General features: G+C 34.6%; 18 protein-coding genes, 1 long non-coding RNA gene and 13 pseudogenes across 28 annotated transcripts; 18 read left to right on the forward strand and 14 right to left on the reverse strand.

The window, feature by feature from the left end:
• Positions 1-6,006: 6,006 nt before the first annotated feature.
• LOC120195834 lies at positions 6,007-22,054 on the forward strand. The gene is made up of 3 exons (XM_039197773.1): positions 6,007-6,010; positions 16,738-16,777; positions 19,708-22,054. The coding sequence occupies exons 2-3, from the start codon at positions 16,771-16,773 to the stop codon at positions 21,792-21,794; spliced, it is 2,094 nt and encodes a 697-aa protein (XP_039053704.1). The 5' UTR covers positions 6,007-6,010; positions 16,738-16,770; the 3' UTR covers positions 21,795-22,054.
• Positions 8,461-15,360, forward strand: LOC120195844 (CDPK-related kinase 1-like). Its single transcript, XM_039197783.1, is given in 13 exon segments — positions 8,461-9,137; positions 9,323-9,476; positions 9,479-9,648; positions 10,066-10,196; positions 10,700-10,741; positions 10,836-10,944; positions 11,992-12,070; positions 12,147-12,443; positions 12,801-12,913; positions 14,178-14,285; positions 14,359-14,421; positions 14,530-14,697; positions 15,012-15,360. Coding segments are annotated over 13 exon segments (1,749 nt in total). The 5' UTR covers positions 8,461-8,960; the 3' UTR covers positions 15,150-15,360.
• Positions 22,055-23,401: 1,347 nt separating the features above from the next.
• On the forward strand, positions 23,402-25,455 carry LOC120195260 (annotated as a pseudogene).
• A 12,286-nt stretch (positions 25,456-37,741) lies between these two features.
• On the forward strand, positions 37,742-40,725 carry LOC120195851 (tubby-like F-box protein 8). Its single transcript, XM_039197794.1, has 4 exons — positions 37,742-38,118; positions 38,442-38,529; positions 39,591-39,725; positions 40,027-40,725. Exons 1-4 carry the CDS (start codon positions 37,804-37,806, stop codon positions 40,719-40,721), a joined length of 1,233 nt encoding a protein of 410 aa, XP_039053725.1. The 5' UTR covers positions 37,742-37,803; the 3' UTR covers positions 40,722-40,725.
• Positions 40,726-45,762: 5,037 nt separating this feature from the next.
• On the reverse strand, positions 45,763-46,419 carry LOC120195270 (annotated as a pseudogene).
• Positions 46,420-47,334: 915 nt separating this feature from the next.
• Positions 47,335-48,739, forward strand: LOC120195872 (annotated as a pseudogene).
• A 1,481-nt stretch (positions 48,740-50,220) lies between these two features.
• Positions 50,221-50,618, forward strand: LOC120195889. Its single transcript, XR_005523123.1, has 2 exons — positions 50,221-50,405; positions 50,481-50,618. It is a non-coding gene; the product is annotated as an uncharacterized LOC120195889 (long non-coding RNA).
• A 2,651-nt stretch (positions 50,619-53,269) lies between these two features.
• LOC120195881 lies at positions 53,270-56,932 on the reverse strand (annotated as a pseudogene).
• Positions 56,933-59,155: 2,223 nt separating this feature from the next.
• LOC120195862 (auxilin-related protein 2-like) lies at positions 59,156-64,287 on the forward strand. Its single transcript, XM_039197801.1, has 9 exons — positions 59,156-60,098; positions 60,685-60,914; positions 61,011-61,207; positions 61,294-61,423; positions 61,555-61,652; positions 62,932-62,997; positions 63,151-63,240; positions 63,382-63,558; positions 64,016-64,287. The coding sequence occupies exons 1-9, from the start codon at positions 59,464-59,466 to the stop codon at positions 64,052-64,054; spliced, it is 1,662 nt and encodes a 553-aa protein (XP_039053732.1). The 5' UTR covers positions 59,156-59,463; the 3' UTR covers positions 64,055-64,287.
• A 412-nt stretch (positions 64,288-64,699) lies between these two features.
• On the reverse strand, positions 64,700-66,165 carry LOC120195280 (annotated as a pseudogene).
• A 10,159-nt stretch (positions 66,166-76,324) lies between these two features.
• On the forward strand, positions 76,325-100,138 carry LOC120195920 (uncharacterized protein At1g51745-like). 2 transcript variants are annotated; one of them, XM_039197854.1, is made up of 4 exons: positions 76,325-76,329; positions 84,802-84,811; positions 97,899-98,112; positions 99,074-100,138. In XM_039197854.1, the coding sequence occupies exons 3-4, from the start codon at positions 97,922-97,924 to the stop codon at positions 99,918-99,920; spliced, it is 1,038 nt and encodes a 345-aa protein (XP_039053785.1). In that variant the 5' UTR covers positions 76,325-76,329; positions 84,802-84,811; positions 97,899-97,921; the 3' UTR covers positions 99,921-100,138. The 2 variants fall into 2 exon arrangements, with proteins under 2 accessions (XP_039053785.1, XP_039053789.1); XM_039197858.1 differs by lacking the exons at positions 76,325-76,329; positions 84,802-84,811 and adding an exon at positions 97,291-97,534 and having other exon boundaries at positions 97,764-98,112.
• Positions 80,607-82,915, forward strand: LOC120195911 (pentatricopeptide repeat-containing protein At1g77360, mitochondrial-like). The gene is made up of 2 exons (XM_039197847.1): positions 80,607-80,634; positions 80,994-82,915. The coding sequence occupies exon 2, from the start codon at positions 81,025-81,027 to the stop codon at positions 82,465-82,467; it is 1,443 nt and encodes a 480-aa protein (XP_039053778.1). The 5' UTR covers positions 80,607-80,634; positions 80,994-81,024; the 3' UTR covers positions 82,468-82,915.
• Positions 85,967-92,157, forward strand: LOC120195896 (NAD kinase 2, chloroplastic-like). 2 transcript variants are annotated; one of them, XM_039197841.1, is made up of 8 exons: positions 85,967-86,219; positions 86,937-88,883; positions 89,761-89,882; positions 89,973-90,114; positions 90,212-90,436; positions 90,670-90,744; positions 90,850-90,951; positions 91,706-92,157. In XM_039197841.1, exons 1-8 carry the CDS (start codon positions 86,010-86,012, stop codon positions 91,916-91,918), a joined length of 3,036 nt encoding a protein of 1,011 aa, XP_039053772.1. In that variant the 5' UTR covers positions 85,967-86,009; the 3' UTR covers positions 91,919-92,157. The 2 variants fall into 2 exon arrangements, with proteins under 2 accessions (XP_039053772.1, XP_039053768.1); XM_039197837.1 differs by lacking the exon at positions 91,706-92,157 and having other exon boundaries at positions 85,969-86,219; positions 86,940-88,883; positions 90,850-91,118.
• LOC120195938 (1-aminocyclopropane-1-carboxylate oxidase-like) lies at positions 92,736-93,841 on the reverse strand. Its single transcript, XM_039197866.1, has 3 exons — positions 93,714-93,841; positions 93,404-93,615; positions 92,736-93,330 (listed from the first exon to the last, which is right to left on the reverse strand). The coding sequence occupies exons 1-3, from the start codon at positions 93,813-93,815 to the stop codon at positions 92,736-92,738; spliced, it is 909 nt and encodes a 302-aa protein (XP_039053797.1). The 5' UTR covers positions 93,816-93,841.
• Positions 100,138-102,592, forward strand: LOC120195946 (NAD kinase 2, chloroplastic-like; the record flags this gene model as incomplete). The annotated part of the gene is given in 7 exon segments (XM_039197876.1): positions 100,138-100,301; positions 100,392-100,533; positions 100,631-100,724; positions 100,727-100,854; positions 101,088-101,162; positions 101,266-101,367; positions 102,122-102,592. Coding segments are annotated over 7 exon segments (918 nt in total), but the record flags the coding sequence as incomplete, so codon positions are not given.
• Positions 102,593-103,151: 559 nt separating this feature from the next.
• LOC120195475 (1-aminocyclopropane-1-carboxylate oxidase-like) lies at positions 103,152-104,347 on the reverse strand. The gene is made up of 3 exons (XM_039197492.1): positions 104,130-104,347; positions 103,820-104,031; positions 103,152-103,746 (listed from the first exon to the last, which is right to left on the reverse strand). The coding sequence occupies exons 1-3, from the start codon at positions 104,229-104,231 to the stop codon at positions 103,152-103,154; spliced, it is 909 nt and encodes a 302-aa protein (XP_039053423.1). The 5' UTR covers positions 104,232-104,347.
• Positions 104,348-107,694: 3,347 nt separating this feature from the next.
• LOC120195290 (uncharacterized protein At1g51745-like) lies at positions 107,695-110,398 on the forward strand. Its single transcript, XM_039197361.1, has 5 exons — positions 107,695-107,940; positions 108,168-108,516; positions 109,472-109,755; positions 109,871-109,954; positions 110,013-110,398. Exons 2-5 carry the CDS (start codon positions 108,326-108,328, stop codon positions 110,396-110,398), a joined length of 945 nt encoding a protein of 314 aa, XP_039053292.1. The 5' UTR covers positions 107,695-107,940; positions 108,168-108,325.
• Positions 110,399-110,526: 128 nt separating this feature from the next.
• On the forward strand, positions 110,527-112,977 carry LOC120195956 (annotated as a pseudogene).
• Positions 112,978-113,524: 547 nt separating this feature from the next.
• On the reverse strand, positions 113,525-114,732 carry LOC120195387 (1-aminocyclopropane-1-carboxylate oxidase-like). Of its 2 annotated transcripts, XM_039197435.1 has the most exons (3): positions 114,515-114,732; positions 114,205-114,416; positions 113,525-114,131 (listed from the first exon to the last, which is right to left on the reverse strand). In XM_039197435.1, exons 1-3 carry the CDS (start codon positions 114,614-114,616, stop codon positions 113,537-113,539), a joined length of 909 nt encoding a protein of 302 aa, XP_039053366.1. In that variant the 5' UTR covers positions 114,617-114,732; the 3' UTR covers positions 113,525-113,536. The 2 variants fall into 2 exon arrangements, with proteins under 2 accessions (XP_039053366.1, XP_039053360.1); XM_039197429.1 differs by having other exon boundaries at positions 114,205-114,643.
• A 7,548-nt stretch (positions 114,733-122,280) lies between these two features.
• LOC120195963 (protein translocase subunit SECA2, chloroplastic-like) lies at positions 122,281-150,458 on the reverse strand. 4 transcript variants are annotated; one of them, XR_005523127.1, is made up of 33 exons: positions 150,212-150,458; positions 149,956-150,090; positions 149,803-149,872; positions 149,646-149,710; positions 149,381-149,501; positions 148,991-149,082; positions 148,757-148,822; positions 148,576-148,640; positions 148,411-148,498; positions 148,136-148,201; positions 147,254-147,369; positions 146,787-146,877; positions 146,306-146,389; positions 146,111-146,203; positions 145,926-146,021; positions 145,732-145,817; positions 145,492-145,570; positions 145,246-145,359; positions 145,037-145,132; positions 144,905-144,968; positions 144,507-144,796; positions 142,336-142,391; positions 139,780-139,897; positions 139,586-139,666; positions 139,115-139,194; positions 124,557-124,611; positions 124,410-124,479; positions 124,103-124,292; positions 123,891-124,014; positions 123,484-123,558; positions 123,219-123,406; positions 122,645-122,740; positions 122,281-122,550 (listed from the first exon to the last, which is right to left on the reverse strand). XR_005523127.1 is itself a non-coding variant. In XM_039197904.1 (31 exons), the coding sequence occupies exons 1-31, from the start codon at positions 150,377-150,379 to the stop codon at positions 123,242-123,244; spliced, it is 3,156 nt and encodes a 1,051-aa protein (XP_039053835.1). In that variant the 5' UTR covers positions 150,380-150,458; the 3' UTR covers positions 123,114-123,241. The 4 variants fall into 4 exon arrangements, 2 of the variants coding, with proteins under 2 accessions (XP_039053835.1, XP_039053828.1); XR_005523125.1 differs by having other exon boundaries at positions 122,281-122,554; XM_039197904.1 differs by lacking the exons at positions 122,281-122,550; positions 122,645-122,740 and having other exon boundaries at positions 123,114-123,406; positions 148,757-148,819.
• A 5,248-nt stretch (positions 150,459-155,706) lies between these two features.
• Positions 155,707-162,855, reverse strand: LOC120195404 (ubinuclein-1-like). Of its 3 annotated transcripts, none has more exons than XM_039197455.1 (14): positions 162,384-162,855; positions 162,079-162,168; positions 161,902-161,994; positions 161,685-161,761; positions 160,626-161,232; positions 159,985-160,084; positions 159,773-159,882; positions 159,565-159,651; positions 158,129-158,251; positions 157,602-157,712; positions 157,461-157,508; positions 156,839-156,940; positions 156,033-156,487; positions 155,707-155,991 (listed from the first exon to the last, which is right to left on the reverse strand). In XM_039197455.1, exons 1-13 carry the CDS (start codon positions 162,660-162,662, stop codon positions 156,089-156,091), a joined length of 2,226 nt encoding a protein of 741 aa, XP_039053386.1. In that variant the 5' UTR covers positions 162,663-162,855; the 3' UTR covers positions 155,707-155,991; positions 156,033-156,088. The 3 variants fall into 3 exon arrangements, with proteins under 3 accessions (XP_039053386.1, XP_039053375.1, XP_039053381.1); XM_039197444.1 differs by having other exon boundaries at positions 157,461-157,511; XM_039197450.1 differs by having other exon boundaries at positions 155,707-156,487; positions 157,461-157,511.
• Positions 162,856-172,633: 9,778 nt separating this feature from the next.
• Positions 172,634-173,882, reverse strand: LOC120195429 (annotated as a pseudogene).
• A 10,058-nt stretch (positions 173,883-183,940) lies between these two features.
• Positions 183,941-187,750, forward strand: LOC120195988 (probable receptor-like serine/threonine-protein kinase At5g57670). The gene is made up of 10 exons (XM_039197910.1): positions 183,941-184,199; positions 184,301-184,398; positions 184,659-184,908; positions 185,002-185,760; positions 185,850-186,098; positions 186,194-186,357; positions 186,455-186,534; positions 186,729-186,876; positions 186,958-187,107; positions 187,208-187,750. Exons 1-10 carry the CDS (start codon positions 184,004-184,006, stop codon positions 187,448-187,450), a joined length of 2,337 nt encoding a protein of 778 aa, XP_039053841.1. The 5' UTR covers positions 183,941-184,003; the 3' UTR covers positions 187,451-187,750.
• Positions 187,751-190,754: 3,004 nt separating this feature from the next.
• LOC120195999 (WAT1-related protein At4g08300-like) lies at positions 190,755-192,644 on the reverse strand. Of its 2 annotated transcripts, XM_039197919.1 has the most exons (8): positions 192,379-192,643; positions 192,228-192,290; positions 192,005-192,121; positions 191,692-191,929; positions 191,456-191,614; positions 191,206-191,357; positions 190,949-191,119; positions 190,755-190,918 (listed from the first exon to the last, which is right to left on the reverse strand). In XM_039197919.1, exons 1-8 carry the CDS (start codon positions 192,588-192,590, stop codon positions 190,906-190,908), a joined length of 1,125 nt encoding a protein of 374 aa, XP_039053850.1. In that variant the 5' UTR covers positions 192,591-192,643; the 3' UTR covers positions 190,755-190,905. The 2 variants fall into 2 exon arrangements, with proteins under 2 accessions (XP_039053850.1, XP_039053846.1); XM_039197915.1 differs by having other exon boundaries at positions 190,755-191,119; positions 192,379-192,644.
• Positions 192,645-217,697: 25,053 nt separating this feature from the next.
• Positions 217,698-220,339, reverse strand: LOC120196027 (transmembrane emp24 domain-containing protein p24delta5-like). Its single transcript, XM_039197933.1, has 4 exons — positions 219,996-220,339; positions 218,714-218,926; positions 218,543-218,619; positions 217,698-217,984 (listed from the first exon to the last, which is right to left on the reverse strand). Exons 1-4 carry the CDS (start codon positions 220,218-220,220, stop codon positions 217,840-217,842), a joined length of 660 nt encoding a protein of 219 aa, XP_039053864.1. The 5' UTR covers positions 220,221-220,339; the 3' UTR covers positions 217,698-217,839.
• Positions 220,340-224,520: 4,181 nt separating this feature from the next.
• LOC120196016 (protein DETOXIFICATION 54-like) lies at positions 224,521-227,470 on the reverse strand. The gene is made up of 4 exons (XM_039197927.1): positions 227,335-227,470; positions 226,291-226,369; positions 225,329-226,201; positions 224,521-225,254 (listed from the first exon to the last, which is right to left on the reverse strand). The coding sequence occupies exons 1-4, from the start codon at positions 227,382-227,384 to the stop codon at positions 224,703-224,705; spliced, it is 1,554 nt and encodes a 517-aa protein (XP_039053858.1). The 5' UTR covers positions 227,385-227,470; the 3' UTR covers positions 224,521-224,702.
• Positions 227,471-233,753: 6,283 nt separating this feature from the next.
• On the forward strand, positions 233,754-237,501 carry LOC120195300 (annotated as a pseudogene).
• A 15,634-nt stretch (positions 237,502-253,135) lies between these two features.
• Positions 253,136-254,428, forward strand: LOC120195464 (annotated as a pseudogene).
• A 1,899-nt stretch (positions 254,429-256,327) lies between these two features.
• LOC120195436 lies at positions 256,328-258,306 on the forward strand (annotated as a pseudogene).
• Positions 258,307-258,443: 137 nt separating this feature from the next.
• Positions 258,444-260,875, reverse strand: LOC120195310 (annotated as a pseudogene).
• On the forward strand, positions 260,740-261,982 carry LOC120195446 (annotated as a pseudogene).
• Positions 261,983-264,317: 2,335 nt separating this feature from the next.
• LOC120195456 lies at positions 264,318-264,924 on the reverse strand (annotated as a pseudogene).
• Positions 264,925-279,554: the final 14,630 nt, after the last annotated feature.

The raw sequence follows: 279,554 nt of genomic DNA on the forward strand, positions 1-279,554 counted from the left end.
TAATTCAACATGCTGTTATATACTATCGTCTTCATGGATGGGAGCTGAAGTTTGACGAGAAGTCAATGACGACGTTCCATAACAGGGATAAACACCTGCAATCATAAATAATAATTCAATTGCGCACATCAAATAAAATTTATGAACACCTTTAAAATATTCAAAAATAAATACTAACCTTATCGACCTCCCACCACGCATGATAAATGATAGTTTTTCCATTACCCAACGCATATGAAGTGTCTCTCTGATCCTTCAAATGAGCTACGTGAAAAGAAAAAGACATAATATCCATCGCGTCTTTTTTATTTTCTTCAATTTCCTTATAATTAGAAGACGTGACACTCATGCATCAATATGTTGTTTTGTAAAAAAATACATATATTAGTGAATTTAATAAAAAAATTTTAAAAAAATAATCAAAATGCAATATAAGAAGAATATAAGACTTACCCCCATTCAAAATAGACATTCTCTTCAACCTCTAATAAAACACCCCACCAAGACCGATCAAGAAACAAATGCATATCATCGTCGATTTTGCATATATCAGCGTAACACCCCTGGCTCCGCTCATGTATATAAAAATCAAATGCGATCTTAGCCCAAAGGGTATTATCCATAATTGTGTCCGGTAGTGTTCTTCTCTCCTGTTGAGGAATGGTACTGGTCGGTAACTGATACGAAAGCTAACTCTGGTCCATCATACTGGGCACGTGAGGGGGTTTATCAATAAGTCGACATAGTATGCAATGTGAATTGGCCTCTTGAACGGTGAGAGGGGCCTCTTGAACGATGAGAGGGTCCTCTTGAATGATGAGAGGGTCCTCTTGAATGATAGGAGGGGCCTCTTGAACGATGACAGGTGAATCGGGCTTCTTCTTACGGAGTCTTGAAACTATTGGGGTGAAAGGAGATGTAATGGTACGTGCACGACATCTGATGCGTGAACCCCGTTGTACAATAAAATTTTTACGTAAAGCATCTACCTTATCGGGCCGCTAAAAATAAATTAATACATAAATCAGTAAATAAATAAATAATACCGAAAAAAGGTTATTTGCATTTTTAGTATAGTATTAAACAAACTTACCTCATTGCGTAGAGTATGAACCTCATTCTGCAACGATGAAATAATCCCACGTAGAGCGGTTACCTCATCATGTAAAGTAGATACCTCACCACATAAAGCACCATTGTCATCGAGTAAAACATATACCTCACCACGTAAAGATCGTACCTCATCACGTCATGCACCATTGTCGTCACGTAAAGTACCGACCTCATCACGTAAAGTACCGACCTCATCACGTAAAGCACTGACCTCATCACGTAACTCCCCTAACTCATCCCATAGAGGTGGAGAACAGGGAGATAAATGCCGTGGCATCTTTTCCGGTAGCCTATCATGAGATGATGGTGGAGAAGAGGCTCGATGATGTGATGAAATAGGTGATGGCTCTCGTTGTGGAGATGTATAATCGGCTCGATAAGGTGATGGCTCTGGGTGTCAAGCTGTAGAATTGGCTCGATCAGGCGATGACTCTCGAAGTGGGGGGTGCTATCATCCGTCCCATCAAAAAATACTTACTAGTTTGCCACCAATCAGTGGCAAGCTCAGCCTCTATAATGGATAGTTTATCTCCTAACAATATAAAAGCTCAAACAAAGTCAAATGTCTACTAGTAATAACTTGTTTATACATGGTAGTATTTGTGTTAACTTACATCATTCATCGTCGTATATGGTATTAAATCTTCCCAATCCAACAGCCGGATCCTCCACAGGTAATAGCCCTAGGAATATCATTTGACTTTTTGATGGCATATGTCTGCATGCTGGGAAAAGCCTAAAATATCCAAATCTACAAACAATATAATACACAAATATTAATTTTAGTAATTCTTAAATAATTAATTATAATTTTGGAAACATTATATAGAAATTCTTACCTTAAAAGCCCAAATAAAGCCTACCAAAGTGTATTTAGAACCATGGCCACGCCTAAAAAGTCGGCATTCAAAAGTAATAAAATAACATTTCATACTCGGTCCTCCACTAATATATTAAACTCAAAATAGTCATCCATCTAAAATCCATCTTTAAAAGTAATCTTTTACAATCGTCGACGTGTAAACTGGGCTTCGCCTTTGCCAGCTCAGGAAAAACCGAAATAACCATGATGGGCGGCGATATGACTAGTGTACCGACCTACTTCATCGTGTCGTCCGAAACGTAGACCAGTGATTAAGCAAAACTTCTCCCACCCAAAACAAGTATACGCCGATGGAAAATGAAACTATATCTCTTCATCACCATGTTGTATTCTCTCGGGTAGATCGTTAGTCATGGTCTGATTAAACAAATGGATCAACATAGCATCTCCACCTGGATGTTGTTCTTTCAGACATGGCCCGAAACAAGTTTTCTCAAACAAATTTCTTTGTGCAGGTGTAAGTGACGACGTAATTGTAGTGGCTAGGCTTAATTTATTCCTTAAAGTCAATGAAGCCGAAAAAAATTCCTAACAAAAACAATAAACATACCAAGTTAGATATACCAAAAACTGCAAATTATACACTATAAATAGACATGATATTAAACAGGGAAAATATAGCCAAATATGTTTCAAACTAGCACGGTATTCACCCAAGTCATTATTCTATCATAGTTCACAAAATGCATCAAATAACATTCCAGAAGTAAGCACTTATATCACATTTAAAATGACAGCACATAGGTTTAGTGCATACAGTTTCAAGGACAACATAAAGAGTAGTAGTTTATTCTTGAAACTTAAATTCGCAACACTGTGAAGTTAGTATTTGTCTTTTGGTTGAAGTAATGCAATTCATTCAAGTTTCAATTTGTAGAAGAATAGTAGTTTTTGAAACTTAAATTCGCAACACGAAAATGAAAATCGTAACGCGAAATCGCGTTGCGATTTTCGTGTTGCGAATTTAAGTTTCAAAAACTATTCTTTTGCAAATTGAAACTGAATGAATTGCATTACTTCAACCAAAAGACAAATACTAACTTTACAGTGTTAAAGACTAAACAATTAAGCAGTATTGGCAGCAACCGAATGAATTTACTAAGCAATCTAAGTGAAATGGTTAATCTATATATTGAAATTACCAGTAAATTTATCATCAATTTAAATATGAAAAATCTAATAATAATACAAAATTTCAAAATAAAAATAATTAAAAAACTAACCCTCAGTGGTTGATTTTCTATTTTGTGGCCTGTGAATGGTTGTGAGGGTGACTCTGAGAGATGGAGATAGAGAGGGTCGTCGGATATGGGGACGGATGTCGCCGGAGATAGGGGACGGATGTCGCCGTAAAGAGTGAGAGATGGGGATGAGATTTAGTTATAATTTAGGGTTTTAGGTTATAAGTTACGATTATATTGTTTACATTTGTGTTGCAAAATTAATATTGTGTTTTGAACTCGAAAATAAAATTCGCGTTGCGAAAATAAACGCTCTTTGCGAATTTGACTTCTGTGTTGCGAATTTGACTTATGTGTTACGAATTACAAATTCGCATTGCGATTTACAAATTCATGTTGCGATTTACATATTTGCGTTGCGAATTTCAAAATTGAGTTGCGAAATTAAGTTCGCGTTGCGAATTCGAGATCGCATTGTGAATTTGTTGGTCATTTTCGCAAATCCAAAAAAAATGGTTAAAATCGTATATTATAAGGTATTTTCGACCACTAAATTATTTTCTCAAAAAATAAATTTAGATGATATTTTAAACCCGTTTCTATATTTAGGTTGGGCTTTAGACGAGAACTTTTCTATTCAAGCTTGACCTAATTTCATATTTATTAATATAGAAATGAATATATGATTTTATATTAGGTGGTGAATTCATAAAACTTTAGAAAATGAAAATACATTAATAAAAAATATATAAAAATTTAATTTTTATTAAATAATTATACATATATAAGTTATAAAACAAATCCTTGAGCTGAAACTCATATCTAACGATTTTAACCCACTAAAATTCTAAATCTAATAACTTAGGTCCAACCCCATTTAAAAGCCTATCAATCGTTAGAAACCCTAAATGATATATAAAAATATATTAAATTACTGTCATTCATTTTTTTTCTTTTCTTACGTGTTTTAAATTGTAACACCTCAAATTCAATTAAGATAATTCAATATATTTAAGATATCACATTAAATCGTTAAAGTATTCAATAAATTAAAACTATTTAAATTATTTCATTCATATCAAATTAAGGTCAGGATCATAAACGTTTAACTTTGAAACATTTAAATCAAAACTAAAGCCTTGTTACTTGTCAATAAAATACAAGAAAATCAGAGTTCAAGTGAGTTATAAAGGTTCCATATTGAACATGCCCACTAAATAAGATTATTGTACTCTGCAAGATCCACATGAGATTCTTTTCAACGATGTTGTTGACCGGTCACGAATTATAGATAACTATTAACTATAAATAAAGTTAGGATATTTTTAGTATTTATCTATGAATACTTTTAAATTATAAAAAATATAATTTGGTATTTATCTATGAATATTTTTAAATTATAAAAAATAAGGGGTCAGTCTTGAATATTATAATAATATTTTCATAAATAGAAATTTAAATTTTTTCCTAACACGTTGTCTTTCTCAATTGATTTCTGACATTAGAAAATTAAGGGTGTTACAATGCCACTCCTGCTTTACCAATGCCCACATTTCTCTCTGAATAAATCGGAGTTAGGTCTGGGATAGGGGTTTGGGCTAACTCGATCTGATAAAAAAAAATTACATCCTTCAATTGATTTGATTTGACCCGAAAATTCATGTCATTCACATGACTCGAATCCGACCCGGCTTTTTGAAATAAAATGGAACCGATCCGAAATAATAAAAATATTATTTTTATTTAATAAAAATGGTAATTTAATTGAAAAAATAATATATAGAGAGGTATTATTATAATTATTCCTAAATATATAAGGTAAAATTATATTTTTTTCACTCTAAACCCGAATCCGACCCAACCCAAACGTCACATTTAAAAAAATCCGACCCGACTGACCCCAACCTGATTTTTTTAAAAACCCGATCATTTTCGGGTTGAAACCCGTCGAGTTTGGGTCTCATGTCCATCTCTAATTAGGTCAATCAACGTACAATCTCACACTCGTGCATGATTTATATTTTTATGATTTAGTACATGATTTATTGATTATTCAACTCCTTTGTTTTAAGTTGATTTATGATCAAATTTAAACTCCATACTTTTCAAACTATATTAAATGCACTTTCTACTTCAATTACTCTTTTGACGCCGAGTTCACTTTTATTTTAATTTAATCCTTTGATTTTGTATTTTATTTAAGTTAATCCTCCAACCGCATCCCTGTGTGAATTCTTCCTTGTAATTTATTCTTGGACTACATTACCCTCCAAATTGCCTCTTTTTCCTACAAAATTCATGCCTTAAGATTTTCATTAGTCAATTTCCTTTTTGAACCTTTCGAATTCCCACCTGAAATTTGGGCATTACACCATATGATTGTAATATGGCATGAGGAATGATGACACGTGTTAATTTTACGATAGACCAATTAATCGTCTATGAGGTAAAATGGACTTAATAACCAAATGAATGAAACTATGTCGTGTGAATAACGTACTTCTGAATTATTTGTTTTATTTTGTTTTAGTACCTAAACTTTTATTTATTTCAAAATCATACCCAACGTTCATTTTTATTTTATTTTAGTACCAAGTTAAAAATTTGTTAGAACCGTTGTATGTGGCACATTTTGGGTAACTTCTATTTTTGTCACTAAAGTTTAAAAACTTTCAATTTAAATACTCAACTTTCAAATTGTTCATGTTTTAATCACTCTGATTTATTTTATTAATAGTTTTTACGGCATGACATTTTATTATTATTATTTTATTAATATATAATTAAATTAAAAAAACTTAAACTTCAATACCAAAATATGAGTGAGAAGATAGTTGAGTGATGAATGATGTAATTTACTCATAAAGTGTCATGTTGTAACTGAGTTTTTAATTGAGAGGCACTAAAACGAAATAAAAAATAAATGTTAGGTATGATTTTGAAATAAATGAAAGTTTAGGTATTAAAACGAAATAAAACTGATAGTTTATATACTAAATATGCATTTTACTCTTTTTTAATATTTAGGGTAATTATAAATTAGTATCTCTTTTGAATCTTTCTTAATCATTAACAATGTACATATAGAGATGGGCACGAGACTCGAACCCGACTCTATTGGCGGATTTTATATAAAAAAACTTCGAGTTCGGGTTTGATTATTTAGAGATTACGTTCAAGTGTCAAGTTCGAGTTTAGGGTGAAAAATATCTCAACCAATCCGATCCAAAAAAATATATAATTTTACCTTATATATTTAAGAAAAAATACAATAATACCCCTATATATATATTATTTTTTCAATTAAATCTCTATTTTTTATTGAATAAAAGTGATATTTTTATAAATATATTATTTCATGTCGGATCAAATCAAGTCATGTTCGAGTTTTATCTAAAAAAATAAGTTAAATTTGGATTAAGTGGAGAGTGTATAATTTTTAGATCGAGTCGAGTCGAGTCAAGTCAAATTGACTGACGCAACCCGACCTATATCTATCCCTCTATATATACCCGGTAAATGTATCGTCTATCGGAATTCAAAAACTTCTAAAAAAGATTAAAAAAAATCTACCTATTAAAGTGACCCCACGAATTCGAATGTAGAATGCATATCTAAATGTGATATAGTTGTGCTAGCGATATTGAGAATGTTAAAGTGTCTCTTGAATACCCTGTCTAGGTTGAATGCATTGCTATATTAGTATTACCCTGTTTGGGTTTATTAACTTCATGCGCTATAATTTAAGATGATTATTCGATTAAGTCTAGTTCTATTAAAAGATTTTGAGTTTATTTATTTTAACTAGTCTTATTTTATAATTTATATTTTATAATTTTTTTGAGTCGAGTCTAATTGTTAGAGTTTCTGTTTAAATTTAGTTATAAACATTTATAATGTTATGATACTAAAAAAAAATAAATTAGCTGACCCTTTTTTCCTATATGTAATGGGGGTAAAGGGGAGATTATGAAATATCCTCCGTGAGACTCGATCCCACGACATATGTTATGATACTAATTGATTCTAATTTAAACAATTTTCTATAATCATATACAATACACATATATATTTATTCATATTTTTCGTATGTGATATACATATATCATGCAGAGTTGAGTAATTATACTCGAGCATAAAAACTAATCTACTAATTATTAAAAAATTTGAGTTAATCGAATTCTATTTTATAACTTAACTCGAATTAAAAAAATTTGAACCGAATTTTGTTGACCCTATACTTAGTGATTTAAGGTCCTTACTCTTCATGTTATTTTTCCTTGTTTCACAAAACTAGCAGCACTTTTCAAATATTAAACTACAATGCAGTGCAGGATTACAATACTTCCAATCTGTATTTGATCCAATTTAATATTAAAAAAATTAGAGAAGAGAATACTCATCATCATAACTCATCGTTACAAGTTAGTTATGATTATGTCAATAATATGTGATTTATTTTGGCGTTTTTGGGAAGCAAAAATACAGGCTGGAAGTATCCCAAGCTCCAACCCTACCATTCATTTAATTATTTGATGCAAAGACTTTTCTTAAAAAAAAAAAATTAGGCAAATGATCTATTGATTATAAGGTATTATTTTGTTGATTTTTTTACTATTAAAAGTTATAAAATAGTTTTTTGACGATAGGATGTAGTTTTATTGAATCTCCGATTATTAAAAATTACAAAATAGTTATCTAACTATTTATATGTCTCAAACTCATATATTTTCGTTAAAAAATTGAAGGTTGTCTGAGCTGGACGTTAACTTGCGACTGAGATAATATCATATTTTAATAATGTCTACTAGCAACGTTATTGCTCTCAAGCATTGAATTTACGCCTTAAAATTTCAAGCATTGACTTACGAAGACCCAATCCGTAAAATACAACTCAAACGATTTTATGATCAGATTTTATCATATCCTAATTAATAAATTAATGTCTAGCTCAAATAACTATTAATATTTTAACTAAAAATGATGAGTTTGGAACATATGAATAGCCGAATAATCATCTTGTAACTTTTAATAATCGAATGACTCAATAAAATAATACCCTATATTCGAAAAATTATGTTGTAACTCTTAAAAATCCAAATTTAATAAAATAACATCATATACTCGAAGAATCATTTGTGTACTTTACAAAAAAAAAAAAAAAAAACCATTAACAAAAAAGCTTACAAGAAACACAACGCAAAGAACCCTTCCTTCCTTCCTTCCTTTATTTTATTTTTATTCTTAGTTTTTCTCTGCTTTTCCTCCTGCCTCCGCTAAGCATCTTTACCTTACTTTTTTTGTTATCCTTTTTAGTTTCTGTTGGTCTCTCTCTCTCTCTTTTTATTTTTGGCTCTTATTCTTTCCTTGTTCATGGGGTAATTGTTTTTCTTTTGTCTTGTGGTGGTGTTCCTTCTTTACTCTTTCGTTCTTTTCTTCAACAAACTGAAATTCTGCTTCTTTCTTTCGTTCTATCTGGCATTGTTTTTGTGTGATCAGTAAAGTTGAATTGCTTTTCTCCTTGTAGTTCCTTCCTGGGCAATCTTTACTTTTTTTGCCTTGGAATTTTCTTGGAGCTTGTTTCTTCTGAAACATTTTTACTATGCTTGATCTTTCCTTTGATCAAACTGTGAAGTTATAGTGTTTTTCACCTCAAGAACATACCCATATCAACCCATTTTCTCTTCACTTTTTCACTTTTTCACTTTTTCCTAGTTTCCCCCCCTTGATCAGAGAACCTTTTTATTATTGATATTGTGTTTTGGGGGGGACTGTTTCCAATAATGGGACTTTGCCATGGAAAACCCATTGAAAACCAACAAAAGCAATCAAGGGACATCTCAATCCCAGGTGAAACCGATGCACCACAAAACTCCCACTCCACCAAGTCATCAAATTTACCATTTTACAGTCCTAGTCCATTGCCAAGCCTCTTCAAGACATCTCCAGCTATACCCAGCGTGAATTCCACTCCTCTCCGCTTCTTCAATAATGGGACTTTGCCATGGAAAACCCATTGAAAACCAACAAAAGCAATCAAGGGACATCTCAATCCCAGGTGAAACCGATGCACCAAAACTCCCACTCCACCAAGTCATCAAATTTACCATTTTACAGTCCTAGTCCATTGCCAAGCCTCTTCAAGACATCTCCAGCTATACCCAGCGTGAATTCCACTCCTCTCCGCTTCTTCAAACGTCCATTCCCTCCCCCTTCTCCTGCAAAGCATATCAGGTCATTGCTGGCAAGAAGGCATGGCTCAATTAAGCCTAACGAGGCCTCAATCCCTGAAGGAAATGAGTTGAGGTTGGTTTGGATAAGAGTTTTGGGTTCTCAAAGCATTTTACGTCTCATTATGAGCTTGGTGAGGAAGTGGGGCGTGGACATTTTGGATATACTTGCTCCGCTAAGGTCAAGAAAGGAAGCCTCAAAGGCCATGACGTGGCTGTTAAAGTTATTCCAAAGTCCAAGGTCTAGTTTTCCTTCTTCTTAAGTTAACTTTTTAGACAAATTTTCATTTGCACTTGTCATTAATAAGCAATTGCTGGATTTTGTTTCGTATTCACTCTGATTGAGGATCTTATGATCCCAATATAATCTTAACACTTGTTAACTGTGTAGCTGTATCTCAGGTATCCATTTTGTTGCTATGGTAGCAGCGTTTTAAATTAGGTTATTATTAAATTAGCAGCTTTGGTTTGGAAATATTGTATTTGTATGTTAAATTGAGGGCTCAGCTTTCTCTTTTCGTTGCTATAATTAAATTAAGTCATAGTGAAATATGATGTTAGTCTTGTTATGTTTTTGAAAGACCGCAGTTTGTAATAGCTACTGTTGTCTTGGCTACTTATTCTAAAAACTAATAAGCTCTATTCTGTCACAATGCAGATGACCACTGCAATTGCCATAGAGGATGTAAGACGAGAGGTGAAGATACTACGAGCTTTAGCTGGCCATAAGAACTTGGTTCAGTTCTATGATGCTTATGAAGAAGATGACAATGTTTACATTGTGATGGAGTAAGTTTGAGGAGATTGGATTTTCTTAATATGGCTTTCATTGTCTTACATTTGTGTTTTTTTTTGTTTTTCAAATTATTTCATGCTTACGTGATGGACTATTCTAACTTTTGACTCCATGGGAAGTAGGCCTGAAATTCATATGGATAGATGCAAGCAATTTTCTCAAAACTGATTTTCACTTTGCACTTCAGTGATCAGCAACAGCATCAGAGTTTAACTGCAATACAGTCAATTTGTCTGTGACTGTAAATCTTAACGAGACCACAAAGCTTTAATGTAACTGCTTTAGATATTATTCATGAAAATAGTTGGCCAAAATGGTTTACATCCGGTCAAAGTATATCCATCTAGCTGGAAATATTAATTCTCAAATTTTGCTTTACATGATGTCTTGTTCTTATTGTTTTACTTTTTCTTGCTTCTGTTCCTTCTTCTTTGGGGTGAAAAATCTACTGTTAGATTTCTGGAGCTTATTCCCTATTACTTTTAATGGTTTTCAGATTGTGCAAGGGTGGAGAACTGCTAGATAGAATACTTTCAAGGTACATGTGCACCTCTTACCTTTTCACTTTATGGTAAAATGTTTGACGTGTTTTACAACTTTCTAAGAGTATGGATTTTGCTTGTGCTCTCTAGGGGCGGAAAATACCCGGAAGAAGATGCCAAGGCTGTGATGCTTCAGATTTTAAGTGTTGTGGCCTTTTGTCATCTCCAAGGTGTAGTTCACCGTGACCTCAAGCCTGAGGTAATTGACTCATATGTGTCAGGCATCATGGCCATGCTCTTTGTTTCCTACAGCATCAAGTCTCATGATCTCCGTCCTAGAAACTTAGTCGAACTATTAAAGAAAGTATATAGGGTGAAAGCCTTATTCACCTTATTTATATGACTAACTGAGCACTGGAACAATGTGACTGTTCTTTGTGAGAGTGGTTATGATTTATGCTTAGCTGCTATTCTCTTCTATATCCTCTATTTAAGAATAACAGGATTTAACATTTGAATGCTTTAGCCCGTTTCGGGATGAGTTGCTACTTTGTTTTTCTGAAGGGTTACTCTAGTGAACTCTTGCAATAGATGTATTTGCGTTGGTTGACTTTCATTTTACTCTCTTTCCACTATGTCAGTCTTGGAAGTACACTTTCTTTAAAATCCTGTTTGGTTTTTCCCGTATTTCCCTTGTTACTCTTTTCCATGTATTATGTATTGAGCTACCGCAGTCTTTTTATATTTTTGTGGGGTTAAACTCCCATCCATTACTTTTTCACCCGTTTCTGTGCAATACAAGTTTAATCATAAAAATGATTTGCACATTTCATAAGTTGGGTCGTATACATGAAAGATGCTGATTAGCATATATTTGAATGCCGTAGACAAAAAAAATATTGGACGGGCTCTCAACCCTTTCTTTGTCGATGTTTATTTGGTGCACAAAAGTTAAAAGCTGCATGTTTTCTTTTGCATCATCACCAATAGTGTGTTCAATCATCGACCAAAATTTTCATCTAAAGGAGCATAAATTGTTTTCTGTACATGGTTTGATTTAAAAATTCTGCATTTGAATGTTGGTCTGTTCTCTATTCCTCTCTCTCTCTCTCTCTCTATATATATATATATATATATATATAATATTATCCGATACTTATATCAAACCATGATCCTATGAAATTGTAGAACTTGATTGTAAAGTTTTGCCTAATGATAAAATTTTCACTTTGGGATAATAATTCCCACATTATGATCGCCATGTAGGGCACTCCATTAATGGTAATATGCTTTTTTTTGGTTTCAGAATTTTCTTTTCACTACTAAAGATGAGAGTTCTCCTCTGAAGGCAATTGATTTTGGACTTTCAGACTATGTGAAGCCAGGTTAGAACTACTCATTGATTTTCATTCTCTGTTTCTGTTCAAAGGAATGTGTTTTGATTGTTGTAGGATTTCCCAGATGAAAGATTGAACGACATCGTAGGAAGTGCATATTATGTCGCACCCGAAGTACTACATAGATCATATGGGACTGAGGCAGACATGTGGAGTATCGGAGTAATTGCCTATATACTTCTTTGTGGAAGTCGACCATTTTGGGCTCGAACAGAATCTGGCATCTTTCGAGCTGTCCTTAAAGCTGATCCAAGCTTTGATGAAGCTCCTTGGCCTTCTGTATCCCCTGAAGCAATAGATTTTGTAAAGAGATTGTTGAACAAAGACTACCGTAAGAGACTAACTGCTGTGCAGGCTCTGAGTAAGTATCCGAAACTATTTATGTTGCGAATCCTAACTTGCTCACCTGGTATAGAACATCAATTATTTTTCATATGAATAAAGAAAGTGTGCTTACTATTTTCTCTCTTCCTCAAGTAGACTTTCATATGAATAAAGAAAGTATCCTTACAATTTTTGCAAGGTTGAACTTGTTTTACTAGTTTCCCTTCTTTCATGGAGATAATATGAATAAAGAAAGTATCCTTCAAATTTTCGTCCATAAGTAGACTTCACCTCTAAGGATGATTATTTATAATGACTTTCCACTTGAGGCTTTTTTTGGTTCCTTCTTTTACCCAGAAATTTAATAATGGCATTGTTCATGTTTTATGCTTAGGTCATCCGTGGCTGGCAAATTGCCATGATGTAAAGATACCATCAGATATGATAGTGTGCAGGCTTGTTAAAGCTTATATAGGCTCATCTCCACTGCGAAAAGCAGCATTGGGGGTAAGTATAAGTATATAATGCCTTCTTGTTAAAGTTTGTTACTTGGAGCGTCTAGGTTTCTTACATGTAGCTATAGTTCATTTTTCCGTAAAATGCCATCATTTATTGTCTGCGTCATAAATGAAAGCAAGGTCCAAAATTCAGACTTCATTTTCAGCTGTAGAATTAACCCTAAAACGCTCATCGTTTGTGACAACTTTCTAGATCATCTAAAATGTGGATATTCTGGAAATGCCCTTCATCAATATTAAACAGATATTGTGTCGTTGCATCGAATTATATGAACCCGGCAATATCCATATTAACAGTCTCTTTCTCTCTCTCTCTCTATATATATATATCAAGGGTGGGTTCTAGCACCACTTTTGGGAGTAAGAAAGTTACCTTGGACATTACACATTAAGATGATATGGTCGCACTCTTCAATACTTTTGGTACATCATTGTTGCAAATGTTTAAATCATTTATCATTTTAGCATTATTGACGTTTTGATCTTGTTCTAACACTTAGTTGTGATAAGTCAGCAGCTATGCATGATAGCATACTGTGCTTCTCTACTTGTAAACACCATGGTAACATAATTTGAAACCATTGATTTTTCTACATCCAACCCTATTTCTACCACTTTGAGCCACTGATTTGCTCGGCTTTATTTTTAGTGGTTCCATGCAACTCAATGATTAAACATTGTGACTTCATTTTGTCACATGTGACATTGTACAGAGGTCTGGTGTAATTAAGAAAGATCCTGTTTGCTGATATGTGTACTTTTGAAAGTAAATTATAAAATGGAAGTGAAGACAAAAAGGAACAATGACTTATTCTACTATTACCTTGGGCATTAGATTGGGTTGTGTAAAGATAATATAAGTGTAATGGTGAACTTGTCATGGTATGAGATGTTATTGTTCCAATTAAAATTTTTTTGCCAGTAAAACCTATTGCACGCCCATCTGGTTTGCAGTTGGGTTTCCTAAGATCCTACAGAACCACTCCAAGCACTTCAATGCTTCTATGCTCCTTCCAAACACTCGATACTTACTAACACAGCCGCAAAACAAAGTAAAACCAAATAGAACTTGGCAGAACTTATAACATAAGGTAGACTAGTTGAGAGATGCTGAATTATTGACACATTGTACCATAAATGATGCTATTTGGTTTCAGTAAATTATGTTTCTTATGATTAGCCTATATTATTGATATAAAGAAACATGCCTCACAAATTTGGATACGTTGGCTGAAGCTTCCTTATTATGGCAGGCACTTGCCAAGACGTTAACTGTTCCACAGCTTGCTTATCTCCGGGAACAATTCACTTTATTAGGACCTAACAAAAATGGATTTATTTCCATGCAGAATTTTAAGACGGTATGATACTCTGTAATTGTTTGCTTTAACTTTTATCCATTTTAAGTCATTCTAAATAGCATGGAATTTGCAGATGATGTTGAAGAATTCTACTGATGCTATGAAAGATTCACGGGTCCTTGATTATGTCAACATGGTAAAGCTTCCAAGTTACTGTCTTTTTCCTTGAGGAGAGCCTTTGAAAGAATACTTTGAACGTGTTTAAAATGATGATACTATCAGCATGTTTTTCTGTGTTGTGCAGATTAGTTCTATTCAGTATAGAAAATTGAACTTTGATGAATTTTGTGCCTCTGCGATAAGTGTGCATCAGCTAGAAGGAATGGAAACATGGGAGCAACATGCAAGGTGTGCATATGATTTGTTCGATAAGGATGGAAACAGGCCCATTATGATAGAGGAACTTGCCTCGGTAAGTCTTCCCAGCTTGTCTCTCTGTTTCTGTCTTTGTCGTAGTATGCCTAGCCTAGGTATCTATAACATGGCATAGGACGTGGGAAACAAAGGGGTACATATGTTCAATGATTTAGGGAAGCATATGAAAAAGAAACAGTTGAACCCCAACTAGACTCCGGTGTTCGAGAACGTCTTATTGAAGCATGAGTTGAGTATTGAGATTCTTCCATTTATCCTATACTTTGATTACCAAGCGAGGGACTGAATCAAGGCCTGTGAAATCTCATATAATGTAGTGCTAAAGGGTAAATCATTTGTGTAATGTTCCAGGAACTTGGACTTAGCTCATCAGTACCTGTTCACGTTGTTCTTCAAGACTGGATTAGGCACTCAGATGGGAAGCTTAGTTTCTTGGGCTTTGTTAGACTTCTACATGGATTATCTTCTCGCACATTTCAGAAATCTTGAGGTTGAATTGAACTACATTTTTTGTCTCCCTTACCACTCTTGCGTAGACAAATGTGTGCTTAAATCCGAATCTGATCGTGCAAATGGACTGTAAAGTCGAATCAGATACTTTGCTTATGAAGCAAGCACTTCATATCTTCTCATCATGTCTAGGATTTCTTTCCTTCCTTCTCATGTCCTGAAAGCATTTTCATTTTCCTCAGTTGTCGTAGTAGTAAAACAATTATATATATATATATATATATATATATATAATGTATACGATCATTGTTGTTTTGTCTTTCTTCCAATTCTTATATCATTCATCCTATCCCGTCCTTCAATTTATTTCCTTCGAGTTTGAAACTGAAACTTGAATTTGATTTAAATTGGTTCGATTTCTTGGGCCAGTTTAGTATTGTTTTTTAAATGCATCTTTTAAAAGCAAAGTGTGATTTAAAATTTAATTGTTTGAGATTTCTATCCAATAATATTTTTAAAAGATAAAATATTTGTTTGACATTACGTTGTAAAATTTATTATAAATTATATGTAAATTCATTAATGTTATGATATGCAAAATATATCAACTTTAACTATAATAAAAATATAAAATCAGTTTTTAGTAACTCATTATTATTATTTTAACGGGTAAACTACTGGAATAATCATTTATCTTTTATATGTGTTTTATTCATCAAATTCGAAAAAGTTAAATTTTGGTCACTTATGTTATTATTTTATTAAGTTTTGACCACATAGACATTGAATATCGTTAATTTGATAATATGATATGTTATAAAAGTGTCTAATTTTTATTTTAACCTCTGAATTTTAGATAAAATATTGATTGTAGGGTTTGTTTTCTTTTTACCCAAAGTGGTTTAAAGACAAAATTTTTGTTTGAATATGCTTTTCTTCCACTGGTACCTTTGCGAAACCCTAACTTTTTATGATCCTACATGGGTCATTAAAAATGTATATAAAATGTTGTTTATTTTTTTAATTCAATTCAAATTTTACTCCGACTTTATAACATTTTTTCCAAGCAAACCTCTTCTCCAAAAAAAAAAAAGATTTCAGGACTAGTGAAACATATATATTTAACTTTTAAAATTCAAAATTAAATCAATATTTAAAATATGATAAACTATGTATTTAATTACTAACTATTGAAGTGATTTTGTTTTGGTCACCCAACTATTTTTTCTTAAAATAATACCTAATATTGCATTTTGAGTTTATTTTAGTTTTATGTTTTTAAAAAATTAATAGAACTGTTAACATGATATGTATTTTTAATTATTTAACGTTAATGTGCACTGTTAATTTTTAAAAATAAATGATCAAAATTAAAATAAAATATAATATTAAATATGATTTAAAAGAATAATTGAATAACCAAAATCCAACCGCATAAATAGTTTATTCTTTTGAATACTGACCGTACATGAAAAAAAGGATAAATAAAATTTTATAATCGGATAACAAAAAGTGAAATTTAGAGTGATTATTTTGTAGTCTACACAATAAGAAAAAGAAAAGAAAGGAAACAGAAATAGAAACACACGGCAGGGTAGTCCCATTGGAATCAGAACGACATTGAGAGGGAGAGAGAGAGAGAGAGCTGAATTCTGAAGGCATGGAAGGTAGATTCATTCTTCTTTTCTCTTTCTTCCTCCAAATTTAAACCCTAAATCATCTATTCTCTGTCTCCGCTCTTCGCTTTTGACTATGCTTACTTCACCAAGTCTGATTTTTCTCTCTTTTAATTGCTTATATATTTATGGTTATATGCTTTTAATTGTCTGCTCCTTTCCCTTAACATATACTCCTTTCTTGTTATTTGAACTTTGCATTTTTTTAAATAATTTTGTCAATACCTTTTTAATCGTGGAAAGGAAAATTGGGGAAAATGTAAGATATGTTCAATCCATAACCTAGGTACTAAATATAACAAAAATTGAGTTGTATCCTTGACCTCCACTTCTTAGTTATTTGTATCTAAATCGCTTATTGACCCATACGGTGTAGTTTGGCCTTTTTAAGATAAGTTCACTATGTCCTTGGTCTATCTGGAACTGCACTGTGGCATTAGCCCCAAAAAGCCGAGAAGGTGATATCAATAGCCATAGCATCTGTTTTACCGCATTTCTTGTTTGTGCCTTGCTGTGGTCCTTTTAAGACAATGGCTTCTCGTACTGTATATAGTTTGTTTAATCCAATGACAACAGCCTTTTTTGTGAAAAGTTGTTTCTGTGTGCAATTACATGCAAGATAGGGGTTTGTCCTGGGTTAGCCTTAAGATAACATGGTAATGCCATTATAACTCATTATGTCGGTATATTAACATTGCTACGTATTATTGACCTAAAAATCTCAGTGTCACATTTTGTTTCTGTTTTATGGAAGTTTTACCGTTCATGTTCCTTTTTCTCTTTCTCTTGAAAACTGATGTTTTGGTTTCTATGAATTGTTTGAAGCCATTACATTGGTTAAACTTAGAAAGATATATAAAGAGATCTGAACGAAACTTTATAAAACAAAGTGAAGTAACAATACCCGGTGATGGTGGATACAATTGGCAGTGTGATCCATTCTTCATACCTGTCACTTTATAAGCTAGAATTGCGAGTCATAGATCAATGAGATAAAATCCTTATGATAGACAATAATTTTGTTTCTTTTTCCCCCCCAAATTACCATAACAATAAATATAGGGGCTATGGGCTAGAGTGAAATATGGAGAAATTGTCCAACTGTAGGAGTTTTTGTTTACTTGAGTATACTTGTACCTGGTTCATTTGGGCATTACATTACTTCCATAAGAACAGATTCTGCTTTGTGTATTACTGTATTTCAATGTGCTTTTACTTAAAATGGTCAGCTTGAAAGGACATGATCTAGAGCAAATATTGTAAATTCAAATCACTCGAAAGTTATATGAATTCTCAATCAAAAAGTTTAAATCAATAACCAAAAGATAAAAAATCTAATAAAATATTAATATCTCAGTTACATCATATTGCAAGCCTATGCAGGCCTAAAATAACATTTGGTAAATATAACACTTAAGCCTTAATATTCGGTGATTAAAAAAATAAGAATTAATATAAACCAACTTAATAATCTACACTTGCCTAGATAACTTAATTCTCAACTAGCATATTTTCATCATCAGGAAATCTTGTGGTATTTTCTATAGTTGAGTTGTATAATCACCGTTTGGCAGCCATTCTTTCTCAAGTAGTGCTTATGCTTTGCAATGTTCTTTTCACAAGATGATATTTTTTTTCAGGATTCTGTTAATCAATGTACTCAATATGGATTTTATTTATTTATTTATTTTTGTGCGATGTTGCAAGTTTATCATAAACCCATGGCTTAGGTTTTTATATGAACCGTGTGCAACATCTTTCTCTTCTTCCCTGGTAATCATCTTTCATAAATTTGAAAATGAGAGATTAAATTAATAGGTATATTCTGATAATGACATTCACAAGCTCCCATAATGCACATTTATTATATTAATACTGTGTTATGATAATTCTACAACATCTTGACTGTGTATCTTGGATGAAACTCTATGTCCAATAAATTTATGTTACATGTTTTAAGTGAAACAAAAATGATTTCCAGAACAGTAAGAAACAGCTTTATAAAGTATTGACAGGCAGAAACTGAAACTTCGATTGCATTTGAGTTAAGTTACACTTTACTTTTTCATTCTTTCCTTATTTATTTATTCTACTTCTCATGTATATCCAGTAACCTGTTGGAGCAGTTGGACCATTGTCTTAGAGGTGTAACTAACTTAGATGGTTGTTTAGAGGAAATGATCTTTGTTTTCTGGGCTTATATCATTTATTTATGTGGACTGATATACGCGGGCTTAATTTTTATGCGATGTACATTTAATTGGATATCATTTTAGACATTTTAGGTAGCTTTCAATTATTAAGATAATGGGATTTAAGAAATGGATTTTGTGTTTTGACAATTTAAGTTTCAGATAATATCTGAAGTCTTCCTTTCGAGATTGTTAGGGTAGTGGAGCTACTTGCTCCAAAACTTTTGTTACAACATTTTTATTCCACCTGATGTGGCAAAAGTTTGTTGGACAGCATCAAAGGTGACAGCACATCTGCCAGATTAATTGTTCGTAAATGCATGTTAAAACTTCAAAGTTGAAGCAATAGATTGTTTCCACACCAAGTGGTGGGATAAAATGTTGGGAAGCGTAAATCTTATTTCCTTATTAGGGATACATCAAATAGATTGTTTCAATTAAGGACCTTATTGTCAGATTTTTGTTGATTTCTAGAGTTTGTATCATACCATCTTCTTGAACTCAGCATGAAATGCTTTAGTTTGTGTATATTCTGTTTCTTATAGGGTCATAACCTTTTAATTAAAGATTAAATTCAAAAGATTCTGAACCTTCAACTGCACCCTATTTTATTTGTAAATTTGTAGTTTGTCTTGTACTCTTGTTCTCTTTGTTTTGAATACTATTTTGGTGTATTTTAGTGTCATTTCTCTTTATTGTCAGCTTATGTATACATGTGACGTTCAACAGGTGGGTCCCCAGACCAAGAATCAGTTGGGTCTGGTACAAAAAGGTCCACTGTGTCTTCTGGCAGTAAATCTCGTAGTCACAAGGAATTTTTGTACAGATTTATTGATTGTGAAACATTTACTTCAAATCTTGAAGATTGGTTTCACTCATTATATGAGAAGTCAGCACCGATGAAGCCTGCCTTTGATGTACCGTTCGAGTTGATAGAGCTTCAAAAATTTGATTATGCTTTGGAAGGGGTTTCATTTCAACAGCTTATTCGAATGCCAAATGCTGTTTATGCTTCGACATCTGATTCTGCTGAAGCAACTGCTTATCTTGCCGTTGAAGATTTTTTACATGCCACTGTAAAGGGCCTGTGGGAGACATTTTGGAGTCAAGATGAACCAATGCCTTTCTCTATTACCCGTCTTTACAAAGAAAATTTAAAATTTTACCAGGCCGAGAATGCAATAGCTAGTGGGAGGCTTGGAAGTCTCTGTGCTTCTGGTGTATTGCTTAAGAACCCTAGACATCCTCATGGAAAGTGGGACGATATTCTTGAACTGGCTCTTTTGAGGCCTGATATCCAAAGCCTTTCTGTGGAAAGTGAACAACAGCCTTCTCTACTTGTCCTAGGTGAGGCTCTTTTCTATGCCTTGCGCATGCTCATATCAAGAAGCTTAAGCAAACAGAATTTTTCTCTGGGTTCAAATTTTGTATATGTTCTTCTTGTTGATTCTCAATATGGCGGTGTTGTGAAAGTTGAAGGAGATGTAAAGAAAATTGATTTTGATGTGAATAATGTCTATAAGTGTGCTGCTGAGTGGATTCAAAGGCATGCCAGAATTGCTGTAACTCCAGTTGATAGGATCTGGAACAAGCTTGGAAATGCCAATTGGGGAGATATTGGTGCTTTGCAGTTAACTTTTGCAACATTTCACTGTATTATGCAGTTTGCTGGCCTGCCTAAGCACTCTATTGAAGATTTAGCTGCTGATCATGGTTGTCGCCTCCAAACAAGGAGACTGGAGAGGCAACTGGGAGATACTAGAGCGAATGGAAGTAGTTTATTCAAGTTCCAACAGCATGGTGTCTCTCCCGAAATTGTTGAAATTCAGGATGAATCTGTTAAACTTGAGTCTGAGTCGCTGAAGCTTGAAGTAGAATCTGTATTATGGTTGGATGATTCAAACTGGGAAAGAGGTTATCAGATTAACCAAATCAGGAGTAACGGTGAGCTTCCTTATTACATTGCATCACCAGTTGAAGACCAAGGAAAGTCTCTCTTTCTCTATGTGGGTTCCCATCCTTCTCAGCTGGAACATGCATGGGAAGATATGAATTTATGGTATCTAGTTCAGAGACAAACCAAAGTATTGACTATTATGAAACAGAAAGGCCTATCTAGCAAATATCTGCCTCAAGCGAGTGCATCTGGAAGGATTATTCATCCTGGTCAGTGTCGGAGGCCTAGTTCAGGTGGAAACTGTGATCACCCTTGGTGTGGCACCCCAATTCTTGTGACCAGCCCAGTTGGTGAAACTGTTGCTGATATGGTAAGTGAAGGTCATTTTGGTGTGGATGATGCTATCAAGTGTTGTCATGACTGTTTATCTGCACTTTCTACTGCCTCTTCAGGAGGTATTAGGCATGGAGACATTCGGCCTGAAAATGTGATCTGTGTAAGATCTGGTGAAAGCCATCCTTATTTTGTTCTTATTGGTTGGGGACATGCTATTTTAGAAGATAGGGACCGCCCCGCCATGAACCTTCATTTTTCATCTACTTTTGCTTTACAAGAAGGAAAATTGTGCTCAGCATCGGATGCTGAGAGCCTGGTTTACATGCTCTATTTTGCCTGTGGAGGTGTTCTCCCCGATCTTGATTCTGTTGAAGGGGAACTACAGTGGAGGGAGACATCATGGTCTAGGAGATTGATTCAGCAGAAATTGGGCGATGTGTCACCTGTATTGAAAGCATTTGCTGATTATGTTGACAGTTTGTGTGGAACACCTTATCCTATGGATTATGACATATGGTTACGAAGGTTTAAGAGGAGCATTCGTGAGGAGGATCATGGAAAGGAAATTGATGCATCTATCTAGAATCATGTTTTAAGAGCCATTATGGCCTGGATTTAGCCTACTCTTGATCCATGGGATGCTTGTACTTTTATCTTCAGGGACTTGACTGTTCAAAATTTTTGCATGGGTTACAGTTCTCCCTCGACCAGCTCAATTACAGTAGTTATGTATTCGGTTGTCTATGGAATATCTTGGTTTATTGGAAAACGAGGCATTCTGATGAACCATTATGGAGACATCTTGTAGTGTGCCCATGTACTAGGGTTTGGAGGATTTATCTGGATTACGTTTGGGTGGAATCCGAAATGATGTAGAGGAGATGGGGTATCATTTCTTGGTTTTTATTTCTTCTTTTTCTCTTTCCTGATACAAGCAATGTGGAGCCATTTGTTTTGGCCTTGTCATAGGTCTGATGTTGAAGATGATGATCTGAAATTATTGTGGCGTCTTCCTTTCCTGTAAATGAACTGTGAGGTAGTTGCTTTGGCGGTTTCCGATTTCGATTGCTGTAAGTATCTCTTTGCAAATTTGTGATTAACTCTTGAATTTTCAACTTTAATCCTTCGCATATTTATTACAAAATCTATGACTAGTGGATTCTTGGTTTGCTGAGAACAGGATCATGAAGGTTTCGCACTCTTTTCCTTTCATAGTCAAGACCTTCCTGTTTGTAGGTTGGCTTTGAATTTTAATGCCCTTCTTACTTGGGGATTTGGATTCATTTGTGGTTTCCTTTCATACTTGTAAAATCGTTGAAGTCGAACAAATTTCAATTAATTTTAAAAACAAAATTTTGATCACTCAATTTTAGAAGGATAATCCCTCCATATCAATTGTGAATAGAACCCCATTGGTTTTCTGATAGCCCCTCCTTTCACCTATAATTTGGGTTACACCTTAACTTTTGCAAATCATTAAAAAAAATGGAATTGATAAATGAAAGGGCATAACAGCGATGATTATTTTTTTTGATAAAAAAATAGAACCAATAAATGACAAACTTGTGTGACAAATATATAAGCAGGAGGTATATATTATCAGCACATCCAACTTATGAGAGCAAACCAATTTTTTTTCCTAATAATAATGTTGAAACCAACATCAATTTATAAGGCCTCTAAAACCAGAAAAGTTTCAGCTCCTTAACGTTGCTAAAGTGGTATAAATTTTTTTGTTATCCTTCGAGTAAACCCAAATCAGTAATATTATTTTTATTTATCAATTACATTTTTTTTGTTTTTGAAATTATTTAATTTCATCAATTTTATAGATCGACTAATGTTATTTATTATGATGTTGATGTAACGTGCCATAATATTAATACGACACTTTACGTATGAACGAGTATTAATTTATACAAGGGGAATGATTCCTCTCGACGTTCAACAGACAGTAGAATATTGGAATGGAAATACAAATGTTTTTCATCTTTCTGCTGCCTCTTCCCTTCTTCCTCTCCATTGTCCTAAAACATGGGAAAAATGGCAATCTTCCCCCTACCCCACGTGGTCTTCCTTTGATCGGTCACTTATAAATGAAGTTGTTTGATTCATATTTTCCTATGGAAACTCTCTCAAAAATATGGTTCTCTCGTGTGCAAGCCGACCATTGTTGTTTCTTCTGCAAAAATGGCTAAAGAGGTTATGAAAATCCATGACCTCGACTTCTACAGCAGGCCTGATCAACGTGGAAGCCGTAGATTCTCTGACAATCCCCTAACCGTGGACTTTTCACCGTATGATGACTACTGGAGGGAGATCAGGAAACTTTGTGTTGTACATCTCTTTAGCAGAGTGCAACAATGTCTTCCCATCCGAAAAGACGAAGTTGCTCGCCTGATGAAAAAACACAATGTCAATTATGTTTTGTAGAATGTGTGTGTTTCATTTCTGGTGTAGAATGTGTTTATCGCTAGAACATATACATCATCAGCCACTGTGATCTGGGTTATGAGCTTCCGGATGAAAAATCCAAACTGTTCGAAGAGAACACAAGTGGAAGTAAGCAATTTGATTGGAAGAAAAGGCTTTCTTAAAGAAGATGACATTCAAAGTTTAACTTACCTAAAAGCTTTGATAAAAGAAACGTTCAGATTACAACCGACGGCTCCATTGTTGGTGCCACAAGAAACACTTGGATAGTGCAACATAGGCGGGTATGAAGTAGATGCAAAAAGCTTAGTCTACGTGAATGCACTGGCAATAGGAAAGAGACCCTGAAGTTTGGGAAAACCCAGAAGGGTTTTGTCCTGAAAGAATCATCGGAAGCTCTATCGACTACAAAAGACAACACTTTGAGCCCATTGCTCATACCTATGTTGCACTTATACGGATACGGGGACGAGAAACGACAATTTTTAAAATTACAGAGTACGTGGACGTCAATGGTACGTCATATAAAATAATTTTAAAATTATAAATATATATTAAAAATTATAAATAAAGTCAAATATCAAGACTCAAACTGAAATATTAAGTTTAGAACAATAAAATCCCTAAATTATTTCTGACCAAATTATAATTATTGTAAATTATATAACCTTTTCAGAAAATATATAATATTTGAGAACTATCTATGAGATTATTCCATTTTTATTATAATCACAAATCCCTACCTTTATTCTAACCTTCAGACGCGCCTCCCCTATTTCTTTTCCTTCTTCTTCCTTCGTTTCCCCTTCTTCCTCCATGAACGTAAAAGGGTGACCTCAGTGAGATACGCCATAGACTCAGACTTATACAAGTCTGGCCGAGAGATGAAATAGATAGGGCCCCCAAGTTTTTAATTCACTTTGCTTGCATTTTTTTCTATAAGCGGAGCGATTTGTCGAGTCTACGAAGCTTCGTAGTTTCCCCCCCCCCCTTTGCCTCGCCATGCCACTAGATTCATAATGACCGGCGGGCTTGGGTATCCATGGCACCCTATTTGAACTTCTTGAAAAAGGGGCATAGCTAAAGCAACAAATCCTTTAACAGAGGAATAATTCGTGGGATCCATAATTGCTATATCATCTATTTTCTTTCCTAACACTCGTTCACAATCGTCGCTCCGCCGCCGTGCTTACTGATCTAAGGTAAGTAGATCACCAGTCACCTTCCAAAAGCTTCCATCCGTCGACTGGCTCTCATCCGTCATGTTGCAGTCAAAATTACCCTTGGAAACGTCCTTTGACCGTCCCCCAATTCGGTGTACACTGTCACCGTGGCACATCCCAATACGTATCCCAGCCGTCCCGAAACGGCCCTCCTTTGCCTTCCAAAAGCTTCCATCCGTCGATTGGCTCTCATCCGTCGCCGTCATGGGTCATGTTGCAGTCAAAATTACCCTTGAAAACGTCCCTTGACCGTCCCCCAATTCGGTATACCCTATCACCGTGACACATCCCAATACGTACCCGAACCGTCCCCAAACCGTCCCCGTACCAGAAACGTATTAGATACTTGAAACGGCCCTCTTTTGCCGTCCCCGTGCTTCTTAGGCTCATACCATTCGATGCAGTAGAAGGATTTGTCCTATGGGAAATGCAACTGTGGAGATTACCCTTGCTAATCTTCTTTATAAGTTTGATTGGGAAATGTCATCAGGAATGAATGAAGACGACTTAGACTTTAATGTCTTACCTGGAATCACTACACAGAAAATAAAACATCTTATCCTAGTGATTAGTAATATTGATGATTGATCAATCCATCATTATAGTAATTTGTAGCATTTCATCCATGTTATATGAAGGGTTTGATATTACTTATAAGGTAAACTACATAAATACCACTGAATTTTAGGTTATGTATTATTTATACCATTAAACTTTTATATTTTTCTATTTATAACACTAAACCTCAGTTTTAACTTTAATTATGCCATTGAGTTGTTAAATTTTAACGGCATGATGACGTAGATATATATTTATGTCACTGTGATGATGTGGACAAAACATTATCGTTTTGATATGGTTATTGATGTCTAAAACGTCGTTGTTTTAGGCAATAAATTTTAGGTGCGTCGACATTGCTACTAAGTTTTTAAATAGTTTCATTTTTAACACTGTATTTTTCTGGTCGTCGTTAATAGCAAATATTGTGATCTCTTTATATTTCAATATCAAAACATTTGCATTTCACTTGTCTTTCTTCTTTTAGGATTGGTTTTCCAATAAGCCCTCTCAAAATCGACGAAGGTTCATTTAAAAGTTCAACAAACTAATGTTTTGAACTCTTCTGATGATGTTAGTTTGAGATATGTTGTTCGCCTTCTTAAAATAATACTTCTCACCATGGGATTTTCAAACAAATAACCAAAATCTTTAAAATTTAAGAGTCCACAAAACTCTAAAATTGGTAATTTTTTGTTTAGTTTATCAAAAAAAACATTCATGTAAGAAGAAAGAGGAATTAAAAACGAACATTTTAGTATATATCTTGTCACGAAAAACTACTAAAGATAGATGATGATTGGCTAATGACGATGATAAAAAAAATCTAATATCAAAAATAGATTAATTTAAAAGTTCAACGACATAATTGATACATTTTTAAAGTTTATACCACACCAAAAAAATATTTTATCCATATATATCGTTCGAATTTTAATAGTCCAATAACATATTTGAAGTTAAAAGGCAAAACCAATTGTATAATTAAAATATTTAAAAACTTAATAATATAGACGAAACACCACTTAAAATTCAATTGTATAAACCACGTCTCCTAAATATCTCATTATTTTCCACAGAATCTACAATCAATAAATCCAATATATAAAACATAATATTTTGAACCCCTAATCAGTGTTTATTTTTTGTTTCCTTTTAAAAAAAATAAATATGAACGATTGCAGAGGAGAAATTATGATGCACGCCACGTGTTCACTTACAAACGAAAGTGGCCAAGTTGAGGGAAGGGTTGGGCCTACTCTGTTGCCCAAAAGATCAAATCTGCAATTAAACGATGTCGTTTTGTCAGGTAACTTGCTTGAGAAAAGTCAACAGTGTTAATAGTACTGCTAAGCAAACTCAACCGGCCTAGTGTTCGTGTCAGGGGTATTTAATAAAGAAAAAATAACCTCAGTGATCGAAAATTTCTTATAATATATGATTTTAATCAACTTTTTTATGATTTGCCAAAATGACTAACAAAATTGCAATACGATCTCTAAATCGCAACGCGATCTCCATTATCGCAATTCAGTTTTTAGATTCGCAACGCGATTTTGACCATCGCAATGCGAATATGTAAATCACAATGCGAATATGTAAATCGCAACGCGATAACACGTGATCGCAACGCGATTCTGACTATCACAACGAGATTTTGACTATCGCAACGCGATAATATGTAATCGCAACGCGATTCTGACTATCGCAACGCGATTCTGACTAACGCATCACTGAATTTCAAATTCGCAACAGGTTTTAATTTCGCAACACAAATGGGTATATAACTACTACGCAGCAGCATCAACTCATAACCTAAATCCCTAAATCGTAACTCATTCCATCTTCATCTATCACAATCTCCGGCGATATCCGTTCCTATATCCAACGACATCCTTCCCCATCCGACAACAGGTTTTAGTTTCGCAGCTCGTTTGTTTAGTAAATTAATTTACAATAATGAAATCATCTAATGTTGATCATGTTTGGATAGATTTGTGTTTTGGAGGGTCATGGGAGAATGTTCATGGTGTTTTACAATATATGTCTTTACCCATGAATCTTCAACTAAAACTGTCATTAAAAAGTTAACTTATGAAACTCTAATGTTACGTGTTGCAAATAAATTGAATTTAGAGTCCTTAAGTGGATTTAGGCTATCTTATCAGAGAAAATGTAAAGTTTATTTGTTAACCGAAAATGAAGATGTTGAACGATTCATTGCTTACATTAGTGTTTCGCAAGATGATGTTACATTGTATGTTGTTGAACCTAGAAGTAGTGAAGTTGGGTCAGTAGCGGGTAGTAATCAACTAAGTTTTTCAACCCTAGTTTATGGTGCTCAAAATTTAATGGTTCCACCACAATTTCATCACCAAGCAAATTTTGTTTCACCACATTTCCAATATCAAACACAATCTCAAAACCCACAACCTTTCCCTAATCCAAATCCCAATCAACTTTCAGCACCAAATTCCGGTTTTCGTATTAACCAGTTAGACGATGATGAGCCAACAGAAAAAATTGTGAGTACTAGTCGGTATTCGAAATTTGATCTTGGTCAATACCCGGACTTTGATCTTGGTCAATACTCGGATTTTGATGATGTTTCAGAAGAAGAAACAGACCCTACGTGTAATGATTTTGATATTGGTTAATACCCGAATTTTGATGATGAAACAGCCGCTGTCGAGGAAGATGTTGTTGATGATAATGAGGAGGAAGTTACGACTGTGAATGAACATGTTGAACATCCATTCTGTAATTCATATAACCCTGAAGAAGAAAAAGAAGAAGAAGAAATCCCCGAAGAAAAGTCCCCGAAGAAAATGCCACGGGAGTATAACTGGAATATGCTAGAATTACTTCAGATACCAGAAGAAGAGTTGGTAAAAATATCAGTTGATTGTTACACAAAAATTATTCGTATTAAGAAAGATGATTGTTTTGATACAAAGGAAGACTTGAAGATAACTTTGTATACGAAATGTGTGGAAGATGGCTATCAACTAAAAGTAAACAAATCAAGCAAAGATCATTTCGAAACAAGGTGTATGATTGACAAAAACTGTACGTGGCGTATGATTGCAAAGAGGATAAAAGATTGCGAAATGTTTCAAGTTAGGACTTTTATTAATAAACATACATGTTCAAGAACCCAAGTTTTTTCTCACCATAGACAGGCAAACAAAAAGGTGTTGGGTGGTTTTCTGACTGAGTTAATGTTTTTGAATGGCAGGGTATATCGGGGACATGAAATTACGACTGACATGAATGCTCGGTTCAAGATTAGTATCTCATATTTTCAAGCTTGGAGAGCCAATTGTTATGCCTTGGAATTGTTGAGGGGGTCGCCAGAAGCATCGTTTGCCCAACTGCCGGCTTATTGTCACAATTTAAAGCTGAAAAATCATGGGTCGGTAACTCATATCAAAATAGATAGAGATGGACGCTTTGAGTTGCTATTTATCGCCATTGGTGCTGCGGTTAGTAAATCAATATAATTTTGTTGACTCATTTTTGTTAGTTACAGGCATTTCACATTTAAATGATTATATTTCTTGTGTATATGATTTTGTAGATTCGTTCGTTTATTACTTGCATGCGCCCAGTTATAATAGTTGACGGAGCACATTTAAAAGGTCGATACCTTAGAGTAAACTTATTAGCAGTAGCCATGGATGCTAACAATGGGATACTACCAATAGCTTACGGGGTTGACAAATCTGAAACCTCTGATTCATGGACATGGTTTATGGGGCATCTTAGGGATTGCATAGGTCCTATTAGCAATCTGACAATCATATCCGGTAGGGCAAACTCAATTGACAACGCTGTTAGAAGGTGTTTCCCAGATGCTTTTCATGGACTTTGTGGTGTTCATTTATATAGAAATCTAAAATCAAGGTCTGCTGGTATAAAAAATCACAAATGGACGTACTGGAAGGCTGTAAAAGCTTATCGGGAAGTGGATTTTAATAAGCATATAAATTGTTTAAGACGTGTTTTGCCTCAGTGTGCTCAAACACTAGAAGATTTCAGGTTTGAAAGATGATCAAGAGTACATCAACTTGGAGCAAGATATGGTTTCATGACGTCTAATAGTGCAGAATCAATCAACGCTCTAAGTCGTCATTCCCGGAAATTACCCATTACTATGTTAATGGAGTTTTTTCGAGCCTTTATTCAACAGTGGTACTACAAGAAAAGAAACCATGCAGGTATTATTTCTTTAAATTCGTAACTTATTATATAATTTACTAAGTATTATTTATTTAAATTTACAGGAACATTGGAACATCGTGTTACACCATGGACTGAAAAAAAGATAACGAAACGGGTTGTGAAGTCAACGTCATGGAGAGTTGAACCATGTTCAAACACTTTGTTTGATTACTGGATAATAACTTAAATGAGCTTGTCGATCTAAATGCAAAGACGTGTAGTTGTATGAAATGGCAAACATCTGGTTATCCGTGTGGCCATGTTATAAAAGTTGCTCTTCAACTGAACCAAGATGATTCAATCGCATATTCTATGGATTGCTACACTACAGAAGTATATCTACAGATTTATGCCGATATTATCTACCCTATTCCACATCCTTCTGAGTGGGACATACCACATGACTTACAAACAGTTTTTCCACCAGTCATGGATAGAAGGCTACCTGGCCGACCAAAAAGTCACGATCGTATACCGTCTAAGGGTGAAGAGAAGAAGAGATCGACATGTAGTCGGTGCAAGGAAAGTGGTCATACAAGGTTGACATGTGGATCACCAGTGCCATCACAATCATCTTTTCCTATACCAAAATATGGATCATCATCAAAATCCAAAGCTCATATGGTGTCAAGCAAAAGGCAATCAAAATCGCAATCAAAATCCCAATCACAACCGGCTTCACCTTTTGGGACTATTAACTTAGGTGATTTTTAAATGCAAACGTTGTATTATGTGTATTTTATGTGTAAACTTTTAACATTTTCAGTTAGGCCCATGTATATTAGTAACTTGAGTTTGAACATTGCTATGATTTGTTCAGTTGTTATCACTTATTACACATTCATTTGACTATCGCAACGCGAATATGACTATCGCAACACGAATATGACTATCGCAACGCGAATATGACTATCGCAACATAAATTTGAATATCGCAACGGGATAATCGCAATGCAAAAATGACTATCGCAACGCGAATTTGACTATCACAACGGGATAATCGCAACGCGAAAATGACAATCGCAATGCGAAAATGACTATCGCAACGCGAATTTGACTATCGCAACGAGAAAATCGCAAAGTGTATTAGACTATCGCAACGCGAATATGATGCAGATTGAAATCAACAAATCAACTTTTACATTTCAATCAATTAAACAAGTTCAAATAAGAATTATTTACACATCAATAATAAACTTTTAATCAATTAAACAAGCACAAATAATAATTATTTACACATCAATTAAACAAATAAGAATTATTTATACATCAATTAAACAAATCAACTCTTATTATATTATTTTTCTCATCAATTAAACAAGTAAGACTTTTAAGAATCAATTACAATAAAAAAAATGTACCCCAGACAGTTGTTTATGCACATCAATTTCACGCAGCTCACTTCAGGATTAACCTGCAGAAACCAAACATTTGCTCAAACAACACTTTCTACACATCTAAAACCAACAAACAACAAATTATATTGAATTCTAGGTACTTAACAACACTTGCATTTGACTTACCAATTGTTTATGGATACTTTCATAACGCGGATGCAAGTAGGCAGCGTCTCGCATATATCGTTCTAGCCATAAAATGCCGAAACCACAAGCCTACTGCACCTCTATCTCTATCGGTAGGAGGTAGAAACTATGTACTTCCTGTCTTCAAACGCTCCAAGCACATGCATACGAGAGGACCACAATCCCCTCTGGCTTCTTGCGTTTGTTATGGTGCGGTCTCGTCTCTGATAACTGTAATATTGAACTTCTTTGGCTTCTTGTTTCCAGAATAAGTCCAATAATTAATCGCATCCAAGAATTTAGCCAAATGAGAGCTCCATCCCTTAATAATATCTCTCAAATCAGACAATGATATGTAATTTATCATGCTGTCATATACTATTGTCTTCAGGGATGGAAGCTGAAGCTCGACGAGAAGCTAATGAGTACGTTCCAAAACAGGGATAAACACCTATAATCATAAGTAATAATTCAATTGCGCACTTATTTATAAACACCTTTAAAATATTTAAAAAATAAATACTAACCTTATCGACCTCCCACCATGCAGGATAAAATTTAGCTTGTTCATTAGCCAACACATATGATTCCTGTCGTTGATTCTTCATGTGAACTACGTGAAAAGACGTCGGCATAATTGTATATCGCGTATTTTTTTATTTTTCTTGATTTTCCTTATTATTAGAAGATGTATCACATATGCATCAATATGATGTTTACAAAAAAAGACATATATTAGTGAATTACATAAATTTTAAAAAAAAATTAATCAAAATGAAATATAAGAAGAAAAATATAAGACTTACCCCCCATCGAAATAGCCATTGTCTTCAACCCCTAATAACACACCCCACCAAGACTGATCAATCAATAAATGCATATCATCGTTGAGTTTGTATATGTCAACGTAACACCCCTGGCTCCGCTCATGTAGATAAAAATCAACTGATAAAAATCAACTGCGGTGTTAACCCAAAGGGTATTATCCAGAATTATTTCCGGTAGTTTTTTCCTCTCCACTTCATCTGCCGGAATGGTACTGGCCAGTAACTTATACGAAAGCCAACAGTCATCCATCATGTCTGGCACGGGAGGGGGTTTCTCAATAATTCGAGATAATATGCCTTGTGAATCGGGCTCTAGAATGTTGGGAGGGACCTCTTCAACGATGACAGGGGCCTCTTGAACGGTGGGAGGGGACTCTTGAGGGATGATAGGGGCCTCTTGAACGATAGGAGAGGCCTCTTGAACGATGACAGGTGATTCGAGCTTCTTCCTACAGAGTCTTTGCACTATTGGGGTGAACGGAGACTTAATGGCACGTGCACGTCGTCTGATGCGTGAACCCCGTCGTGCAAGAAAAACCCGACGTAAAGCATCCACCTTATCGGGCCGCTAAAAATAAATTAATACATAAAATCAGTAAATAAACAGGCATGATATTAAACAGTGAAAACAAAGACAAATATGTTTCAAACTTGCACGGTATTCACCCAAGTCATTATTCTATCATAGTTCACAAAATGCATCAGATAACATTCTGGAAGTAAGCACTTATATAAACATTTAAAAGGACAACATATAGGTTTAGTGCATGTTCAAAGACAACATAAAGGGTAGTAGTTTATTCTTCAAACTTAAATTTGCAACACTGTGAAGTTAGTATTTGTCTTTGTCTTTTGGTTGAAGTAATGCAATCCATTCAAGTTTCAATTTGCAGAAGAAGAATAGCTTCTGAAACTTAAAATCGCAACACAAAACTTAAAATCGCAACATGAAAATGATTATCGCAACGAGATAATCACAATGAGAAAATCGCAATGCGAAACTAAATTCGTGTTGCGATAGTCATTTTCGCATTGTGATTATCCCGTTGCGATAGTCATTTCCGCGTTGCGATAGTCGTTTTCGCATTGCGATAGTCAAATTCGCGTTGCGATAGTCAAATTCGCGTTGCGATAATCATTTTCGTGTTGCGACTATTCTTCTTCTGCAAATTGAAACTTGAATGGATTGCATTACTTCAACCAAAAGACAAAGACAAATACTAACTTCACAGTGTTGCAAATTTAAGTTTGAAGAATAAACTACTACCGAATGAATTTACTAAGCAATCCAAAAGACAAATATGAATTTACTGACAACCAAAAGACAAATACTAAGTTATTTTAGAACTATTTAGCAGTATTGGCAGCAACCGAATGAATTTACTAAGCAATCCAAGTGAAATGGTTAATCTAAGTGAAATTACGAGTAAATCAAGTTAAATGAAAAATCTTAAACTTACCTCGTTGCGTAGAGTATGAACCTCATTCTACAACGATGCTATCATCTCACGTAGAGCCGCTACCTCACCACGTAAAGTAGATACCTCCTCGCGCCATTCACCATTGTCATCGCGTAAAGTACTGACCTCCTCATGCAAGGCATTGACCTCATCACATAACTCCCCTAACTCATCCCGTGGAGGTGGAGAACAGGGAGATAAATGTCGTGGCATCTTTACCGATCGCCTATCATGAGGTGATGGTGGAGAAGAGGCTCGATGATGTGACAGAATAGGTGATGGCTCTCGTTGTAGAGGTGTATAGTGTGGTCGATCAGGTGATGGCTCTCGAAGTGGAGGCTGCTCATCATCCGTGCCATCAAAAAAATGTTTACTAGCTTGCCACCAATCAGTGGCAAGCTCAGCCTCCGTGGGTGTCAGCCTCTGTAATGGAGTATTGGCCTCCTAATAATATAAAAGCTCAAATAAAGTTAAACGTGTACTAGTAATAACTTGTTTATATATGGTAGTATTTGTGTTAACTTACATCATTTATTATCGTATACCGTAGTAACTCTTCCCAAATCAACAGCCGTCGTTTCCTCTTCCAGGAAATATCCCTAGGAATATCATTTGAAGTTTTGAATGCATATGTCTGCATGTCGGGAAAAGCCTCAAATATCCAAATCTACAAACAATATAATACATAAACATTAGTAATTGTTAAAATAATTAATTATAATTTTGGAAACATTATATAGAAATTCTTACCTTAAAGGCCCAAATAAAACCTGACAAGTGTATTTGGAACCATCGCCACGTAAACTTTTGCGGTCATCAAAGGCAGACGACAACTTATTCCAGGTAGCTTTCCATAGATACGAACCCCACGGAAATATGTTCTATGCATTTAGGTCCTCTACCAATAATATTAGGTCCTTAGGAATAGGTTGTTTGCCCTCTCTGCCTAAAAAGTCGGCATGCAAAAGTACTAAAAGACATACTCGGACAACATTGACGTCATCCATCTGAGTAAAACCATCTTTCTTATTAAATAATCTCGTCAAGTCGTCGACGTGTAAATTCGGCTTCTCCATTGACAGCTCAGGAACAACCTGGGATAACCATGATGGGCGGGTAATATGACTAGTGTATCGACCTACATCATTGTGTCCGAAGCATAGACCAGTGATTAAGCAAAACTCCTCCCGCCCAAAACACGTATACGCCGATGGAAAATGAAACCATATCTCTTCATTACCACGTTCTATACTCTCGGGTAGATCGCGTGTCATGGTCTGAAGCCACAAATGGGTCAACATAGCATCTCCACCCGGATGTTGTACTTTCAGCCATGGCCCGAAGTAAGTATCCTTAAACAATTGTCTTTGTACAGGTGAAAGCTTCGACGCAATTGTAGTGACTAGGCTTATTTTATTCCTTAAGGTCAATTGAGCCGAAAAAAAGTTCTACAAAAACAGTAAACATACCAAGTTAGATATACCAAAAACTACACTGTGAAGATATACCAAAAACAATAATAAACATAAAGTGTAGTAGTTTATTCTTCAAACTTAATTTTGCAACACTGTAAATTTCGTATTTGTCTTTGTTTTTTGGTTGAAGTAATGCAATTCATTCAAGTTTCAATTTGCAGAAGAAGAATAGTTTCTGAAACTTAAAATCGCAACACGAAAATGAAAATCGCAACACGAAAATGATTATCGCAACGCGAATTTAACTATCGCAATGAGATAATCGCAACGCGAAATGGCTATCGCAACGCGAATTTTGTCGTTGCGATTTTCATTTCGCGTTGCGATTCTCGTTTTCAAATGGTCATTGTCTAAAATTGAAACTTGAATGAATTGCATTACTTCAACCAAAAGACAAAACAAAGACAAATACTAACTTCACAGGGTTAAAGACTAAACAGTAACAGTATTGGCAGCAATCTATTATTGAAATTACCAGTAAACTTATCATTAATTTCAATATGAAAAACCTAATAATAATGCAAAAATTTCAAAATAAAAATAATTAAAAAAACTAACCCTCGGTGGTTGATTTGGTTGATTTTCCATTTCTGATCGTGAATGATTGTGAGGGTGGCTCTGAGAGATGGAGATAGACGGATTTCGCCGGAGATGGGGACGAATTTCGCCGTAGAGAGTGAGAGATGGAGATGAGACCGAGTTGTGATTTAGGGTTTTAGGTTAAGAGTTGCGATTATGATGTAAATATTCGTATTTGGAATTTGAAAATAAAATACGCGTTGCGATACTAATGGCGTTTTGAAAATCGCATTGCGATTTTATATTATCGCAACGAGCTCGTTGCGATAGTCAAAATCACGTTGCGATCACGTATTATCGCGTTGCGATAGTCAGAATCTCATTGCGATCATGTGTTATCGCGTTGCGATTTACATATTCGCATTGCGATTATCTAAAATCGCAACGCGGATTTCGAAAATTACAATGCAATGGTCAAAATCGCGTTGCGAATCTAGAAACTGAATTGCGATAATGGAGATCGCGTTGCGATTTAAAGATCGCATTGCGATTTAAAGATCGCATTGCGATTTTGTTGGTCATTTTGGCAAATCGTAAAAAAGTTAGTTAAAATCGTATATTATAAGGAATTTTCGGTCACTGAGGTTATTTTCTATTTAATAAATAAATAGTTTCATCAAAATTGGAAGCTCCCTTTTATTATTAATGCTAAAATAAATTAGGTATTTAATTAATCACTTATTTTTTATGTTTCATTTTAATTATTTAATTATTTTTAAAATACGAGTGATTAAAACATAGTTTGCACTATTGTTAAAATGTATAGAGTTTTGATGTACTAGATTTAACAAGACTTTGGAGTCCGAGGCTTTGCTCCTTTACCCAGACATAGAAAGCGCGTGTAGTAAAAGCGTTTGAGCTGAGGATCTGACACCCGAAAGAGAAACAATGCAAACAGCATCCATTGTGAGAGCCGAGTTCTGCTTATCATTCTCTTCTCCTACTTAGATCCTCTAATTCCCATAACTGATTCCCAATCTTTGATATATAATTCTTCTAGGCTCTAGAATATCTCTAGTTTTATTCTACTCTTCTTTCCCTTTATAATTCGGAGGGTAGCTTGCTTATTCAGTGTTCAGAGATTAAACAGATGCTGTTAACTATAGCAAGAAGCTTAAGATAGTGAAAAATGGAGAGATGCAGAAAAACGTGATATCAATCTTGCATTTACAGTAATGAGCAGCAGCTATTTAAAGCTGTTATTGAACTGTTACATGATTAGTTGTAGCAATCCTACAACCGTCTATAAGCCTAACTGAATGCAGTTTAACAGGCTTAACCAATATGGTTTAACATTCACTTTGCTTCTTACAGACTTCCTTCAACTCAAACACACATAGTTTACATCTAAACAGATCAAATTTAACTAAGGGAAGAGGCTTAGTTAAAATGTCTGCTACTTGGCTATTAGTGGGCACATAGTTGATTTGAACTTCACGAGCTGCCACCTTTTCACGCACAAAGTGTAAGTCTAGCTCGATGTGCTTGCTCTTTGCGTGCAGTATGGGGTTTGCTGCCAGCAAGACGCTTAAGATAGTGAAAAATGGAGAGATGCAGAAAAACGTGATATCAATCTTGCATTTACAGTAATGAGCAGCAGCTATTTAAAACTGTGATTGAACTGTTACATGATTAATTGTAACAATCCTACAACCGTCTATCAACCTAACTGAATGCAGTTTAACAGGCTTAACCAATATGGTTTAACAGATGCATAGTTGTCCATTGCGTAGGCCGAATTCTTTTGAGCTTCAGTTACTTTTTAGCAAGGTTAGATTTTAAAGCTTAACATGTTATAACTTTAAATATACTAATACCCATTTATTTTAAAAAGAACACTGTTCTTCAGTGCTTTCACGAATTCTTGTGTTTTTCTTTTATGGATTAAGAAAATGGGTAAATTTTGGTATTTCTTTTACTTCAGTGTTTTTAGATTCTTAGTTTGAGTATCTTTCTGGAATAAGAGGAAAATACATTTCTTTTAAATAATAGTAACACTGGGATTTTACTAAATTTTCGAGAGAGTAGGTTTTAAAACCCCGCCGAAAAGAGATTTCTGATTAAAAAAAAGTATCGTATTTTAGTTGCTTTTTTGGTTCATTTTGACAGCATTTTCTTTTCTGAGTCTGCTTTTCCCTTATCTCATCTTTTTTCCTCGCTTTCCGATTAATTATTGTCAGTTTGGAGTATTTTATTTAAGCTGTTTTTGCAGTTGGCTCATGCGTGTGGCTGAACCATTTTGGATGATGAGTTAATTATTTTGGAAGTTCTTTCATAGTAGTGAGAGTAAATGTCTTTCCGAAGTATAGTTAATGACGTGAGGGATGCTATCGGGAGCTTTTCTAGGCGGCGGAGTTTTGAGGTGAGGTTGCCTGGTCATCATGATAAGCCCGTGGTTATCCAGAATAGCTGCTGGGCGAGCCTTCCGCCTGAGCTGTTGCGCGATATGATCAAGAGATTAGAAGCCACTGAGAGTACTTGGCCTGCTCGCAAGCATGTTGTAGCTTGTGCTTCAGTATGCAGGTCATGGAGGGAGATGTGCAAAGAAATTGTTAGATGTCCGGAGTTCTCTGGGAAAATCACCTTCCCAGTTTCTATGAAGCAGTTTAAATATCTAATTGTTTATGATATTCTCTTTTGCTAACTAGATATCTGTGTAATCGGACTAGGGATTTTATGTTAAGGGTTGAAGTTATAAAATTTTAGGATAGATTATTAATAAAAAAATACAAAGAAAATACTTAGATTATATGAGAATTTGAAATCCCTGTGTAATATCATGTTATAGGCTTGTTGATTGGCTATATCTTTATCTGTGTTATAGATATCTGCACGGATGTGTATTTTTTCTCTACCTTCTAGAGTTGAAATTTTCAATATTATATAATGTAGCGACTGACAAGGTTTTCATTTGTTAATCAATCACATCCAGGGCCAAGGAATGGAATCGTTCAATACTTCATTAAGAGAGACCATTCTAATTTAACTTATCATCTTTTCCTTTGCCTTAGTCCAGGTAATTAACTTTTTCTACCGTCCTTTAAAATTCCTTGGCTTAGTCATGACCTTCATTGCTCCTGTGTTTTATTTGTTTCCTAGTGGCCTCGAGTAACAGAGCTAATCAACTTTTACCACTAATGTTTCTGTGGTTGCAAGTATAAGTAAAATTTAGCTAATAATGTTTGTTATTTAAATTTTAAGTTCTCTTGTTTCTGAAGATGTTAATGACTGTTGAATACCTTGATTTGTGATTACTTTCCCTTTTGTTCCCTTGAGAATGCATTTTCTAATGAAGAAGAATGCGCAATAAAAAAATATGTTTTACTCCTAGCTGTAGGCATGCTTGTCGCTTGGCTATTAGTAATCTTGTAAATCTGCTTTGATTTGATTGAGTAGTTGATCTCCAGCCCAGTAAAATTTCAAAATTTTCGACAATTCTATATGGTAAATGACTACTTATGGTTCTGATAGTCATGATATTTTTATCGGATTTAGTCATTTTATTCAAAAGATAAGACACTGTTGAAAAAACTGATTATTGGCTCAGTTCATACACTGAGTATTTTTGTGTTGGAATTACCCTATATTACTGCACCTCTTGTTTCAAGTATAATTGGCACTGAGTAGACCTTTTGTTGGTATCCTTTGAGACCTGTGGCCTAGCTTTCTTCCACAAATAGAATGTGTGTTGTCATGTTCGAGTTTGAAGTTTATAGCAAGCTCTTGGGGTTATACTTCAACAAACCATGTATACATTGGCTTGGGCTCTAATGTCCTTTTCTGCTGGAATGATTTGAACTGAAACAGCTGTGCCTGTGTGATTTAGATAAGGTGTTGTTGGTCATCTCTGCACCATGGTTGCCTAGATCATAATTACTGATAGTTGTTTTGACTTCTCTTTCTTGGAGGTAAATTATTGCCAGTATTTTATCTTTTCCTATCTAGCTATCGACGTCACAGTCATGCTGTTAATGTGCTTACTGTCAGTGACCCTCATGTCTACGTGGATATATTTATTGTTTTCTGTTTGCTAGTGTATTTGGGCATCTAACCTTAAGCTTTTACCTTATTTTGCAGCTTTGCTTGTTGAAAATGGGAAGTTTCTTCTTTCTGCAAAACGGACTCGTAGAACAACTTGCACAGAGTATGTAATCTCTATGGATGCAGATAACATATCGAGATCTAGTAGCACATACATTGGAAAAGTGAGGTAGATTTCTTGTCCTTCATGTTTCTATTTGTTTATTTAATCAGGCTCTACATGCAAGGTTGCTAAACCGTGAAATATTTTGTATTATACAAGGTTGCTAAACCGTGAAAATTTTAGGAAGGAAATGGTGTAACTTTCTCCTGGAAAGGCTGTATAGTTTGTTGGATGTTGTTGATATTACTTGTTAGGTTAATGCATGCGCAAAGCATGCAACAGCAAACAGAATTTTGATCCATAATTGATGTATTTGTTACTTTTTTGTGAATAAAAGCACCCTTATGTGCATTTTTCTTTTCTTCAGTGCAAATTTTCTAGGTACCAAATTTATAATATATGACAAGCAACCTCCATACAATGCTCAACTTTTGCCACCTGGCCGAAGTCGCAGGTTCTATTTGAAAAAGGTCTCTCCAAAGGTTCCAACCGGTAGCTACAACATTGCTCAGGTCTCATACGAGTTAAATGTGCTAGGTACTAGGGGGACACGCAGGATGCACTGCACTATGCTCTCTATTCCTGCCTCTGCACTTAAGCCAGGCGACATTGTTCCCGGCCAGCCAGAGCTTCTGCTTCGATCCCTTGAAGACTCGTTTCGGAGCATCTCTTTCTCAAAGTCAATGCTCGATAATTCATCTGAATTTAGTAGTGCTAGATTCTCAGATATCATTGGAACCCATGATGAAGAGGTAAAGGAGCGACCATTGGTTCTCTGGAACAAGCCGCCACGATGGCATGAGCAATTACAATGTTGGTGCCTGAACTTCCAAGGACGGGTGACGGTTGCATCAGTCAAGAATTTTCAGTTGATTGCCGCAAATGAAGCAGCAGGCAGTGCCCCAGCACCATCAGAAGCAGCACAGGAGCAGGATAAGATTATTCTCCAATTCGGTAAAGTTGGGAAGGACATGTTTACCATGGATTACAGATATCCCCTCTCTGCATTTCAGGCTTTTGCCATCTGCCTCAGCAGCTTTGACACCAAATTGGCATGTGAATAGATGAACCCCCAACTTTTCATTTCTATTTTTTATTTTCTTCCTTAGTTTCAATCTTTAATGTTTAATTGTATTTTGGGGCTCGGAAATTAACAATTTTTGAGCATCATTCTAATGTATTTTGGTGTCCACTTCTTTGTTAACCTTTTTAACTAAACTATTAATCGACTATTTCATATCAAGTGATTTTACTGAGATCTTTTATGATAATTCTTTCAATTCAGTTTGTTTCATTCATAAAAGCAGATTAGATATTCCTTGTGACATAAATAACATACGCCCACATGCTGTCTCCGTTTGAGCTGTCGCTTCTTAAAGACAACTGCATCAACTAAAGTATGATTAGCATTGTTTTTGAAAAAAAAGACTCTTGATAAGTGTGTTACAAATATTAAGCGTTATATTTAAAGTTTGATTTAAGATTCAAGTGTTTAGTGATGTTGTCCAAAATATTTTTGAAAAGATAAAATATTGATCGTATAGTTAATGTTATAAAATAAATACATATATTTAAATTTAAAATATGTTAACTTGTTTTATAATAAGAATGTAAAAAATAATTTATTTCTACTCATTAATATTTTATTATATATTATTCAATATACGAAATTCTATAAATATGTAACAATTTTATATCGTTAAAGATTTTGTCATAACTCATAATATTTTTAATCAATTCAAATGAATGTTCACTCCTACTACCTGATACTTTTTGTTACAAATAATGGAGACCGAAAAACATATGACAAAGATAAGAAAACACAAGATCAAAAGAGATCTAGTCAGATAATTACCCAACCTAACTAAGATATACATCTACTATTAGGGGAAGCCTATAAGATATACACCAACTTAAGTTAGCGGGAGATTGATGATGATGACGATCGAAAATCTAATTTACTCATATAAGATATACAACAATTAGGAGTTCTCTAAATGTTCATAAACGACGCATCAACTCGGGATGCCTACACTCTGATGATCATCTTAATTGTAAACATATACCCTGTAACATCCCAAATCAGGGTCAGTGACTAAATTGTAAATTTTGAAAGTTTTGTGTTCAATTTAGAAATGAAATTTAAAAGTCTTGGGATTTAAGTAAAGAATTTTAATATTGGATTAAATAGCAAAGATGGATGAACTAAAGGGGCAAAATGGTCTTTTCATGGGAAAGATTTTTATCTTTCTTTTTGAGTATTATAAACGTGGGAAATATGAGAGAGTTCCAGACTTCTCTTCTTCATTCTCTTCTTTTCCACCGTGAAGCCATAAGCAAAGATTCTGAGCATAAGGCAATTCTGGAACATTTGGCAAGTAAGATCGATCAGGGGAAAGATTAGAGATCGAGATTGACTAATGAGACCAGGTGAGTGCATACTCAATAGTATATGGTGTGTGATGGGAATAAGACTTGCGATGAGTCTATTTCCTGAAGTGTTACATATGAATTCATGATTAAAGGCATGAGTTGAATATGAGTGTATGTATGTTTGATTATCTGAATTGATATGTTTTGTATGTGCCATGTGGTTTATGTGAAAACACGATTAAGTGTTAATGAGAGAATATAAAATAAGTTATGAAATTATAGGAATATAGAAGATAAGTCAAGAGATGTAGGGAAATGGAAAATAGATGTTTATAAAGAGTCATAGGAGAACAAATATAAGTAATATGATAATGAAATATAAGACTATGTGAATACATGGTTATGAGATAAAATATGCAATAATAGGAAAATATGATGAAAGTGAGTTCACGAGAAGTGATATGAACTAGGTAAACATAGGTAACAGTATATGCATAATGGAAACATGAGTTGGACAAGTACATAGTGGTATGATTTATTATGAGAATTAGTATAATAGAGCTTTTTGATTTAATGAGAGTAAGGGAACTAAATAAGATTGAATTATAGAATGAAATGGAAATAGTATATCAATTAGGAAACTTGAATATAAAGGGACGATACGAATATGCAAGATAAGTTATATGCTCAATATCTATGGAGCGATATGAAAAGATTATAATGAATATATGAAATTGAATTAAGTAAAGAGATTAAATTAGTACCTAAATAAAAATACTATTAAATGATATATGTTTAGAAATACGATATAATTTATATAATCTAAAGGAATACAAAGAAATGGAGCATAAGGTAGATGATATGATATCAGTTATTATATACCTATATGATATATGTCATCAGGTAATATGAAAGGACTCTGAAAATTGGTATAAGCTATGACAAAGTGTTCTAGGTGTTTCTATGTGTTATATGAAGCATATATGATCATATGTGAACAAGATATGATATGTATGTTTATATGAATATCTGAGAAATGATCTAAGCTATATGATATGATATATGTGATTATATGCACTTTGGGATATATGTTATATGATATGGATCTATATAACTACGTGAGAAAGTATATAAGCTATGTGACATGTAAATGTGACTCATATGAAAATGTTCTATGAGTAATTGAACTATGTGTTATGTGAAATGATAAGTATAAAAGAAAATACCCATGTTATGTGTCTTGAGAGCTAAGAGTATAGTTGGCATGCCAAGAGTCGAGGGTCTACGCGGTCCTTCGGGATATATATGTATTCTTTGGAACATGTGTGAAGTCTGGTGAGACACATACTTGATCTTTGGCATATGTATATGATTCTTAAGGAATGATATGTGGTCCTTCGGGACATATATGTATTCTTTGGAACATGTGTGAAGTCTGGTGAGACACATACTTGATCCCTAGTATATGTATATGATTCTTAAGGAATGATATGTGGTCCTTATGGACATTATTATATGCCACTACGGTGCAATTCTACACGGCACTCCGGTGCAATTCTACGTGGCACTTCGGTGCAATTATACGAGCTGTGGTGACAGCATAGTGCACAACCTCTATAGACTCACATATTTATAGTTCTCACATGTGTACATGGGCTTTGAAAAGAGAACATAATTTGATATAATGATATGTGTATTTCTCGTGACATGGTAGAAGTGCATATATGTCTTGGTGATATGAGAACAATGTATGTGATATATGTATATGATGTGTGATATGATGTGTGCATGATATGATATATGTGTGATAGGGGTTATGGTATCTGTTACATAATATACATGAATATATGTTGATGTATATGTAAATGAGTTGTATAATTTGATAGCATAAAACAGTCATGCATGATTAGTGGGTATGAATTCCATTAGATGTGTTTTCTTTATGCCTCACTAAGTCATCGACTTAGCATGTGAGTGTTTCACACGCAGGTTACAGAAAGTGAATATGGAAGCTGTGAGGAGCAATACAGGTCAGCATCTCCCTTACAAGATTTCAGATCAGAAAATAGATGAGTTAAATGATTTTTGTTATTTTGAATATAGTTGGCATGTACTAATTGATTGAGTTAAATATGCTCTGATCAATTTTGGTTATTGTGGTCAAATTATGTAACTAAATTGCTTTTACTTTAAGGAAAGTTTTAAATTTTCTTTGAATTTTGTCAAGAGTCAAAGTTTGAAAAGTCAATGTGACACCTCGGACTCGTATCCGGGTCGGGTACGGGTTGGGGGTGTTACATACCCATCACTAAATCTAATATAGATTACTAAAATCCATTAATTAAAGATGAATCAACCACCACTAATTTTCAAACTCTTCTTGCACTAGTACTTTAGTTTGGATTAAGTAGTTTAGTTATAGATGAATCAACCAGCCTCTATTACTTCTTTAGTTCGATTACTAGTAATTAGATTAGAGTAGTAAAACTGCTACGCTTTTCTTTTCTTCATAAGCTCTAACTTCCTTTTCTCCTCTTTTGTGCATGTGTTTAATCTTATAAATTCCTTCCTTAGCCAAGGAATTAGTAACTGCCAAGTGAATTTGGCCTTCAAAGTTGGCCATGGAAACTGGCGTAGGGCACCAGCTGAAGCTCTACTTTGACAAATAAACAATGATTGCCTGTCACTCCTTTGAACTCTTTGTGTTATTGTTGTCGCTTGTTTCGCTGAATTTGTGTTTGTGTCTTTGACGTATATCGTTCGTGTATTATCCTCCATCTATAAATACCGAATTATTTATGTTGTTTTAGATCATCCTTTAACAAGCTTTTCAAAAAATAAATAAAAATTCCTTTCACTTTTTCGAAGATTTTTCCTTACCACTTGGTTATTTCGAGGGAGAGCAATACCATCCTTTATCTACTCTAGACTTTGATGTATGCCTATACGGGTTTTAAAGAGATTGTGTTAATCTTGAAGGACATCATCTAGTGCAACGATTACACTAATCGAGATGAAATTTATTTCTGACATTAGTTCACCCCAACATAATTTACAAAAGAAATTTCTTTATAATTTTTATTTAATTGTCCTGTCGATGCTAAAGTTTTCATTTTGTAGTAATACTGCCAACACCTATCTTTCACTTATGGGAAGATTGGTCTTTCCATTAGGGCTTCCTTAATCGGACGTTATGGTAGAGTCATGGATGGTTTAGTTGTAAGTGTTAGGCATTTAGAAGCAAAAAAAATAATTGAAGCAATATCAATATAGAAAAGATCACATACAAGAGATGAGATTTAACGCGGTTCAATCTTACATACCTCCATGGATGATAAAAATAATAATTCATTTTAAATGTAGAGATTTACATAATAAAACATGTATCTTTCAATCTGACATCTATATCAAAATCTGGAATATATCAAATAAGTATTTACTTATTAAATAAACTTAAATACCAAATAACTTTTTACCACTAGAATTGTTCTAAACTCTAAACTTTTAATTCAATTATCAATTATAATATGGGTGAAATATAACAATAAGTTACCTCATCATCAGCCAAATCTTGTTTGTGAGCCAGTTTCAAGTTGAAACTGTGTTCTAATTTCTACCATTGATATTGGTAATTTATAATTGGAATTTTCCATTTTTATTGTCAATTAAATATCGTTGTGCAGTTGAGTTGTCAAATCATAAGAATTTACAAGCCAAACTGATGAATTGAATTTAAAGGAGATCGGAGCATTGATTGTTGCAGGGTGAAATTTCAGTGCTACATATGGGGCAAATCTTCTTAACTCGAAGCCATTTTGATATACAATCTGAATGGTATGGCTGTTCACAATTTCCAAGAGTCACGACACCTTCGTCTTCTTCGTATTCAACTTGACAAATTACACACATATCGATTCCGGTTTTGCACTCAACAGATCGAAACTTACATTGAATCAAGCACGACGAAATTTCCTTCGGAGATAACCCTCTCTTCTCCACTCCTATAATCTCTCCCAAAGCAATCAACTCTTCGTACGATAAATCATCCACATCTATCTCATCTTCTTCGAAATCATTGTCATCCTCCATATCTTCGGTGTCGTTGCTATCTTGTCCTTCAAGAAACTCTAAACCACCTCCGACTTCGAGGCCTTCAAAATATTCATAATCGTTAACGTCGCCTTCTTCATAAGACGCCTCACTATCATCACTTTCGATCATTGAAAAAAACTCTTTCTTGCTCTTGCAATGACATCGCCATGGTGGAATCGGAGTTGACTTGTTCGAGTTGGGTGAAGGACACTCTCTTTGATGATTGTTTTGTATCTTCGTTTTCCATCGAAAGACGAATACAAATCTTAATTTCAAACGAAGTTGAAATGGAGATCCCATCCACATGAATATATATAATTTGAGCTAATTCTTAGGTTTTCTTTAGGTAAAGGCAACCTCCATACGAAGCGATGGAAGTCCAAATATGTAATGTTCTTTGATTCTTCATGTACCTTGAATGTAGCCTAAAATTTAGCTTTCTTTGAAGGGGGCAGCTTTATTTTATGCAATGTAATAGCATAGCATATCTAATAAGCCACCCAAATTTATTATTATCATTATTATTTATTATTTTTTTCATGATTTTTGGTTCATTATGGGATCTTAACCATCCGGGACGGACACATAATTTTATGTTGGAGACGAACCTTTAACATTTTAGGAAGGTGAGATTTATAAAATTCTAGGGGACTAAATCAAATTTTTAATAGAAAATACATAAAAAAATATAAAATATATGATACTTTTAAACTTTCAGTGGGCAACTGTCTCATCTGTCCCTTGATTATCCATGTATACTATATCACCAAAATTTTATGTAATGGATTAAAAATGATTTTATTAGTTATATATAAGTTATTGATTTTAAGATTATAATTTTTTTTTGTGAAATAAAGACATAAACATTCTAGCTATTAACTCCTAAACATTCTTTATAAGTATCGACTTTATAGTCACCGGGAGTATTGAGAAATTTTGATCCAAAAATCATCGATGTGGACTATATTCGTCATAAAATCGACTACTCTATTAAAATTTTAAAATTTTATGCAATTAACTCTGAATAATTTAAGATTATAAAATTTTAAAATTAAATTATTAATTAAAATATATAAAAAATAAACTATAAAATATTAAAAAAATTAAAGACAGGACCGCAACTCAAACACCTCTGCCCATCCTTTGATCTATCTCCTAGTCAGCGTAAGAAATACAAAGAAAAACTAAATTTGAGCAAAATTTAATCTAAAGATGTTTCCAACAAAGCCATCGCAAAGCAGCTACGATGGCATAGTACACCAAGTGATATCAATGATGCTCCAAAACCGACCCTTTGATGCTCATCTCGCTTCTTCAACAATCTCAAATCCATGGACAACTGATTCAGTTTCAGACATTTTAAGATCCATTCCCAACTTCTTTTTTAAATTGCCTCGTTCAATTGGCCGCCAAAAGGGTTTTCGCCACCGTGCTCCTTCAAAAAGAAACCTTAAACAAGAGAAATCCAAGATTTCCCACAATGTTATTGTCGTCGGCCCTGCTGCTTATAGAAATCCCCAAAAGGTTGCTTTAGGATAAGATAAAGCAATTGAATTCTATTTCTGGGTAGAAAAGTTTTTGGAGTTTGCCCATAATGAGAAAACTTGTAAAGAAATGGCCTTTGTTTTAGCTAAAGGTAAAAACTTGAACGGTCTTTGGCGTTTTCTGAAGGAAATGTCTAGAAGTGGAAATGGGAGGCTTGTTACTACTTCTTCCGTCACCTGTTTGATTAAATTCCTAGGAGATGAAGGGTTAGTTAATGAAGCATTAGCTTGCTTTTATAGAATGAAGCTGTTTCATTGCAAACCTGATGTTGCATATAATATGATTATTCATGCTCTTTGTAGAGTGGGGAATTTTAATAAAGCAAGGTTTTTGTTGGAACAAATGGAGTTACCAGGTTTTAGATGTCTACCAGATGTCTATAGTTACTTACACAATTTTGAAAAGTTATTGTAAATTCAGTATACAAACTGGATGTCGGAAAGGAGGTTTTATGAGGCGAATCACTTGTTTCGTGAAATGTTGTTTAAGGGTTTCGTTCCAGATGTTGTGACTTACAATTGTTTAATTGATGGTTGTTTTAAGACGAATTGAATTGAAAGGGCGTTGAAACTTTTTGAAGATGTGAATAAAAGAAACTGTGTTCCAAACAGGATCACCTAGAATTCTTTTATTAGGTACTACTGTGTTGTTAATCAGATTGATAAAGGTATTGAGATGATGCAGAGGATGCGACGGATGAATCATGGGATAGCAACAAATAGTTTGTATACTCCGATTATACATGCTCTGTGTGAAGGGTGTTGGAGGCCAAGGATTTTCTTTTCGAGTTGGTTGCAGGGGGATCTATCCCAAGAGAGTATACATATAAGTTAGTTTGTGATGCACTCAATTCAGCAGGAGCAACCAATTTGATTGATGATGAGCTGCATAAAAGAATAAGAGATGGTATCGAAAGTCGATGTAGACAGGTGATGAAGTGAAACATGTAAAGAGTTGCATACGGACAACAAGGACTGTGGAGGAAGTTTAGTTTTCAAGAAAAAGCTGATTATGCTCAACCGTGTAAAGTACAGCAGACAAGGAGAAGTCAGAAGAGTATAGTCGACTGACGGGGCACGCTTGTGGTAAGTATTACTTAGTAAATTGAACTTTACTTCTGAATGCTTTTATTCCAAATTATAATCACTTGCTGACTTATAGTTCTAAACTCTCCTGCGTTTCGATTTTTCATACCAATTTCTATTGAATTCTCCTACTTCCAACTTATCCATCTAGTTTATGGTCTTGTATACAACAAAAATATTTGTTTACATGAATTTCAACGATTCAGTTTTTCTAGTAACTTTATAGATAAAGCATTTCTTTCTATGAAAAGAAACTGATACGGAAGTTCTCCTTGAGAGATTAACACATTTGGCATATTTGTTGGGCCCTTTTTTTCCTTGAGGGTTGTGACTTGTGACATTATATTTCATAGTCATTCTCTGCTTCATCTGCATATCTAATAAAAACTGAAGGGACTAATCCAGAAGTGACCCTGGAGGCCACTGCGGTGGCGGAATGGCTGAAGTGGTGCTAATCCAGAAGTGACCATTACTGCAGGTGTTAATGGTGGCATGATTACTGGTTGAGCTTGTAGGGCAGAGGTGACAGCCGCGAAGGCGGCTGTAGTGGTGCCAGAGGAGGTGATTGTTTCGGACGCCATGGTGTTTACCTTCGGTGTCTCAGAAAAATGGAGGAAAAAGAATAAAAGTTATGCTGATAGAAAGGTGAAAATGTTTCCTTTTCTTCCTTTTCACCCCTAGCATTTTGATTATGAATTTTATGTAAGTTGAAATCTTTTTTTTGTAGAATAGGTGAAACTAGCAAAGATTCTGATAACTATGGGGCAGTAAAATTAAGAATTGATGTAGAATTGAATTGGGTCACTAGTGATTATCTATCTGTATGTAAACTCTACTTTCTTGATGTTCACTTTCACATCCTACTTCCTCCAGAAAATCAATCAAATTTTCAGACACAGCTTGATCCATATCTTTATTTATCTCTGGGTTTACCTTTGGTGACATTATTTATGGAATGTTTTCTTTATGTGTTAGTTCTTGGTGTGATTGCAGAAATTAATTCTTGTTTATGTTTTTACTTTGTAATTGTAATATTATTGTAAGTGAATACAACAAAGTTTAAAGTTAGATTTCATAATTGTTAAAAGTTATATGTAAAAACTCACAAAAAAGAACATATGTTCTTAGAGAGATTAATATGCTTGAATTCAAAATCGAGGGATTTAAAAAGTGTTTAAACCAGAATGTATAAGTCAACTAATAACAACTTTATAGTTTTAGATCAAAATGTTAACTTTTTTAGACATACAAAAACTAAAGTAATTTTTCATAATAGAAGAAATAAAATCAACTTCTAGATATGATACCGAAATATATAATAGACTTTAACCATTAAATATGATATATAGAGCATTTGTTAGATATGATATGAAATATGAATTCCTAAAGGTTTACTCTTTTATTTATTACCTCAAATCCATGGTTGACACCTTTAGTAAAATGAATAAAAATTTCGTTTAAAGTTTTAGCCATGGATTTGAGGTTATAAGTTAAAGAGTACGCCTTTATAATCCTTCTTAAATGGCACAACATTAGCTAAATCTGCTGTCATAATTCTTTGCAATCTTCAGCTACTTTGGGTGGTTCTAATTGGATTAGTCTTTGATCTGATCATAATCCAGTCTCTTGCTGCAAGTCTTGGAGTCAGCACTGGTGACTATGCATCTTTCATACTAACAACAATCAAATTTCCATTTCGGACATTTTTTATTGAGCAATTTCTTTCAGGCAAACACTTCTCAGAATTGTGCAAGGCCGAGTACCACCACTGGTGAAATATTGCTTATGGTTACTCGCAGAGGTTGCTGTCATAGCTGCTGATATACCTGAAGGTTTCTTTTTATTTAAGTCATCATTTGCAACATACAAAAATCAACCACAATTGTTTTATTCATTAAAGATAACCGAAAACAAGAAATGATTCACAGGGTTTATGTGGCTCTGGTGTTGTTAAAGGCATGATAGTTCTTAAGTTTGCCGGCGAAGGAGCCGCCGCCGACACCGTTGCTCTCTTGGGTGCCCTTGTTATGTCGTAAGAATAACGTATCTCTTTATGTTCAACAACTTCTTCATTTAATAAAGGCTTAAATACAGTTGTCGTTACTTCTAACTCTAACAAATGCTGTGAAACACGGGCACAATTTCTTCCTTCACTCAGCTCTGGTGCTCTCAAGAAAAATACCCAACTCTGTTGGAGGCATTAATGTGAGCAAAAATAACCAATTTATTTATCATATGGCATATATTAAAATTCAGTATGATGTATGTGTAATGCAATAGGTCTAGTATGTCCACATATGCTAAGCCAAGGTGGTTGTCATTCCTCTGTTAGGATGCTTGTATATTTTTCCTGATAGAGAGCGGCTTCGCCTTGTATGTAGCTTTTTTTTATCAACATCATGGTAGGTTCTGCGTCCGGGACCGTCTGTACGGCTAATAACCTTTCCGGGAATAATCGAAATCGTCGCAATAATCTTTATCTCAACTCTGCTTCTTTTCTTCTCCAGATCCAAAAATAACAATTAACACACCCAAATTTTTCCTTGGTACAAAAAAATGAAATTAAGAATCTTTGTTTTTGTTTCTTTTCATTATAGAATGTGTTGAGAAAATTTACCAAAACTCTATATGGCGTTGCACTTTTAGCATCAGGGCAAAGGTCAACCATTACAGGCATTTATGTAGGACAATCTACACTTTTAGCATCAGGGCAAAGGTCAACCATTACAGGCATTTATGTAGGACAATCTATCATACAGGTTTGGCTGATTAAGTCCTTTAAAATACGGTATTAATTAGTCATGAATCTAATATTGACTATTAATTTTATTACATGCTGTTCCTTTCAGGGTTTCTTGAATCTTACGATAAAAAATGGTTGAGGAATTTAATGACTAGGTGTATTGCCATTACACCTAGTTTTATTGTGTCCATCATTGGTGGATTTTTAGGTGCCGGACATTTGATCATCATTGTATGTAGGATTGTAAATGACACGAAACATATCGCAAGTTGCTCCAATTTAACTCGACCAATACTAGATTCAAATGGACTTAATCCGAATTTAAATTTGATTCAAGTTTTTAACAAATCAAAACAAACTACTTCAAACCTAATTCTCTTGAATTGTTTTTACGCCAATATCCTTGGTATTAAGCTAAGTGACAGCTATGTGACGAAATCTCTCCAGTCATGTGATCGATTGAGTTGTTACAAAACAGAGTTATTAAAGGGGTCAAAGGCGGAATATTGAATGGATTGTTGTGGCCATGACTCAAAATATATAATTCTTTATTAATCTCTCATAAATTTAGATATTTTAAAGAGCCTTCCAACAAATAACGATAATTCTTTTCTTTAACCACTAATATATAATCTATTAGTCGATTATTTCGAATCGGATATAGAGATCTTTTATGGGGATGACCCTCTCAACTCAGTTTATACTATTCGTAAATACAAGAATTCAAACACCTAACCTTGTTTAAGGAATCCAATGTTTCATTCTATTAAACCAACTTATTGTTAGTAAATAATTTTGATTTCTACCGCTGCATAGAGTGATTCTCCAGGACCGACACTCACAATATGACAACCACACCAGACGATGGTTGGGGCCAAGTTAAATCCAATGGTCAACCGAATACCAATCCGTCACCCTTCATATATCTAGCATAGCACACAATCATATAAGGTGTAAAAAAGGAAGTGCACAAGAGTGCAAATGTTTGATCCTTACATATAGCTTGGGTGATGAAGGGAAAGTATTGAAGTATCGGCGGGACTAAAGGTATGACTGTGGAACTGATGGGTTCAGGCGTCTATTTGATTTTTCTTTCTTTAAAGTTCATTTGTTGTTGAATCACACACTGTTTTATTTGACTTATTTCATTAATCTATTGTGTAGAATGATGAAAAGAATCTAAAAACTCTATTGAAATGGGGGCAATCTTAGCATCCAATACCAAACCTGACTACCTGAGGACTGCAATCCTTAGGGGTTGAATTGATTGAATCAAAACTCATGATCAACCAATTAAAAATTGATAAAAACCGAATGAATCAATAGTCTAAAGCCTCACTTATTTGGGTCCAGGACAATGCTACTGAGCTAAGAAGATTCGATAATTTGGGGCTCCACCAACTTGTCATGAATTGGTAAGATATGTGAGAAACCTGTTACAAACAGTAGGATCAGATAATCCTTACCTGTTTCATGCCCTTCATTAGAATGTAAAAATAACTTCAATAGCTCAAATGGAGAACAATCTTATTAGTGTCTCACCATTATGATACTGACAAATTGATAACAAAGGAATTCCCTTAAAATGTTGAAAATTAAACGCAAAACCCACCTTAAAAGTGGGAATATGATAGGATAGAGCAACCGTCCCGGTCACCTTCATGATTTTTTTTCCCACTAAATCCAATAAGCTTTGTTGTTTTGATATGATGCAGCATGCAAACAGGAGTGCCTCCTTCGGCATTAGATTAGAGATCAGATAAAAAGAGATTCAACATAAATATTTCCCACGTTAAATGACAGAGATTCAAAAAGATGGTCCATCAATGACTATCAGGCATAATACAAAGTTTGAAAAGCATGTTTGTTGCAATATGTGCCATTTTACAGTCCAAAAGTGTTGAATCTCTCATCTTCAAAAACATCTGGCGTCCTACGCCGGGCTTTCTGGCTAAGTTTCAAAAGAGAATTCTTGTGGCATGTTATGCAAAGCTCGCATTGTGTTGCTGGCCACATCCAGCAGCTGCAAGTACTCATCCGCACAATCAACCAGACACTGCACACCAATGAACTGATTCATACAAATTCAGTCTCCTCTATAAACCCCCGGTAGGGGGAAAAATTCCCACTCTTGGCTGATGTAAAGAAACAATGGAGCAGGTCGGAAGAAAATAATTGAAAGGCCCAACTTCGGATGTACCAGTAAATATGCTGTTGGTCATGTTTAATAGGCCAATTTCCAATAACTTCAAAATAAAGAAAGATATAGGTCGATAGGATTTCCTTCAAGACAGCACAGTTACACCAATGCAGACAAATTTTAACAGTCTAGGCCCCTGTTATATCTCAGCTTTCGTTACCAGCTTATGTTAATCAACCAAAGAATAGGTATGATTTTTATGGGGGAAAAAAAGAATCAATTTAGTCAATATCATTTCTATTCTAAAAGTACCAAAACTAAGAAATTAGCAGTAGATAACCAACAGAACTAAGTTTATGTGGCCAAAGTAACCTTATCTGCTTCAGCCAAACTCTTGCAAATTCTAGCTTTCTGTTCATCTGGTACATCATCTGCCTCAACAACCACATTAAATAACTGGAAGAAGCATTATGTTAGTATCAAATACATCTAGAAATTGAAAATGACAACTAATCATGGATGAAAAATAAAGAAATTAGACCTGAGATATCATCTGAGAAACTGGATAACCTTCTGCAATTACATTAAGGACTTCCTTGTTTGCCGAATCAAAGTTACCGCTTTTGCATGCAGCATAAAGTGCCTCCACAACTTCTCGAGGTATAACCTGATACAGTGCAATTTTAGTGTCAAGGCATACCAAAGTCAATTAAATAGTACAATTAAAAAAAAGGTATGTAGTTTGAGATTCTCATTTTGATTTTCTTCATAAAAGAACATTTCACAAATTCAAGAGAAAATGCCATATTAAATGACAGCTTTCTTAGTTTTCTCATCCATAAAGGCAGCAAACAGAAAATCAAAAGGTATATAAATTAAATTTTGAATTCAGAGTTCAGACTGAAGTCTGAACATCTTCTAGTAACTATAAAAAAAGCCTATTCGAGAGTAAATTTCCCTTGCTCATCTTTTGCAGCAGCTTATACACCCAATTCAAGCATCAAGACTCCTTTGTTCTACATAGCAGTTATCCAAAAACTATCTTGGGTAAAAGAAGATGGGTTGAAAATAAATCAAAGAGAATCCTAATATCAATCAAAGCAAATTTTTAGAGCAAACTAACTAGCATTGGGAAACTTTAGTGTCAAATGAATCATACAAATACAACTTACCCCAGACACACTAATTAGGTCGTTGGAAGAAATCTATGATCCAAATAATCGTGCAGCTCCCTGAAGTAATCCATAACACAAAATTAAGCATATTGAAAAGCATGAAAAAAGCCAGTTGGCCAGCAAGACAGATAATAGACACAGGGAGCATGTCCTAGTAGGAATGGAGCACAGTAAAACCATTATTTTAATAGTGCTGGAATGCAGTTACAAATCATTATTTCGACCAACAATTACAATTTCATAACAGGGATTATAGTTAAAGCCCTTCATGTGGAAAGTGCTATTTACAAAGCGAAACAAACTAGGCAGTAAGCAGAAAACACAATTGGGTCAAGTTGCAACAAGTATGCAATCAAATTGTCAAAAACAAAAACTATAGTAGAAGAGCATGGATAATCCACAGCATCATAATTTCATAAATTTTGGGAATGCATTGCATTCCATTACTTACCTGCAAGTATGTAATAGCCCGACGAAGATCACCTTGTGAAATGGAACTTAATGTTGAAAGTGCTTACAGTGAAACATCAAATGTTTACGAAAGAAGCCATTTAATCAAAAATCACTCGTACAACAGGATTAAGACACCAGGTTCACACCTCTGAATCTAAATTGAGGCCATCTTGATCACAAATGTGCAATATACGACTGCTCAAGATTTCTTCTGAAAGTGGCTTGAATCTGAACTTCGCACATCTTGAAGCAAGTGGCTCTATGATCCTATGAAATTCGATAACATAATGCCTAATAGTTACCCTCCGATTCTCAAATTTCCATAGTGATTTACAAGTCAATCGCAACATTATAGTGCTAAAAGTTTACCACACTGAACTTGTGGTCAAAAGGGTAAAAGAAAATTGTGGAAAAAGAAATAGAAGAAATATACCTGCTTATGTAGTTGCATATAAAAAAGAATCGTGTAACTTTTGAGTAAGTTTCCATGGTACGTCTCAAAGCATTCTGCAGTCAAGTTTATGTGTCTACATGAATTGTAAAGTGCGACAATGGCTACCCAAAAAGAAAAAGAAACATGCCTGAGCATCTTCAGTCATTGAATCTGCTTCATCAAGAATAATTATTTTGAACGGTGGGCAAGGATAACCCCTAGGGAAATACAAAGGAAGAATGAGAAAATTGGTACACTTAAACAAGACCAACGAACAACTGTAAACCGAATTTGAAATCTTATTTATCGGAAAGTACGAGAGCATACCCCGCACACTGGCCAGACCCTATAGCAACAGCAGCAAAATCTTTGATCTTTGTGCGAACAACATTAATCCCACGGTCGTCACTTGCATTTAGCTCCAACACCCTAGATTTGTAGAGTTCAGGTCTGCAAAATTTGGGTTTCAGTTGAATTCAGATAAACTGAAGTAGAAAACCCCATATACGTGTAAAGTTGTAAAATGAAAGGAACATTATAAACTCTACAATCAGAACTCTGAACTCTAGTGAAGCATTACAGTGATTGCAGAAGCCTAAAAGTTCACCAAAGAGTTAACCTTCAATTTGAGACACTTCAAATCTAATTGCAAACGTGGCCATCTCAAAATTTCCACACACAAAAAGTTAATAAATGACCAATCGAAAATGAAGGATTTAGGTCAAAGTTTCACTTCCATAAAACAACAATATGTCAAAAATTCAAAAATAAAGAGTACCCAAATAGCTGGTGGGCGATGGCGAGAGCGGTAGTGGTTTTTCCAGTTCCAGGAGGACCGTAAAAGAGCATATGCGGGCACTACATAAAAAATAGTGTTGAATTAGGGTTTCTGCATAATTTAAAACAAAAAGAGAGAAAATTAAAAAAAAAAAAAGAAGATAAAATTACATTGGCGGTCTCGAGGGTGTTGGTGAGAACTCGAACAACCTCGTCTTGATGCGCCACGTCTTTCACTTGCTTTGGCCGACTGAGACGAAACAAAAATGTCTACCAAATTATACTACAATAAAAAAAACAAAGAGAAAAGAAAGAGTGATTAAGATATAGTACTATTTTTCAACCCAAGGTTGGAAGCTCTGCAACACTGGCGCCATTTCCCTCTTGCTTGCTCCTCCTCACCTTAATTGTGACTTAATTTTTTCTTCTGTTTTTGTTTTATTTTTCAGATTCTTTTATTTTCCTGGTTTTCTTTTCCCGCTTCTTTGGTTTTTGTTTGCGTGTAGGGCTAGCTGTCGTTTGGAAATCACACAAATATAACATGTTTTCGATTAGGGTAAAGTTAAATATACTTATTAAACTATTTTGAACTAATATTTTTAAGTACTAAATAAAAATTATAAAATAATAAGAGTATTGATTTAATTTGTTTTAGTAGGTCATGAAGGCAAAGCCTTTACAATTTATGAGGTACCTTTATTGGAGTCCATTAGTATTCTGTTAGAAAATATCCTGGAGAGAGGCTGGAGCAGAGTTCAACAAGGAACTTGGTGTTTGTTGTAGAGAAAACTTGGCGAGTACATCAACGGCTGAACTAACCACACGGCGGATGAGCATATAGTCCACAACCTATGCATGATCTTGGAGAGAAGCGATAGCTCTAATAAGAGTTAAGGGACATGAACGTGTGCTTGTAGAAAAAATCATGTGATAGACGTCGCAGTTATTCATTTGACATTGAACTTTTTTTAAATCCTGAGATCATGCAAATTTTAAACTTTCAAACAATCCCCAAAGCTCCGACAGTCATGTTCCCGAGTGGCTTCGAAAAATCCTCTCAGTCAATTTTCTAAGAAATCTCGTACGATGCTGTCTGCTGAGTTAAGAGAGGATGAGGTGAAGACTATCTTGTTCGAGTTAAGAGCAACCCAACTAGATAGTGGAGCGTGCCAATAAGTTTCAATGGTATCGGAAAATGGTGCATTGACATGGGTAATGTGAGGGTGTTCGAACATACTCGCCCAATGAATACTCAAGTGTAAGAGATTACTTCTAGTCATGTTAATGAGGAAAACAATTTGATCCAAGGAACATTCGTACCTTGGAAGAGGCAAGGGGTACACATGTTAGCGAGCAACCATTCTGTGAGTGAGAGTCCAAAGAAGTCCCTAATCTAACTTCTTTGAATAATCAACTCTCATAAGAGCAAAGTGTATGGATAATCACGAAAAATATAGAGATAGATTCCTCCATTGATCTACGTGCAAGACATGATGCATCATCCGTCAGGTGTCGAAGGTAGCAGGCGGAGTTGGAGAGGATCTCTCAAGGACAGTCATATGAAGCATCTTATACAATCTGATTCTGTAGGAGGACATGATAAGCACTTTTTGTGGTAAAAGAGCTATTTGTCAGGGCTGACTGACCACATCTACCTTCACCAATTCAAAAGAATGAGGAAGGATTGAGTGGAGACTCATAAGGACGACGGGCGGGTGCAGTGTTGCAAGAAATCTTAGTTTCAATCTCCGGACGAAACCACCACATCGCTAACCAGAAGGTCTGCATCAATGAGGGCATTATTAGATTTCAAGACAACAAGGGGCCATAGGCGAAGGATCTAACAATCGATCTAAAAATGAATACTTGTTCCATTGCCAATAGACTAAAAGACGCTTGATCTGAATATTCTCCAAATTTTGGATAAAAATAACCAGAGAGTATAACAGTTTGTTTGCTTTATAGAGATACAAAATTGTTCGACCAACTTGTATTTTTATCGTAAGAGAGTAATCCATAATGCCTCCTGATTGTTGATTAAAGGGAAGCAGATTTTCTAGAGGAGAGCGATGTTATGAGAATGCATCGACCTTAAGTCTAGGCCTCCACAAGAACGAGGTTGTAAAATAGTTTTCTAACCGATACCGACACACTGAAAGGACCCATAAGATTTGTTGTATTAATCTCTCAATATGGTCGTAAATCCTGACATGAAGTAGACTTGATTGCATAAAATACGTTGGAACGACAACAAGAACAAATTTTGCTAGAATTAGCCTCCTGCAAAGGAAAGAGTTGAATATAATTGTAAGAATCGTAAGTAACCCTCCTATGAATGACGGGACCCAATGTAATTTTCTATGTAATTATCTTTTTATACTTCGATCTTACTTTGAACTATATTTTTCATCTTATAAAAATTAAATTCGTAAACTAAAGATTTTTTAATATATAAATCGATAAATGATGAAAATTTATTAATTTAATCAAAATGCATAGCTATTTTTCGCTGTTGTAACCTAGTCGTTAGAGCAACAAAATTTGTTATTTTTAAATAATTTTGGATCATTGTTGCCAACCAAAGTCTACCTGTTATTTATATATTAAAATTTCTAGCATTTTAAAAATAATAAAAAAAAGTGGCAGATATTGGAGGGGTTGGGCCATCACTCAGCTAAGAAAGAGAGGGAAGAATCGGAGAAAAAAGACCTGTTCTTTGTCTTCCTCTGAAAACTTTTATTTTCCCCTGCTAATTCTTGCCATTTTTTGTTTTTTTATTTGAATTCTAACCCTCTTCTCATTTCTCTACATCCCAGATCAAAATTTCAGCTCTGAAAATAATAAAGCTTCTCTAATCACACGATTTCGATAAGTTTTCCGTTTTAGATTACGTTTTCTTCATAGATCTTAATTCATATCTGCGAAATACCCACATATTTCTTTCTCGTAAAACTCCGATCCGTTTTGTTTTTTGTAAAGAGAGTGAAGTTATGGACGAATTTGGCGTTTTAACAGAGCATTACGGTTTAAAGCCGCAAGGAAAATCGGTTCCGATGTCGCAAGCCAAACGATCCACCCCCGCCGCCATCACAACCGCGACCGCGGGCCGAAGTTTTGGGTTCGGGAACGGAAACCCCACGTCGTTTTCTTCAAAAACTTCGCGGTATTCGGGTCCCGGTGACGGCTCTATGCTTGACGATCACGACTTTCTCCCCAATCAAAACTCCCGTAATTATTTTGGTATTGGCGACGATTTTGGTGGTTTTCAAAACCCCACAACGAAGCAATCTAATACGAGTAATAAAAGTAGTAGTAATGGATCTTCATTCGATTTGTCTTCAATGTTATTGAATTCTGGTCCAAAACCTTCGCCTACGAATTCCTACGTCGTTGATGATTTATTTGGAGGAATGCCCGTCTCTCAAAATGCAAATAACGGTACTGATTTTGGGTCTTTTGTCTCTTCAACGAAGCAAAAGGGTTCGACCGGTGACTTCCTGGGTGATTTTAGTGGTGTGGCGGCGAAATTGAAGTGTTCTAACGGTTCTTATGATTCGGGAAAACATGAGGCTGGTGTTGATGATTTGATACCTGGGTTTGGTGGAAGCAGTCCTCCTGTTAATAGGTACTTACAATTACTTTAAATTGATATAATTTTTTCATTTAAACCTTAGCATTATACCACAAAAGCGCCTCAGACCCTTTCAGGCCAGGAATTTTTTTATCCCAATTCTAGTGCACCTAGACATTTTTTTTGTAAGGCAATAGGCATAAAAAAACCAGCCTGAATAAATTTCTCTTTAATTTCTTTTTTTTTCTCTGTTTTTTTATATACCTTTACTAGTAAGAAAGTGATAACATTGAACTCTATACTTTTTAATATTTGAGCATTCCACAACAAACATTGATCATAAGGAAATCATGTATATTAACCAATAACAAATTTCATTTTTTGCAGATAAATTATATATATATACAAACTCACACATATACATATTGTGACTTTACTTCACTCTAGCTACCACATTTTTTGCACCTTGCGCCTGAGGCAATATAAGGGTTTAAGCGTCTAGTGCACCTCGTGTTCTTGACAACATTGCATATTTGCAGTCAGATGTTATGAAGTAGTCACTTGAATATGATTATGTTTTTAGTATGCAAGTATTGGAATTGATGTTTTTGTTGTTGTTATTAATATTATTATTATGCAGGACCAATGTTAAGGCAACCAAATCAACCTTCAGATCAGCAGAGGAACCTTTTGTCAATTTAGACTCAGATTTGAACTCAAAATATGTTTTCTCAAAATCCCCCACAGATCTGCTGGGAGAATTCAGCATGCTTAATCAATCTGGAGGAACAAAGCCTCGTGGTTCATCAAATGCTTCACAATCATTGAAGCCGCCTCCAAAACCAGCACAAGATTTGAAGGCTGATAAAGGTTCTTCTGCATCCTTTAGAAAAAATATGTCCAATGTGTATTTATCTTTTGCCATTCCATCATTAGCTTTGTAACATTGAGAGAACCTTGATGCAGTAAAGAGTTCTGGTGCATCTCTGATAGATGAACTTGAAGACTTTGCCATGGGGAGAGTGCACAATAACACTACTAGATCTAAAGAAGCTGATGATGCTACAAAAGGGACTCAACAGAATAGAGAAGATGACCTGGAATCCTTTTTTGGTGCGAGTTCCAGATCAAATAGTGCACCAAAGTCAAGGGCAACAACTTTGGTGAGCACTATAGATGTGATAAGCACCACCGCTTTCTAAAAGCTGCAGAATTTTGTATTGATACTCTTTCTTTATCTTCTTATCAGGATCCCATGTTTGAACAAAATACGCATGACAGACAGCAAAAGACATCTGCAGGTGCATCACCAACTGCAAAGAAGGCTTCTCCTGTCACCATGACAAGTGGAATAGATGACCTTTCTTTTATTTTTGGAGGTATTTTGTTGCTGAGATATAAAAATGGACTTTATCTTTTATAAAAAAAAGGACTATGTCTGGCTATGGAAGTTATATTTGTACATTAGCTCTTTGATGTTAATCTTTTTTATATCTTTTGTTCTCAAAAGCTGCCTCAATATCTGGGAAATTCGAGGAAGTTGCAGGGGAAAGTGAAGAAAGACGAAGAGCCAGATTGGGGCGTCACCAAAGGACCCAGGATCGAATGGTGTGTATACCTTAAAGTTGGCTTTTTTTTTTATAGGAATAGAAGGCCTCATTAAAAACCTCCCTCATAGTTGCCTCTTGTGTGGAGACAAATAGCGGAAGGAGGAAAAGAGTGCCTTGATATATTAATAACCCATAATTACATAAGAATACCAAGCATAGAAACATAACCAAAATAATACACCAGAACCACAACTCATAACAACAACCTCCTCACTCACTAACCAATTCCTGACTTAGCTAGACAATCAGCTTCCTCATTAATACATCTGCTGATATGATTAATAATAACATTAGAATGCACAACTGTCTTCTGAATTTCTGTAATCAAATCAACAAGGTGAACCGGGCAAAGTTCCGGGCTATTGATCCACTTCACAGCAAGAAACGAGTCACTTTCTAAAATCAGAATTCCCTTGTCCCTCCAAACTGAATAAAAAAACACTGCTAACCCCGCTTTGATCGCAAAAATCTCAGCAAGAATAGGAGAACAAGGTCCTAATGCTCTAGAGAAGGAAACCAGCTTGTTATTATTAGCATCTTTAAGAACTCCACCAACACCACTTCTTCTCCAGTCATAGTTAACAGCCCCATCAACATTCATCTTAAAATAACCGGTAGGAGGAGGGCACCATTTTAATCTTGACAGTCTTAAGTTAGAGGGGGACTTATGCATATCCGCCATCTTAAAGTTGGCTTATTTTTTATTCCTTAATTATTTGAATTACATTAAATTAGTAGAAGTATAAGAAGTAATTTACTGGTGAGTGCAGAAATACAGTCAAGTGAACAATGATATATGTTTCTGATTTTCTCACTCATGCTTCCTCACATATATAAACACGCAAATAAAGAATGAACAGCCTGAGGCCTCCAAGGGGTGCCAACCCAGGCACAAGGCTAATTTTCCAGGACAAAATTTAAAAGAAATGCTAAGCATCTAGCTCAAATGTGGGCTGATAATTAAAGCGGTTTTGGCGATCACCACACTCCATCTTATGCTGTTTTAGCCATCTTTGAGCTTCATACTTATATAGTGAACCTCATTGCCACTCTCCTGAATAACTGACCCTTTAGTGCTTGTTGTGATTTGTATATCGGTATGCATTATGTGCTGGCAAAAAGGCCTGGCAAACACCTTGGTTCGCACCTTTATTGATAGACCACTCTCTCTCTCTATCTATCTATCTATCTATCTATCTATATATTATAATAAAGATTATATTTTCTTTATAAAACATAGTTCAACTTTTAACAGTTCTGGATTGTTTTTGTGCTAGGCTAGAGCAGTTGCTGATATGAACCAGCGTGATCTTCAATCACTGAATGAGCAAGAAGAGAGGCGTGTGAGTAGTTCAGTCGATGCCTTTATTGTAGATTAGATATGGGTTTCTCATTCTTCATGGTTTATGCTCTTTACATGCTTTTGCACCATTTCTTTGTTTATGTCATGAATTCTTGACATCTAGTGAGTTTGTTGTTCACCTTAATTTCCATAGAGGATTGCTGAAGCCATGGATTTTGAGATAAAACGCTGGGTTGCTGGGAAGGAAGGCAATATGCGTGCACTGTTATCATCATTGCAACAGGTGTGCTCCTGATCATTTTCCTATTCTCTGCATTTACCTTGTAATAAGAAATTATCAGTTTGATGTTTTGAAATCATTATTGAATGTTTAGAACTTTTGGCTTCTTGGTTTGCACAACTAACCTTTTACCTTAACAAATAGGTACTTTGGCCTGAATATGGTTGGGAGCCAGTTTCACTTACTGATTTGATAACCTCTGGCTCTGTCAAAAAAGTTTATAGGAAGGCCACATTATGTGTCCATCCTGACAAGGTTCAGCAGAAAGGTGCCACTCTTGAACAAAAATATATTGCTGAAAAGGTTTTCGATATTCTCAAGGTACGCCATGAATCTGATTATGATTTACAAGGAATCATTTATTTAAAAATTGGCTGTATCCTCAAGGACCACTTTACATCCTTTATGAAAGAATGGATAAAATGAAGTTCAAAACTCTGATTTTTGGTGTGGTTGGTCCAGTCTATCAAGTACTTATCTGTAGTGATGCATCTTTAAGTAAAACATGTTTCATTTGGATGGTTTTTTCGTTAGAAAATCCGGGATCAGGTAAGAGACGGTACTTTAGAAATGCTAGATATCCTATCTTAATTGTTTTTCATCTTTTAGGACACCTAGCAAACATCAAGCTTAAAGCATCCAATGAATAAGTACGTTTGAGAGTTTTGTATGTAAACAAATGGAAAAATAAGTTTTAAGCCAAGGCTAAGGAAAAGAAAAGAAAACAACCTTTTTAACATGGCTGGTTATATAATCATTTTATTATGCATTGAAACAGGAAGCTTGGAACAAGTTCAGCAAGGAAGAACTTTCTTAGAACCCAGAAGGTATAGTTCATTTGAAGAGTTCGAGCTATTTTTATTAGGCAATGGTTCATTTTTGGAACTGAAGATACACAACCAGCCTTAGTCGTGTTATGAGTTTGCAAGGGCACCATCCGAACATTGCCATTGCTATTTGGGGACTTTTATCAAGAGATGAGATGCTTGTTAAGGAACCAAACTTTTTCATGTTTGACTGTAAATTAATATGGATTTGGGGGAAGCAAGTAGATTCCACAATATTTACTAAACCTGTTTCATTTGTTTATGCCATATGTAGAATTTTCTTCTCTTATATTGTTTCAGCTACTATGATTCTAGTTCCACTTTGTTTTTAAGACCTTGCATGTGTTGTAATTTCGGGTTAATTGTATTAACTACCATTCCATTTTTGTGTGATTTCAGACATTGGATTTATGTAAATTGGTCCTTGTTAGTCCCTTGTTAATGGCGTTAAGAAAAAAAATACAGTTTCAGTCAAAACTCAAAAGAAACTGGACACGTAAAAACAAGTATACTAGTTTGATGTATGTTTGCAATAAGAACTCCAAAGAGGCAGCCAGATAGCGAAAGTGATCTATTTGGAAAAAGATTGATGTAACTAGAACAAGATCATACAAAATATTATATCAGAAACAAACTTAATGAGGATTCATTTCATTTTTAATAGCAGCAGCCAGCTGATCGTAGGCTTCTCCCCAAGCATTCTTCATTTCTGGAGACCACATTTCTGGTACTGCTTCCTTTATCGTCTCCAACAATGCGTATTTTGTATCCTACATAATGCATTGTCAGTGGTAAACGGACCCCGCTTGTGACTATATTCTATGGTGAGTAGGATCATTACCTCAAAATGTTCATCCACAACACCATATTTGAAATGAGTGGCACCTAAATCTTTCAGATTGGATTCTCCCACTGTAACTTTTCCCGTCTTTCGAAGTTGGATAGCTGATTCACAGGTCTGCAAACTAGTCCTTTAAATTCACTATATAGATTGGGGATGAGTCTAAAATACAACAGGTTAATATAAAATGAGAGAGGGATAGCATCAACATACCATAACAAACACAGTCATGGCATGGGGTCTGAGTTTTGGGTTTTCCTCTAGAGGTATATCTGAATCCCTCAACAAGGTGAACAGCCTCTTAGCAGAAGGCCAATCTCAAAAATCCTGGAAATTTTTAATTTTCGATCCACTTATGATATCGTAATGAAATATAACAATTATCAAATAGGATGGATGGTTATCAGTAAATTGAAAAAGTAGAACTCTTAGATAATTAACCTCAAGAAGAATTTGAGACCAAGTTCACCATAATTTTTCTTCATGGAATTCCATGATTTGACAACCAAAGCTTCTTGTTCTGGACTAAATGCCCTCACTTTGAATTCCACATCTCTATTCACACCTTTTTCTATAGGAAGATAGAAAAAAAAAAGGTAAACCTCTTATTTAGTCACTCAATTATATAAGTTGTTTTATTTTTTTGTTAATTAACTATTTTTTTCAAAAGCATACATAACATTATGTTTTGATTTCATTTTGGTCATCTGTCGTTAAAATATAATAGAATTGTTGTCATGATACTTTTTATTTTTTAATTATGACGTAACATTATCTTATGATGACATGTCAACATCACCGTTGATTTCCTAACTACGAGTGACCAAAATGAAACCAAAATGTAATGTTAGGTATGATTTTAAAAAATAATAACTGGATCACTAAAATTGAACCACACACATAGTTGGGTGACTAAAGACAGAATTGACCCAGAAAATTAGGAAGGGATACAAATTTCTTACCATAAGTTGATGGAAAAGAGTGGAAAAAAATACTTGAGATGGACTTTGGAGCTGCAAAAACAAGATTCCTCTTGACCCATGAAAACTCCCGGGATGGATGATGTATGAGTATCGATCCATAGTTTTTATTTAAACAAAATTTTGGCATAAATGTTGCACCAGCTGCAGTGCAGGGTAAAAAGGATGACGATATGAACAAAGTTGGTAATGAAACGACAGATGAGGAAAGTCACTAACCATTGGAGAAAAGCAGGGGATTAGGTCTTGAAGCAGATGAGGTGATTGCCGTGAGATTCATATCTAAGAATGAGAGTTTGGAGTCTAACCAGCAGCAAGAGTTGTAGCTTATATTTCCAGATGGTTTATTTCCTTTTCGTTTTGTGCACAAAGAAAATGGGAACTTGGCTTACAAGTGGACAAAACAAGACTAACCTTCCGAGTGTGAGAAAGCCAACGTTGTTTTCTTTTATGTTATTTTATTCTGGTGCATGTACCAGGCGAAAAGGCTTTGAAAGTGGAGTGGTTAAAACTTAAAACACCTACTTTTGTTTTTGTTCCAAGGATAAAACACTCAACTTTAAAACCTTATAACTTGACACTTATTTCTTGTTGTTCGGGAGTCTACTGTGGCGGATCCACTGAAGCGTATGACTTGACACTCAAATTTTATTCTAGGCACCCGCAGAGTTTACATAAATTTTATTTTGTGGTGTATGGAAAATGAGTTACAATGAGTTCTACGTATAAGATCATACTTTAGTTCTGAATTAGCAGGTATGCAATTCTGATTTTTAAATTAAAGAAGTTCATCGGAATGAACAGAGAATTCAGATTCTGATTGCTCATCCCATCAAAACTGACTTTCAATTTAGTATAAAAAAGCTGCTGTTTTTTAATTATCAAAGTAAAGATAAACCGAGCTCGAATTTCAATCAAAAAGCTCCCATTCTTCTTCACACTAACACGAGTATTCATAGCTCTTAGGGGGTGTATGGGTGGGGGAAAGGATTATTTACTCGAGGGGAAATTTTTTCTAGAATTTAATATTCATGGTTGGATTGGAAATATTCTCCATAGGAAGTAATAACTCATTCCTAACAATTGCATTTTGAGGGTGTTTTACTGAGAATATCAATCCCACCTATTGCTTAGGTATTTGTCTATTCATATCAGTTTAGATTAAAATACCCTTAAAACAATATAATTATTTCAAAAATACCTTCCCTTAAAATTTTAATATATTTTTAGATAGATAATATAAAAATTAATATTAATTAAAGTTAAAAGAATATATGATATATTTACTCTTTTATTCTACCATTTATCTTTTAAATTTTGAAAAAAAATATATATATAAATTTTATGAATTAAATTTTATAAAAAAATATATAAATTATAAATTATAAAATAATTTATTTTATATGAATTTTCTATAAATATTTTTATTTGAATATTTAGAATTCAACTTGTTAAACAATATAACACAAGGACGATTTGATAAAATATATATTCCAACAACCTTTTATTATTTTAACCAAACACTGTAATCTTACATTCCTCTGCCAAACAAACCAAACAAAGTAATGTAGCATTCGTATCAGATAATGTTACATTTCGATAGTCATATTCCCAAAGGTAATACTACATTCCATGAACCAAACGTATCTTTAAAGCAACAAACAAAAGATTTTCAATTTTTATGTAAAAAAAACATGATGGGATTTACATAGGTAAAGTTTACATATTTACTATTTAGAGATTTATGATTGAGTGCATTAATCACAATATTAATTTTATTCGAATAATATTCATTTACTAAATCATAATCTTTCAAAAGTTCTATCCAATGCTTTTACAAGAGGTTCAACTATTTCTAAGTCATAAGATATTTAAGATTCTGATATGTAAACATGTGATATCTCTTTTTATAGAGATAAATGTCTCCAAATCTTTAGAGCGAACACAAATGTATCTAATTTGAGGTTATAAATTGATTAATTTAGTTTATATGAATTCAAATAGATAAATTACAACTTTCCCTTCATGCATCAAGATACAATTATATAACTTTAGCTGTTGTGTAATGTGTCACTGAACATTGTATAATTATTTATCGATTCAAGTGGGGTTAAGAGTGGAACATTAGTAAGAATATAACAGACTCATCTGATTTGACAATATTATAAAAAAAATAATAACTTGATGAAATTTTAAATATAATTGATTATATTTATTAAATTTGTTTTAAATTAGTATCAAATTAACAGAATGTGTGAATTTTAAAGAGATAAATGTCTCCAAATCTTTAGAGCGAACACAAATGTATCTAATTTGAGGTTATAAATTGAGTAATTTAGTTTATATGAATTCAAATAGATAAATTACAACTTTCCCTTCATGCATCAAGATACAATTATATAACTTTAGCTGTTGTGTAATGTGTCACTGAACATTGTATAATTATTTATCGATTCAAGTGGGGTTAAGAGTGGAACATTAGTAAGAATATAACAGACTCATCTGATTTGACAATATTATAAAAAAATAATAACTTGATGAAATTTTAAATATAATTGATTATATTTATTAAATTTGTTTTAAATTAGTATCAAATTAACAGAATGTGTGAATTTTAAAGTAAAATACACTTATAGTACCTAAACTATTACTTTTGTTTCGTTTTAGTACTTAAAATTTATTTTTTTTCCAAAATATATCTAATTTTTAGTTTAGGTTTCATTTTTATGGGTAAATTACATCATTCAACACTCAAATATATTCTCTTTCCTATTTTGGTCGCTAAAGTTTAAAAAGTTTCAATTTAACTACTCAACTTTTAAATTACTCATGTTTTAATCGCTCTACTTTATTTTATTAATAATTTGTTACATAATATTTTTATTATTATTTTATTAATATATAAGTAAAATAAAAAATTAAATTTGAAAGATAGAGTGATTAAATTAGGAGTAATTTGAAAGTTAAGTAATTACATTAAAAAATTAAACTACAGTGACCAATATGAGTGAGAAGATAGTTGAGTGATGAATAATGTAATTTACCCATAAAAAATGTCAATGTACAATAGTACCATTAAGTTTTTAATGGTGAAGTATCAAAACGGAACAAAAAGTAAACATTAGACAAGATTATTTAAAAAATTAAAGTTTAGGTACCAAAATGAGATAAAAATAATAATCTATATACTAAACGTTTAGTTTACCTTAAATTTTAAGAACTAAAATTATTAATACTGTCAGAACCGTCTTTCGGTTGGGCCTCAGAATTGGGCTTCGACTTGAATTGATTGGGTTAGAGTCGCCACCGATCACTTTAAAATGACATTTAGGTAGGTTGAACACCATCTTACCTGATCTGCGTTTTACCAGAAATGTGTCGAGTTCAAGAATCAGTTACGATCAAGGAAGGATTAGCACCCTTGAACCGCCCTTTCGGTACCAATTAATTTGTCGATTGTCTTGGTTGCGAAAATTCAGAATTTAAATTAAAATTTAACAAACCCGATTCAAATTACTTACCTTTGATTTGTTGAAATTCTTCTAAAAAAAGAAAACGGTAGATAAAAATAATAATAAAAAATAATAAATATTAAATAAATCATGGAAAAAAATGAAAAAAATGAATCAAAAGAAAAAAATTAAATAAAGAAAAAAAGAGTTAAAAAATTAAATAAAATTAAAGAGAGAGAAAAAAGAAAAGAAGATAAAAAAAACATAAAATACAATTTAATAAAAAGAATAATAAAAAAATAAATTAAATATTAGAAAAAATGAAAATGAAAAAAGGTTAAAAAATATTAACAAAGAAATCGAAAAATAAGTAAAAATGATCAAAATGTAAAGTTTTAACATACAGTGGCATAATCAGAAAAAAGGAAAAAAAGAATAGTGGCTAAATTGAAACCTGCAAAAAAACCTGGGCCATTTCGAATAAAACATGAATTGGAGACTAAACTGCAAACATATTAAACTCGGAGTCCCAATTGGAACGCTAAAAATTAGATTCAATGACGAAAATATAAATTGTACAAAACCTGAGGATCGAAGATGAGGTTTATCCACTCTTTTGGGAGGGACTTAAATAGGGATTAAAGGGATCAATTTGAGCCTCAACCTTAATTTCCTCTCTTTTCCCTCTCACTCTACAAAATGAGAGAGAAAAACACTCTCTCTTCTCTCTCTAATCCGGTGGAAACTCGTCCACCGTCGATGACTCCACCACCAGCCGGACCGCCGCTCCGGCCTCTGGAAAATCGAAACTCACCCCAAACACTCGTCTCAACGCCCTTAAACTAAAATCGTACCCCAAATCCCCCACAAACGCCTCCTCCGACGTAGATCTAAGAAATCAACTTCGGGTTCTTTACCTTTTTTCGCGAGACCGTCCATTTCCCGACGCCCGGTGATGCCTTATTTGTGTGTTTGTTCTTGATTTCTTGCTGTGGGGCTTCAACCTTTGGGTTCCTGCTTATTGTGTTGTTCGAAGTTAGCTGGTTTTTTTATGTACTGTTGATGTTTGGCTTGTTGATACTCTGTTGTATTTTGTGGCTCGCTGGTTCCGTGTATGGGTTCTCGATGATGCCCTCGGTTCTGTGATTCCCCTCCCGTGTACTCGGTTCTGTTTCAGGTCCTCCTCCCAGTTCACCGTGGTGGGGTATTTATACCCACCCCAACGGTGGCCTGCTCCGGTGATAACAGGGTTGTTCCCGTGTTCTTCGATCCTAACGTCTTTCACGTTGCTGGGAATCCCGGGATGGTGCAGTCCCGGTTTTCCCGGTCGGTTCACTATTTGACCATTGGGTTCCCCTGTGCGGCGCCTGTTGACTGAGACAATGAAATGTTAGGGTTTTGCAAACCCTGGGCTGGTTTAGGCCCGTTCTGGTTGGACTGTTACTGTCATTGGACCCAAAACAGACCTTGTTATTTGACCCTAAAAAATGAAAATAAAAAATGAAATTAATAATAATAATAATAACAAATAAAAAAGGTAAATAAATAAATAATATATATAAAAAATTATTTTCCAAAAATATATATAATATATATTTTCAAAAGTATTTTAAAATTATATATATTATAATTTTTTTAAAATATTTTCAAAATTATATAGTTTTAAAAAATGTTTTTAAAACTATATATTATATAAGTTTTCAAAATGATTTCAAAACTATATAATATATATGTTTTCAAAATGTTTTTAAAAACTACATATTTTTCAAAATGTTTTAAAAATATACAATATATATTTTTTCAAAAATGTTTTAAAAAAACTATATATTATATTTATTTTCAAAATGTTTTTTAAAAAAAACTATATAATATATAAATGTTTTCAAACATGTTTCAAAACTATATATTATATATATATTTTCAAAAACCATTTGCAAACTATATAATATATAGACGTATATGTAAAAAAATAGACAAAAATGAGTGTCTATAGCTGCCCCTCTTTGTTCTTTTTTGTGAAACGAAAAATAGTACAAAGACAAAAAGACACAAATTTTAGTTCGGTGGAGTTGAAAAATTGACGCTGAAAGAAAAACTCCCTGTCGAATTGAGTTGCAGATGGCTCCTTCGTCGCGAAGTCGAGTCCATCTCGAAATGATATAGAATTGAAGCCGAAGTTTGAGATTTGAATCGGGATGCGACTTCTCGTTGCCCTTCAGTCTTCTTCTCGATTTAAAGACCTTGGTTGGAAAACTCGACTGGAAAATAGTTCTTTGATTCCACCATGTGGTTGATAGGCCCTCGAGCTGAATGAAATCGAACTCAAAATGTCTTCTTTGACAGATAGCTTTTATCGACTTAAGCTATGCTGCCGGAAAAAAAGGCTTATTATCACTAAGGCACGGTTAACCCAAGTCTTCTTTTCGACTTGAAAACCTCGATTGCAGCCGGGCAGTAGTGTGATTGAGGTGTCATTGAGCTAAATGGAATCAAACTCGAAAATTTTATTGATAGATAGCCCTTTTTTCCTTGAGTTATGCTATAAATGATGTGCCTTGGAGTTGAGCGTAGTTAAACTCGAAGGTTTTTAGTAGACAACCCTTCTAGCCTTGAGCTATATTGCAAATGATATGCCGTTGAGCTGAGTGTAATCGAACTCAAAGGTCTTTGTTGGCAGATAACCCTTCTCGACTTAAGTTATACTGCAAATGATATGCCTGGGAGTTGAGCGTAGTCGAACTCGAAGGTCTTTTGGTGACAGATAACCCTTCTAGCCTTGAGTTATGCTGTAAATGATATGCCCTCGATGCTGAGTGTAATCGAACTCGAGTGTCTTTGGCAGATAACCCTTCTCAACTTAAGTTATGCTGTAAATGACGTGCATCGTAGCTGAGCGTAGTCGAACTCGAAGGTCTTTTGTTGGCAGATAACCATTCTTGACTTAAGTTACGCTGCAAATGATGTGCCCTCGAAGTTGAGTGTAATCGAACTCAAAGGTCTTTGGCAGATAGCCCTCTCGACTTAAGTTATGTTGCAAATGATGTACCTTAGAGCTGAGCGTAATCGAACTCGAAGGTCTTTGGAAGATAGCCCTTCTCGACTTAAGCTATGGTGCAAATGATGTGCCTTGGAGCTGAGCGTAGTAGAACTCGAAGGTCTTTGGTGACAGATAACCCTTCTAGCATTGAGTTATGATGTAAATGATGTGCCTTGGAGCTGAGCGTAGTCGAATTCGAAGGTCTTTGGTGACAGAAAACCCTTCTAGCCTTGAGTTATGCTGTAAATGGTATGCCCTCGAAGCTGAGTGTAATCGAACACGAGAGTCTTTCGCATATAGCACTTCTCGACTTTAGCTATGCTGCAAATGATGTACCTAGGAGCTGAATATAGTCGAACTCGAAGGTCTTTGTTGGCAGATAACCCTTCTAGCCTTGAGTTATACTGAAAATGTTATGCCCTCGGAGCTGAGTGTAATCGAACTCGGGGGTCTTTGGCAAATAGCCCTTCTCGACTTAAGCTATGCTGCAAATGATGTTCATTGGAGCTGAGCGTAGTTGAACTCGAAGGTCTTTGGTTGACAGATAACCATTCTCGACTTAAGTTATGCTGCAAATGATGTGCCCTCGAAGTTGAGTGTAATCGAACTCGGGGGACTTTGGCAGATAACCCTTCTCGCCTTGAGCTATGCTGCAAATGATGTGCCTTGGAGCTGAACGTAGTCGAACTCGAAGGTCTTTGTTGGCAGATAACCCTTCTAGCCTTGAGTTATACTGCAAATGTTATCTTAAAAAATGGCTTCCCTTCACAAGTCTAAGCCGGTCATAGTTCTTCAGGTGGTTCCTCTGAGCGGGTCTGAACCAAGTCATGTGATTTTTGGATGACTCCCCTTTTACGGAAAGCCCACTGATAAATTCTGACTGCCAGATATTTTCCGTTGTGGAATTGAAATCTGGCTTGAAGACATTAGCTGGAAACATATTGCTTATTGTTGAGTTGAGCTGAACTGATTTGTTCTGAATTGGTTCTTGAACTTATCTAAAATTGACTCTGAGATCTGTAGATATGTCAAGTCAGTTGAGGTGTAGCTTCTCACTGCCGAGTTAAGCAACAACCATCGTTCTTTAAAGGCACTTGGGAATCGAGTATCCTTCACCTTGAAGTCGAAACTTGACTATAAAAGCTGTAAAAAATCATGTATGCTAAAAATGATGAATGTGATGCACCTAAGTATGTCTAAGATGCATGCAACATGAATGAATTATGTGTTATCACCTATATGGAGTCTCGTGCTTTGTCTGCCAATCTGGTCATTCGAATCGATCGTGCCCCATTCTCTTTTTCGAGCTTTGGCTTTATAGACCTTTCCAATCTGAGACTGTTCTGTTTGAAAATGTTTTTCTCCTTTTTCTTGTTTAGGAGGGGAAAATATTGTAAAATATTGCTCCTTAATCCAGGCTCGCAAATGAATCAAATTATAAACATGAGTTCAAAGTATATCAAAGGAATCAATAGCTCGTTTAATGCTTCCACAGTTATAGCTCTTTGACAAATATTCAAATGGATGAGTTGGTTTTAGGTTGACCTAAGGTTTCAGCCATAAAAAGGTCATTTTTTGGACTGTTATTGCAACAGGCTTTTCTTTGGCTTGACAGTTTAATTGGATGCAAACAAAATGAAGTAACTAGCCTGATCAATTACTAGACCTTCTATTTCGGTCCTCTAAAATTTTCCATTTGTTCAAGTTTTGTAAGATCTTCTAATAAAGGTAGTGTAGAAATATCGGTCTAAAAATGAAATTCTTGAGCGCTCGTGTGTATTTGACTATAACAGGTGTTCCTTAACTCCCTTAGACCATCATTACCGAAAATTTATTGTTTAGATAAATTTGATTTAGTTTGCCATTATCTCGCTAGCCAAATCCATAAAGTCAGGGAGTTTAACCAATTGCTTTAGAGGGAAAGCTTAATATTATAATTACTTTTATCAGGCTAACTGAAGGGTTCATCTCATCACAAAGTCTTCAGCCTGACAATAGCAGTGGAGCAAACACCGAGTTGCCAAGTGTCCGAGCAATGTCATGGTTTGAACGTAATCTATTCATAAAGCCAGGGCTTTCGAGTTTCCTCTATAACTAATTGCCTTAGCGGACTCAATTTTTACGAATTTAATTTCTTAAGATTATCAAGAAGAACCTTTTATAGCCTAAGTTCTTTTAAAAGTCAAGGAATCTCATCTTTAGAGTTCAATTTTTAAGCAACTGACCTAAACTAGTTTCACTTACTCAACTATTCCATCTGTAAGGATAATGATCATCATTGAACGTTTTAAACAAAAAACATAGTAATGTCATATGCAAAAGAATGCCCCATGTTGTCCGCACCATATAAAAGGAAACGATCATATTGGTTAATTGTAAGAGCAGGGTACGGTGTTTGAGGGTATATTCTGGGTAAGGTCAAAGTCCTTGCTTTAAATCATATTACTTTGTCAAAAATCTGTAACTTTGAATCATTTACAGAGTTTCTGAATTCAAATGATATTCAAAGAATTGCAAGTTTGCAAATGTGATTCATTGTTCGTCATCATTAAAGTAACATAAATTTATTCAAATGTCTTTACAAAAACTTGAGAAAGAAAAAAAACAAATTCAAACAGAATGCCTCAAATGATGAAATGATCTTCCTCACTTGGATGCCCCCAAGTTGTTGAAGTCGATCTAGTTCTGGTTACGCATCTTCTGTACGACTCTCTTGAATGCGTAACAGTTCTCAATAGTGTGCCATGGGACACCGCCGTGATATTCATAATGAGCACTCTCATCATACCACTTGGGGTATGGGGGCTTCATGGGTTCCACCGGATATGGTGACACTACGTGGGTGTCAAGAAGTTGTTGATAAAGCTCCTTATAAGTCATGAGAATAGGGTCAAAATGCTCTATTTCTTTTCGGGGTTTTTTGAAATCTTGTTTAGAAGTACATGACGGTAAAATTGCATTTGATTTTGGGTCGGATATTGTAACACCTTTATTGACGTGTTTGATGTTGTTAATATCTCCATCCCGCTCTCCCATAGGAGGTTTTCTACTGGCCTCCCCATCATTAATTTTTCCTTGCTTTACAACCAACTCGATCATTTCTCCAGCCATAACCAAGTCTGAAAAGTTTCCTGATGTGATCGCAACCAGGTGTTTGAAGTATGGAGCCTTCAGGGTCTATACGTAAAGTTTTCGGGTTTTCTTTTCATCCAACGGTGGATGAACTTGCACAACCAAATCCCTCCATTTTTATGCGTATTGCCTGAAACTCTCGTTATGCTTTTTTTCCAAGCTTTGTAGCATAACTCGATCTGGCCTTTTGTCATTGACATGCTTGTATTGTTCCAGAAATGACTTGGCCAGATCCTTCCAGGTCTTGATATGGGATCGACTTAGTTGGTTGTACCACCGGATTGTTGAGCCCGATAGACTCTCCTGGAAGCTGTGGATCAGGAGTTGGTTATTTTCCACATATCTTGTCATTTTTCGACAGAACATGATTATGTGAGTGGATGGGCAACTGTTCCCGTCAAACTTCTTGAATTATGGGGACTTGAACTTTGGAGGAAGAACTAAGTCTGGGTCTAGACTGAGTTCCGCAGCATCAATTCCATGGTAGTCATGGTCTCCTTTAACTACCTTCATCTGGTCCTCTAATTGCTTGGTTTTCTCCTCCATCTTCTTTGATTTGTCCACTTTGTCTGAATCTAGGATATGTTAATAACCCAGATTGATCTCAGTGTTAAATACAGAGGCTGAGGGCTTCGCTTTTGTAGCATATGAGTCCCCTCGAAGTTCCGGTAAGATTTCAGGTGAGATAACTACTTGTGGGGTAGGTGGTATATTTACCCCTTCCGGTGAACATGCCCCAGGCGCACTAGTCTGTTGTAAGCCAACTAACTTGGCAACGATCTGATCAACTAAAGACTATTGGTTCTTCATAATTGTATTCAGAGTACTCAAACTACTCTGGTTTATCTTGTCTTCAAGTTCTTTCTGCATTTTTGCCATGTTCTCCTCGATTTTCTCTATTCTTGCTTCCATCTTCTTCTTTTTCAGACGGGTATTCTACGGATGGGGCGTGTCCTGAGCTTGAGGTTGTATCTCTAGTATTTGTTCCTTTCCGATGAGACATGTTTCCGTTAGTTAATGTGAATGCAAAGAAAATAACAAAATGCAAAGAAAATAACAAAATGCAAAATGTCTAATGCATGATGCATGAAATGTCTGAGGCATTGATCCAAAAAATGTGTCTGTTATTCTGAATAATCCTTATTGGGGACAAAAGTGTTACGTTTGAAGAGACAAAAAACTTTTTAATGGTATAGATCCCACACAGCTTCTGACAAGTTGATTCGTCTTCTACCTTTTTCACTGGTTGAATATCCTGTCGAACCATTCCGGCTCCTTTGGCTAAACTTGTGCAGATGATGGGCTGCTTACCCCAAAATGGGTCTCGAAGGACTGCATCTCTGACTTTCACTCTATATCGAGCTTGATCCAAACGAAAGCGCCATTGGAGCACTTCATCCGAAGCATATCGACTTATTTCTGGAATTCGTCAATAATGGTCTCCAGCTTAACTAGGGTTTCACCATCTTGTTGTCGTAGTTTTCAAAAGGAGCGTCTGGGTCATCAACATTTTCCTCGTCTTGCCCCTGCAACCTTTGCCTCTGAGTATTCTTTGACCACGACTGGACTTTTGAGCTTTTTATCTCTTTGTATTATAACCCCTTTGTCCATTAATGCAAACTATTCATGTTTAACAAACACGTTTTTGGTGGATCAACACTTCATTTTAAATGATGCAAATGATGAAAACAAAATAAAGAGAACAAAAAAAATAAAAAGAGTTAGTGAGGTAAATCAAAATAATAATAAAAATGAAAAATCATACCCCAGATGATATCTACCCCACATGCTTATTGTTCCTACCCAGGCATGATCTCTATCCCGCATACTAATTTCAAACAAATCCTAAACCGTATATTTATCTAGTTCGCATGCTTTGAACAGAAAGTAAATCAGGAAATGAAATCAAAGCAGCCTAGGGTTTGCAATGAGGTTTTGGGGTGGGCTCTAATTCCCTGTACTCTCCCGGTTTAGGTTCTAAAAGGGTACTCGAGTTCTCCTTGCTGGTACCCCCTTGGGATTGCTAGACCCTTAATTCTAAGCCCATTACAAGCTTGTGTGGACTAAGTTAAACTCGAGATGATACATTCCCTTATGCCCGCACGGTGAATAAATTCACACGAAGGCGTCGCTTTCACCCCCACTTAAATAGGGTTCGGAGCTCAGGTATAAAGCCTGAGATGACAATTTTGAAAACAAATATGAAATCATTAAAAACGTCAGTACAACTATTTATTTGAAAAATAATCAAAGATAAATAATTGGAATCGAATAAATAAATTTAAATTTAAATTTACCATTTTCGCATAAAAGACAACCGAAAATTAATTTCGGCCTGACTCACTTACTTGTCCCCAAAAGACTCGCCAAGCTGTCGAAACCGTCTTTCGGTTGGGCCCCAAAATTGGGCTTCGACTTGAATTGATTGGGTTAGAGTCGCCACTGATCACTTTAAAATGACATTTAGGTAGGTCGGACATCATCTTACCTGATATGCGCTTTACTAGAAATGTGTCGAGTTCGGGAGTCGGCTACAATCAAGGAAGGATTAGCACCCTTGAACCGCCCTTTCGATACCAATTAATTTGTTGGTTGTCTTGGTTGCGAAAATTCAAATTTTAAATTAAAATTTAACAGACCCGATTCAAATTAACCTTTGATTTGTTAGAATTTTTCTAAAAAATGAAAACGTTAGATAAAAATAATAATAATAAAATATTAAATATTAAATAAATCATAGAAAGAAATGAAAATAATGAATCAAAAGAAGAAAAAAGTAAACAAAGAAAAAAGAGTTAAAAAATTTAAATAAAATTAAAAAGAGAGAAAAAAAAAGAAGATAAAAACATAGAAAATACAATTTAATAAAAAGAATAACAAAAAAATAAAAATATTAAATATTGGAAAAAATGAAAATGAAAAAACGTTAAAAAATATTAACAAAGAAATTAAAAATAAGTAAAAAGGATAAATATGTAAAGTTTTAACAGACAATGGCATAATCAGAAAAAAGGAAAAAAAAATAGTGGCAAATTGAAATCTGTAAAAAAAACTGGCCATTTCGAATAAAACATGAATTGGAGACTAAACTGCAAACATATTAAACTCGGAGTCCCAATTGGAACGCTGAAAATTAGATTCAATGATGAAAATATAAATTGTACAAAACCTAAGGATCGAAGAGGAGGTTTATCTGCTCCCAAAAATTGCACAATGGTCTCTCCCCAAAACGACGTCATTTTAGGAAGGACTTAAATAGAGATTAAAGGGCTCAATTTGAGCCTCAACCTTCATTTCCTCTCTTTTCAATCTCACTCTACAAAATGAGAGAAAAAACACTCTCTCTTCTCTCTCTAATTCGGTGGAAACTCGTCCACCGCCGATGACTCCTCCACCAGCCAGACCGTCGGTCCGGCCGCCGAATAATCAAAACTCACCCCAAACACTCGTCTCAATGCCCTTAAACCAAAATTGTACCCCAAATCCCCCACAAACGCCTTCTCCGACGTAGATCTAGGAAATCAACTTCGGGTTCTTTACCTTTTTTCGCGAGACCGTCCGTTTCCCGACGCCCGGTGATGCCTTAATTGTGTGTTTGTTCTTGATTTCTCGCTGTGGGGCTTCAGCCTTTAGGTTCCTGCTTACTGTGTTGTTCGAAGTTGGCTGGTTTTTTATGTACTGTTGATGTTTGGCTTGTTGATACTCTGTTGTATTTTGTGGCTCGCTGGTTCCGTGTGTGGGTTCTCGATGATGCCCTCGGTTCTGTGATTCCCCTTCCGTGTACTCAGTTCTGTTTCGAGTCCTCCCCCCGATTCACCGTGGTGGGGTATTTATAGCCACCCTAATGATGGTCTGCTCCGGTGATAACAGGGTTGTTCCCGTATTCTTTGATCCTAACATCTTTCACATTGCCGGGAATCCCGGGATGGTGCAGTCCCGGTTTTCCTGGCCGACCGGTTCGCTATTTGACCATTGGGTTCCCTTGTGCGGCGCCTGTTGACTGAGATAATGAAATGTTAGGGTTTTGCAAACCCTGGGCTGGTTCAGGCCCGTTCTGGTTGGACTGTTACTGTCATTGGACCCAAAACAGATCTTGGACTTTGACCCTAAAAAACAAAAATAAAAAATGAAATTAATAATAATAATAATAACAAATAAAAAAAGGTAAATAAACAAATAATATATATATAAAAAATTATTTTCCAAAAATCTATATAATATATATTTTCAAAAGTATTTTAAAAATTATATATATTATATATTTTTTAAAAATATTTTCAAAATTATATAGTTTTAAAAAATGTTTTTAAAACTATATATTATATAAGTTTTCAAAATGATTCAAAACTATATAATATATGTTTTCAAAATGTTTTTAAAAACTACATATTTTTCAAAATGTTTTAAAAATATATAATATATATATTTTTAAAAAGGTTTAAAAAACTATATATTATATTTATTTTCAAAATATTTTTAAAAAAAATTATATAATATATAAATGTTTTCAAACTATATATTATATATATTTTTTCAAAAATCATTTGCAAACTATATAATATATGGACGTGTATGTAAAAAATGGACGAAAATGAGTGTCTACAAATATCAAGCTCACATTGATGAATATTTCAATTTTAATAGTCGATGACTTGTTTATAACAATATTTTAATTCAGTGAGTAAATTATAATGTTTTTTTAAAAGAGTTACAATATTTGTTACGAAACCCATAATTAGTGACACTGATTGTATTTTACCCTTAAACTTAATTTCACCCGTTTCTAACCCCAAAACCATCGACTGTGCAAAACCAACAACCCTTCATCTTTTTCTCCTTTCTCTGGCCTTCAACGGTAACATTTTAATTGGCAAACGCCGCTAGCCGCATCTCGCAAGGTTCCCTTTTGGCTTTTTTTTCTTTCAGTATTCCCAATTTCCAGCCAGCTATTTGGTTTTATGTTTGTGTTGCTGCTATCTCTTTCGATTCCTTCATTCATTTTTTTTTGTTTCAGGAGAACGTGAGTCTTTTAAGAAGACAACTACTATGTTGTTCGAGATTATTATCATCTTTTTGACTCTCATATTGCGGATCAGGCAGAGAGAACCAGAGGCTATCTGATGAGCAGGTTGGTCACCCTTTTATTTTTTTAAAAATAATACGAGATAATTACAATACACACATCTTACAGAGAAACATCTGCTCGAACTAGGACTTTTAGTGATAACAACACTCCCTTTATCGCTTAATACAATCAACGATTCTCGGCTTTTTATCTTAAATTCATCTTTTGTTAAGGAAAAAAAAAGAAATGGAAAAAAATACTTGCGTTAACTTATATTAAAAATTAATATAAGTCACTGTCTTTATTTTCTACACTCCAATTATCACTAACCCTTGAAAGAAGAATCAAAAGTCATCTCTGTGCACATGCAGTGTGGCTTTGGCTTGTTCTGTAATGTCTGCGTTTTGTTTCTTGTTTTTAAGGTGAATTCTGATTCGTGTTTGAAGTTCAAAAATGAAAATGGTCAGAGTTTGTAACTCTCATGAAATGTTGGGATGGATTACATTGGTGAGAAGATATTGTTCCAGCGAATCAACTAGGGATGTTTTAGTTACAAGCAAAAAAATTTGTAAAATCGTGTCTTCTTCTTCACCAGTGGTGCTTGATACTGCTCTTGATCAAAGTGGGCTAAGGGTTTCGCCTGAAATAGTGGAGGATGTTCTTAAGCGGTTTGAGAATGCTGGCATATTGGCTTATAGATTCTTTGAATGGGCAGAGAAGCAGCGAAATTATATGCATAGTGTTAGGGGTTATCATACCATGATTGGATCTTTGGCTAAGATTAGGCAGTATCAAATCATGTGGAATCTTGTGAATGCGATGAAGAGCAAGAGCATGTTGAACGTCGAGACGTTTTGTATTATTATAAGAAAGTATGCAAGGGTTCAGAAAGTGGAGGAAGCAATTTATACTTTTAATGTCATGGAGAAGTATGGCGTGCTGCCGAACTTAGCAGCTTTCAATGCCTTACTAAGTACTTTATGTAAGACTAAGAATGTGAGGAAAGCACAGGAGATTTTCGATGAAAAGAAAGAGCGATTTGTTCCGGACACAAAAACTTATAGTATTTTGCTCGAAGGATGGGGCAGGGCTCCAAATTTGCCCAAGGCTAGGGAGATCTACAGAGAGATGATTGATATGGGTTGTGTCCCAGATATTGTGACCTATGGTATAATGGTTGATGTTCTCTGCAAAGCAGGCAGCGTGGATGAAGCAATTGCAATTGTTAGGGAAATGGATTCCAATGGTTGCAGACCGACCTTATTTATATATAGTGTTTTGGTCCATACTTATGGGATAGAAAACAGAATTGAAGATGCCATTGATGTATTCTTAGGGATGGAAAGAAATGGAATCAAGGCTGATGTGGTTGTGTATAATGCTCTGATTGGTGCTTTTTGTAAAGTAAACAAACTAAAGAATGTGTATAGGGTCTTAAATGAGATGGATTCTAAGGGCGTGGAACCAAATGCTAGGACTTGCAATATCATTCTTAACAGCTTGATAGGCTGCGGAGAGACCGATGAAGCTTTTAAGGTGTTCCGCAGGATGATTAAAGAATGTGAACCAGATGCAGACACATATACAATAATGATAAAGATGTTCTGTGAGAGAGATGAGTTAGAAATGGCATTTAAAGTGTGGAAGTTCATGAAATTGAAGCGGTTTATCCCAAGCATGCATACATATTCAGTTCTCATAAATGGATTATGTGACAAGGGAAATGCTGCTAAGGCTTGTGTCCTACTAGAAGAGATGTTGGAAAAAGGCATTCAGCCCTCGGGCTCAACATTTTGGAGGCTAAGGCAATTGCTTGTAAAAGAAGGGAGAGAGGATGTACTTAAATTTCTTCAGGAGAAAATGAACCTCCTTATTAAGGAGCCTTTATATGATTGAAGAATTATGCTTTTTACTTGTTGATGGTGCTGGACATATGGAATTCAAATACCTGATTATCACATGGAAATAAGAGTACAGAGCAATTTGTGTTGGTAAATTCTCTTATTTTCATCATAAATGTTGTGACAATTGGTTGTGTCACACGTAAAAGAAAGAAAACTTTTGCACTTCTGTTTTGTTTTCATTCTCCTCCAAAAGGTTTCGGTCATGCCTTCACCATTCGATGTGTAACTGAATCAAACACCCTTTAGTTATAAGAAATAGCTACAAGAAATTGTCCAACTCGAGTTGTCACTTAAAAGAATGGGTTAGAAACTCGATTAATGCTTTCGTAAGAATGGTTATTCTCTTGTAATGCTGCACAATGGGGTAAACTTCATTGTATGCATCCGCTGGTACTATAATTTAGTCAATGCGTTTCAAGTTTTCATAACTTTAGTGCCTGTTTGCATTTGTTTGCAGGTCTAGAATTGATATCTCCGTGGAAATGAAACGAATTATTTGGGATATTCCGATATTGTTTGAAGCAATTTAAACTGTCATTTATTGGGTAAACTACACGGGTAACTACTCGACTGTTCACAATTTATGAGCAAAGTCATTTCTTAGGCAGTCCTCAACCATTGGGACTCTCTCTCTCTCTCCCCCCTCTCCCTCTCCCTCTCCCTCCCTCTCCTCTCTCTCTCTCTCTCTCTCTCTCTCTCTCTCTCTCTCTCACACACACACACACACACACACACAAACACACACATATTGAGACAAATCTAATAAAAAATTATATTTTATACACATTAAAGTATAGTTAAGGCAATATTTAAAAATAAAAAAGAATTTAATATATATATTTTAAATTAAATTAATTTTTTCTTTTTCACAATTGTTTTATATGATTATTTATGAATTATTTAAAAAAATAAAATTATATAAAAAAATCGTTTAGAGAATCTAAAGTAACAAAAACAACTTAAATCATAAAACAAATATATAATTTGAATCTTAACTTTTTGTCTTCAAAAATCCTTTAGAATTATTTCTCATTTACTTTTAAATTTATAATCATTTAAAAAATGAAAAAGAGAAAAAAATAATTTAATTTAAAAATATAAAAAATATTAAACTCATTTTTAATTTTTAAATCTTGCATTAATTATAATTATATTATATATAAAATATAATTTATTTATTAGATTTGTTTTAATAATTTAATATATATATATATATATATATATATATATATATATATATATATATATATATATATATATATATATATATATATATATGCAAAATAATCTAAAACAAAATATTAGCAATTGTAGCAAAAAGAAAAGTTGGCTTTAACGATATCCCTTGAAATATGAGGTTTACTTGTTCTTCCTCAAGCTCAATATGTTCGCGTGGGGCTTCAAGTTGTCCGATGTACACTTTGAAAATTAGATTTGAATACACTGATCTCAGTGACCTTCAACCAACGTTTGTCATTAATCTAGCATTCCTTGGCACTATATTTTTAATTAAAAATTCTTATAGCTGAGCAAAAATGAAAATGTGTTAAGCTATTTCCATGCCTCAATCATCTTAATTTCGTTAGGGAAACTTGTTAAGCATAACCTTCTAGAACTACAATGACAAGAAAAGATTGAAGAATGAGAAAGTTGAAGCAAATAGAGGAAGTGGAAAAAAGAGAAAACTGTTGAAAAACTAACTAGTGACAGACTTTTAACTGCCCAACAACCTCTAACTACCCAGTTAAGTGAACATACCGATAAGTGAGATTGATTTTCTATTGTATTTTCTTACTGAGATTAAGCATTTTCTATAAATGGCACAAGGAGCGAAATGAAGGTTAACTTATAACTTATGGAGATAGCTGCAATTATAGCTTATAATCTCTTAAATCATGGTCCAAATTTTTAATTAGGTAGGACTGAAATGGACCATTTTATTTTTATGAACCATTAACGCAAATATTTCTCAATCTAGCTAACTAGTTGTAATATATTTATTCATGCCAGTAAATCTTTTCATCTTTCTTTTAAAATATTTTAAAATTTTATAATTTTGTAATTAAATTTAAAAAGGGTCAGGTTAACTCAAATTAATAAAATTATTGACCAAATTCTAATGGATACATGAGAAATTATTTTATTTTTGTTGTTGAGGCCTTATTTAGTTCACTTTCACCTAGCTTATGGGTTCCAATAGTATTCATCTATTACTAAAAGTAGATCTATTGGGTCAGTTGGTATTGGTCCACACGGTAAGCTATGAATTTTTGACACCTGTCAAAACGTTTTTCTACCATTGTAAAAGGAGAACAATCTCATCCAGACACTGCTAGGTAATGTCTCTTGCAAGCTTGTTAGCATTCCCTCACTCGATTCCTACGACTCATCCGACTATGTGAAATAACCTAGTCCTATCTATAAATCTCCCGAGAACAACCCACAATATCATCTACCATCAAAACAGGATCAACCCGTATACAGACCACCTGAAAATTAAATATATATTAAAATTTAAATTAATCGGAAATTAAAATTAATATAAATGTATAATTCGTTATACGATTTGAAAAAAAAGGAGAAAAATATTTTCAATAGCTGGGGACCTCAAATCAGAAATTTAAAAATAATATATATAAGGTTAGAATATAATTATATATTGTAAAATATTTTTGGTTTTATATAAATTTATAATTATCGGACGAGTAAAACTAAACATTTGAGATTAACAGCATAAAATGAAAACATATTAATCGAAAAAGCCAAAGAATTATATTAAGTCGTTTATTTTCACTTATTCCATAATTATAAATCTGTATAAAACTAAAAATTATTTTATATTGTATTAGGGGTAAGCAAAACTCTTCTCAATTCAGAAAAAAACTTGACTCGGATTGACTTTGAATTATAATTCATAAACTCGACTTGACTAAAAAAAAATTCAAATTCAAATTGAGCTATAAAATAGAACTTGAATAATACAATTTTTAGTATTTAGTAGATTATTTTTCAAATTTGAATCAATTCCCTTGACTCTATAGTATATTATATCACACATGAAAAAAGTATAAAATAATATATATGTATTGTATATAGTTATAGATAAATTAGAATCAAATATTTTAATATTATAAATATTTACAATTAGGTTTAAACAAAAACTCGAATAACTCGCCTAAAATTTTATAAATTTTACTTAACTCAAAAGAATTTAAAATCAAATTTTAATTATAAATAAGACTGATCAACTTAAATAATTCTAGATATTTTTAGTTCAATCAAATGCACAACTTTAATTATATATGTATATCCTAATCCACAAACATACAGACACACACATATATATATCTTTAATTGAAACAAGAAAGCAGCAGAACCACAACAAGAGGCAATCCAAAATCCCCAACATTTTCCTTCTTCGTTACTGTCCACAACAAATAATTCTCCCATTATCCATATAAAAAAATACTAATAAATAGTTTCCGACATTAAAACAAAAAGAAAGAAAAAACAGAAACTTTTCCCTATGGTGGGATGTCTCTCAGTGTGTGCCACGTGACCATCGTCGTCATGAGTAGGTTGTCTCCGGTGGCCGGATTTTTATCTCCTCTCATAATCGATGGGGAGGAGAAGGGTTTTCGGTTTGGGTTGAAGCGGAAAGTGGTGGTAAGGAAAAGGCTGAAGCTTGTGGTGAAGGCGGAGCTATCCAAGTCTTTCTCTGTAAATCTGGGTTTGGATTCTCAGGTTTATTCTCTTTCACTTCCCCCTGTCTTGGGTTCTTTGTCATTTCATTTCAGTTTCAAGTTTACTGTATTTTTTAAACAAATATTGTTCGTCGAAATGACCGGCTGAGAGTCTTGGTTTGATGTTATTCAATTGTTTTTACTACTATTGTTTTTCTTTATATGATTTTGGGTTTCGCTTGCACAGAATTTAGACATTACAATTGGATCTTGATAACGTTTTAATCATCCTTTGGGACGTTTTAAACAAGACCGATGGCTGGCTGGGTTTTGTCGATTTGATCCTTGCTTGTGCAATTCCTCAAAATACTAGTAAAAAATCCGTGTGATTCTTTGGTTTCTCTGAGTTAGCTGATTTTGTTCTCTTTTTTCCATTGTGTTTGTTTTTAATACACACTATCAATATGTTTTTAACTCGCACTGAATTTTGGAGGCAGTGATTTTTTTTAGCTTCCATTGTGACATCAAACTATGTCTTCCAGCAAATCGCTGCAGTCTCGTGAATAATATTAAGTGCTCAAAATTATTCTTCTCAAAGACTTTTTTTATCTTTTTAATGATGGTAATTGGTAGCAAGTTCATATGAGGTAAATTACTGCATTTTTCTTCCTTCTTGAAGCAGCATACATTAGTTTTTGGCCTTGATCCTTTGATGTGTACTTTTTAAAGAGGAGTATTGAATTTCTTGCCTTATCTGACACTGCTTTGTTTGGATTAGAAGACAGTTCAGTCGCACGATGTTTCACAGTTACGCTGGATTGGTCCAGTTCCTGGGGATATTGCAGAAGTTGAGGCTTATTGTAGAATTTTTAGAGCAGCTGAAAGGCTACATGCTGCTTTGATGGACACTTTATGCAATCCAGTGACTGGAGAATGTAGTGTTTCATATGATTTCACGCCTGAGGAAAAACCACTGGTAGAGGATAAAATTGTGTCTGTGCTCGGTTGCTTACTATCTCTTTTGAATAAAGGGAGAGAAGATGTTCTTTCTGGAAGAGTCTCAATTATGAATACTTTTCGTGCAGCGGATGTAAGTGTGATGGAGGATAAGCTTCCGCCACTTGCTCTTTTCAGGAGTGAGATGAAGAGGTGCTGTGAGAGCTTACATGTTGCTCTTGAGAACTATTTGACACCTGACGATTATCGAAGCCTGCATGTCTGGAGGAAGCTGCAAAGGTTGAAAAATGCTTGTTATGATTTGGGTTTCCCTCGCAAGGACGACCATCCGTGCCATACGTTGTTTGCAAATTGGCAACCTGTTTGTTTGTCCACCTCTAAAGAAGAGATAGAGTCTAAAGATTGTGAAATAGCTTTTTGGATGGGTGGTCAAGTGACAGAGGAAGGTTTGAAGTGGTTGATTGATAGAGGATTTAAAACCATTGTTGATCTAAGGGCAGAGACTATTAAGGATAACTTTTATCAAGCAGCTATGGATGATGCTATTTCTTGTGGGAAAGTGGAGTTTATAAATTTTCCAGTGGAGGTTGGAACTGCACCTTCAATGGAGCAGGTTGAGAGGTTTGCGTCTTTGGTTTCAGATGGCAACAAAAATCCTATCTATCTCCATAGTAAGGAAGGAGTATGGAGGACTTCTGCAATGCTCTCTAGATGGCGGCAATACATGACTCGATTTGCATCTCAGTTTGTCTCAAATCGGTTAGTGAGTGATACATTATCGCAAGATGCAAATGGATCAGGAGAACTTCAGACTTCTTCTAGTATTGAAGAAAAGCCCAAGTTACAAGAGACAAATGAGTTATTGCAAGAGACTTCGCATGTGATACATGGTTCAAATGGAGCACATCACAAAGAAGCCTCAGACAATGATAAGGAAGATAGCAAAATTTGTGGGACCAACAATGACCTTGTTTCCATCCAAGTTATGACATCTAGGGAAGCAGTCGTTGATGCAGAAGGAACAATGATTAACATCTATGAGACTGTCGATCCTCTAAAGGCTCAGATTCCTCCTTGCAATGTTTTCTCGAGAAAAGAAATGTCAAGGTTTCTGAGTAAAAAGATCTCTCCTGAAGCATATTCAAATCGTCAGTTAAAAAGAGTGAAACCTGTTTCAAGAGAGACTTCTATCACAGCAACATGGAGAAGTGAGGTGGTTCATGCTAATACTGAATCATTGCTTTCAGAGACAAGAAATTCTAATGGAGTATCTAGTGCTAAAAGTCCATCTCAAGGACATAAGAGCACTAATGCTGGCAGTGGAGTCCACATGAATGGTTCTAGTTATGCTTCCAGTATCCCAAAAGTGAACAGATCTCTTCAAGGGGAACAACATTCCATGACTGAAACCAAAGTTGCAACTTTAGATGGGAATTTAAGTGAGCACATGACATCTACCTCTTCTAGCAAGAGTGAGATGAGCAATGGTAAGGCCTCTACATATTCAAGTGATGACGAATTGGGATCAATTGAGGGAAATATGTGCGCTTCTGCAACTGGTGTTGTAAGAGTGCAGTCAAGGAAGAAAGCAGAGATGTTTTTAGTGCGGACGGATGGATTCTCTTGTACCAGGGAGAAGGTGACTGAATCCTCCTTGGCCTTCACTCATCCTAGCACTCAACAACAGATGCTTATGTGGAAGTCTACACCAAAGACTGTATTACTATTAAAGAAGCTGGGGCCTGAACTAATGGAAGAAGCTAAAGAGGTAGAATTTGAAGATATTATTCGCTAAATAGTTTGTTAATGGCAATAATTGCCTCCTTGCACATTGATAATTTACCAGAATGTTTCTATTTCAGGAAAATTTCATTTCTGTCTGCGTATACGGTAGTATTATCTGAAACTGAATCACACTGAGATCAACACTTATAGTTTATGATGCAAAACATAAGCATTTATAGCCCTCAAATTTACATGCTTGAATTGTTTCACTTATTATGGCCTTATTTGCATTGATTCAATTTAAGTCCTGTTTTTGTGGTTACTCCAATTATCAGGAACTTCTTGAACAATTTCAGTATTTAGTGCTGGAATTAGTCAGAACAGGGGGTATTTTAATGATGTAGAATATAGACATTTATAACCCTCAATTTTACATCCTTTAATTATTTCAATTATTGGGATCTTATTGAGTTGATTCAATTTAAGTCTTGTTTTGTTGCTGCTGCATTGATTACTCCAATTATCATGAACTTCTTGAGCGATTTCAGTATTTAGTGCTGGAACTAGTCAGAAGAGGGGATGTTTGTGATGCAGAATATAAACATTTATAGACCTGAAGGTTACATGCTTGAATTGTTTCATTTATTAGGGTGTTATTTGAGTTGGTTCAATTAAGTCATGTTTGTTTTTGGTGGTGCATTGATTACTGCAATTAGCAGTAACTTCTTGAATGATTTCAGTATTTAGTGCTGGAATTAGTTAGAAGAGGTGTGTATGTTTGAACTTGAGGCTTGTTGTTGATGGTAAGGTGTGGAAACATCTGCTAGGAAGTTATTATAAAGCAAAATGAAGAAACACTCTCAACGTCGCTTGTTTGATACATAGCAGTTGTAACTGCATTTTTTGTGTTTGATGCGCAGGTTGCTTCTTTCTTGCATTATCAAGAGAACATGAATGTTCTTGTTGAACCTGATGTCCATGACATTTTTGCTAGAATCCCTGGATTTGGATTTGTTCAAACCTTCTACAGTCAAGATACTAGGTACTTTATGATTAATTTTTCCATAAAGTTGATGATATTGTGTTCCTCAAACCTGATTGGAATCCTACTTGATCTTATGCTCTTTCGAAGTGATCTTCACGAGAGGGTTGATTTTGTGGCATGCTTGGGTGGAGATGGGGTTATATTGCATGCGTCAAATTTATTTAGAGGTGCTGTACCACCTGTTGTATCATTTAATCTTGGATCTCTTGGATTTCTCACTTCCCACACTGTAAGTTACTCACTTTTTGTGATCTTTGTTATGGATATAGAGTGTCCTCATAATTCCCATTGGTTTAACCTTTTTCTACCATTTATGATTGATATAGTTTGAAGACTACATGGAAGACTTGAAGCAGGTCATTCATGGTAATAACACAGCAGATGGTGTTTATATAACTCTTAGAATGCGCTTACGATGTGAAATTTTTCGAAATGGTAAAGCAGTTCCGGGGAAAATATTTGATGTCCTAAATGAGGTTGTTGTGGACCGGGGTTCTAATCCATACCTTTCTAAGGTTGAATGTTATGAGCATGACCGACTCATAACAAAGGTTAGTTATTTATTTTCTAGGAAAAGAAAAGGAAAGAAAATTTGTGCCTCAATTGTCATGTAAAATTGAGTTCTAACTGTCATTTTGGATTATAAATAATTTGGACTCCTGTTGTCACCGACAAATGTGGCAGTTTATTCTAGGCTGTAAATGATATATCTTATGTAGCTTTAGAGGTGGTCAATCTTTTGTGACTTTCCTATGCTTTTGTTTAATTAAAAATATGCCTTTAGGTGCAAGGTGATGGAGTCATAGTAGCCACACCAACCGGGAGTACTGCTTATTCTACAGCTGCAGGAGGTTCCATGGTAGGTTGTCCTTTCAAGTTTTCAAAAACACGAAGTTTATTCTATATAGATCATTTTGAGTATCATGGTTATTCTGTAACTAACAACATACTATTGCTAATGCAGGTTCATCCAAATGTTCCTTGCATGCTTTTTACACCTATCTGCCCACATTCCCTCTCATTTAGACCAGTTATACTTCCAGATTCTGCAAAGCTTGAATTGAAGGTAAAATTATTCTCATGAAAATACCATTCATAGTTCATTTTAGAACTTTCCCCCATCTAACAAGAATCTGGTGGAATTCTTATGCTTTGGTTTAAACTAGTTTCGTTATTTCTTTAATTGGTCAAACTAGCTTTCTACTTTTTCAATGGATATGTCATTTCTCATGTTCTATATTTGAAATAGTTCATTACTGTTTTGTTGTGAATTATGGTTCGTTGCTTGTCCAAAGACGCTGACAAGGGAAGAATACATTTAGTTCTTTTATGTCTTAGTTTGCCAGCATATTATCTACATTACGAAGGTGGGCGGGCATCTGAGTGGCTATTCTAATCTTCATGTCAAATATTTATTGTATTTTTGAAGGATTACCATCTATTGGCTATTTGGACCCTTTTTGCACCTTTTTTTCTTTCTTTTCATGTAATGTGCTTAATAAGAGCTATGTTAGATGCTAAAATCTCAATTAGCTTGAAAGGAGTAAATGTTGAGACGTACACAAACGAAGCTGTATTTCTGAAATTTTTCATCTTTTTCATAAAGGTTTTGGCCTCGTGGATAGTTGTGGGTTTCTATTTTACAAACTGAGGCCATTTGTTGCTAAGCCATGCATTATCGAATTGTATGAATATGGCACAATTTGTCAGAGTTCTTTAAAGCTAACATCACAGTATTTGTATCTGAAAGAAATTTCAGTCAAGGTACCAAATATATGTATGATATGTAAAGCACTGAAACATTGTTGTTGGTTTCACAGATCCCTGATGATGCTCGAAGCAATGCTTGGGTTTCTTTCGATGGGAAGAGAAGGCAACAACTCTCTCGAGGACATTCAATCAGAATATCTATGAGCCAGCACCCTCTACCAACTGTCAATAAATCTGACCAAACAGGTGATTGGTTCCACAGCTTGATTCGCTGCCTGAACTGGAATGAGAGATTGGATCAAAAAGCCCTCGAAGGCATCTGACACTGGGTAGCTAGTATCTTCATCCTCAAGGTAGGTTGAACGTCCATGTAAATTGATGTACAGATATAAATTGGAAAGAGTAAAAACAGAGTTTAATACACACATTCTGAATGCTACTCATTACCAACATATACTTCCCCATAAAAGTAGAGTTGGTCAATTTTCACCCTTGCATTGTACAAATACTGTCAGACACGATACTGGCAATTCCTTTGAAATAAAAAGAAAAGTTTCTAATATATTATTTTATTTTGTGAATTATATAACAGCTAGTTTTATGCATCAAAGTTGTAATTTATCCTCAAACTCTTGCATGTATACTTCTTCCTGGTACTTTCTGCCTGTATATTTATGCAGTACCATGGGGGGAATGGTATGTGAAGAGTTACAGAGGAAGTTTCCGTGATGTTGAAAATATTCCCATAGGTCCATGCAGAGAAAGTTTCTGTATAATAAATTAGAAAGAAAACAAAATTACTTTTGATCTTTTGCCCTTTATGTGCTGTACTGAGATGCATGTGGTACATGTTCTAGTGGCATCTACTTTAATGGAAATAATGTGAAAAGTTAAGTAAAAGGAAACAGGAGAACCTATATGAAATTAAGAAGTCAAAAGCTCACAGCCGTTTCTTAAAATAAAGAGGAGAAATTCTTAATAAAATATTGTATACTTCCTTGAGCTCTCTCTCTATCCTTTCCTGCATTTTTATTTTCCAGGAAAGAAAGGGCTCTCCTTTTTCATCCAATCCAAAAAGAAAAAAAGAAAGAAAAGAAGCTCGTTATTTCAGGTTCGAGATTCTTATGTATCTGCTTCCTATTACATGGCCCTGACAGCTTGGAACCTTGGTTCCTTTGGGAGGAACTTCTGCTGAACGTAAACAGACATATAATCACCAAAAACAAACTTGGGATAAGTTTCTCCCACTTGTTTTGTCTTCTCCACTAGCTGTGGTGCAGGAGCAATGGTGGCTTTCAAAGATGGATTGTAAAACGAAGCAATCGATCTCCTATTTCCATCAACGGAGCTCAAAACTCGGTGCCAAGCACTCTTGTACCGGCCATTGCTTAGGACCTCTATCTGATCACCGGTGTTGATAACTATGGCGTTTGGCAAAGGATGAACATCAATCCATTGCCCATCTTTCAGGACTTGAAGTCCCCCCACCTTGTCGTCTTGGAAGAGTAAGATCACGCCGCCTGCATCGGTGTGAGCTCGAAGCCCCTTCACTTTCTCAGGGTGAGGACATGGTGGGTAATGACTAACCTTGGTTCCAAAGAAGGCATTATCACCGTCTCCATCATTGAATGCCGTCTTGATGTATCCATTTGGTAATCCCAAGTTTTCATCCATAACTTGCATCACCTTTTCAGCTAATTTCTTCAACTCAAATCTGTAGTCCTTCATAATTTCCCTGCCATAAACATCAACAATTAACATTATACATTAACATACACATGCAAGCAGATCAAACATGAAATGCTTACTGGAATCCAGGTGTTTTGGATGGCCACTCATTATCATCTAACAGAGTGACAACATCTTCCCAATCTGCATCCTCCAATGTTACACCGCGCTCGTCCAACAACTCCACCACCTTTGACTTGTTGAAATTCTCTTCACGTTCCATCTTATAAAACTCAGATGAAACCTTCTTCACCCTCTCCAGCAACTCCACGGGGATTCCATGGTTCACCAGCTGCAACACAAAGTACAAAATTTTACACTTTGAATACACAAATAAACCAAAACCAATGCCGAATTCCCTTCCCACAGACAATGATAAGAAAAGGGTACCTGAAAGAAACCCCATTCTTGGCATGCATTTTCGATCTGAGCCAACGTTTTGGCCCTGTCATCACCATTGAGCTTAGAGAAATCAATCACAGGAACTGCCATTGAAATGATAGGAAAAGAAAAGTAATGAAAAGTGGTGTTAAAAAGATGAGTAGAAATGTTTAGCTAAGTCTGCAGTTTTTGTGGTTGAAAGGAGAAGAGGATTAGCCCTATTTATAGCAAAGCTAAAGCAAGTTTTCCCGCCATAATGGATCCGTCAACCATTTTTTTCTCTCTCTCGAAGTAGCCGTTGGGATGATGTATGGGACGGTGAAACAATACTGATTAATTAAATCAATAAAAACCAGGTCAATGCTTTGAGATGTACTCACCGGCAATCAAAAGAAAAAAAAATAGAATGATAACATTTTTTATGTAAGTTTAGAGGTTCAAATTTTGATATTGTGAATGTTCTAACTATATTTTTTTTATAAAAAGTAATTTAATACTATACTATTTAATCAAATTTTATAACTTTTAATCCATTTTTTTCTTAATTGTCAATTATTATCTCCCTTTTAAAAAATCTCTTTAATGATCAATAAGTAGCAAATTAGATACTTGTTGGTAACTGTTGGCACGTACCAAACCATCCTTCAAGTTTATGGAATGAATATGATAATGCTCTCTCAAATGTGTGGAACTGGAGTCACCTATCCAATTATTGGTCCCTATTTTATTAAACCCCAATGTCTTATTTTCACCATAATATAATCGACATGCCAAGTGTCATTATTCTTCATTCATGTGCACTTCTTTATTCAATTTCTAAATTAATTTACTTGAGGTGGGCTATCTATTATCATTATTTTTGAAGTTGTACCAGAGATGAAAGTTCAATTTTATGTTAAGAATGTAAATTCCTAAAAAAATTATATAAAAAAAATTAGTGGTGCGAAGTTAAATTATTAATAAGAAATTAAGAAATATATCTAAATTATATATGAATTAGAAATTTCTAGGAATACAACCAGGACGAACGCAAGGTTTTATGTTAGGAGTACAAACTTAGAAAGTTATAATATAAATGTAAAAATATAAAAGATGCAAAATTAGACCATCAATAAAAAATATAAAAAAAACACCTAAATTATATAATTGAAATTTCTAAAAGATACAACTGCACCCTCAACATCCCCTCAACCTATTTTGTCGCCCTTATATATATTCGAATCCAATACCTCTAAAGAAAGTATTTACTACTAAGACCAACTTAATAAGTTGCAGTATTCTTTGTTACTTGTACTTGAAACCTTTGCGGAGTCCAACATTTGCCTTGGTATGCCGTAGATCTTGTAGGGTGTAGCCGGCATTACCGTCTCCATGAATTGATGCACTGTTATACATGTTCATGTAGTAGGCGTAGTTCAAGGGTTAAGCAAAACAAGGTCAAACACTTCTTATTATAATTATAATCCTAATAAACAAAGCTTATCCCATATTATTGCATTGTCAACTCCATTATATTACTCTATTCCAGCTTCTTTTCTCTCCTTTTTATTGTTATCGTTAATTTGGGAAGGAGGAGGCTATTAAGGTTTAAATTACATAAAGGAATCTCGTATAAATTAATTCTATTATAAAAGTGGATCATTTAATTAGTCTTTACATAAATTTATTGAGTGACTTTAGTAGTAAATATGAATATTATTTTCTTTAGAGAATTCAAGTTCAAACAATTATGTCTGTAAGATGCACGTACATTGATAATAATTAAGAAATGTTATAAACAAATATTACTTTATAATTTTCACGTAAATTCAAAACAGCACAAATGATTCATGTGCAAACTTGCATCATACATGTATTTGAATTTTTCATAACATCTTACGATATATATAAAACCTTAATAATTTGTACTCTAATATAAAATCATGCACTCGTCCTAAATTATATGTAACCCTATTATAATTTTCTAATAGAACATACTTATTCCATGAACTTTATTGAACACATAACATCACATATTTAATTATAACAATGTTTAATGTGAGATTACTTCATAACTAATCCGATTATTTTTAAGATATACGCCAGCAAACTAAGATCACAAATTAAATTAAATTTATTGATGTACTTTGTTTGTACCTAGAAATTAAGCACTGTATAAAGAATACATGATGGATCAAACTGACAAGATTGCATGCATAATTGGCATGTTTTGGATCTTATGATACACATTGATCATGCATGCATGCATACATGGTTCTAATCATTAACTATCCAGCTCTATGCTTTGATTAAATTATTCTCTCATTAATTTATGCCACTTTGTTTCAGGGGCGAATCTAAAAGGTTGGCAAGGCCCGGGCACCTAATATTTGTCAAATTTCCTTTTATCCCTGTCATGTTTTCGCAAATTTCATTTTAGTTCTCTTAATTAATATTTGTCAAAACATTAAACGAGATTGTTTATGAACATAAATGAACTAGTCGATAAACGAACAAGTCGATAAATAATCTTGTTCGTGAACATAAATGAATTGAATATATCTTTATTCGTGTTCGTTCATTTATTAAATTGATAAAAAAAATATTCATATTCATTTATTTAACTTAACAAATGAATATAAATAAACAGTTCAACAAACATTATATTCATTTACACTCCTATACTTGTTTTAATAAATAAACGGTAAATAAGACATATTATTAAAGTTGAAATATGTCAATTTGTATTTTCTAATAATTCAAAATTTAAAGCTTAATTCTTATATCGTGTTAAAAGTAGAGTTTTATATTATTTAAAAATTCTGTATTTTCTAATTTTATTTATTTATTTATTTAACAATTATAATAAAATAAAATAAATTTTATTATCCAAAAAAATTGGATTTTATCAATTTTAATATTCAAATTTCTATACTTCAAAAGTTAGAAGTACAATCCTAATTATACGAAAATATGCGCTAATAATTGAGAGATAAAATCAGAAGAATGGAAGCTCTCTAACACTCTCATTGATTAAAAATCATGTTGAATAATATTGATATTGAATTAAGGAACGGATGTGAGATTTTATATTAGGGGACGGACTTGAATTTATAAAATTTTAGAGTGACGAAAAATATTTTCAATAGAAAATATAAAGAAAAAAATTTAAAATATACAATTTTAAATTTTTAGGGGACGATCGTCACCATTCATCCCTTCGATCTATTCTTAATTGGACCACGGCCGAGGTATTAAGACAAATAAATTAGAAGAAATTTTAAGTTTTTTTAAGAATATTAAAAATGAATGAAACAAAATTTCAAAAATTAAATTAATATTTATTAAAAATCTAGAGATTAAATTTAAAATCAATTATTTTATTAACATATTACATCATTAATAGATGAAATAATTAAAATATAACAAATTAATAATAAATAGTGTAAATATTATTTTTTAAAGTTTAATGACTAAAATAAAAATAAAGGCAAACATAAATTACTTCCTGCTATGGTATGCCATTATTTTTTACTTGTAAGTAAATAGTAAGTATATAAATTTCCTTTCTTTCTTCAAGCTTCTATCACAAAAGCCAAGAAAAGAAATAGGGTATGTTTTTATGTTTATTTGATGATCCAAACGGAAGCCTTTCATTCTTCCTTTTTTCACTCTTCTCTCCTCTAATCTCACTATCCCTACCTCTCTTTACTCTCCGCTCGTACATTTAGCCAAAAAAAAACCCCATAAAATCTTTGACCAGAAAAAATGGATTAAAAGTGAAGATGCACTTAGAAATCTTTCAAGAAAAACTGAATTTGAATTAAGAAAAGTGGCAAAAGAGCCAAAAGGTAATCTTCGTATCAGGAAAAAAGAGGAAACTTATTTTCCCAGATCCTTATTTTTGGTTGTTTACACTGGCTTTCTCTTTCACTACCCCAGATCCTTTTTCTTTCATAAACCCCTTCAAGCTGTTTCAATATTTTCTTTTATGGGTATCTTTGTTTCTTTTCTGGATTTTTAGTCGCATGCAGGATTAAGGTTTCTCTTCTTATTTCTTTTTGTTTGTTTTAAATTCAGGGTTTAGAGGGCGTATGCATTTGTCCAAGCAATCAATTATTTTGGTGATTTTAGAGTATTGGGTCTGCTTCAAAACGGAGGTTAAGGACTGACTTTGAAATATTAGATTTATTTAACCATTTATTTTCTTTGGAGGATTTTGTTGGAGGGGGTTTCTGATGGGGAGCACCGATGAGCCCAACATAAGGGACATTGATGCGTCGGTGGGTGGCTTGGTTTGGGTCCGACGCAGAAACGGTTCTTGGTGGCCGGGTCGGATTATGGGCCTTGATGAGCTCTCCGAGGGTTGTTTGGTTTCTCCAAGATCCGGCACCCCTGTTAAGCTTCTTGGTCGCAAAGATGCAAGCGTGTGAGCCCATTTTTAATCTCTTAATCACTTTTTAGATTTCATTTGGATAGGGTTTAATGGCTTACATTCCTATTGACGATTCATTGTAATTGTTTTCTTGTATTTACATGTATTTGTTTAGTAGTTTGATAGTTATTTCAATTTTGGATTCTTTTTATTCCTTGATCAATAATATAAGATGAGAGGGGAAGAATTTGCTTGTATTACATATATAAAATTATCTATGGTTCCGTTTTGGGGAGAAGATTGCTAGCTTGTGGTTTTGGGCTAGAACTCGCACTTGTCTTGGTATCTATGGTAACATATGGTGGAAAATGGAGTATTTGGATCAAATTGAAATGCCTGCTTGTTTGCTTTGGTGCATTATGCTTGTTGTTTGTGCTTGTAGACGACCATTTAATTCATGAGGTATACTATCTTGGGAATAAAATCTTGTGTGGCTCTTTTGGAACTAACCGAAACTTTGACTTCTGGTAAATTGAGAATATTTTTTCATTTAGCATTGTTGATTTTATGCTAGACTGATCTGCATTTTACTCTCTAAGAGCCCTTTATAAATGTTGTAGTGAATAGTCATTAACAAATTTCTAAATCAGTTAGGTCGTTGAGTGTTTGTTCTGTCACACAGTTGTAGAGGTTGTAACCGTCATTTGTCACCTTTTAGCTTTCGAATTATATATCGATTCATTAGAAAAATAACATAACTAACCGATGTTTGAATAAATGACTGCTTTTTTCTTTTTTAGATAATGACAAATTAGGTTCAAGGTTTTACCTTTATATACCATCATTATCTTGACTGAACTTCCATCAAATAAATTTTTTCTCTAGAATGTTTATCTCTGAAGACTGAAATATGTTGCTCCAATGATCGTCATCAAGTGGAAAGAGTTTACTGTTCTTGGAATATGTTCTCATTACTTAACTTTCTTGATTAAATCTTCATCGTTTTTGGCTTTAGGGACTGGTATAATCTTGAAAAGTCTAAGAGGGTGAAGGCCTTCCGTTGTGGAGAATATAATGAATGTATTGAGAAAGCAAAGGCTTCTGCAGCAAATTCTAACAAGAGAGCAGTTAAATATGCTCGAAGAGAAGATGCTATTCTTCATGCTCTTGAAATTGAGAGTGCACGTTTAGGCAAGGATCATCCAGATTATTTCTCTAGAAAAGATAATTCTGGTGGTGACAAGGGGAGTTTGGCCAGAGAATCACCCACCGTGTCACATTCTGGGAAAGAAAATGACATGTCTGATGAAATGAGTGGATCTGAGGATGCTTCAGATTCAGCTCCAGAATTATCTCAGTCTGGGATATCCTTTGAAGAGCCAAATAATATTAATGGTACTAAGGGGCACTCTAAGATGACAAAGAGAAGAAAAACCCCAAATGATTCCGAGGATGATGGATCGGAAAGAATCAAGCGCATGAGAGGACTTGAGGATCTAGGTATGGGTGTAGGATCAAAAAGAAAAGCCCAGGCTGCAGATGCACTTGAGATAGTTCAGCAATATAGTTCTTTATTTTATGAATCAAATGCTGGAAGTTTCCTTTTTAATGGAGATTCCATAAATGGTAGCAGAAATCATTCATCATCAGTGAAAAGAAAGAGATCTCAGGTGGCAAATGTTCATGAATTCCTCAAAAGAAAAAACCGTCGTAGACCATTAACCAAGGTTTTGGAGAGTACAGCTATTGTGTCAGTTCCAGTTGTTTGTGATGAACTTACAAGCTCAAGTGGTTCACCCCGTTGGGGACTTTCTGACAGCAAGATTTCAGGAATTGATTCTAATGAATCACGCAAGATTTGAGTTGGTTCAATTAAGTCATGTTTTTTTTTGGTGGTGCATTGATTACTGCAATTAGCAGTAACTTCTTGAATGATTTCAGTATTTAGTGCTGGAATTAGTTAGAAGAGGTGTGTATGTTTGAACTTGAGGCTTGTTGTTGATGGTAAGGTGTGGAAACATCTGCTAGGAAGTTATTATAAAGCAAAATGAAGAAACACTCTCAATGTCGCTTGTTTGATACATAGCAGTTGTAACTGCATTTTTTGTGTTTGATGCGCAGGTTGCTTCTTTCTTGCATTATCAAGAGAACATGAATGTTCTTGTTGAACCTGATGTCCATGACATTTTTGCTAGAATCCCTGGATTTGGATTTGTTCAAACCTTCTACAGTCAAGATACTAGGTACTTTATGATTAATTTTTCCATAAAGTTGATGATATTGTGTTCCTCAAACCTGATTGGAATCCTACTTGATCTTATGCTCTTTCGAAGTGATCTTCACGAGAGGGTTGATTTTGTGGCATGCTTGGGTGGAGATGGGGTTATATTGCATGCGTCAAATTTATTTAGAGGTGCTGTACCACCTGTTGTATCATTTAATCTTGGATCTCTTGGATTTCTCACTTCCCACACTGTAAGTTACTCACTTTTTGTGATCTTTGTTATGGATATAGAGTGTCCTCATAATTCCCATTGGTTTAACCTTTTTCTACCATTTATGATTGATATAGTTTGAAGACTACATGGAAGACTTGAAGCAGGTCATTCATGGTAATAACACAGCAGATGGTGTTTATATAACTCTTAGAATGCGCTTACGATGTGAAATTTTCGAAATGGTAAAGCAGTTCCGGGGAAAATATTTGATGTCCTAAATGAGGTTGTTGTGGACCGGGGTTCTAATCCATACCTTTCTAAGGTTGAATGTTATGAGCATGACCGACTCATAACAAAGGTTAGTTAATTATTTTCTAGGAAAAGAAAAGGAAAGAAAATTTGTGCCTCAATTGTCATGTAAAATTGAGTTCTAACTGTCATTTTGGATTATAAATAATTTGGACTCCTGTTGTCACCGACAAATGTGGCAGTTTATTCTAGGCTGTAAATGATATATCTTATGTAGCTTTAGAGGTGGTCAATCTTTTGTGACTTTCCTATGCTTTTGTTTAATTAAAAATATGCCTTTAGGTGCAAGGTGATGGAGTCATAGTAGCCACACCAACCGGGAGTACTGCTTATTCTACAGCTGCAGGAGGTTCCATGGTAGGTTGTCCTTTCAAGTTTTCAAAACACGAAGTTTATTCTATATAGATCATTTGAGTATCATGGTTATTCTGTAACTAACAACATACTATTGCTAATGCAGGTTCATCCAAATGTTCCTTGCATGCTTTTTACACCTATCTGCCCACATTCCCTCTCATTTAGACCAGTTATACTTCCAGATTCTGCAAAGCTTGAATTGAAGGTAAAATTATTCTCATGAAAATACCATTCATAGTTCATTTTAGAACTTTCCCCCATCTAACAAGAATCTGGTGGAATTCTTATGCTTTGGTTTAAACTAGTTTCGTTATTTCTTTAATTGGTCAAACTAGCTTTCTACTTTTTCAATGGATATGTCATTTCTCATGTTCTATATTTGAAATAGTTCATTACTGTTTTGTTGTGAATTATGGTTCGTTGCTTGTCCAAAGACGCTGACATGGGAAGAATACATTTAGTTCTTTTATGTCTTAGTTTGCCAGCATATTATCTACATTACGAAGGTGGGCGGGCATCTGAGTGGCTATTCTAATCTTCATGTCAAATATTTATTGTATTTTTGAAGGATTACCATCTATTGGCTATTTGGACCCTTTTTGCACCTTTTTTTCTTTCTTTTCATGTAATGTGCTTAATAATAGCTATGTTAGATGCTAAAATCTCAATTAGCTTGAAAGGAGTAAATGTTGAGACGTACACAAACGAAGCTGTATTTCTGAAATTTTTCATCTTTTTCATAAAGGTTTTGGCCTCGTGGATAGTTGTGGGTTTCTATTTTACAAACTGAGGCCATTTGTTGCTAAGCCATGCATTATCGAATTGTATGAATATGGCACAATTTGTCAGAGTTCTTTAAAGCTAACATCACAGTATTTGTATCTGAAAGAAATTTCAGTCAAGGTACCAAATATATGTATGATATGTAAAGCACTGAAACATTGTTGTTGGTTTCACAGATCCCTGACGATGCTCGAAGCAATGCTTGGGTTTCTTTCGATGGGAAGAGAAGGCAACAACTCTCTCGAGGACATTCAATCAGAATATCTATGAGCCAGCACCCTCTACCAACTGTCAATAAATCTGACCAAACAGGTGATTGGTTCCACAGCTTGATTCGCTGCCTGAACTGGAATGAGAGATTGGATCAAAAAGCCCTCGAAGGCATCTGACACTGGGTAGCTAGTATCTTCATCCTCAAGGTAGGTTGAACGTCCATGTAAATTGATGTACAGATATAAATTGGAAAGAGTAAAAACAGAGTTTAATACACACATTCTGAATGCTACTCATTACCAACATATACTTCCCCATAAAAGTAGAGTTGGTCAATTTTCACCCTTGCATTGTACAAATACTGTCAGACACGATACTGGCAATTCCTTTGAAATAAAAAGAAAAGTTTCTAATATATTATTTTATTTTGTGAATTATATAACAGCTAGTTTTATGCATCAAAGTTGTAATTTATCCTCAAACTCTTGCATGTATACTTCTTCCTGGTACTTTCTGCCTGTATATTTATGCAGTACCATGGGGGGAATGGTATGTGAAGAGTTACAGAGGAAGTTTCCGTGATATTGAAAATATTCCCATAGGTCCATGCAGAGAAAGTTTCTGTATAATAAATTAGAAAGAAAACAAAATTACTTTTGATCTTTTGCCCTTTATGTGCTGTACTGAGATGCATGTGGTACATGTTCTAGTGGCATCTACTTTAATGGAAATAATGTGAAAAGTTAAGTAAAAGGAAACAGGAGAACCTATATGAAATTAAGAAGTCAAAAGCTCACAGCCGTTTCTTAAAATAAAGAGGAGAAATTCTTAATAAAATATTGTATACTTCCTTGAGCTCTCTCTCTATCCTTTCCTGCATTTTTATTTTCCAGGAAAGAAAGGGCTCTCCTTTTTCATCCAATCCAAAAAGAAAAAAAGAAAGAAAAGAAGCTCGTTATTTCAGGTTCGAGATTCTTATGTATCTGCTTCCTATTACATGGCCCTGACAGCTTGGAACCTTGGTTCCTTTGGGAGGAACTGCTGCTGAACGTAAACAGACATATAATCACCAAAAACAAACTTGGGATAAGTTTCTCCCACTTGTTTTGTCTTCTCCACTAGCTGTGGTGCAGGAGCAATGGTGGCTTTCAAAGATGGATTGTAAAACGAAGCAATCGGTCTCCTATTTCCATCAACGGAGCGCAAAACTCGGTGCCAAGCACTCTTGTACCGGCCATTGCTTAGGACCTCTATCTGATCACCGGTGTTGATAACTATGGCGTTTGGCAAAGGATGAACATCAATCCATTGCCCATCTTTCAGGACTTGAAGTCCCCCCACCTTGTCGTCTTGGAAGAGTAAGATCACGCCGCCTGCATCGGTGTGAGCTCGAAGCCCCTTCACTTTCTCAGGGTGAGGACATGGTGGGTAATGACTAACCTTGGTTCCAAAGAAGGCATTATCACCGTCTCCATCATTGAATGCCGTCTTGATGTATCCATTTGGTAATCCCAAGTTTTCATCCATAACTTGCATCACCTTTTCAGCTAATTTCTTCAACTCAAATCTGTAGTCCTTCATAATTTCCCTGCCATAAACATCAACAATTAACATTATACATTAACATACACATGCAAGCAGATCAAACATGAAATGCTTACTGGAATCCAGGTGTTTTGGATGGCCACTCATTATCATCTAACAGAGTGACAACATCTTCCCAATCTGCATCCTCCAATGTTACACCGCGCTCGTCCAACAACTCCACCACCTTTGACTTGTTGAAATTCTCTTCACGTTCCATCTTATAAAACTCAGATGAAACCTTCTTCACCCTCTCCAGCAACTCCACGGGGATTCCATGGTTCACCAGCTGCAACACAAAGTACAAAATTTTACACTTTGAATACACAAATAAACCAAAACCAATGCCGAATTCCCTTCCCACAGACAATGATAAGAAAAGGGTACCTGAAAGAAACCCCATTCTTGGCATGCATTTTCGATCTGAGCCAACGTTTTGGCCCTGTCATCACCATTGAGCTTAGAGAAATCAATCACAGGAACTGCCATTGAAATGATAGGAAAAGAAAAGTAATGAAAAGTGGTGTTAAAAAGATGAGTAGAAATGTTTAGCTAAGTCTGCAGTTTTTGTGGTTGAAAGGAGAAGAGGATTAGCCCTATTTATAGCAAAGCTAAAGCAAGTTTTCCCGCCATAATGGATCCGTCAACCATTTTTTTTCTCTCTCTCGAAGTAGCCGTTGGGATGATGTATGGGACGGTGAAACAATACTGATTAATTAAATCAATAAAAACCAGGTCAATGCTTTGAGATGTACTCACCGGCAATCAAAGAAAAAAAAAATAGAATGATAACATTTTTTATGTAAGTTTAGAGGTTCAAATTTTGATATTGTGAATGTTCTAACTATATTTTTTTATAAAAAGTAATTTAATACTATACTATTTAATCAAATTTTATAACTTTTAATCCATTTTTTTCTTAATTGTCAATTATTATCTCCCTTTTAAAAAATCTCTTTAATGATCAATAAGTAGCAAATTAGATACTTGTTGGTAACTGTTGGCACGTACCAAACCATCCTTCAAGTTTATGGAATGAATATGATAATGCTCTCTCAAATGTGTGGAACTGGAGTCACCTATCCAATTATTGGTCCCTATTTTATTAAACCCAATGTCTTATTTTCACCATAATATAATCGACATGCCAAGTGTCATTATTCTTCATTCATGTGCACTTCTTTATTCAATTTCTAAATTAATTTACTTGAGGTGGGCTATCTATTATCATTATTTTTGAAGTTGTACCAGAGATGAAAGTTCAATTTTATGTTAAGAATGTAAATTCCTAAAAAAATTATATAAAAAAAATTAGTGGTGCGAAGTTAAATTATTAATAAGAAATTAAGAAATATATCTAAATTATATATGAATTAGAAATTTCTAGGAATACAACCAGGACGAACGCAAGGTTTTATGTTAGGAGTACAAACTTAGAAAGTTATAATATAAATGTAAAAATATAAAAGATGCAAAATTAGACCATCAATAAAAAATATAAAAAAAACACCTAAATTATATAATTGAAATTTCTAAAAGATACAACTGCACCCTCAACATCCCCTCAACCTATTTTGTCGCCCTTATATATATATTCGAATCCAATACCTCTAAAGAAAGTATTTACTACTAAGACCAACTTAATAAGTTGCAGTATTCTTTGTTACTTGTACTTGAAACCTTTGCGGAGTCCAACATTTGCCTTGGTATGCCGTAGATCTTGTAGGTGTAGCCGGCATTACCGTCTCCATGAATTGATGCACTGTTATACATGTTCATGTAGTAGGCGTAGTTCAAGGGTTAAGCAAAACAAGGTCAAACACTTCTTATTATAATTATAATCCTAATAAACAAAGCTTATCCATATTATTGCATTGTCAACTCCATTATATTACTCTATTCCAGCTTCTTTTCTCTCCTTTTTATTGTTATCGTTAATTTGGGAAGGAGGAGGCTATTAAGGTTTAAATTACATAAAGGAATCTCGTATAAATTAATTCTATTATAAAAGTGGATCATTTAATTAGTCTTTACATAAATTTATTGAGTGACTTTAGTAGTAAATATGAATATTATTTTCTTTAGAGAATTCAAGTTCAAACAATTATGTCTGTAAGATGCACGTACATTGATAATAATTAAGAAATGTTATAAACAAATATTACTTTATAATTTTCACGTAAATTCAAAACAGCACAAATGATTCATGTGCAAACTTGCATCATACATGTATTTGAATTTTTCATAACATCTTACGATATATAAAACCTTAATAATTTGTACTCTAATATAAAATCATGCACTCGTCCTAAATTATATGTAACCCTATTATAATTTTCTAATAGAACATACTTATTCCATGAACTTTATTGAACACATAACATCACATATTTAATTATAACAATGTTTAATGTGAGATTACTTCATAACTAATCCGATTATTTTTAAGATATACGCCAGCAAACTAAGATCACAAATTAAATTAAATTTATTGATGTACTTTGTTTGTACCTAGAAATTAAGCACTGTATAAAGAATACATGATGGATCAAACTGACAAGATTGCATGCATAATTGGCATGTTTTGGATCTTATGATACACATTGATCATGCATGCATGCATACATGGTTCTAATCATTAACTATCCAGCTCTATGCTTTGATTAAATTATTCTCTCATTAATTTATGCCACTTTGTTTCAGGGGCGAATCTAAAAGGTTGGCAAGGCCCGGGCACCTAATATTTGTCAAATTTCCTTTTATCCCTGTCATGTTTTCGCAAATTTCATTTTAGTTCTCTTAATTAATATTTGTCAAAACATTAAACGAGATTGTTTATGAACATAAATGAACTAGTCGATAAACGAACAAGTCGATAAATAATCTTGTTCGTGAACATAAATGAATTGAATATATCTTTATTCGTGTTCGTTCATTTATTAAATTGATAAAAAAATATTCATATTCATTTATTTAACTTAACAAATGAATATAAATAACAGTTCAACAAACATTATTCATTTACACTCCTATACTTGTTTTAATAAATAAACGGTAAATAAGACATATTATTAAAGTTGAAATATGTCAATTTGTATTTTCTAATAATTCAAAATTTAAAGCTTAATTCTTATATCGTGTTAAAAGTAGAGTTTTATATTATTTAAAAATTCTGTATTTTCTAATTTTATTTATTTATTTATTTAACAATTATAATAAAATAAAATAAATTTTATTATCCAAAAAATTGGATTTTATCAATTTTAATATTCAAATTTCTATACTTCAAAAGTTAGAAGTACAATCCTAATTATACGAAAATATGCGCTAATAATTGAGAGATAAAATCAGAAGAATGGAAGCTCTCTAACACTCTCATTGATTAAAATCATGTTGAATAATATTGATATTGAATTAAGGAACGGATGTGAGATTTTATATTAGGGGACGGACTTGAATTTATAAAATTTTAGAGTGACGAAAAATATTTTCAATAGAAAATATAAAGAAAAAAATTTAAAATATACAATTTTAAATTTTTAGGGGACGATCGTCACCATTCATCCCTTCGATCTATTCTTAATTGGACCACGGCCGAGGTATTAAGACAAATAAATTAGAAGAAATTTTAAGTTTTTTTAAGAATATTAAAAATGAATGAAACAAAATTTCAAAAATTAAATTAATATTTATTAAAAATCTAGAGATTAAATTTAAAATCAATTATTTTATTAACATATTACATCATTAATAGATGAAATAATTAAAATATAACAAATTAATAATAAATAGTGTAAATATTATTTTTTAAAGTTTAATGACTAAAATAAAAATAAAGGCAAACATAAATTACTTCCTGCTATGGTATGCCATTATTTTTACTTGTAAGTAAATAGTAAGTATATAAATTTCCTTTCTTTCTTCAAGCTTCTATCACAAAAGCCAAGAAAAGAAATAGGGTGTGTTTTTATGTTTATTTGATGATCCAAACGGAAGCCTTTCATTCTTCCTTTTTTCACTCTTCTCTCCTCTAATCTCACTATCCCTACCTCTCTTTACTCTCCGCTCGTACATTTAGCCAAAAAAAAACCCCATAAAATCTTTGACCAGAAAAAATGGATTAAAAGTGAAGATGCACTTAGAAATCTTTCAAGAAAAACTGAATTTGAATTAAGAAAAGTGGCAAAAGAGCCAAAAGGTAATCTTCGTATCAGGAAAAAGAGGAAACTTATTTTCCCAGATCCTTATTTTTGGTTGTTTACACTGGCTTTCTCTTTCACTACCCCAGATCCTTTTTCTTTCATAAACCCCTTCAAGCTGTTTCAATATTTTCTTTTATGGGTATCTTTGTTTTTTTCTGGATTTTTAGTCGCATGCAGGATTAAGGTTTCTCTTCTTATTTCTTTTTGTTTGTTTTAAATTCAGGGTTTAGAGGGCGTATGCATTTGTCCAAGCAATCAATTATTTTGGTGATTTTAGAGTATTGGGTCTGCTTCAAAACGGAGGTTAAGGACTGACTTTGAAATATTAGATTTATTTAACCATTTATTTTCTTTGGAGGATTTTGTTGGAGGGGGTTTCTGATGGGGAGCACCGATGAGCCCAACATAAGGGACATTGATGCGTCGGTGGGTGGCTTGGTTTGGGTCCGACGCAGAAACGGTTCTTGGTGGCCGGGTCGGATTATGGGCCTTGATGAGCTCTCCGAGGGTTGTTTGGTTTCTCCAAGATCCGGCACCCCTGTTAAGCTTCTTGGTCGCAAAGATGCAAGCGTGTGAGCCCATTTTTAATCTCTTAATCACTTTTTAGATTCATTTGGATAGGGTTTAATGGCTTACATTCCTATTGACGATTCATTGTAATTGTTTTCTTGTATTTACATGTATTTGTTTAGTAGTTTGATAGTTATTTCAATTTGGATTCTTTTTATTCCTTGATCAATAATATAAGATGAGAGGGGAAGAATTTGCTTGTATTACATATATAAAATTATCTATGGTTCCGTTTGGGGAGAAGATTGCTAGCTTGTGGTTTGGGCTAGAACTCGCACTTGTCTTGGTATCTATGGTAACATATGGTGGAAAATGGAGTATTTGGATCAAATTGAAATGCCTGCTTGTTTGCTTTGGTGCATTATGCTTGTTGTTTGTGCTTGTAGACGACCATTTAATTCATGAGGTATACTATCTTGGGAATAAAATCTTGTGTGGCTCTTTTGGAACTAACCGAAACTTTGACTTCTGGTAATTGAGAATATTTTTTCATTTAGCATTGTTGATTTTATGCTAGACTGATCTGCATTTTACTCTCTAAGAGCCCTTTATAAATGTTGTAGTGAATAGTCATTAACAAATTTCTAAATCAGTTAGGTCGTTGAGTGTTTGTTCTGTCACACAGTTGTAGAGGTTGTAACCGTCATTTGTCACCTTTTAGCTTTCGAATTATATATCGATTCATTAGAAAAATAACATAACTAACCGATGTTTGAATAAATGACTGCTTTTTTCTTTTTAGATAATGACAAATTAGGTTCAAGGTTTTACCTTTATATACCATCATTATCTTGACTGAACTTCCATCAAATAAATTTTTTCTCTAGAATGTTTATCTCTGAAGACTGAAATATGTTGCTCCAATGATCGTCATCAAGTGGAAAGAGTTTACTGTTCTTGGAATATGTTCTCATTACTTAACTTTCTTGATTAAATCTTCATCGTTTTTGGCTTTAGGGACTGGTATAATCTTGAAAAGTCTAAGAGGGTGAAGGCCTTCCGTTGTGGAGAATATAATGAATGTATTGAGAAAGCAAAGGCTTCTGCAGCAAATTCTAACAAGAGAGCAGTTAAATATGCTCGAAGAGAAGATGCTATTCTTCATGCTCTTGAAATTGAGAGTGCACGTTTAGGCAAGGATCATCCAGATTATTTCTCTAGAAAAGATAATTCTGGTGGTGACAAGGGGAGTTTGGCCAGAGAATCACCCACCGTGTCACATTCTGGGAAAGAAATGACATGTCTGATGAAATGAGTGGATCTGAGGATGCTTCAGATTCAGCTCCAGAATTATCTCAGTCTGGGATATCCTTTGAAGAGCCAAATAATATTAATGGTACTAAGGGGCACTCTAAGATGACAAAGAGAAGAAAAACCCCAATGATTCCGAGGATGATGGATCGGAAAGAATCAAGCGCATGAGAGGACTTGAGGATCTAGGTATGGGTGTAGGATCAAAAAAAAAGCCCAGGCTGCAGATGCACTTGAGATAGTTCAGCATATAGTTCTTTATTTTATGAATCAAATGCTGGAAGTTTCCTTTTTAATGGAGATTCCATAAATGGTAGCAGAAATCATTCATCATCAGTGAAAAGAAAGAGATCTCAGGTGGCAAATGTTCATGAATTCCTCAAAAGAAAAAACCGTCGTAGACCATTAACCAAGGTTTTGGAGAGTACAGCTATTGTGTCAGTTCCAGTTGTTTGTGATGAACTTACAAGCTCAAGTGGTTCACCCCGTTGGGGACTTTCTGACAGCAAGATTTCAGGAATTGATTCTAATGAATCACGCAAGATTGAGTTGGTTCAATTAAGTCATGTTTTTTTTGGTGGTGCATTGATTACTGCAATTAGCAGTAACTTCTTGAATGATTTCAGTATTTAGTGCTGGAATTAGTTAGAAGAGGTGTGTATGTTTGAACTTGAGGCTTGTTGTTGATGGTAAGGTGTGGAAACATCTGCTAGGAATTATTAAAGCAAAATGAAGAAACACTCTCAATGTCGCTTGTTTGATACATAGCAGTTGTAACTGCATTTTTTGTGTTTGATGCGCAGGTTGCTTCTTTCTTGCATTATCAAGAGAACATGAATGTTCTTGTTGAACCTGATGTCCATGACATTTTTGCTAGAATCCCTGGATTTGGATTTGTTCAAACCTTCTACAGTCAAGATACTAGGTACTTTATGATTAATTTTTCCATAAAGTTGATGATATTGTGTTCCTCAAACCTGATTGGAATCCTACTTGATCTTATGCTCTTTCGAAGTGATCTTCACGAGAGGGTTGATTTTGTGGCATGCTTGGGTGGAGATGGGGTTATATTGCATGCGTCAAATTTATTTAGAGGTGCTGTACCACCTGTTGTATCATTTAATCTTGGATCTCTTGGATTTCTCACTTCCCACACTGTAAGTTACTCACTTTTGTGATCTTTGTTATGGATATAGAGTGTCCTCATAATTCCCATTGGTTTAACCTTTTTCTACCATTTATGATTGATATAGTTTGAAGACTACATGGAAGACTTGAAGCAGGTCATTCATGGTAATAACACAGCAGATGGTGTTTATATAACTCTTAGAATGCGCTTACGATGTGAAATTTTCGAAATGGTAAAGCAGTTCCGGGGAAAATATTTGATGTCCTAAATGAGGTTGTTGTGGACCGGGTTCTAATCCATACCTTTCTAAGGTTGAATGTTATGAGCATGACCGACTCATAACAAAGGTTAGTTAATTATTTTCTAGGAAAAGAAAAGGAAAGAAAATTTGTGCCTCAATTGTCATGTAAAATTGAGTTCTAACTGTCATTTTGGATTATAAATAATTTGGACTCCTGTTGTCACCGACAAATGTGGCAGTTTATTCTAGGCTGTAAATGATATATCTTATGTAGCTTTAGAGGTGGTCAATCTTTTGTGACTTTCCTATGCTTTTGTTTAATTAAAAATATGCCTTTAGGTGCAAGGTGATGGAGTCATAGTAGCCACACCAACCGGGAGTACTGCTTATTCTACAGCTGCAGGAGGTTCCATGGTAGGTTGTCCTTTCAAGTTTTCAAAAACACGAAGTTTATTCTATATAGATCATTTTGAGTATCATGGTTATTCTGTAACTAACAACATACTATTGCTAATGCAGGTTCATCCAAATGTTCCTTGCATGCTTTTTACACCTATCTGCCCACATTCCCTCTCATTTAGACCAGTTATACTTCCAGATTCTGCAAAGCTTGAATTGAAGGTAAAATTATTCTCATGAAAATACCATTCATAGTTCATTTTAGAACTTTCCCCCATCTAACAAGAATCTGGTGGAATTCTTATGCTTTGGTTTAAACTAGTTTCGTTATTTCTTTAATTGGTCAAACTAGCTTTCTACTTTTTCAATGGATATGTCATTTCTCATGTTCTATATTTGAAATAGTTCATTACTGTTTTGTTGTGAATTATGGTTCGTTGCTTGTCCAAAGACGCTGACATGGAAGAATACATTTAGTTCTTTTATGTCTTAGTTTGCCAGCATATTATCTACATTACGAAGGTGGGCGGGCATCTGAGTGGCTATTCTAATCTTCATGTCAAATATTTATTGTATTTTTGAAGGATTACCATCTATTGGCTATTTGGACCCTTTTTGCACCTTTTTTTCTTTCTTTTCATGTAATGTGCTTAATAATAGCTATGTTAGATGCTAAATCTCAATTAGCTTGAAAGGAGTAAATGTTGAGACGTACACAAACGAAGCTGTATTTCTGAAATTTTTCATCTTTTTCATAAAGGTTTTGGCCTCGTGGATAGTTGTGGGTTTCTATTTTACAAACTGAGGCCATTTGTTGCTAAGCCATGCATTATCGAATTGTATGAATATGGCACAATTTGTCAGAGTTCTTTAAAGCTAACATCACAGTATTTGTATCTGAAAGAAATTCAGTCAAGGTACCAAATATATGTATGATATGTAAAGCACTGAAACATTGTTGTTGGTTTCACAGATCCCTGACGATGCTCGAAGCAATGCTTGGGTTCTTTCGATGGGAAGAGAAGGCAACAACTCTCTCGAGGACATTCAATCAGAATATCTATGAGCCAGCACCCTCTACCAACTGTCAATAAATCTGACCAAACAGGTGATTGGTTCCACAGCTTGATTCGCTGCCTGAACTGGAATGAGAGATTGGATCAAAAAGCCCTCGAAGGCATCTGACACTGGGTAGCTAGTATCTTCATCCTCAAGGTAGGTTGAACGTCCATGTAAATTGATGTACAGATATAAATTGGAAAGAGTAAAAACAGAGTTTAATACACACATTCTGAATGCTACTCATTACCAACATATACTTCCCCATAAAAGTAGAGTTGGTCAATTTTCACCCTTGCATTGTACAAATACTGTCAGACACGATACTGGCAATTCCTTTGAAATAAAAAGAAAAGTTTCTAATATATTATTTTATTTTGTGAATTATATAACAGCTAGTTTTATGCATCAAAGTTGTAATTTATCCTCAAACTCTTGCATGTATACTTCTTCCTGGTACTTTCTGCCTGTATATTTATGCAGTACCATGGGGGGAATGGTATGTGAAGAGTTACAGAGGAAGTTTCCGTGATATTGAAAATATTCCCATAGGTCCATGCAGAGAAAGTTTCTGTATAATAAATTAGAAAGAAAACAAAATTACTTTTGATCTTTTGCCCTTTATGTGCTGTACTGAGATGCATGTGGTACATGTTCTAGTGGCATCTACTTTAATGGAAATAATGTGAAAAGTTAAGTAAAAGGAAACAGGAGAACCTATATGAAATTAAGAAGTCAAAAGCTCACAGCCGTTTCTTAAAATAAAGAGGAGAAATTCTTAATAAAATATTGTATACTTCCTTGAGCTCTCTCTCTATCCTTTCCTGCATTTTTATTTTCCAGGAAAGAAAGGGCTCTCCTTTTTCATCCAATCCAAAAAGAAAAAAAGAAAGAAAAGAAGCTCGTTATTTCAGGTTCGAGATTCTTATGTATCTGCTTCCTATTACATGGCCCTGACAGCTTGGAACCTTGGTTCCTTTGGGAGGAACTGCTGCTGAACGTAAACAGACATATAATCACCAAAAACAAACTTGGGATAAGTTTCTCCCACTTGTTTTGTTTTCTCCACTAGCTGTGGTGCAGGAGCAATGGTGGCTTTCAAAGATGGATTGTAAAACGAAGCAATCGGTCTCCTATTTCCATCAACGGAGCGCAAAACTCGGTGCCAAGCACTCTTGTACCGGCCATTGCTTAGGACCTCTATCTGATCACCGGTGTTGATAACTATGGCGTTTGGCAAAGGCTGAACATCAATCCATTTCCCATCTTTCAGGACTTGAAGTCCCCCCACCTTGTCGTCTTGGAAGAGTAAGATCACGCCGCCTGCATCGGTGTGAGCTCGAAGCCCCTTCACTTTCTCAGGGTGAGGACATGGTGGGTAATGACTAACCTTGGTTCCAAAGAAGGCATTATCACCGTCTCCATCATTGAATGCCGTCTTGATGTATCCATTTGGTAATCCCAAGTTTTCATCCATAACTTGCATCACCTTTTCAGCTAATTTCTTCAACTCAAATCTGTAGTCCTTCATAATTTCCCTGCCATAAACATCAACAATTAACATTATACATTAACATACACATGCAAGCAGATCAAACATGAAATGCTTACTGGAATCCAGGTGTTTTGGATGGCCACTCATTATCATCTAACAGAGTGACAACATCTTCCCAATCTGCATCCTCCAATGTTACACCGCGCTCGTCCAACAACTCCACCACCTTTGACTTGTTGAAATTCTCTTCACGTTCCATCTTATAAAACTCAGATGAAACCTTCTTCACCCTCTCCAGCAACTCCACGGGGATTCCATGGTTCACCAGCTGCAACACAAAGTACAAAATTTTACACTTTGAATACACAAATAAACCAAAACCAATGCCGAATTCCCTTCCCACAGACAATGATAAGAAAAGGGTACCTGAAAGAAACCCCATTCTTGGCATGCATTTTCGATCTGAGCCAACGTTTTGGCCCTGTCATCACCATTGAGCTTAGAGAAATCAATCACAGGAACTGCCATTGAAATGATAGGAAAAGAAAAGTAATGAAAAGTGGTGTTAAAAAGATGAGTAGAAATGTTTAGCTAAGTCTGCAGTTTTTGTGGTTGAAAGGAGAAGAGGATTAGCCCTATTTATAGCAAAGCTAAAGCAAGTTTTCCCGCCATAATGGATCCGTCAACCATTTTTTTTCTCTCTCTCGAAGTAGCCGTTGGGATGATGTATGGGACGGTGAAACAATACTGATTAATTAAATCAATAAAAACCAGGTCAATGCTTTGAGATGTACTCACCGGCAATCAAAAGAAAAAAAAAATAGAATGATAACATTTTTTATGTAAGTTTAGAGGTTCAAATTTTGATATTGTGAATGTTCTAACTATATTTTTTTTATAAAAAGTAATTTAATACTATACTATTTAATCAAATTTTATAACTTTTAATCCATTTTTTTCTTAATTGTCAATTATTATCTCCCTTTTAAAAAATCTCTTTAATGATCAATAAGTAGCAAATTAGATACTTGTTGGTAACTGTTGGCACGTACCAAACCATCCTTCAAGTTTATGGAATGAATATGATAATGCTCTCTCAAATGTGTGGAACTGGAGTCACCTATCCAATTATTGGTCCCTATTTTATTAAACCCCAATGTCTTATTTTCACCATAATAAATCGACATGCCAAGTGTCATTATTCTTCATTCATGTGCACTTCTTTATTCATTTCTAAATTAATTTACTTGAGGTGGGCTATCTATTATCATTATTTTTGAAGTTGTACCAGAGATGAAAGTTCAATTTTATGTTAAGAATGTAAATTCCTAAAAAATTATATAAAAAAATTAGTGGTGCGAAGTTAAATTATTAATAAGAAATTAAGAAATATATCTAAATTATATATGAATTAGAAATTTCTAGGAATACAACCAGGACGAACGCAAGGTTTTATGTTAGGAGTACAAACTTAGAAAGTTATAATATAAATGTAAAAATATAAAAGATGCAAAATTAGACCATCAATAAAAAATATAAAAAAAACACCTAAATTATATAATTGAAATTTCTAAAAGATACAACTGCACCCTCAACATCCCCTCAACCTATTTTGTCGCCCTTATATATATATTCGAATCCAATACCTCTAAAGAAAGTATTTACTACTAAGACCAACTTAATAAGTTGCAGTATTCTTTGTTACTTGTACTTGAAACCTTTGCGGAGTCCAACATTTGCCTTGGTATGCCGTAGATCTTGTAGGGTGTAGCCGGCATTACCGTCTCCATGAATTGATGCACTGTTATACATGTTCATGTAGTAGGCGTAGTTCAAGGGTTAAGCAAAACAAGGTCAAACTTCTTATTATAATTATAATCCTAATAAACAAAGCTTATCCCATATTATTGCATTGTCAACTCCATTATATACTCTATTCCAGCTTCTTTTCTCTCCTTTTTATTGTTATCGTTAATTTGGGAAGGAGGAGGCTATTAAGGTTTAAATTACATAAAGGAATCTCGTATAAATTAATTCTATTATAAAAGTGGATCATTTAATTAGTCTTTACATAAATTTATTGAGTGACTTTAGTAGTAAATATGAATATTATTTTCTTTAGAGAATTCAAGTTCAAACAATTATGTCTGTAAGATGCACGTACATTGATAATAATTAAGAAATGTTATAAACAAATATTACTTTATAATTTTCACGTAAATTCAAAACAGCACAAATGATTCATGTGCAAACTTGCATCATACATGTATTTGAATTTTTCATAACATCTTACGATATATATAAAACCTTAATAATTTGTACTCTAATATAAAATCATGCACTCGTCCTAAATTATATGTAACCCTATTATAATTTTCTAATAGAACATACTTATTCCATGAACTTTATTGAACACATAACATCACATATTTAATTATAACAATGTTTAATGTGAGATTACTTCATAACTAATCCGATTATTTTTAAGATATACGCCAGCAAACTAAGATCACAAATTAAATTAAATTTATTGATGTACTTTGTTTGTACCTAGAAATTAAGCACTGTATAAAGAATACATGATGGATCAAACTGACAAGATTGCATGCATAATTGGCATGTTTTGGATCTTATGATACACATTGATCATGCATGCATGCATACATGGTTCTAATCATTAACTATCCAGCTCTATGCTTTGATTAAATTATTCTCTCATTAATTTATGCCACTTTGTTTCAGGGGCGAATCTAAAAGGTTGGCAAGGCCCGGGCACCTAATATTTGTCAAATTTCCTTTTATCCCTGTCATGTTTTCGCAAATTTCATTTTAGTTCTCTTAATTAATAACTAAAAAAAGATAATTTTTGTCCCCCCCAATTTTCTAAAGTTTTTAATATGATTTCCTTTTATAAAATTTGTAAAGTTTTTGTTAATTTTGGTAAGATTTTTTTTTGTTTATTTTGGTGAACTAATACAAAGTAGTATCTAAATGTAAATTTGTTAAAAAAAGTTAAGTGATTGTATATAAATATAAAATTTATGACAAATTTTTTAATAAATATAAATTTGTTTAAAAAGGAAAAGACTATAAACATGGATGGTTAAAATTGTATTGTTCAGTTTATGGTAATATTTTATTTATTTATAATGATTAAGGGTTAAATTGATTAAAAATATCGATTCCATAAACAACCTTAAAAATTATATTTAACTAAAAAAACCCTTAAACTTGACCTTGAATTACTTGTAAATTATTGAATCAAATGCTCATTTTTTTTGTTCGTATTTGAGCCCTTTATCTTACTTAGTAACGGTTGAAGTTGGTGATCTATCATCATATCTTATTAAAACAAACATATTTTAATAGAAAACATTATTTAAAAAAACTAAAATTTAAGTTTTTAATTGTTTTTTGAAAAAAACGAACTCATTAAATGCATAAAAAGTGCACATTGCATTATTTTATTAACTGCCAGCTGAAAAGGTTTTTGAATTATATAATAATATTTTCATTATAATAATAAAAATCGTTGAAAAGAACAAAGCCGTCTTTCATTAATTACTTGTCCGTGGAGCTATATTAATTAATAAAAAATACTTAGGAACATGGATTTGTATGCTTTTTTCGGGCTTTACATTATTTAATTATTTACTTTTATAATATGGTTAGAGATATGCACAAGAAGCAACTTCCCTTAACTAACAACAGAAACAACCCTTCCCGTAATATTTAATTAACTCATATTTAAACCCATTAAACAATATTAATAATAAAAAGAGATATTATTTTATTTTGATATCTCGAGTTTAAATAATTATATTTGTAAAATATATATCCATTTATTATCAATTAATTAATTTTTTTAAATAAATATTATCTTATAATCATCATTTACTTATAAAAAAATAATAATTAATATTTAATTTCATAATTGGTATTTAGATTCATTCCCCCCAAGACATTGTGCGTTGAGAGAAGTGTTATTGCATGAACCAATGATTGTGATTTAAATTAAATTATAATTTATTTATTTTTTTCAATGCTTAAAATTAAAGAAATAATTAAAGCCTCTCTTGTTCTTTCACATGGTGCTGACTAATGGGTGTTTCTGATTAGAAAACAGTTGTTTTCATGACAAAGAAATGGTCTAGGGAGTATGTACTTTGATTATGTCTTTCCCGTACATTTTTATTTAAAAAATATACCTACTTATTTAAATATATATATTTTTTTATTAAAATTTATTAATATGCATGAACAAGTTATCTCGGTAGTAAAAAAATTATCATTGTTTTTGGATATATGAACTGCAAAACTACACCGTTAGCACTGACTGGAAATATAAACAGTAATTAAAAGGAACAAATTCGTAAACCGTGTCGTGGCAAAAACCATTGCCTTAGAAACGAATTCGCCCCGATGTGTGTAATCGCTGCAGTAGGTGGACCGTCCCCCAAGGTTAACACGGTCGCTCCGAATTCAGTACACCCGAAACCGGAGTGGACTGCTGGTGGTATTGCTCTTCTGATTGGAAAGCACTCAGAGAGAACTCACAGAGAGAACTGTAGAAAACACTTTTGTAAGTGAATTGTGAATGTTTGAGAGTAAGTTGAGAAGCTGAATATAGCTCTCTATTTATATGCTATTTAAATATATATTTCTTTCAAAGAGAAATTCTTCAAGAATTTTCTCTAAAAAGATAGTATCTGCGCGGACGTGTCGAAGACACAAATTACCACGAGCCGAGCTGAGCCGATAATATCTTTGTAATTGCCTCAAATTAAAAAAAATTATCAATGTCAACCGAATGGGTTAGTAAATTTACCTATTTAAAATAGGGGTTTCTGTCCATTGTATGATTTTTTTAATTTTATAAATATGATAAAAAATTTATTATTACTATTACATTATCTACCATTAAATTAATATCATTTATGATATATTTTTTCTTATATAAATTTTTTCACTGTTCGAATTATGAAGAAAAATTCAAGCTTCACTAATTCAACACGAGTCAAGATGTTTTCTTTTCTATCTTTGGGTCCCCGGACATTTTTTTTTAATTTATCTTCTAATATTTTGGTTCTCTTTGGAATTTTAGTCAAGATGTTCCTTTTAAGATTTTGGTTGAATTGGATTTGTGATATTTAACAGTTGACTATATAGTATTAAATTGTAACTATGAATGTTGCGAACGTTACAAGGTGAGTTATTTTATAAAAATAACTATGTTTTTGTATTATGAATGTAGTTGTAATGTTGCTGTGATCTTAAAAAATAATACGTCATTACACTGTGTTTTAGTACTATTTGAGACAATTAAGGAGGAGATAAGAGAACAAAGATGGGAGTGATGGTTCCGTTGACAGGTACAAAGCACTTTTTATTACTAAAGGGTTTTCAGCAACACCCGAGGTTGATTTCAATGAAACATTTAGTTGAATCATTTGGTTCTCAACTTTGCGCCAACTCGATGTCAACGATGCTTTTTTTTTTCAATGCACTCTCTCACAAGATGTGTTTATAGCCTAACCTCTAGGATTCAATGATCGAGATCATGTTTTTAAGCTTCGCAAAGTCATCTATGGACTCAAACAGGTTTCACTGCATGTTATCATGAATTACGCCAATTTTTATTTATATATGGTCTTTGTAATTCCATTGTCGACATCTGTTTGAAGGATCTTGGAAACTTGCATTACTTTCTCGGTGTTAATGGTTTATTTTTTAGTCAACAAAAGTATATGATTGATCTCCTTTAGAATACTCATATGACTGAAGTGAAATTGATCTCTACACCTCTAGTTGCATGTTCGACTCTTACACTACATATTGGAACTCCTTTATCTAATCCCACAGAATATTGAACCATTGTTGGAAGTCTTCAACATCTCTCGTTAATCCGTCCAGATATCACTTACACAAATAAGCTCTCTCAATTCATGCATCAACCTACAACCGAGCACTGGACTGCTGTCAAATGTCTATTTCGCTATATTCGTGGTACCTTAAATCATGGTATCACATTCACTCTCATTTCTCTCTTACTCTTCATGCGATCTCAGATGTTTACTAGGCTTGAAACAATGATGATTATATTTTTACAGGTGCTTACATTATTTATCTTGATCGTAATATTCCAATATCGTGGAGCTCCACTGAAGCCGAGTATCAATCTATTGTTGCCACGACCGTGAACTACGTTGGCTTTGCTCCTTCCTTATTGAACTGGGCATCATCATACCACATCAACCAATAAAATATTGTGACAATGTTGGGGCCACAAATCTGTGTGTCAATGCGGTGTTTCATTCACGCATGAAACACGTTGCTTTAGACTGTCATTTCATACATGAACAAGTGCAAAATGGTTTTTTCCGAGTCTCTCATGTCTCCACCCCTGATCAACTTGCTGATGTCCTTATCAAGACAACAACTCGTCACTGTTATGAACAAGATCGGTCTCACTCCAACGCTGTCCATCTTGTAGGAGCTTGATAAGATAGGTTAACCAAATGAATTTTTAAATTTCAAATAAAAAATTGTTGTGATTTTCCTTAATTTAAATTATTTAGTTCAGTTTGAATTCTTTATCTTTAGGCTTTAGCCGCTTTCTTCTGCCCTCATAAATGTGTCAAATGTTAGTAAAATACAACACATATTTTCACAACCTTCTCCACTTCCTTCCTTTACAGAAAGTATATAAAGAGTGAGAGAGCTCTTTCCTCTCTTAAAATTTATGGTCTAATAATATTTTAGGTTTTTATTAATTTATAACTTAACTCAAATTAGATTTTTGTCCTATTTCTTAGATTAAATACTTGATTAATTCTTATTGTTTTGATATTAATAATTCATTAACCCAATATTTGATCTTCAACTCTATTGATCTTAAATAATTTACTTCTCTTAATATTTGATTTTAGCTCCGTTATCGCAAGAGACGGCGAGGAAATAGTGAAATTAAGTTGTTGAGGGTGTAATTATAAAAAGAGATCTTCGATTTGGGTTCAAGAAACAAAACTTTATTAGCCATGAGAGGTGACGAGAATTGCAGCATTTTAACATGGAAATTTGCATATTAGAATCACCTGAAGCAAAAAAAGGTTGAGAATTGCAACCATTGGCGTTAATTTGGTTGTGCTTAGAGGCTGATAAAGTAAGTTCATTTAGGTTGAAGATGAAGTGTCGTGTGAATTATGGTTGTTCGAAGGGGTCTTAAAGTGCATTTTAATGCTAAACTTTTAGGGTTTATACCATATCACAACCAGCAATTAAGAAGGGTTTTTGTTGGCTGTTAATACGGAACATTTTGTGTGTCGGTAAGTTTCTCGGCTGACTACCATATAAGATTTTTTTAAGGTTGAGCTTAGAAACTTGATTGTGTGCATGATCATGAAAGAAGAAAACTGAATAAATCGTAGTCTTGTGGTGGGGAAATTGAATAATTTGATAGACGAAATAAAATTGATAAGATGAAAGTTTAATTTCTTAAGTCGTTTTAGATTAGAACTAAACTGATAGAACAAGTTTTAAGGGCTAAAAGTGTTACTAAACCAACTAAAGAGGTTTTCTTGAAACCTTTATTTGAACCAATATTTGAGTTCAAGAATGGAATCTTAAAATCACGAATCATCAAATTTTCATTTGAATATTCTGGAGGTTTGTTGTCACGGTAGCAACAATCGAAGATAAAAACCTTCTACAAAAGAAATAATTCATATAATTTTTAAGTCGGAGATCAAATTAACTGAAAACTTTACGTACATAATAATTTCAATAACAATGATAAATTCAACTGTTTGATTATTATTATAATATCAATGCTAAAAATAACAATAGAGGTGTAAAACCCATTTAATTTTAAACATGCCCATAGATTCCAAACCATGTTTTTTTACATCTGATTTACTTGTAAATTAAAACACTTTTAATCATTAAATAGAAACTTGAGCCAAGTGAAATCAGCCAGATTAAGAAAAAAAAGGAAAATAGTTCCAGATGCGAAGGACTGGATTATTGAAGCAAAATGCACTGATTTAGAAGTGTTTGAAGAAGATAGCATATGGCACAGAGCAAAAGTTAAGCCGTCTATCTAAAAATATCAAATGCTACAAGTATAAACTCAAAATAAGTCATTCACTTAAAACTTTTAACATAAATCAAGTTTTCCTTCACCGCAGCTCACAAAAAAAATCCCATGATTTTTAATCTATATATATAAACAAGCTGGGGGGAACTTTAAGAAATCAATGGCGTTGTACAACAGAGATACTGTTCAATGTAGGTAAAATCTATGGTACAACCAAAGGTTTTGTCGAGCATTGCATTAGGTATGCAGGAAAAAGTGCAGGATTACCTCGAATTAATGTGAAGCTTATTGGCCAAAACCACAGAGCTGATCAATGGAAACCTTTTCCCTTTACAATCTGAGTTGCTAATAAACTTTGTTGGTCACTCTACCTTGCACATCAAATAAGAGTATTTCTTCATGAAACAGACATTGAGCACTTGCATTAAACATGAGAGTGAAAATGGAATAACATACGATACCCTTTTCAGAAAGGTACTATTTGAGCTTTCTTCCATGTACCACTGAAGAGACCGGGCACAACAACTTTTTTCCAATAAAATGCAATAGGTACATTCCTGTAGGGTGAACATAATCAAATATCAAAAAGGAAAAATGGTCTTAGGTAATGTTGCAGAGACTATAGCTGACTCTATGCTCGCAGCAAATACCGAGTTCACATCCTCCGAATTTTTGGGTATTTCGTACAATGAAGTCTGGTGATAGTTGAGATATTTTCAGATTAAGTGATAGTTTGGCTTTAAGCAACTTGTTGACAGACAAGATACCAAGTGTAGTTAATGTTCTGGTAGGGACATGTATTTTTTATAGTATATATATGAATGAAGAGCTAAGTTAAAACACTATCCCAGCATATGGGGGTGATGTCGAAACCATTAGTACATCCAAAGGAGAATCAAAATAACTGGGCTTAAGTCTCTAGTTTAGATGCTCAGGCAACTAGTAAGGGAGCAAACCTCCAAATAATCATAAAACCAAAAGAGTTGTGAAGCAAGCCCATCTAGAATTAATAGGCAAATATAAGAAGAAACAAACCTTAGCTTGACCAGCATCAGCTTTCATGACAAAAATAGCTCTTGGGATTCCATAGGTGATGACCAATAATGTAAGAGTGATTCTACAGTTAACCTTCGTGCTGCACTGAGCATTGAGATAAAAAATCGACACCCATCAATTTTATATTCTTCAAGAGGATTTCTGTGCCCAAAGCTTCTAACATTTACCTGTCAAAGACTGCCGTAAGAATGAATCTATATTTGAAAGTTGAAGCTAACAAAAACAACATATTCGGATTAAATACCGCAGAACTAAGCCTATTCATGTTCGCGAGATGATCCCTCCAGAAACAATCTAGTGTCTTGACAAGAACTGCTCTCTGAATTTCAATAATAAGAAAATTAGCAGCAAAAAAGGCAGGACATAAACAAGATCTTGGATGACATGTGAGGCAGTATAAGGATAGACTAAAAAGGAAGCAGATAACTAAGAAAGCAGTTGAAATGGGCTCGCCAAACAACTTATACTTCACTTTACTGAAGCAAAACAAGTCAAGCACAGATATTTACAGCAATCAACTAGGATTTGGAAGTGAAAAAAAAGTTAGGTCAAAAGAATACCAAGCCATGTTGCCACAAGAACTGTCACAGGTTCAAACCATAGATTGGAAAATTACTCAAATTATTATAAAATGTAAGAGAAACACCTGACCTCAATATCTTTTATGTATGCATCATCATAACCAGATTCTTGTACAGTGTTCAAGTATGTAGAAATCAAAACATCCCCAAGGTATTTACGAAGAAGGTTAACTTCTGGCCGATACCTCCCATTCCTAGAGTAAATGTTAAATGGCTATTATTCAGAATCAAAATACTGTCGAACTAAACTGAACTACAGATGCACTGCCATTATCTACTTACTTTGTTGAATCATCAGAGCAAATAGCCAGCCAGCGTTGAAGAGAAGAATTTTTTCTGCGGATTCCTCTGAAGCCATCTGGAGGTTTTGGCAAGTTTGGAAGGTGAAAACTGTCGATATCTACAGAATTTGATTCATGTAGCTGTTTAAGAGATTGGAGTAAATCCTCCTCTGAGATCGCTGCAAATGAGTCTGCAGATACTCCAGGCTATAAGAAATCATGTGATAGGTGGAAATCCTAATCCAATTAGTAACAAATATTCCTAAAGGATATGAAGGAACTCAGATGATGCTTATGGATGAGCTTACCATCTAAAAGCTTCCCTGCAATACTGATGAACTCTTTCAAAAGCTTAGCCAAACTCCACTTTCTTGGATGCTACATAATGAATTAGTTTGATTAGTCTAAAAAGATAAAGAGTACACAGCATCTGAAGAGAAAAAAAAACTCACTACCTTCAGTGGATCAGCATTCCCAAAAACAGTTTCATCTACCACTGCTTGCATGTACCTGTTAAGCAACTTTTCTATTTTAATGTTCAAAAGACGGATAAAAAAATAATCTTCAAAAAAAGTTGATAGAAAGCACATTGACAAGGTGGATTATGCCAGAACAAATTAATAATTGCCAACATGAGTTAGATTTACACGTATAACATTTTCCTGAACGCCGCGTTATCAAAGACATCTGTGTATAAAAAGGAAATCTAGCATGATATAACAAAAATCAATTGATGAAATTGACAAAAGCCATGAATTTTACTGTAATTCACTCTTCTTAAACGTGTAGGGAAACTTACAATTATATATACAAGACTAGGCCTTATCTTAGGTAACTTCTAAACTAGTTAAGAGACTAATTGTAGTAATAAAAAGAATCCATTAGATTTAGCGATACTAACTAAATAGAATATTTACAAATCCAACTCAATCTTCTTAACTTAGGTAACTGATCTCTGACACTCCCCCTCAAGCTGGGAGCATGGATATCTTCCATCCTATGCCTGTTAACTTCTGAAAATACTTGACAAGTTTGTCTGCAACTTGATTTCTAGTGGTCACATAGGGAGTACAGATTAGGCCACTGTCAAGTTTCTCTTTTATGAAATGTCTATCCACTTCAACATGTTTTGTTTTGTCATGTTGAACTGGATTATGAGCAATGTTGATTGCTGATTTGTTATCACATTAGAGTTTCATTGGTTCATTCCACTTTACCTTCAACTCTTCTAAAATAATCTTCAGCCATAATAACACACAAATTCCCAATGCCATAGCTCTAAATTTAGCTTATGCACTTGATCTAGCCACCGCATTCTGTTTTTTGCTTCTCCAAGTAACTAAGTTACCTCCAAAGAAAGTGCAATAGCTTGAAGTTGACCTTCTATCAATTATGGATCCTGCATAATCTGCATCTGTGTATGCTTCCAGAGTCAAGTTTCTTCCTCTTCTAAATAGAATTCCTTTGCCTAGTGTACCCTTCAAGTATTGCAAAATTTGGACTACAACCCTTAGGTGTGATTCCTGGGATTGTGCATGAATTGGCTCACAACCCCAACAACATATGATATGTCTGGTCTGGTGTGTGACAAATAGATAAGTTTTCTCACGAGTCTCTGAAAAAACTTCTGTCAACTGCCATATCATACTCCTTTGAGTCTCCAAGCTTGTGATCGACTTCTATAGGAGTTTATGCTGGTTTACATCCTAGTTTTCCAGTTTCCTTCAACAAGTCCAAAGTATACTTTTGCTGAGATATAAAAATCCCTTGCTGTGAGTGAGCCACCTCAATACCAAGGAAGTATTTTAATCTTCCAAGGTCCTTCACTTCAAGCTCTTTTATAAGACACTTCTTTAAATTACCAATTCCTTCAGAATCATTAACTGTAACAATTATATCATCTACATACACCAACAATGCAATTACTCCCCCTGAAGAAGAGTTTTTCACAAACATAATATGATCACCTTGACTCTGTTTGAAGACTTGTTTTAGCATTACTTTAGTAAATCTCCCAAACCAAGCTCTTGGTCATGGTATAAAAGGTTTTAAAAGTAGAGGTAACATCAAACTTCTGTTTTAGTAGATAAATCCAAGTAACCCGAGTATAATTGTCTATAAAAGACACAAACCTTCTAGCCCCAGTTGTGTAAGGAATAGTGGAAGGCCCCCAAACTCACTGTGAATAAAGGTAAAAGGACTGTTGGTCCGCTTATAACTTGCTGGAAAAGAGGAACGTTTATGCTTTGCAAATTCACAAGCTTCACAATGAAATCCTTCAACATTTAAGGAATTACACAAGGAGGGAAGCATAGTTTTTAAGAGTCTAAAAGGTGGGTGACCAAGGCGAAAGTGATGTAGCCAAATTTGGTCTTTATTGGTTGTAGATTTGGATAAAAAAGACAATGGTTGAGTATTCAAAACTCTAGTTGGTCCACTAAGGCCTTCAAGGTAGTATAAGCCATTTATTTCCCTAGCATGCCTAATCATCATATTCGTTTCTTGCTCCTGAAAAATACATTGTGTAGGATGAAATAAAACGCTGCAGTTAGTGTCTTTGATAAGCTTTGGAATAAAGACAAGGCTAGTGAGTAGTTTTGGCACATGTAGGTCATTTTTAAGCAATAGGGTTTTACTGATGGCAATATCTCCTTGGCCAACAACGGTTACCATAGGTACATCTGCAACTGTGATTTTCTTGTTACTAGAGCATGGTATGTAGGTGAGGAATTTTAGTGATGAATTAGTCATGTGATCAGTGGCTCATGAGTCAATTACCTAGGAGTTTTGGGTAGGTATGTGGGTGGATGATTCCAAGGCATTAAAACTCTGAGAAGAGGAAGAAGATATACAGGAGAAAACAAGATTGCATGTACCTATAGAGGATGATTTTTCTAAGGATTCCAATAAGTTCTTCAATTTTTCTACTTCTTCCCTGTTGAATTCAATAGATTGTTCATTAGACTCCTTAGCCACATGTTTAGTTGCATAGGCTCTGCTTTGTCCTCTTACTGAGCCCCCTTTCTCTGTGAAATTCTTATTTGCAATCTGAGGCTTTCCATGTAAACTCCATCATTTCTCTTTGATGTGACGAGGTTTTTTGCAGTAAGTGCACCATAAGGAGTCCTTGTTCCTTCTGATTTGTCTTCAATATTCTGCTACTCCAGACGATTTGGTCCATTAAGAACAACCCTAGTAGCCAAGGCTGAACTTTTTACTTGATTGTTTTCAACCACCATCACTCCTCGTCTTTCTTTTTCAGTACGAATGATAGCAATAGTTTCATTCAGTGAGGGAAGGTCTTTTTTTCCTAGAATCTGGACCCTTACTGCATCAAATTCTATATTTAGTCCAGCAAGAAAATCATAAATCCCATCTTTTTCTACAAACCTCTTTAGAATTGTTGCATCCTCACTGCATTTCATCTTAATGCATTGATAGTAGTCCATTTCGTGCCATAGATTCTGCAACATATTAGAATACTCTGTAATAGATTCGTTTCCTTGTTTAGTAGCTAAAATCTTGCTCTTGATTTCATAAATCTAAGTAGCATCTCGAACCCTCGAATAGGTTTGTTTTACAGCCTCCCATATCTCCTGGGCGGTTTCCAAGAAACATGGAAGTGTCACTAATTTCAGGCACCATTGAATTCCACAACCAAGACATAACCAATGAGTATTATTCATCCCAAGCCTCAAATTTGGAATTTCCCTTCTTAGGACTCGTACCAAGGAGATGACGGAGTTTACCTCTCCCTTTTAGGGAAGTCCGAAACAATTGTGACTACTTAAGGTAGTTTTTTCCATTAAATCTATAAGCGGCTTGTATGTTTTGTAAGTCACTTATCGAATTAGAGTGACTTCCCTCACCCATTGTGCATCCTTGAGCAATTTCTATACTACTGCAATCACCTGTATTGCCTATATCTCATTGATCAAGTGCCATATTCTCTTAAGAAACAAACACTCAACAAGAAGATTAAGACCTAAAAAAGAGTAGCTCTGATACCATGACAAAAGTCATGAATTTTACTGTAATTCACTCTTATTAAATGTGTAGGAAACTTATAATTATATATACAAGCCTAGGCCTTATCTTAGGTAGCTTCGAAACTAGGTAAGAGACTAATTCTAGTAATAAAAAGAATCTCTTATATTTAGGGATACTAACTAAATAGAATATTTACAAATCCAACTCAATCTTCTTAACTTAGGTAACTAATCTCTGACAGAAATCTTACTAGCAAGAAAAGGTAAAAAGCGATGTTAAAAAGCTATCACAATTGTTCTCTACATGATAACTGTTGTTCGTAGTCAAAATATCATAATCTTCCTAGTTGGTACGCCTTAACTTGCATTATAGCTCCTATGTGCCAAAATAACCGAAATGCACTCTTACCAAAGAAACTTGAATGATGGGAAATAAGGGGACCAACCATGCAATTGAACCAGGAATGTCACTCTGCCCTGTTCTTTTTCATCTTTAAGATTTTTACATGTAGAACATAATCATACTGATTAGCTTAAACTTCCAAATTACCCGGAATATCAATGTCATTATCCTAGTCAAAATTGACTAAAAGACACACAAAAGCAGTGAAGGTCAATGAAAGCTATAATTTGTAAAATATATTGCTTGGTCTCAAATGACAATTTATAAAGGCTTTTTTCATCTCAAATAACCTAATTTCCAAATTTAGTATCTTAGATCTAGTTCAGATTCCAAGACAAACAACAGTGAGATCGACTCGCTTTCATATTGTTCCAATCCACACTGACTTGATATGAGATACATGCTAGAAAGAGGAATAGCCTGGAGGTTAAGTTTTCAGAGGAGGAAGTAAGGGAGGCTATTTTCTCTTCGGACAACTCTAAAGCTCCAGGTCCCGACGGTTTTACGATGGGTTTTTTCAAGAATTTCTGGCCAACTCTGAAGGTGCAAATAATGAGGTTTATGGATGATTTTTATTGTGGGAGAAAATGGGATCATGGGGTTAATCATGCGTTTATTTCCCTGATCCCAAAGAAAATCCGGAATTTATTGAAGATTATAGACCTATAAGTCTCGTTGGCAGTCTCTATAAAATCATCTCCAAAGTTTTAGCGAGAAGACTAGTTTCAGTAATTAAAGATATTGTAAGCCCTTCACAGTTTGCTTTTATTCCAGGGAGACAACTTTTAGATTGTGCTTTTCTAGCAAACGAAGGCATAGACTGTTGAAGGAAGCAAGGGCTGCAAGGGGTAGTTTTCAAAGCTAATTTTCAGAGGGCGTATGACTCGGTTGAATGGCCAATTATCTTTAGATTAATGAGACTCATGGGCTTTGGGGAGAGATGGGTTTCCTGGATAAAATGTTGCCTCTACGGCGTCTATCTCGGTGTTAGTGAATGGCTCTCTTACTGAGGAGTTCTCGATGGGTAAAGGGTTGAGACAAGGTTGTAGTTTGTCTCTTCTCTTGTTTAATATAGTGGGGGAACTTTTAAATCGTATGCTAATGAAAGCGGCTGATTTGGGACTCTTTCAGGGTTTTGCTTTTGGAAGATCGGATTCCTTTAATTTAACTCACTTACAGTATGCTGATGATCTGATTTTGTTTTGCCGAGATTCACCTACCTATATTCTCAATATTAAGAGAGTCTTGAGGATCTTTAGCCTAATGACTGGACTTCATTTGAATTTGTCGAAGAGCAATTTGTATGGAATTAATGTGGAAGACGAAGTATTAAATGAATGGGCTTCGATGGCAGGTTGTGTCGTGGGTGTTCTGCCCACAGTGTATCTAGGTTTACCCTTGGGTGCAAAGAGAAGCTTAGAGGTTCTTTGGGAGCCGGTCATCCAAGGTTTTAATAAAAAATTGTCCGGTTGGAAAGCTTCCACACTGTCTATGGCGGGCAGATTGGTGTTGATAAAATCAGTATTGTACTCTACGCCGATATTCTTCCTCTCTGTTTTTAGAATTCTGAGTAAGGTTTATAGGAAGTTTAATTCTCTAATGGCCAACTTTCTGTGGGGGGAAGGATCATTAAAAAGTCGAATTCACTGGGTGAATTGGAAAAGGGTTTGTCAATCCTTCGAGGGAGGTTTGGGAATCTTGGATCTAAATTTTGCAAACAGAGTGCTGCTAGGTAAATGGGTATGGAAGTTCGCAAATGAAAAAGACACCATTTGGAAGACTCTGATTTGCAGTAAACATAATGTGAGTAATCTGTCCCTGGATATCAACAAGGTAGTCTCTCCTTCGGACTCTTGGATCTGGAAGGGTATTACAAAAAATTACTTGGAAGTTGACGAAATTGGACAAGGTTTGCGATCTCACTCGAAGATTCAAGTAGGCAATGGCAAGTCTATTGTATTCTGGCACGATGTTTGGATAAACGAGGATTCTTTAAAGAATCAATTTCCAAGGATTTATGTTCTTTCTAATAACAAGTGGGGAAAAGTTTCAGAGTTTGGCTGTCTCCTGAGTAATAGATGGGTCTGGAACATTCAAACGAGAAGGAATCTATGTGATTGGGAGTTGGATTACTGGATTCAATTGATGTCATTATTGGAGAATGTTGGTCTGTCTGATTCGGTGGATAATTTTTTGTCGTGGTCGGGGAAGCGAGATGGACTGTTCACCGCTAAAGCATGTAGGTTGACTCTTTCTACCAATTCAGGGGGTATGATTAATTGGAAAAGGTTCGTTTGGTCAGGTTTGGCTCCTCCAAGAGTCGAAACTTTTCTATGGCAGGTTTCACATCAAAGATTGGCGGTCAGAACGGAGTTAATTAGAAGAGGTGTTACATTGGAGGAGGTCTCTTGTCCGTTTTGTGCTAAGCAGGAAGAAACAGTTCAGCATCTGTTCATCTCGTGCTCGGTTGCATGGGACCTATAGAGTAGTTTTTTGAGGTTATGGGAAATCTCGTTAGTCTTGCCTAAAGATCCATTCTCTTTGCTGTGTTCTTGGTCTAATATGAGGCCAAAATCTCAAATATGGAGTTTTATACCGGGTGTTGTTCTATGGTCATTATGGAAGGCTAGAAACTCGGTGGTTTTTTATGAGTGGAAATTGGACAGTTCTACTATTTTCTTCATTTGCAAATTTAGATTAGCTAAATGGTTTCTGGCTAAGCACCCGAACGTCATTATTCAGGTAGACTCCCTTGTGGGGGACCCTACTCTTGCAGACAAGCATCATACTATGGTCCCTAAAAGGATGAAGATTTAGGGTTGGCTTCCTCCACTATATTTTTTTAAAGTTAACGTTGATGGGGCAGTCAGTGGGGACGAGCTGTTGGGGGGAATTGGGGGCATTTTAAGAGTTTCGGAAAGTAAAATTCTAGGGTCTTTCTCGAATGCTGTTGGTCCAGGTCCTCCTCCACTCGTTGAGCTGAAAGCCATTGAGAAAGGCATTGATTTCTTTTTCTCGTCGGAGTGGGCGATGAAGGGAAGGTTAATAATAGAGAGTGATTGTAAATCAGTAGTGGATTGGATTTTGCTGCAGACTACATCTCCTCATTTTTTTTAGTTCGATGATTCAGAAAATTGTTTCCCTAATCTCGGAGAGGGAGATTATTGTTAGACACATACCGAGGAGCTGCAATTGTGAGGCTGATACTCTGGCTTAACAGGGGATTGGATGATTAATTTTGTTGCTTTAGAGGTTTTTCAGTAGGGTTATGGTGGCCTATTGAGGTTGTTGGGGTTGAGATAGTTTTGTTGTTTAAGGGTGGTCTGGTCGTATTGGTGGTTTTTTTTTTATAAGAATATTAGACCTCATTAAAAACCCTCTTCATGATAAGAAACTTGAAAAATAGTTCCTTAATAAGCGAAAGGAGGAAAAGAGTGCCCTAGGATTTCATTAACAACAATATCAACATAGGAATACAACACCTAACTCCCTTAAGGAGATAAAAAACCAAAAGGAACATCCTTTGAAAATAACATGAGGATTAACCAATGCCAGCCTTAGCTAGGACATCTGCCTCTAGGTTGGCAGTCCTATTAACCCATCTAATAATGCCTTCACAATCTCTGAGTTTTTGAATAATATCTTAAACAATATGAACATAAACAGCAGGACATAGAACAGTGTCCTTAACCCAGTCAACAGCCACCCTACTATCACTCTCGATAATCAAACGTTCCTTATATCTCTGTCGAATAGATTCAAAGAAAACCAGACCCTTTAGGATAGCTTTCAATTCCATCAATGTAGGAGGCCCTGGACCAGCAGGCTCTTTGAAAGATGCTAGGATCAAACCAGATACGTCTTTAAGAACACCACCTAAACCACTCCTCTTCCAATCACTAGTAGTAGCAACATCCACATTAAGTTTAATAAAGCCATTGGGAGGAGGGGACCACGAACACTTTGATAAAATCCGAATAGAATATGGTAAGCAAGAATCCCCTAAGGAAGGATCAGCAATAAGACAAGCAATAAGACAATCCTTAGAGATAGAAACCTGAGAATTTTTTGCTAAAAACCATGAAGCAAGCCTGAATCTTGCTAAAAAGAAAATTTCAGCTTGATCTAGCTTCCCTCCTTCAAACACAATAGAATTCCTAGTTTTCCATATTGTCCATAGAACCACTCCAGGAATAAATGACCATATGAGAGAGTTAGACCTCAATTCTGCCCAGGCTAGAAGAAAACTTTTAGCATCCACTTGAAAAACAGACTGAACATTCCAGTAGCACATGAACTTGTTCCAAATTGACCAAACAACTGAACAAGAAAAGAATAAATGGGAGGGGGTCTCTTCCATTAACTTACATAAAGGACAAAACAGATCAACTATGCCCTTTACTCCTCATTTAACCAAAGCTGTCTTCACTGGCAGTTTCTGCAAAATCACTTGCCATAGAAAAGTCTCCACTCTTGGAGGCAGCAGGCTCCTCCAAACAACAATCTTCCAAAAATGCGCTTCTTCCGAATCTGAACTCCCCGAATAACATAAATTAGCACAAGATTTAACTGAGAAAATCCCATCTCCAGAGCCCTTCCAAACTAGCCCATCAGCAGAATCATCAGAAATAGAGAAGACTGAAATGACAGCCATTAAATTTGTCCATTGCTCATATTCCCAGTCATTCAAATTCCTTCCCAATTGCACATTCCAAAACCAGCCCCACGAGCTAAATTCCCCAAATTGGAATAATTTACCAGTTTTATTAACTGCAATAACGAACAGTCTAGGGAAAATGACCATTAAAGGATTATCCATAGCCCAAACGTCTTGCCAAAATCGAATAATTCTCCCATTTCCAATTTTATATATGTATTTGCTCTTGATATTACAGCCAACAGAATCTGCTTTATAATGATTCCTCACCATAGCTCTCCAAATCCAAGAGAACTTGGGGGAAACATTACTGTCAAACTACATTAAAGATGAGTCCATTTTGTATTTAGAACAAATCATTTCCCTCCAAACCGCCTTCCTCTCAGTAGCAAACCTCCAAGCCCATTTCTCCAATAAGGCTCTATTTACCACACTTAAGTTAGGAATCCCCAAACCTCCTTTAATCTTTGGTTTACAAACCTCTGACCAGCTCACCCAATGAATCTTATTTTTCCCATTTCCTCCTCCCCATAAGAAATTGGACATAATTGAATTAAGGGACTTGTAGACCGACACTGGGATCTTGAACAATGACAAATTATATGTAGGAAGAGAACATAAGACTGATTTAATTAAAACCAGCCTCTCTGCCAGTGAAAGAGTGGATGATTTCCAGCCTGCTAACCTTTTATTAAAACTCTGTACCACTGGATCCCACAGTTTGTTAGAATTTTTGTGTGCTCCAAGGGGAAGTCCCAAATACTCTGAAGGAAAATTACCCACCGAACATCCAATCGCAGCTGCCCAATCCTTAATTTCCTCTTCATTCGAGTTAATCCCAAACAATTTACACTTCTTCAAATTTAACTGAAGACCAGACATAATTTCAAACACTCGGAGCACCCTCTTCACATTCAAAATCTGCTTTTTCGATGCACCACAGAATATAATGAGATCGTCAGCAAATTGAAGATGAGTTAAATTAAAATTTCCCTCCTCCCTGCTAATGACCAGACCTGAAAATAGCACCTTTGAAACTGCCTTAAGAATCAATAAATTCAAAAGTTCTCCCACTATATTAAACAGTAAAGGAGACAATGAACAACCTTGGCGAAGACCCTTAGCCATTGGAAATTCCTCAGTCGGAACCCCATTTACCAATACTGAAACAGTAGCTGTTGTGATTCATTTCGAAATCCAACCTCCCCATGTATTACCAAAGCCCATTTTCCTCATTACTTTGAACAAAATAGGTCAATCGATTGTATCATAAGCCTTCTTGAAGTCAACTTTGAAAACATAGCCCTTTAATCCATTCTTCCTCCAAAAATCGATCCCTTCATTAGCTATTAAGGAGCAATCCAAAATTTGTCGACCGGGGATAAAAGCGAATTGAGAAGGGCTGATTAAATCTGATATACAACTCCTAAGTCTCCTCGATAGACATTTAGACAAGATCTTGTAAAGCCCACCAACTAAGCTAATAGTTCTAAAATCATCTAGGCCACCAGTGTTAGAGTTCTTTGGAATGAGAGTGATAAAAGTATGGTTTATTCCATATTCCCATTCCTTCCCCAAGTAGAAATTATGAAAGAATCTCATAATATCTTTCTTAAGGACCTGCCAAAACCTTTTGAAATATCCCAGATTTAAACCATCAGGCCCCGGAGCCTTGTTGCTGTCACATGACTTCAAAGTTCCCCAAACTTCCTCCTCAGAAATTCCTTTTCTAATAACCGACTCTACTCCACAGTAATCCTGGAAAAATCCAACCTTATATCATCAGTTTCTAATGTAGAACGCTTATTGTAAATCTTAAAGAAATAATCTTTTACTAAGGCCTTAATAGCTGTCGGGTCCTCAACTGAATCACCAAGAGAAACCAGAGCATTCCTCTTATTCCTGACTGTAGCACACGTCTGAAAATATTTAGTATTGCGATCCCCCTCCTTTATCCACTTCGATCTAGAGTACTGAAACTAAATCTGCTCCTGAATTTTATAAAGATTCCACAATTCTGCTCTGTGAGATTTCAATTCTGCTAAAACTCCACTGTCAATAACACCTTGTTGTTGCTGAATATCAACTTCTAACTGCTGAATTTTCTTCTCTAATTTAGAAATCATGGCTGCTGGATACTGACCTCTCCTCCCAGCCCACTTTTTAATTGCATATTTTGTACTTCTTAGTAAACTGAACACCCCAACCTTTTTATGAGTTTCCTTGCAGTTTTGAATTGATGATTTAACCAGATCCTCAAAACCCTCCTCCTCCATCAAATAGTTGAATAGTCTGAACGGTTTTTGACCCCACTCAACACCTTTATTCACAAGAACTATTACATTATGATCCGACAGAGACCTAGGTAGTAGTGACTGAACAATATTTGGAAACGAAACCAAGAACTGACTATCGACCAAAAATCGATCCAATCTTACAAAAGTGGGATTATCTTGGTTATTGCACCAAGTGAACCTACCCCCATTCATAGGAAGATCAATTAGACCAGTTTGAAGGATAAACTGACTAAATATCTCCATAGAACTTCTATTTTGACCTCTGCCCACCTTCTCTTCTTCTTGTAAATAAACGTTAAAATCCCCTCCCACACACAGAGGATAATTCTGGCCCCTAAGGAACATGCTCAATTCTTCAAAGAAACTAGGTTTATCTTCTGAAAAAAGACCAATGGATTTTCTCTGATTTGGTTTCTTGCAGCCAAAGAAAAGTGGGATATATACTAGAAACTAAATTCTGAACAACCCTCTTTTTTTCTTTTTTCCCTAAACCCTAACATTCCATGAACAAAATACTAACTTTGACTTCATCATAAAAGAGAAAAATGCAAACTGAAAACCTCTACCAGCATCACCTTAATTAACCCCATTCAAACTTTTCTCTAAAGCCATGATTTTCTCCAGAAATGCTTCTTTCCCTTCCTTAAAAGACACCCCCAGAAGCTCACTCACCTGTCAAGTAGCCAGAGCTTCTTCCATTAAAATCGAGAAGTCTGAAGAGGAGGTTGTATCAATGCTAACTTGTTCAAGGGCATCCCGTAACAAATTCCTTTTTGTCCTTCTAATTAACAAGCCAGATTTGAATCTTAAACAGTCTCCTTCTGAAAAATAGCCATCAAACTCCCTCTCCTCACTCCCATCCACTGTGCGCTGTCAAAATTAGAAACTTTGCTCCCATTTGCAATCAAAACTGGTGGTAAACAAAGATGTTTATTAGCACTAAAAATCGCATCAATCTTTCCCTGACTAACTCTGACCCCATCAGCTACAGGCGTTAACTTCAGCAAAATGCAAACTGAAAACCTCTACCAGCATCACCTTAATTAACCCCATTCAAACTTTTCTCTAAAGCCATGATTTTCTCCAGAAATGCTTCTTTCCCTTCCTTAAAAGACACCCCCAGAAGCTCACTCACCTGTCAAGTAGCCAGAGCTTCTTCCATTAAAATCGAGAAGTCTGAAGAGGAGGTTGTATCAATGCTAACTTGTTCAAGGGCATCCCGTAACAAATTCCTTTTTGTCCTTCTAATTAACAAGCCAGATTTGAATCTTAAACAGTCTCCTTCTGAAAAATAGCCATCAAACTCCCTCTCCTCACTCCCATCCACTGTGCGCTGTCAAAATTAGAAACTTTGCTCCCATTTGCAATCAAAACTGGTGGTAAACAAAGATGTTTATTAGCACTAAAAATCGCATCAATCTTTCCCTGACTAACTCTGACCCCATCAGCTACAGGCGTTAACTTCAGCAAATCCCCATGCCAATATCTCCTTTCCTTCGACCTTCTGTAGACCCTTTTACACCTGCCCATGCTTCTAGTTTCTAACACATCACTCTTCGATTTAATCTGACTGCTGGATCGGTGTAGCTGTCTCCCCCTTGAATTATTCCCTGAATCAGAGTTAACTAATTCAACCGGCAATAATTTTTCTTTTTCTACTTCTATCTCAGAATTAACCAACTGCACTTCCATTGGGCTCTTTTCCAAAACATCATTCTTTTTTCTGCCTTTCTCTTTTAAATCTGGATTATGAACCATTTCCCCAAACTTATTTATTTTAAATGCTGGCCCAGAAGGAAAAACCATAATTCCTTTGGACCCAGACTGGCCAGAATCCTCAGATTGGGCTTGAGATCCACCAGCCGAAAAATTTGAATTTCTAATCCCCAAACCTGCAAACTCTCCTACTTTTATACTCCCCACATGTTGACTTTCTGGCATCCCACAATTAATGTCTTTCTTCTCTAAGGAAAGTCTAGATAGCTGTATATCATCACCAACTCCTCCAGAACCAGAAAAAACTCCCTGATCAATCCAATTGTCCACTGTCAGACGATATTTCCCTGCTGCACCTACCCCACTATCTGACCACATTCTGTCATCCTCTTCCTCAGACATCGTTTCAAAAAAACCCCCACCAAAACCTTTCACCGGAAAATTGTTGAAGAAAGAACTTGAGTATTCGTTTGTCGATCCGACCTTGATACTAACTTTGAAAGATCTTCCATAAGATCCAAGAGTGATCACATCTGGAACATCAAAGGGGCTAGCCCTCAATAAAATTCTTGCCAATGTGAGGTCTTCTCTTTTCCTTGTAGCATCATGTATATCAACCACATTACCCCATCTACCAGCTGTCTTCTCGAAGAAAGATTCATTCCAGCATAACAGAGGAACCCCTAATAATTCCACCAGACAGAAAGCCATTGGAACTCCCTTATCATTCATTAATGGTTCCACTCGATCAAACCATTGTAGAAAAGCCTCTTCCCTGTTCTCCCAAATGTCCAGCATCTCCTCGTGAGTTTTAAAAATTATAGCGCAAGAGTTCCAAACATAACCCCATCTAACAATTTGGACATCATATCCATCCTTAACTAATGCATTCTGAATATACTCAACCTGAAAAGAGTGTCTGATAATCCCCGTTAAGGACCTCTTTGCCCAACTTGAACTTTCTGATGGAATGTGCATTTCCAAAATATTTTTCTTGACACTCCTCCTATGGTGATCATCGGAAGGCATGTCTTTTTTTCCCATTGCATCTCTATGTGACATCAAAGCATCTCTATAAGTTCTATCGTCCCTTATGCTTCTGTTGGAGTTTCCTGCTTTTTTTAACGTTGAGGACTCTGCATTATTCTGACTATAAAACTTGTTTGAATAAATATGATTCTCCCCTAACCTTGGACGCCCATCCTTGAATCTAGCCGGACTAACAGTGATCTTCCTTCCGTCTGTCACAACACCATTCAAATCATCCACAGCCCTCTTCAGACCAACCTCACTCTTAAAATGAACAAAAGCAAAGGTGGAAAATTTGTATTTTGGATTTTTAGTTTCTTTGGGAATAAAGACTCTCATAATAGGACCATGAACTAAGAATAAATCCCTTAAAGTACGTCGAGAAACCCTCCTACTGAGATTGTCGACAAAAGCCGACCAACTCTCATCGGAAACTGGCTTTCCTTTCAAATTCTCTCTCTGCGTTTTTCTCTCTCACTTGATTTTATGTTCTGTAATATTTAAGGTTCTGTTTAGTATGTCTTCTGGTTGTATCTTATGTACTTTGTCTATGAATAATAAAATCCTAAGGCACTCTTTTCCTCCTTCCGCTGATTAAGGAGCTTTTCTAAAAGCTCCATTAATCAAGAAGGGGGGTTTTAATGAGGCCTGAAATTCTTATAAAAAAAAGATACATGCTAGAAAGATAAACAAAGGAGGCACTGCAACATGCTTGTCCATTTGGTCCAAAAAAACACAACAACAAGATTGACTTGTTTTCATATTGTTCCAATATAGTCTGACTTGGTATCACATATATGCTAAATGACCAACAAGGTAGACTCGTAACTCTAGAAGCATGCATTTCCGTTGGCTGCAATTGAACTTGGGAAATCTACTAGGCCAAATCACACAAATACGTATAATAAATTAGAATACTCACTGGAATACATGTTGGGAACAGCTTTCATCATCACCCGTCAAAATCAATTGCCTGAGATCATAAACATGCTTTCTTTGAACCTGATAAAAGCAGATTAAATAACTTAAATGAGATAATTTGATGGTTAATCTTCCGAGTAAATTGAACATTCAAGGATTCATTTTCAGATAAAAAGATAATCTTTCTTAGTTAAAAAAAAAGAATTCAAATGAAAAATCAGCCACCAATAAGCCTAGTAAACAAAAAGGCACAAGGTAATGAAAAGTAATGAACTATATATTGCAGTAACTTCAAGCTGAAGTATTTTATAAATAAGCCTTCTCCAATAACAATCAGACCATAACCTACAAGATAGTCTTTTAAGAACTTCAAAAATAAATAAATGTGTAGTCAAACGCCTATCAAGTGCAAGATCATGTCGATTAGTTCATCAAGATGTCCAAATATGGTCTGTAGTTTCCAAGCACATACCTCCAAAACTTCATCAAACTCAACCAGGCTCTTTCTTATGTTAAAGAAATACTTCTCTGCATTGACTTGAAGCCCCAAAAGCTACAAATATAAAGTCATTGGAATCACTAATATGAAGATGATGCTACCAAGTTCTAAGCCTCTGAAAAATAGAGGAGGTTTCTAGCTTACACATAGATGAGGCCAATGCATACCTGCTTTACAATTGCATCACCTTCAATAGGTATATCTTCATCATTTGTAATTTTTGAAATGAGCTTTACAGCCCACTCAGTATCAAAATTGAACTTTTGAAACATCTCATCTTGCAAGCTGTAACATCAATAAATAGAGAGGAGGCATTCTAAAAAATATCAATTATACCCATTAAAGACAAGGATTCACTTTATGGAAAGATAAGAAGGGTGCATAATCATCAAATTCTCATCCCATGCGCACTTTACTTTGTTTTGATATGACATATTTTCATAAATAGGTGAAATTATTGGTCAAAGGTCACCAAAAGAGCTAATTACATTGATGTCAAACTGTTTCGGACCTTCGGTCTTCTCTTGGCCACTTTTGCTAGTGATAATTTAAAGAAAAAAAGATAGGTGAATTTAATAAAATTGCTTCAGAAAGTTGCAATGTCTATACCAAGGGTATATGCATCAGAACATCCAATCAAATGAAAGCATCTAGTCTAACTCTGAATAACCCAAAATGTTGGTTTGCCCGAACCTATTAGCCCTCACCAATTTTACTAAACTACGGTTGATGGATCTCTACTATTTCTGTTTAATTGAAGCTAACCAAATCTCCCAAGGGGTTGTTGCTTGCTGGAGGACCAAACCAAAGGGAGCAATAATTACGAAACTCTAATTAGATCATACATGCCTTCAAATTTCAACTGATAATACCGAAGTTGCGCCTCTCCTAGCATGTGAATGGCTACCAAGCATACCTTGTCTGCCATAAAGGTATCTTGGTTTTCGAAGAACCATTCATGTTGATGCATCCAATCAAGGGATCTTTCTATCCATCATAAGTAGGAAAATCCAGCTTTGTAACCCAGGACATTTCCTCTAACTAGCGAAATCACTCTACCCAATGATGGTGACACTGTGCCTCCCCCAATGGTTGGTGGTGTGAGTGCTCAGTCTACTTGTGTTACCGAATTGTTTGCGTCTCCATCCCAATCATGAATTTGTTCAAATCAAAATATAGAGTTCCAACTTGTTCTTGAATTTTTTACTCATTTGTTAAAAGTCTATACAGTTCAGCAGACAAGCAAATTTTGCCTCCATTAAGGATTCTATTAAACCTCGGACTTCATCAACCACTGTAATTGGCTTTGGTGCAAAGTTGTTATGAAGAAGTAAACAGGATCGAATCACTAGGCAATTGACAGGAATGTCGAAAGTGATTGTTTTCTCTTTATCATGATTCCTAGAGCGACCTATGGCAATTGATAGTTTAGCTTATCAAAGGGAGACAAACCTTTCAACTAGTCAAAGGAAGACCGAAACCTCAAGACTCGTGAGAGATACCTAATTCTTTTTAGGGTTTTATTATCTCATACATCCATATAAATAAGGACCAGTCTAAACACATAAAAAAGACAACCTAATCTTGAAGGGAAAGTAAATAAACTGAAATAAAATCACAATCAAACTAAGGAAAGAAATAAAACTGCAACCTAAGCTTTAATAAGAGAATCAAAATTAATTAATGGCTTTTCATAAATAGGTTTGACGCATAACATACTATTTATGTATCTCATATAACGTGATTACCTCATTTTCAAATACATGTTACATAGTGTTCCCCTTCATTGATTATTACATACCTCGATATCAATCCTTCAGCCTCTATTTCCATTAGGCACAAGAACATTTCCCATAAAAGTTTTCTTGATATGTGAATTTGACTGCATGAACTAGATTGCACCACTCACATTTTGCGACCATATTGTGAATAAGATCAGTGAAAATAAGGTCCTTTACAATAGCCTCCATTATCCAATGATGTCTTTTTTTTTTTGCATCCACACTCCATTTGGCACAAACATCTTTCACTATGTTGCAACTGATACAGAAGCATTTGTGGCTCTTTAATAGACTAGCACAAATCACCTTTAGTGCATTTCTCACGTTTTACTCTCAATTAAAGTGATGCAAATTCAACGTTATTTGAGCGCACTACATTATAATCTTATCTTTCACCTATCTCACTTTACCATGGGCACCAACAAAAATTAAAATAAATAAATCTCTTCAACTCTTAACAATTGGTAATCCACAATGCTATGTCATCAAAAGAAGATTTTTATATTAAACAACATTTATTACCTGAAAGAGTTAGCTAATATGTGCGTGATAGATCCCTTGAGAGCAGGGATTTCACCTTTAAGCACAGTTACCCAAGCCCCAAGGAAAGCCATAAAATATTGGGTCAAGGCTATGTGGAGAACTACAGTATCCCATAACATGATAAAAGAGATTGAACTGGTATTAACCCTTAGTTAAAGATCTAGACCAATACCTATTGAAAAAATCTCAACACTGAGATCATTTTCTCCAAATTTATTACCAGTTTGTCTTGTATCTAAAGGGAAGTGGATTGGATGGTCTGATAATGACATGGTGTACAAGAAAATTCATTTAACCCATCCCTAGGAACCGAGCAACACTAGCGAAGTTAACTGTCAAAAAAAATGCTACAAGTCATTTTAGTCTTAAAATGCAAATAAATAATTAATAGAACACTACCTCACCATAAACCGTGTGGATCCAGGATCCCCTTGCCTTCCTGCTCTACCACGAAGCTGTGAAAGACCATTGTCATTGTTATGTAAAAATTAGAACCATGTTTAAACTGCAATAAATAGAAAAGAAATAAAAAAGATGCATTATCAATTCACTCTCTAATCACCCCCAAAACAAAAAGAACATAAGCTCTACATGAACAAGGTTAACATTATTGCTTTTCAAGTAATACTCTATCACAAAGTACTAGCCGTTAGCAATGCAAGCCTTCAAGAGTAACATGACGTGATCCTCAAAGGAGGGAAAACAGTATACTCATCAACTAATCAGACCATGATCATCACTTGGAAAAATTTAGTTAACAGCATAATGCACCACAAAGCTATCCAAATTCAGACAATTTGTCAATTGAGAATGATTATTTAGGGAATTTGGGCCTAATGGAATTTCATAAAATAAAATTTTAGACTCTAACACTTAGGTGCACATTTATGCATGCATAAGGGCGGTGTATATCTTATAATTATATGTTACATTTGTGGACGGGAAAAAAATCATTCAACTGAAACTTACAGCTTTTCCACGCATTTTCTTATGCAGTTACATCTAGATTTCTATCTTCCTAGAGAAATGTAATTGTTTGGCACAGAACGTGTAAAATCAAACTATCACCAACTTGATGAATGGAAGGTAGAATCTCATCGAAAGTGTGTTTTGAAATTAGATGATGTACTGGCTCTGCATAGAGAAGGTTTTACTCCCACCATAAATGCTTGCATAATATTGACCAATAGAACAATGAGTTGAGTGATTCAGAAAAAAGGAAACAAATAAAATCATAATGGATTGGCTGTGACACAAGCGTTGTATTCAATCTAGCAAAGCATCTAACTATAAATACTTTTATCTAGATTAACCATACAAAATGTTGTAAAGGGTGCTAGGTGCACTCAAAGAACGAAGTCCTCACTATAGCTTGAGGCGCAAGGTGAAAAAAAGACGATCGTCCGAGTAAAATAAGGCGCACACATATAAATATGTTTATAAGAATATAAAGTATATATGAAAAATTGTATAATACATGATAATTAAGATAAATTTTAATATACTTCATTTTATAAATTTAAATCAAGTCATTATTCAAGTTTAATAATTAACGAAAATTATGATAGAGAAAATAAAAAATAGAGAAGGGAAAAAGGAAATAAAAGAAGAATTTATTCTAGAATAGATAGAGAATAATAACGAAAAAGAAATATGTTTACCTTAAAGCTTGAGGGGACATTGAAATGTTGAGTTTTGATGATTTTAAAAAGTTTCAATGAAATAATAAACAACTAGTAGATTTATAATTAATAAAATAAAAATATGGTATTTTTTAGTTTTAAAATTTATAAAAGAAAGGGAAATGAAAAGTTAAAAGTTCCTTCAAAAAGTTATGGTATTTATAAGTGTGTTTTAAGTTAAAAAATAGGCTTTAGTGGGGGCATTCAAGTATTAAAAGAAATGGTAAAAAAAAAGCCCAAAAGTTGGCAAGACACCACTGATTCAATTAGTGCGAGTATTCAAGTAAGAAAGAAAACAAGCATAAAAGTTGACAAGAAAGACACCACTGATTCAATTTTATTTTAAGAAAAACAAATAAAACAGATATAGGAGACTTAAAAGTTAAAAGTCGGTGTTTAAACCCCCCCTCCTCCCCCCCCAAAAAAAAAATAGAAACCTTTTAACGGTTGACTTCAATTCACTGCTTCAGTCAACCTAATCAAATTAGCCCCACCTGAGAATGTTAGAGGCGCAAACTTCATTTTTCGCTGTGCCTTAACAACATTAATCATACACAGTTGCATACAAAAAGCCTTAACATACATGATGCAAATTTATGGAACACCGATTTGGTGGTCCGTTAATCATAAGGGGGGGTTTTAACGAGGCCTCACATTCCTATAAAAAAAATACATGATGCAAATGACCAAAGGAAACAACAATATTGATCCTTAGGAAATCAAACTTTTAAATTAGATACTTTTCACTTTATGTGGAAGTTTACGTCCTCAGCTTCCAATAGCAATAATTGTTGCAATTACTAAATCCAAGACAGATAATTCAGAAATGCTAAGGTATGGTTTAGATGTGCATAAATGCACAAGTCATTACTGCATTTAATTACTAACCTGGTTATCTATTCTACGGGATTCATGCAAAGATGTACCAATCACATGAAGCCCCCCGAGCCTTTTCACTTCAGACCCTTCTTTGGTGCAGTGTACTTCACAATCTTTAAGAACAGACAAATAAGTAATGGCTATAGAAGGGCCAAGAGGGTACATCTCAGACTGCTCATCAATAAGCTTCTGCAGCTCTTTCAAAGACATTGACTGGCTCATTTCAACTGATTCTGAAATGATAGATTTTGCCTCCTCGTATGTCCAGCTCTTTCCTTCGCTTTTCCCAACAAATTTTGCTGTTTGATTCACATGGAAAGGAAGAGCGGTATGATAATAATTAAATATATATGCTAATATCACTAAAAAGAAGATATATAACACGGAAAAACAAGCTAGACACAAACCCATTAAAGCAGCCTTAGCCAGCAAAGCCATTGACGATGGGCCAACCTTTACCTTCGAAAACACCTACACCAGAAATTGCTGAGAACCAAAATTTTATTTCTTACCAACTACTAGTGACGAGAAAGAATTACCTTTCTTGAAACTGCCATGTCACTGACTTCAACAGTAGGAGCTTCTCCTGAAAGAAACACAAGCAAGCTGTCCTCTATAATCTCTCTTGCTAGCATCTTGATATGGCACAAGTAGTGTAATGTCAATTGTATATATTTTTGGGATAAAAGAAAAGAACTTAAAAGGTTGTATGTTAAAAAGTTAAAGAGAATGCAACAAGAACGCTTACTTTGGGATTTCCCCCAAGAATAATGTCAGTTCCTCTGCCAGCCATATTGGTAGAAATGGTTATAGCATATTTTCTCCCTGCTTGAGCAATAATTTCAGCTTCCCTTGCTGCATACTGATGGAACAGAAGGAAAAAAGAAAAATGCTGATTGAAGAAGCTTGCATAAAAATAACAGGTAAAATGATTGATGGCAAGGAATATTTCTATCCAGCTGCAATGTATTATCAAACTAAAATATTAACAAACCTTGGGTCGAGCATTTAGGACACTGTGAGGTATATTTCTATCCTTTAGCAAATCTGACAGATATTCAGAATTCTCAACACTGCAACAAGAAGGTGATAGATCATATCTTGGATGTTCTTGTTTTGGAACACTCTCAACAGATGAAATTTGACCAATTGTATTAACTTTCTATACAATAGCAAGAATAAAGAGTAAATGAAGAGAAGGATATATCATACTGACAGCTGCTAGAGAATTTACCTAGTGGTCCCAACTAAAACTGGTCGCCCTTGTCTAAACATGTACTCCACTTCTTGACTAACATATTCCCATTTCCCATGAGCAGTCTTAGAAGAACGGACAAACCAAAACAACAATATTAAAAATAAAAGCACTTAACTAATATTAAAAATATACACATTATTAAGGAAACATTCAAGTATTAAATGTCCTACAGCAAATGCCTGTGTGGGTAAATCTTTACGAATGTTTGGAAGATTAGTGGGCACTTCAATAACAGGCATCTGAAACATTTTCAAGAATTCCCTCTCCTACAAACAAGATTGCAATTTTTATTTTAGTTGCAATTAAAATTAGAAAGGACCAAATATAGTGAATAGAATCCACTTATCACCCATACTTCGGTTTTTGCAGTCCCAGTCATTCCAGACAGCTTCGGATAGAGCTTAAATAGAGACTGGTAGGTGATTTGAGCCACCACAACTGAATCAGCCTAACAAATATAGAAAATTTACAATTTTGAATGAGAAAATATAGGATTTATATTTGATATAGGTCAAGATGAAGTTACGAACTTTTCAGGCATCATATCTACCTGAATCTTCAAACCTTCTTTTGCTTCAACAGCCTGGTGAATCCCTTCAGACCATCTCCTTTTCTCTTCCACTCTGCCTGTCAGCTGCAGATTTTCATAAATGTTCCATTACCATCTCAAAGAAAAAGACATACATTTAAACTAAAAACACCAAAAGCAACAAACTTTTTTTTTCCAAGCTTGACTTAACATTAAAAATATGACCAGGTTCTACCTCTAGCAAGGGTTGAAATCAAATTTTTTTTTTTTGGGCAATAAAATCAAATGTATTTTCAATGTAAGAAATACAGTTTGCTCATAGTAATGTTTGTGATGGTAACATAGACACAATCGTCATGCTGGGGCTGAAATACATGAAATGATTTGTCTTTAGTGGCTAGCTAGACAGTTTGCAGGAACCAGTAACTACATCAAAACATGATCTAAGGTAAGTGGTACTGCAACAAAGACGTTGAAACATAAAAAATTACTATATAAAGACCTCGTTGATAATGAGAGCTTTCCCATTTCTGACAATGTATTGGACATCCCGCCGATAAAATTCTTTAGCTTTCACAGCATTCATCACAAATCTGCAACAACGTTAATTTTAACCATCAAAAGAAAAGGAATATGGCATGTGAAATATGTGTGCAATGGATCACATTCAACCGCTAGAGAACAAATTAGCCGGGTAATTGGTTACAATTTAAGTCCAGAAAAGTTCTAATATACAATGAAAGAAAGAAAGAAATCAGTTTGAAATTGGTCAAACATTTTCTTCTGGCCTTTTAAGTTTTAAAAGAATCACATGTTACTGAAGATTTGAAACAAAAGTTCTAGAATTTAATGAGACCTCCTATTCCTATCAAAAAAACAAAAGTTCTAGAAGTTGATGTAAAAGAAACAGATCTTCACTACAAAATGTGTTGATAAAATGCTTATTGCGAGAATGAGTACAAATTTTACCTTGCCCAGGGATCATTTTCATCCCATAGATCATTTGTTTCCAAAGCCAACTCAGCTAGTGCAATTCCTTCCTCGGTCAACTCTACTGAATTATCTTTAAGCTCAATGTTATAATGCTGTTATCAGATTTACATGGAGACTACTTTAGTTGTAAACACTATGCAAAATAACTATACAAGATTACCACGGCAACTGGATAGCAACAAAATATTAATCATAGATTTTATTTAGTATAACCACCAGTTTCCGGTCCATTGACCGACTAATTCAAATCAAGTACTACATAGGTCCATTATGTGGGCAAATCCTCCCAACCCAGTTTACTCTCACAACTTTAGGATTTTTTTTTTTGATAAGAAAAAGAGCCTCATTAAAAAACCCCTTCATAACCGTCACGCTACGAAAGTAACTTAATAGACATTGGAAGAAGGAAAAGAGTGCCCCATATTTTATTACTATTGAAAAATACACCAAGGTTAAAACCCCAAATGGGACCATGGGTACAGCCAATACCCACTAAACTAAGCTTATCCCTTAATTTAAACACACCAACTACCCACCATACAAAATACAACCCAAATTACCAGCCTTTGCTAAACTATCAGCTTCCCAATTAAAACATCTCTGTATATGCTTAATAATCACATTATGATCCAACACACAATCAGCAATTTCCTTGACCATAAGACCAAAAGAAGCTGGAGTTGATATAGTTTAATCAACGATGAAGCCAACCAAACACCAGACCCCTCATTAGCAGCTCAGACACTTTAGCAACAGGATTCGAACCCTGGATATTGAGGAACCTAACATCTCATCTCGCTAGACCAACTGGTAGTCGGTATGGTTTAATCAAAGATGAAGTCAACCAACTGAACTCACCAGACCCCTCATTAGCAACTCAGCCACTTTAGCAGCGACAGGATATCTTGCATCATCTTTACTAGCCTGAAACAGAACAGACAAGAGGCAACAAGCTATTACAAACTATTTCTATAGCTTTGACATGTCCTCTGAACAGTTCAAAAAAATTTCAAAGGCAATCAGTTAAACAGTTTTAAGATAGGTAGCAATAAAAATTTGTGATTCAAAATATCTGGTATTATTCATGGAACCAAAAAATAGTTAATAACAGAACAAAGACTAATTTATATTACCTCACCACTTATTAATAAAGGATTTCTCCCTTCATCAATGAGAACAGAATCAACTTCATCAACAATTGCAAAATGAAATGGTTTTGGCCTGTTTTTGCAAGTCTATCACTAGTAGTCCAAAAATATATCTCAAAATTCAAATTGAAATAGCAGTCTGGGACATACCATCTCATCACAAGTTGATCACTGTTTCCAGCAAGATTATCTCGGAGATAATCAAAACCTAGTTCCTAAAAAAATGTTCAGAAACAATGTTATGAGAAACTCGGTATGGCTGGATTGAGGGCAAGAAAAGGCGTTAGCAGTAGTCAACATTCAATTGCACCAATCAAATTAGGAAATTTACCGAATTGTTGGTGTATGTTATATCACATCGGTAGTTGCTTCTCCTCTCTTCAGCTGTCATTCCCTTCTATATACAACCAAAAATGGCAAAAAATACTACAATTAAGAATATATAAGCATGTAAATGGCTATTGAGATCTGCTTCTGATGCATGAATAAAATAAATGTCTGGTGGTTGACTCTCTGAAAGACTGACACAAGTTTTACATTATTCTGCCACTTATTATACAAATACCTGAATAAGCCCGACTGAAAGACCTAAGAATCTATGAACACGACCCATCCACTCGGCATCACGTTGAGCAAGATAATCATTCACAGTTACCACTGTTAACAGAAAAATCAGCATTGTCAAATTCACACATCACCATTTGGTCAATGTGAGCCTGTATAAGATTAACAAGTTGTGACCAGATTGGCCTGCAATAAAAGGGAATTAAAAGACTGCTTAAATCTAGTTAAAGGTAACCTAGATGAACAAGTTGTCCCTTTTGCTGAATATTTTATTAGATCCTTATATAACCCAGGAACCTCATATTCGACCTTTTATAGTATCAACAAAAACAATAAAGAACATCTTTAGATTAATTTCTTTCCCAAAAAATTGGAAGAAATAAAAGCTTACCATGGACACCATCACCAGATAGTGCATTAAGATATGCGGCTAATGTGGAAACCAATGTTTTTCCCTCCCCTGTTCTCATCTCAGCAATGGACCCATCATGAAGCACAGCTCCACCTATAATCTACCATTGAAAGACCTTTAGAATAATACTGGACTTCAAAATGAATAAAAACATACTTATATACTGTGATGTCATCAAAGATACATGATCAAACCGTCAAACATGCATTTTATCTTTAATCCATATAAATAAAAAGGTCAATACCTGAACATCAAAATGGCGCATGCCAAGTTTCCTTTTTGCAGCTTCACGAACCACAGCAAATGCCTCTGGAAAAAAAAAGGAAACAACCAAAAGAAGATAATTTTCATATAAAATTCATAAATCAACCCTCTTGGACATAAGATTGATAAACACTAACCAGCTTGAATATCGGAAACAGACTCTCCTTGGTTCAACCGTTTCTTAAATTCGGAAGTTTTAGCAGTCAACTACAACAAACAAGTTCAGTCCATCATTCCGATGACACGAACAAAGCAAAGGCAAATAATCGATTCTAAACAACCAAACCAACCTGCTCATCAGATAGCCTCTGAATTTCTAGCTCAAGCCCATTAACAGAGTCCACTAGACGATAATAATCCCGAACAACCCACCAGTTTAAGCTAGTACAATCAGTCCAAGTCTTCTTGAAGCGACCCACGTTCTCCTGAAACAGAAACGAAAACAAAAAAGGGGGCACCAAAAGTGAACAGAAGCAACTCAAAAGAAACATATGATCAAACAGTCGGTCATCATTTGGGAATAGTGAAAATGGAGCAAAACAAGACCTTGAGAGATGCAGCTATAGGCGTTTGCCCATTAGAACGATGTCGTCGGAGGATGAGAAAAGAAGGGAAAGATGAAGGGAAGAAGAAAGGAGAAGTGGGTTTCGCAGAGGGGAAGGTTTTATGTGGGGTGAGGAAAGGAGCGTTGAGAAGAGATGGAGCGGTGGCCATTTCGGTTTAGCTTTGCCGTTGGCTTTTCCTATGAATTATGATAACAATTGTCTTTCCTTAGAGTCTCGATGAGGGCCGACTGCGTTCGTATTTATTTGCTGGGGATTTAGGAAATAGCTCACAGCAGCAATTGAACCCTTAAAATTTCAATTTCACCTCATCGAAGCCCTGACGTGGTACATGAAATGGTCGCATGTAAAGAAAATTAAGGATAAATTATACGATTGATCGCATATCACTAAATTATTCTTTTATTTAACCATTAATATCATAAAAAGTGTCATTTTAATCATCAATATTAACGAAATTGATTTAAACTGTTTCATTTCTAAGTTATATGATGATGAAGCTAATTTACTCATATATCTCATTTTTTAATATTATTTATAAAAATAAAACTATTCTAATATTATTTATGAAAATGTTACAATTTAATTTTTTTATAGATAAGTCAAATTAATTGTGTCTTTAAAAAATACGTCTAACAAAGTGTGTCCTTGTCCCATATGATACTTAAAAAGGTTAGAAGAAAGCCTAGAAGGATCGGATTAAAAAAATTAATATATATATATATATATATACACGAATAAAACGGCAAAACTGCCGAGATAATGCATGTGGGAATGTTTAATTCCCAAAACAATGAACTCAGGCTATTATTTCCCCAAATGGGGTGTTTGCTACAGATAACATACAAAGGTTGGGATCTCTCGGCGTCATCAGGGAAAGGATTTAGGGTTTCTCGACGTCTTCAGCTTACATTGGTTCAAAGGATCTCTCGGCATATCTCGACGTCTTCTATGTTCGTTCAAAGGATGTCTCGACGTCTTCAACAAAAAAAATTCCATGCATTAAAAGATCTCTCGACGTCTTCATTGAAAAAATTTCCAATCAAACTTGAAATGCTCGGCGTCTTCTATGCAAATATATGGAGTTCATACGTGGAAAGCAACGTTGCACGCATGCATGCGTTGGGTAGGGACTCACTCCTCTTCTTATTCTTTTATGCATGCGTTGGGTAGGTACTCACTCCTCTTCTTATTCTTTTAATTATCAGAGTTTCTTTACTGGGTGCTTTTCCTTAATTGTATCTTTTCACAAAACAGAACTCACGTGAAAAATAAGTAATCGAAGTGATCATTCGGTTGTTGGAATGGATTTCTCAATCTCATTAATTAAGTTTTGACTTTCTTGAGCGTCTATGGACCACACTACCTGATTAAATGAAACAACTATTAGAAAATATCAACAGTGTGGCCTCACTGCCCAATCCTTGTACAAAAGACGTTATAGTACTTTAAATAAGATTAAAAATTTAAATTTGTACAGTGAATCAAGTAAAGTACATTATGAAAATCATCTATATGATAAAACTTTATAATACAAGCAAATAGACATATTTTTAACAATAATATATTAATAATTTTATATATACTTAATTAGACTCATACCTGATTTAACCCAAATTGGCCCGATCCCTAAACCCTAAACCATATATAAACAAAATTAAATCGAATGTAATCTAGACACAAACTAAATTGATATGAAATGTTCCAACTTAAATCTAATACGAATCATCCGTTTGTTGCCCCTACTTCTACTTAAACCTAAAAGCATTTTATAACATATACTCTTAATAAATAAAGAAAATAATTATACGTAGAAGTAGGGGTGACAAACGGATCATTCGAATTAGATTTAAGTTGGATCATTTCAGATCAATTTAGTTTGTGTCTAGATTACATTCGATTTAATTTTGTTCATATAAGGTTTATGATTTAGGATTTAAGGTTTAACCATAGGCTTTTAAAGTATAACTATTAACACATTATATTTTATATAGATATAAAAAATAAACACGAAGAAACACAGAATTACTGAAATGTCGATATCACCAAATCTGCTAATACGTTATACTTTACCCATAGGCTACCGAGTAGTGACCCACTTAATTGCTGAAAGTTTTCAACCCTTAAAAAATTAACCTATTCGTATTGACCCGAACAAAAAATTAACCGATCTAATATTGACTTAACCCTAAATCCTAAACCCTATATGAACAAAACTAAATCGAATGTAATCTAGACACAAACTAAATTGATCTGAAATGATCCAACTTAAATCTAATTCGAATGATCCGTTTGTTACCCCTACTTCTACTTATAATTATTTTCTTTATTTATTAAGAGTATATGTTATAAAATGATTTTAGGTTTAAGTAGAAGTAGGGGTGACAAACGGATGATTCGTATTAGATTTAAGTTGGAACATTTCAGATCAATTTAGTTTGTGTCTAGATTACATTCGATTTAATTTTATTCATATAATGTTTAAGATTTAGGGTTTAGGGTTTAGGATTTAACCATAGGCTTTTAAAGTATAACTATTAGCACGTTATATTTTATATAGATATAAAAAATAAACATGAAGAAACACAGAATTACTGAAATGTCGATATCACCAAATCTGCTAATACGTTATAATTTACCCATAGGCTACCGAGTAGTGACCCACTTAATTGTTGAAAGTTTTCAACCCTTAAAAAATTAACCGATTCATATTGACCCGAACAAAAAATTAATCGATTTAATATTGACTTAACCTTAAATCCTAAACCCTATATAAACAAAATTAAATCGAATGTAATCTAGACACAAACTAAATTGATCTGAAATGATTCGAATGATCCGTTTGTCACCCTTACTTCTACGTATAATTATTTTCTTTATTTATTAAGAGTATATGTTATAAAATGATTTTAGGTTTAAGTAGAAGTAGGAGTGACAAACAGATCATTCGTATTAGATTTAAGTTGGATCATTTCAGATCAATTTAGTTTGTGTCTAGATTACATTCGATTTAATTTTATTCATTCAGGGTTTAGGGCTTAGGGTTTAGCCATATTAGGGCTTAGGGTTTAGCCATAGGATTTAAGGATCAGGTCAAATTGGGTTAAATCGAGTATGAGTCTAATTAAGTATATATAAAATTATTAATATATTATTGTTAAAAATATGTCTATTTGTTTGTCAATCTTATCATTCGTGCTCATTTTAACTTTTAATCATTTAATATTTTGAATTAAACTATAATTTAGAGATTTTAATTTAATTCAAACTCGATCTTATAATACGTGTTTGAATATGTAATTTAAATTTTATATTGATAAGTTTTATAAAAGTTTATAGCTGGTCCAACTATAATTTGGATCGATTTTTATTCGAGTTGAGTATAGTTCGGGTTTTGGATCAAATATAATCATCATTTTTTAGACTATTTCGAATATCAAACTGGATAAAACCGATTTGGACAATCGAATTAGGATCAAGTTTATCATATCCATGTGGAAGCCTGTAATTTGGACACGTGACTTCATTGCTTGTATTATAAAGTTTTATCATATAGATGATTTTCATAATGTACTTTACTTGATTCACTGTACAAATATAAATTTGGACACGTGGATTCTGTTTTGTGAAAAGATTCAATTAAGGAAAAGCACTCAATAAAGAAACTCTGAAAATTAAAAGAATAAGAAGATGAGTGAGTCCCTACCCAACGCATGCATGCGTGCAGCGTTGCTTTCCACGTATGAACTCCATATATTTGCATAGAAGACGTCGAGCATTGTTTGATTGGAAATTTTTTCAATGAAGACGCCGAGAGATCTTTTAATGCATGAAAATTTTTGTGTTGAAGACGTCGAGACATCTTTTGAATGAACATAGAAGACGTCGAGCAATCCATTTCATGCATGGACATTCTGTGTTGAATACGTCGAGAGATACCGAGAGATCCTTTGAATCAATGTAACCTGAAGACACCGAGAAACCATAAACCCTTTCCCTGATGACGTCGAGAGATCCCAACCTTTGCATGTTATCTGTAGCAAACACCCCATTTGGGGAAATAATAGCATGAGTTCATTATTTTGGGAATTAAACATTCCCACATACATTATCTCAGTAATTTTACCCGAATAAAACACATATTAGCACTTAAATAATTTGTATCGGTAAAGAAAATAACAGACATGTAAACTTATAAACAAGACAGTTTAATCCTTTCCTCTAAATATTTTTCTAATTTTTTTTAATAGTATGAGAATATTTTCTGAATCAATTGATAACTTACATACATCATACAAACATAATTATTTTAATCGATCATTTCTAAGGACCCAACTCAAAATAAAAAATCAATATACTTATTACTAAAAATTTTGAATTATTCAACTTACTAGAACTCAATCTTTTTATAAAAATTTTCAAGTTAAATTTATAAAATTATAAGTTGAACAAAATTTTCTAGCGTTGAATCAAATAAAAAATTTATTTTCTTTATGAGTCAAGTTGTATTCACCCAACTAGTAATTGCTTTCAATTTCATTGAAAAGTTAAATATTAAAGAAAGGAAATTTACCTCTTTTATTTGAAATAAAATTATCCTTAAACTTTAGCAGAGAAAAAAAATATGGTCTCCGCATAAATGAAAGGGATATAGAGGAATTAATTTGTTATTATTACTATTATTGCAGGTAGTTTTACATTGGCACCATAATCTTTACATCCTCTTTTTGCTGTCTCCTACTTGACATAGAGCTCTAAACTGTAAATATGGAACTTCAAATAATGAACATTTGGTCGGTTTATTTCACTGAAACGTTTTTCGAAAAATATTTTTCATAAAATAAATTATATTTTCTTAAAAATATTTTATAGAAAACGTTTTACGATGTTTGAAAGATGTTTAAATTTTTTTTCACTAGTTGATGAATTTTTTTAAAAATTATTTATTATAAATATTAAATATAATAAATAATATTATTTATCATAAAACTTAATATTATTATTTTTAAACTATTAAATAATTTATTTATTATTAAAAAATTATTTTTATAATTTTATTAATATTTTTTTTTATAATTTTATTAATAAAAATATTAATATTGGTATATTTATTGAAATAAAAATATTATAAATTATATTAAGTATTTATTAAAGTAATAATGTTATATTTTAAAAATACTAATTACTATATTTTAAATATCTTTATTAAAATATTATTAGCTTATTATATTAATATTAAATATATAAATAATATTATTCATTATTAATAATTTAATATTATTATTTCTATAAAATTAATAAATAATATAAATTTTATTAATATTAAATTTATAAAATAAAATTATTTTGAGTATTTATTCTTTAAAGTGAAAAATTCAAAAAATGACTTACAGAAAATCAAACCATAAGTTATTTTTCAAAACACAAAGTAAATTCTTGACCAGAAAAATGTTTTATATCAACCAGTTTTCTTCCAATCAAACACTGAAAAATGAGAATATTTTTCGAAAAACGTTTTACGTGAAACAAATAGACCCACTACAAAAACGGTATTAGCAGGCATGAAAGGCGACAAAATAATCAGCAGGTCACGCGGACAAAAGATGAAAATATCACAGGCATTCTTCAACGGTGTCTACTCCTAATGGACGGCATGATGCTAGCTTGATTGCTTGGAAATTCAGACCCCGAAATGGACAAGGTGATGTCATAGCTTGACTGTCTGAAACTTCAGATCCCGAAATGGACGAGGTGATTTTATAGTTTTGGCTATTCCCAAAGTAGAGGACATGATGTTAGCTTGACTGTTCGAAAGTAGTTGGAGAAAGGCTCGATTTCAGGGGAAGATTCACCGGCTGCTTCATGGACTTGCGCCTGTCGTCACCCTGCTGCAGAGTAACTTCTCTGGACGGAAATGAGATCCATCCAACTCCAATTCAGGCTTCCTTTTTACCTTTTTCTTTGGTAGCGAGCTATGTGCCACTTTTATTTCATCCATGGCATTGTTTGAAATGCCCCTTAATTTCTCCTGTTTTAGTCTATCAAAACTGGAACCACTTGTTGAGGGACCAGGATTCTGGACAGCTGCTGCTGTTGTGCTTGAAGTTGACTTGTTAGTTGAAGGTAAAGCATGAGTAGCAGAATCAGAAGAAGACCTCTCTCGCATGTGCTGTGGCTGAGCACCTGATGCAGACTCCACTCGAACACTCTCCTCCAATCCCGGTGCCAACACATTTTTCCTCTTCACTTTCTCTTGTTCCTTAAAAGAGGTAAAAATGAACATAATAAGCAAATAGCAACCAACCTGAGAGAAATCAAAGAAAAGAAAACACATATTTGTCTACAACAAATAGCAAGTCCTTCATATTGTCTCACTAGCAACAACCAATAAATTTGGATACACTGTAAAGGAACACACAGCATCCACCCAATACTGGTTCACCTGAGATCCTAACAATAATAAAAGAAACATGGGCTAGTTTGCTTTACATGTTTGAAAAATAACGGTTTATGGTAACCAAGCCTAAGGAAACTTCAAATCTCACTATATAAACTTTGTCAAGATGGATTACACCTCAAAGGAAAAGATCAGGAAAGCAGTTTCACATACCTTGTGTCTAGTATACTTTGCTCTCCGTCTTTCCTTTTCCCTACAAATTGCACGTTTGATCTCATGGTTGTCCATCATACCATGTGGCCACAGCTGAGCAAGCTGCTCGTGGATAAATTCCATATGTAAGATAATAATGTAACATAGAAAATTGAAATAATAGTCCAGCATTATGACCAATGATCAATAGTTTTATCACCAATAAGTTTGTACAGAAGGAACATAATCAAAACAAAGAACAAGAGATCTGATAAAGGTAACAGCGTTAAATGAGTTAAAGAAGCATGAAAATACGGATTCAAATTATTTGAAAATCAATAACAATGAAAATGTAGGACAAACTCTATGGAGTTCTGCTAATAAAAAGGATGTGTTTAAAGCATTTTTTCAGTTATAAAAAGAGAAGATGCAGTTAAAGGGGAAGAGAATGGACAGAGAGTGCACAGAAGAGGAAAAGACAAAACAATCTTATGCACCCTTCTCATCCAAAAGGCAAGAGAGTTATATGATCAAAAGCTATGAGAAAACAATAACTGCAGCAACATATTTGGCCACCTTATAAAGAATCTCATTATCACTACAGTAACCGCAGGAGAATAGAGACAAATGATAGGTGCACAACCTCTACATATAGCTTTCGGATTTGTGGACCAGCATCTTCATCCAATCCCTGCTACAAATAAACAATAAAATATAACATTCATTAAGTATTCTCCAACACATGATTTTTTTTTTCAAAGGTCGCACTAGGACATATGATTACATCAACAAAGAGGTCATAAAGCTCACAAATCTTGCTCTCCAACGATGCATCCATGCTAAATTTCCTTTTATAACCTCTTTCTTGAAAATCATCAGAAGCTCCAGGCAATATCTGAAAGAATTGTTCATTTCATCAAGAGCAGCAAAATTCTAACTTTTGATAATATAGAGTAACTATGAACAAGATGAAAGACCACGATCAAATAGCAAGAGGGGAACAAAAAGGGGGGAAAAAGGAGAAATAATCATGGAATTTGCAATGGCGAAGTATTTAAACTAAACAAACCACATGAAAATAAGGAAGGATACGAAATTAAGTAAAATAGCATAGGACAAGAAGATGTGTGTAACAGCTTAGGAAAGAAATCTTTTTCCCTTGATCATAAGAAATGAAGAATAAAAGCTATATTCATTAGAGAGGATAATGAAAAAAGTAGAGACTGTTAAATCAGGAGAAACTATGAGAGGCAAAATAAAATGAAAAGAAAATATAACATTGGTGGAGGGAGATGGAAGAGTAAAAAAAACCTTCATCTCAGAAGGAATTCTTGTCTTTATGATCTCAATGACTTCCTTCTTTATCTGTTGAAATCTAGTGTCTTTTTCTTGCTTTGCCGAGACACCCATACTAATCATGACTTTGAGGTTCCTCTGCAATCAAAATATTGTTTCAATGAATATACATACATAATCTACAGAGATGATACATATTGGTAGAATGACTGTTGGAAGAGATCATTAAACGCAAACAAGAGTTTCCTATTCAGGAGGATGTGCTGATTGGTGATCCATCTCTTGCAGATGGCATTAAAGCTCTCAACCTTAACAATTTTCAGGTTTCTCACTGGATTCCACCCCCTATGGATTTTTTGAAGATGAATGTCGACGGAGCTGTTAGACTTGATGGCTCAAATGGAGGTATAGGAGGTATTTTGAGAGACTGGAATAGCAACTCCCTTCTAACTTTTTCAGAAAATGTAGGCCAGGGTCCCCCGCCGGTTGCTGAGTTAAAGGCTATTAAGAGAGGCATTGAAATCTATATGTCTTCTTGTTGGGTTAATGTTGGAAGGTTGATTGTGGAAAGTGACTGTAAGTCGGCTGTGGAATGGGTCCATACCCCAGCTTTGGCCCCTGTTTTTATCCTCCCATTAGTTAAAGAGATTTCATCTTTTATCTCGGACAGGGTGCACTCAATTAGACTGATTCCAAGGGTGTGTAATGGGGAGGCTGATAGTTTAGCAAAGATGGGAATTGGTTGATGTTTAGTCGTTTCCAGTGCGTTGTATCGTTTGAGTTTAGGTTTTTGGTTGTCTGTTGAGTAGCTTAGTCTGTTGTGTTTTTTCAGTATGGTGTTTATGTTAAATCTTATGTAATTTCGGAGGAGTAATAAAGTTTCTAAGGCACTCTTTTCCTCCTTCTTTAATCAAGAAGGAGGTTTTTAAGGAGGCCTATCATTCTTATCAAAAAAAAAAAGGAAAAAATAGTAATGCACAAAGTTTACATAGTTTTGTCAAGTTTCATTAATTCTTTTTCCATATCTGTAGTTGAATAAAGGTGATAATTGATAAACTAGAGGAATTTCTTCTAAATGTCAGAAACTTGATCACATATTTGACAGTCAGCAAACAGTCCTCAAGATCTTACAAGTTTGATTGCATGATTGAAAACCCAAAAGGTATGAACTAATTTACATTAAAGTAATCATAGTTGCAATTAAACAGTCGCAAGTAATCAAACTTCATTGAAACAAAACTACATAACACGAATTGAAGGCAAAAGGTACATAAGTAGAAAAAGGAGGTTAGGCAGAAACTATTTTTAGGCTTGGGTGTTATTAGCAATGTCAGCAAGCAATCATAACATTATATTCCAAGCCTTTTTCAAGCAAGATTTAGTAAGGGTAAAAAGTTGGAATAGCAATTGAAAGGTTAGTGGGTATCATATTCATATACAAGGAAAAGTACCTTAAGTGTTCTTAGTTGTATTAAATGACCAAGGATGCTCATGAGTCGACTTAGTAACTCCTTAGAAACTTTCCCCTGGCTTGCCTGCTGCAAATTTGATATAACAGAAAACTTTAACTTTTTATTTTCTGAAGCAATCATGCTATTAAAAAACAGTTGAAATATGAGTCATTTTACAGAATATAAACTGTTGAAAACAGTCCCATACTGCTAGTCTAGCAACTTTAGCAAGCTTGAGTTTTATTTCTCTAGGTAATCTCCTCTTAATCCCCTGAGATAAAGCATCAGCCTCTTGATTTTCTACAGCAGGAGGCCTTGCTATAATATTTAGACAGGAAGAAAAAGAATATTAGTTTTAAAGGAATTATCTACAATTAAAAAGTGTCGCATAATCACATTGCACAAGTCATATAAAATTACACTCTGCAACCAACTTCTCTAGCTCCCGAATGGCCTTTTCAAGCATGGAACTTTTGGCTCTAAGAGAAGAACCATCTTTCTTCGGCATGTGAGAAGATTTCTGCATGATACATTACACAAAATCAAAACCAATATAATAGCATAAATATCTAATGTAAAAACAGTTTCTCACATCTCTGGTGAACAATAATTTGGAAAATTGCAGAGTCCTCTACTCTAATATCTTAGACGACATGCGGAAGCACACACACTCGCACTCACAAAGAGGGGTCGATGAGATCCTTGAATTTTGCAGAGTGTTTTCAAAAATCCACATTCTGATCAAATGAAATTCGAGGGACTATAAAGAATTATGCAGAACTGTTTTAATGGTCTCTATCTTTAATGCCAAGCACTTTCAGTTAAAAGATGTCCTGTAAATCTATATCTAAACTGTTTTTACTGTAACAAACACACAAAGCTATCAAACTACTAGTGTTTCCAGACGCTGTAGGTTGTCACTAACAGAAGCAGTGTTAGTGTCAAAACTCAAACTATGTCCTGTAGCTACTAATTATTACTAACAATAAAGCCAAAGGAAAAATGAGAAATGGAGCAGAATGTCAAAAAGGAAACAAGGTTGAGACTAAATAGTAACTTACAGCTATCTTCATAGCATGTTTAGCATCAGAAACATTAGCATCTGGCAGTTCACAGACACCGTTCTTTTCTCTTGGTCGAAATGATTGTTTAAGCTCATCAGCATTGCCAATTCGTTTTCCATGTTGGGATTTGGATTGTGTAGTATTTTTATCATGGTATTTCTGATGCAAATCATCAGAGGAACCAGTTGCATTTTTCAATTTGTTACTGACAACATTTTTTGACTGCAGAAATCCCATCTTTGACTTTTCAATATCCTTCACATCTGCCAAGGGTACAGAAGTATCACCATTTGGAACTTTCAAATATGCAGAAGAATCCAATGCTACACTCGCCTCGGAAGATTTCTTCTTGGAAGGAATACCAGAAACTGAAATTTGATTCTGAGATTTTACATCCCCATACTGTTCACTTAATGCAGTCAAATTCTGAGAAGAATTAGAATTATTCTTCCCAAGAGAAGGTTCAGACCTCCCTGCAGTCACCCTTGCTGCCTTTGCATGTTTATTTGACACATGACCATCGTCATTCTCACAAGGAGGTTTTGAAGCATCATTCCTTCGCCTTTTCTTTGGCTGTTGATTAGGTATAGGAGGAGGCTCATGTCTTGAAAGTGAACGAAAAAGAAAGAAAGAAAGAAATGAAATCAGAGAAACAAACTTGATCAAATAAGCAAGTAGTGCTGCAGCATGAAAAATAAACAAATGGTAAATCAAGAATACTAGTTTTACCCTCATTGCAACACTTCCTACAAGACAAGGGGTCCTTGACAACCATTACACTACAAAGGATAAGTGTAGCAATGTTCATGATTCTATCAGGAGTTAAAGTTGATATGACTGTGGATCCCATTTTATTTTGATCTTTAAGCAAAAGCTGTCCTCATTTAAGATAAAATCACTCATAAATTAACCTAGCTTTAACTGATAAGAAGTGTATGGCTGCTTCAGGTAGGTTAGGATACATATGAACTACCATCTTAAAAGAATTATCACTAAAGGTTTGTTATCAACCAATGAGAAGAAGAATGAATGAAACAAAAGTCCAAAGAAACTCACACTCTTTCCAACTTTCCCCTATTAACAAAGAACCCATCATGTTTTATGGCTGAATTATCGACTTCAAAATACTCATCCTGCATAACAAGCAATGAAGCAACATAATAAGCAATAAAAATACATTACACATTCCTTGTTACAACAAGAATAGAAGCTACTGCTGCTGAGTGAAAACCAACACAGACAGCCTAAAAATAGAACATATGTAATTACTAACCAGCTCGGCATCATCAATAAAAGAATCTTCTGTATCATACTGATCATCATCCGGAGTTTCATCCAGTTCTTCCTCATCACTGCTATCTCTACCCTGCAAAAGAATTCCACTTCTCATTCATTAATGATGCAAAGTGCATCTTGAAATGCCCGAAAACATAACAAAACATACAAATACCATGTAAAGACGTTCAATCTTCTCAATAACAGCACTGAAACGATTTGGAACTGGTGCTTCATCTTTGGCGTCTTTTTCAGCTGCTTGTCCCTAAACATTGTTAAGCATGATTATGGAGGGAAAGCAACAAAAAAACAATTAACAGTTTTCTTTCACTTTCCCAAAATTCTTGGCAGCCAAACAATATTAACACATTCAAATATAACGAAAAGTTCCAAGCACGCTTTCTAAAATTCATAATGAATCCAAAAGTTGAAAAGAAAATACAGTTACGTATAAACAGGGATTGAAGAAGCGGCTCTTACTGGAACGATGCGAGACTGGAGATTAGGGTGAGCATTAGGAGGAGGCTCAGGAGCAGGCGCAGTCAAAACAGATGCAGCGGCATTGGCAGCCGCGGAAGATCCATTAGCCCGGTTGGCGTCTTTAACAAGCTTTCTCCAAGAAACAAACGTGGTCTCTCCAGGCCGGAGCTCAACCTCGAAAGCTTTCCGGTCAGCAGACATCAAAACCTTCGGCGCAGCCACTCTCGAGAGGTCACCACCACAATCGGCTCCTCCGCCGTCGCCACTCTTATCTCCCATGAAAGAATCCCGGTCGGGTCACCCAATTGTTATTCCTAGGGTTAACTAAAAGAAAGGAATATTCAATAATCAGTCAAAACAAACTCTAATTTGAAACCTAGATTGGGGAATTTGATCGGGAAAGAGAGTGACAAAGAAGTTGCGCGGGATAACAAAAAAGGAAAAGTTTTATGGAGGGTATTTTATTGTTTAATTTCCCTTCCTCCCATAATTTTCTAATGGAGGAAACCGTGATAGTTATAACTTGAAAAGGGTCGGGTTACATTTGAGACATTATCATGCGAGTCTGGATCACAATGGTTTGCATGACTTATTGGATCGGATTTAAGTAAGAATGATTATGAGTACGATTAGATTTGATTTTTAATCTATTTAAATTTGACTTGAAAATAAAAGTTATCAATCAACATCTCATCTGACTCGAAATTCAATTTGATTTATAGATTAAAATTCGTACTTTACCTAACTTATATATATATTTCATTTTCATTAGATAAAATAAAGATCTAATTTAAAAAATAAGATAGAAATAAATATTATTAGAATTATCTCTGAATATTTAAAAGATAATTTATAAAATTATAAAATTTTATGGTAAGGAAGTGAATTTATAAAATTTTAAAAGATAATAAATTTATAAAGTTTTAAGAGATGATAAATTTATAAAATGTTCGCCGACATGAAAACAGATTTTCAATCAAATACATATATAAGTTTTAAGAAGAGAAAATAATCTCAGTGACCAAAAATCTCATATAATATATGATTTTAACCAACTTTTTCCGGATTTGCCAAAATGACCAACAAAATCGCAATGCGATCGCTAATTCGCAACGCGATCTCCATTATCACAAATCAGTTTCCAGATTCGTAACGCGATTATTACTATCGCAATGCGATTTTCCAATTTCGCGTTGCGATTTTCCCAATTCGCAATGCGAATAAGTAAATCGTAATACGAATTTGGAAAATCGCAATGCGATACTGACTATCGCAACGCGATAATACAAAATCGCAATGCGATACTGACTTTCGCAACGCGATACTTACTTTCGCAACGATATACTGACTTTCGCAACGAGATAATACATAATCGCAATGTGATTTTCAAAGTGACATTAGTATCGCAAAACGTATTTTATTTTCAAATTCCAAACACGAATATTAATATATTGGAACACTGAACCGTCCACAGTATATCCCGTAATCGCAACTCATAACCTAAAACCTAAAATCACAACTCAGTCTCATCTACATCTCTCACTCTCTCACCCATCTCCGACGAAATCCGTCCCCATCTCCGGCGAAATCCGTCTATCTCCATCTCTCAGAGCCACCCTCACAATCAGAAATGGAAAATCAACCAAATCAACCACCGAGGGTTAGTTTTTTTAATTATTTTCATTTTGAAATTTTTGCATTATTATTAGGTTTTTCATATTGAAATTGATGATAAGTTTACTGGTAATTTCAATAATAGATTAACCATTTCACTTAGATTGCTTATTAAATCAATCGATAATCGCAACGCGAAATGAAAATCGCAACGACAAAATCGCAACGCGATTTTATTCTCTCGTTGCGATAGTCAAATTCGCGTTGCGGTTGTCATTTTCGTGTTGCGATTTTCATTTTCAGAAACTGTTCTTCTTATGCAAATTGAAACTTGAATGAATTGCATTACTTCAACCAAAAAACAAAGACAAATAAGAAATTCACAGTGTTGCAAATTTAAGTTTGAAGAATAAACTACTACTCTTTATGTTTATTATTGTTTTTTGTATATCTTCACAGTGTAGTTTTTGGTATATCTAACTTAGTATGTTTATTGTTTTTGTAGAACTTTTATTCGGCTCAATTGACCTTAAGAAATAAAGTCAGCCTGGCCAAAACAATTGCGTCGAAGCTTTCACCTGCACAAAGAAAAATGTTTGAGGATACTTGCTTCGGGCCATGGCTGAAAGTACAACATCCCGGTGGAGATGCGATGTTGACATACATGTTTCTTCAAACCATGACTAGGGATCTATCATATACTATACAACGTCGTGATGAAGAGATATGGTTTGATTTTCCACCGGCGTATACGTGTTTTGGGCGGGAGGAGTTTTGCTTAATCACCGGTCTACGCTTCGGACACGATGATGTAGGTCGGTACACTAGACACATTACCCACCCATCATAGTTATCCCGGGTTTTTCCTGAGCTAGAGAGGTCGAATCTACACGTGGAAGACCTGCCGAGATTATTGAATAAGAAAGATGGTTTTACTCGGATGGATGACGTCGATGTTGTCCGAGTATGCCTCCTAATACTTTTGCATGCCGGCTTTTTAGGCAGAGATGCCAGACAACCTATTCTGAATGATCTAATCAAATTGGTAGAAGACCTAAATGAGTGTAACCTATTTCCGTGGGGCTCGTATTTATGGAAAGCTACATGGAATAAGTTATCGTCTACCTTGGATGATCGAAAAAGTTTGCATGGCGATGGTTCCAAATACACTTTGACAGGCTTTATTTGGGCCTTTAAGGTAAGAATTTTTATATAATGTTTCCAAAATTATAAGTAATTATTTAACAATTACTAATGTTTGTTATTATATTGTTTGTAGATTTGGATATTTGAGGCCTTTCCCGCCATGAAGACATATGCAATAAAAACTTCAAATGATATTCCCAGTGCTGTTTCCTGGAAGAGGAAACGGACCTTGCAATGGGAAGATTTACTACGGTATACGACAATAAATAATGTAAGTTAACATAAATACTACCATATGTTTATAAACAAGTTATTACTAGTACACGTTTAACTTTGTTTGAGCTTTTATATTGTTAGGAGGCCAACACTCCATTACAGAGGCTGACACCCACGGAAGCTGAGCTTGCCACTGATTGGTGGCAAGGTAGTAATCGTTTTTTTAATGGCACGGATGATGAGCAGCCTCCACTTCGGGAGCCATCACCTCACCCAGAGCTATCACCTCACCCAGAGCCATCACCTGATCGACCCGACTATACACCTCCACAACGACAGCCATCACCTATTCTGTCATATCATCGAGCCTCTTCTCCACCATCATCGTAAAATAGGCGACCGGCAAAGATGCCACGACGTTTATCTCCCTGTTCTCCACCTCCATCTCCACGGGATGAGTTAGGGGAGTTACGTGATGAGGTCAATGCCTTGCGTGAGGAGGTCGGTACTTTACGCAAAGACGATGGTGCATGGCGTGTTGAGGTGTCTACTTTACGCGGTAAGGTAGCTGCTCTACGTGAGATGGTAGCATCGTTGTAGAATGAGGTTCATACTCTACGCAACGAGGTAAGTTTAAGATTTTTCATATTTAACTTGATGATAAATTTACTCGTAATTTCACTTAGATTAACCATTTCACTTAGATTGCTTAATAAATTCATTCGGTTGCTGCCAATACTGCTAAACTATTTTTGTTAGTATTTGTTTTTTGTTTTGTTTTTGTCTTTTAGTTGAAGTAATGCAATCCATTCAAGTTTCAATTTGTAGAAGAAGAATAGTTTACTTTCGCAACACGAAAATGACTATCGCAACGCGGAAATGGCTATCGCAATGCGAAATGAAAATCGCAACGACAAAATCGCAACGCGAAATGAAAATCGCAATGCGATTTGTGTTTCACGTTGCGATTTTCATTTCGCATTGCGATAGCCATTTCCGCGTTGCGATAGTCATTTCCGCGTTGCGATAGTCATTTTCGCGTTGCGAAAGTAAGTTTTGTGTTGCGAAAGTAAACTATTCGTCTTCTTGAATGTTTATATATGTTGTCCTTTTAAATGTTTATATAAGTGCTTACTTCTGGAATGTTATCTGATGCATTTTGTGAACTATGATAAAATAATGACTTGGGTGAATACAATGCAAGTTTGAAACATATTTGTCTTTGTTTAATGTCATGTCTGTTTATTTACTGATTTATGTATTAATTTTTTTTAGCGGTCCGATAAGGTGGATGCTTTACGTCGGGTTTTTCTTGCACGATGGAGTTCACGCATCAAACGGCGTGCACGTGCTATTACGTCTCCGTTCACCCCAATGGTGCGAAGACTCCGCAAGAAGAAGCCCGACTCACCTGTCAGCCCTCAAGAGTCCCCTCCAATCGTTCAAGAGGCCCCTATCATCCCTCAATAGTCCCTCCCACCGTTCAAGAGGCCACTGTCATCGTTGAAGAGGTCCCTCCCACTATTCCAGAGCCCGATTCACATGGGGTAATATATCGAATTATTGAGAAACCCCCACCGTTGCCGGACATGATGGATGAGAGTTGGCTCTCGTATGAGTTACCGGCTAGTACCCTTCCGGTATCTGAAGTAGAGAGGAGACAACTACCGGAAACAATTCTGGATAATACCCTTTGGGCTAAGACTGCAGTTGATTTTTATCTACATGAGCGGAGCCAAGGGTGTTACACTGACATAAGCAAACTCAACGATGAGATGTATTTGTTGCTTAATCGGTCTTGGTGGGGTGTGTTATTAGGGGTTGAAGACAGTGGCTATTTCGACGGGGAGGTAAGTCTTATATTTGTCTTATAAATGATTTTGATTAATTTTTTTTAAAATTAATGTAATTCACTAATATATGTATTTTTTTGTAAAACAGCATATCGATGCGTGGGTGTCACGTCTTATAATAATAAGGAAGCTTAGGAAAAATAAAAAAAAAATCGCGATATACAATAATGCCGGCGGCTTTTCACGCAGTTCACTTGAAGAATCAATGAGATGAATCATTTTCGTTGGGCAATGGACAAGCTAAACTTTATCCTGCATGGTGGGAGGTCGATAAGGTTAGTGTTTATTTTTTAAATTTTTTAAAAGTGTTCATAAATAAGTGAGCAAATAAATGAATTATTACTTATGATTGCAGGTGTTTATCCCTGTTTTGGAACGTCTTCATTGGCTTCTCGTCCAACTTCAGCTCCCATCCCTGAAGATAATAGTATATGATAGCATGATAAATTACATATCACTGTCTGATTTGAGAGATATTATCAAGGGATGGAGCTCTCATTTGGCTAAATTCTTGGATGGGATTAATTATTGGACTCATTCTGGACACAAGAAGCCAAAGAAGTTCAATGTCACAGTTGTCAGAGACGAGACCGTGTCACAACAATCACCGGGAGCCAGAGGGGATTGTGGTCCTCTCATATGCATGTGCTTGGCGCGTTTGACGACGGGAAGCACAGAGTTTCTACCTCCCACCGATAGAGATAGAGCTGCAGTAGGCTTGTGGTTTCGGCATTATATGGCTAGAGCGATATATTCGAGACGCTGCCTACCTGCATCCGCGTTATGAAAGTATCCATTGTTAATTGGTAAGTCAAATGCAAGTTTTGTTAACATATATACTCCTTTTGGTTTGAAAATGTTTGGTTAAGTACCTACAATTCAATAATTTGTTGTTTGTAGGTTTTAGATGTGTAGGAAGTCTTGTTTGAGCAAATGTTTGGTTTCTGCAGGTTAATCCTTAAGTGAGCTGCGTGAAATGGATGTACGGGTGCAAAAAGTTGATTCATTGATTCAATAATTGATGAGGAAATAAGAATTATTATTATTTTTTAATTGTTTAATTGATTTGTAAAAAATGATTTGTAAATGTTGATTTGTTTAATTGATGTGTACATAATTCTTATTTGTGCTTGTTTAATTGATTGAAATGTAATAGTTGATTTGTTGATTTTCAATCTGCATTATGTTGAAGGCAAAACAGACTGTCGCAACACGAAACTGACTATCGCAACGAGAGAATCGCAATGCGAAATGAAAATCGCAATGCGAAATGAAAATCGCAACGAGAAAATCGCAATGCGATTTTCATTTCGCGTTGCGATAGCCATTTTCGCGTTGCGATAGTCATTTTCGCGTTGCGATTTCCCCGTTGCGATAGTCAAAATGAATGTCTAATAAGTGATAACAACTGAACAGATCATAGCAATGTTCAAACTCAAGTTACTAATACATGCCTAACTGAAAATGTTAAAAGTGCACACATAAAATACACATTGTAACATCCTCCATACCGGGTTAGTGATTAAAGTGTAAGATTTTAAAATGTCAGTGATCAAATTAAATTAATCGAAAAGTGAAGGAAGTAATTAAAGATGTTGGGTAGGATGAATTATTAAGTGAATGAGAACTAAAAGGGTAAAAGGGTCATTGAGCAAAGATAATAATTAAATAATAGATATTGGGTATTATATCCAAGTGAAAGAAACAAGAGTTTCCAGATAACTCTTGACTCTTCTTTCTTCTTCAACGTGAAGAGCCCAAGCTAAGGTGAGTTTAATTTCTCTTGATTAATCCTTCAAATTCAAGCATGGTTTTAATTATGGAAGCCTTAAGAAAGATTATAGAAGGAAAAAGAGTTGTAGAAACTCAGAGAATTGTAAGTTAAGGGAGATTAAAGGTTAGAAGTCATTGAATGAAATATTGGATTAGAGGTCATAATAAGAATTAGAAGTTGGATTTGACTTGTTATCAAGCTAATTAAGAAGTATAAGGTGATAGAATTAAAGTTAGAACATGTTGGTATTTGAGTATGATTCTTGAATATCATGTAAAAGATAGGATTTTGAGTTTAAGGAAGTGATTATGGAGTAGAAACGAGTTTAATTATGTGGATGAAAGTTAGGAATATTAATGGAAGTGAAGTATGAGGTATGGAGCTGAAATGAAGTGAATTTCGAGCTCAAAAATGTGATTTCTGGGCAAGGGGAATCGGTACCCATTCAAGGGGAACCGATACCCCCTCAAACGAACATAGAATTCCAGAATGCCAGAGGGGAACCGATACCCCCACAGGAGGGAACCGATTCCCCCATAAAGGAAAATGTTAATATTGGTTTAATAAGTTCGTTTATGTTGCTAGTATCCAATTAAAAGGTGTAGGTATCTAATAATTGTCTTAAAATGTATAATTATGTAGATTCAGAGCCTAAACGAGTTCCGGAATCATTGACAAGTAAGATCGATAAAAAGGGAAGATAAGAGATTGAAATGGACTAGTGAGGCCAGGTGAGTGCATATTAATTCATTTATGGTGCTAAATGGAAACAAGACTTGTGACAAGTCTATTTCCTATGTTTAATGCATGAATATATGATTATATGTATATGCATGACATAAATTGTATGTATGCATGATTATATGTGTTAACATGCTTTTGAATGAATGATATGAAAAGTGAGATAAACAAAGTATGGTTGATATAGGGTAATATAAGAATAGCTCATAAGGTTATATGCATAGGTAATATAAGTTATAAGATGAGAATATAGGAATCAAATAAGTTATGAGATAAGTTATGTGACATGATCTATATATATGAGTTTATGTGATATAAAAGTGTATAAGTGAAATAACATGATAGGTGATAAAACCGTAAGCCTATATGATTATGTGTTATATGTTACATGATATGACATGCAAGTTACATGAACAAATGAGAAATGGTATAAGTCATATGAAACGATCTACGTGAATACATGCACTTGTGATACATGTGATATGATATGAGATATATGGTTACGCATACATGTGGTATGTGACAGAAGAGAAAGAACAAGTGATACGAAATGTATAAATAAATGCCCATAGTATATGATACGAGAGCTATAGGTATAGTTGGCATGCCAAGAGTCGAGGGTTTACCTATGTTCTACGGAACATATGGACAGTTTTACCTATGTCTTTCGAGACATATGGACAGTATACCTATGTCTTTCGAGACATATGGACAGTATACCTATGTTCTAAGGAACATATGGACAATTACCGAGGATCTTTATGACCTCTGGACAGTTACCGAGGATCTTTATGACCTCTGGACAGTTACCGAGGATCTTTATGACCTCTGGACAGTTACCGAGGATCTTTATGACCTCTGGACAGTTACCGAGGATCTTTATGACCTCTGGATAGTTACCGGGGTCTTTGTGACCTCTGGATAGGTCCTTCGGGACATTTATATGAGCTGTGGTGACAGCATAGTGGTGCACAACCTCAATAGACTCACATATCTACAGTTCTCACAGGTGCACATGGGCTAATAAGAGTTAACATGGAATGTACTGTATATGATATATGTGTGTTAGTGATTATTGTATATGCTATAAGATATATGATATGAGCTTAATTGATTATATGAACAAGAGAATAGAAATATGAAAGGTGATAATATGATAATGATAGGAAAGAAGATAATTATATGTATGTGTGGATATGTATATATATATATATATATGAAAGGTGCATAGTAGGAATCATTACATGTATATGTGGGTATGGTGCTTGTATGTGATATGTTAGTAGAAATTGTTCAAGCATGATTACGAGTTAGAGTTTTATTATATGTTTTATGCCTCACTAAGTCAACGACTTAGCGTGTGATTGTTTCACACGTAGGTTACAGAAGTGAGAAGAGTAAAGAGCTAAGAGGAGCAAGACAGGTCAGTTCTCCTTACCTAATTGTCAGATCAGAAAATATATGTACGGTATATAGAGTGTAGTTGGCATGTAGTCTAAAGATATAAATTGTATGAACTCTGATATATTTTGTAAACGTTTTGAATGAGTTAAATGTTATCCAAGTTTTTAAATTACTCACTATTTTATACGAATAAATGTTTGAAAGTCAATGTGACACTTCGGACTCGTATCCGGGTCGGATACGGGTTGGGGGTGTTACACACATAATACAACGTTTGCATTTAAAAATCACCTAAGTTAACAGTCCCAAAAGGTGAAGCCGGTTGTGATTGGGATTTTGAAGATGATTGCGATTTTGATTGCCTTTTGCTTGACACCATATGAGCTTTGGATTTTGATGAGGATCCATATTTTGGTAGAGGAAATGATGATTGTGATGGCACTGGTGAACCACATGTCAACCTTGTATGATCATTTTCCTTGCACTGACTACATGTCGATCTCTTCTTCTCTTCACCCTTAGACGGTATACGATCGTGACTTTTTGGTCGCCCAGGTAGCCTTCTGTCCATGGCTAGTGGCAAAACTGTTTGTAAGTCATCTGGTATGTCCCACTCATAAGGATGTTGCGAAACTAAAACCTGTTGCGAACTTTGGAAATCACATTGCGATTCTGTAATATCTCGTTGCGATAGTCAGAATCTCGTTGCGAAAGTCAGAATCGCGTTGCGATAGTCAGTATCGCATTGCGATTTTCCAAATTCGCATTGCGATTTACTTATTCGCATTGTGAATTGGGAAAATCGCAACGCGAAATTGGAAAATCGCATTGCTATAGTCATAATCGCGTTGCGAATCTGGAAACTGGTTTGCGATAATGGAGATCGCGTTGCGAATTAGCGATCGCATTGTGATTTTGTTGGTCATTTTGGCAAATCCGAAAAAAAGTTGGTTAAAATCGTATATTATATGTGATTTTTGGTCACTGAGGTTATTTTCTCTTTTAAGAAACCATAGGCTCACCTGCTCCTACTCGTCCATCCCTGCATATAAAAAAATGGTTGTCCCTTTTTCCCACATGTATGGGGTAAGGGGGAGATAAGATAGTAGGCTACCCCCAACACCAGGTTAAGAGCAGCTTCCGTAAGATACCTCCGAATTATGAAATGCCCTCCGTGGGACTCGATCCCACGACCTCAAGGTTAAGAACCTTGTGCTCTACGAGCTGCATATAATATCTGTAAAAGGCATTATAAAACAGAAAACTTTTCAATTATATCAACCTTAGAGTCAATCAAGCATAAAGCATTACATCCCTAAACTCATTCACATTAACAAATCTCTTATATTTCATGTTTTCATTTACCTCGCACCAATTGAAAAAATAATAATGTTGCGGTTTTTCCTTTCAATTCATTTTATGTTTATATCAATTTACACGACACCTGTAACATACAAATTCTTAAATCAATATCTCCTCAGAAAAATTTCTGACAAGGAGTGAGCACCAAGTTTTCATTAGTGTTTTCTTCTTCGCCTTTGTTGCACCAAACTCCAGTAGTCGGCAATGTTTGGCCTGCAACTAATGTATTCATCTTCCAAACCCAGAAGCACCAACCAAGCTAGCACCGGTATGAATGTTGCATCCGCCATGGTGAACTCGTCCCCTCCGATGTATGTTGTGTCATTCAGATTCGTTTCAACTTCATCAAGCAGTTGGACCAGACTTTCTTTGCTCCTTTTAACAACATCAGGGTCCTCCAGCTTCTCCTCAGTCTCATAGGCTTCTCTGAGCTTGCAGTTGTATGCGCTAGCGAAGTCCGGTGATTCGGCCATCCGGGAGATCACCACTTTTCATATGAATATAGAAACGAAGAGGCGGTGCTTGTTAGGAATGTGTGATAGAGTGAAATACTTGGGGTTCCATTGTTCTATCTTTCGCATCCATTCTATTACTTCTTGGCTGCTAAAGGCAATGTTACCAACTGAAACCACAGCAATTATTTCAATGTACCTGCAAACATCCAGCCCACTTTAGAAAATCTTCCCTTTGTAACAATGGTGGATTGACCGATTTACAAATCTCAATACTTCCTTTACATTTGCAAAATGAGAAACCTTCTCCATCATAGAAACCTTAAAGTAGCAGATATGCTACACTTTCCAAATACTTTCAAAGTTTAAAAGCAATTACTTGGATACACGCTCTATATTACCTTCATTCCGGATGAGTGTTAGGTACGAATATAGGTATGATACGGACACAAGACACGGATATGAATATTTGAGGGGGAAAATGGAGAATCGGAATAATATAGGACATTTTTTATCCTCTTCAAGAAACCATTACCAAGCAATAGAAGATAATTCTAGTTGTTGCAATGCAAGTCTGAAACTACATACAAGTGCAGATATGATTTTAAGCGGATAAAACTGCAGATGAAAGGATAGAAACATACAGGATTGTTTCAATTGTGTCAAAAATGATATGAGAAGCATTCTTGAAAACCGGGAGTTTCGCACTCGTATTCATTCTGAAGAAAGAAGAGTCCATGTTCTTGCCAAGAATAGGATTGACATGAAATGAGGTGTAATCAATGCCCTTCTCTTCCAAAGCAAGCCTGACCTTTTGGCTGTTCAATGAGAAAGGATGATGATATAATTGCATGATTCAATTAACAATGGCTTGAAACGTTAAAGACGGTTTTCACCAACAATGAAACTCTTATCACAATCAAGAACATGAGTCCATGAAGTCTGCAAATCGAACAGAAAAAAAAATGTCTGATCAGCAACTTTCATCAAATCTAGAGAAAAAAACTTGAGAAAATCATAATGATTTAAAGCATTAATGATTGAATAAGACAAACAGGGGAATTCAAGAACAGATAGGACATGCAATAATGGAAGGGTCAATGTCATGTTGGTTAAACTTAAAGAACCCTAAGTTTATTCCTGGACTTCTTTAAGAGTACAGCAAGCCACTGACATAGGGCTATAATATATGTCGGATCTAAAATCATGTCCATAGATAAAATGTTTGCTTTGGAACAAAAGCAAGCTTAATCAGCAACTACCATTTTGTACAGAGATAAGCTTAAGACAATGGTAGAAAACTATGATTAGTCTAACTTCATTACATCCATAAAGTTGCAGAATCCTCAATTCAAGAAAGATAAATCATATGCTTTGGATTGAAAACTTTTAACAAAAACCCATTAAAGAAAATGACAAAGCAGCAAAAAGCTCACAAGCAGGGTTTTAAAAAACGGTCTGCGACCAGCATAAATATATATGTATTGATTATTTTATAGTTTTGTTGAGTGAGCCATCATCATTTTCTCGTACCTTTGTTTTTGAATGTTTATTTTTTCAATAATATATATATATATATATATATATATATATATATGTGTGTTAATTTTTTTTATAAAATTATATGTATTTTTTATTTTAAAATTAAGACTAAATGAAAGAATGTCTACACATGGAGAATTAAATCTATAATTATATCAATAAAATTAAAATAAATTAATATAAAAGTGGAGACCTTATTCATTGTCATCTTGTTCACTCTCGAAATTCAACTAATTATCAGAATTATGAAGGAGCCAAAGATATTTAACCTTCAATAATTTAGATGGGCTGTTAGCATGTAGTTAGACTCTGCGTTATAAATTTTTATATTTTGGGCTTACACCCAACTAAGATTATACCCATAAATTGAATCCATTTCTAATAATAACATTTTTTCTTTCTTTCTCTGAATTTTGAACATTTTTCCCTCTCCTCCTTCGTTTTGTCGTCCATCATTCTTTTTGGCACCAATTTAATTTCAGTTGCAGAGGTTAGAGGGAGTGATTTTCAATCGGCCCAGCAATGCTTCAATGAATATTTTGTAAGAATTGATGTTGTTGAATACTTGAAGACGATATTTTAATATATATTTGACTTATGTAAGAATTGAAGTCGTTGAACACTTTAAGTCCAATGGTAGATGAAATTTGTATCAAGGGAAAGAATTATGTGGTGATCCAATTTATTTAGGTCAAAATTCTTATGAAGTAAGGATTATTGGTGATTAAGTTTGTTTTTTCTATACAAAGAAATTATGTCTTAACCTTTATAATTATAAGGAGAATTAACTTTGATTTTTTTTTCTATAACTATTGGAGTCTATGTTCTAGAGATGAGTTTTATAAGGATGTTATATTTACTTTTTGTACTCTTTGTGGGATATTTGTATACCTATATATGATTTTTTAGATAAAATAAATTAGATGTATTTGTATTCTCTGAGATCTTTATGTTTATTTTATTATTTCTTTCATCTATAGAAATATACAAAATCGAATCACATAAAATCTTGCCTCTCGTGTGCGACATGTTTTATGTTAATCTCTGTTGACGAAAACGGGTAAAGAAAACGAAAGAACACGAGAATTTTACGAGGTTCGGCAATGTGCTTACGTCCTCGGTGCCTAGGCGGCGCTAGAATTTTATTCAATGATCTTTTAGGTCTAGGTTACATCTCTATTTATAATAGAAAACCCTGGTACATAATTACAAAATTAACCCTGTACCGTACCGCAGGGGCTACGCCCCCGCACCCCCAACCCACATAATTTGTAACCCCACAACGAGACTTTCTTTGTAAGGAAAATTGATGTTCGCTCACTCCGCTCCATCTCCTGTCCTCTTTACTGGTATATTTATGAGCCATACCTAACAAATCTCCACCTTGGCGAATATCCTGCCCCTTGGAAACTTCAATGTGGGTTGGGTTACCTTGCTTCTTTAACAACTCGAAACATTCAATAAGTCCAAGCAATGCTTGAACTTGTCTGTCGTAACTGGCTTGGTGAACATATCAGCGGCATTCTCATCAGTATGTACCTTCTAAAACAAAACCTCTCCAGATGCAACAAACTCTCTGATCTTGTGGAACCTTACATCAATATGTTTAGTTCTAGCACGATACACCTGATTCTTAGCCAAGTGAATAGCACTTTGATTATCACAAAAGCAACTGAACTCCACCTTGTTGAACACCCAACTCTTTCACTAAACCAGTAAGCCATAAAGCTTCTTTTGCAGCTTCAGCCGCTGCCATGTATTCAGCTTCAGTTGTAGATAGTGCCACGACAGATTGAACAGTATACTTCCAGCAAATAGGCCCTCCACCAAGAGTAAACACATACCCTGTCGTAGATCTTCTATTATCCAAGTCACCTGCATAATCTGAATCCACATATCCTACAACCAAAGGATTATCCCGCTGACTCCCAAAAACAATTCCATGTCCCACAGTACCCTTTAAGTACCGAAAGATCCACTTGACTGCATCCCAATGTTGCTTACCAGGTTTAGACATGTACTTACAAACTTGACTAACAGCATGAGCTAAATCAGGACGAGTACATACCATCGCATACATCAAGCAGCCAACAGCATTAGAATACTGAACCTTTGCCATATTTTCAGCTTCCTTATCTGTCTTAGGGCACTGTTCTGATGAGAGCTTAAAGTGATTCGCCAATGGAGTGCTAACTGGTTTCGCGCTGCTCATCGCAAACCTTTCTAGCATTTTCTCAACATAACCCCGTTGAGATAGCCGCAGTTTCCTTGAGTCTCTGTCCCTGCAAATTTCCATTCCAAGAATTTTCTTTGCAGCACCTAAATCTTTCATATCAAATTCCTGACTCAATAAAGTTTTCAAACCGATAACATCATCCATGTTCTTCGCAGCAATCAACATATCATCAACATACAGTAATAGAAAAATAAAGAACCATCATCAAGGCTCTTAACATAGACACAACAATCATACTCACATCGGTTGTAGCCAATCTTGATCATATAGGAGTCAAACCGTTTATACCACTGTCTCGGAGACTGTTTTAACCCGTACAAAGATTTCTTCAATCTGCAAACTAAATGCTCGTTTCCAGGTTGAGTGAAACATTCAGGTTGCCGCATGTAGATCTGCTCCTCTAAATCACCATGCAAAAAAGCAGTTTTAACATCCATCTGCTCTAAATACAAATCCCAACTAGCCACCAATGCAAGTACTGCTCGGATTGAAGTGTGTCTGACCACAGGAGAAAAGATTTCATCATAATCAACTCCTTTCTGCTGTGAAAAACCCTTCGCTACCAAACAAGCCTTGAACTTCTCCCCCTCTTTTTCTGTTACTGCTGGTTTCTTCTTATACACCCATTTGCAACCAATCGGCTTCTTACCCTCAGGAAGGGGAACTAACTCCCATGTGCGATTGTGATTCAAAGACTCCATCTCCTCAACCATGGCTGCCATCCACTTGTCGTTTTCCTGACTAGTAACGGCATCATGAAAAGTAACTGGATCATCACTGCTAACAGTAAGTGCAAAAGATACCAAGTCTTCAAAACCCAATCTGTTCGGAGGCTTTATATTCGTCCGTCTCACCCTGTCTCTGGCGAGACTATAATCCTGCAAATCATCCGTAGTGGAACCACCAGAAGTCGGTTGAGAAGTTTCTGGTTTCTCAACTGGAAACTGCTCGAAATTTACCACTGTCGTGTCTTGCTTCTGCTGCAACATAGACTGTTCATAAAAAACGACATCTCTACTAATCACAACTTTCTTCGCAACTGGATCCCAGAACTTGAATCCTTTGACACCTTTCTTGTAACCCAGAAAAATGCACTCCTTCGATTTTGCATCAAGTTTGGATCTCTCATCAGCAGGTACATGCACATAAGCAGGACAACCAAAAATCTGTAAGTTATCAAAACTAACATCATGACCAGTCCATACCTCTTCTGCAACTTTCCCAGCCAGCGATGCCCTTGGCGATCTGTTGATAAGGTAACACGCCATGTTAACAACCTCAGCCCAGAAGTGTTTGGGAAGCCCCACATTCAACCGCAAACATCTGGCTCTTTCATTCAACGACCTGTTCATTCGTTCCGCAACACCATTCTGTTGTGGTGTCTTGCGCACTGTAAAATGCCTCTGAATCCCATGCTCCTTACAGAATTGTAGGAACTGTGAATCTGTGTACTCCGTACCATTGTCAGACCGCAAACACTTGATTTTTCGTCCTGTTTGGTTTTCTACCTCAGCTTTCCACAGCTTGAACTTCTCAAAACTTCAGATTTCTGTTTCAAAAATACACCCAAACTTTCCGTGAAAAATCATCAATAAAAGTAACATAGTACCTAGATCCACCCAAAGACGATGTCGTGGAAGGCCCCCATACATCAGAATGCACATAATCAAGAATCCCTTGAGTTGTGTGCTTCGCAGTCTTGAAACGGACTTTAGTCTGTTTACCAAGAACACAATACTTGCAAAAATCGAGCTTACAGCTTTTGACACCATGCAACAAGTTTCTCTTGTGTAATTCTGTCATACCACGTTCACTAAGATGAGCAAGGCGCATATGCCACAATTTTGTCGTATCATCACAGGACTCAACAGAGTGAACTCCACCTGCAACGGTACTCCCTAACAATCTGTAGATATTCCCTGCAGTCATCTTTCCTTTCATCACAGTCAATGCTCCTTTAACAATCCGAATGGTTTCCCTATCCTCGTCAGCCTTAGGGATAAAACCATTCTTGTGCAAAGTGCCCAAGGAAATCAAATTCTTCTTCAAGTCTGGGATATGTCGAACACCACTCAACGTCCGAACGGAGCCATCGTGCATCTTAATTCTGACATCACCAATACCAACATATTGCAACATCGATCATCACCCAAATAAACCGAACCAGAATTAACCGGCCTGTATGTCGAAAACCATTCCCTATTTGGCGTGATGTGATAAGAACCCAGAATCAAGAATCCAAGCATCCGTCAATTGTGTCGTTGAAATAGAAAGCATATCACCCTCACTGCAATCAGAAGTATCATCCTCGACCATGTTCACAGACTTGGATGAGCCATCACGCTTCTCATCAGTCTGCTTTTTCAACTTCGGACAGTCTCGCTTCATATGTCCCGCCTCCTTGCACTTGTAACAGTGAATCGTCTTCTTATCCCTGGATTTGGATCTGGAATTCCGCTTCCCGGACCCTGCCTTCTCTGGCTTCCGTCCACGATCTCGATTACCCTTGACATATAAGCTATCGGCTTGAGAGCTTTCCCCTGCATTCTGCTTCCGCTGGTTGTGAGCCAACAAGGCTGCAGTAATCTCCTCAACGTTGATAGTCTCTTTCCCATATGTAAGAGTAGTCACCATGTGTTCGTAAGAGGAAGGCAACGAACTCAACAGAATCATCGCTCTGTCTTCATCCTCAATTTTCACATCAAGCCGAGCCAGATCAGAAACGATTGATTGAAGACATTCACGTGTTGCGCCAAATCGTGATCGTCCTGCATCTTCAGCCCATACAGCCGCTGCTTCAGATACAGTTTTGTCGTTAAGGATTTGGACATAAACTGACTTTCCAACTTCCTCCAAATTTCGTCTGGAGACGATAGATGCATGACGTGATACATGACCTCGTCCGCCAAGCATAATCGTATGGTTCCTACCGCTCGCTGCTGCAATTCTTCCCAATCTTCCTCATCCATCGACGCCGGCTTTGTAGGTCGCAAAGCCTTCAAGATCCCTTGCTGCGCCAATAGATCCTTCACCCTCGTTTGCCATAATCCGAAGTTACCCTGACCATCGAATTTTGCGACTTCGAATTTTGCTCCTGACATCTGATACCAATTGTTGACGAAAACGGGTAAAGAAAACGAAAGAACACGAGAATTTTTATGAGGTTCGGCAATGTGCTTACGTCCTCGGTGCCTAGGCGGCGCTAGAATTTTATTCAATGATCTTTTAGGTCTAGGTTACATCTCTATTTATAATAGAAAACCCTGGTACATAATTACAAAATCAACCCTGTACCGTACCGCGGGGGCTACGCCCCCGCACCCCAACCCACATAATTTGTAACCCCACAACGAGACTTTCTTTGTAAGGACAATTGATGTTCGCTTCGCTCACTCCGCTCCATCTCCTGTCCTCTTTACTGGTATATTTATGAGCCATACCTAACAATCTCGTTACTATTTTATATTACATTTTCACTTACGAATTTTCAATAATATTTTATTAAATATAATTAAAATCAAGCCAAAGATATGCAATTTGCTGCTTTTGATGGAAAATGAATTAAATTTTTCGTATGGTCATCGTATTCAATCCAAATTAATATATATATATATATATATATATATATATATATGTATGTATGTAGCAAAGTTTTCACATGCATGGAAAAGGAAATATACCTACTCATAGTGACCAAACATTAGGCATGAATAAATGCGACACATAACCAACCAAATCTTATGGACGTCCTCTGCATATCTATCATCTAAACTAAATGCTTGGACAACAACAACGCGTCTCTTTCCAATCTCATAAATGAATGAAATTCATAATAGTTGTAGTAATAACAATAAAGCATATCATATCTAAACTAAATGCTTAAATCAAGTTTTGGTTGCATTACATCTACGTTAAGTGACATATCTAAAAATATTTTTGAAGTTACAAATATCTCTAATAATAACAAAACTTTTTGTATAAAATAAGTATAAATAATATTTTAAAATGGATATCGTCAATAAAATAAACAATTAATATAGAGAATTTAAAATTTCATAGTAGACACATATCCGCCTTAAACGACACTTGCCTCCGTCATTGTCTTTGTTTTGCACCCACAGAAACTAAAATCTGTTTGGCGAAAAATTGAGCTGAATTCAAAGAGAAAATGAAAGAATCTAACCCTCCGTGGTGGCTATAATGTCACGCCGTCTAGCTTCATTGTGCATGCATTCATGTGTAAGCTAACAGTAAAAACCAAAAGTTGTAAACCTCTTAGATTCAATGTCTCTGTCATAGAAAACCAGCTCGCCAACTGACAATTCAAGTTTCCTTTTCTGTCTGTTAAAATAATCATCACTAGTTACTTGAAACACCAGCCATTTGAGAATGTCAAGAACCCTAAATACGTTATGGACTGTTTTAAGAATAGTATTAAAAAAACATTACGTAGAACACTCTTTAACACAATTAAAAGTGATAAAATATTAAAAAAGACTTTATTTTCTTAGAATCTTAAATAAACATTTATATTTTTCCTAAAAATACAATTATAATTACAAATTATATATATGTATAATTACAATAAAACATAGGGTAAACTAATATTTAGTCAACCACCTATTATTGTGGTTTCACTTTGGTCACCTAACTATTTTTTCTTCAAAATTATATCCAACGTTACATTTTGGTCATCTGCTGTTAAAGAATTGACAGGGATTCTTACGTATCACCATAAGATAATGTCACATCATTATTGAAAAAATTTGTCAGGTCAACATGTCTATTTATTTTTTAATGACAATGAATCAAAAAGAAATAAAAACATAATGTTATGTATGATTTAAAAGTAACGATCGAATGACCAAAACGGAATCACAAAATTAAATGTGATTAAATTAGTAGTTTATCATAAAAAATATTAAAATACAATATATAAATAACGAATATATAACTTAATTTAGACTAAAAAGTCAAAGTAATAGAACTAAGAAATGGACACTAAAGATCTCAATCTCATCATTGTCAAAACAATCAAATCTCATTAATAGCCTTTGTATTTTTATTGTTCTTTTTTTTTGGTATCTTTGTTGTTCTTAAATGGACGATTATTGTTTTCTAAAAGAACTTACAATTTTAATCGATCACAATCAATAATGGTAGATGGATTATTGGACTATATTAATAAATATAGAGACAGCTTAAATATACATTTACCTCATTTCAACAGAATGATGAATGAAGGCGGTTAATGCATTGCTTTCTTGGCTTTTTGGTTAATGTGTCGTTTTGGACTCCCAAACCCCATTTTAACGACCAATTGTTAAGGAAACACCACTGATAAGTGACAGCTGAATACCATTGTTTTGTTTGCTTATCTCCATGTCCTAATGCAGGGATTTGGGTGTCTCGACAATGAGTAAATAGGAAGAAGAAAAAAAGGACATTAATAATTCAAGACTTCGTTGTTATGGACCCTGTTTCTGTTCAAAACATCATGGAAAAGTTTGTCTTCTTTTTTAATCAACTTAACTTTGACAGTTACAGTTAAACGAATCGGGCTTAAAAGTTGTTACAATTAAGCTTGATGCTTTAACTGTCACGACGGTCACTTAAAATAACACTTTCATTTAGATAAAAAAACATATAAAAGTTTAAGAAATTAAATTCACCAAGGATATATCTCAACCATTAAAACTTATATATATATTGAATATCAAACAATTTATATTTAAATATTAAAAAAATATTATTATATAATATTTATTCATGGTGATCTTATCCTGATCTTAAATCGTGCCATTTAAAAGGGGGAGTATTAACATTAAAATGCATTTTTCAGAGAAAAAGATTGTAAGGAACATTCATCACCGTCCCATATGTTATCTAAGACGCAAAATCTACAAAAATGGTTGAGGCTGTAAAGGATACCTAAATCCAATTACGAGTCAAAAATAATATCTGATATTTATTTGGTGGACTGAGATGTTCATTACGACTACTTTCAATGGGTCCATCCAATAATAAATTAACAACATTAATATGTTGAATTTGGAATTTTTATATCCACAAATTATTCTGTTTTATTACTATTGGTATTTTTTAACCGATTTAATCAAATTATTCGAATTAATTAAATTTTTAGGGATTAATATGAGTTTAATAGAGTGCTTTTTTATTTGGTTAAATTTTAATTAGTTATTGATAATTTAATGGTTCTAGTGTAGTTAAAAAAATAATGGAATTTTAATTTTTAATGGGTCTGAGTTTAAAATATGTATTTAATATATATAATATATAATATATTTAATATTTTTGATTTCGAACCGAATTAATTGTTAACCGAATATTGAAAAAAATTAATTGTTTCTCGATCAACCTAATTAAGTGGTTGATCGTTTTAAATGAATTAACTCGGTTTGGTAGGTTAGTTCGACTAAAACCGAAAAATAAGCACCCTTACTTTAGACACATAATATGTACCAGATCAATACCTTAGACATGTGAAATATGCCACGTTAATACTTTGGATACAATATAATACTACGTTAATATTTTTGTACGTGACATGTGTTACATCATTTTTTAAATACAAAATATGTGTCATGTCATTGATTATGTATGCATAACAATGTCACGTTAATATTTTGAAGAAAAAAACTTAACATATCAGCTACGAATATTCACAATTAATTAACTAATAATTTCATCTAACTAAAAATCATTTTAATTTAAAATAAAATATTAATAGTATAAAATAGTTAAAATAATAAAAATCAAAACATTAAATATTTTTATTAAACCGATGTAAATATAAGATAATATATATTTAAAATATTTAGAATTAATTTCCAGATTGTGAAAACAAGAAGAAAAAAAACTTCCCGACAATATTTCCTAATTATATAGTTTTTTGCGCACTACGATGCAAAGCTTTGGGGTTTAGCATTTGAGTGGCCATGCTCATTTAATGAATTCATTATTATTAAAATGTAAGAATATATATTTTAGAAGGTAGGACCATTTATTAGTAAATAAAGAAGCAAATCAATTGTTAAATAATTTCAAGTTTTCAACTTGTAAAAACTGAGATTGTTTCTATAAAAAGTCATCTCACCCTCCCTCTTCCTTCTGTCTCATTGTAGTCTGGTTGGACAGTTAAGCCTCTCTCTCTATCTTCCTTGAGAATCAACCTAACACTTCCGTCTGTATATATGCATATATAAGCAGTAATATGAGCCTGAACTTTGGTCTATACAAAGGACAGCAAAAACGCTGAAATGAAAATGCTACAATATGGTTTTGTTGGAGACAAAGAGACGGCTTCTTGTGGTGTTGGTGGTGGTGGTGGAGGAGGGACGGTGGTTGTTGGGGTAAAGTTTGATTCGCCAAGTAGAGAGCTTTTGACTTGGGCTTTGGTTAAGGTGGCTCAGCCTGGTGACTGTGTGATTGCTCTTCATGTTCTTGGTAACAATGGTCAGTGAAATGTTTTGGTGTTTCATTTTTTTTCCGAAAATATTTTTGGGCTTTGAATTTTCTACTCGTTTATTAAAAGTTGGAATTTTGTGTGTATGTAGAAATTGTGGATCGAGATGGAAAATCTTCACTTTTATCGCTTGTCAAAGCGTTCGACTCTATTCTTGCCGTTTATGAAGGCTTCTGCAATTTGAAACAGGTTTAATTTCATGATCTCCTTTTACTCTTTCTGTACTCCCCCCTCCTTTGTTTATAGCTAATTACTCCTTTTTTTCAATGATAAATTTGTTAATCTCATTCTCTGTCTGGTCAATCGGAAAATCAGAAATGGGAAAGCTGATCTTTCCCTGCATGCTCAGTTTAGCTGCATCTACATTGCAAAGAACAATTGATTGAACATTTCCCATATCAAATTTAAGTCATAAGAAAGATTTTGGTTTTGGGTAAATCATCTTGCAGGTGGATCTCAAACTTAAGATATGCAGAGGTACTTCAATTTCAAAAAATTTAGTGAGGGAAGCACAATCTTATTCTGCAACAAAGCTTATAGTTGGTACTGCAGCCAAAATCCATAAAATCCGTTCATCGACATCGGTAGCTAAGTACTGTGCTAAGAAAATAACCAAGAACTGTTCTGTTCTTGCTGTTAATAATGGCAAAGTTGTATTCCACAAAGAGGGCTCTCCAGGGACCACCTTTGGTTCTCAAGGTAAAGGTTTTGTTTTGCCTGTCAAATTCTTGGATTTCATATTAAGATTTTGGCGGACTTTAAGGAAAATCTTTGTCTTATTCTCTTTTATAGGAAATGAAGATCAGAAACGAAGTAGCTTGCTTAATGTGCTTCACCGAACAATAACATTGAAAAAGAATTCGAAAGTACTAAGTGAAGGGATTGCCAATGCCGTGACCAAAATGAATTCAGATGAATCCAAGGACAAGAGGTTCCACCAGGCCTTATTGAAAGCCGGTTCAGGTAATGTCGAGAGTGACAGAAAGCAAAATTGCCTCGTTTGTGAATCTGGAAATAAGTTTTTGCTGCGTAATTCTTGCTGCCTATCTGCAAATGAGTCAAGTTGTGGTGATGATGCTAATGATGGAGAGAAATCCTTGGCTATAGTGCCAGTGCAAAAGACTGAAGCTGCATCATGTTCGATTTCCATGTTGATCAATCAATTGCCTGAAATTAGACCCGGTTGGCCTTTGCTTCGCCGTGCGGTTTTATCAGATGGACAACAACAAGTTCCTGACCGGTCTTCCTTGAGGCAGATATCTGTGGTTCAGTGGTTGATGCGGTTGCCCTCTAGGCGTACTCTTTCAATAACCAATTCATATCAGAAACAAGAAGGGCGTGATCAAATTGAATTTAAGTCCTCTAATTTTGATGGCGAAAGCGGTGCAATTGTTCCAGTTGGTATAGAGAATGCCGTTGCTCCACTTTCTCCTGACGACAACTCAATAAAGCTGCCAAAAGAATTGGAGGGTCTTCATGAGAAATACTCTGCCACTTGCAGATTATTCAAGTACAAAGAACTTGTTTCAGCAACATCAAATTTCTTGGATGGTATGTTTTAAATTCATAATTCCTCTGCAACAATTTACTTTTACTCCTTCCTCTTGTAAAACTTCTTTATTTCCGGGTTTCTTTTGCAGATAATTTGATTGGGAAAGGAGGCAGTAGTCAGGTTTTTAAGGGTTGCCTTCGAGACGACAAGGAACTCGCGGTGAAAATCCTAAAGCCTTCTGAAGAAGTATTGAAGGAGTTTGTTCTAGAAATTGAGATTATTACTACATTGCATCATAAGAACATTATTTCCCTCTTGGGATTCTGCTACGAGGATAACAATCTTCTCTTGGTTTATGATTTCTTATCAAGAGGAAGCCTTGAAGAAAACCTTCATGGTACGTATTCAATATTGGAAAAAGAGAATTGGATATTATTATTATGTTATTTGATATCAGAAACTAATTTTTGAAGTTGCTTGTTTATAATTCAGGTAATAAGAAGGATCCTAATGCATTTGGTTGGAATGAAAGATACAAAGTTGCAACTGGGGTGGCAGAAGCCTTAGATTATCTACATACTAACAGTGACCACCCTGTGATCCACAGGGATATTAAATCTTCAAACATATTGCTTTCTGATGATTTTGAGCCTCAGGTATCTTTCAGTTATTGGTTTCCTAATATATATATTATTTTGGTTTTGAATTCGATAATAAAATGTCATTGTTCTTCTTCTTGCCTGGTTTATGCAGCTCTCAGATTTTGGACTTGCTAAATGGGCATCAACGACTTCTTCGTATATAACCTGCACTGATGTTGCAGGGACCTTTGGGTATGTAATTTTCACTTCAGGATGATACACCTGACAAGTTTCTAATTGAATTCATTTGTTTCAAAGGGTAATGTAATGTACAAACGTGAAAAGTTCCCCTAAGATTACTTACTGCAGCAGAGACTGTCTCACAATCCTTGCTTCATCCATTACCTAAACCAATTGTAAATAAATGTTTTTACCATTTGTTCCAGCTATTTGGCTCCTGAGTACTTCATGTATGGTAAAGTAAACGACAAAATCGATGTTTATGCATTTGGGATTGTGCTGCTTGAGCTGCTTTCTGGAAGAAAACCAATAAGCAGTGACTGTCCAAAAGGCCAAGAGAGTTTGGTCATGTGGGTAAGTCTTTTTTGCTCATGCCATTTGACTCGTATCATTTCTTTAATTTTGTATTGAAAATAAAAATTCAACCATGTTCAGGCGAAGCCAATACTAAGGGGTGGGAAGTTTTCCCAAATTTTAGACCCAAGCTTGGCTGGTGGGTATGACAGTGACCAGATGGAGAGGATGGTTCTTGCTGCCACACTTTGTATTAGGTGTACCCCTCGGGCTAGACCTCAAATGAGCATTGTAAGCCATCTTTGGTCTTTGAAGGGTGTGGTTGAATGATTCTAGCTGAACTTGTGCTGTGAAAATGGATGATTAATTTTGTTTTATGTGATTACAAAAGGTTGTGAAGCTGCTACAAGGTGATGCTGATGTGACCAAGTGGGCAAGACTACAAGTGAATGCCTCCGAAGGATATGATACATTGGATGATGAAGGTTGTCCTCAGTCAAACCTTCAATCTCATCTTAATCTAGCATTGCTCGATGTTGAGGAAGACTCCGTCTCCATGAGCAGCTTCGAGCAATCCATGTCTTTAGAGGAGTACCTCAAGGGTCGATGGAGCCTTTCATCAAGCTTCGATTAACTTCATTACTACTGCCACAGCTAAGTTGCACAATAAACTTTCTTCACAACTCCTTGTATATTCTTTTGGTCACTGCTTACAGACACAGTAGGTGTTGGATGAGAGGTTGTTTGTATGGTGTGCCCTCCTCCTTCCCTCTCACTATTAGTTGTCGGTGGGTAATTGAAGATTGGCTCATCATTTTCCTCACCTTGTGGTGGAAACTTTTATTTCTTTCACAAAAATATCCTCTATGCAATCAAAAGTTGTCAAGTTTGTTGTACAATAATAAATAATAATACTTGAGAAAAAAGAAAGTGATGATGTCCCACAGTGGCAACTACCCCTTTGGAAGGGCACTTCATTTCACACACTATCACCACCGACACTCCATTAACGTCAGCTCTCTTGTCCTTTCTTCACCCCCGTGATTTTCTTAAGTTATTATTTTCATAAAAAAAAGGAAATAATTTCATATAAACAAGCAAATTTCAGAGATCTAAATTGTTTCCAGTTTACAGATAAGAGCAATGAATATCAATGATTCTGATGCTTGATCATGTTATAAATATGTGATAACTCGATAAGTTATAAAAACGAACATACTTCATAGAATATTGGCTAATAAGGATGTCGGACCTCGAAAACTATTCATCATAAGGTCATTTTATGCCTCGAACGTTATATAAGAACATAGACCCTACCTATCAGGACTATACCATTGTCATAGTTGTATCTGCTATATTTTTCTTACACCCTTGGGTGTTATATTATTCGCTGGCATACTTATCTAGTGCTCACATCGTTTACAGAATTCTAGAAGGTCACCTAAAAGGATTTATCGTGGGCTTAATAAGAAATGGGCTAATGGATCCTCCAAAAGTTGTGTAAATATATTGATTGTTCTTATTAGGCTCTTATATGGTGATATAATATGCTTATATAAGGATTTTTGACTTTTAAGCTTTGATTCGTGATATTTATGTTTATGATTATAATATTATACTTGCTTTATTAGCCTCACTGAGCTCGAAGAACATCATGTCTCGTGTCTATTGGGGGAAGATTTCTATTTTGCTTTTGTACTTTATAATTGGACATTGGACTGTTTTTTAGGATGGATATTTATGTTTGATTATTAGAGTATTACCAAATGATTCACCAATTACTAAATAACAATTTAAGAGAACCTAATTGATAAAATTGAAAGCTAATGAGACTAAATAACAATTACTGATAAGTTTTAAATAAAAAAAATCGATTAGAATGATTTTTGAATTCTAGATCATTACATATTGAGAAAGTGTGAATATGATTCTTTGCTTTTAACATTTTTAAAGGAAAAAATGGGATTATTTGCTTGTGTGTGGGGGATTTGATTCATCGACCACCAAATGATGATTAGGAGGCCTGCACTAATCATGTTAATTGTGTTCAGAGTTGTTGGGACTCTATTTTCCTTCTAAATTCATCTAAAGCACCAAACGATTTTAAGAGTTAAGAGGTAATTATTATTTTTAGAGGTTACAAATTCAAATAAAACGTCATTAATTTTTCAAGACTTTTAGGAGAATATATTATCTATAATTGTTGAAATCATTTAATGAATTTATTTTTTTAAATTTAAAGTTAATAATTAAATTAAATAACCTCAAACAATACGTCATCGATTATACATCAAATTGTGTATAATTATTGAGGGCAGTAGTTATAAAAAATAATTTCCCAAAGAAAAGGCTTTACAAAATGGAGGCGGCAATGCAAAGTTGGTGCTTTCGTGTTTGGATTCCAACATGAAAAATCAGCCTGGTCAATGGAATCCTACGACACTTTCGAAAAGATATGTCAAACGGGGCAGCATGTCTTATTACCACATAATTAGTTACTTCAAATTTTAAATTACGTGAATTTTGGGATAAAATAAAAATTACAAATAGATCTTGATATTATTTTTTTTTGGTAAATATAATTTTAATTTGATTTAATTATACATGAGATATCTTGATTTTGATTTAATTATATATATATATATATAAACAAAGAAAGAAATTCAATATTTTTAATTATGATCTAACAAATATTATTATATTTAATTATGATAAATATCAACCACAAATAAAATTAAAAACCAAATTGTTAATGTTTTTTTCTGTGTTTCTTTTAAAACAAAACTTTGTTGCTAATATAACTAATAATAAGAATTATTTTCCCCTCTTGTCCTCTTCAGTTCTTTTTTTTATTCACGATTGTGGATAGAAATAAATCCTAACGCAACTTTAAATACACGGTCAAGAACCGACTTCAATTTTATTTTTAATAAATTATATATTTAGTCATTCAACTTTTATTATATTCTGTTTAATTCATCTAATTTCAAATTTTTTATTTGACCATCTAACTTTTAAATTTTGTTTTCTTTTCGTCACCTCACCGTTAGGTGTTTACAGTTTCTGAGTAAATTTATGTAAAAATATCTCTGGATTTTAACTCATTAAGTGACCTCAATGATTAAATGGGGTGTTGTTTTCTCTAGAGATCATGAGTTCAAGCAGTTACATTTATATGCTATGTATTGTGCGTTTTGTCTATAGTTAAGAAAGATTCTGAACAAATACTATCTTATTATTAGATAATGAAATTGATAGATTGGATCAAGGTAACATTGAAGCTTCTATTTGACTTTATCGAGTTTGAGGAAAATCAAATCGAGAATTAAAAAAATGAGATAAGGAAAATATTATAATACTAATTATATCACAAAAGATAATTGACAGAAGTCGAATGACAATAGAGGAGAATGTTTGTTATAGGGAAGAAGAAGAAGATGAAATATTCAGTTAATTTCATAAATAAATATTATAGACATATAGTATTTTACTAAGGTCGTTACACGACTAATGAATGAGTGATAAAAAATTCCAAAAGTTAAATGGTAAAACAAAAATAAATAAAATTGGATAACCGAAATAAAAAATAAGTTACTAAATATGTAGTTTATACTTTATATATTATTAAAAAAAAATGAATTTCCACAATGCTTATCCTCGATGAGCATGAATGCATGATCATTTTTAATATTTGTAAATTCTTTCTTTCTGTAATTAAGATTCTTTTATAATAGCAAAATAAAAATACAAGTAATGGTATTGAAAAATAGAATCCGTATCCCATGCTTCAACACACCTACGTCAAAACATGGTTAACACAATTTATCACCAAATTAATAATATTGATATATTTATGATTAAGTTAATTATTTAAATTAAACCCTTTATAGCATAAGCCAAAAAAGGGACTATAAATGAAATAGAAGGGCAATAAGATACCAAAGCAATAGGATTAAACGTTTTCATTTCATAAAATTAAAGCCTCACAATACAATCAAAAGATATATAAGCCACAAATTATTTAGACGCAGAGTAGAAGAACAACTCTGCTTGAAAATGATCAACGATGGAGATCAAGGAACATTTTTTTTATGTTCCTCGAATGGAAAAGGAGCTTTTTGAAGCTGGAATAGTAACAATTTTGGCATCTCCATCACTGCTGTCATCAACATTGATTGATGTACTATTGTTTGTGATTGGCAATTCCTTGATTTTCTCGTCAGTTTCTGGGCCTTTCCCGTCTTTGCTTTTACCCCACACCACTGTGTAAAGTCCTGAGACTATGATAATGGCTCCAAGAACGCTAAAATCAAAACAAAAGATGCAATCAGAGTCCACTAAATGAATGAGACTTGTAAATTTTGTGTTTTTTTTCTGGTGTCAATATACCTTCCAAGATGGACTTTTTCTGCTAAAACTATGGTTCCTAGTGCAGCAGTGATGATCATGCATAGAGGGCTGAATGATGTAAGGAATACCGGCCCTCGTTCTCGGATCACGACTCCTTGCACGTAGTACGCTATTCCAGAGCACACTATTCCCTAATTCATCACCAAAATTGAGTATTGCAAAGTGCATCAATGGCTGGTCAAAAAAACTTGTAAAGCAAGAAACAAAAGTACATCATTGGGGCACTTACAGAGTAAGCTGCAGCAAGGAGCCTTGAATCCCACCCAACTTTCCAAGCACTCAGGTTCCGGTCCATAATAAGGGCAACTATACCATCTTCTATCATTCCCACGAAACATATCCAAGCAGTGAGCGAGAGCTCGGCGGGGTACTTTTTCAACGTGAAGGACTGCACCAGGAACCATATACCATACAATTAGCACCAGAACATGTTTAAAACCAAATTTGAAATTTTTTTGCACTCACTTGCAAAATGAAGTAACTTGCCCAGCTTAAGATACTTGCTAGAAGCATTATGGTACCGGTAACCCAGTGTTTATCAGCGGATTCAGTGGTGGATCCATGGTGTTCCGCGCCTCCTGATTTGATGAAATCAACAATTGGACCTTTGTACAAAGTCATCACCATTGCCCCTACCACAGTGATTGCTGTTCCAATGATCTTTGCTACACTGCGTATCTTCTTCAAATTAATCTTCTCTAACCTGATTGCCATTATCAACATATTAAACAATGATTCAACATATGTATCAGAAAATGATTGAAGAATGATTTTTCACCTGAAAATCATTGCCAAGATGAAGGTAACAGAAGGAAGCATGTTGACGAAAGCCGATGAATATGTTGCAGTTGTGGCCTTCATCCCTAGATAGTATAGGTTCTGGTCAAGCACTGGCCTGCGAAATCCAAATCAACCACTTTAATTGAAAGTTTTCCATTTCAAGAACAAGCATCCATTCACGACGTAAAGATTCAAAAAGGGTTAAGATATAAGAGCATTACTCGAGGATACCAAGAACCACGATCCTGAGGAAGATGGGAAGGGTCATTCTTGGCCTGATTTTCCTGCATAAAAAAATGGAAAGAAATGATAACCTGAGGATGGATGACGAATCCATGAAATAACATGGCCTATTGGAGAAGAAGAGGAAACCTTTCAAGAAAAAAGGCAAAGGGAGCAATGACAATGGTGGCCACAAGGTGACGGTAGGTAGTAAGGACGAAATTACTCATGCCGTGCTTAAAAGAAACCAACGAGATGATGTACATCCCTGCATATCCAAACTGCAGGGACACAATTGCAATGTATGGTTTCACTTGGTTTATCATTTTAGACAACATTAAACGTTCCCTCTCCTCTCCCATTGTTTCTCTCTTTCCTTTCTTCCTCTTCCTCTTCCTCTTCCTCTTCCTCTTCCTCTTCCTCTTCCTCTTCCTCTTCCTCTTCCTCTTCCTCTTCCTCTTCCTCTTCCTCTTCCTCTTCCTCTTCCTCTCTCGGCTCTTAGGCTGCCAACTTCCAAACGACAACTTCCCTTCTTATAGTGGATTTTCCCAGTGGAAATTAAAAGGCGAAGTGCATTATTTTGTAATAAATGTAAGTGCTGTCATTGGTTATATACCAAAATGTGTTGAATTATTAAGGGTGGTAGACAAAAAAAATAATAATTTCCTAAATAAAAGGCTTTAAATACCCAAATATATAGTAATCTTTTTTAATGACTAGTAGGGGGAAAAAAGATAAATTGGGGGAGACAATGCAAAGTTGGTGCTTTCGTGTTTGGATTCCAACATGGAAAATTAGCCTATTCGATGGAATCCCACGAAACATTCGAAAAGACATGTCAAACTAGAGCATATCTTTTATAATTATTACAACATAATTACTTGCTCAAAATTTTAAATTATATAGATTTCGTAAAATTAGGGATAAAATAAAATGATCGCTCACTCCGCTCCATCCCCTGTCCTCTTTACCGGTATATTTATGAGTCATTCCTAACAAATCTCCACCTTGGCTAATATCTTGCCCCTTAGGAAACATGCAATGTGGGTTGGGTTACCTTACTTCTTTAACAACTCGAAATATTCAACAAGTCCAAGCAATGCTTGAACTTGTCTGTCGTAACTGACTTGGTGAACATATCAGCGACATTCTCATCAGTATGTACCTTCTGAAACAAAATCTCTTCAAATGCAACCAACCCTCTGATCTTGTGAAACCTTACATCAATATGCTTAGTTCTAGCACGATATACTTGATTCTTAGCCAAGTGAATAGTGTTTTGATTATCGCAAAACAGCTGAACTCCACCTTGTTGAACACCCAATTCCTTCACTAAACCAGTAAGCCATAAAGCTTTTTTTGCAGCTTCAGGCGTTGCCATATGTTCAGCTTCAGGCACTGCCATGTGTTCAGCTTCAGTTGTAGATAGTGCCACCACAGATTGAACAGTAGACTTCCAACAAATAGGCCCTACACCAAGAGTAAAGACATACCCTGTCGTAGATCTTCTATTATCCAAGTCACCTGCATAGTCTGAATCCACATATCCTACAACCAAAGGATTATCCCGCTGACTACCAAAAACAATTCCATGTTCCACAGTACCCTTTAAGTACCGAAAGATCCACTTGACTGCTTCCCAATGTTGCTTACCAGGGTTAGACATGTACTTACAAACTTGACTAACAACATGAGCAAAATGAGGATGAGTACATAACATTGCATACATCAAGCAGCCAACAACATTAGAATACGAAACCTTTGCCATATCTTCAGCTTCCTTATCTGTCTTAGGGCACTGTTCTGATGAGAGCTTAAAGTGATTCACCAATAGAGTGCTAACCGGTTTTGCGCTGCTTATCGCAAACCTTTCTAGCATTTTCTCAACATAACCATGTTGAGATAGCCACAGTTTCCTTGAGTCTCTGTCCCTTCAAATTTCCATTCCAAGAATTTTCTTTGCAGCACCTAAATCTTTCATATCAAATTCCTGACTCAATAAAGTTTTTAAACCGATAACATCATCCATGTTCTTCGCAACAATTAGCATATCATCAACATACAGTAACAGAAAAATAAAAGAACCATCATCAAGGCTCTTAACATAGACACAATAATCATACTCACATCGCTTGTAGCTAATCTTGATCATATAGGAGTCAAACCGTTTGTACCATTGTCTCGGAGACTACTTCAACCCATACAAAGATTTCTTCAATCTGCAAACTAAATGTTCGTTTCCAGGTTGAGTGAAACCTTCAGGCTGCAGCATGTAGATCTACTCCTCTAAATCACCACGCAAAAAAGCAGTTTTCACATCCATATGCTCTAAATACAAATCCCAACTAGCCACCAATGCAAGTACTGCTCGGATTGAAGTGTATCTGACCACAGGGGAAAAAATTTCATCATAATCAACTCCTTTCTGCTGTGAAAAACCCTTTGCTACCAAACGAGCCTTGAACTTCTCCCTCTCTTTTTCTGTTACTGTTGGTTTCTTCTTATACACCCATTTGCAACTAATCGGCTTCTTACCCTCAGAAAGGCGAACTAACTCTCATGTACGATTGTGATTCAAAGACTCCATCCCCTCAACCATGGCAGCCATCCACTTGTCGTTTTCCTGACTAGCAACTGCATCATGAAAAGTAATCGGATCATGACTGCTAACAGTAAGTGCAAAAGAGACCAAGTCTTCAAAACTCAATTTGTTTGGAGGCTTTATATTCGTCCGTCTCACCCTGTCTCTGGCAAGACTATAATCCTGCAAATCATCCGTGGCGGAACCACCAGAAGTCGGTTGAGAAGTTTATGTTTTCTCAGCTGGAAACTGCTCAAAATCCACCATTGTCGTGTCTTTCTTCTACTGCAACATGGGTTGTTCATCAAAAACATCTCTACTGATAACAATTTTCTTCGCAACTGGATCCCAAAACTTGAATCCTTTGACACTTTTCTTGTAATCCAGAAAAATGCACTCATTCGATTTTGCATCAAGTTTGGATCTCTCATCAGCAGATACATGCACATAAGCAGGACAACTAAAAATCCGTAAGTGATCAAAAGTAACATCATGACCAGTCCATACCTCTTCTGCAACTTTCCCAGCCAATGATGCCCTTGGCGATCTATTGATAAGATAACACGTCATGTTAACAACCTCAGCCCAGGGAAGCCCCGCATTCAACCGCAAACATCTGGCTCTTTCATTCAACAACATGTTCATCCGTTCCGCAACATCATTCTGTTGTGGTATCTTGCGCACTGTAAAATGCCTCTTAATCCCATGATCCATACAGAAGTGTAGAAACTATGAATATGTGTACTCCGTACCATTGTCAGACCACAAACACTTGATTTTTCGTCCTGTTTGGTTTTCTACCTCAGTTTTTCACAGCTTGAACTTCTCAAAAACATCAGACTTCTGTTTCAAAAAATACACCCAAACTTTCTGTGAAAAATCGTCAATAAAGGTAGCATAATACCTAGATCCACCCAAAGATGATATCGTGAAAGACCCCTATACATTAGAATGCACATAATCAAGAATCCCTTCAGTTGTGTGCTTCACAGTCTTGAAATGAACTTTAGTCTGTTTACCAATAACACAATACTTGCAAAAGTCGAGCTTACACCTTTTAACACCATGCAACAAAATTTTTTTTATGCAATTCAGCCATCCCTAACAATCTTAAAATATACCATGCAGTCATTTTTCCTTTCATCACAATCAAAGCTCATTTAACAATCTGAATGGTTTCCCTATCCTCATCAGCCTTAGGGATAAAACCATTCTTGTGCAAAGTACCCAAAGAAATCAAATTCTTCTTCAAATCTGGGATATGTCGAACACCACTCAACGTCCGAACAGAGCCATCATACATCTTAATTCTGACATCACCAATACCAACAATAGTGCAACATCGATCATCACCCAAATAGAAAGAACCATGATTAACCGACCTGTATGTCGAAAACCATTCCCTATTTGGCGTGATGTGATAAGAACATCCAGAATCAATAATCCAAATATCCGTCAATTGAGTCGTTGAAATAGAGAGCATATCACCCTCACTGCAATCAGAATTATCATCCTCGACCACATTCACAGACTTAGATGAGTCATCACGCTTCTCATCAGTCTGCTTTCTCAACTTCGGACAATCTCACTTTATATGTCATGCCTCCTTGCACTTGTAATAATGAATTGTCTTATTATCCCTAGATTTGGATCTGAAATTTCGCTTCCCAAACCCTGGCTTCCGTCCATGGTCTCGATTACCCTTGACATATAAGCTATCAGCTTGAGAGCTTTCTCATGCATTCTGCTTCCGCTGGTTGTGAGTCAACAAGGCTGCAGTAATCTCCTCAACTTTGATAGTCTCTTTCCCATATGTAAGAGTAGTCACCATGTGTTCGTAAGAGGGAGGCAACGAACACAACAAAATCATCATTTTTTCTTCATCCTCAATTTTTACATCAAGTCGAGCCAAATCAGAAACGATTTGATTGAAGACATTCACGTGTTGCGCCAAATCATTATCGTCCTGCATCTTCAGCCCATACAGCCGCCGCTTTAGATTCAATTTAGTCGTTAAGGATTTGGACATAAACTGACTTTCCAACTTCCTTCAAATTTTATCTGGAGATGACAGATGCATGACGTGATACATGACCTTGTGCACCAAGCATAATCATATGGTTCCTGCCGCTCGCTGTTGCAATTCTTCCCAATCTTTCTCATCCATCGACGCCGTCTTTGTAGGTCGCAAAGCCTTCAGGATCCCTTGCTGTGCGAACATATCCTTCACCCTTGTTTGCCATAATTCGAAGTTACCATAACCATCTAATTTCGTAACTTCAAATTTTTCTCCTGACATCTGATACCAATTGTTGAAGAATCGGGTAAAGAAAAATGAAAGAACACAAGAATTTTAACGAGGTTCAGCAATGTGCTTACGTCCTCGGTGCCTAGGCGGCGCTAGAAGTTTTATTCAACGTCTCATAGGTTTAGGTTATATCTCTATTTATAATAAATAAACATTGGTACATATTTACAAATATAACCCTGTACCGTACCGCGAGGCTGCGCCCCCGCACCCCCAACCCACATAATCGTAACCCCCACTACGAGACTTTCTTTGTAAGGACAGTTGATGTTCGCTTCGGTCACTCCGCTCCATCCACTGTCCTCTTTACCAGTATATTTATGAGTCATACCTAACAATTATTATAACATAATTACTTGCTCAAAATTTTAAATTATATAGATTTCGTAAAATTAAGGATAAAATGATACATAGATCTCTATGCAATATCTTTAAGCCATTTTTTATATTCAAATGTAAGATAACATGAACTCATTAAGTGGTCTCATTGGTAAAAGATAGTGTTGTTTTCTTAAAAGTCTCGGATTTGAATAACTACGACTGTAGTGTGTGTTCGTTTATTGTCAAATGACTAAGAAAATTCTAAATAAATATTACCTTGTAATTAATACATATATAGTAGGTTATAAAATAGTGATAAATACTAGTAAGTTAAAGGATCATTTTGTAACTGTTTGTTTAATGATCATTTTGTAATAATTTAATAAAGTTTAATGAACATTTTGTAATTTCTAAAGCTTCAGTGACGAAAAAATCACATCAACATAGTTCAATGACCATTTGTATAGTTTACCCATTGTTTAAAGTTGCTCATATCTCTGTGGCAATGTTGTGATAGTGGTAAACAACGAAGTTTTTCTTTGTATTGGATAGGTATATTCCTACAAGTGTGGCAGCAAAAGATTAATCATCTGCAACTATATCTGTCTAATTAACAGGCTAATACATCTGATGTTCACAAACAAGCAGCTAACCAGAGAAGTCTAATTGATGAAAAACTTGATTTAGATAGAAAGCCACACGTGATTAAGACGATATTGAATTTGATGGTCATAGAAAAGAAGAAGAAGGAAGAAGATAGGGGCAAGAGTGTCTAATGAGCATCATGTTAATGAACATATAAACGGACATGTTCACGAACATGTAGCAGGATTCATAGAGTGTCGCATCCATTACATTCATATACTTACAGACGAATATGTTAATGAACATATAAACGGACATATTCACAAACTTTAAAACTTAAACGGATACGTTCATGGACGTTAAACAAACTGAACACGAACACTTTTAAAAATAAACAAACGAACACGCACACAATATTAAACGTTTAAACGAATACGAACACAATCTTATTTATTTAAACCCGATTCATTTACACCCCTAATTGTGACCATCAATTTAACATTAATCCAGAATAAAACCTCCAGGGATTGAGGGACTAGATTACCAAATATTAAAAAGCATGAACAATGGCATTTATTTAATTTAAATTTAAATTTTATTGATGATAGAGTGAGTTGGATTGAGAGAGTTATTTGTAATAAAAATTTTATAATATCTGATTTAGATTAACCAATCAATAAATTTAAAATGAATTTAAAATCAAATACAAATATTGATGATTGATTTTAATCAATCAGCGATCCATTTTTTTAGAACGAACATCTTTTACCTGGTTCAGTTACTTGCGGCAATGAAAAGCTTCGCACTGTTAACCAGCTTAGCAGGTTAGAGATGGTGATGGATACTCCTTGTTTTTATCCCACATGTATTCTAGCAAATTAAAGTAAATGGAATTGAAAAGAAGAAAAATACTTAAAAGTTATGTCCTTCAACCTTTTCTTTCTTCTTGCTTAAACAATGGTTGCCTTTATAATTAACTTATTCATATAAAAAGGGAAAAAAGAAATAAAAATTCCAAAGCAAGGTGCAGTGTGATAACTCCTGGAAATGGTTTTTCTTTTCCTTAAGCTCCATTTTATGCCTTATAGCAAGACAATGAAGAAAGAAGTTGATGGGTAATTGGTGAATTAGCATACTCTAAGTTCAATGGACGTTTCTTTAAAGTGGCTTTATTGATTGGGGGTTACGTATGCTAATTTAGCAAGGTTTCCTCATTATTTTTTTTCCATCTCGTGGGGGATTACCGTTCACGTTGCTCAAGTTGATGGGGTAGGGATGGACTGAGAGATGTTGATGGATGCGGTCGTACCTCTTAAAAATTAATGCAATCATCAATTTTTTTTATTAGGTAAAGATGTATTTACATTTTCAAGATAAATATTAGGGTTTAAAGATCGATTCCACACAAAATAATGTAACATGAATATCCTTAACCACTCGACCAATTAATGTATCTCGATTTATCAGTTTTTTACTTTTTCTAACAAAGACAATTTTCACAATTTAGGTGATTTCTAGTGCAGGCAAGAGGTCTTATTCTGATATCAGCCAAAGAGGAGGGGATGGTAAAACAAGCACTATGAAATTAGTAAGCAAAAATATCTTCCCACCCAAAACCCATCATCCAATTATAAGGATCAAGATCAGTATTTTACCAAAATATGATTTCGATGAAAGAAGTGACATGTGTAAATAATGCAAATTGATGACGATTCCAAATGCTAATTAAATAATTAAAGGAACTTTGTGTATGATTGAGGTTATAATATTAAGGATTGATAATGCAAAGGAGTTAATTATATCTCATATTTTTTTAACTATTTATATCTCTTTTAGTCAATCTTTTTTTAACTAGTGTGTTAATGTTTTATTTTACAGCATGTTACTTCCATCATTAAGCACTAACTCTACTTCTCATGGCAGTAAAACAACAGAAACACTAACATACACATAAATCTTCTCTTTCACTTGCTTGTGAATGTTATTAAAAAAAATGCATGCGAATATAAAGTGATAGAAGTGCATGATGAGATCAGGCCACAGAGAAGGCAAGTGCTTCAAAGCTTGTTATTTTAAGTGGAGTTCATGGTGGTTCTAATCCCTATGAGCCAGTTTTCACCTTGAAGCCAGGTCCATGAACATGACTAAGCTCATACAAATCATTATCAGTTCAAAAGCTTCTTTATTATTATCCTTTTCCACCAAAATAAAAAACACAAGGCCGGTGCATTTTCTGTGGATATACAATAACAAAATACTATTCTGGAAATGTCTCACCAAATTCTTTTGACCAAAATAAGAAAGACATGACACTTAAAATGAATTATTTATGGAACAGATAAACTCCGGATATCTGGATCTATCACATCTCTTTTTCTTTTTTTCTTTTTCTTTTTTGAAGACGAGGGATTAATTTCATACTTTTTCTAATTTTCAGTTGGTTAATTGTAAAGAAAATAAGGAAAGAAACTATGGTTAGCTCTTAATAATTCCATTAATTGTTGCTTCTCATTCAGCATGCATGATATAGACATGGAAAGCAAAATCTCTTTGCCTCGGCCACTCAATCATATCGAATATCTCAATAATGAACATCTTGGACTTGTTCATTGGCCTCATCACATACAAAAATGATTAAGACTTGTATGATTTCAGCCATTAACTTGTCAATTTCTTACAGGTTTGCAAATATCCAGTTCAGAATTTGAAACAAAAACCAAATCAGGGTAAGATGATCTATTCCACCATTTTTAGTAAAGACTAAAAGAGACTGAAAAAGGGTGATTTAGAGGAAAATTTCGACAACCCTTTGTTGCTTTTGGGTAATATATACTGATGCCAAATACAAAGCTTGTTTAGTGAAGATGTCTGTCATGTCCATAAACTGGTCTTAAAACTCTTTTAATTTTGAAGTTATACAACTATAAACAAATCTTTCGTTTCATGAAGCAACCGAAAAGTGAGTCGTGTTCAATCGCTTTTGATAACAACAGTTCATTGATACAATTTCAAGTAGTCACGGCACAAACATACTGATTTGAAGCAAACTGGTTCAAAAATAGAGCAGCTCAAATTATTACTGCTTTTAGATGCCAAGGAGAGAAACCAACTAAATTAAGTGATGCTGAAAACTAATGAATATTTTGGAACATTGAGGTATATTATTTATTATTAAAATTAAAATTTTGAATAATAAAATTATGATTTTATTTTCTACTACATGAGACCTTTAAAATGGTATAAAATATGCTTAAAATGATTAAGTGATGAATAAGAAATTTATGCTCAAAATGAACTATGTGCAAACATTGTTGAGGAAAATGTGGCATCTTAAAATATATTCATCCCACATAGAAAGAGTATGGAGTTTGGAAAATGTTAATAATGTGGAACCAATCCTATTATCAAATCAATTATTGTGCAAATTATTTTACTCCTACGGAGTTAACACCCCACACCCCACTGCCATATCCTTGGCTCAATTGTCCTTAGACAAGTTTTCAACTGTCCACAAACAAGTTTTCTTGAAGCCTTCAGAAGATCCTCAAATTCTCTTAAAGCCTCTAGAAACTCGACATTCTTCAGATTATTTTTTCTTTCAGATTAATATTTTTGTGCGATAATATTATCACGCTTAATAATTATTGGATTAATATTACATTATTTCTAGTAAGTCCATATCAACGAATTGAGTTTTGGGACAAAATTATTGAAAACATGAAAGAAAGAAAAAACATGTTTAATGCAGTAAGAAAAACAGTAAAAAAGATAGCAGATCTACTTTCGTTTTGCTTTATAAATGCTATTCTGTCAATCTTTCCAGCGTGTCGTGTAAGAGACGATCTGTTCTTTTTCTTCTTTTGCATGAGATTTTCTTGTTTTCTTGCTTCCCTTCCACTAATGTTTTCATCTCATAAACATTGTCTACTTTCAGAAACCTGAGCTCACATTCAAAGCCTAACTCCTACGAATCCTTTGAGTGGAATTCAGATTCCAGGATCCTAAAGTACCTTTTCAGATAAAAATGTGGGAACTTACCAATGGAAAGTGGGAAACCAATACAGTCCAGCAATGCTGTAGGTGTTTCTGCAATTTGTTGTTCCCAAGAAACAAGAGATAAACATTAATATCAACCTCCAACATGATATGTTTGGAACTGCAGATCATCCAATAAGAAAAAAAGCACTCTCAAAAGGGATCGAAATATGTCATTTCATGCTTGCGAAGTAGTGTTTAAGCAAGCTAGCTTTTCTCTCATCAACCCCTATACAATTTTTCTAACCAATTGGCGAGCCTACTTCATTAAATAATCTTAATCACAAAGTAATCTTAAAATGGTACAATTATAACAAAATCTAACTTAATTCCTAATTAGAATTTGAATTAATATCTAACATGATATATTTTGGCTTTAAATTATGAAAAATCTGGTTTTTTCTCTCTCTCTCTCTCTCTCTCGCCATATCAAAAGTAAAACTTATGTGAAAAAGTATCTTGGACTACAAAGTTTGGAGTGTATGATTAAAGGGATGGATACTTTAACACCTTGGAAAATGAATGGTCTTGGTAGTCAAATAATATATACATATTTTCATGCAAATTTTAAACGTTGAATGGTTTCATTTTTCTAATGATGAAATAAAGAATCTCTAAAAGATGAAAAGAAATCTTAAACAATTAGGGGCACAGAAATGACATTGATGATAAAGTAATCATAGAATTCAAAGTGCAAAAGGTATAGGACATTAATTATATTCAAATTATGTATACTTACACAATTTAGTAGTTGATAAATAAAACATAATGGTGGGATTGGAGATGACCCCAATGGCTTTTTGAATTGCTTTTGGACATATGCAAAAGGATTTAAAACAGAGAATAATTTTGTCCTGTTGGTAGAAACACAAGGCAATATTTAAAAAATACACACACTTTATCTGTTGGCTTCTATTAGAATAAAATAATAGAAGATACCGTGCACGACATATTATTCAATCTGGTAATCAGCTATTCATTTATTTTCATGTATTATAATTGTTTTCAAAATTTATTAGATTCGATAATATAATATTATAATTTTACTATTATTTTATCGAACAATAAAATATTAAGATGAAGATCATTTGAGAATTACTTGTAACTTGTATAAGTTGAAAAACGAAGATGATAGATCACGATCGTCTGGTTTATGATACACTATGCCACCTGCGATGAAACTTTGAGCCCCGATTATTTGTGAAGAAAGGACACAGTGTTGCAGTTCATTTTAAGCCACTTTCTTTTAACAATAACAGGAAACAAAGGTGTCAAAAATCGCGTCCCAGATTCTGTTTGATTCAGCTTGACAATTTCACATTATGAACATTTGATGTTAGAAACATATATTTAAGGTTTATAGTGTTTTAGTTTAATTTTTTTCAAATAAATATATTATTGTTTTATATCTTGTTTATTTACTTGTCATTATCTCTCCGATTTCATAACGGAAAATGAAATCAAAATTTAACTCAATCAATTTATACAACTATTAAAGATGATATTTAGTAAATCTGAATCGAATTCCAACATATGTAATCTTCTCTATGAATATTATTTTTATTAAATCGTATATAATGACAATACCAGTCATTGAATCACCAAGGACAGCTTCGGGTAGCTGGACCTCTACATGTATTGTACAATCCTTTTGGTTTTCTTTTGGAAATCAGCCCTACCGGTACCCCCACTAAACCAAGATACTGTTTAGCATCGACATTGAAAAGTTGGAATGAGGACAAGCTCGACTCGTGCATCACAGAAAAGCAGGAGTTCAACAGCTTGAGGACTTTGAAACAATGGGTCAGTCAAAAGTTGTAAAAATGGATTGAGTACGACATTAAAGAATCATGATTGATGTGTTTTTTTTTTCTTTTCATTTTCTCACTTTCTAGATGTTAAAGTGCGATGAAGGGAAATGATAAAATTTAAAAAAAAGGGAAATATTGATAAATAAAAAAACTATTTTAAGAATTTATGGTGATTCGAACCGTAACACTAAAAGACGGCAGTAATTGCATTGATTTTTGGGATTAAATTGAAAGCTAATTAAATTATAGTGACCCAGATTTTAACTTAATAATTTTGAGCGTCTCAAAAGTTCTTATTTATCAGATGTCTTAAAGAAACATGTGCCTATAGTACATATCCCATTATATTCTTCAAAAATTATCCAATCATACAATTACTGATTATAAAATCTTAAATATTAATTTCTTTTTTTCAAAATGAGTTTCCAGTTCAATTATCAATTTTATTTAAGTAAAGTGATAGATATAATACAATTTCACATACAAATAAATAATAATAATCTAATATTTTATTCCACAGTTCATTAAATAAATAACAGACAAAAGGTTTATTAAGCATAAAATATATTCATGTGCCATTTTAACACACGTTATAAAATTATATTCATGTCCACCATGTTAGGAGTTTAGAAAAATGATCTTTACATTGACAAAAGTTTAATGATGATTTGTGATTTATTACGTGTAATTTTGAATTAAATTACAAAGATTGATATATATCCTGAAATCTATTAAACAAATAATATAGGTTTATATAAGTTAGTGAGATAAACTTAACCACAGACACTTTTAAATGATATTTTTAAAATTATAGTTTATCCATAAATAACGACAACGATAATAGAATTACTCACTAAATTTAATTGAGTTCTTTTGATGCATTTGTTATAATTATTGTTAATGTTTTATTTAATTTGTAGATATTATTTCCAACATTAAGCACTAACTTCACCTCTCATGGCAGTAAAACAACAGAAACAGTAAAATACACAATCTTCTCTTTCACTTACTTATGAAGGTTATTAAAAAAAATGCATGGCGAATATATTTGATAAAAGTACATGATGAGACCAGGCCGCATAGAAGGTAAGTGCTTCAAAGCTTGTTATGTAACAACCCGACTATTTACAAAATAATATTAATTGAAATTTGAGGTAAATTATGAAAATGGGTGAAATTAAGTGACTAAAGTATAATTTATAAAAACTTGTATGTCATTTTCAAAGTAAAGGAAATTCAAGGACCAAGCCCTGAATTTCCCCTAAAAGTATCGGCAAGTTTGGTTATAACTAACGTGTTTTCTGATTTCAATCAGAAAACACAAAAGCTTTTCTTATATTTTCACTCCTCCCGCACCTCGACTTTCAAGTCCGATTCCGACGCCGTTCGACATCCGATCGTCAAATTGAAACCACCATCGTATTCGTTATCGAGTCAGGAACAATGCTTATATACTTAAGAAGTCTAGTTTTGAACAATTAAATAGGATTTGAGACTGATAGATTATTATTGTTTGAAGGTACAAGAGACTCTCCGGATCGTTCGACAACTCGACCCAGCTCTTCTAGATCAGTTAAACCACGTGTGCCATTATTCACGCGTTCGAAAACTGTAGCAGAGCATGGTGAAACCGGCAATCAGTAGATTTGCTATTTGAACCTATTGTCGAGGTGTGTTCCCTACTTATTATTGAACTGTTTTATTGGTTTTAATATGTGGTACACCGAATTCATTGGTTATTGTTTTATGGATGCACCAATTTAATGTGACAATTTATGGAATATGGCTGCTATCTAATTTTTGTTTTGAAATGGTATATGATTACCATGTTTTTGGATTTATGGAATTTATGTCACGGTGCAATTGAATTTTGGAATTGAATTACGATGGAATAGCTCTGATCAAGCTAAATGGGCCTAATGTGACTCTTGAGGGCCCCAAGATGTTTCATTAGGTCGACTTTCCTTTGCTGTGTGCTTTGGGTAAGCTATATGGACTTATTGACTTGGGCTTAAGGATACAAGCTTCAGAGCCTATCCTTAAGTCGACTTTCTTTTTGCTATGTGCATAAAGTAAGCTATATGAAAAATAATTTTGGGAACTACTGATGGTGTACCAGAAAAAGGTTTAAACTATGATTTTTAAAAGTTAAACTCTTTTATGAATTTGTGAGATTACTGGACTATGATTTGTACCTATTGACATTTTATGGAAATGTTGGGACACACTGAGCCTAGCTCACCTTTTGAAAATGTTTTCCCCCTTTCAGATACTGTTGGTTAGATACCTCGGTTTGAGCACTTGGAGGATCAACATATCTCTTGAAGTAAATCAGATTGTAATGTTTTTATCTTGCAAGTTGACTTTATTTTGGTGACATGGACCTTATTTTAAATATCGGATTTTATAATGATGACTCTTTTGCTATTACTGCTCGGTTTATTGTGATTTTGAATTTGAAGACATGTTTTAAATTAAATTATTATTTATTGGTACTATATTTACGAGTTGGATTTTGATAGTATAATTTGTTTATAATTTCATGTTATTTATAATGTGATTTTATATTGATAGAATAACGATTTCGGAAAATGTCTTTAATAATCATAATGTGATCCACTAGACTTAGTCGAAACGCGTAGGCCGGGTCTAGTGGGTTACATTTATTGGTATCAGAGCTTTTGGTTTTTAACCCTCGGACTGTGTATGAGTCCACATTGAAAATACAGTTTTGAAATATTTTACAAAACGAGTTACTAAGGCCATGTCACAAAGTTATTAAGATTTTAACTATGTTCGAGACTCCAAGTGCTTATCTAACCTTAAGTTTATCTTATGTAGTAATCTCGAGATAGACCAAAATGAGTGCTAGACGTGGTCGTCAAACTAGTCGTGGACGAGGTCGAGTGGCTAGATTTGCAGATCCGATTGATGAGATACGAGTAGATCCCCCACCTCCGATAGGTGATCCTGCTCCTACGACCCCAACGAATATGCCACCTACCGATGGTATTGGCATGACTACACCGATCATAGGAGCGACCGATATTGAGTCAGAGTCTACTGGAGTTGCATTGGATGAGAATTTTAGTAGACAGTTTCTGTAGTTAATACAGGGAGCAGTTAGAGCTACTGGTGTTGTATCTGAGGTTTCTATTTCACAGACGTTGATTGCCAATGGAGTTAGAACTTTTGGGGGACAGATTGGTGGAGCTCCTACTGAAGCTGAGGATTGGCTCCAGGATACAGAGAGACGCATGGATCAGTTGGGTTTGGACTCAACTAAGAGATATCTGGGTGCTGTAGCAATGTTAGATGGTAATGCCTACACTTGGTGGGAGTCAGTGATCAGTAGTGTTCCTACCGATCGTTTGACCTGGAATTTCTTTAAGGATCGCTTTCGGAGTCGTTTTCTAGGAGAGCGCTACTTAGCTCAGAGACGACAACAGTTTCAAGACTTGGTTCAAGGAGACATGACTGTTTCTGAGTATGAGATCGAGTTCTTGAAGTTGCTGAAGTATGGATTCAGTATGGTACCTACTAAGAGAGATCGATGTCGTAAATTTGCCCTTGGACTCAGATACGAGCTGCGTAGGCAAGTTGTAACCCATCAGGATGAAATATTTGATGTGCTGGTGGGAAGAGCCAAAGATGCTGAAGAGGTGGAGGTTTTAGCTTCTGGTAGAGAGCGTGTTGATCAGGAACGATCTAAAAAATTTTCAGGCCCGATGGAGTCATCAGCACAGTCCGGGAAGAGGACTCGTACTTCAGCCCCTCAGAGAAGCAATACACGTTTCAGGCTTGCAGCATCCTCACCGTTAGTTGGCAGTCGAGGCGGTTACTCGTCGTATTATAATGGGCCCCTTTGTGAGTATTATGGTAAACAACACTCAGGAGAGTGTCGTAAGAAGATGGGTCTTTGCTATCAGTGTGGATCTAGTGGTCATTATCGGAGGGATTGTCCTCAGCTAGTTTCGTTTGAGCAGACCACTACCCAAACTCCTGTACGTTCGTAGACTACAGTACAGACCCCAATTAGAGATCATAGTCAAGGAAAGACTCGAGGATCAGCGTCCAGGACAGACAGTAGAGCCCGACCTTAACAAAATAGAGGGCCAACAGCTTTTGAGGCTAGACAGCCAGCTTTGGTTTATGCAACTAGACGTCGTGATGACAGAGATGAGCCTGAGGTTATTGCAGGTACATTTACTATTTATTCTACCCCATACTTTGCATTATTGGACAATGGCTCCACTCACTCCTATGTATCGAGCTCAGTATCTCGAAACCTTCAGATTCCAATCGAGAACACTGAAAATACTGTTACAGTTACAAGTCCAGTAGGACAAGCGGTATTAGTGAATAAAGTATTTCGGCGTTGTCCTCTCGAGGTTCAGGGAGAAATTTTTCTCCCTGATCTTATGGAACTTCCTTTAGGGGAGTTCGATCTAATTCTTGGAATGGATTGGTTGAATAAACACAAGGTAAAGCTGGATTGCGAATACAAGCGGGCTACTCTGAAGACTTCAGATGGTCGGACTGTTGTGTTAATTGGTGAACGGCGTGGTTATCTCTCCAATATATAGTTTCAGCGATGGAAATTGATCATATGATCCGGAAGGGATATGAGACCTTCATTGCTTGTATTTTGAACACCAAAGGTGCATTGTCCACGATCGAGGAGATTCGTACAGTTAGCGAGTTTCCTGATGTTTTTCCGGAGGAGTTGCCTGGGTTACCTCCTGATAGAGAGGTAGAGTTCGAGATTGAGACTTATCCAGGATCTTCACCTATTTCTATGGCACCTTATCGTATGGCTACAAAGGAACTTAAGTGACTAAAGTATAATTTATGAAAACTTGTATGCCATTTTCAAAGTAAAGGAAATTCAGGGACCAAGCCCTGAATCTCCCCTAAAAGTGTCGGCAAGTTTGGTTATAACTAACGTGTTTTCTGATTTCAATCAGAAAACACAAAAGCTTTTCTTAAATTTTCACTCCTCCCGCACCTCGACTTTCAAGTCCGATTCCGACGCCGTTCGACATCCGATCGTCAAATTGAAACCACCATCGTGTTCGTTATCGAGTCAGGAACAATCCCCTTAAATTAATTGAAGCGAAACGCTGCTAAACGTCGGGAATTTCAAGTCAAAGCATCGACGTTTTTTTTAGCTCTATCGCCGAGAAAATCTCAAATTCACCGCCGATCGTTGCTCAGTTTACGACACCTCCTGCACCATCGTGTTCTTTGTGTCGTTTCGAGTTCACCGGTGTCAACCTTGTCCGCCGTAGACGGCGGCGCGTGAGGAGGTGGTGCAGTCAAAGATTCGGCCGATTTGAAATCGAGCTCTCCGCCGTTCAAAAATTTGAACCGATCGTTGTAAGTATCTCGAAATCGCTCAAAATAATTTTTAGAAATTTTTCCGGGATTTTTAGGTCCCCGGAGGACGCCTCACGCGCCACACGCGCCGCCGCAGGGCGAGTGGCTGCTGGAAACCGGTTTAACCGGTTTTCAACCGGTTCTGACTGGTTTCGACCGGTTCAAACCGGTTTGACCGATCTGAACCAGTTTGACCGGTCTGACCCAACCGACCGACCCGACCCGACCGTCCGACCCGACCCGACTGGACCGTTGACCGTTGACTTTCTTTGACCAAAACTTAAAATGGCTTTGACCGAGCAGTAAACGACCGTTAATCTTTTCCGAGTATACCTATCCTGATAGTTTTTGACGTGCCAAATCCGTTTCCGCTGTCCGTTTTGTCAAATTCGAACCCGAAGGACTCCAAATCGACGGTCAAAGTAGTTGACTTTGACTTTGACCAAGAATCTGAATTTTCGAAAAGTCATACTTTATGTTTTTCGACGTCCTGATTCCGATTCCGCAATTCGTTTGGCCAAATTCAGACTCGAAATACCCTAAATTGATAGTCAAACCCGAAAAATGCTTATATACTTAAGAAGTCTAGTTTTGAACAATTAAATAGGATTTGGGACTGATAGATTATTATTGTTTGAAGGTACAAGAGACTCTCTGGATCGTTCGACAACTCGACCCAGCTCTTCTAGATCAGTTAACCACGTGTGCCATTATTCACGCGTTCGAAAACTGTAGCAGAGCGTGGTGAAACCAGCAATCAGTAGATTTGCTATTTGAACCTATTGTCGAGGTGTGTTCCCTACTTATTACTGAACTGTTTTATTGGTTTTAATATGTGGTACACCGAATTCATTGGTTATTGTTTTATGGATGCACCAATTTAATGTGACAATTTATGGAATATGGCTGCTATCTAATTTTTGTTTTGAAATGGTATATGATTACCATGTTTTTGGATTTATGGAATTTATTTCACGGTGCAATTAAATTTTGGAATTGAATTACGATGGAATAGCTCTGATCAAGCTAAATGGGCCTAATGTGACTCTTGAGGGCCTCAAAATGTTTCATTAGGTCGGCTTTCCTTTGCTGTGTGTTTTGGGTAAGCTATATGGACTTATTGACTTGAGCTTAAGGATACAAGCTTCAGAGCCTATCCTTAAGTCGGCTTTCTTTTTGCTATGTGCATAAAGTAAGCTATATGGAAAATAATTTTGGGAACTACTGATGGTGTACCAGAAAAGGGTTTAAACTATGATTTTCAAAAGTTAAACTCTTTTATGAATTTATGAGATTATTGGACTATGATTTGTACCTATTGACATTTTATGGAAATGTTGGGACACACTGAGCCTGGCTCACCTTTTGAAAATGTTTTCCCCCTTTCAGATACTGTTGGTTAGATACCTCGGTTCGAGCACTTGGAGGATCAACATATCTCTTGAAGTAAATCATATTGTAATGTTTTTATCTTGCAAGTTGACTTTATTTTGGTGACATGGACCTTATTTTAAATATCGGATTTTATAATGATGACTCTTTTGCTATTACTGCTCGGTTTATTGTGATTTTGAATTTGAAGACATGTTTTAAATTAAATTATTATTTATTGGTACTATATTTACGAGTTGGATTTTGATAATATAATTTGTTTATAATTTCATGTTATTTATAATGTGATTTTATATTGATAGAATAACGATTTCGAAAAATGTCTTTAATAATCATAATGTGATCCACTATACTTAGTCGAAACGCATAGGCCGGGTCTAGGGGGTTACATGTTATTTAATGCGGAATTCATGGTAGTTCTAATCCCTACGAGACAGTTTTCACCTTGAAGCCAGGTCCATGAACATGACTTAGCTCATACGAATTTTTATCATTTCAAAAGCTTCTTTATTATATTATCTTTTTCCACCAAAAAAAAACAAGGGCGATGCATTTTCTGTGGATATACAATAAGAAAATACTATTCTGGAAATGTCTCAACAAATTCCTTTGACCAAAATAGAAAAGATATGGCACTTAGAAATTAATTATTGATGGAAAAGATAAACCCCAGACATTGGATCTGTCATATCTCTATTCTTTATTTTTGAAGAAGAGGGGCTAATTTCATACTCTTACTAATTTTCAGTTAATTAATTGGAAAGAAAAGAAGGAAAGAAACTATGGTTAGCTGTTAACAATTCCATCAATTGTTGCTTCTCATTCAGCATGCATGATATGGACATGGAAAGCGAAATCTCTTTGCCTCAGCCACTGAATCATATCGAATATCTCAATAATGAACATCTTGGACTTGTTCATTGGCCTCGTCACAAACAAAAATGATTAAGACTTGCATGATTTCAGCCATTAGCTTGTCAAATTCTTACAGATTTGCAAATATCAAGTTCAGAATTTGAAACAAAATCCAAATTAGGATAAGGTTTGGTTCAAGCACAAATGAGATGGGAATGGCAAACCACTCAAATGGTTGTTTACAAGCTGATTTATTCCACCATTTTTAGTAAAAGTGATTGAAAAGGGATGTTTTAAAGGAAAATTGCACCAAGTACAAAGCTTGTTTTGTGAAAATGTCTGTCATGTCCATAAACTGGTCTTAAAACTTTTTGAAGTTTGAAGTTGTACAACTATAAACACATCTTTCGTTTCATGAAGCAACCAAGCGAGCCCTTGTTCAATCGCTTTTGATAACAACAGTTCATTGATGCAATTTCAAGTAGTCAAACCTACTGTATTTGAAGCAATCTGGTTCAAAAATAGAGCAGCTCAAATTATTAGTGCTTTTTAGATGCCAAGGAAAGAAAGCAACGTAATTAAGTCTATGATCAACTAATTGAATTTTGGGACCAAAACACTGCAAACATGAAAATAATAAAGCAACATGTTTAATGCAGCCAAAAAACAGTCAAAAAGACAGCAGAACAACTTTCCTTTTGCTTTATAAATGCTATTCTATCAATCTTTCCAACGTGTCGTTTAACAGTCAATCTGTTTTTTTCTTCTTCTTTTGCATGAGATTTTCTTGTTTTCTTGCTTCCTTTCACTAATGTTTTCATCTCATCAACATTGTCTACTTTCGGAAACCTTAACCTCACATTCAAAGCCTAACTCCTATGAATCCTTGTAGTGGATTTCAGATTCCAGGATCCTAAAGTACCTTTTCATATAAAAATGTGGGAATTTACCGATGGAAAGTGGGAAACCAATACATTCCAGCAATGCTGTATGTGTTTTTGCAATTTCCTGTTACCAAGAAACAAGAGATAAACATGAATATCAACCTCCAATATGATATGTTTGGAAGGCAGATCATTCAATAAGAAAAAAAAAATAACAGAAATGATGTTATTCCTACATGATGAATTTCTTATTCCATAATATTTTGGCTTTGAATTATGGCAAATCTGATTTTTTCCCCCTCTCTCGCCATATCAAAAGGAAAACTTGTGTGAAAAAGTAGCTTGGACTACATGGTTTGGAGTGTATGATTAAAGGGATGAATAAGTTAACACCTTGGAAAATGAATGGTCTTGGTAGTCAAATAATATATACATATTTTCATGCAAATTTTAAACGTTGAATTGTTTATTTTTTTTAATGATGAAATAAAGTGAATCTTTAAAAGATTGAAAGATATCTTAAACAACTAGTGGCACAGAAATAACATTGATGATAAAGTAATCATTGAATTCATAGTGCAAAAGGTATATGACATTAATTATATTTAAATTTTGTATACTTGTACAATTTAGTATTTAATAAATAAAACATTATGGTGGGATTGGAGATGACCCCAATAGCTTTTTGAATTGCTTATGATTCATATGCAAATCGATTTAGGGTAAACTACATGTATAGTATTTAAATCAATACTTTTATTTCGTTTTGGTACCTAAATTTTATTTTTATAAAAAACCATATATAGCGTTTAGTTTAAGTTTCGTTTTAATATCCACTATTAAAAACTTAATGATGATGTTGAAGTGTTACCATATGGTAGTGTCACATCTTCATCTAAAAAAAAAAAAAAAGGTCACATTAACAATTCTATTAAATTTTTAACGACGAGTACCGAATTGAAACCTAAAATAAATGTTAAATATGATTTTGGAAAAAAAAATGAAATTTGTGTATTAAAATGACACAAAAATAATAATTTAGATACCAAACGTATAATTTAATTGGATTTAAAACAGAAATTATTTTGTCCTGTTTGTAGAAACAAAAGGCTATATTTATATAAAAAAAAACTACTTTATCAGTTGGCTTCTTTTAGAATAAAATAATAGAAGATACCGTGCGACATATTATTCGATTTGGTAATCAGCACATCAGTGCTGTATTCATTTATTTTTCATGTATTTATAATTGTTTTAAAGATGTTGTTAAATTCGGTAATTAGTACATCAGTGTTGTATTCAATTATTTTTCACGTATTATAATTTTTTTAAATATATTATTAAAAAAACAACTCCAAATTTTCCTTTGTTGTAACATCTATTAACACCCCTTACCGTTCTGCTGAACAACTCTGAATCAGGGCTTGATAGAACATTACAACCGGATCAAAATATCTAACTATTCTAAGAAAGTACCAAGCAAAAGACAACGAAAATCAAAACTACATCCCTAAAACCTAAGACAACCACTCAACTAGAAAGACAACGAGTTACTACCCGACATACAACAAAGCTTCCATAAGAATGTAACCAATATAATTGATTCTCACTCAATATCTCACCGGCTGTCATACTACCAGACAAAAGATAAATTAATCCTTACATCTCTGACAAACTATAATATTACTTTGACGGTTACCACAATTTGTCAATTCATCTCCAACAATGAAGAGCCTACCTTATCGCTGCAGTTAGTATCATTAGCCGAAAACACCTTGGTCACTGCTTCATTAACAACCGGTGAGAAAGTAGCCTCCAGCTCCTTCATCGACGATGGAACTTCCCAAACGGAATCTGGAGATAACAAAAATGATATTTAACAGACTTGAAGTTTCACTCAATTATCTTATATAACTATTAAAGATGATGTTTAATAAACTTGAATCGAAGTTCGACATCTGTAATCTTTCTTGTGAATATTGTTTTACATCAAATCATATATAACGACAATATTAGTCATTAGTGGCGGATTTAAAATATATTTTAATATGGATACATATATTATTAACATAATTTTTTTATATGTGAGTGAACATATATAAATTTTTAAGATGATCGCAATTACAAAAATAAATAACTATATAAAAAAAAATCAAAAGTGAAGACATGTCAACCTTACACAAATGTGAGTTCTCCACTGCCAGTCATTCAATCACCAATGACAGCTTCGGGTAGCTGGACCTCTACATGTATTACAATCCTTATCGTTTTTTTTTTCCTTTTTGGTGCATGGAAATCAGCCCCACTAGATCAAGATACTGTTTAGAATATACACTGTGTGATGCACAAGTCCAGTTTGTCCTCAATTCTCAAACTTTTCAGGTGAACAGAAAAGCAGAAATTCAACAGCTTGAGGGCTTTGAAACAATGGGTCAGTCAAAAGTTGTAGAAATGGAATGAGTACGACATTAAAGAACCATGATTTATGTATTTCTTTTTCTTTTTCTCACTTTCTAGATGTTAAAGTGTGCAAAATGAAGCAAAAGTGGCAAAATAAAAAAAATACATTATATTTTTTTTATTAACAAATTGAAAAATCACAAAAAAAAAACGTTATCTATATAATTTTATTATTAATTAATCAGAATAATAATAGTAAGAAAAATATATTAAATTAGTAGATTTTAGATTTAAGTAAAAATCATTAAATTGGTCAGAAAGGATAAATTAATCAATGAAAGTCAACAATTTAATCAAAGTCAGAGATCAATTTCAATTATTCTCATTAACTTATCAGGTCAATCAACATGTCATGTCAATCTACAGTTCAAGTTATTCAAAGACCCGAGTCAATTAACAGGCCGGATCGATCAATCAATAAAGTCAACGGGTATGACCAATGGATCAAAGTAAATATGGATCGAGTACATTTTAAAAATTATATGGGTCGTATTCTGTTAGGAAGCTTTGGGCCTTTGTAGGTTTGGGTATTGGGTCTATTAGTGCTATAGTGTTTGGGCCTCAACAATAGGCTTGGGATTTGGGTCATGCTGGTGGGATAAACCTTTGGGATTGGCTTGGGGTTCTGGTTTGCTTTAGCATATTAGGGTTAGGGTTTGGTAAGAAGGGTGACAATGATGGTTTTTTTATGGTTCAGACCGTGGATCTTTACGAATGTAAATATTCGAAAGTAATGGTTCATAAGTAGAGATGGCAAACAAGCGGGTCGGGTGCGGATACCCCCTCCCCCATCCCCATACCCACCTAATATTTTTCAATCCACCACCCGCCCACCACCCATGATGGGTACAAATTTTCAAATCCACACACGCCCACGCGGGTACATTTTCAAATCCATCCCCACACTCACTACCCACTAGCGACATACCCATCTAGACCCGCCTGACAGCAAACACATGCTTCAATTTGTCAGAGAAGTGGCTCTATGAATGTTATGGAGACAGATTGTAGGGAGCATGTAGTCGCAGAGTTGGATTGTTGAGTTGTTTTCGATGTTAATGCTCATAGTGCGCCTAATATGGGTTTTGAGGGGCTAAAGAACATGGAAACTGCTGCTTTTGATGTTAATGCATATAGTACGGCTAATTTGTGTTTAGATGGGCAGCATGGGCTAAAGAACATGGAAAGTGATGTGGTTAGTGGGATTATGGATTTAATCAAAGAGCCGAATATTTCCCTAATTAAAGACCAGATTAAAATTAATATTTGGTTAAATTATATGTTATATATTATACAATATTAAAATTTATAAATTAGTCTCTAAAATTACACCTAAATTCATAATGCTCCAAAATTTAATAGATATTTGGCTGGGCGGGCGGATGTGGGGCAGGCGGATGCGGGGCGGGTGGATGCGGGGTAGGTAATGTCTCAAACCCATTACCCGCCCACCACCCACGACAGGTACCACTTTATAAATCCACATCCGCCCACTACCCGCTAAAATTATACCCATCCCCGCTCCAATTGGAGCGGATACGGTGCGAAATCTAAGAAACTATACCCGTTTGCCATCCCTATTCATAAGATTTTTTACTTCATTATGATGAAAAGTTATACACTAACTTTCTAAGATTCACGAAATGGGTTTCTAACTTTATTTTATGTTCAAAATGGTCTCCAAATTAGTCCTCTAAATTTTTATTTCACTTCAATTAGGTCCCCAAATTTTGGATTTTGGACATTTAGGTCCTCAAAAAATCAAATTGATCCTCTAATTAACAGAATAAATTTCGAAGAAGCTTTCAACCCTTGATTCGGGGTGTAGCAGGGAATGACTATTGCAATATGTGGTGTTTCTATACTTGGGTCTTAGAGGTCTTCTAATGCATCCATTGTTTGCAAATATATCGAATCTTTTTATACTCTTAGGAAGGTACTGTCATTTCATGTTTCATTATATGAAAATGAATGACAAGGAAGAAAACTGTATGATTTTGATCTTGTACTATATTCATGTTAGCCAATGTCATCTACATTAATACATACAATTGGTCTACAAAAGGTGTTACATGAATACATTAATACGACAAGCTTTCTGCAGATATTTGAGACTTGGAGGCGTATTTTATATGGACTATCAACTCTACTTTCTGGTCTATCCCCTCATCCATTAAGCTTAGTATTTGATTACTTCGCCTTGGTATATGGCGTTGGTCGATTGTTGCAGCCGCTCCCTTCTTCCAAACACTACTGGTATTTGGTAATATATGAGAAATGTAAGTATTTTTTTATTTTCTCTTTGGATTATAAATTCTGTATCAAGTCGTTTCTTGGTAAGTGTTCATGGCTAATGCCAATACCACTGGAGTTCAATTGCAAGTAACTGAGCTGAAACCGGAATAGTTGGTCGAAATAGCCCCACATTGTTACCAGATGAAAGATGTGGAAGATGATATGCTTTTTCTCATTCATCTTCTAAATCTGAACAACTTAATCATGATGAAGTTGAATCAATTGCGAGAGACGGTTATGCATGGTTTTTATTGCTTACTGCTTGATACTTAAATATTTTGGAAGAAGAAAATTGGCTGGAGAACCTAGGAATACATATATTTTGTTTGTATACTTGTAGGTAATAGGTATCACGTTTTGTAGCGATAGATAATCTTCAGTTGAGCTATTTTCTATGGTATTTTATAGCATTTTGATGACATCGACATCTTCTAGAATGGCGTAACCGGAGAGTAGTATATTGTTGTTTGTTTCGGCTGGAGAAGGTGATCATAGAGACGGTAATACTGTGAGCGCATATCTATATTTATGAGAAGGAAAAAGAAAAAACCTTGACGTGAGCATTGAACAACAAACCACATCTTCATTCTCAAATCAGCAGGAAATGATAGTCAGTCTCTATGGAACAGCAAGAAATTAGTGAATTCCTTTCATTTTTTCAGGACGGTTTAACTTTTGTTTCACAAAACTATTTGTGCATATAATCTAGATGAGCTTCTTCTTTACAAAGTAGCGCTTCAAGTACCATATCTGCAAAACCGAAACCGTGATGCAGACCCCAAGGGACATGATACTGAACCATGCCACTCTTGCATTTGTAATTTCACTTACTTCTCTCATATCTGCTTCTCTGTACACATTAACGAAAGAAAGACAACTGTTATTTTAGAAACATGTGACTAAGTAGATCCTGCAAAGGAATAGGAATGAACACAGTCTAAGCAAATTGATCATCTTAACACCCAAGTCAAAGAATATCTCTACTTGTTGACTCGAATAATTGAATATTTCAAGATATTAAGTCGAGTTTTCTACTTATCTTGTTAGTCATTCTGTTCCCGATTCCTTTACTTCTTACTTTTAACCTCTTTTTACAGAAAATATGAGAACTGATAAGGAGATTTTAATGGAAATCCAAGTATTTCTTTGTGGAAAACTTCCAAGATCAAAATAGACCACATTTATAATTATGAAAAGTGAAAACTTTGAGATCAAAATAGACCACATTTATAATTATGAAAAGTGAAAACTTTGAGGTGGAAAACCTTGTGAATGTATGAAAAGATCCTTTAAGCATCAAGTTTCTTGTTCTGAATAAATTCCTCCTTTAAGACTTCTATTTCAAGCGTAAACAGTGACTATTAAGATGTTTGCACCTTGAACTACAGTTTAGTTGTGATAAGAGTACCTATCTTTGAGGTAGATTAGATTACCACGAATAGCTTCCACTGTTCCTTGAAGTCTCCTGAGAACAAGTTCAACACCCTACAAAAAGTAATATATAATGCGTAAGAAATTTGGATGGCTATGGAGATCAAGCCCCATTTAAAATTTCAAGAGAAGGCATCAAGGATCTTACCTCTATTTTCTCTTTCTTCGCAACGGACTCCCAATCTTTGGCAGCAATTCCAGTTTTCCAGTCAATGCCTAAAGTTAGTTCAGAATCTTGTTTATGGCTGCCATCCTTCCAGAAACAAGCTAGATAATTGCCTGACTCACTGGTCGTAAATGCAAACTGACCGTGAGTTGCATTTTCATTGTGGTGAAGATTGTTCCCAAAAGGAGATGTTACCTAAAGAATGAGATAAAGGTCTAGTAAATTTGAGGATAAATCACATATTCCGTACACGTGCCACTGTGTTAAATCTACATTTTCTAGATAAATTTCCAAATATACAAAATTAATGATCTCAAGCTACACAGCTCAGACTCTTCATTGTTCTTTTTAAGTACTCATGTTATAACTTCTTGAAAGATATCTTATTGCTTGTAGTTCATTAACTCAAAATTTTCAACATACCAGGACGATAGTAGGAAGAAAATTCCATGTAGTTGGCCTCTAGTTTGGTTTATGCTGAGCTACAGATAATTGTCTAACACAAAAAAGGTAACCTCAATGTGATACCGATTAGTTGTACTTCACAATTCCTCAAACTAGAATGGATTCTTCAACCATAGGGCACAAAGAATTCCAATTTTCCACCCTCAAGACTTTTCCATAAAAAAGAAAGGATATTTCTTTGGCAGATCAAGAAATAGGGGTGAGTAAAACTTGATTCGATCCAATACTCACTCCTATCAAGAAACAACAAGAAACACCTACCAAATCCCTTGAGGGGAGGCCTAGAACTTCAAGGCACATATGTTATCCCCATATTAATGGCTCACCTTAGTACATATAGGATAAAAAACGTATCATTCAAACTGAAGAAAAGAACTTGTTCTGCCGATATTCATATGGAACTTCAAAAGACAGAAGCAAATTGGTTGCTGGATGCTTAAGTATCAGGGATTAGATTCAAATTCTTAGCAAAAAAAAATATATTAAATAGGAAGATTAAGCAAAGGTTTATTCTTGGATATGGCTTGCCCTGTAAATATATGTTCTAAACATCCTTGACACTTACAAAAGGATAAAAATCAGCAAAGCCTATCAATATAATCACTGTTCATCCAAACCAGCAAAGTCTTCAACAACAAAAATCTCACATAAAAAATCATCCCATTGAAATAAAATATCAAAACCAGCGATAAAATTTATATTGTGGTGGTTGGGCAAAATAAAAAGGGCAGAAATCTGATAAACCCAGACGGAGAATTTGATAAATTGTTCGCTGTTAATGAAAAGGTAAAAGAAATACCCGAGCAGAGACGGTGGGTATACGATCGGGGTTGTTTTCATCGATGACATAGTAATCAGCTAAAACAACAACGTTGCTTTGGATCTCCTCAGAAATACACTTGGTTCCTGAACTTGGAATCGTTAACCATATAGCTTCAGCAACCGGCAACATACAATTGTTCCTCGTTAAACATAGTACCAATATTATTGGCAAAAAACACACTGCACGACCACCAAAAAACATGCCTTTGCCACAAGCACCCAAAACCAAAATAAAGGGTCTCGTTTTGCTTCTCTTTCTGCTTTTCTTTTCTCTGGTTTCAACCCCCAACCCCCTTTTTTGCAATTCAGTATATTTCTTGGGGGGTTTGATGGCTTGTCGTAGACTTGTTCTAGCTGTCCCGGTTGCACTGTGCAAGAGACGCGCTGAGAACTGGGAGTGGGATTTGGTGTGTGGGACAATGGAGAGAAAGGTCAAGAAGAGTTGTTGCAGTCTTCCAATAAGAATGGTCCAGCTAAGAATTTTAGGATTGAAATGTTCTTACTTTCTTTGACTAGAAATTTAATATTTCATTTTGATTAATTACTGGATGGATTTGTATTTGCTGTTAAAAGTAACTGATTGTGGTAAAAAAACATAGTTAATTTTATCATAATATTATTACGGATTAGAATTTCAACAGGTTTATCTATACGAACCTTTTCTTGACTGAATGTAAACATAAACAAGTCTTCATCATATCTTTGTTAAAAATCACACCAAACGACCAACAAATTCTGCATATCACAAGCATTTTTAGGGTAATCTAAATCACCACGAGAGTCGACAAAAACACAAAAAAGTTATGAAACCAACAACAAAGAAACAAGAGATAAATTTAGAGTAAATATTGAATTATATTATTCTTTTTTTTTATAGGAATTGAGGCCTCATTAAAAATTCCTTCATGATTTAAGGAACTCATATTGAATTCCTAAATCGGATGAAGGAGGAAAAGAGTGCCTTAAACTTTATTAATATAGATACATAAGATACAATAATAAGATAAAACCCTTACAAACAACCTAAAACCCAAAATAATATATCCCAACAACAAAGAAAAATTAACCAATACCAGACTTAGCCAACCCATCAACCTCAATATTGGCTGTCCTAGCCACCCCTCTAATAACTCCCTCGACTTCTTTGAGTTTAACAACTACCTCCCTAACAATGGAGGCATAGACAACAGGACAACAAGATCCATCCTTAATCCAATCCATTACCATTTTACAATCTGATTCTATAATCAACCGACCCTTAATACTTCCTCTCACTGAGTGAAAGAAATTTAAACCCTCCTTAACAGCCTCTAATTCCATCAGAATAGGTGGACCTGGACCAGAAGCCGTCTTAAAAGAACCTAAAAGTAGACCTTCTTCATCCCTTAGGATGCCTGCAATTCCACTGCTCTTCCAGTCAGAACTAGTAGCTGCATCCACATTCAATTTAACAAAGCCCTTAGAGGGAGGGACCACGGGATGGTAGAGACAATTGATTTGTTTGGAGGGAAACATGAATCCCCAAGGGAAGGGTCACTGATAAGGGAATCCAAAGAAATGACCGAATCTGCAAACTTAGCTAGGAACCAAGATGCAAGCCTTACTCTAGCTAAGAAAAATAAATTAGCTTGATCCAACTTCTCTCTATCGAAGACGATGTCATTTCTAGCTTTCCAAACAGTCCACATAACAACAGCCGGAATAAAGTTCCAAATAGTAGAACCGGAATTTAGATCTTCCCAAGCTAGAAGAAAGTTTTGCGCATTTCCATGAAATACCGAACTGATACTCCAATACTGCAAAAATTTATTCCACAAAGACCACACGACTAAACAAGAGAGAAATAAGTAAGAAGAGGATTCATCCACCAAATTACATAAAGGACATGAAAGATCTACAATATCCGAAACCCCTCTTTTAGCCAGTTCAGTCCTCACTGGTAGTTTTTGAAGGACCACCTGTCATATAAAAGTCTCAATCCTTGGTGGCACCAATCCTTTCCACAAAAATTTCTTCCAAAAAGAGTTCACCTGGGAAACCGAGGAACAAATCTTCACACATGAATTAACAGAATAAACACCATCCCCTTTCCCTTTCAAGATCAGAGCATCGCTGGCATCTTAGACAAGCAAAAATTAGAAATGATTGTCATCATATTAGTCCACTGTTCAAATTCCCAATCAGCCAAATTCCTCCTCAATCAAATATTCCAAATCCAGCCTAGAGAACTAAACTCGCCGAAATCAATCAATTTACCACTCTGATTTGAAGAGATAGCAAATAGCCTTGGGAAAGAGACCTTAAGAGGGCAGTCCATTGCCCATTTATCCTGCCAAAAACATATAAACTAACCACAACCAACTTGAATTCTGCACATACTTCGAAATTTTGAGCCAAATGAGTCTTCTTTAAAATGAGAATTAACCACTGAACTCCAAATCCAAGAGGATTGAGATGGTAACTTGCTATTGAACAGTAAAGAGTAGGGATCCAGATTATATTTTGAACATATCAACCTCCTCCAAACAGCATTCCTTTCATTAGCAAACCTCCAAGACCATTTCCCCAGTAAAACTCTGTTCATATTACTAATATACAATAAATCAAACGATTATAACTGATGTGAGAAGCTTCTCTATTTATAATTGAAGTCTCATACATCTAATAGTTTATGTTAACTACATCTATGGGTGAGATTGAATCTCGTCTAACAAATTCATTATCTTATCTTATCTTAATAAATTTAAATTTAAATCAAACATTATCAATGTTATCTCTTTAATTTAAACAACTACCTTCTTAAATTAAAAAAAAATCAAACAGAATGTCTCAAGCCTAAATTCACAAGTCGTGACAGTATCAACAAGATCTTATGAATGTCTCTTTAAATAAATAGGTTGATTTAAAAGTTCATTGTATACTATTTTATAATCACTTTAGCTTAATAAAAAAATAGGTTGACTTTCATTAAAAGAGGATCGACATTCTGATAGAATGAGCCTTAAATTAAGAAGTCTAATATTCATAAAAACAAAAGTGTAAATTATACAAACGATCATTAAATTATATTAAAATAATTTCTTAAGACATTGAACTTTTAAAAGTTATAAATCGAATATTAAACTTTTAATTTTGTTATAAAATAGATATCATATCGTTAGCTACCATTAACTATTGTTAAGAAGATAATATGATGCATTAAATTAATATGTAATATTAATTAACTTGAACTAAAATTTATTTTGATATTTTTAAATAATAATTTTAAATATTAATATAATACAATACATTTAAACAATAATTAACACAATATATTGAAACAATTAAAATACCCATAAATAAAAGGAAATTTGACCTTCAAATTACATTTCAGTTAGGCTCCCTCATGGATCATGCTATATTTTTTTGGAACTTGAAAAGTAAAAAACATGAACTCGTTTAATTTAATCAATTGATGTCAATTTATATATTATTATTTAACTATAATATTGTTCTGTAGTATGTGTATATGTTGAAGATGGTGGTTAATTATTTATGTAATTCTATTTGTTATTGCTATTATATTCCTTTACCTTTTTATTTAAATTAGTAGTAATTTCTTTACCATGTATTAAAATATATTTCCTTAGGTCCTTGGATGAAATAATTTCAAATTAATATTTTAAATGATTATTGGTTGGTTAAATACTCATAAGTGAAAGGGAATCCAACCTTTAAAAGTACTATTTCTCTTATAAGGTCATACTAGTACTAAACCTAGATTTTTTTTAATTTTTGAAAAGAGAAGTACTAAACCTTTAAAATGAAAATTGACAAAATAGCTACTATTCCAATAGTTTGGCCACGGTTTTTTTAAAAGGAGCGCCCTTGATAGAAAATTGAACATTTTAGATGGTGAGGGACATTCCTTCTGCCAACAAAATGTACAATTTCGTAATTTTACACCGTATTCATTTTAATTGGAGTAAAAATTAATATAATTTTAGTAGATAGTGAGCGGGTATAAATTTATAAAGTGGTACCCATCGCGGTAGTGACGTAATAGGTTTGAAACCTTACCGCCTCGCATCTGCCTGCCCCACTAAATACTCATTAAATTTTAGACTATTATAAATTTAGGTATAATTTTAAAGTTTATCATTTATATGTTATTATGTGTTTGTCATTTAAGTTTTTAGGCTTTAATTATATATTTTATTTTAATATTTTATGTACTTTAAAATTTATGTTAACACTTAACTCATATAATCTTTAGTTTATTTTATTATGTTTCTTAATGGACGTGTTTGTTTTATGTTTATTGTTTATGTATAACTTAAGGTTGTTGTCAAACGAGTCTAGTCGGGTACGTCTCTAGTTGGGTAGTGGGTGTGGGGATGAATTTGAGAATGCACGCGGTGTAGATTTGAAAAATAATACCCATCATGGGTGATAGTCGGGTGGTAGATTTGAAAATATTAGTGGGTATGAGAATAGGAAGGGATATCCTCACCCGCCGACCCGTTTACCATCCTACCCTATAATAGGTTCCCTGATGACTAAACTCCGAGAGCCAAATAAAAGCAAACACAAAGAAAAAACAAACATGAGTCAGCTACCTCTCCCAAAAGCAACTAGACAATAAAAAACAAAACAGTATCCCGCATCTTATGCGCGTATTCCATAACTCTCTGTCCATTTCTCTTCACAAAACGTCATCTATTTTATCATTTCCATCACCCAACAGCCCTTTACTCTCATCTTCATCCATGCATGAGCTCATTTCCATGCCGGTTAGCTTCTTTGCTTTCAATGCCTCAGCTTCCCAATCTGTTGTACACAGCACGACATACATAATAGACACAACACAAGCCATTTGGGCAGATAGTAGTCCAAACCAGAGCCCGGGGAAACCCACATTTAACAGAAAGGCTAGGCATACAGCCACCGGAGTGCCCACGAAATAAAATGAGCGCAGATTTATGCGGGCCCCAACCGACGGCCTTGCCATGCCACGTAGGATACCGCAGCCAGTTGTTTGGGGGCAGTTACCTAGCTCACACAGCCCTATGATTGGCATGACAGTTGTAACTAATGGTTTGACAAGATCATCCCTGGTGAACAACCCGGCCCATTTTTCCCTAAGTATCACCGTCCAAGCCACATTGATTATGCCAATCACAAATGCACATCCCAATGCCACCATGGCCGCTAGCTTAGCTTTGTATGGCTTACCAGCTCCAAGTTCATTCCCTACCTGCAACAATTCTATTCCTCTTTTAAAATATGAGTAATACAATAGAGTACTGGTATAGTGGAAGTGGAACTTACACGGGCGGAGACACATCCAGCAAGAGCCATGGGGAAAGTGTACATCATGCTGGTGGTCTGAATCAGGATCCCAGTGGCAGCCACAGCGAGTGTTGGATTCCACAGATAACCAGCCATCAACGTCACTATCTCATACCACCACCATTCCAAACAAATCCCAAGACAACTAGGCACTGCCAATCTCAAAAGTGGGACAACCCCACCACACACCCCTCCAATTCCAGTCGTCCATCTCATCTCACACCTCCCACTAATCCACACGTACCCCAGCATCAACACCAACATGTTCATGTTGGTAACCACGGATGCCATTGCCACACCTGGTACCCCCAGCCCCATAACCATCACCAACACATAGTTAAGGGGCAGGTGAAATATCACAGCTATTAAGGAGCACCACATCATAGGCTTTGTCACCCGTTGTGACCTTAAAAATACCCTCAACGGCTGTAACAAAGTATTTGTTAAAAGATCCGGCAAAGAGTACATACAATAAGTTGCTGCCATTGATGTGATATCTTTATCTTGTCCCATGAAAACCATAATGCTGTCAAGATTCACCCATAACAGGCTGATTGGTATGATTGCAAGAAACAGTATGATGATCATGCGTTGGAGAGAGAGAGATAGTAACTCCCAGTTCTTGCTCCCGTAGGCTTGGCTACACACTGGCTCGAGCCCTGAGGCAAGACCAACAAGCACAGAGTAGCCAGTGATGTTGGTGAAGCCTATGGAGAGAGCTCCTCCGGCTAGTTCTAGACTACCAAGTCTACCTAAGAACAGAACCGATAGCACTGCTCTAACAAAGACTAGCCAGTTCATGGCTGTTATAGGCAAAGCCATGCCCCATAGCTCTTTAAGCTCTTCAAGAATCTGCAATATAAACATTAATGAAATGTCAATATGATGTAATAAATAAATAAATGAATGATAAAAATATACAATCATTTTGAAGGGCTAACCTCGGAAGCAGAGGGGAATTTGTGTGAAAAGAAATCTGTGCCCTTTGCCATGAGTGTCGCCAATGAATGAGATACCGGTCTAGTAAATTTGAGCATAAATCGCATATTCAGTACATGTGTAACTGTTTTAAATCTAAGTTTTCCAGATAAATTCCCAAATATATACAATTAATGATCTCAAGCTATGCAGCTTTAACTCTTCATTGTTCTTTTAAGTACTCATGTTCGAACTTTTTGAAAGATATATAATTTTCTCACTTGTGGTTCGTTTCAAACTCAACAATTTCAAACATGCCATGAGGATAGTAGGAATAAAATTCCATGCAGTTGACCTCTAGTTTGGTTAATACTGAGCTACAGATACTTGTCGAACACAAAGAAGTATCAAATGCGCAAGTAACCTCAATCTGATACCGATTAGATGTACTTTGCAATTCCTCAAACTAGAATGGATTCTTCAACCATAGGGTACCAAGAATACCAATTTTCCACCTTCAAGACTTTTCCATCAAAAAGAAAGGATATTTCTTTGGCAGATCAAGAAATAGGGGTGAGCAAAACTCAACTTGACTCAATCAAATACTCACTCTCAGTTAAACTGAAGAAAAGAACTTATTCTGCAGATATTCATATGGAACTTCAAAAGACAGAAGGAAATTGGTAGCCGGGTGCTTAATTATCAGGGACTAGATTCTGATTCTTAACAAAAAAGAAAATTTCTCATTCATACTAAATAGGAAGACTAAGCAAAGGTTTACTCTTGGATATGACTTGCACTGTAAATACATGTTCTAAACATCCTTGACACTTACAAAAGGATAAAAATCAGCAAAGCCTAGCAACATAATCACTGTTCACCCAAACCAGCAAAGCCTTCAACAACTAAAATCTCAAATAAAAGATTATCCCATTAAAACAAAGTATCAAAATCAGAGATAAATTTGTATTGAGGTGGTTGGACAAAAGAAAAAGGCAGAAATCTGATAAACCCAGACGAAGAATTTGATAAATTGTTTGCTGCTAATGAAAAGGTAAAAGAAATACCCGAGCAGAGACGGTGGGTATATGATCGGGGTTGTTTTCATCGATGACATAGTAATCAAAAGCAACAACGTTGCTTTGAATCTCCTCAGAAACACACTTCGTTCCTGAACTTGGAATCGTTACCATATAGCTTCAGCAACCGGCAACATACAATTGTTCTCGTTAAAAATAGTACCAATATTATTGGTAAAAAACACGCTGCACGACCACCAAAAAGGCATGCCTTTGCCACTTCTTAAGAACCCAAAACCAAAAGGCTTAATACAAAACAAGTACACAAACTATATTCGTTTTTCTATTTAAGCGACTAATATTTTTAGATTAATATAAATGTTTATCGTTACAAACTTTATTATTTTAAATAGACCTGACAAACTTGACTTGAACCCGATTATCTGAACCGATTTACCTGACCCAATACTTGATATTAACTCGAACATGATAATTAAATTCGATCTGATACCCGACCCAAAATTTAGCGAAATCAACTATAACCGAAATTAACCCGAACCAAAAGCAACTCGAACCGAAATTAACGCGAACCGAAAGCAAACCGAACTGAAATTAATTCAAACCTAATTTAACCCGACCTGAAACAACCCGAACAAATTGAAATTGATAAAAGTTATTAAACAATAAAAATTATTTTCAATAATAAATTAATTTAAATAAAATTGATAATTTATTAAAAATATTAGATTTATAATAAAAATAATATAAAGTTTAAAAGAAATATAAAAGTAATAATCTAATTGTAAGATTGAAAACAATAAAAAAATAAATTTTACTTGTCTTACTTGTTATAAAAATATTAGATTTATAATAAAAATATTAGACAACAACTAAAATAAAGGAAATAATATATTTAAAATTAAAATAATATAAAGTTTACTTATGTTACGACTAAAATTTAACAAATAAAGTTATTTATTATTTTTTAAAATATAATAAAAATATTAAATTTATAATTGGAAATAAAAAATTTATTTTTTATCAAATAGTTCTCATTATAAACTTTTCATACGGATCAATATAAAATTTTGATAACAAATTCTAACACGTATTATAAGATCGTATTTGTGTCAAATTATCTTAACGCGAAACGTATCAATTAAAAAAAAATTTAACAACCGTTATGGTATAAGTATTTAAAATGATAACGATTATTATGTTAGATACTTTAATTACCGAAAAATTTAAACACCAAAATAAAAAAAATATAGATTAAATTTTTTTATATTAAGCCAAACCAAAATAAAGGGTCTAATTTTTGCTTCACTTTCTGCTTTTCTTTTATCTGGTTTCCACACCCTTTTTTTTTTTTTTTTTGCAATTCAGTATATTTCTTGGGGGGTTTGATGGCTTGTTCTATAAAAAATTTAACATTTATTTTATTATATATATTGCAATTCAGTATATTTCTTGGGGGGTTTGATGTTCCGGTTGCACTGTGCAATGGAAGCGTTGAGAATCGGGGGTGGGATTTGGTGTACGGGACAATGGAGAGAAAGGTCAAGAAGAGTCGTTGCAGTCGTACAATAAGAAGAGTGAATTTTATATTTTAGGATTGCTTTTACCTTCTTGGACTACAAATTTAACATTTGATTTTGATTTATTATTGGATGGATTTGTGATTGATGTTAAAAGATTATGGTCAATTTATATATTATTATTTAACTATAGTTGTACGTGCGGTGGTTAGTAATTCTCTGTGTTATTGTTATTATATTTCTTTACCTTTTTATTTAAATTAGTAATTATTTCTTTATCATATACTAAAAATTTAAAATATATTTCCTTTAAAAATACTATTTTTCTTATAAGGTTCTGCTAAACCTTTTTTATAAAAAATTAGTACAATTAAAAGTTTATCAATAAGTATTAATTATTATAATCAATTCGATATAAAATTTAGTGCAACATGTTTAGAGAAGCCACGTAATTCAATCTATTTAAGGGCATAGTAACAATATAATCTAATTATATTGTATATCATCAATCAATGTTTTATCCTTGGTATAATTCCAATAGTATGTCAATGATGATTTATCATCGATATTGAGTTGATATCGAGACTGAGAGTCTTGGTATCAACATCATATAAATCGGTATTGATATTTTAAAGTGCACCATTAATCATTTGCCTTAAAGTGTTTTATATCAAAATTATGTGATTTTATATTGATATTTCAACACCTAATATCTAATTAAAATGATCCAAAACGAATATTAATCATTAAAAAAAACATGGTGCAAATTCTTATTTAAGGGTTACTTTAAAATTCAATCAAATAAAATATTTCATTCCTTCATTCTTACATCAAAGGAATGCAAAGGAAGAACATATTATTACTAATTGTGAACAATCGAGGAACATGCAAAATTTTTATAAGAACGATTAAACATGCAAAGGAGTAATTTCAACTTTTCACGTACAACATACTAATTCATGCTATTTAAAATTAATTTATAGGCATTTATGCGCTTTAAAATTAATTTTAGGTATTTATACAATCATTTGATATTGAACGTTCAGACTCCTGACATTTATGGTGCTCAAACATAAAACCTCAAAAAATAACAATTATTATTTACTACCGAGATTGTTTGGTTGGTGCTGAATTTTTTTTAAATGTACGTTGATGTCATTTCAAGAATAGTTACATTTTAACTCCAAGAGCCCTTAACCGTCGTAATACTCATCCATCTCTGTGTACATTTATTCAAGATAAAGTTGTGTAGAAGCCGAAATGTATTTTCAAAAGCCAGGAGGAAATAATTAGCCCCTGAAAAGGGTATTTGGAATTCTAAAGCAATCAAAGTAGTAAACACAATTTGCTTACATTTTAGACAAGAACAGAATCAGGATATAATCAAAAAAAAATAAAGCATAAGATTATATGCTTGTCACCATTTTCTTATTTTATATCATTAATCATTTGCCTTAAAGTGTTTGATATCAAAATTATATGATTTTATATTGATGACATGCCAACAAATAACCAAAATGTATGACATGTCAACATGTTTTAACTTCTTTTACTAGTATGACATGTCCACAAATAACGACATTTAACGTTTCAGACACTAAAATATTATAAAAAGCAAGTAACCAAAATGTTATAAATAGATAACATAAATAACCAAAATGTTAACTTTTAAAATTTGATGACAAAAAATGAAAATTGACGAAATAGCTGCAATTCCAATAGTTTGGCCACAATTTTTTAAAAGGAAATTATAATAATGGAAAACAAGAAGAAAGCAAGTGTAAAAGTAGGAGCAAAACGTAGGGCGTCCTTTATTGAAAATTGAACATTTTAGATGTGGAAGGACATTCCTTCTGCCAACAAAACAAACCCCACCACAACCCCAAGAATAGGTTCCCTGATGACTAAACTCCGAAAGCCAAATAAAAGCAAACACGAGTCAGCTACCTCTCCCAAAAGCAACTAGACAATAAAAAACAATGCAGTATCCCACATCTAATGCACATATTCACTCCCAAAAGCAACTAGACAATAAAAAACAAAACAGTATCCCACATCTCATGCACATATTCCATTACTCTTTGTCCATTTCTCTTCACAAAACGTCATCTATTTTATCATTTCCATCATCCAACAGCCCTTTACTCTCATCTTCATCCATGCATGAGCTCATTTACTATTAACTCAAGAGTGAGAGGAGAACCAATAAACTTATCAAGAGTGAGAAAGTTTAGGTTCTTAACTTGATAATAATCGTATTCTTTGATTGTTAAGACTTTGGAATAAAGTAGATCATCTTCCTAATAATCTTCTAATTAGGGATGATTTCTCCATATCTCTTTAGACTGTTGAAAATAACGAAAAATATATATCATAGCTTTGATGTCTTTATCAGGTTACTTCTTGAAATTTTTATAGCTATGGTTGAAAAGATTGATTTTGGTTTCCATCACTTCATCGGTTCCTCCATGAGTGACTTGGAGCTTGTCCCAAATCTCCTTGATATTTGGACAAGAGGTGATTCTTTCGTATTGATTTGGGCCTAATGCACAAACTAAAATGTGCATTATATTTGCATTGAGTTGAAACTTCTTTTTCTCTACTTTACTCCAATCTTCCATCTCATTGGTTGGAGTAGAGTAACTTTCATAATGAAGTTCCAAGCTCCTAGATCATTTACTTGAATGAAGAGTGTCATTCTATTCTTCCAATAGGCATAATTTGCTCCATTGAAATAAGGTGGCTTATTAACCGATTGAGAATCTTCAATGTAGTAGGCACCAGAGGTTGAAGCCATCTTTCTCGATTGACTTGAAAATTGATAGAGCTCTACAAGAAATGTCTCCAGAGGTTGTTAGACCTTCAAATGAGTCAAGTTTTGATACAAATTGTTGAGATTATTAAGGCTATATGAATCAACCGAAATAAGTCAGAGGGGTGAATTGAACTTTAAAAATTCTAGGTGAGCAAGCAATAAAGATAAAAAATATGACACACGGATTTATACTAATTCGAATTTTAACCTAAGTCTACACTCATTATTTTAGCTCCCCATTGAAGATTTTCTAACAAATTCACTAATTGTTCTTACATTTTCTAAGATAAGGTGTAACCTTTGCAACTCTAGTTTTTCTAATGCTCAACTAAAACATTTCCCCCTTCTACAAAGGATGTTCGGGTGAACAAGAATAACTCACAATGTAGTGTTTACAAATATTTAGCTCACAAGAAACAATTACAAAGATTTGCAATGAGCTCGAATACACTGTGTACAATAGAAAAAGGAAAATAAAAATGAAAGACTTTTTTCTCTTGATCCTTTAGCTTGTATAGGTGTAGTAACATTCTTCAAGTGTTCTTGTGTTTTTTTTTATGTTCGAATGAAATTGTGACTGTTTTTAGCTATTGGGATGATTTGGAGCCGTTGGGACTTTAATTTTCTGTAAAATAAAACTGTCTAGAACAGAGAGTATCAATACTGTCTTTAGGAGTATCAATATTTCTTTTGTTATATTTAAAAATATAGTTTGGTTGGTGTTGCAAATTAATTTTTTAAATGTACGTTGATGTCATTTCAAGAATAGTTACATTTTAACTCCAAGAACCCTTAACTGTCGTAATACTCATCCATCTCTGTGTACATTTATTCAAGATAAAGTTGTGTAGAAGCCGAAATGTATTTTCAAAAGCCAGGAGGAAATAATTAGCCCCTGAAAAGGGCATTTGGATTTCTAAAGCAATCAAAGTAGTAAACACAATTTGCTTACATTTTAGACAAGAACAGAATCAGGATATAATCAAAAAAATAAAGCAAAGATTATATGCTTGTCACCATTTTCTTATTTCATATTATATATTTTCAGATCTGTTTGTTAATATGAATTTTCATTTTGAAATTTTAAGCATCATAAATACTTTTAATTTTCTATTTCAACCTCTTGATGTGGACAAGTATAAATGTATATTGGTTTTATGAATCAGGCGGCCGTTCCTCAAGTCCTTTCGGACACAAAGGTGTACTTTTTTTTAAAGATTATTTGGATGCTAAGGGAGCGTGCATATATGTGCTACAATGTTACTGTGTATAACCACCGGTTTCCGATTTATTAATCGACTAATTCAGATCGGATAGAGGCAAGAACGACCCTCCCAACCCAATTTGTTTCATTCACAAACTCATGATTCGAACCACTGGCATTTACTTACGGAATCTAATACTTCATCACATTAGATCAAATAGTTGTTAGTTGTGCTACAGTATTATTAATGATGAGTGAATTTATAATATTTTAGAAGAATGAATTTATAAAATTTTAAAAATAAAATAAAATTAATAGGAATATTTTAAAAAATACTTAAAATATATAAAAAATTAGATTTTGATATCAATTTGAGATGAAATAGTCACGAAGATAAAGTCATTCGAACCAGTATTGTCATTCGAACAACACACATAAGTCGAAGTTCAAAACCCAGAATCGACAGACAAAACCGAGTTAGCATGCATGTTGACAATATAGCCATTGACTTTGTCACCCTCCATTTGAATGAGTTTAAAGTCAACTTTAGAGGAAGTTATATCAACCAATGTACCTCTTTGTTGGTCGCTACATCCACCTTCTTGAAATTTTACCCATTGACTTCATCTACTCAGCACATGGATTAGGATCGTAGCATTCAATGATTTCATTTGTGAATGCTGCATGAACTGAGCCATGTACCTCTTTGTTGGTCGTTACATCCACCTTCTTGAAATTTTACCCATTGATTTCATCTACTCAGCACATGGATTAGGATCGTAGCATTCAATGATTTCATTTCTGAATGCTGCATGAACTGAGCCCAGATTCTCATAATGTCAGTTAAATCAAACCCATAATTCTTTAACTAAATGTAATTTAAAACATAAATAAATATAGTCAGTCATATATGGCTATTTGGTTTTCACCTTCTTTGCTTCGAGGTTTAAGTGATAAAATATTACCAGTGTGTTGAAGATTCAGCAAGTTGATGATTTTCTCTCATTAATAATTCAAAGCACCCCGTGACTGATACAGCTAAGAGGATGAGTCAATCAGTTTCCCGTCAACCCTTACCGAGGGAGAATATGTCCTCTACCCCTATAAATACCAGTTTCTATATTTTCATTGTAAGAACAGCATTTCCACAAGTAATATTAAAGCTAAAGTTGTTATATGCTAGCATTCATTGTAACATCTTCAATATCGGGTTAGTGACTAAATTGTAAAGTCTCATAATTTGGTGATTAAAATAAAATGATTGAATAGTATAAAGATTTATTTGTAAATTATTGTATGGATTTGAATTGAAAGGAAGAAGGAATAGAAGGGCAAAGAGGTCATTTCTAAGAGAATAAGAAAAGAACGGTTATATATGTATCCACGTGGGTTGAAAAGGGGAGAACACAAAGGCTTCCAGAGTTCTTTTCTTCTTCTTTCTTCTTGTACGTGCAAAGCAAAACAAATGTGAGTTTTCTGATTTTTGAGTTTCTTGTTAAATTTAAGATTGGATTTTGATTATTAGATGATAACTAAGCTTAAGGAAAGCTTAGGTTATCTTAAAATCAAATGATGATGGAGTTAGAAGAGATTAAAGATTAGAGGTTCTTGAATGAAATCTTGGAATAGAGTTCATATCTAGAATTGGAAGTTAAATTTGACTTGTCATCAATCTAGTTAAGACATATTAAGGGTTAGAAGTGGAATTAAATCATGTTGCAAAGTTGGTATAATTCTTGGATTTCACAAGGAAGATAGGATTATGAGGTTTAAGATGAAATAAATGAGTATAGATTGGTTTAAGTATGTGTACTGGAGTTAAGAATATAAAAGGGGATGAAACATGAAAGATTTAAGCTGAAATGGATAAGTTTTCGGGTTCAAGAACTGAATTCTGGGCAGAGTGCATCAGTGCACATTCAACGTGTACCGATGCACCAAGAGAAAATCCAGAATTTGTTGAAGGTGCATCGATGCACATGGAGTGTATCGATGCACTCATTTAAAATAAATGAACATCGAATGCCATTAGTGCATCGATGCATAAGGAGTGCATCGATGCACCTGCTTAAAATACAAACATCGAATAGGATTTATGCACCGATGCATGGGTAGTACATCGATGCATCCGTCAAGGGATGCATCGATACATGATGTAGTGCATCGATGCATACCTTCAATAAGAGATGGAAATAGCTTTCTTTTAGCCTAAGGATTAATAGTTTGGAATATATCAATTCGTATGCAGATAAGTATCAATGTATTACTATGTAGATTTAGAGCGTAATCTTATTCCAGAACAATCGAAGGATTGAATCGAATCAAATCAAGCAAGGCTAAGGTGAGTGCATTTTATAGTTAAAGTGTATAGAGACAAGACTTGTGATAAGTCTATCTTTTATAGTTGAATTAATGATTTCATACCCATGTATATGCATACATATACTATTGTAATAGTGATTGCATGCATAATTCATTATATGTTCATATGACATTGAATGAACGAATATCATTGCCAGAGAATATAATCCATGTATGTGAAATAATGGAAAAGATTATGGGTTTATATGAAAAGTGATGAAAGAGATATGAAATGAGAAATGTATTCATATTAAAGCACATGTTATATGATACGAGAGCTATAAGTATAGTTGCATGCCAAGAGTCGAGGGTATATTAGTCCTTCAGGACGTATCCAGTGGTCCTTCGGGACGTATCCAGTGGTCCTTCGGGACGTATCCAGTGGTCCTTCGGGACGTATCTAGTGGTTCTTCAGGACATAGTGGTCATTCGGGATAAATACTGAACAAATGTTCGGTGCCCCATGAGAGAAATTATTGAGCTGTGGTGACAGCATTAGTGCACAACCTCAATGTACTCAAATACCTCTATTCTCAATAATGTACATGGGCAATTGAAAGATAAATTAAGGTGAAAGTGATACAAGAAAATAAGTTTCATATGTACATGACATGATTATATCGGTTATAGTGAAATATATACATGCATATTGAAATGCCATGATCAAATGGTAAGAATGCATATTCATGAATCTATAGCTACAAGTTTATTTATTGCCTCACTAAATCTATGACTTAGCGTGTAAGTGATTTACACGTAGGTACCAGGAAACAATAAGAGCAGTACTAGAAGTGGCAAGAATGGCATCACTACTAAAAGATCAGATCAGAAGTAATTGGCAAATAGGTATTTTGGGTTGTGTATAGAGTGTTGGCATGAAATAAGTCGTTAATTACGAATGCTCTGGTCGATTTTGTATTTCGTGATCTCTTTTATGTAAATTAACGTATTTTGTTTTAATGAAAGTTTAAAATTTCCATGTTTTTCTTTAAGTGGCAAAGTTTGAAAAGTCAATGTGACACCTCAGACTCATATTCGGTCGGATATCGGGGTGTTACATTCATGTCGATCTAAAGTCTGCCTATTGATGTTACGGGTGTGATCTATATACATATATATGACGAAATTTCTCCCTAATTGCGATTGCTATTGTTGGATGAGTTTTATTTGTTTTGCAGTTGTTGGATGTTACAACTTGGAGGACAAGGAATGGATATCAAGACAAGATCCTTATGTTTGCCTGGAATACGGAAGTACCACCAGAACCCGCTCATGCATCTCTCTATCCATATGAAATCGATTTAGACATTTATGTTCCGAATTCCAAGTAAAGCTCCTAAATTAACAGATATAGTTCCGAACTAATTTTGCTTAGATGGAGGGAAGAATCCTACCTTCCAGGAGAAATTCGTGTTCACGCTTATCGAAGGCCTCAGGGAATTTGAATGTAGTTGTTTGGAACAGAAACAGTATCACCGCCGATGACCTTATCGGCAGTGGAAGGTAAAATGATCTCATTCTGCACTTCAACTCACAGTGGATTCTGAACTGAGTTGTTCTTGCTATAATGTTGCAGGGTTCAACTCCACAAAGTCCTGTCCCAAGGTTATGATGATTGTATATGGGAGGTTAGATAAATAAAAGCTTGTATAATCTTTAATAACCATGATCCATACATTGTACTGCCTTTCTGGTAGATTTATTTTGACACAGGCACTCAGGAGAAGTAAGACTCATATTACACTACTCTAATGCCAAAGCCACAGTAAGTTATTTACCAAGTAATCTATAATGAATACGTACCTTGATAAAATACAATGGTTATCAATTGTAGCAACCACAAAAAAGGCAAGAAAAAATCAATATCAGAATATGCATCCTCTGCACCCATCAGCCAGGCCTCACCATATGGTTACCCACCAGCAGCATCTTCAGCTCCTTACCCGACAATGCCGTATGCGGCTCCATCTCAATACAAGTCATCATATCCGGCTGCCACAGCAACGTATCCGCCAACTCCAAACGGTAGTTATCCTCCACAAGCCCCTCCGGCAGGTTATCCACAACAAACATACCCACATCATCCTCAGGCCTCCACTATTTATCCACCAGGTACATTTTTTATTGATGCATCCTATAATATTCCTAAAAGTCAAGATATTGAAATCCTTTCCACTTATTTTCTACAATTTTTCCATGTTTATCAGCAGTTTGATCTGAAGTTCCGGTTATCGCTGCAGCTCCAACTGGAATCTATTCTCTACCACCCTATTGAGCTCTGTCAAGCACATCAATAGAAGCAGCAATAATTAATGGTCTGAGCCACAATGGCGTTGTGATTATTACGATCCATGACGAAAATATCATTGCATTGGATGAATATAATTGGCCCTTTTTTATCTGTATTGGTTTCTTATATTCTACTGCTTCTCTGCAATTCTATATAATAAAGGAGTGGTGTTTTCGGGTTGGACGAGATCAAAGATGAGCAAATAATTTATCCTCACCATCTTTGACCGAGTTCGGCCTTAGCTAAATGACCATTTACTCATTTAGGCTGGACAACGTACCCATATATATGTAAGGTGATTAAGATTTCCAGGGAATGTTTTATTGGTCACAAGCTTTTCCCTTGACTGAAGTATTTCATTAATTCATAACTTATTTGAACACGAGGTTACAAACATCTTTAAAACTCTATTTACTTTATAAAAATCAATATTTTACAAGTTTTACACCACAGGCATAGACATGATTATTGTCAAGGTATACCTCTATCTCGTAAAACTTATATTTACAATTTTTTTCACTAGTCAAATAATTCGAGTGATGTCAACGAAAAAAGAAAATTAATCGGATCATTTAAATGGTTTTACACCTTAGTTAAAAAAAGAGAATTGTTCTTCCAAGAGTATTCGGGTTCGAATATAATCAATTTTAAGTGAAAATTTTATTTATATTCGAATAAAATTAATATTTAATTTACGTAATTATTAAATTAAATTATTTTTAATTTCATTTGAAAATTAAAAAATAATCAAATAGTTGACGATTTTCCCGATATATCACCGGTGACCGGTAATATTACCGATCTAACACTGGTCAAACTATATTTCTCGATCTAACACCCTTAGCAGTAAAGCGCGCCCCTGCACCGCGCTATACGATGATTTGGCGCCACGTGGGTATAACGCGCCCCCTGCACCGCGCTATACGGTGAGCTGGCGTCACGTGGATATAGCGCGGCCCCAACAGCACGCTATACGGTGAGCTGGCGCCACGTGGGTATAGCGCGGATCAGGTACAACGCTATACCTTTACTGTATAATTTTATATAGCGCGGGGCAGGTACCGCGTTTTGTATAACTTTACTCGCTATAAATACCATTCTCCGCCGGTTAATTTCTCACATCTCTCCTCTCAACTTATAAATTAATATAACAATTCTGTCAACGAGTTAATGATTCTGGCAATCTTCTCATATTTTATTTATAAGTTCGTGCGATTTTTCGTTATAAGGTAATTTTGTTATAATTTTTTATTATATTTATTGTTTATTATGATTATTTGAAAAAAAATATTATACTAATTATTTTCAATTAATTTTTGTGTTTATAAAATTGGAAAGCGGGAGCATACGTCGAAATAGTTTTGCGGTACAAGTAATAATATTAAATTATATTATTTAATTTATTTACGTTGATTTGTAAAAATTTTATTGTGTTATATGTTCGTTCATATATAATTTATTAAATCAGGTTTGTGTCATTTATTTTTTTTACAGATATAATAGTGTCGCGCTTTTAAGCTCAAATAATGGCGCGACTTTCAGCTATTATTTATTATGATGGTAAAATTCGAGAAGATGAAACCGGCGTTGTTTTCGTATCAAATGAGCGTGTTAAAATATCATTCAAGAAAAACATAACTCTCGAAGAGCTAATAACGAAGATTTCAAGAAAAATATCATGCACGTGGCGTCAGCTCACCGTATAGCGCGGTGCAGGGGTCGTGCTATATCCCGTGATGTCAAATCATCGTATAGCGCGGTGCAGGAGTGCGCTTTATTATTAAAAGTGTTAGATTAAAAAATATAATCTGACCGATGTTAGATCGATAATATTAACAGTCACCAGTGATATATATATATATATATATATATATATGGAAAATCGTCCAAATAATTTACTATGATTTTTTAAAAGAATAAAACTGTTTTTCAACATCCAGCTGTAAGCATCAAAAGCTAAAGCAGGCGTAGGGTCTAACCTAGTCTTCTCACAAATTCAACGGGAAAGGACAGACCTAATCAAACAGTTCATAATAAATCATGCGGCTATGCGCCTATGCCTATGCCTATGAGTCCACTTTTTGAAAGAAAAAGGTAATTATATGCATACTGCAACTTGAACATGATTAAATGAACGCTGGGGCATTTGGACAGAGAAATATAATATATATTTTTATGTTTGGTTAGTTGTAAATTTTTTTTTTGTAATGTAAGATTATTAATATTGAATTTTTTGGATATATTATCGGGAATGTCATTATCTCCTTTTTTTAGGTACTTTTAGATTACTGGTATTTTGAACTAAAATGTCCTTAAATTTTTTTCCCAAAAATATTCTTCTTCTTTCATTGAATAATAAAATTTTATGAAGGTTAAATTATAAATTTATCTTTAAATTATTTTAGATTTATAAAAAAATTATAATTAAAATTTTATATGAAGTTTAGGGGTTAAAATAAAATTTTATCCTTTTATTAAACCTTTTAATATTTTTAATTTTGTAAAAAAAATATAAATTTTATGAATTTAAATTTTTAAATAAAATATATAAATATTTTCTAACTTGTTAAAAAAACAAATATATAATAAGGATAATTTGGTCAAATATGCATTCCAATAATCTTTTATTCCTTTAACCAAACACGATAATCTTACATTCTTGCTAAACCAACCAAACACAAAATACAATATTCTCAGTAATCATATTCCCTGATAATCTTACATTTCCACTGATAATATTACATTCCGTGAACCAAACGCACCCTTAAATATATAAAAGATGTATAATTTATGTTTATTTTTTAAGTTTAATGTATAACTTTTATTTTATTTTAATTTGATGTCTAATGTTTTATTTCATTACTTAAAATAGGTCAGTCATAATGAAGAGTTAATTTTCTTTGTTAAATAACATAATCTCACAATTTTAAAATTCATTTTTAAAAAAATATTAAAAATATTATTATATTTATTAAAAAACCTTTTTTTAAATTACAAAAAACCCCCTCAAAATCTCCAGATCCTAACATTAACCCACCGCCACTCCACTTTCCGGCCACGAGCATTGTCGTCGACATAGTCCTTGTAATCATTCTAGTTATAAGTTGCCATAGTTGCCGTCGATTGGCCGTCGAAATAGCTTGGGATTACGATTTTTATCCTAGGGTTTGCAGGGTATAAAACGTCGATTTTCTGTCGATTGGTCGTTGATTAATCACGATTTCATAGGGATTTTGTTGAGTTAATCGATCGACGGAATCGGCCAAGAGGGGGGTGAATTGGCAATTAAAAATTTCGTGGAAGCTTTTGCAGAAAAATTGAAAGTAATTGCACAGCGATTTACAGTGGTTCGACTTTCTCAAACAAAGTCTACGTCCACTACCTTAGCTATCCACACTAAGGATTTTCCAACAAATTCACTAATTTGTTCTTTCTTTTGAGGCCAAAGAGATAACCTTACAAATCCCTCAAGAGTATACCCCAACTCTTGAGAACACTCTTTTTCCCAAAGAGAAGATTACAAATTTGCAAACTTACAAGAAAACCTCAAAAGGTAAGATGTTTGCACAATTCTAGAACAAGAAAAGAACACTCAAAGATAATTACAAATGAGCACAAATGGTGTTCTTGAAAGCAAAATGAATATTGAAAGGAAAATTGGCTTGATTTGCACAAACTTGGTGTTTGATGCTTTCTCTCTTGTTTCTCTATAATTTCTTGTTGATCAAGGGCTTCGGAACTTGTTTAAATACACCTTGAATCTCTTCTGAACGTTGGGGATGATTAGTGAAGATCATATAGCCGTTTTAGTGTGAAAACAATTAATAAAACAGTTTGGAGCGTGGGGGGAATCGGTACCCCCTATGGGGAATCGGTTCCCTAAGTGTAAAATTAAATATTTCGACCGTTGAACAGGGGGGAATCGGTTCCCTCCGAGCATTCTGGAAATCTCGGAGCCAAACCATTCAGGGGGGAATCGGTACCCCCTAGGGGGGAATCAATTTCGTCTGAGCAATCTGGAATTTTTGGCTTTGAAATGGTTCGAAATACTTTGAAAGATTATTTTGAAATTGTTTTAAGATTAAAACTTAATTTTACACTTAAGTAAGGATTAAAAATGATTTTTGAAATATTTTGAGTAATGTTTTGATATTCGAATAATTATATCGAATATACTTAGAAAATCATTTTGGAAAATCTTAAAATTCATTTAACTTAATTTGTTATATCGAAATATCAAAATGTTTTCAACAATCTCCCCCTTTTTGATATAACAAAACATTTTAGTAATTTTAAGATTTTGAAATCAAGTTTTGAAATTACTCCCCCTTACTTTAACACTTCTCCCATTTATCATTTTAAAAACACACTTAAAACACACTTCTCCCCCTTTTTGTTAAATCAAAAAGATTCAAATAAACGTGAAAAATATTAAGCCAATTGATTAGGTATATGTATGCATAAGCTGCTAAGATCACAATTAAGAGAAACGTTAGCCATTAGTTCCGTAATCAATATTCATAAATAATGTGATATGGCAAAATTGGTCATATTGCTAATAATGATGTAAATGATGCAATAATAAATAAATCACACCAAACATATAAGTTCAAACCATCCATAAATCCAAACAAATTCACAATCCTCAAATTCAAACATCCCAAAATATTCAAAATGTTAAAACAATAAGTTTGGAAAACAAAGTAAAACATAGAATCAAACATTCGTAGGAGGATCAAGAGGAGGAAAACGAGCTCGCATAGCGGCCATTTCGTTAGTGAGGTCATTAATACGTGCGTTGGTTGCTTCATTATTTGCACGCATTTCCCGAAGAATTTCTAATTGTTGAGATCCCATTGTGGATAAATGGGACTCTATAGAAATAAAGCGCGAATCCATGGTCGCATATCGGTAATCAAATGTCTCCATAAAAGATTGAAAATATGGAGGCATTTGAGTCTATTGTTGTGCTTGCTCTTCGGGCTGCTCCTCGGCCTGCTCAGGTTCAGCTTCAGCTTCATCGATGTCTCGCATTAGTTGCTCAAGCTCGAGATCTTCGTCAGCTTCGGGTGGAGCTCGTGAAGAACTAGCTCCCGGAGTAGTTGCAGAAGATCAAACCCATTCCCCGGTTTCCTTATCCTTAATCCATCCCGCTCTCGTTAAGGAAAGAAGGTTAATTTGTTTCTTAAGAGGAAAAACGACATCTAGACTGACTCTAAGCCCAGTTTTGGAAAACAGATTACTCAAAATACAACCGTAAACAAGAGATGAACAAAGTTTTTTATTAGGAACAAGATTTACGGTTTCAACAATTTCAGCAAAAATAATCCGAGGTAGGTTGATTTTAATATTGTTTTCGAAACAATGTAACCACCAAAGATCTAAGGCTCTAAGAGTAGAATAACGACCTCCAAATGGTCGAAACCACCAAGAAATCATTAGATGAAGAAAACGTTCATGAAGGTCTAGGACACTTGCATTATCCCTTCTTTTATAACAAGATCCAAAAACCTGTTTTTCATTTGAAATCCCTTCATTATCTAATCCGAATGTATTGGCTATGTAAGCCGAGTCAATATATAAGAATTGTCCTAGAAGGTAGGAACGAATTCCTATGGTTTCGGTTTCAGTTTGGTCTTTAACACAAACGGCATTAGAATAGAAAATACAAACAAGTTGATGGTAAACGATGGGTTCAAGGTCAAAGAGTTTATCAAATTTCCACTCTTGTAAAAGAGGAAGATATTTAAAATTGATAGCTAACATAGCTTGATGAGAAGGAATACGTTCTTCCCGGATTTTGTAAGAGTCGAAATATTGATAATACCAAAAACGATGATTTCTAGGACCATGATGATTGAAACACGAATTTTGGATAGTCAAATTAGGATCAATAGGATTAGGATTAGAAATTAGAATAGGTGGAGGATTTGGAGGTGGATTTGGTTGTCGGTGTGAACGACTAGATGAAGACCTAGCACGTTTAGGATTAGACATGGTGAAGGAAATTGGAATAGATTGAATAACCTGCAAATTTAAAAACAAATGTATGCAATTCAATTAATCCCAAAACTCAAATGAGTCCTCAATATTTCAAGGTTCTCTAAATCAATTCTAATGGGCAAAGTTTTTGAAAAACTTTTGAAAAATATGGTTTTGAGAAACAATATATGTATAGTTTTTATAAAAACAACATAATTTAATCAAAACACAATAATTTGAAAATTAACATTTTTTTTTTTAATTTCGAAAAATTAAAAATTTTGGAAAATTCTTGTGTTTTTTTGATGAAATTAGTTGTAACATCTAGTTTCTAATCACTAAATAATCAATGCCCGATCACTATTTCAACCTAGAACTAATTAAAACTAATCCTATGTTCAAAAACAATGAAATAGAGAGTTTAGAAAAATTTACCTTGAAATATGAAGATTGAGGGGATTTAGATGTTGTTTGCACGATTTTAATGATTTCAACAGGTTTAGAAGATGATATTTGAAGCAAATTCCGATTAATATCGTTGATTTGAGGTAAAAATAGAGATTTGAGAGATTTAGAGATGAAGAACGACGAAAGAAGAAGAAAAGGAGGGTTTTTGCGTGTTTTGAAGGGTTCTGTCCGATTTTAACAGAACCCCAGGGGGGTATCGATTCCCCTGTGGGGGGAATCGGTTCCCCTTGAAAGGGGGAATCGGTTCCCTCATGGGGGGATCGATTCCCTCTGCACCAAAATGCTAAAATCTGACTTTTAAGCACATAAAATGCTAAATTAATCTTCTCTAGTGGTATAGGCAACTCATATATTGAAAAATAATTATGTTCAAACAATTAAATTAATCTTTAAACATTATTTGAACATAAAATTAATTTTTACTAAGAATCATAAACTCCCCCTAACTAATAGCAAGAATGCAATCAAAAATTATTATTATAAGCATTTTTCAGTATTTATTAAAAGTGCTAAATTATTTTAAACACTAAGTGAAGATAGGTTAGTTAAACCTAATTCTCTTCTAAGTGTCCAAAACCTTTCCTTGTCTAAGGGTTTTGTAAAGATATCTGCTAATTGATGCAAAGTATCAACATATTCTAAAACTACATCTTCCTTAGTGACATGGTCTCTAATGAAGTGATGTCTTATTTCAATGTGCTTAGTTCTAGAGTGTTGGATGGGATTTTTAGTGAGACAAATAGCACTAGTATTGTCACACTTGATAGGAATGGTACATACTTCAATTCCATAATCAAAAAGTTGTTGTTTCATCCATAAAACTTGTGCACAACAACTACCGGCTGAAATGTATTCCGCTTCAGTGGTAGATAATGCAACACAATTTTGTTTCTTTGAAAACCAATAAATCAGCATATTTCCAAGGAATTGGCAAGTACCGGAGGTTCTTTTCCTATCTAATTTGCATCCTCCATAATCCGCATCAGAAAAGGCATGCAAGCTAAAGCTAGAGTCTCTAGGATACCAAAGTCCTAAACTAGGAGTGTCCTTAAGGTATCTAAAGATTCTCTTAACAGCTAGTAAATGTGATTCTTTAGGACATGATTGAAACCTAGCACACAAGCAAACACTAAACATAATATCCGGTCTACTTGTGGTTAGATAAAGCAAAGAGCCAATCATTGACCTATATATAATTTAATATCTACACATTTACCTCCTTCATCTAAGTCAAGCTTTGTTGAGGAGCTCATTTGAGTATTATGAGGTTTCCCATTTTCCAGTCCAAACTTCTTGAGGATATCTTTGACGTACTTAGCTTGATTAATGAAGATGCCATATTTTCTTTGCTTGATTTGGAGTCCCAAGAAAAATGAGAGCTCCCCCATCATGCTCATCTCAAACTCACTTTGCATTAGCTTAGAAAATTCTTGGCAAAGAACATCATTAGTAGAACCAAATATTATATCATCAACATAAATTTGAACTACTAATAAAATCTTTACCTTTTCTCTTTAAAAACAATGTAGTGTCAACCTTTCCTTTTAAAAAACCTTTTTCAATTAAAAAATTTGACAATCTTTCATACCAAGCTCTAGGAGCTTGTTTTAAACCATAAAGAGCTTTTGTCAATTTTAAAACATGATCCGGAAAATTTGAATCTTCAAAACCTGGAGGTTGTTCCACGTACACTTCTTCTTTTATAAAACCATTTAAAAATGCAATTTTAACATCCATTTGATATAATTTAAATTCATTGAAACATGCAAATGCTAATAACATTCTAATTGCTTCCATCCTAGCTACGGGAGCGTATGTTTCATCATAGTCTATGCCCTCTTCTTGAGTATAGCCTTGAGCAACAAGTCTAGCCTTGTTCCTCACTATATTACCACTTTCATCAAGTTTATTTCTAAAAACCCATCTAGTACCTACAGTAGATTTATTAGTAGGCCTTTCAACTAATGTCCATACTTTACTTCTCTCAAATTGATTTAATTCTTCTTGCATAGCCATAATCCAATGTTCATCTTTTAATGCTTCTTTGATGTTCTTAGGTTCTATGCATGAAATAAATGCAACATAATTACAGATATTTCTAAGAGAAGATCGAGTAGTTACCCCTTTTGATGGATCACCTATAATTTCACCATCCTTGACATAGTTGTACTCTCTTGGAAAAGATACTTCCCTTTCTTCACTGGTTGGATTCTCGAGGGGATCATGAGTTTCCTCATCTTTGTTTCTTCCTTTGATGATGATTCTCCAACGTTATGTCTAACGTCATTTGCTTGTACAATACCTACATCATCATTAACAGAAGAATCCTTCCTCGGAAGGGGATTATCATCGAAAACAACATGTATAGACTCTTCTACAACTAAAGTTCTTTTATTAAATACACGATAAGCTTTAGAATTTAAGGAATAACCCAGAAAAATTCCTTCATCACTTTTAGCATCAAATTTGCCAAGGTTTTCTTTACCGTTGTTTAAAACAAAACATTTACATCCAAAAGGATGAAAATAGCTAATGTTAGGCTTTTTATTTTTGAGAATTTCATATGGAGTTTTCTTTAAAATTGGCCTAATCATTACTCGATTTACAACATAACAAGCGGTATTTGTGGCTTCTGCCTAAAAATATTTTGGCAAATTATTTTCACAAAGCATGGTTCTAGCCATTTCTTCTAAAGTTTGATTTTTCCTCTCAACAACTCCATTTTGTTGAGGGGTTCTAGGTGCTGAAAATTTATGGCTAATACCATTAGAATTACAAAACTCAATAAATGCAAGATTTTCAAATTCAATTCCATGATCACTTCTAACACTAGTGATAGAGTAACCTTTTTCATTTTGGATTATTTTTGAAAATGTGATGAAATTTTCTAATGTTTCATCTTTAGTACTTAAGAATAGAACCCAAGTGTATCTAGAATAGTCATCTACCAAGACAAATGCATATTGTTTTCCTCCCAAGCTAGTAGTTCTAGTTGGCCCAAAAAGATCTAAATGGATCAATTGTAATACTCTACTAGTTGATACATCATTAATAGATTTAAAAGAAACTCGTTTTTTGTTTTCCTTTAGCACAAGCATCACAGATTTTATCATTATCAAATTTAAACTTAGGCAACCCTCTTACTAAGTCTCCTTGAATTAACCGTTGCAAAACACTCATACTAGCATGACCTAGTCTCCTATGCCATAACCAACTATCATGCTCATCTTTAGCAACTAGGTATAAATTAGTCATATCAATAAAATCTAAATGCACCATGTAAATGTTTCCTATTCTATGACCAACAAGCATAATCCGATTAGATGCAATGTCAATGACTTTACAACCATTAATTTCAAATAAGACATTGAATCCTTTATCGCATAATTGACTAATACTCAATAGATTATGCTTTAATCCATTCACATATAAAACATTCTTAATTTGTATGGAAGAGGTATTACCTATTGTACCAATACCTTCAATGTGACCTTTTGAATTGTCTCCAAAAGTCACTTCTCCTCCATTTTTGGCGTTAAGCTCAATGAACCGGCTTTTGTCTCCGGTCATATGTCTAGAGCATCCACTATCAAGGTACCATGAATTTGAATTTGTTTCCCGTGCCTTGTAGCAATGCTCCTTTCCCTACAAACATAGATTAATTTTTGATTTTTGGTACCCAAATTCTTTTGGGTCCATATTCATTAATTTCCAAAATCCTAGTCCCCTTAGGTATCCATTTGTGTAGGATATTTTTATCTTTAGTAGTAATGAGTTCTTTAGGAACCCACATACTTCTAATGATTTTTCCATTAGAGGTTCTTTGGGGACCTCTATGATTGTAGTTTCTAAAACTTTTTCTAACAAAGTTGGATTTTGAATTTCCACCTTTTTCAAAATGTTTTGTTCCAACTTTATCAAAAGAAGTTTTAAGATCATCAATTTTCTTTTGATGATCATCATTGATCTTTGAAAGTAAATTTTGCAAATCTAAATTTTTCTTTTCAAACTCTTATAGTTTGATTTGCAAATCTTTGATTTTACTTTCAAGATCGTTGTTGGTTTTGTATATGAGTTTGTTTTCATTTTTCAATTTTGAAACATCATTTTTATATTTTAAAAACAATTTCTCATAATCCGAAGCCAACCCATTGTACTCCTCAAATAACTCATCATAAGATAAATCATCAAAATCGGATGAGTTAGAGGTTACCTTTGAATCTTCCCCGAATGCCATCAAGCACAAGTTTGCTACTTCTTGTTCCTCTTATCGGAACTTTCTTCATCGCTCCATGTAGCCACATGAGCCTTGTGCTTATTCTTTGATTGACCCTTTTTCTTCAATTGTGGGCAATCATATTTGACATGCCCCGACTTTTTGCATTCATAGCAAATGATTGGGTCCTTCTCTTTTGGTTCATTTTTGAGGCATTCGTTTCGTTTGAATTTTCTTCCTTGGTAAGGTCTCATCATTTTTCTGAACCGTTTGGCAAACAATGCCATTTCCTCGTCATCATCATCATTATTAGAATCACTCTCATCTTTTGTGGATTTAAGAGCAACTCCAATATTTTTCTTCTTCTCCTTTTCCTTTGGTGTCTCTTCAACTTTATCAAGGTCCACCTCATCTTCAAGCATCATCTCATGAGTGAGAAGTGAACCGATAAGTTCTTCAAGAGTTAAGGACGATAGGTCCTTAGACTCGATGATTGCCGTCTTCTTTGATTGCCATGATTTTGGGAGGGAGTAGACTAACTTCCTCACAAGCTTTTCATTTGAGATGATCTCTCCATATGATTTGAGACCATTGACAATCGTTGAAAATCTATCCGTCATAGCTTTGATGTCTTCATTTGGTTTCATCCTGAAATTTTCATAGCTATGCGTTAGAATACTAATTTTGATTTCTTTACCTCATCTGTACCTTCATGTGTGACTTGAAGCTTGTCCCATATTTCTTTGGCGGTTGTACACGATGAAACTCTTCCGTATTCATCTGGTCCAAGAGCACAAAAAATAATATGGATGGCTTTGGAGTTGAGCTGGAACATTCTTGTCTCTCATTCACTCCACAACCTTGGATGAGTGAGAGGTTTGATGTATCCTTCTTCTACAGCATTTCATGCTCCCATGTCACTTGCTTGAATGAAGTACATCATTCTATTCTTCCAATAGGCATAGTTAGCTCCATTGAAGAAAGGAGGCTTGTTGACGGGCATCGAATCGAGACCGGAGTCGAAGTTTGAAGCGGAGGCCATTGATGACTTTAATAATCGATATAACTCTTCCCGAATCGACTCAAGAGGCGATTAAACCTTCAAATGATTTAGGCTCTGATGCCAATTGTTGAGTTAATCGATCGACGGAATCGGCCAAGAGGGGGTGAATTGGCAATTAAAAATTTCGTGGAAGCTTTTGCAGAAAAATTAAAAGTAATTGCACAACGATTTACAGTGGTTCGACTTTCTCAAACAAAGTCTACGTCCACTACCTTAGCTATCCACACTAAGGATTTTCCAACAAATTCACTAATTTGTTCTTTCTTTTGAGGCCAAAGAGATAACCTTACAAATCCCTCAAGAGTATACCCCAACTCTTGAGAACACTCTTTTTCCCAAAGAGAAGATTACAAATTTGCAAACTTACAAGAAAACCTCACAAAGTAAGATGTTTGCACAATTCTAGAACAAGAAAATAACACTCAAAGATAATTACAAATGAGCACAAATGGTGTTCTTGAAAGCAAAATGAATATTGAAAGGAAAATTGGCTTGATTTGCACAAACTTGGTGTTTGATGCTTTCTCTCTTGTTTCTCTATAATTTCTTGTTGATCAAGGGCTTCAGAACTTGTTTAAATACACCTTGAATCTCTTCTGAACGTTGGAGATGATTAGTGAAGATCATATAGCCGTTTTAGTGTGAAAATAATTAATAAAACAGTTTGGAGCGTGGGGGGAATCGGTCCCCCTATGGGGAATCGATTCCCTAAGTGTAAAATTCAAATATTTCGACCGTTGAACAGGGGGGAATCGGTACCCCCTATGGGGGAATCGGTTCCCTCCGAGCATTCTGGAAATCTCGGAGCCAAACCATTCAGGGGGGAATCGGTATCCCCTAGGGGGGAATCGGTTTCCTCTGAACAATCTGGAATTTTTGGTTTTGAAATGGTTCGAAATACTTTGAAAGATTATTTTGAAATTGTTTTAAGATTAAAACTTAATTTTACACTTAAGTAAGGATTAAAAATGATTTTTGAAATATTTTGAGTAATGTTTTGATATTCGAATAATTATATCGAATATACTTAGAAAATCATTTTGGAAAATCTTAAAATTCATTTAACTTAATTTGTTATATCGAAATATCAAAATGTTTTCAACAGATTTTATTCGTTGGGGGAGGTGAGGTCAGGTGGAGCTTCATCAACGCCAAAAGGGCGGCTGTTGGTGTGGGTTTAGGCCTTGAAATGAAAGTTTTTAAAATTTTGGGGTTATTTTAAATTTTATGTGTTTTCTTTTTTAAAAAACATATAATTTTATTTTTTTAATTTTATATAAATTTTTTAAAATTACCAGATTGTGACATATGTCACTTAACAGAGGAAATTAACGATCCACAATATATTGACTCATTTTGAGTAACGAAATGAAATGTTTGACATCAAACTAAAACAAAATAAACGTTAGACACTAAAATAAAAAAAAAATATTGGCATATGTTAGACACATTTTGTATATCGAAACCTTAAATGAATGATACACGTTTTTTATTTAATAATTAGAAATTATAATTTTAGAGTTTAATTTTAATTTTTTTAAATAAAATAAGTGACAATATTTAGGGTAAGATCCTCTGACTATAAGACATTGTTTTATTGAGTCTTCATATTATTAAAAGTTATAAAATTATCATCCAATTATAAGATACTACTTTGTTGAGTCCATAACTATTAAAAGTTACAAAATGATCACTTGACATTTTATATGCTCTAAATTAATTCTTTCTCGTTAAAAAATTACTTATTTATATAAATTATACGTTAATTTATTAACTATGATATGATTAAATCATTTTTTTAATTGAAAGAAAAGTCTAATTCACTAGGCTAGGTGTAAATAGAATCATCTTCTTGTGGTATATTTACTTCCAGATCTAGGAGACTTGTAAGTTCCTCTGGGGGGAAATCAACCGAACAGTTTGGAAATGTTGCCACGAGGCTAGTTTGGCCATCTTGTCTGCAATTTCGTTCCCACTTCATGGAATGCACTGAATTTTCGTCACCCAAAGTGGATGTTTCTTCACTATCCACGAGTTGAACAGCCTGGTTGCAATCAGATATGATTCACAGTCTTGAAATACCAAGGCTCCAATGCAATGAGAAATCCTTCATAGATACCCAAAGTTTGCATGCAATATCGATGTTGTTCCTATATTCTCGGTAACCCCTGTAACCCAAACACCATTTGAGTTTCGGAGCACTACACCAATCGAGCCTCGTTCATCAATGGTAGTCACTGCCCCGTCAGTTTTTAAACACGACCAATCAGGAGGGGCTCTTAGCCTTGCACTTTTTGTCGCATGTTGTCTTCCAGTTCCAGTTGAAATTTTTATTTAGCTATCATAGCATTTTGCCCAGCTATAGCTACGGTGAATAGTTCTCTATCCCTGAAGGACAATACTATTGAAGACATACTCGTTTCTTTGCTTTCATATTTGCCATATGAGAGCAGCAAAGGCCGGATCACCTTTACACAAGGACTGTTGTAATTTAGCATCAAAGTATCTAGTGTGAGTATTTGGGGGCACAACGCGCAACCACATGTTTTGACTTTGAGGACACTCACATAAACGTTAAGAATAGTTTATAGGGTAGCACCACATGTCGGGCAAGAGTGATCGTTCGTGAACATCCGTCTGCCTCGTTCATGTTTAGTCATGATTTTTTCTTCGAGAACAAACTAGATGAATAATCTAACTCGTTGGGGGAACAAGGAGTGACCAGATTTGCTTCCATATGTTATTTTTTTCATCCCAGCTACCCTCAATAAGTTTAGTATAAGCTGAATTAACATTGAAATGATGCTCCGGGTCCATCTCCATATTGGGGTGTCAAATATATCATTGTTGTCTTGAGGTTTGATAACGATATGAGAAATGGTTTCTGTAACAACCATTAATGATAAAGCTTCAATATCCCATTTGCCATATTCATCGACAAAAGTTCCGAGCCTTAAAGCAGGGTCAACATTTACATTGTATGAGCATAATCACACTGAGGCCATAGTTGAGGTACCCATAAATTATCCCAGAATCTGATTGAGTCTCCATAGCCCGTCGACCATATCAAGCAAGACATCAGGCGGTCCCAAACTTTCGTGATCCCACGCCGTGAGTGCGAGCAATGTTGTCTTACAATGAATGTTGAATACTGTAATTGCTTTTAAGCACTAGTTCGACAATATGATAATTCAAGTATTATCTCGACAACATAATGTAAATAGAGATTCTTTTCACAAAATATAGTTCAAATAATTATGGGAACACAATATTTTCAGCTCAGACGACGGATGATTTTTAACAAAAAAGAATGAATTCAGAACATCTGAATAGTCAGATGATTATTTTATAATATTTAATAGTCGCAGTTCAACAAAGACACTTTATAGTAAAAATATCATTTTACAACTTTCAATAATCAAGAGACTCAATAAAATAATATCATATAATTGATTATCATTTGTATAATTTGGCCTAATATTTAATATTATTTATAAAATTAAAATATTTTATTAACAGTGAATCAAATTCTAACAATAGGATCCCAGGTTTATTTGAAGTGGTTTCCAGTTTCCGGTAAAACTGGATTGGGTCCCACAAATAACTTTCTATTTATTAATTTGATTTAAAGGTCAACTGTAATCACTTTCTCAAACTTCAAACTTATAAATACATTAATTAATAATGAATTAAAACGTCCTTTTTTTTTTGCCGAGTCATCAATTTCAAACGGCTAATCCTACCTTTTGACCTTATCTCTTCTTTGACAGAGCGACAGGTCCACTCACTGACCCAATGAGGAGCCATGAGTTTGACGAAACTCGAATCCTTGGCTTCTTCTCACCATAAATTATAATCATCTTGCTCCATTTCTCTTCACTTTTTTTTTTATTTTCCATTTCCACCCCTCTTTCTTCTGTATATCTATAAACTGCTTTTGCTCGATGACCGTGCAATTGATGATGGGGTACGGTGGTGGTAACAGTTTTACTGGGAAAACGGAAGAAGCTGCTTTGAGAGAAGCTGCAAATGCTGGGATTCAAGGTTTGGAGGAATTGATAAGATTGATGTCTAAAAGTCAGAAGCTTTGCAACCTAGGTGCTTGTTCAGAGCCAGCGATGGAGATCCAAGCTGTTGCAGATAACACTGTAAATTCCTTCAAGAAGGTTATTTCTTTGTTGGGTCGATCCACAACTGGCCATGCTCGATTCAGACGTGCTCCCCAACAAGAAGATTCACAACAACGTCGAGAGAATTCAAGTAAGAAAGGATGAAGCCTTTGGTTTTAAGCCTGTTTGTGCAACCCCAAGTTATAGGTTGCCTCCTTTGCCGAGTAAAAGCGTTATGTCTTCAGTGACTGGGGATACTGATAGCATGATGCAGCCATCTTTCTCTTCGCGATTTCAATTCACTGGTACTTCTCATGGTAAACCTCCTTTGTCTTCCTCTTTGAGAAGGAAGTGCAATTCCATGGATGCTCTAAGGTGTAGATCTTCCTCTGTTGCCATTGTTCCAAGAAAAGGTTGGTTCTTGGTCCTTGGCTTTAATTGATTTTAATTCTGAATCTTTTGATTGATTATTGTTTTTGTTATGCAGGAAATCGAGAGTTAAGAGAGTGATTAGAGTTGCAGCTATTAGCAACAGGATGGCTGATATTCCTCGTGATGATTATTCTTGGAGAAAATATGGCCAAAAACCAATCAAAGGTTCTCCTCATCCAAGGTGTGAAATTTAGTTTTTCGTTTTTTGAAGTTGACCAGAACAATAATAATTCAAGTTTGCTGCATTGAATGGTTTTTTTTTTCTGTTTTCAACTGCGAACAATAATCATACTGTGGATGGCAATTAATTGCATTGACTTTTTGTTTTTGTAACATTGGTTGAATTGCCTGCTGAGTTCTCTGAGTCCACTTCACTCGTTTCTTTGGGAAAATTTCAGGGGGTATTACAAGTGTAGCTGCGTCAGAGGCTGCCCTGCAAGGAAACATGTAGAGCGAGCTGTAGAGGACCCAATGATGCTCATTGTAACATACGAAGGGGATCACAATCATAGCCAAAACATTAGCGCTGCCCCTTTGCTCATGGAATCATCTTAAGTCCCCACCATCTATAGGATAGACCCGACGCACCATCATCTCTTTGAAAATAGTAAATTTTATATGAATAATTCTTTTTTTGTTCTCTAAATTATTATAAAATTTGTTCTCAGTATAAATTTTACATGTGTGCATACATCCTAGCATACTGGTCGAAATCTGTGTACAACAAATCCTATTGTATCTTTTTAAACAGCTAACGTAACTACTAATCAATCTTCTAGTGATGTTGTATCTGGATTTGGCGTTAAAAAAAGACTTACAGTCGGAGGTTGTCGATTAGGTGCTGGTGAGAGTTGAATCATGCATAGTGGAAGGTTTCTTTTTTGCCTATTTTTAATGCCATTTGTTAATGTTCTTGTATAGCTTATATTTCAAGGCTAATTGGTGTTGCAGTCAATAAATGAGATATCTTAATAGGAATGCAAGAATTTGTGGATAACGAAGTTAAATTATCAATAGAAATTATAAAAGAATAGATATAAAAATTTAAAATTTAAGGGTAATCATTCTTTCGTTCCGCCTTAATCCGTTTTAACTTTTAGAGAGAATTCTTGGAGATATAATGTGATCTCGGCAACTACTAAGGTCTATGTTATAAAGAGGAGTTGAATAATAGAGATATTGAGATATAAAATGTTATGGACATTTGTGACTCCACGTTATAAGTTTATAAATAAATTATTATTGTCTTTTATAAAATTAAATTAAATAAAATTATATTAAATCTTATTTTTTGTACATAATCTATATTTTTAGGTTGATCACATACAAATCCAAATATTATTATTTTAAAATTTCAAAATAATCTGGAGGGATTTGGTGGTAGTATAGAATAAAGTGTAGGGTTTGTTATTTTCTAATTAGCGAGCACCGTTTAAAAATAGAGAATAATTGCAAGTCAAATTAACCTATCAGGCGTGTTGATTATTGTACTCAGTTAAGGGTTTCTTGTTATTCTATGAAGATAGAGTTGGACGTAACGTTTCTTCATAAACTTTTAACTGTTTAGGTCAAACTTGCACTGTAATCAGCTCATCTTTTTCGATTTGAAAATTTCAACTCACTGGTTATAAAACTATTCTGGATTCAAACAAAAGTTACCGTTTCTTGTTAAAGTTTAGCTGATTGAATTTGGTCAGTGGAGCCTTCTTGCCAGAGTGGGAAAACAAAACAGTCAAACGATGAATCTCAATATCACAAGTCTTTACTTTAAACCAACAATGTGCTACAAACCTAGCACCTCCATTTCTGTTAAGAAGCCATCACTTGTACGTTAAGAAGCTATACCTGAATCATTTATAAACAAGGTTATAATGTGTCCAACTAAAGTAAAAGGGAGTGTTATTCCCTCTAAAGGTTCCATATTTGAGTAGCTGCATTTGTAATGTGTGTTTATTGTTAATTAGTTAAAAAAAATTCTAGACAGATGTTGCTCTGTAATCACCACGAATTAATAAAAAAAACATTTGGGCTAATCACAATGCTTACATGATTTTTCAATATTCTTTAAATTTAATGATTAAAATTAAAATAATTATAAAGCTTAACTCGTTTCTTATTGTTGACATCAACCTTTAAAAGTTGATTGGAGTTTTAATATGAGCTGGGTTAGTCCTACGTGCATCTAAATATGGATGAGGATTAAGCCCAGAACTTACTGATTACGATTTAGGTCCAATAGAGGAAACCCAGATGCTGAAAAGCATAGTCCACCACGTTGATTGAAGAAAACAAAGTAGAACGCCAGAATTTGCTAGAATCCTCTATCCTTTGATCAACAAATTTGTTATTATTATTTCTCTTCATTTTTTTCTCCCAAGAAAAGAAAAAGCCGAACCATACAGCTGACATTGTAGGAGACAGAGATTCATTTATCGACGGGAAAGGTAAAGGAAAGGACCAGATGCCATGGACAACGACATGATGAACATGGAGGCCGCCACCGCAGCGCAACCCCACCAGCAAGGACAGAACGATGTCGGTAAGGACCTGCTGTATTGGCTCGTAACCTTGTCGATCAAGGCAAGCCTTCTCAGGCTCTTCAAGCGGTAATCTTCACAAAACCTTTTTCAATTTCATTCCCCCCCCATATTTTCTTCTTCTCGAAGCTTAATGGGATTGTTTATTGCTTGAGTAATCAACGTTTAACGAGTTTCCTTAGTGTTCGTAAAACTAAAAGCTGTTCCCTTAGCTTCTCGACGTTGTTATCATCAAATATGCTGCCTTAATTTCTCTGAATATTAAAATTCCTCAGGCGACCTTTTTCCTAATGGTTGTAATAAGATAAATCATTGGCACTTTGATAGATAAGCACAAAACACATTGGGGAACTATGAATATATGAAGAACAAAGGGGATTGCTGTAAGTTAGTAGTAGTGCCAAAGGAGGTTTATTTCAGAAAGATTTCTTTTTAGAAACGTTAAATTTTGAGGTTGAAAGCAAATGCTTTTATATATTGGCATTTATTTGAGGTTGAAGCATTTTGGTTTAGGAAAAATAAATCAAATATATTTGCTTGGCATTTTTCTTCTTCTTCACCTTCTTATGAGAGAAGATGGAAACACAGAATGCGAGGGAACAAAAAAAAGGGTGTCAAGTGTCACGTAATGCAATTTCACATGTTAATTCATCTAAGTGGCTTTTACTTACTCTAGAACAATGAGGTTCTCTTGTTAATTGTGGCCTTCACTGTTTTGTTGCTTCTATCTATGCGAATAGTTTGTTGGCGGTGATTCTTTGAACTTTTTATCTCTGTAATTTTGGATGCTAATGAATTTGGTTCTCTCGGTATTTCATATTTTCTGATTGTCCATTCAAATGTATTACGTTTAGCAGCCTATAATATTCCTTCAGCCTGAGTTCGTATGTTAATTAAATATTGTTCCAACCACTTCTCACTGTAGGCTTCTGAAGACTGCATTGATGGTACAAGTATTGGTGGTAAATACCTGGCATTCGAGTTGGCCATCTTGGATCAAACTAAAATATGGCTTCTTTGTTCATCAGGTGTTTTCCGATAAATGGAGGACTGAAGTAGGCTCGCCCTTGTTAGGCTGGCAGCAATAATACAACTGAATACATGCTATTAGTTTAAGTTGGGTCCAGTAGACTAATGAGTTTTCATCTTTTAATCCTATTCTTGAACCACATCTGATTAAAGAACACTTCTTTTTTAGGGCTATATTATATATTTTTTCAAGATTTGACCTGAAAAAAGGTGTTCATCGTGCATCTTTTGGTGTGAACCAATACTTGTTTGGTATCAGCAGCTTTTCCTGTGCCTTATTTTGAGTTATAATTTAGACGTGCATTGCACCCTGGACCTTCTTGTTACTCCATTTAATCTCTGCTTATATGTGATTGAACAGGTGGTGATGGCCATGAGAACTAGAGGCGGCGATGAAGCTGTATTTCAGTCATTGTACCGTGCTCGTGAAGTGTACAGAACTAGAATGCAAGAAAACACCGCAGTTGATCAGCTGGCTTCTCTGTTTGCTGAGTGTGTGATAGCTGAAGCCCAGCCGATAAAAGCTGAAACATTACCATGCAACACTAACGTTCCGCCAGTTGCATCAGATGCTCAGGGAACTTCCATTCTTGCCGAAACAGGCAGAATGCAAATTGTATTGGATGCATTCTCTGATGGAAGCAGCTTTATCTGTTTACAGTGTGGCGGTCTTGTTAGTAATCATCGCAAAGACGAGCATTGCATATTGGTGCGGCCATATGTAAATTCGCTCACTTTATAGACTTCTTGCAGTGTGCTTGATCCCGAGAACTCATGTCTGCCTTGTGGAATCGGCACAACTGCAACTGGTGTACCACCTTTGACAATCTGTGTAGATTGTCTTCCATTTGCCAATCAAAAGTGAAGCAAATACGTTTCTTTGCTAATAACTAGGATACTGCACTCCAGCAGTGATAAGGTTTATGTCACAGAATATGTTTGAAATTTGATGGACTGAACAATGATGTATCATATTTATTATTGTACCAAAGTTGTTTAATCAAACACAATAAACCCCTTTGTACAATACAATCTTTTTCGTTTACTCAAATCATCTTTTTCGTAGCTTTAAAAAAAGAAACCATCTTTATCATAAGAACATAAGCAGTAGTTCTTTAAACTTTGTCAGTTGAGGATTGTGGATAACGTCATTGCTTGCTATTTTTGTGCATCTTGATATCCTTAACCAAACGGTCTATGTCATTGTAAGATGAATTGCCTTGTTCAATGGATTTCTTTGCTTGTTCCCCAAGCTTTTTGGCTCTTTTTCTCATATCCATCGACTCATCTGTATTCCCCATTACTGTATTAATCGCCATGAGAATATCATTGCTGGTTTTTATGTTTGGTGAATCCTGCGTTGCCCATACTTTCCATATCTCATTCCCAACTGACACTCCTACCTTCAGCACTTGAGTCACCAGCTTTTCATTGTAGAATTGTTCAGCGAAAATCGGCCATGTGACGAAGGGTACCGGCAACAACCCCTTCTAGTATAGAGTTCCACCCACAGTGCGTTAAGAAGCCTCCAATGGCTTCATGTTCAAGAATCAACGTTTGAGGTGCCCACCCTCTAATAACTAAACCTCTACCGTTTTCCTTTACTTTCTCTTCGAATTCTTGCGGTAGCCATAGCTCTTGCTCTTCATCATTGCTTGTTTTGATGGCTTTCCCAACAACCCAAATGAATGAATGGTCTGATGCTTGGAGTGCATTAGCAATCTCCACTGTTTGATTCTTGTTGAACCTTGTTAAACTTCCAAAGCATATGTAAATAACAGATCTGGGTTTCTTACCATTAAGCCAATGAAGGCAATCGTGTTTTGAAACCGAAGTTTTTTCACCTCTTTCAACTTTATCATCAATGTCTCTGTTGACAGAGAAACTGGACCAACATGCCATGCTTTGATTCCCAAAACATTCCTACAATGATCTGCATAGGCAGGCTCTAATTCATAAAAGCTGTTCATTAACATCCCAAAGCTCTTCCTTTCAGATTCCTTTAACTTATCAAACACTCAGAGAAATGATTTCTGTTTTTAACAATGTCCGGCAACTGTGATCTCGTGAGTTTCACTTCATCAGGAAGACCTGGAACGACGAACGTTTCCGTCTCTGATGTAATTCTCTTATGAGGTTGATAGTGTGAGAGAGTCTCCGAGAGACAGAGGTTGAAGAAGCCACTACCGTTGAAGGCAAGGCGTGGAATGCCAAACTCATTGGCAATATCCAAAGTCCAGTTAAAAGAGAATCGGAGACTAAGCAGTCAGGGTGGTAATCGCTGAGAAGCCTTCTGATTTTGGTTGAAGCAAATCAATGGCATCAAAGAGCTTCATGGTCATTTCCGGTGTCGAGGCCAAAACCAAATTCTCGCATCCCTCGGGTAATCCGACTTCAGCTGAAGGTAAAGATATGATTTCAAGTGTAATGAGTCGACCGGATTTAACATCTCGATGGATGGCATTCTTTATGCGAAGCATTCATGGGGGTGATGATGATGGTGACCTTGGCACCAGTAGCGGCAAATATCCTGGCCATGTCCACCATTGGCATCATGTGACCGGTGCCATGTAAGGAAAGAACATTGCGTGTATTGGTTTTCATTTTCGCTTGCCATCTTTGATTCTCGGATCGGTAGATGAACAAGTTGGAAAATGAAAATAGATCTTCTTTTACAAAGATGAAAGCTGTTTAATCCATTTGTCCAAACATTGGAACATTAAATACTGAATATTTGTCGTAATTTACGTACCACCAACTACACCAGGGTAATTATAACAACTAAGTGTTTTTTTACACGTGGGTTTTAAGATTAGCAATAATGTTTTCCCTAAAAAAATCAATACAGTAACCGGCTAATATTTACGTCACTTTGCATAATCCTTCACGGGACTTTTTGTGCTTCACATTTTTGTTTTCCCGTTATTTCAGGGAGGTAATAATGCTAATTAGGAATTGATAATTTATAATTAAATTATTAAATTTAATTGCAACTTCAATTTATATTGTAAACTTTTAATTTTATTAATTATATTATGTAATTTTCATTATTAATAAATAAGTCATTCATATTAATATCTTAAATACTTATAATAATAAATTAAAATTTTATTTAATATTTTTTAAGACAATACTAAACTAACCTTTAGTGATCATATGGACTTTACCGAGAAAAGAATTGGATGGATGCATCAAGAATACATAGGCCCATATTTTGAGGACCCAAAAGTAGCACCCCTGTTGGCTTGGATCTGCAACTTATAGCTGACCACTCGTTGATATTTAGACCTTTCGTCCTTGGCTATCCAAATAAATTTTCAGCACAGTGGAAACCAAAACAGAGCAAATCCTGCAAATGAGCCATGAATCCTCTCTGCAATTCCTTAAAATCCCTTCATGTAAACTACCCTCTTCCTCCCCAAATCGAAGCTCTCCTTTTCCCTTTCCCTCTCTCCTATTTCCGCCGCACCCTTCATAACCAAATCCTCGCGGCGCCCATGCCGCCTCACCATCAAAGCCGACTCCGACGCCGTCGAAATCGACATGGTTAGGAACAGGCAAGGCGTTTACGCTCCCAAACAGAAAAGTGGTCGTCTTGTGGATCTCGACAACAAACCCCGCGCGGGCCGCCGTACGAAGCGGCGTTGGCCTTGAAAACAGTTGCCCAAGTTCGGGGAAGTGGTTGACATGTCGGCCTACGCTAACCGTCACGCGTTTATCCATTTGCCTCAATGGGTCCTACAAGAACGCCGCGAGAGGAGAAGCCTCGACATCCTCGAACGCAAAGGAATCGTAACTCCGAACGAGCCTTACATCTGCGGAGTTTGCGGCCGGAAATGCAAGACGAATTTGGATTTGAAGAAACATTTCAGCAGTTACACGAAAGGGAACGACAAAGAAACTAAACAGAATGAATCGTTGAAAGGTAAGAAACGTCAGCGGTTCAAGGAACGGTATATAAGTGGGAATCATAAGTACAACGAAGCGGCTAAGAGTTTAATTAAGCCGAGGATCGGTTATGGTTTGGCGAGTGAGCTAAGGAGCGGGGGTTTACGTTAAAACAGTGGAGGATAAGCCCCAAGCGGCGGATTGGGCATTGAAAAGACAAATGCAGCATTCCATGAGTAGAGGGATTGATTGGTTGCTTTTGGTTTCGGATGATAAGGATTTCGCGGAGATGTTGAGGAGAGCAAGGGAAGCAAATTTGGGGACTGTGGTTGTAGGGATTGGGACAGGGGTTTGGGAAGACACGCTGATTTATGGGTATCTTGGGTTGAGGTGGAAAATGGGGAGCTGACGGAGAAAGATTTGGTGCCCAAGGAAGAGGGTGAGCAATGATGATGGGTTGTTTCGGTTTCGGAATTCGATGATGGGAATGGGAGTATCGGGGAACTGGAGGGTGTTGTGAATGAGCTTTTAGTAGAGAGGAGTGAGTTTGGTGGGGTGAGGATCTCGGTGTTTTCGGAAGGGGAGGAGGGATGAGGATGAGACTGAGGAAGATTATGTTGGATGATAGTGATGATGAAGTGATTTTTGAGGAAGATGGGTATTACTGATGAGGAAATTCTGTTTACTTAAGGATTGATAAAGAGATTGCAGTGTGTGTGACTTGGCTGCTTCTTTAATAAGAGTTGAAAATCCCAATTGTGGCATTTGCTCAATGTGGTTCTTCAGAGTTGTGACTGCTAATTTTATCCGCCTCATATTGTCTCTACTATTTTCTTTTGCTGGAAAATGAAATGTTACCTACGGACGAACAACTAACTTGTTTACTTTACAATCTTTTTCAGTTTCAACACCAATTTTATTAAAAACTGATCTATGGTGTAGGTTTTGAACTTGATTGTCCAAATGAAAACATTACATACTATAAATATATTTTAGGAGGAAGACAAAAGAAAAATGCCTTCTCGCTCACCTTTCTCCTTTCCCCTCGTAAAGCCCCCTTCCCATCCCATATAAAAACGCTGATAAAAAATTGCTTAACTTTATTCTATACAATAAAAATTAAGGTGCAATTCGAATTTTCGATAAAATTTACTTGACGTTTTGTTTAGATAATTTATTTTATTTTAAGAAGAATGGTTATATTTTTTATAATTATTTTATTAATATTTTACAGTTAAAAATATAAATATTTAGATTGGGTATAACATATTGTGATACATCAATCACTTATGATAAATAATTTGTTTTTTATTAGTTAAATTTTATAACATGTTATTTAATTCTTTTATTATATTTATTTTATGAATGGATTATGATATTTATTTTAAATTAATAAGACGACTTGAAGTATTTATTCATAATGTGAATAAATCTCCCGTTATGAAGTACTCAAGTTGAATCTAATTTGTATATGTTTCTCGGATGTGTGGGGATTGTAAATTAGAATCAACACTTATCTATGTACTTATTGAGAGGTGGAGATTCGAGACACATTTTATCTTCTGTGTTAGTAATGCATCATCACTTTGGGGACGTTTCATTATAGTTAGGGTTTGTGATCGATTGATGTGTTATGATTGGTAGGAGTATTGATGATTGGGTTATCTTGTGCCACAACTTTCTTAGGAAGATTCCATATGAGTTTAACACTAACAGGATCTCATTGAAAATGTTCCAACAAAATTTAACGAGTTGAACGAAGATTGCTTTGAAAAAGGATACAAACATTCGTACAGACTTACATTTTACGAATCATATAAAAGTTTTTATATCTAATAAATCTCGCAATCAAGTGCTAACTGTATTATTTCGTGGATTTTAATGAAATAGACTCATTTAATTAATGATCAATAGTTTTGAATTTTTTAGAAAAATGTATAAACAGCCATCTAAAAAATATTAGTGACAAATTTCTATTTCTTCTGCAATTTTAAGTGTAGTATTACATGTATTCTATGTCCGCGTGCTTATGAACTATTTATCTGTCATTTTGAAGTTAAATAATTTTATTTCTTATTTAACAAATAAATAAATCAATTTAGCTGTGATATTGATTGTCCTCGTACACCACCAAGGATTGTTGGAATTGTTAAGGATCCATTTTACTGTCAAATCCCTTATTTCAAGGCAAAAACATGAGAAGTAAAGCTTAAAAGTCAAAGCGATAAGGATGTCGTAATAGTATAAGCCGATAAAGTTTACATCAATCGTATGATAAGTATGAAGCCACAAAGACCAAAGGGGTGATGGCCTACTAGCTTGTGTGTTCCCAAAACCAAAGAAAGTAGATAAGGATAAGGGTGAGAATTTATTACGGTTACCTATGATTTTGCTTGCCCAAGTTTTAGAGAAAAAAAAAAAGTGCTCCTTTGGATCAGTGAGGGGAGGTTGCCGCCTTCATCGTTGCCGATGGCGGTGTTGATAGGTCATCAAGGTGGGCTGTGTGCAGGTTTTTCTCTCTTTTCCTTCTATTAGAAAAATATGTTTATTCAAATCTATCAAATGATCATATTAGTTAAATAAAATATTATTTTTTAGAGATTTTAAATTTTATATTCCTAATAATTTAAAATTTTTAAATTGCTATTATCTTATAATCATCCTAAATCATAAAAAAATTAAATACATTCTATTTTATTTTGGCATTTTTTTTGGGGTTATTTTCTTTTTACTTGTAGTGAAATTTTGTATACCAAATAAGAGTAAGGAAGTTCAATATTAGTAAGAATATATAAACATATTTTCGATATGAGTTACAGTTTAAAATATGTATACAACAAAATATAACCTAAGGGGGAGGGGGGTGAAAACAAAGAAGAAGGATTAAAGTAATTACCAACACAGTTAAGTAGCAAGGAGAGCCAAATTCCTGTTCCATAACCTTCCTTACAGGCCATAAACTAAAGCTGAATTGCATTTCAAAGTCAAACATAACCCATGCAAACAGAATCAAACCATTTTTCACGGATTTCATTCCTTGGGACTTGGAAGCTATTCCATTGCAAACCATCCCATCAATCACCGCAATTGTATATGGACTCAATCTTCGTCAGAACTTTCGGGGTACTTATTCAATCAGGTTTCTGGAAAACTCGAGGGCTACTACTTGGCAATTCCGATGCAGAAACATGATTATGAAGCGACGACGTCTGCAAGGCGTCGACTTTAGCACCAACCTCGGTTGCTTTCTTTCTAATGGAAGCGGCCGAGATGTCTTTAAGTTGGTCCTCTTCTTGCAAAACGAGGTCGGGAAGTTAAGCCTCGCCGAAGGGCCACGCAGGTAGAAAACGGCGGTGTCATAGGCACGGGCGGCGGCGATGGGTGTAGTGTAAGAGCCGAGCCAAATCCTAGACCTCTTGTTCGGTTCCCTGATTTCAGCCACCCATTTTCCCCACTTCCTCATTCTTATCCCTCTAAAAGGTTTCTCCTTTTGTTGTTTCCTTTGCACCTTCCTCTCTCCACTCGTCCAACTTGAACTTGAGAAACAATCACCTTCCATGGCAGAAAACATTCAAGAAAAGTAAACCTTAAACGAATTGAAAATCCTTTAAGAGGATATTGGTTTCCAGAAATTAAATCATGAAAGCGATAACAAAAACAAGAAGAAAAGATATCTATGTTTGTTTAATCAGAGAATAGCCTTTGCTTGAAAAGGCATTCTCGGTATATTATATACAAAAATGCTTAGCAGTAGTTTCCCACTTGGCTGCTAGTCTGTCTGGGCACGGCCGCCACATTGATCAACCTTGAAGATAAATCCAAATTTGGCCGACATAATCCCTCATCTCCGCCTCTTAATTTATCTTAACCTTAAAATGGTATATACATAAAAATACTAGTTAAAGTATCACAAATTTAAGGAGATAAATATCAGAGAAATATGTTAATAAATCGGGAAATAAATCTAATTTTTATATAGAAGCAAAGGAGAAAAAAAAAGTCGGTGGTCGATAGCGGATAGCTATGGAGAGTGGCTTCTCTCGTCCACGCAATAAAGATGGATCCATCTATTTTATTTTAGTGGAAATAGAAAATGGGTTAATTTTTAATATATTTGATTGTGTCAATTGTCAATCGTAATCATCTGATTATAATTTAAGACTTTTTTAAACAAGGGAGTAGCGGTGTAAGTTTCCCCGTCAGAATGTTATTTCTTTTAAATTTTAGTTTAAATAATATATTTATAAATGTATATAAAATATTAATTTAAAAAATTATAAATAAACATTACCTTATAATCAATTAAAGGTGTGTTTGGTTGGGGGAATGTGAGGTTCCCATGTAAATGAAATCTGTATTCCCCCGTTTGGTTGGCAGGGAATGTCATTTCCAGTAATCTTACATTACCAATAGTGAATTTTTTGGGGTATATTATCGGGAATGTCATTAACTCTCTTTCCTTAGGTATTGTTGGATTATCGATGTTTTAGACTAAAATGTCCTTAATTTTTTTTTTCAAAAATATCCTTATTCTGTCATTAAATAAAAATTCTACGAATATTAAATTATAAATTTATCCTTAAAGTATTTTATATTTACAAAAATAAGTCTATAATTAAAATTTTATATGAAGTTCAAAGGTTAAAAATAAAATTTTACTCTTTTATTAAACCTTTTTATATTTTCAATTTTGTAAAAAAATTATATAAATTTTATGAATTTAAATTTTTTAAATAAAATATATAAATATTTTCTAACTTATTAAAAAACAAATATATAATAAGGATAATTTGGTTAAATATGCATTCCAATAATCTTTTATTCATTTAACCAAACACGGTAATCTTACATTCCTGCTAAACCAACCAAACACAAAATACAACATTCTCAGTAATTCTATTCCCAAGTAATCTTTTATTTCTACTGATAATCTTACATTCTATGAACTAAACGTACAAACCCTACTTCCCTCCACGATCCATCACTTGGACTGAAAATTTTCTGCAAAGGGGGTAGGCACCGTTTGCTTCTTCCAGTTGTCCTCTATTACATGTGGACGTTGAATCAAATTTAACATAAATAAAAAATGCTGCAATCTTCTTTTAATATTATTTAACAAATTTAGGAATATACATTCCTTGATAAAAAGCATTCTACCTTTTCTTTATAAAGTTTTTGTCACACTTTTTGATATTTTCTTATAAATTTTATTTTAATGAATCTAATCATATGAATTTTAAAATATATAAAAAAAATAGAAAAGAGAAAAAAATAACTCTTCTACAAATCTGGGTTTTTGAATAGTGAAGTGGTTGCGTATCCAACAAATTGATCTGGGAGGTAATCTAAAGTCAAGATACATTTAACCTATCGTGCATACAAACAAGTCAACAGCAAAGTACTGTAAAAAAAGACTGAGATTTATTTCGTATTAAATAAGAACATGCATGGTTGGTGACACAGGTCCCGTACGGACTATGAAATCGGCAATGAAGACCGTTATAGTAACTATATTACATGGACGTGGCTGAAAAAAATCCAATATGTTATCATAGAATGGCAAAGAATTAATATATGAATCTGATTAAATACATGCTCTGTCTTCAAATATGTAAATAGGGAGAAAAATGTATTATTTTTTTTCAAAAGGAAGTGTGTATAATATGTTAATTTTACATTTATAGACTAAAGGATCATATATCACATAAAACTCTAATCCTAATAGATATCGAATTCTTAATAATAAAATACGTCATAGATATATTTAATACATAAAATTCTAATCGTAATAAATATCCACAAACAATAATTATTCATAGGATGATGCTGTCACACTCAATGAGCACATATGAGTATCTTAATGATGAACACCATTAAATTAATTTATAAAATATTAAATTATAAAATACTAAACGTATAATTATTAATTAGTTAAAAATCTAAATGTAATTTAATTAAAATATAATATTTATAAAAATATTAGTTTTTTATGGTAAACTATAAAATTAACCACCTAACTATTTACCCCTTTTACTTTAACCCCTGATTTTTTAATTTTATCAATTGGGTCACCTAACTATTTAAATCTTGTCAATCAAGCTTTCTGCCGTTAAATATTAACGGATGAGATGATGTGACCGTTAATAAAATTTGTATAATTACACATTTAGTCCTCATTACTTACACATTCTATTAATTTTGATCCTAATTTTTATTTAATTAAATAAATTTAATCCTCAATCTGATAGTGACATGTGTCACTATGTGATTGGATTTTTTAATATTTTTTATTTAATAAAATTTCCATCCAATCAAATGGTGTCACGTGTCACCAATTGAATGAATGAAAAATAAATTAAATCAATAACCACTATAGGAGGGTTTGAACCTATGAAGCAAGCTGAAAAACTGAGCGTCCTAACCACTAAGTTATACCACTAATTTGTCTAGTATACAAAACATAATTTATATAATTTATAATATAGTTAATGATAATAAATGAACTTATAAAGACTCGGACATGAAATAGTTTAATAGTATGAAAATAATATATATATATATATATATAAACAAATATTATAATTGATTAATAAATAAATATATTCTATTTATATTTTAAATCACATTTAATGCAAAAATAAAAATAAATTTAATATGTTATAATTGAAATGTATCATTTTACAAATTTTAAATTAATAAATTGTCTTTATTATTCTAATTTTATTGAACTGAAATGTATCATCTTATATTTTAAATTATTATAACGTCGATCGATTTCTAATCTTATTTAACAACTCTATACTAAAAAATTCAATAAAATCAAGTTTCCCCTAAAATTTTCTTCAAATATATAATAAATAAATAATAAAACATAAAATTCTTACTCTAATCGGGATATATATCAATGCACAAGTTAAAATGTTTACTACGATAAGCCCTAAACTATCAGAAAAATTCTAAGTCAACGATCTCTTCATTATATTTCAATATATATATTAAAATCATATTTATTTTTATTTTTTATTACAATGATTTAAAAAATAAATAAAATACTTTCAAATATTAATTAGTTATAATATTTGTGTATATATGTCATTATCGTATTATTCAATTATTCCATGTTGGAGTTCTTAGGTCATTTTCCCTTTTTTATTTCCATTAATTATATATATTATGTCGTGATAGGCTTGTCATTTGAATGGTGCAACTCAGTGGTTGGGGCATGCTCTTCCTCTCCTCACATCTTGGGTTAAAACCCCACCAGTAGCAGTTATTGATTCAATTTATTTTTTGTTGATTTATCTGGTGACACGTGGCACCATTTGATTGGATTGAAAATTTATAAAATTAAATAAAAATATTAAGGAAAAATCCAATCACATAGTGACACATGTCACAATCGGATTGAGGATTAAATTTATTGAATTAAATAAAAATTAGGATCAAATTAATAGAATATGTAAGTAATTATGACTAAATGTGTAATTATACAAATTTTATTAATTATCTTATGATCGTGTGTATAAGTGTGTGTTGTGGCACGCAAATTTGTGCAAGTATACACAATCGATGCAAGTAATATAGTATTGAGTGAGTATCATCTCCACAGGGATTAGAGGGTTTTTAAAAGATTGCTACAACTAGGAATATGTGTCACTAACTAATCCTTAGTATCTAAGTCTAATGATAAAATATGCAGTGGCAAATAGTATGAAGAGATGGAAAAAGTATGGTTGAGACAAGAAAATTTTAAAGTGAAGTGAGCAGAAACGTTTTGTCGAGTCAAGAAAAATATACAAAGGTAAACAAATAAAAGTTGTCAAGGCTAAAGCTGTCAAAACTCTGTAAATAGACTAGCAACCTCACACAATCAAACTTCTAAAGGAGAACTTGGGTTGGATTTGATACGGCGAGAAATTAATCTATGGCTAAGATGATCTAGTATGATATGCCTATGTTGCCCGACAGGATTTACTAAAGTATTATAGGACTTTTGCTACGGAAATACTACTCGAGTGAACTACAACCCTTGGTTTGTCAAACTGTTGCTGCTGAAATACCCCTCAACATAAACTGTAGCTGCTGCAATACCCCTCAATGTAAACTGTAGCTTTTCGCCTATCTTATTCAAGTATTTACCTTTTTAGTCAAATGAAACTCTCTTTTTATCTCTAAGGCGGATTAGAACCTCAACATCCCGGATTAGTTTCATTGTTCACATAGATCTAACCTAACTCTCTCGATATTAGGTATCAACTCCTATAAAAATAACAATATCTCAAAAGCTTTTACAAAGACTATGAAAGTTTTGTCGTGGCACCAAGCAATCCCTCAAAAGCTCTTACAGTGTCAATGCAAAAGATTCAAACAGTGAACAAAACAACACTTCACAAGAACATACTTAATCATTCATTAACGGTAAAAAATAAAATATCATCCAAGCATTTTCAACACCAAATAAAATAGTTTATGGTGTAATTAATATCATCCAAAAAATCAATCTTTAAGTACAAGCTCTTAAAAGATAAGAAAATAAAGAACAAGAGGAAGAAAAACTCCCAGAATAGAGTTTTGTCGTGACATCAGACCACCACCATGACTGCTCTAGAGCACCAACCTCTCTCGAGGGCCTGGCCGTTGCTCCGACGAAGCCTGGCTATGGAGGGCACCAAAGACAAACGAGTGGGGAATAGTGGAAAAATGTACGCCGCGACCACCTTTTTTCAAGCCTAGGGTATTTTCTTTATATGATTCTGAACACTTTATGAAGAGCTACAATGAGGTATTTATAGTGGGAATTTTTAGGGTTTAATTCCCTTAGAAATTCCCTAAATACCCTTGAAGTTTAAACCCTTTTTGTGAATAACATAGCAGCCGGTGGTGGTAAAATTCCTTGATGACGACATGATTGCACGTGAGGTGAATAGGATAGATGGCCAAGTTCCGTCAGCAGTTCCATCAGACTTGCAAGATAAAACTCGCCTTGGCAAGAAAATTTGTTATTCACTGTCATCGTCTTCTGTTCCACTAGCCCTAGGAAACAAATTCGTCCTTAGTCATTTCCTGCATCATCACAACCAACAAACAACCTTTCTCCTCAGTAGCATCAGTTTAGCCAAATAAATTTTGCCTAGGCAAAATTTATCCACCTCATGAAAATGTCCTAAATGCAACTACAGCTAAAATGTTATGTCAATTGCTTGTCGTAACCGGTTTTCGTCCTGGCACGAATTTTTTACTTGGCGGGAAAAGTGATGTGAATAAATGGTTTTTAAAAAAAAAATAATTTAGGAGTCGCCATCGGCCTTTTGGGTCAGGTAGGCCGAATACCGAAAGATTATCTTTTAAAAGAGTTTTTAAGAAAACATCAGTTAAAAATAAATTGATCTGCGTTTTAACCAAAAATTTGTTCTTTTTAATAATAAAAAGGGATTCGTGGTCGGTTACGTTTAGGGAAGGATTAGCACCCCTACAACGCCCAAAATTGGTACTTTTTAATTATAAATTGTCTCTATTAATAGAAATTTAAAAATTCAAATATTTTAATTTATAATTCTGTTATTTCAAAATTAAATTATGAAAAAATATTATTTTATATATTTATAATAAATATTTATTTATTTAGAAATATCAGAAAAAGACTCTAGGTGCCTTAAGACAGCTCTTTTCTTCTATTAAAAAATAAATAAATAATTAAAACAATTAATATATAATTTATAAAATAGGATATTTATTTATTTAAAAATATCAGAAAATGGACTTCCAGTTGTTTTAAGACTGCCCTTTTTTAATATTGAAAAATAAATATTAAAACAGGATTAAAATAAGTTAAAAGTAATAAGATTTTAATAAATAAAATAAATATTATTTATTATAAAATATATATTTATGGCTAAATAATAATAATAGTAATAATAATTAAACATATAGAATTAACATAAACTAAACAATGAATACAATTAAAACTATATATTAAAATAAATAAAACTTGTAAAAATAAAAAAATTGAAATTAGTGACTAAATTAACCTAATAGAATTAAATACCTAATACCTAATTAATTATTTAAATTTACAGGGATTAAACATGTTATTTTACTCATTTATTAATTTACGGACTAAAATAAAACTATATTAAATTCGAATATCATATTAAAATAAATTAAAAACATGCATTCGGGATTAAAATTAATTATTAAAATTAAAGGATTAAATCAGTAATTTACCTAATATATTGTTTTATGTAAAGGATTAAAATGATATATGTAAAATTCGAATACCGAATTAAAATGATCTAAAATTTGCTTTAGTGACTAAAATGTAAGGATTACAAACTAGGATGGTTACGGAAAGGGTTTGGCCATGCACGAAATTACAGATATACCCCTCCCAAAACGACGTCGTTTGGGAAGGGTATTTATACCCGAAACGGCTAGCCCGAAGGGCCAGCTCTCTCATTTCTCATTTCTCTTCTCTCTCTCAAATGAGAGAACCAGAGTTCTCTTTGGCCTCTCTCTAAACCCTCCACCGGAGTGAGATAAATTCCGACCGGCAGCCGTGTTCCGGCACCGATCACCACCGTCGGCCACCATGAACGGTGGCCGGAAACTTACAAAATACCCCAAAACTTATATATTCACTTTCTAATTCCGAATAAGGCCTTTATTTATCCTAAAAACCCTTAGGATTTCCTAGATCTAGGATTTACCTTCGAAGTTTGAAGATTTCCGGTGATGTTTCGAAGTCTCCGATGACCGAGTAAGCTCTCCGATGGCTTTTATAGCCACCACAGAGCCATGCTCGGACCGGTCCAGAGGGGGAAGTTCGGTGAGTCACCGAGCTATGTGGTGACTCACCCCATAGTCGCGACGTGTGGAGGGCAGCTGGCCTTCTGGAGTCCTCTGTTGGCGTCGTGGCAACGACAGAACGACGTAGAGGTTTCTGGCGAGGCGGCTGGAAGCTGAATCGTCAACGTGGAGCGGCTGGGGTCTTCTGGAAGCTTGGAGATGGCTGCTGGTGATGAAATAAACCCTAATGGGTTTAGGGTTATTATTGGGTCATCAAATCTGGGCTTCCGGGATTATTAGGCCTCTGATTTGGGTTTTGTAATATTAATAAATATATAATATTAATTATTATTATTATTATATTATATTATTATTATTATTATTATAATTTTAATAATAATAAATTTAAATTTAAAATGAAAAAATTGATGTCTACAGCTGCCCCTCTTTGCTCATCCTTGTGTTAACAAGAATAGAGCAAAGACGAAAAAGACAATAATTTTTTCATTTGGCTTCTTTTGAGCATGATGGAAATGTTGAAAACATCATGCACTGAAGGGCTTACAGATGACCCGAAGGTTTTGAAAACATCATGCACTGAAGGACTTACAGATGACTCGAAGGTTTTTGAAAACATCATGCACTGAAGGACTTATAGATGACCCTAAGGCTTTGAAAACATCAAAAAGCTCCCGAAGGCTTTTTGGAAACATCATGCATTGTAGGACTTATAGATGACCCTAAGGCTTTGGAAACATCAAAAAGCTCCCGAAGGCTTTTTGGAAACATCATGCACTGTAGGACTTACAGATGACCCTAAGGTTTTGAAAACATCATGCACTGTAGGACTTACATATGACCCTAAGGCTTTGAAAACATCAAAAAGCTCCCGAAGGCTTTTTTGGTAACATCATGCACTGTAGGACTTACAGATGACCCTAAGGCTTTGAAAACATCAAAAAGCTCCCGAAGGCTTTTTGGAAACATCATGCACTGCAGGACTTACAGATGACCCTAAGGTTTTGAAAACATCAAAAAGCTCCCGAAGGCTTTTTGGAAACATCATGCACTGTAGGACTTACAGATGATCCTAAGGCTTTGAAAACATCAAAAGCTCCCGAAGGCTTTTTTGGTAACATCATGCATTGTAGGACTTACAGATGACCCTAAGGCTTTGAAAACATCAAAAAGCTCCCGAAGGCTTTTTGGAAACATCATGCACTGCAGGACTTACAGATGACCCTAAGGTTTTGAAAACATCAAAAAGCTCCCGAAGGCTTTTTGGAAACATCATGCACTGTAGGACTTACAGATGACCCTAAGGCTTTGAAAATATCAAAAAGCTCCCGAAGGCTTTTTGGAAACATCATGCACTGAAGGACTTACAGATGACCCTAAGGCTTTGAAAACATCAAAAGCTCCTGAAGGCTTTTGGAAACATCATGCACTGTAGGACTTACAGATGACCCTAAGGCTTTGATAACATCAAAAAGCTCCCGAAGGCTTTTTGGAAACATCATGCACTGCAGGACTTACAGATGTAGGAAATAGTTTAATAAGTAAAAAACTAAGGAAATCGTTTTCTTACTTTTCAACAATTTCATTTTTAGAAAAGATTGAATGAGAAACTATGGAAATCGTTTTCTCATTATTTTTCAAAATAACATGTTGATTGGGTAACATGCCCCAATCTCAAGATAAGGTTGTTGGAAATAATTTACTAAGTAAAAAAAACTAAGGAAATCGTTTTCTTACTTTTCAACAATTTCATTTTAGAAAAGATAAATGAGAACTTATAGAAATTGTTTTCTCATTATTATTTTTTTTGAAATAACATGTTGATTGGGTAACATGCCCCAATCTCAAGATAATGCTCATTTTTGCGGATTACGTCCATCTATTCTTCAGATGTTTGCGTGATTCCTGTATTTGCGGTTTTGAATACCTTCTTCTTGTAAGGTATTTCTTACCATGAATCTTCTTGTTCTTCCGAAGATATGTAAAACTTCATGTTTGAATGCACTCAGATGTATCAATGTAATGCATTGTCTATTGTGCAAATGATGTTCTTATGAATGCATGAATGTTGATGCAATATTCATTTGACTTCAAAGTGGTGAACTTGGTCTTCATTCACTTCATCATTTATTGCCAGGGTTAACTCTGGATATCAGTGTAGCAACTTACGCTATCAAGCTTGCATTTATGCAGAATCATCTGGTCAACTTGTATCTTGGTGCCTTCTTTGCTTTATTTAAGTCTTAGAAAAAATGTTTCATTTATGGAACTTTTGTCGTAGTGAAAATTATGACCCTGATGCCCCATTTTGTCTTTGGTAACACCGGCTTTCTTTGTCTGGACTTGTGTAGAAATCCAATAAAGCTTTCATCTTTGAAAAGAGAATATCATCTTTAAAAAGAATCCATCATCTTTGAAAAGAATCTATCATCTTTGAAGAGTGTAGATGTAGATATGTCTGACTCAGCGGGGATTAATTAGGGGTAGAGTCTGTTCTAATTTAACCCTTGAAACACATTACAAGGAAGATTTATTCCAATCCTTTCATGTCTTCACATCTAATCAGATCTCGAATAAGGCAACTTGGACCATATCATGTCGAGATGCTTAACAACAACCTGTCGTTCAACCTTAGTTGGCTCCACTAGTTTCTTGTTGTTATAATTTCAGCTCTCCTTCTGTGGAAAGAAATCTTCATTATATCTCACTTTTAATCTTGGGGTTGAAGAAGATAAATTCATCTTGGATCAATAAATGGAAACCATATGATAACAATTGGTTTAGCATCAGAATAACTGGTTAGTAAACATTTGACAACACATTCATCATTTCCTGTGGTTTCTACTCATATGTAAAACATTTGACAACACATTCATCCTTTCTTGTGGTTTTCTGCCAAGATTTATCAATCATTGAAAGATGATGAAAGCAATCAGTGAGACACAAGATCACTTGAGAACAAACTCAGTGGGATTCAAGTGTGATGTTAGTAAGACCAAAAGTTGGTCAAATTCACAAAATGTGCTATTGTCGAATTGAATAGGAGATACCAACTGATCACATTTTCATCTCGGGCAAAGGCAATGTAATACTGATCACGTTTTCTTCTGTAATGAGCATTATAGAAAGTAGAAACACTTCAGCTATAGGATCCATGTACAGAAAGATCCGTAGAATTCTTGCTTCTGGGGATGAAACGTACATGATAAAACCAATAGATGGAAACTTAGTTCATGTGGCTAGCATGATGATCCCAATAACAACGGAATAACAGTAATAAGTGAGAGTCGAGTCTCCCTTTTCAATGTCATCAAGTAAACAAAAACTGATGTGAAAACAACTTCGTAACCTCAACAGTATTGTAGATGCTTGATTTGTCCGGTCCAACTCAAAGTGCTCAATTGGTGGAGATCAAAGCCAAACTGGCAGCCCAACAACTAAGAACCGAGCTCAGCTTCCAGCAACAATGTTTCCCAGCCTCTGCATGAACGATTTGCCAACTGAAAATGAAGGACTGCAAACAAAGATAATAACCAAGGCAGCACCAAACGTGAGGGGAACCGTTAGCAATAGAGAGATATGTTGAGCAGTCAAGAAAACCGTAAAGTATCAGTTTTCAATTAACTACCAGAAACGTGGGACACGCAGAAAAGAGGGGGTGAACGACTGAAAACGGAAAGAAAAAAGGAGTTAACATCTATCATCAGCATGGGGAAGGACAGAACAGAGATTACACAGAAAAAAACAAGAAGGGAAAAACATTTTGTAAAAAAGACTTCTACTCTCCATCCTTTTTTTTTATTTTTCAAAAGCAATGTATAGTGGGGTTCTTCACCCATTTTGTAAGACAACAAATCAAAGAACGAGGGCCATTTGAACCAACAAGTTTCAAGCAGTAAAGAAAATATTAAAAATATCGACCTTCCTCAAAAGAGCATAGCAAGCGAAAAAGAACCGTTTTCAAAGGTATCAATCTTAATCTATCATTTTTTTTGTTTTTTGTCCGAATCAAAGCAGTGAGGAAGAGATAGAGAGTTTGTTTACCTTAGAAGCGAGGGTCTTTGTCGAAGTTGCAGTTGTCGAGTGAGCAGTCCGTGAGCCTTTGATTCTTTTTTTTTGTGTGTGGATTTGGTGGTCGTCTTAGGCGTCGTTTGGCCCCTTAGGCCATTGTTAGCGGTGGCGGAATGATGTCGATGGAGGCTTTGATGAAGGTTCATGACAGGGGAAGAAATGGAGATGGGTAAGTTGTAGATGAGAATGGCACCGTTCTGCGTGGAAGAAGAGAGCAAAATAGGTTTAGGTTAGGTTTAAAGTAAGCTTTATATTAGGTTTTTAGGGTTAATTGCTTTAAGGTCACTATGCCTCTGCCGTAGATTTCCCTTTTGGTCCCAATCGAGTTCTGTTTGTTTCGTAATTTGGACCTTATCTTTCATGTACATTTATTTTAGTCCGGAATGATAGGGTATGTGTTCTCTTTCATGTGCACATTTGGTTTTCATATTTTTGCATGTCGTATTTTAGTCATTAAATCGAATGTTTCCTAACTTTGTATCTTTGTTTTGTGTGTATATAATTTTGGTACCAAGTTAGGGTATATAAGTTTTTCTGTTTTAGACATTTGACTTTCGATTTGCGCATGTTGCGTTTTAGTCTTAGGGTTGTGTTTTTAAGTTTCTGCGCTATTGCGTATTCTGCATAGTATTCTATTAGTTTACATTTTCGTCCTTAAATGGTCGTTTTCGTATTCCTGATTTTGTCTCTATGTTTTGCCCCTTTAATCTTCGTCCTAAAGTGTTTATTGTACTTAGTTTCTGTTTTTTAGACATTGGACTTTAAATGTTTTGCATGTTCTATTTTAGTCCATTTTGTGTGTTTAATCAAATTTTGCAAATGATTATGATTCTGGCTCATTACTTTAAAAAGTTTCTATTTTGACCCCATATTTATTCAAGTTAATTTCTTTATTTTTACGTTTGGTATATAATTATGTTAATATTTTTATTTTTTATTTTTATTTTTTTCTTTCGTTCATAGATTTAAATTTTCAATACTTTAGTCATAATTTAGACTTTTTAGATTAATTCTTTAAATTTAAATTTATTTTAATATAGTCCATTCTTAGATTTGTTTTTAAGTTAGTTGTTTATATTTACTTTGCATGTTATGCGAATGATTTATGGTGACCCACATGCCATTATTCTTTGTATGATTTGTATGATAGCCTCACTTGCACAACTCGACATATTCATAATCGAATTAAGGGCAATACACTTTTAATTTAAATTGTTTTAAGTGGGCAGCCATAACTGATTTGAGGTCCGCTTTTAATTTTTAAAATAAAAATGTATCCCGAAGTGAAACTAAAAAATTGATTCGTCACCTAAAATTTGGGAACGAGAGAAAAAGAAATGTTCGTTTATTTAAATATATCGAGAAAAGGTTGTTATATCTTTAAGATCTGGTCTCGATATTTGTAAATAATCTAACATTCTTTATCTTTCTAGAAACGACTTGGTAATTTTAATTTAATTTGTTTGAGTGCTGTTGAATGTTTTTTAAATTTATATCTTTGTTTTATGGGATCAAAATCAAATTAAGTTCGAATTTGTAAAATTCATTGCAAAAACGTTAATTAATCGACTAGGTACCGATTTAGGGCGTTGTGGGGGTGCTAATCCTTCCCCACACGTAACCGACTCCCGAACTCGGATTTTGGTAACGTAGACCTCAATTTGTTGTTTTAATTAAAATTAATTTTTATTTTTATTTAAAATGACAAAGCATTTTTGGGTGCCCAATCACACCCTAATCAAAGATTGGTGGCGACTCTTTGAACCGTATTTTTCGATCGTAAAGGAATCCAAAATTTTTTGAAACGAGAGGTCTTTTAAATCGCATTTGTTTTTAAATTAAAAGAGATAATTAAGAATTAATGTGGTTTTCAAAATCTCACATTTTAGAAAAAAATCGTTTCGCCAGCTTGGCGACTCTGCTGGGGACTTTTTTTAGAGAGTCAAGCCGATAGTCGATTAATTAATTGTCTTTGCAATTGAAAATTACAAATTCGTTTTAATTTGATTTTGATCCATTGTTTGGTTTTTAATAATTTTTGTTTGTTTGTATTTTGATTTCTTTAATTTAATTCGATTGACAATTAAATAGTTGTACTAATCTGTTTGCTAATGGTTTCAGAATAATTTTTGTTTTAGGAATTGATTTTGAGTGTTTTTATTGTTTGTTTTTTTCGCTTTTCCTCACACACTGCACAGCTGCATTATCATAACATGAGCTAAAACCCCGCTCCGTCCTATTTAAGTAGGAGTGAGAGACTATGCCCCGTGTGGTTTTCACCTCCGCATGGGATAGTGGTCGCTCCTGGAGCTCACGCCTTATAGTCCTCGTGATGGTAATCACCTCCGCATGGACATAAGGAGGTGTTTCCCTCGAAATTGAACTCGATCCCCTAAAGCCTGTGATGAGCCAGGATTGAGGGTTCGATAGCCCAAGGGGCACCGACAATAATTCGAGAACCTATTGCTTTAGAACCTAACCCGCATATAGTGAACGTAGAGCCTGAACTTAGGTTGAGCCAAACCCGAACCTTAAGAATCCCGTGAGGAGGGTACACAAGGAAAAGCTTTTTTGAGTCATTTATTTTCGTTTTTTCGAATAAATGCATACGAACTAGATATCATGCGTTAGGTTTATTTTTTGAACAAGCATGCGAATTAGATATCATGCGGTTAGGATTTCTTTTTGTGGATAACAAAGCATGGGGGTAGATATCATGTTGGGTAGGATCTGATAAGCATGATGGGGTAGTCAGCATATGTGGGTAGGATTTTTGAACAAATTATTATCCTGAATTAATTGCTTCATGTTTACTACCGATCTTTGTTGTTTTTGCCATGTTTCTTTTCTGTTTTGCATTGCATTGTCTATTACATGGTGTTGATTTGGGGTCGATATCCATATAGAAGGCCATAATATGGACGAACGGTTCAAAAGAGGTTGAGGACAATGCAGATGTTCTGAGGTGGTCGGAACAGTCCCAATTGACCAATGGAGACAACGTGATGCCTGGATATGTGTCAGAGTTATTTGGTTATACTCACATCAACGTACGTCAGAATGATCTGAGCGAGCTAAGAGAGATATGGGGAATGGGAAGCAGCCGATAAGGAGATGTTTTATCAGTTGTACGGCAATATTCCTTATCTTCTGGATGTTTCTATTGACCGAAATCTGTTTAGAGCATTGGCACAGTTCTGGAACCCGCTTATAGCTGTTCACATTTGGTAGAGTGGATCTAACACCAACAATAGAGGAGTATCAAGCTTTGGTCCGTTGTTCGAGGTCACAGATGGATAGAGTATATACCAAGCTGCCAGTCACTCCTTCGTTTAAGAAGAAATTACTATTGATGACCGGAATGAGTGAAGATTGGGTAATCAGAAACATTAAGAAGAAGGGAGACAGTGAGTGCATCTTTTGGGCTGCTTTGAAAGAAGTAATTGATCATCACCCTGATAA

Source organism: Hibiscus syriacus, unplaced genomic scaffold, assembly GCF_006381635.1.
Source record: "Hibiscus syriacus cultivar Baekdansim isolate YM2019G1 unplaced genomic scaffold, ASM638163v2 tig00004620_pilon, whole genome shotgun sequence".
NCBI classification, from domain to species: Eukaryota; Viridiplantae; Streptophyta; class Magnoliopsida; order Malvales; family Malvaceae; genus Hibiscus; species Hibiscus syriacus.

Excerpts from the sequence above, each read along its gene's own strand:
- LOC120195896 (XM_039197841.1), top strand. The coding sequence starts at position 86,010 with ATGTCTCTCAGTGTGTGCCACGTGACCATCGTCGTCATGAGTAGGTTG. Across the intron at positions 90,115-90,211 it reads GATTTCTCACTTCCCACACT|TTTGAAGACTACATGGAAGA; the intron begins GTAAGTTACTCA and ends TGATTGATATAG. Across the intron at positions 90,437-90,669 it reads ATGACCGACTCATAACAAAG|GTGCAAGGTGATGGAGTCAT; the intron begins GTTAGTTATTTA and ends ATATGCCTTTAG.
- LOC120195404 (XM_039197444.1), bottom strand. The coding sequence starts at position 162,662 with ATGGGAGATAAGAGTGGCGACGGCGGAGGAGCCGATTGTGGTGGTGAC. Across the intron at positions 158,252-159,564 it reads TACAACTAAGAACACTTAAG|AGGAACCTCAAAGTCATGAT; the intron begins GTACTTTTCCTT and ends TTTTGATTGCAG. Across the intron at positions 156,941-157,460 it reads TCCGAAAGCTATATGTAGAG|CTTGCTCAGCTGTGGCCACA; the intron begins GTTGTGCACCTA and ends ATCCACGAGCAG.
- LOC120195290 (XM_039197361.1), top strand. The coding sequence starts at position 108,326 with ATGGGGAGCACCGATGAGCCCAACATAAGGGACATTGATGCGTCGGTG. Across the intron at positions 108,517-109,471 it reads GGTCGCAAAGATGCAAGCGT|GGACTGGTATAATCTTGAAA; the intron begins GTGAGCCCATTT and ends TTTTGGCTTTAG. Across the intron at positions 109,756-109,870 it reads TTCTGGGAAAGAAATGACAT|ATGACAAAGAGAAGAAAAAC; the intron begins GTCTGATGAAAT and ends GGGCACTCTAAG.
- LOC120195963 (XM_039197897.1), bottom strand. The coding sequence starts at position 150,379 with ATGGCCACCGCTCCATCTCTTCTCAACGCTCCTTTCCTCACCCCACAT. Across the intron at positions 149,873-149,955 it reads AGAGGCTATCTGATGAGCAG|TTGACTGCTAAAACTTCCGA; the intron begins GTTGGTTTGGTT and ends TGTTTGTTGTAG. Across the intron at positions 139,195-139,585 it reads AGTTTGATGAAGTTTTGGAG|GTTCAAAGAAAGCATGTTTA; the intron begins GTATGTGCTTGG and ends TGCTTTTATCAG.
- LOC120195862 (XM_039197801.1), top strand. The coding sequence starts at position 59,464 with ATGGACGAATTTGGCGTTTTAACAGAGCATTACGGTTTAAAGCCGCAA. Across the intron at positions 60,915-61,010 it reads AGATTTGAAGGCTGATAAAG|TAAAGAGTTCTGGTGCATCT; the intron begins GTTCTTCTGCAT and ends ACCTTGATGCAG. Across the intron at positions 61,424-61,554 it reads CCTTTCTTTTATTTTTGGAG|CTGCCTCAATATCTGGGAAA; the intron begins GTATTTTGTTGC and ends TGTTCTCAAAAG.
- LOC120195475 (XM_039197492.1), bottom strand. The coding sequence starts at position 104,231 with ATGGCAGTTCCTGTGATTGATTTCTCTAAGCTCAATGGTGATGACAGG. Across the intron at positions 104,032-104,129 it reads AAGAATGGGGTTTCTTTCAG|CTGGTGAACCATGGAATCCC; the intron begins GTACCCTTTTCT and ends TTTGTGTTGCAG. Across the intron at positions 103,747-103,819 it reads TCCAAAACACCTGGATTCCA|GGAAATTATGAAGGACTACA; the intron begins GTAAGCATTTCA and ends TGTTTATGGCAG.
- LOC120195938 (XM_039197866.1), bottom strand. The coding sequence starts at position 93,815 with ATGGCAGTTCCTGTGATTGATTTCTCTAAGCTCAATGGTGATGACAGG. Across the intron at positions 93,616-93,713 it reads AAGAATGGGGTTTCTTTCAG|CTGGTGAACCATGGAATCCC; the intron begins GTACCCTTTTCT and ends TTTGTGTTGCAG. Across the intron at positions 93,331-93,403 it reads TCCAAAACACCTGGATTCCA|GGAAATTATGAAGGACTACA; the intron begins GTAAGCATTTCA and ends TGTTTATGGCAG.
- LOC120195988 (XM_039197910.1), top strand. The coding sequence starts at position 184,004 with ATGAAAATGCTACAATATGGTTTTGTTGGAGACAAAGAGACGGCTTCT. Across the intron at positions 184,200-184,300 it reads TCATGTTCTTGGTAACAATG|AAATTGTGGATCGAGATGGA; the intron begins GTCAGTGAAATG and ends GTGTGTATGTAG. Across the intron at positions 186,099-186,193 it reads CCTTGAAGAAAACCTTCATG|GTAATAAGAAGGATCCTAAT; the intron begins GTACGTATTCAA and ends TTTATAATTCAG.
- LOC120196027 (XM_039197933.1), bottom strand. The coding sequence starts at position 220,220 with ATGTTTTTTGGTGGTCGTGCAGTGTGTTTTTTGCCAATAATATTGGTA. Across the intron at positions 218,620-218,713 it reads CGAAGAAAGAGAAAATAGAG|GGTGTTGAACTTGTTCTCAG; the intron begins GTAAGATCCTTG and ends TACTTTTTGTAG. Across the intron at positions 217,985-218,542 it reads CTAATCTACCTCAAAGATAG|AGAAGCAGATATGAGAGAAG; the intron begins GTACTCTTATCA and ends TAATGTGTACAG.
- LOC120195999 (XM_039197915.1), bottom strand. The coding sequence starts at position 192,590 with ATGGGAGAGGAGAGGGAACGTTTAATGTTGTCTAAAATGATAAACCAA. Across the intron at positions 192,291-192,378 it reads TTTGCCTTTTTTCTTGAAAG|GAAAATCAGGCCAAGAATGA; the intron begins GTTTCCTCTTCT and ends TTTTTTATGCAG. Across the intron at positions 191,615-191,691 it reads CAAGTTACTTCATTTTGCAA|TCCTTCACGTTGAAAAAGTA; the intron begins GTGAGTGCAAAA and ends TTCCTGGTGCAG.
- LOC120195920 (XM_039197854.1), top strand. The coding sequence starts at position 97,922 with ATGGGGAGCACCGATGAGCCCAACATAAGGGACATTGATGCGTCGGTG. Across the intron at positions 98,113-99,073 it reads GGTCGCAAAGATGCAAGCGT|GGACTGGTATAATCTTGAAA; the intron begins GTGAGCCCATTT and ends TTTTGGCTTTAG.
- LOC120195911 (XM_039197847.1), top strand. The coding sequence starts at position 81,025 with ATGAAAATGGTCAGAGTTTGTAACTCTCATGAAATGTTGGGATGGATT.
- LOC120196016 (XM_039197927.1), bottom strand. The coding sequence starts at position 227,384 with ATGTCATCGATGAAAACAACCCCGATCATATACCCACCGTCTCTGCTC. Across the intron at positions 226,202-226,290 it reads AATTCCCCTCTGCTTCCGAG|ATTCTTGAAGAGCTTAAAGA; the intron begins GTTAGCCCTTCA and ends TTTATATTGCAG. Across the intron at positions 225,255-225,328 it reads CTGGATGTGTCTCCGCCCGT|GTAGGGAATGAACTTGGAGC; the intron begins GTAAGTTCCACT and ends GAATTGTTGCAG.
- LOC120195851 (XM_039197794.1), top strand. The coding sequence starts at position 37,804 with ATGTCTTTCCGAAGTATAGTTAATGACGTGAGGGATGCTATCGGGAGC. Across the intron at positions 38,119-38,441 it reads TCCCAGTTTCTATGAAGCAG|CCAGGGCCAAGGAATGGAAT; the intron begins TTTAAATATCTA and ends AATCAATCACAT. Across the intron at positions 38,530-39,590 it reads TTTCCTTTGCCTTAGTCCAG|CTTTGCTTGTTGAAAATGGG; the intron begins GTAATTAACTTT and ends CTTATTTTGCAG.
- LOC120195387 (XM_039197429.1), bottom strand. The coding sequence starts at position 114,539 with ATGCCAAGAATGGGGTTTCTTTCAGGTACCCTTTTCTTATCATTGTCT. Across the intron at positions 114,132-114,204 it reads TCCAAAACACCTGGATTCCA|GGAAATTATGAAGGACTACA; the intron begins GTAAGCATTTCA and ends TGTTTATGGCAG.